The 202429-nt window shown below is 37.6% G+C and overlaps 15 protein-coding genes and 1 long non-coding RNA gene across 31 annotated transcripts; 10 read left to right on the top strand and 6 right to left on the bottom strand.

Moving 5' to 3' along the window:
• Window positions 1-3032: 3032 nt before the first annotated feature.
• Window positions 3033-6852, bottom strand: si:dkey-192g7.3 (sodium channel subunit beta-2). The gene is made up of 5 exons (XM_067445087.1): window positions 6634-6852; window positions 6079-6125; window positions 5457-5783; window positions 4494-4654; window positions 3033-4094 (listed from the first exon to the last, which is right to left on the bottom strand). The coding sequence occupies exons 2-5, from the start codon at window positions 6116-6118 to the stop codon at window positions 4056-4058; spliced, it is 567 nt and encodes a 188-aa protein (XP_067301188.1). The 5' UTR covers window positions 6119-6125; window positions 6634-6852; the 3' UTR covers window positions 3033-4055.
• A 3268-nt stretch (window positions 6853-10120) lies between these two features.
• Window positions 10121-32185, top strand: appb (amyloid beta (A4) precursor protein b). Of its 2 annotated transcripts, XM_067444201.1 has the most exons (17): window positions 10121-10344; window positions 14864-15031; window positions 17891-18020; window positions 18261-18373; window positions 18759-18949; window positions 21849-22093; window positions 22277-22447; window positions 25594-25727; window positions 26332-26406; window positions 26679-26837; window positions 26971-27099; window positions 27188-27287; window positions 27377-27580; window positions 28532-28585; window positions 28878-28948; window positions 29109-29255; window positions 31437-32185. In XM_067444201.1, exons 1-17 carry the CDS (start codon window positions 10282-10284, stop codon window positions 31536-31538), a joined length of 2256 nt encoding a protein of 751 aa, XP_067300302.1. In that variant the 5' UTR covers window positions 10121-10281; the 3' UTR covers window positions 31539-32185. The 2 variants fall into 2 exon arrangements, with proteins under 2 accessions (XP_067300302.1, XP_067300303.1); XM_067444202.1 differs by lacking the exon at window positions 22277-22447 and having other exon boundaries at window positions 10125-10344.
• Window positions 32186-33334: 1149 nt separating this feature from the next.
• On the bottom strand, window positions 33335-51408 carry gabpa (GA binding protein transcription factor subunit alpha). Of its 5 annotated transcripts, none has more exons than XM_067444195.1 (10): window positions 49604-51408; window positions 49189-49285; window positions 48939-49083; window positions 48756-48840; window positions 48201-48428; window positions 40779-40973; window positions 40623-40676; window positions 40306-40434; window positions 34154-34346; window positions 33335-34023 (listed from the first exon to the last, which is right to left on the bottom strand). In XM_067444195.1, exons 2-10 carry the CDS (start codon window positions 49263-49265, stop codon window positions 33762-33764), a joined length of 1368 nt encoding a protein of 455 aa, XP_067300296.1. In that variant the 5' UTR covers window positions 49266-49285; window positions 49604-51408; the 3' UTR covers window positions 33335-33761. The 5 variants fall into 5 exon arrangements, with proteins under 5 accessions (XP_067300296.1, XP_067300299.1, XP_067300300.1 ...); XM_067444198.1 differs by having other exon boundaries at window positions 50320-51408; XM_067444199.1 differs by having other exon boundaries at window positions 50535-51408.
• Window positions 51409-52025: 617 nt separating this feature from the next.
• On the bottom strand, window positions 52026-75805 carry jam2b (junctional adhesion molecule 2b). The gene is made up of 9 exons (XM_067445086.1): window positions 75701-75805; window positions 56047-56112; window positions 55846-55956; window positions 55294-55443; window positions 54587-54774; window positions 54339-54447; window positions 52945-53199; window positions 52822-52852; window positions 52026-52704 (listed from the first exon to the last, which is right to left on the bottom strand). The coding sequence occupies exons 1-7, from the start codon at window positions 75750-75752 to the stop codon at window positions 52994-52996; spliced, it is 882 nt and encodes a 293-aa protein (XP_067301187.1). The 5' UTR covers window positions 75753-75805; the 3' UTR covers window positions 52026-52704; window positions 52822-52852; window positions 52945-52993.
• LOC137076140 (uncharacterized) lies at window positions 65295-70274 on the bottom strand. Of its 3 annotated transcripts, XM_067445082.1 has the most exons (6): window positions 70186-70274; window positions 69231-69323; window positions 68153-68221; window positions 67071-67241; window positions 66800-66935; window positions 65295-65982 (listed from the first exon to the last, which is right to left on the bottom strand). In XM_067445082.1, exons 1-6 carry the CDS (start codon window positions 70252-70254, stop codon window positions 65753-65755), a joined length of 768 nt encoding a protein of 255 aa, XP_067301183.1. In that variant the 5' UTR covers window positions 70255-70274; the 3' UTR covers window positions 65295-65752. The 3 variants fall into 3 exon arrangements, with proteins under 3 accessions (XP_067301183.1, XP_067301184.1, XP_067301185.1); XM_067445083.1 differs by lacking the exon at window positions 68153-68221; XM_067445084.1 differs by lacking the exon at window positions 69231-69323 and having other exon boundaries at window positions 70186-70255.
• Window positions 75806-79019: 3214 nt separating the features above from the next.
• On the top strand, window positions 79020-85484 carry si:ch211-160b11.4 (probable serine/threonine-protein kinase kinX). Of its 3 annotated transcripts, none has more exons than XM_067445081.1 (6): window positions 79020-79070; window positions 79422-79937; window positions 81835-82224; window positions 84351-84713; window positions 84888-84970; window positions 85342-85484. In XM_067445081.1, exons 1-6 carry the CDS (start codon window positions 79034-79036, stop codon window positions 85348-85350), a joined length of 1398 nt encoding a protein of 465 aa, XP_067301182.1. In that variant the 5' UTR covers window positions 79020-79033; the 3' UTR covers window positions 85351-85484. The 3 variants fall into 3 exon arrangements, with proteins under 3 accessions (XP_067301182.1, XP_067301181.1, XP_067301180.1); XM_067445080.1 differs by having other exon boundaries at window positions 84348-84713; XM_067445079.1 differs by having other exon boundaries at window positions 84345-84713.
• A 4599-nt stretch (window positions 85485-90083) lies between these two features.
• mettl21cb (methyltransferase 21C, AARS1 lysine b) lies at window positions 90084-96442 on the top strand. The gene is made up of 6 exons (XM_067445078.1): window positions 90084-90135; window positions 90361-90495; window positions 93189-93352; window positions 95518-95635; window positions 95777-96048; window positions 96171-96442. The coding sequence occupies exons 2-6, from the start codon at window positions 90399-90401 to the stop codon at window positions 96288-96290; spliced, it is 771 nt and encodes a 256-aa protein (XP_067301179.1). The 5' UTR covers window positions 90084-90135; window positions 90361-90398; the 3' UTR covers window positions 96291-96442.
• Window positions 96443-97617: 1175 nt separating this feature from the next.
• Window positions 97618-115131, bottom strand: tfdp1a (transcription factor Dp-1, a). 3 transcript variants are annotated; one of them, XM_067444193.1, is made up of 12 exons: window positions 115028-115131; window positions 112364-112448; window positions 112212-112278; window positions 111959-112062; window positions 103175-103296; window positions 102467-102632; window positions 102170-102316; window positions 102001-102069; window positions 101771-101922; window positions 101496-101662; window positions 100413-100491; window positions 97618-98876 (listed from the first exon to the last, which is right to left on the bottom strand). In XM_067444193.1, exons 2-12 carry the CDS (start codon window positions 112373-112375, stop codon window positions 98735-98737), a joined length of 1227 nt encoding a protein of 408 aa, XP_067300294.1. In that variant the 5' UTR covers window positions 112376-112448; window positions 115028-115131; the 3' UTR covers window positions 97618-98734. The 3 variants fall into 3 exon arrangements, with proteins under 3 accessions (XP_067300294.1, XP_067300295.1, XP_067300293.1); XM_067444194.1 differs by lacking the exon at window positions 115028-115131 and adding an exon at window positions 113653-113933; XM_067444192.1 differs by lacking the exon at window positions 115028-115131 and adding an exon at window positions 113723-113933.
• Window positions 115132-118115: 2984 nt separating this feature from the next.
• On the top strand, window positions 118116-123692 carry dcun1d2a (DCN1, defective in cullin neddylation 1, domain containing 2a). Of its 3 annotated transcripts, none has more exons than XR_010905052.1 (7): window positions 118116-118402; window positions 119599-119815; window positions 120830-120998; window positions 121374-121504; window positions 121608-121690; window positions 121831-121949; window positions 122069-122121. XR_010905052.1 is itself a non-coding variant. In XM_067444190.1 (7 exons), exons 1-7 carry the CDS (start codon window positions 118400-118402, stop codon window positions 122146-122148), a joined length of 780 nt encoding a protein of 259 aa, XP_067300291.1. In that variant the 5' UTR covers window positions 118121-118399; the 3' UTR covers window positions 122149-123692. The 3 variants fall into 3 exon arrangements, 2 of the variants coding, with proteins under 2 accessions (XP_067300291.1, XP_067300292.1); XM_067444190.1 differs by having other exon boundaries at window positions 118121-118402; window positions 121853-121949; window positions 122069-123692; XM_067444191.1 differs by lacking the exon at window positions 118116-118402 and adding an exon at window positions 119257-119380 and having other exon boundaries at window positions 121853-121949; window positions 122069-123692.
• A 131-nt stretch (window positions 123693-123823) lies between these two features.
• On the top strand, window positions 123824-135784 carry cdc16 (cell division cycle 16 homolog (S. cerevisiae)). The gene is made up of 18 exons (XM_067444189.1): window positions 123824-124355; window positions 124815-124869; window positions 125032-125129; window positions 125385-125423; window positions 125627-125767; window positions 125944-126103; window positions 126363-126457; window positions 127682-127815; window positions 127900-127979; window positions 128067-128116; window positions 128210-128283; window positions 130827-130952; window positions 131080-131232; window positions 131309-131372; window positions 132918-132979; window positions 134913-135048; window positions 135147-135237; window positions 135314-135784. Exons 1-18 carry the CDS (start codon window positions 124308-124310, stop codon window positions 135556-135558), a joined length of 1851 nt encoding a protein of 616 aa, XP_067300290.1. The 5' UTR covers window positions 123824-124307; the 3' UTR covers window positions 135559-135784.
• Window positions 135785-136710: 926 nt separating this feature from the next.
• Window positions 136711-147571, top strand: upf3a (UPF3A regulator of nonsense mediated mRNA decay). Of its 3 annotated transcripts, none has more exons than XM_067444185.1 (12): window positions 136712-136977; window positions 137989-138698; window positions 139366-139472; window positions 139565-139671; window positions 139861-139959; window positions 140045-140155; window positions 141270-141325; window positions 141409-141567; window positions 141664-141797; window positions 143263-143551; window positions 143855-143932; window positions 146476-147571. In XM_067444185.1, the coding sequence occupies exons 2-12, from the start codon at window positions 138558-138560 to the stop codon at window positions 146638-146640; spliced, it is 1446 nt and encodes a 481-aa protein (XP_067300286.1). In that variant the 5' UTR covers window positions 136712-136977; window positions 137989-138557; the 3' UTR covers window positions 146641-147571. The 3 variants fall into 3 exon arrangements, with proteins under 3 accessions (XP_067300288.1, XP_067300286.1, XP_067300287.1); XM_067444186.1 differs by having other exon boundaries at window positions 136715-136977; window positions 143266-143551; XM_067444187.1 differs by lacking the exon at window positions 143855-143932 and having other exon boundaries at window positions 136711-136977.
• A 1647-nt stretch (window positions 147572-149218) lies between these two features.
• On the top strand, window positions 149219-154745 carry p2ry8 (P2Y receptor family member 8). Its single transcript, XM_067445077.1, has 2 exons — window positions 149219-149346; window positions 152811-154745. The coding sequence occupies exons 1-2, from the start codon at window positions 149335-149337 to the stop codon at window positions 153837-153839; spliced, it is 1041 nt and encodes a 346-aa protein (XP_067301178.1). The 5' UTR covers window positions 149219-149334; the 3' UTR covers window positions 153840-154745.
• A 2249-nt stretch (window positions 154746-156994) lies between these two features.
• Window positions 156995-165282, top strand: asmtl (acetylserotonin O-methyltransferase-like). The gene is made up of 14 exons (XM_067444183.1): window positions 156995-157087; window positions 157487-157617; window positions 157709-157840; window positions 157939-157986; window positions 158069-158133; window positions 158225-158289; window positions 158390-158498; window positions 158775-159144; window positions 159853-160027; window positions 160286-160470; window positions 160550-160682; window positions 162317-162457; window positions 162745-162867; window positions 164838-165282. The coding sequence occupies exons 1-14, from the start codon at window positions 157003-157005 to the stop codon at window positions 165107-165109; spliced, it is 2034 nt and encodes a 677-aa protein (XP_067300284.1). The 5' UTR covers window positions 156995-157002; the 3' UTR covers window positions 165110-165282.
• A 319-nt stretch (window positions 165283-165601) lies between these two features.
• Window positions 165602-172144, top strand: slc25a6 (solute carrier family 25 member 6). Its single transcript, XM_067444184.1, has 4 exons — window positions 165602-165851; window positions 168579-169065; window positions 170585-170725; window positions 170832-172144. The coding sequence occupies exons 1-4, from the start codon at window positions 165741-165743 to the stop codon at window positions 170987-170989; spliced, it is 897 nt and encodes a 298-aa protein (XP_067300285.1). The 5' UTR covers window positions 165602-165740; the 3' UTR covers window positions 170990-172144.
• A 9460-nt stretch (window positions 172145-181604) lies between these two features.
• On the top strand, window positions 181605-195715 carry crlf2 (cytokine receptor like factor 2). Its single transcript, XM_067445076.1, has 6 exons — window positions 181605-181824; window positions 189426-189583; window positions 189776-189926; window positions 190073-190175; window positions 190249-190336; window positions 192924-195715. Exons 1-6 carry the CDS (start codon window positions 181716-181718, stop codon window positions 193140-193142), a joined length of 828 nt encoding a protein of 275 aa, XP_067301177.1. The 5' UTR covers window positions 181605-181715; the 3' UTR covers window positions 193143-195715.
• A 770-nt stretch (window positions 195716-196485) lies between these two features.
• LOC137076134 (uncharacterized) lies at window positions 196486-200604 on the bottom strand. The gene is made up of 5 exons (XR_010905206.1): window positions 200475-200604; window positions 200173-200339; window positions 198816-198914; window positions 198621-198695; window positions 196486-198514 (listed from the first exon to the last, which is right to left on the bottom strand). It is a non-coding gene; the product is annotated as an uncharacterized lncRNA (long non-coding RNA).
• Between the last annotated feature and the right edge of the window lie 1825 nt (window positions 200605-202429).

The following is a 202429-nucleotide window of genomic DNA, read 5'->3' as shown; positions in this document are numbered from 1 at the left end:
GGAACACAAAACAGGTTATTAGTATTTCAAGTCTGTGCATCTTCGCCTTCCCTATCTGGTTCCCTCTCTTAACTTCCTGGAGACTTGAGTATTGTGTAATCTTGTGAGAGAACATACATATTGTCAGCTTCTTATTGTTCACCTTACATCATGCAAAGACTTCAAACAGATCAGTTATCAGAGTATTGGCCTGGAGGTTGCAAGTCAAAGACAAGTATTTTCACAAAATTAGTAGTAAATTAGTAGCGCTCTGAGAATGAAAAGATGGATTACTAACTTAAGTAGCTTAAGGACAAAAATGGCAACCATGTCAATAAAAAAGATGCAAAAAGTCTATGTCTCCTACACTATTATTAGATATTAAACAGTTATATTGTGAAATATTATTAGAATTTAAAAAGAATATATATATATATATATATATATATATATATATATATATATATATATATATATATATATATATATATATATATATATTAGGGATGCAACAATACAGTGAGTCCACAGTTCAATACATACCTCAGTTTTTAACCATAGTTTTCAGTTCGGTTCGGGTTTTTTGCTATTCTATTCTTAGGCAAAAAGAACAGAAGGAAGTTAAGAAGAAAATGTTTTTATTGTAATACTCTTTCTTTATTTAACTTAAAAGACGTGAAAAACCTTACTTAAACTTAACTTTACTTTTTTTTTAAACTTCTACACATTCCTGGTGTATGATAAAATAAATATATATAAAGATTTACAGTGGCAGTTCAGAGGTGTACAGTAGCCTTTAAGGATCAAATTGAATGAATAAATGTAGGCTAAAATTAAAACTACATAATCTTCAATATGCAATATACATTGATTTAAAGCTACTGTATTATTACTTTATTCAGGAGCAGTGAGTGATTTTCTTTTTGTTTTTAGTTGTTTTATTAACATAATTTTAGAGGTGAACTGTCCCTTTGAGGACAAGTGTTCACAATCACTAGGCTGCGCTGCTAAGACCTGCTCGCATCTCATATACAGACACATGCGATTTTACATTCACTTTAGACATAACCGACTGTGTTTATATATGTTAACCTTGTGTGTATTTGAAAGTATTAGCCCAGTAAGACTACTTAGTCCAGCACTCACGTGTGTTTGACAGGAGCGCGCACTCAGCGCATGTAAAACGCGAATTGAATTTTTATCCGGCAAGGCTTTAAAACGCGGCTAAACAGATCTAACTTTTAAGATTGATATTTATAAATGCTGTTCTTTTAAACTTATAATATATAAATAATATACACTTATTCATCAATGAATTCTAAAAAAAAATATATATATATATATATCACATACGTTTCAAAAAAATATTAAGCAGCACAACTGTTTCCAACATTAATAATAAATCAGTATATCAGAATGATTTCTGAAGGATCATGTGACACTGAATACTGAAGTAATAGCAGATGAAAATTCAGATTTGCATCACAGAAATAAATTACACTTTAAAGTATATTCAAATGGAAAACCATTCTTTTAAATTGTAATAAAAAAAATTTATCAAATAAATTCAGGCTTGATGAACATAAGAGACTTCTTTCAAAAAACATTAAAAATAGTTATGTTTCCAAACTTTTGACCGGTACTGTGTGCTCACTCACACATGCAAACTTGTTGCATTTCACTGTGCAAAAAAGCTAATTACATCATCACATGACAATGTCTTACTTTGCTGACATCAGCGTGGGACTTTCCAAGGTAAAACAATCACAGAGGTGGGAGAGTTTTTCTTTCCTTTAAGGATGGACTGAAGCCATTAGTGTGTTCTAGAAAGTTAACAAAATATTTGTACATGTTTTGAAATAGCTTGGCAAAGTTTTGTTTCACAAATGTTTTCAATAAATCTGTCTGATGTGCAAACATTAAAACCTACAATCTCGCCTTTTCTGCCTTTTTAAAAACAGACTTTCGCTATTTCATCAGTCAAAAATGTACTATTATTGTATCATCAACATGATTTTAAAAAATCAGTACCTGATACTTGGTATTTTATGGCTTAAAAGAGGGTTACGACGTTTGTATCTTGGATGTGTTTCCACATGGCATGCCCTCATTTGAGTTTATCATTCCTAAAAAATAATAACACATAGATCAAAGCCTGCTTATCCTTTCCGGTTCATTAAAAGGAAAGTCACATAAAGTTATATGATATCAAATGATGTGGAATATAGGTCACGGGAGATTTGTACTATTGTTATGGTACTTTATGGTGTTTTTGTCATTTGGCCATCATTCAGCATGGACATGCTCCCTAACATATAATTGTGTAGTCCACCGAAGAACAAAAGGGTGTAAACTGACATGTGGCTGAGTAAACAATGAAAGAATTAGAGTGACCTACATATTTAATTTCACCATCAACAAAGTAGGTAAATATGATCTTTCAATGAAAGTTATTTTGAGGTTGGAAAAGTAACCTGAGCTATAAATGTTTGCAACAGCTTATACTTCCTAGAAGCTTTTAATCCAAAATCTGCACATTCTTTCCAACAAACACCTAGCATGACAAGAACAGCCATTACTGATATATATGGGTTAGGTTTCTGATCGTGACCTTACTGGACTAATTTGAATAATCTGAAAACACATCATGTGTTGGCAAGAACGTTAGGAAAAAAGCAATCTATGGTAAAGGTACGGTCCACTAGAGGAAACCGGATACATTCTTGACCTCATTCCAACCAGGAAAAGACCATTGATGTCCAAATGTGAACTAGGACAGATATATATAATCATTAACACTCACAAACACAACAGTAACCTGCAGGATCTAAGACTTCTGACTAAATAAAAAGGGTCTATAAAGTAATAAAAGGGTCAACAGAGTAATTATAGATTAATTACAACTGTAATTATGCAGGTATTTTTTTTAACTAATGTAAAAACATGTATGTACACAATAAGTGCATTGTATGAAATGATTCATTCAAATGTTAATACACAGAAACATAATATAAAGTGGGACCAAAAAATGGTCATATTATTTGACAACGGAAGATATTTAAATGTTTTATTATTCTTATGCATGAATGGTTTTCATGAAAGATCATACAGTATAGTAGTAAGAGTGTTTAATTGCAGTTGGTGCATTCTGACTTCTTCATTCAAGACACGGTCATGTGTCCTTCACACTTGCAGTCATTCAGAAACTGAAAGCAGTGGAAAGAGTTCAGAAATTTTGGGACGAGGAACAAAAGTTCATTGTTTTGTCCCAGCTGCGGTTGGAAATCTGGAAAGGATAACCTCAACATTACGCAACAGCCGAGAGTTTGAAACTCTAGTTGGAATATTTGTATAAAATCCTATGTCAGCGAAATGCTCGGCTTAAGTTGTAATTCGTTCAGAATATGTGCATTATCCTAAAAGTACCACAGCTTTAGTAACAGAAGAAACATACAGAAAATTGTATTTGTAAAAGGTGTATTGCCTCGGCAGGTTTGAAGCAGAATTCATTTAAAAGTAAATGAAATTTAGTAGAGTAAAAAAAGAAAACATATCCCATAGGGAGAGCCATATTTCTTCCACATAAAGGAAAATCAACACAGGCTGAGGAAGACAACCCATACAAGAGTAAACGTAAAGAGGCTTACATGGTGTGTGTGCTTAATCAATCCTTGCAATACACATATGAACTATCAAACATAGTGATTTGAAAAAGAATGAGACCACCAATGTCTCAAATCAGAGGACAAATATAAACCGCACGTCCCCCACCTGTTACATCTGTTCTTCAAAGAATGAATAAAGACAGTTCCTACAAGGAGAACCGTATCATCTTACGAACCATAATGCTTACAGGAAGTATATTCACTGTGTATTCACAATTCAGTAGTTGTTAAGTAACAGCGCTACAACTGAAGACTGCACATCGCGTTGATCGTCTCCAAGCGGAACGCACGACTCTGTAATGCCCACGTTCAGACACGTTTAGGGCTAAGGCCTCATATTGTCTGTGCTGTTGTGAAGAGCCTTGTATTACAGCGTAGAAGTTAGTCCATTATACTTATATCAAAGCGAGATCACACACTTTGGATCATAGGTTGCAGTGCTGGTAAATCCTATAGCAAAAAAGAAAAAAAATACATCAGTCAGGCTTCTGGAGGTGATTCGGGTACTATGACTAAACATGTTAAACACAGGACTTTAAGCGACGCACTAAAAGTACGTGACTGCCTTGAGCAATGGTGTAGATTTACTATTGCCACGTGCAAAATGCAAGGAATCTGCCAACTTTTTTGGAATTTGTGGAAGAGGTTTTAGTTTCAACATATTTAAATCAAGAGGTCATCGTGCCCTCAAACTGCTGTCATTCAAAGTCACATTCTTGGAAGATAAGTGGAAAAGAACAAAAATGTGTTTTTCTTATGATGTTTTATGCCATTTAATGACTAATCGCAAGATCAAAAAATAAATACCTCAACAAAACATAATATAATATATAGACAGAAACTGTTTACCGTGTTTGTCCGATGTCGTCTTTTGTTCCGTAGGAAAGACGTTAGAAGCACAGCAACTCCGAGCACTACTATTAGCACTACCAGAATGGGAACACCAATAGTGACGGCGTCAGTCGATTTAGCCTCGAAAGGTTGAGGACTAGAGACTTCATTTTCAGACACTGTTTGAAGACAAGGGCAATATATGAGACATAAATGTCATCAATATCTGTAGAATATCACACATTCTAGGTTACAACACCAATTTCTTATCTATAATACGTCACACAAAAAAATACAGGAAGAGGTTCTAGAGCAGCAGTTTTCAACAAGGGGGCTAGGGTCTCAGGGGCCTCAGCACACTTCCCGGGGATGCCCCAAGTAAGTCTTAAAATATATACATGTGGTTATATTACCATAGTCAAATATCTTTCTAAGTTATTTTTATTAAAACAGAAGTACCACAAGTTAAAATCTTTTGATCAAAAGAGGCAGAACAAATAGAAGAATATCAGCATGTGTAAACTAACACCAGCTCTGAGCCTGTCCCTATAGCATTTATACTTTATCACAACATGACTGTTTTTTGCTCTGTAGTCTTATTCTGATACCATTCAATAGATAAGCTATTTTATTACCGCTGGTTGCAACGCAGATAATGTCAGTACAATTTTTTCATCATTTAAATATTGTGATATGCAACTCTCTGGGGCCAATAACTTTCAGTTCTGCTGCTGACAACAAATTAAACTTCCTCTGGTCATCATGAACGTTCTGCTTTTTTAGCTGCTTTTTCCAACCTACGAGTCTCTCACACGTCATAATTTAACCAGTGCTAATAGACTACAGCTAAGCAGACTAGCTCTTTGGAAAGAGAAGCACATTGAAATTGTATAAGAGGAAGAGGCTTGTTGTTTTCTTTCAAGTTAATACTACTAATCTGCTAACATACATGCAAGCATACATTAATTTTAGATAACTCACCTGTTAGATTAAATTCTAATGACTTCTTCGACCAGACTCTGCCCTGAACTTCAACTATGGGATAACAGGTGTACACTCCTGCATCCACTGAAGAGATATTGCGGATCATAATGGAGCAGTTTGATTTCTCCTTTTCCAGGAAGAGTTCAGTCCTGTCCACGTAGGCCTGGTCTATATTGGTGCTGCTGTCTTGCAGATAAGCATTCACAACTCTTAAACCTTTCTGCCATGCCACTTTAGAGTCATTGGAACAGCCACATGGTAAAAGTACATCCTGTCCAACGTAGCCAGTCACATGTCCCACAATTTCTCCCTCTGCAGAACCATCTAAAAGAACAGATACAGTCAGATACTCATAAGAAATACTCAACTTAATGTACGAAATCTGGAGCATCTTCATTTCATAAAGTAGAAGAAGAAGAAGAAGATTATCTTGAGGAACATCAGAAACATTTGTACATGACTTTAATGGGCTACATATAATTTTACATTTAAATAATATATTAATATATGTATGTTACCAGATCATCAATAAAAAAAATATTTAATAATTAATAATAATAATGTAATAATAAGTTAACAATAAGGGCTACATTTAAGGGTCCAGAAGGTAAATACTCACTGGTGATCAGCATAAGTGTCAGAAATGCCAATATCATCATGGTTGTCCTAGAAGAGATAGAAGCCGGTTTTAAAGTAGGCTGCTGGAAATTCCCACGTTCTCAAACAAACTACAAGCTAGGTTAATTGTGCATAGTTTTATTTGAGTACTAATACGGGATCATAAACATCTGAACTTTGTCCTGGTGAGACACGCTGTCTTTCTTTAAAAGAAGAACGTGATCTACTAGCAGCTCAGTGCATCGGTGAAATTTTTTACAAAGCACCCTATTTCCCCCAGGTCATGTGAAAAAAAGACAAACAGCTTTCCCTACATTTTCAGTCATCTGACGATGGAATGTAGGCTACTGTGTGAAAACAAAATCTCCGCGAAACAATGCGATTGTAAAACGCACTTAGGGTCAATGATCTCTAAGGCGCAGGTTGTGGATCACTAAAGCTTTTAACTGCATAGCCTAATTAATTAAAAAACTATTCACCCTATATATAATCAAACATATGACAACCAACAACGTATTAAATTAAATTAAAATGAAAGGCACGGTGTCCTGCTGACCTTTTAAGTTATAATTCCTCTGTAGAAGACGCGCGCATCCGATCACGGTGAGTGAAATCAATGAATCACTCGTGCTCGTGCAGTTGTTTTAGCCTTTAAGACTCGCCTACATCATCCCACTCACTGATTGCAACGCAATTCTGTTAAGGGTGTGGCTAAGTAAAGCTCATTGTTAAACAGTAGCCTGACTTGAACGTGACCTGGAATATATGGTTAGACTGGATCTGGATCTGCACATCCTCTGCCTGACTTGTTTCTGAGCAGCGATTTTTAAATTGGGAAAAACCCAGACCGGACAAGATGAACAAGATTTCCAATGCATTGTTCCGTAAACTCCATAAGATGGCGCTAGAGGCCTTTAAATTCCCTTTCTGCGCCTTATTCACTTTTTGGCTTTCCTATTGTTTTTGCGCATGAAATAAAGTTCGTTGACACTGTTGGCATAATATTTTATGATTTTTTTTTTTAAGTAATATTTAATTTTGATAATCACTTCAGCAAAAGGGTATTAGCTATTTAATAAAACATTTCAAGAAGACCTATTCTATAACTAATTATTTCTGCTTTTAGCACCTGACATGTATATGCTGGAGTTAGCTAAACTGTCAGAAAAAAAAGGTACATTGTTGTCACTAAAGTACAAAACCAGAAAGGTACTAATATGTACCTTTAATGTAAGGCATGGGTTTTCAAACTTTATGATCCCAAGGATCCCCAGCTATAATGAACCTCCCCTTCCTAAAATTCATCCATTTTTATGTATGAAAAAATTTAAACTGTCAGATAAATGGTAAGTATGACATTATAAAACAACATTGTAACATCCCAATTTAAATTGGCGGCTATACTTAATGTTGGATGTGTAAACCAGAAGAAGAACATTTTCAATTAAAAATTATTTGTATTAGAAACGTTCACAATAAGTGTATGTAAGCAGCTAACATTAGGGTGATTCTAAGGGCCCATGCACTTTTGGGGCCCCCAGAGATCGGTTTTATTAGTAGTAACAGTACTAGTAATTTAATGTAAAGTGTAAATTTATAATCTACCAGAGTAACAAGTAAAACAAAATTATGTCTTATTTCTGCATTTCTGGCACACACACACACAAAAAAAAAGAAGCTTCTGCTGAGCTCGAATTCCAGCGCAACGCTTCAGTTAACAGTCACAAAGTGCAAGATGAGATGTGTAAGTTAGCTAATTAAACAGCTGTGTTGCAATAGAAGTTAAACAAGGGACAGAAACTATCAGTTTGCAAAGGGGAATATGGAGGTCAGGAAGGAAGGAGAAGGTGATGGAGATGAGAAGAACCTCTTGTGCTATTTAACACAGATATACGGGTCAAAAGCTTGAGAACGGTAAGATTTTTCAAATGGTTTTGTAAGAATCTTCTGCTCAACAATGCTGCATTTATTTGATCTAAATACAGTAAAACTGTATTGTTGTGTAATATTTTTACAATATAAAATAACTTTTTTTCCTATTTGAATATATTAAAAAATTATTTTATTCCTGTGATCAAAGGTGAATTTATCCTCATTACTCCAGTCTCAATAGTCACGTAATCCTTCAGAAATGATTCTAATATGAGGATTTGATGATCAACAATTATTTATGATTATTATCATTGTTGAAAAGTTTTCTCAGGATAATTAAATGAATATAAAATTCAAAAGAACGGCATTTATCTGAAATATAAAGCTTTTGCAACATTATAAATGTCTATACTGCCACTTGATCAATTTAATGCATCCTTGCTGAATTAATTTATTAATTTATTTAAGTTCTTTCTCAAAAAGAATTTAAAAAAAAAAAAAAACGTACTGACCAAAAACTTTTGAACGGCAGTACAATGTTAGAAAAGTTTTCTATTTAAAAAATGTTGTTCGGTTGAACTTTCTATTCATCAAATAATCCTAAAAAATGTTTTACACTAATAAAACTAATTTGAACATTGCTAATAATCATTAATGCTTCTTGAGCAGCAAATCATCATATTAGAGTGATTTGTGAAGGATCGTGTGACACTGAAGACTGGAGTAATGATGATAAATCACAGGAATTTTACATTTGAATAATATTTCAAAATATTACAGCTGTTTTGTATGTTTAAAACATAAATGCAGCCTTGGTGAGCAGACGAGACTTATTTAAAAACATTTTAAAAATCATACCGTTCTCAAACTTTTGTTTGAGTTGTGTAATTAAATGGCTGAAAACAATTTTGGATTGCTATAGGTTGGCCTGTATGTTTGTGTAACAGAGGCCTTGTTCGACTCTTATGCCGGCGGACCTGAGTTCAAGTCCCAGTCTGAACATAACATTTTAGTTTAGTACGATTTACATTTAGTAGTAGTGCGAGTTAACCCTTACTCCTCTAACATCAAGAGACGCTCTAGCGACTGAGATTAAAGGTTGCAGCCTTTAGCCTCCTTGTTCGACTCTTATGCCGGCGGACCTGAGTTCAAGTCCCAGTCTGAACATAACATTTTAGTTTAGTACGATTTACATTTAGTACGATTGGGGGCAGTGCCGGCCCGTGAGGGTGTGGGGCCCTAGGCAAGATCATAAAAATTGGCCCCAATGGAGTAAAAAAGAAAAAAGATCTTAAGATTGAGGGGCCCCTCAAGATAAGGCGGGGCCCTAGGCGACCGCCTATATTGCCTAATGGAAAGGCCGGCTCTGATTGGGGGCCAAACCTCATATTCTTATAGGGCCCAAAATTGCTAGTGACGCCCCTGGTCCCAGATGTGGCCCATGTGACCTCTGGCTCTGGCTGCCAGAACTGAGCCATATGTGCCATATTTGGCCCAGATGAGGCCTAGATATGTCTCCTATTGCCAGCCACACTCATCATCGTCATTCGTTATGAGGGCCATAAGATGACGTATGGGATGTGGGACACAACTGGGCCAGGCAGATCATGCTACACACAGAGAAAAAGGGTGTCAAAAGTGTACCTTTAAAGGTGCAACTGCTTGTCGCTGGGGGAGTACCCTTAAAGGAACATATTTGTACCTTTTTTTTACTCTTAAACGCTACCAAAATATGTACCCAGGTACTACAATGAACATTTTTGTGGTTTAAAAAAAAATGTTTTTTTCAAAGATGTCCTTTTACTGCCCCAGTGACAAGCTGTTGTATCCCTAAAGGTACAGGTAACTTAATCTGACCTGTTAAAAAAGCCTACACTAATAATATTCCAAGCTTTTTCTTTGACCTCATTTGGGACTGGTCGAGGCTATTAAAAAAACGGGGGGAAATATTTAGTGGCTTTGAATTTGCTATATAAATTAATTACTTCTACCGGCACGTTACACCAAAATGATGCAAGTCGAAATTCAGCTCTCAAACAAGCTTTGCGATTGTATCTGCTTTGCTGTTCATTCATCCCAGTGTTTTGATGTATCGGTCAATTCTGCGGTTTCCTCGCTGACCACCTTCAATCTATAACTCCCTTCTCTTTCACACTCTCCAGACGTTTGGTCAGCTGACTTTCCCTGGAGCAGCTGTGTGCACTCGCGCATTCTCACAAAGCACAACCAGCACAGACGATAGGGGAACACGGAGCTGAAAATCGCGACAGAAAACCCCTGATCCGCTCAGGACATTTATCCATCAGGACGTGCTGCGCTTGGGAACACGGCCATGGAGATGGACCGTACGGCATTCCTGCTGTTAATTCTGACGACTTTGTCGCTCGCCATCGAGGTAAGAATTGTGTAATCGAGAAGGAGCTGGATTCTCCTCCATACTTTAAAGGACGGCCTGGGAGCGAATGGGAAAAACGCAAAGCAAGAGCATGACACGGATGCAGACAGACATTTTGAGTGCTGCGTGATTGTCAGTTGCGTATTTTAGTATGATAGCCTACTTCTCTCGCATGCAGTTGGTTTTCTTGTCCATCGGTGTTTTAGAACAATAAAAAAGTGTTGGGTGGAGGCTCGGTGCATGCAGGATCCGACGCCTGCAGGTTTACACTATTTGGCAAAGCGGGCGAACTGTATCGGGTGAAAGTGATACATTAAGACGCGCATCATTGTGGCATATTTAGTAACTTATGACAGCTTTGTTTAAATATCTGGGGGTCATTTGTACAGCTTCGTATAAAACATTAGCGTCACATTCGAAGGTGAAACGTGGCATTGACAGAACTGCACTGTGGAAAACGCTGATATGGCGATTTTTATGATGCTGTACCGTAATGTGTTTTTACGTTGGAGCAAATAAACGCGGATTGGAGTTATATGAGCTCATGTCATGCAGATGCGGCTGGTGGAATCATGTAAACATCAGTGACTGACAGCTCTTTGTCAAGGGGACATGTGTTAAAGAACGCATTCTCTCACCCCCTGCAATTAGCATATAGACATTTTATTTACACGAAGAAAATAATTATAAAAACATTGGCTGGTTTGCTAGATTGCAGAGCTCCATTTTGGGCGAATAAATGCTGTGGCAGCAATCCGTCGGCCCTCCAGTCCTTAACCATCCAAGCATCAGAGGACAACGCTCTGCGACGCCTTTTGCGCATCTATTATTCATACAAGGGTTTATGAAGCAATTTGCTTTGTTATGTAGGCATGGTGCTTAAATGATGTAGGACTTATTCATAGTGAAGAGATTTTGTGAGGAATATTAGGCCTATAAAATGATGTTAGTTGACAGAAGCAAGATGGCGTCCATGAACTGCGGTGTTTCGTTTTTTCCTTTTTTTTATCCAAACGTTGTAAAGGCAAAATCTGCTGTGGATGTAACATCTTTAACTCACTCTCACTAGCAGACAAGGATCTGCACGACATGTTCTTTGCATGCACAGATTATTGTAATGGTGGTACTTGGATGTGGAGTTTATTGACACCTCAATACACAGCAATTTTTTTCAGGTCTTCATTTATAGATGTGGTGTTAGATAGCACAAATAGATCTCGGAGACGTCTATTTGATGTCTCCATTTAAATCTGCAAGATACTTTTTTAGAATGTTTGCTCATCTGCAATATGCTGTATCCTGTTAGATGTCATATAGACATTTAGAAGATGTTTAAGATTTAGACTCTATGTTAAACTGCTTTTTCTATGTTTATCGGATGTTTTTTTCACAGCAGATGCTTTCCAGATTAACAGATTTTAAGCAGACATCATACAGATGTACTTGTGCTATCTGTATAATGGTGTAAATAACCGGGAGGCTTTAGGGGTGTGACTCCCCAATATGACAATTATTTCAACATTATTCAAAAATGAATGATAAAATTTCAGTTACAAATCAGTAGGCTATGTATTTTCGTAGGGTATCAAATCTCCCCAAAAAGGTTTGACATGGTTCCCCTCTGGTAATTTTGTTTCCTAACGTTCTAGGAATGCTTATTTTAGGGTTAATTTTAATAACCTTCCTGTTTGGATTGGTATTAGAATAATATATCAGCAAAAACACATAGGTAGGTACTATCATTATTTTTCACATTATTGATTTCCAATCACAATTATTTCACAACAGCTGACTAAAATCAAGTTTGTGGGTCTTATTCCATGCATGTTAGCTCAAAGGTCATGTGCTGCTGCTGTATTCCTTAATAGTGACTCTATATAGTGATTTTATTGGGTCTTCAAAATTGGATAAATAAGTGTGGATGTTTGTGCTGTAGACATGTCAAATGACAATTTAAGTTAAGTTGTACCGGCCAGAGTGCAAATTATTTAATGACTTACAAGAAATTAGGCCCCGGCCTCAAGCTTTTTCCAGTAAAAGGTGTTATTTGTAGGCATGTGGGCCAAAACAAGCACTAAGAGTTTGTGTTGTCACCTCTTTACTGGTCTCCATAACCATGAACAAGCTGTTTTGCCTGAAAGGTCTCTTGCTTATTTTGCTTATAATTGGTAAATCTGTTTTATGGTAGCCTCTATCTGAAAAAGGGCTTCCTTTGTTTGACTGGAAAATGTCAGTGGAACATGTAAACATGGTCGGTTTTATATTATGTTTTTGAGTGGTACAAAACTACCTCATTGATTTTTGACAGCCTTCAAGATTAAGCCAGAGCTGAATGGCTGTTGAAAGGTGCACATTTCCATTTTGCACTAATGTGGATCCTGAACTGCTATGACAACCTGACTGAGACACTAATTCGGGACACTGATATTCACAGATGAATAGCTTTCACAAGTGGTGCTGTGTCAGTTTTTAAAGCATTTCTTATGTTTTGCATTGATGGAAATGATCTCATGTAAACCGAACTATAGCTGAAAACATGCAGCTTATTGCAGTAGTTATGCAGACCATGTATAACACATGTTTTTCCTAAAGAGCTAACTACTGTACTGTGGCCAGCATAATTACAGTATTCTGTTTTAAATTGCCCTACAGCATAGAGATGTTTTATTGCACTGTAACCACCAAGCCATCTGTTTAAGGGTTAAAAAGAAAAAAAAAGCATTTCCACTGTTTGTTACCCAGGACAAAAGGGGGAAAACACAACAGTCCCATAATTCCTCATGCTCAGTTAAACAGACAGGGTGGGTCTGGTTGTAAGGGACCTTTGTGACTCACTGGGTCGAGGCCAGGCCAAAGACATACAAAAGAGGACCAGCATTATTCTCTCTCTCACTGACTATGAATTGTGTGTCTTCTACAAATATGTTTTCCTTCCAGTAATTTTCAGGACCTCAAAAATGCTTTAACCCCAAACTCATACCTTTCTATAATTTTTATATACCCACCCCCCACCCCTTTAAGAGATTAGATTGTATTCAGGGATTTTAACCCTGATCAAATAAGACAGTAATGTTTTATGTTGTACATTACATAACTGGTATTATGGCTCTAAAAGATTAATGTTTGTTTACAAGCATTTGTCAGATATAGACAGTTTTCACTTTCAATTGAGTCGCTTGTAGCTTTACAGTTTAGCCAAAAAGAGTGAAATTATTTTGATTATTCACCTTTTAATAAGACACAAACATAGGCCCTCAACACTTTACACATGAACCTTATTGTTCAAATAACGAGTAAGAACATAAATATAGTCAACATTGTTTGAGATACTGGGGTTGTGGTTTAGTATGGAGGAAAACAAATCCTCCATAGTTATCATAATTTTATGTTGGAAATGAAGAGAAATGTATTCGGTAACCGTTTACAATAAGGTTTCATTAGTTAACATTAGTTAATGTATTAACTAACATGAGCTAACCATAAGCAGTACATTTGTTGCTGTATTTGTTCATCTTTGTTAAGGTTAGTTAATAAAAAATCCAGCTGTTCATGGTTTGTTCACAGGTCATTAACTAATGTTAACAAGATTTGAATAATGTATTAGTAAATGTTGAAATTAACATTAACAAAGATAAATAAATGCTTTATAAATGCAGTTCATTATTAGTTCATGTTAACTAATGAACCTTATTGTAAAGTGTTATCATACCATTTAAAAGTTTGGGGGATATTAAGTAACGTCTATTTAAGAAATTGAAGCTTTACTCAACAAGGATGCATTCAAAAATCTAACAGACCCCAACTTTTGAACGGTAGTGTATATAAAGTTTATACATATTTATATAGTATTCAATATTTTATTGAATACCAGATGTTTTCTAACACTTGCTTACCCACTAAAAGCTTTAGTATAATTTTAACACTGCTAGCAGGGAAAACAAAAACAGCCACAACAGCATAAATAAAGCCAGCTAACAGTACAGCAAATAACCTGATAACAGTCGCTACATAATTCATTCACACCACAGTGCTTTCTGAGAACGCAAAGCCCAACATTGCCCAACATCCAGTCGACTTTCTGTTTGGCTAGTTGGGACAACATTTGGTGCCATATTGTTCACTTAACATGTTTGTTTGTAGATTCAAAGTCCTTTTCCTTGTATCTGTAAGTCAAACAATATGGATACCCTCTCTCAGTGAACCCAAAAGAGCATGGCTCTTGGATATTGTAATGTTTTAGTGTTCTAAAAAGATGAGCAAACCTGCTGTTATCTATATCTCAGATGCTATCAGATGAATTGTTGAATCCTCGTGCTTCACCAAACATTTGCAGTTTTTCCTCTTTTTATTGTCATCCTGTCTCTGTAATCAAATTAATTAAATGGCATGCTGCTTACTTAATCAAGTTAATCACAGTTGATCGTAAACATCAATATTTGCTGAGAAAAGCCCCCATCTGAAGATCATAGGCTTATGTGATAATGGTTCCTCATGTTCCCGCTGATTGTGCTGTTGGCAGGTGCCATCGGATGACTCAGTGGGCTTGTTGGCGGAGCCCCAGGTGGCCATGTTCTGTGGGAAACTCAACATGCATATCAACGTCCAGAGTGGCAAGTGGGAGCAGGATCCAACTGGCACCAAGAGCTGCATCGGCACCAAAGAGGGCATCCTTCAGTACTGCCAAGAGGTAATGAAAGAGAAAAGATATAAAACGAGACGAGCAAATTGAATGAGTTCTCTGTTAGCTGTCAATAGCTTACACACATTGTAAAACATTATTGTATCGGGATGGCTTTAGTAATTAAAGTCAATTATATAATGACAATCACAGTAATTAATTGCCAAAATGGCTTCTGAGTATTACATAAGCATGTCAAGTGCTATTTAGTGGTCGACTGATATGAGTTTGTCAAAGGCTGATGCTGCTGTCTGAGTAGCAATGTTGCAGTTAGCCGATGTAACCCTAATATACTCAACTGTTATTTGTTCAGCAAGGATGCATTAAATTGATCAAATGTGACAGTAAAGACAACATGTATAATGTTAAAACTGTTAACATTTTAAATTAATGACTAACAGAATCCTGGAAAATGTTTTGCAGATTCCGCAAAAAATATTAAGCAGCAAAACCGTTTTCAACATAATAATAATATATGTTTCTCTAAAATCAGCATATTAGAATGGTTTCTGAAGGATCATGCGACACTGAAAACTGGAGTAGTGACTATCAACAATATATTAAATTAAAATCTAGTTGTTGATTAAATAAATGCAGCCTTGGTGATAAACAGTTATTTTTAGGAATAATTACACTGTAAAAAATTTGTGGTGGTTTTTGTTTGTTTTAACTTAAAAAAGTAAGTAACCTGGTTGCCTTAAAATTTTGAGTTTATTGAAATTAAAAATTTGAGTTGATACAATGAAGGAAATTAGTTTAATAAATAGAAACTCAAAATATTTTTTTATCTGAACCACATATAAAATGTGATATATCATGAAAATAGTACTATTTGGCATGTTTCACTGCGTCATCAGAAATAACACACACATTATTACCCAATATGCTTACAAAATCTTTTAATAATCTTTTAATAAAGGTTCTCGAATCTCAAAAAAATTTCATTGTATTAACTCAAAATTTTAATTTCAATGAACTCAAAATTTTAAGGCAACCAGGTAACTTTTTTTCTAAATAATTTTTTACAGTGTAAAATTATCTCCTGCTTGTGATAGGGGAGAAGGTTATTTCATTTTTAAAGGTACAATATGTATGTTTTCACCGCCAGAGATTGCATTTTCAGAACAATAACAAAGGCAAACCTTGATGACGCTTTGCAAGAGATGAAATTCATGAATCATGTTCATGGATGGGGTAATGAATTAGATTTGTTCACACTATTTTATTTAAAGGTGTCATGAACTGGCTTTTTAAAAAAAATTATACTGTTTTCTGAGGTCAACTAATGATGTTTGTGTGTTTTTTACATTTAAAACATCATAACTAATAAGTAATAGGCTATTTTCTACACTGGTTTTGATGCTCTCTCCAGAACACTGGGTTTTGGTGGGCATGAAGCACTGGAGACTTGGAAGTAAACGCCCACAGCTAGGATTGGATAAGATTTGCATATTTAATGAGCTTCTGCTTCCTTGTCAGTTCACAAGGGAGAGGAGAGATTGAGGGAGAAGCGGCAACCGGAATGATTATCTCGATCACAGGGCTCGTAAACGTCTTTATCAAACAAACACAATGATTTATTTCTCATCCACCCGCGAATGATTGGACTATTATTTTTATATTACTGATAGCCCACTAGATCGGTCGATATAAGCGCGAACTGCGTGCGCATGCGTGCCGCCCTTCAAATGTCAAGTCGAGACTGGAGAGACAACAACACAGATCAAGAACGGAATTTTATGAGATTCATCGGCCTGCCGGGCTTTGCGAGCGATGGCCCATACGTGTCTGAGTCCAGCGTGCTAAAGTTATGCTCTGTTAGACATGTACACATAAGCAAAACGATCTATAACAATGCAATACTATTACATATAAAAACACGTTTTACTCACATAATTGTGTTGCACCATTCCTGTCGGATCAAAATCTAGCATTGGCCAGACATTTTTTTACAAAAGATTCCGCAGTGAAATTAAGTGAACATGTCTTCCCCACGTGAGCTGGAACTTCATAAAAAATAAAGTTCAACCACTCATTCCTAATATTAGGATCTGAAGGAAGCTTATGCAGCGACTGTGTTCTTCCACAACCAGGAATAGCCCAATGTCTTGCTATCTTCCTCGGCATGTTTATTGTTGTTGGCTAGCTAGCACAAGCCCTCCATGAGTTGGTGGGCGGGGCTACTGGATTAGACGCGCTGTAGAGGTTTGTGTTTCGTAGTGCTATGACGTAAGAATGAAGCACAGGACCGTTTGCTGAGCCTGGTGTCTATAAAAAGCTTTTTCTTTGACTAACAAGGAAGTTTTCAGCTCTGAAACTTACAGGATATTCTTATATTAACATGACCTTTTATATATCAAAAGCTCAAGGGAAAGTAAATTTCTCAATTCATCACCCCTTTAATTAACTGCAAGGAATGTGAGATGGGGGGGGGTAAATCTTACATATTGTGCCTTTAAATCATTATTATTTATTTATTTCAGAAAAGAAAAAGAAAAAAAGAAAGAAAAAAATATTTTTATATATGTGTGTGTGTGTGTGTGTGTGTGTGTGTGTGTGTGTGTGTGTGTGTGTGTGTGTGTGTGTGTGTGTGTGTGTGTGTGTGTGTGTGTGTGTGTGTGTGTGTGTGTGTGTGTGTGTGTGTGTGTGTGTGTGTGTGTGTGTGTTTCAAAGATTTCACCATCAATCACTTGTGATAACCAATAGATCAAATAAAGGCCCTTCTTTCTTTTCTCTCATTGAATAACCTGTTTGCCTTGGAAATAGGTCAGATTATGCAAGTGATTTTTTTTTTGATTGGATTGCCAATGGTTTTGCTATTGACCTCAAGAACAGCTGGTAATTTGTACCTTGTCTTGACTCCCACAGGTATATCCAGACCTCCAGATCACTAACGTAGTGGAGGCCAACCAGCCCGTCAGTATCCAGAACTGGTGCAAAATGGGTCGCCGCCAGTGCCGCAGTCACACGCACATTGTGGTCCCTTACCGCTGCTTGGGTACATATGCGTGTTTACTTTAAACTATCCTTCAATGTGATGATTACATCAGTACCCCGCCAATCCAGGGGTATTAACCTGGATTTGTGGGATGTTATACTAATGCTTTTAGTGTGGCTGTTGTGTGATTTCCTATCAACCTTCCACATCAGATAAGATGAGATTCATCAAAACACAACATTTGCTAAGGGTATTTTAACCTGCAAGTTACATGTCAGCATTTTTGTGTGTTTTCATTAGTTGGAGAGTTTGTAAGCGACGCCCTTCTCGTACCAGACAAGTGCAAGTTCCTGCACCAGGAGCGAATGGACATGTGCGAGAGTCATTTGCACTGGCACACGGTGGCCAAAGAGGTCAGAGGTCCCACCACATGACATTTACTTTACTTTTTTACAAAGTTTTAAAACCGTACGCAGCTGTAATCAGTCTCAGAAAAAGCCGGATCCAGATCAGGCACCTCCAGAACTGGAACCAGTTCCTATATTAGGTATCCATGAAAAGTATAAAATCATATCCCCAAACATATTTTGTTAATCATATTCTTTTATTAAAACACACTAAACATCTAGACATCCATGTTAAGTAACGGTTCAGGCAGATTATGATTGAATAGGATGTATAATTCATTTCTGTCTAACCCACGAAAGCATTCTACTTATAGCTCTATAATGACTCAGCACCTTATACTTCTCTCGCTTTCGTTTCGCTCACACGTTCCCTTTGGCTGCCCCTCTGCAGTCCTGCGGTGATCGTTCCATGAATCTCCATGACTACGGCATGCTGCTGCCGTGTGGCATCGACCGTTTCCGTGGTGTAGAGTTTGTGTGCTGCCCCATGGAGGAGCATAAGGAGTTAGACAGCGAGGAGCAGGAGGAGGCCAACTCAGATGTGTGGTGGGGCGGCGCAGAAGCCGAGTATACTGACAGCAGGTACACAAACACAAGTATTATTATTGACACTTCATTCTGAGACCACTAGTAAAAAAAATATTTTATTTTTATTAGTTTGTGTAAAACCTGATCATTATTTTCTCCAGCATGATTTGAGAAATATAAAAAGCGTCCCATATGAGTCACATGGGTCAGAATATATGCTAAATAAATGTTTTAAAAAACACTAAATATTTTTTATTTGAAAATGTACTTTGTTAAAAAAAAAAATAATAATTGGGGGGGGGGGGTGTTATGGTACTAAATTATATTTATGGAAAAGTTATGATCCATATTACCTGTCAATCATTTTTTGAACATAGACCTGAAAGTTAAATTTAAACTTAAACTGTCATAAATCTTGTATGCTTTGGATCACGTAAGTTTGGTCTTTTTTTTAAGGCAAACACAAGTTTTTTTAAGTGAAACATAAATAAATTAATTAAAAAAATAATAATAATAAATATATATAGCTTATGACACAAGACAAGTTGTGAAAAATGAAGACTAATGCCTGGTTCAGACTACACGATATTAGCCCGAATTTGGCACGATCTGTTTGACGTAAGGTGTCGTAGGGATTCGTAAACGATAATGGACGTCGGGACGCAAGAATCGATCGTTTTATCTCGTATAGTGTGTCATAGTGTACGACAACCGAATCCGCGTCTGCGATAGTTCACGACGTCATGACAGAAAGACTAGCATGTTTAATTTTTTTTGCGGTCCTTCACGACGGGTTCCGTCACGTGTGACGCTGACCAACCGGAGCACAGACAGTTTCCGTACACAGCTTTCAAACACGGCGAAACGCATGAGAGATGACGGAGCAGCTAACTTTAGGTGGAATTATAAAACGGAGGAAAGGTTCGTGGAGTTGTGGCAACAGTATTCCTGCCTGTACGATGTGTCATCGACGGACTACCACAACCAAATAAGAAAAATGCTGCCGAACGATAGCGGAAGCCCTTCAGGAACACGTTACTGGAATCTAAGCTTAAAAGATGTTTTACAAATACGTTGTGGTGGCAAGCTTTCAGCAAGCCAGGAACATGTCCTTTGTTGGGTTTTCTTTTTATTTTTGAGCTTTTCTAAACATAAAACAGCCAAAACACGCTGCTTCAGACATCACGCACGTCGTGACAACAAGCGATGATTGGTCGAGGAGCAACGTGTAGTCTGACATGTTTCTAGTCCAGGACACGACGAGATTTTAGGAGTAAAAAATTGCGTAATCTGACACAGTAACTATCGTAACAGACAAAAATATCTTGTAGTCTGAACCAGGCATAAGAGTCAGGAGTATAATTAATTAAAAGAAAGATTTACTTAAGAATTGTTTGCCGTTTTTACAGCAGAAGCCAGCTTCAAGTCTCACAAGGAGTTCGTAGGCCGCGCTCCCTCTCTCCCCATTTCGTTGCCTCGCCCTATCGTACATACAATTGTCCCAACTGTTATACTGTTTTTAAGGTCTATCCACGTCATTACTGCAATGTTGATGGTTCTGATTGGCTCATAGATAAGGCACAGTCATCGTAAATTCCCACACATTATCAGTTAATCTGATGCACGTCTCCATAGTCATGTCACTTGTTGACGCTTTTACCCCGGAATTAGGCCCGTAGTGACCTTCCAGGTCTGGAGCAGGCGCCAGCTTGCCTAGAACAACAAGTCCACCTATCGCTTAGGGTGCCCATTGTACACCATCTCAACACTGATCTGTAACACAGAATATTGCACACAGTACACAGTATCTCCAAGGTTGGAACTGATTAAGCTCCAGTTCTTAACCAAAACATACTGATAACCTGTGCTTTTTCTCAGTGAGAGGTACAGACAATAGTACAGGCAATGTTCATCTTGACTCTTTAGTGTTTCAGTAAAAGGAAATATAAAATGAATAAAATATAATAAATTAAATGATAGACAAATCCATATTTCATATCTGGAAGCAAACATTGTTTGCTAAGTGGAAGCAAACACTGTTTCTGCACTCCTAACATTTTAGGGGTGTGTGATACCTCCAAAATCCAAACACACGACACCTTGTTTCCTCAGAGACCAAATATACACTTTAAAAAATGTTTTTTTTATTGTGAGGTAACCTTGGGTTCATGAAAGGCACCATTAAATAAAATGTATTATTATTATTATTATTATTATTAGAAAACAAGAAACATAAAGCAAAATCAGAACTGGAAAGAATCATTATAATAATATAGGAAGATAAATATGGATTAAGGCTTTGATTATAAAATTGAATAGGATATATATATGAAATATATATTTTCCAAAATATGTTTTACGCTAAAACTGAAAAATAAAATATATGCCATGAATCTAAACAAGTTGTGTTCCAAATTTGAGGTTGATATCTTGAGGTAGATTTTGTTTAGGCGCAGTACCAAACACTTCCACTAGAACTTCCAATTATTTTCCAATGTGGTCATAGTTTAAAAATGACCAAACAGCAACATAGGAAGAGATAAAGGGGCAATAAAATACATTCCTCAAAATACATTTGGGCTAAATGCAAAATATTTTTTTGTGTATAATATTTTTGCCCCTTTTTGTATTTTAGTTGAAACATTGAATTTTTTTGCCGTATTTAACATGTCCTTTAATTGAAGAAAAACATCTGTCCATCTATGCAAAGGAGTTCACATGATCAATTTCACAATCTTTCTAATTTGATTAATAACTTGACAAATAAATTATATAGAAAAGTGTGCTGAAACTTAAATATTTCATGTCCATATTGTATAGTTCTTTGTTTTATATTTTTCACACTCCTAAAAATCTGTGCATTTCCTGTTTTAAATCATATTTTGAATCCTACGTTTTCAATGCAGCCTAAGACTTGTATATGTCGTGATCTTCATACATTTTTCCATCACAGCGTGCTGAGAGAACAGGCCCCCACTAAACCTGAGCCCGCTGTGACTGAAGATGATGACGACATCAACAATGAGGAAGAGGAAGTATGGGACAACGATGAAGATGGTGACGGTGAAGATGATGAAGACGAGGAGGATGACGATGAAGACACAACCGACGAACAAGACACCAGTGAGCAGACCTCCAACGTTGCAATGACAACCACCACAACTACCACAACAGAGTCTATAGAGGAGGTTGTGAGAGGTAAGATTTCTGTTTCCATATGTTGTCATTTTACAGTATCCAAACGAAATGAAAAAAACAACCTTACATGACATGTTTGAAACATCACTATGTAGTTCCTACAATGCACAGGACAGGCACAACTTGTGCAAAATGTTACATTTGAACATTTAAACAAATCAAAGAGTGTCTCTTCTCCATTAGCGGTGTGCTGGGCCCCTGCACGGTCTGGGCCATGCCATGACAAGCTGCCCCGCTGGTATTTTGTGGTGGAGACGGGCCGATGCGCCCCCTTCATATTTGGGGGCTGCGGGGGAAACCGCAATAACTTTGAATCAGAGGAGTACTGCATGGCTGTCTGCAGCAGCAGTGTGTGTAAGTCCAGACGTCTCCTGAGAGGAAGTTCATCTCTGCTAACCAGCACATCGTCTCTTTCTCACTTTCTTCGCTTCATTCGTGCTAAACTTACAAGCTCAGCAGATGGCTGGATGCTTTAGCCCGCATGGATTACAGGTCTCTGTGAGGTGACTGTACAGGCAGAGCACCTAGTTCTTTTAGTTTAACCTCCTGCTGTCTTATCCGAGCGCACTGGAACTTTTCACAATCTCTCCATCTGTGTTTCCTTAATCTGCAGCACCATGTTAAAATAGATAACATTGTTGTGATATTAAAATCTGAATTGTAAGCGGGGCTTGACATTAACTTTTTTGCTCACTAGCCTCTGTGGCTAGTGGTTTTCTAAAGTTATTAGCCACACAGTAGTTTCACTGGCAAACTCACTTCACTGACTTACAATTTTGACATTAATACCATGGGGAAAAACTGCCATATAGATATTTTTATATTAGGCTGCTGTCGCTTTAAGACCTGACACACAGATCCATTATACTGTTACAGATGCATTTTTTTGCGCATGCATTTAAAAACATGAATGACTGTGTTTTTACGTAAATACTCGCCCAGACGTGCATTATGTATGAATGTATCCAAAATGCAGATGTCTGTGCGCACAAAATCAGTGGGAATGTGTAAAATGATGCACAATGTGCACTCAAATGACGAAATTCAAGCCCTGTAACACCAATAATATTCATCCGGAGGAAAATAAATAAGTGTGTGCACAGAGGTGGGTTTGTGTTTCACCGCACTATCGGAGAGATGAGAGAGCAAGAAAGTGCAGCGTATAGCGTATATGTAATATAATCTCTCTCTCTCTCTCTCTCTCTCTCTCTCTCTCTCTCTCTATATATATATATATATATATATATAACCCATGTTGATTAGAGTATTAAAAACTTAATTCAAGATACATTTACGATTGCTAAAAATGTGTGATTAAATTGCGATTAATCGCGAGTTAACTCATGACAATCATAGATAGATAGATAGATAGATAGATAGATAGATAGATAGATAGATAGATAGATAGATAGATAGATAGATAGATAGATAGATAGATAGATAGATAGATAGATAGATAGATAGATAGATAGATAGATAGATAGATAGATAGATAGATAGATAGATAGATAGATAGATAGATAGATAGATAGATAGATAGATAGATAATGGATGTGAGTTAACATTACTTATAGTGTGATATTGGATTTTGTTCATACTTCCTGTCCCTTAACTGGAGACCGTAAAATAATACAAAAGACCATAGGCCAGATTTACTTAACAGAGCAAATTAGCATGAGAGCACAATAGATAAAAAAGCAAATATTCTGTGCTTGATCTACTGATGACGAGCAAATGAAAGAACACAGACATTGCTGGACTATTTCCATAATTACCAATGCAATCTACCAAAAACAGCGCAAATCAGCACCTGGTTTAAGACGTGTTTTGGGCGGTAAATAATGGCGTAAATACCAGTACAATGACTAGCACAAACCTCTCCTCCTATAAATTTTGGCTCTGATATATAGGGAACTCCTACAAATGCATATGCAATAAGGTCATTCACACAAATTACAGTGTCCACACCTTTTCAGCGCTCATTTTTCACTAAGTATCTTTGGTAAATCCTGACAGTAGTTTTTTAACACCGAAAGAGGGTTTGCACTGGTGCAAGCTGTTAATAAATCTGTCCCACTCCCCATGTCTTTTTATTATATTGTCTTTGCTAGCTGCATACAAAAACAAACTGCACAACCAGTGTAGTTTGATTCATGCACAAATAAATCTTAGGAGCTTGTTTGTTTAATGAGTTGTTCAAAAATTCTCTTGAGTCTGGATTAACAAATTCTCTACTGAATGAACTAACCATTATTTTGATAAAAATAGTAGTAGGTAAAGACATATTGTAGTATTACATATTTAGTTTAATCCTCAGTTAAAATTTAATTGTATTTTTTATATGTTCTTTTCTAAATTTATTCATTTATTTAATCAATCTTTATGATGGGCAACGTTTTCCATACTGTACTACAGTGTTTGATATACACTCTAGATACTGCCATATTTGATAGCGTGAATGTTAGTTTGTGCTTTTGTCTGTTTTTAGTGCACCTGCATGTCAGTATATGTATTTCTTAACCTGCTGAACACTGCACTTCTGTATGTACCTCCCCCATTTCCTCTCTCCGTTTGTGTTTATCTCTGTGTGTGGGCCAGTATCGGAGCTGCAGTCAGCCTCTGGTCAGACCAGTCTGCGGCAGCGGTTCAGCGGGCGGTTTCCGCACGGTTAAGCACAATGCTGGACTCTGTGCGAAACTGACAGCGGAGCAGCCCTCATTCTGACAGGGCATATTCCTCACAGCCAGTCTGGCTGTTCCCGCATGCTCGCTGTCAGAAAGTGTCACAGCAGCTTCAGAAGAGCTGCTGCAGAACACACACTTAGAAATACAGCTCTCACACCCCCACATGTACAGCGTGACCGAAAAAAAGTGTACGGACACTTAAGCCATAATTAAAAAATTTACTGCATTACAAATTGTTAATAAAATGTTAGGTTTAAAATGCTAAAACGATAGAGAAACTGGTTAAAACAAAAGTCTTGTATACTTAAAGTGTAAGTAATTGAAAACTCTTTTAATAGTTTTTAATTTTGGATTATTAAAGGGTTAGGTCAGCCATAAATTAACATTTGATGTGTATCTGCTTACCCCCTGGGCATCCAAGATGGGGTAAACTATCCCTTTAATTGATGCACATTATTACAAAGTCTAGCATAATTTGTGTGCACATGCTTCATATATGATATTTTATACTTAATACAGTGACATTCATTTATTTTCTTAAGTGTCAACACTTTTTGGGGTCATTGCACATCCACAGATCTACCATAATGGATGATTTTCCAGCATGAAAACTCTAAAACATGCAGTGTAGCAACCTTTAGCACTAGTAATCTCACAAAAATGTTTCTGTCTTTGCTAACCAATTTTAACCTGCATCTGAGCTAGCTGTTCTTTCCCAGGAGTCTTCTCTCTTTGCCGTAAGGAAGATTCTCTGGCTCACTTTTATGTGTGTTTTTTTTTTGACACTCACTGAACAAGACTTCTCACTCTCTCTAGTGCCAACCATTGCTCCGAGCCCTGCTGATGCTGTGGATCGTTACCTGGAAGCTCCAGGAGATACGAATGAGCACACCCGCTTCCAGAAGGCAAAGGAGAGCCTGGAGGCCAAACACAGAGAGAAAATGTCAGAGGTGGGAACCTGAGTAGAGTGGTATAGTGCAGTTATAGCACTGGGGCAGCTTATTTTACACAACAACAAAAAAATATATATATATGTATGTATGTATGTATGTATGTATGTATATATATATGTATGTATGTGTCAATGTCTGTGTATATTTTAAAAGAGTGATTGTTTGTTCCCTTTCAGTCAGTCACGTTCGACGTACAGGCCAATGGGCCAATGTGCTTAGCATATCACACCCCGCCCCGCGGTTATAAAGCAGAAGAAATCGCCACACACTGTTGTCATTTACTTCGGAGCCGAATGCGTTGATGAAGCATTCTTGAAAATTGTTTGTTAAAAACTTTAAAGCGTAATTATATGTGGCAATGTAAAGTTAAAGATACACATTCAGAGAAGAGTTTTTTATTTAAATAAAAGGCAAAAATTGTTTAGTATTTTTATTTAAATATTTATGTTATATATATATTATAATGTCATATATAACCTATTTATATTTTACCATTGTACATGTCCAAAAAAAAAGTAAGTTAAGTGTTTATAAATAAGTGTTGAGAATGTATCTAATGATGCTATTTCCTTATCTTTCCATGTCTCTTATCTCTCTTCAGGTAATGAGGGAATGGGAGGAGGCAGAGAGACAGGCGAAGAATCTTCCTCGAGCTGATAAGAAGACCATAATTCAGGTAACCTTAATAAATGTGAATGAGATATGTTGGCTGATGATTCATAAGCGGTGAATGGCAGAAAGCAAACATAGTTTATTATTAATATAAAGTAGCGGTTTGTGAACCTGTTATATAAAAGCACTTAGCAGGGTTGCGGTCCAAATGCATTTAGATTCAGTAGTAAAGCATAAAGTGGAGGAGCGATTTTCAAGGGGATTGAAAGGCACGTAATATTATCCTTCAGGATTAATAAACAGCTTCTGGCTTTATGTTAATATGTGTATCTATAGCGCTTCCAGGAGAAGGTGGAGGCGTTGGAGAAAGAGGCGGCTGGGGAGAGACAGCAGCTGGTAGAAACTCACATGGCACGAGTGGAAGCTCTGCTGAACGACCGTCGTCGTCAGGCTCTGGAAAGCTACCTTAGCACCCTTCAGTCGGACCAGCCTCGGGTATATGCACACAACCATGGCTTGCACATGTTTACAGTAGTAATTTGTATAATTTCTTTGCCTGTATCTTCTAATCTAATATCTGAGTAATGGATAAATGGCAGCAGCTAAACCTGCGTCCCATCTCGTACAGCCTCGGCAGGTTCTCAATCTGTTGAAGAAGTACATTCGAGCGGAGCAGAAAGACAGGCAGCACACTCTCAAACACTTTGAGCATGTGCGGGAGGTGGATCCGAAGAAGGCGTCCCAGATTCGACCATTTGTAAGCTTATGTCAAGTTTTTCTGTCCTGAATTTTGATATAAAATGAATAGAAACTTCAAACTTCAGTCTAACCCCTTGTGATCCTAGGTGATGACCCACCTGCGTGTTATTGAGGAACGCATGAACCAGTCCTTGGCATACCTCTACAAGGTGCCACAAGTGGCTGCTGAAATCCAGGACCAAGTGGGTGAGTGTGAAGTGCTTTATCTAGTGTTGAGTTTACTGTCATATCATTAAATGAACAAGTTTCAAACTGGCTCTATTAAACTTTCTCAGCACTGCTGGTTCAGCATGATCAGGCGGAAGTCACCCAACAGCTGTCATCTCTCCAGAGTAAGATGAGGGTTAGTTACGGGAACGACGCCCTGATGCCAGACCTGCCTGACAGCACCACCCCTCTGGACATCCTGCCACCAGAGCAGGACGGGCTGGGCTTCATCCACCCCGAAAGCTTCAACCAGGCCAACACTGACAACCATGGTAAACATTGGCACATATAATGCCAGGACAAGAACTGCAAAACTTTAAAAGGCCCATTTTCATGGTCATTATGAACAGATGTTGGGTAACCAATCATAAACAATTATACACTGCTGCTCAAAAGTTTGGTAAGAATTGTTTTTGTCATTTTAACAATGTATCATGGTTTCCACAGTTAGTCAATTTACTCACCGTTTACACACCCCCATGTCTTTCTTTTTTTGAACATAGAAGAAGCTCTGAAATGGTTTTCTAACTAAACGGTATTCTTACCGACATTCTAACTAATACAAGCACTGTAAAAAGGTTTTGACACAAAAATAAATGTAATATATTAAAATAGAAAACAGTTAATTTAAAGGAAGTGTATGTAAGATTGTGGCCAAAACTGGCACTGCAATCACTATCCCCCTCCCCCCTGACTCGAGGTTGCCAGATAGGCTGCAGGATCCAGCAGGAATGTTTTTTAGCTGCAGCTGTGGTAACTAGAGCAGAGCTGGCAACCCGGATGCCGAAACACTACTGACTTCGTGATTGGTCGATAGGTGGAGGGTGGACCTTCAGACCAAAACACAACATGTCAACATCAACATCAGTTGAGGGCTGCAACAACAACTTTTAAATGACAATATCCTGTCCGGACTACTGTTGTCAGTGATATAAGTATTTGAAATTAACATGATTTCTTAATATCTAGTGACAAATCAGGGCCATTTTATGATTAATTGAAATACATTTCTTACACACAGTTCCTTTAAATTGTAATAATATTTCACAAAATTACTTTTTTTACTGTAATTTATGTATTTATTTTTTCATTTAAAAAAAACGCAGCCTTGGTTCTTTAAAAACATTTTTAAAAATCTTACCAACCCAAAACTTTTCAGCAGTAGTGTAATTAATTAACAAATACTGGATTTAAATGACTGATTGGCTTTTTTCCGTGTTCAGTTGAACCCGTAGATGCCCGTCCAATTCCAGATAGAGGTCTGCCAACAAGACCCGGTAAGTGTGTACTTGTTATTTTCAGAAACTGCTCCGTTTAATTGTTTTGTTAAATATTGAAATGAACTGAAACAACATGTTCAGTTCATATAACGGCACTTTTAAGACCTGCTTTATCAAACATTCTGCTGTAAAGTTTGCGTCATTAATCGTTATGTTCCTGTTTATCACTGGAAAGCTGCTTTGATACAGCTAGACAGAAAAATGTGTATTGTATAAAAGGCTATATAAAAATTGCTTGACTTCAATAACAGATATCTCAAAAATATGTTCATATGTGTGTACTTTTAAGAGATTCCAAAGGTTCGGCTGGATATTGAGGAAAGACACAACGCTGGTTATGATGTTCGTGACAAGAGACTGGTAAAACAATTTACAGAAATATTTCACTATATATATATATATATATATATATATATATATATATATATATATATATATATATATATATATATATATATATATATATATATATATAATATTTCAAATGCAAAAAGTAACTGTTGTGTTTGTGTTGAATCAGATGTTCCTTGCAGAAGACATGGGCTCTAATAAGGGGGCGATCATTGGGCTGATGGTGGGTGGAGTTGTCATTGCTACTGTCATTGTAATCACCCTTGTTATGCTAAGGAAGAAGCAGTACACATCCATTCACCATGGAGTTATTGAGGTGAGAAACATCAATCAAAAAATACATTTTGTTGTTTGTGCTAAAATATTTAATTACCTAGAAATTGCTATTTCAGTGTTCACTTGATCGTATAATCAGAGAGGAAAATGGGTCAGGTTCTTTCATTTTTTTAGGTGGGATGACAAAAACGTGGTGTAGTCTGAATGTGGGATTAGGCAGCCTAACCTACCTTCCTCCAATGACATTTCTCCAGCATCCTTCCTCCTCCTCCTCCTCTTCTACAGGTTTAGGCCTACATTTGTGATCCTATGTATTACTCAGATTTCCCCTTGAGTAACACATAGGATGACAAATGTAGGTCTAAAAATGGAGAAGGGGAGGAGGAGGGATGCTGGAGAAATGTCATCGGAGGAAGGTAGGCTTAGTTACTGCTTATATAGTCTCGTGTAGCCAGACCTTCAGACTGACGGCAGAAGGTCTGGACTCCATAGCAGCTTTCTTTGGCCGAGGACCGCCCAGAGGCCATCTGACTGACATGTAAAGCAACGAATCACAAGTTCACTTTGTGCCACCTCATATTTAGGGTTGTGAAAATGTAACATCAATGTCCATACAATAACAGATTGGTGTGAAAAACTGGACATATTTTAAAGAGTCTATGCCACAACCTTTACATACATTCTTTTGAAAATCCAGCGTGTAGTTGATCCTGCTCATTGTCACAGTTGTAAACACGACAGAGTTCTTCTTTCCATGAGGGGGTTTGGTATCACAGCATCTTCCTGGCGGAGCATTAAATGGTTAGTTCACCCGAAAATGAAAAATCAGTCTTTAATTACTTACCCTAATGTTGTTCCACACCCATAAGACCTCCGTTGTCCTTCGGAACACAAATGAAGATATTTTTGTTGAAATCCAATGGCTCAGATCAGGCCTCCATTGAAACCAATGTCATTTCCTCTCTCAAGATCCATAAAAGGCACTAAAGACGTCGTTACAAAGCCCATCTCACTACAGTGATTCTACAATAATTTTATGAAGCAACGAGAATAGTTTGTGCACAAAAAACAAGAACTAAATAACGACATAGTGATGGGCCGATTTTCAAAACAAAGATTTGAGCAGTTATGAATCAGTGAATCGCTTCATGATTCGGATCGCCAACGTCATGCGATTTCAGCAGGTTGGCACGTGATCGAAATCATGAATCACTACGCTGAATCACTGTAAGAGGAAATGAGGTCTTACAGGTGTCAAACGGCATTATGGTAAGTAATTATTGATAGAAATTTTCATTTTTGGGTGAACTAACCCTTTAAAGAATGCAACATGCAAGTCTCCCGGACATCCAGTAGAATTTGTCCAATCAGATGTTTCCAGTGTGCCATATGCATCAGACGTTCAGCCAGCGGTTTGCTGTTTATAGACTGCTGTTTATATAACCTTGAAGCTTGATTGGCTGGATTTTATGAACCATGTCCTCCCAAACTTACGTTATAAACTTTATCCACTAAAATCCTTTATCCACTAGGGGTGTGACAAATGTTAAAATGTGCCGATATTTCTTGTCAAGGTGAAAAGCCATCTTCAATTTCAGCATTATGGAGTTTGTGTCAAAACCTTTTTACAGTGCTTGCATTAGTCTTTTACTGCATATGATAATTGATCCTCAGAAAGTAAAACTGAAGGTGATTAGGGTTGTCACGATTAAATAATAAATATATGCACTGGGTTTCAGAGTGAAGCGCAGTGGTTTAATTATTTAAATGCGTGCAGGTTATTTGTTTCTTCCAGTATCTCAGAGCGGCTGCGTTCATACTCAGCCTCTGAATGTGCTGTTTGCAGTGGCGGTTCTAGACCACGGTAACTGGGGGGGCCAGGCAGGGGCCACTTGTCTAGTGCTTTTAGGGGCCACATGTTAACATTTATCTTAAAGGTAGTTAAATAGGTAGTTCACCTAAAAAGGAAAATTCTATCAACATTTACTCATCTCCGTGTCTTTCTTATGTTGAACATAAAAGAATCACAGAAAACTATTCTTATCGACATTCTAACTAATACAAGCACTGTAAAAAGTTTTTGACACAAACTCCATCATGCTGATATTGAATATATTACATAATAGTAATGAATACTTTAATAGTATATACAAATGCTAGAATAACTGCTGGAAATGAGAGGGGAACGCATTTAATGAGCAAAATATATTTTTAATATCAGGTTGATGCAGCGGTGACCCCTGAGGAACGCCATCTCACTAAGATGCAGCAGAACGGCTATGAGAACCCCACCTACAAGTTCTTCGAGCAGATGCAGAACTAAAGAACCACTTCAGATCCCCGCACTCCCGATCACCAACACCATCAGCACCATCACCTCACTGCATCAGGACAGAGAATGCAGACTGATCCCTCATACACACTATTGATCAGCTCTGTTTCCATGGAGATGAGAGTGGCTTCCATCACCTGACCATTTCACCCAATCGAATGAACGCTCAATCGGCTTGCACAGAAAAGTGATGTATCATTGCTGCCCATTCAGCCATCTGTCAGTACGACGGTCCATCTGTGCGCTCACATGCTTGTCCGTCACAGCAAAGTGTGGTGAATGAGGCGTCTTCTGCTCTGTTCTCTTTACCCATGCACGCCTTTCCTTCTAACTTACCCATGATTCTCAAATCAAATTTTTTTTCTCTCTCTCCTCTCTCACTTGACCATTTTTGTTCCCCTTCAGAAATTTCTTTAAGCACTTACGTCTCTGCTTTTGTTTGCACGTTTCCTTCCTCTTTCTCCCTCCTTCCTTTTTTCTTGGCACTCAGATGATGCGGCGCTGTGTTTGGCTACATGAGGCTCTAACCGCAAACCAGATGCAGAATAATGTACTCATCAATAAATGTTTCATTCAGGTTTTCTTTTTGTGTAAAAAAACAAACATTAAAAAAACACACATTTAAAAAAAAAAAAAAAGGACACCGTAAAAAATACCAGAGATAAGAAATGAATGTTTTTATTTTATGTGTAATATGTATTGAATTAAGGCAGAAGTTAGCTGTATCTATGTAGTGCATGGAAATTTTAACAGAGAGACGGTTTCTGGATTCCAAACATTGACTTTGACCTCTCTCTCATGTAGAGATTTTAGCTGGATTGTACATTTTATTGTCTTCTTGTGATCACATTTTAAATAAGTGAAAAATCTGCTTGGCTACATTGTCACAGGGACATGCTTTAATTGAAGTGTGCTTTTTCTTTCTTTTGGACCATGCCACGCACACTTAAATGGTTGCATGGGGCTGGAAAAGGATGTATGTATTGTATTATGAAGTGTAATATTAGCCCACGTTTTGGTTTGTTAACGTTCTACGCACTCTAGATTTTTTTTTTAAGGGTCTACAATATTTTTGCCTCATTAAGTTTTATTTCATGTCGGGATTTGGGGTATGGGGCCAGGATTAGGGAAAGGATGGAGTGGTGGGAATTTGCTTCAGAAATAGCCATTTTTTTGATTGTGTGATTTTTGTCCCACTCCCCTCTTTGTACTCCCCCAGTGTCTGTGATATTCACGAACACGTTGGGACAGAAACACTTCACCTCCTTTCTTTAATGGTTTCACTGAAGTATGTCATAGCACCTTATAGGCCAGAGCAGGTAGGAACGGACGGGTAGATATAATGAGTTCATGCTATGGAGTCTTTTGAAATGACCTTTTAAGTTATTTTGAAAGTGCCATGTTGAAGGTAAATTGTGAACTGTTGTAAAATGCATTGTATGAGACTGCCATTAAACGATTCAAACATTGTGCAGTTACGTCACAGTGTACACTGCTCATTATGTTCCTGTATAGAATTACCTTAGCTCTAAAATCTGGTGTTGTGCTGATTTGTGGATACTCTTGAGGTGAGTGGTCAGTGGGGAGCAGAGAAAGCTCTTTCTGTGACATTTTCCTTCAGTATCTCTTCAAATCATTGGCTTAGAAGGGGAAAAGCTTTCTACAACACTGTAACCCATGAATAAAGTTTTGAATGTACATATAAACTGCTTGTGATGTGGTGTTTGGTGCAAAAGATGAGAAAAAATGAGTTTTATTATCTACTGCATTATGCAAGACTCAAGCAATTCAAAAACCAACTGTCTCTTTATTGCCCTCTGTTGGACAGTAAAAAGTACCTCATCTTGAGGAAATTGGACACTCAAAAATAAAAAATAAAAAGATCCTTTACAAATGGAAAATATCAAAATACACTGCCCACATGGCTATCAAAAACATAGAGTATATACAATGGAAATATAGCCAATGCTACCCTGCAGTCAGAGACCAAGCATACAAAAACTGAAAGCTCATACATGATCATCTCATCTCTCACACAAACATACACATTCGCTCTCTAAACATTTTAAGGACACACACACACACACACACTCGTAACAAAGCGCACATCTGCTTACAAACCCGCTGTCTCCCTCCCTGCCCAAAGTCAAATGTTGAACCCGATTTCCTCCCATCTTAAACTTGTCTCCTGTCTCCTGGCAAGTCACTCCCTCCTCAACTGTCTTTCTCTAACGCTGCTGCAGCCAGAGTGACTGTGGTGACGGGCTGCCCCGAGGCGGTGGCCAGCGTGACTGTGTTGACGGGCTGGCCGAGGCCATGCAGCTGCACTCGGGCGAGTTTCTTCTGTTCGCACTCCGTCACCAGGTTGTTGAGCTCTGCAGCGCTGTATCCAATCAGAGTCCTCAGGTCACACACAAACTTGTAGACAAAGCGCTTTCCCTGCACTTTGCTGATCATGTCTCCGTCATAGTAGTACCTGTAGACAGGAGACAAGATTGATGGACAATGTTCTTGTTGAAGTTTTATATTATCTAAAACAATATTGTTGATTACTAGTTGCATCTCTCCAAAATCACCTAAACTAAAGAAGAAAGAAAGATACACACCTGAGTGCTCTGCTCAGTTTCTCGTAGTTCATGGTGGGCTTGTTCTTGCGCTGGCCCCATTTCTGAGCTACCAGCTCAGGCTGATTGAGTTTGAACTCGCCTTCCTCTCCCACCCAGGAAATGCAGTCTCGAGAGTCCTTATCTGTCAGCAGCTCCAGGAGAAACTGCCACAGCTGAATCTGACCATTATTACCTACGAAGTCACACAACACAATAATTAATAACTTGATTTGTGATTTGAATTGATCATATACCACAGGATGTTACATATGGAATAACAGTAAAAGGAGAATGTTTTTATAAAATGGATAGTTCCAGTCCTTGATTCTGATTGATTGAGCAGTGTTCGAAGCTGTTATAAACTACTCTGCAAACATACACTTGTGATAAATATTAAAATAAATGGTTTTATATTAAGTAAAAAGCCCAGTGAAGTCATGGTTTACAGTGAATATAGAACAGCTAAAGGGGTTATAGAAAAACTGCTTCAAGTCTTACTGCTTAAAGCATTATTCTCCAACATTGTCCATTAAAGGAAAGTCAATTTATAAAAAATAAACAGAGAAAGAAAGAAAGAAAGGCATTAGATTATTAGAAAATCATCAATGTGTAAACTACTATTGAATTGTTTGGGGTCAGCATGATTTTTTAAAATGTTTTTTAACCCCTTAAGTGTCACTGGCCCACCGGTGGGCCCATTTGCCACTGCATGTTTAAAACAATATATCCTATATTTATCCTGATCTAATGTTGACAAACTATATATCAATCGAAAGCTTACGAACTCAAGATTCATCCTGTGCAAACCGATTTGAAATCGGACGTTGCGTTACCATGGAAACGAACGGTGCTCTAAATTATTCTAGCGGGCTCCTCCCCAAGTAGCGTTGTCATGTTTCATATTTATTTAACATTTATTTAATTTATAATAAAAACCTTTTCTAATCTTGACAAAACGCATATCGTCGGAAAGGTCTTAGTCTCACGGTTCTATATCTGCAAACTGTTTTGTGATATTTACACAAAAATATATACATTTGACACAGGAAATTGCATTTAAAAAAATCAATGGAATTTCAATGACACCCGGTGGCTATTTGTGGTACAACGCCTAAACAAAATCTCATGGGAACTTCAATTTTTGTGATATCAACTTCAAATTTGGAACACAAATTGATTAGACATATGGTTTTGATATGATAGTAATTTTAGAGTCCACATTATTTTGTAACATATATATTTTATATTAAATATTAAATATCTAGTACAGTATATTTGATTTACAGTACATTTAAACTTCCATAACTTTTTTAAACTTAAATTTTTTGAAGTGATTTCACTTGAGCAATACTCTGCTGACTGTCTTCTTTAAAATGAGATCAAACTTATGTCTATATCAGGGATGGAAATTAGCACCCGCCACCAGCCAAATGCGGGTGATTTTGAGCTGTGGCGGGTAAACTCGCTTCACCTACCGGCCACTGTGGCGGGTGAATATAAATAGCATACTGTATCCCGTCGTTATAAACTTTGTTCAATGCATGCGAGTGGGGCCGTATGTCCGAATATGACCAGTCGTTTTCTAGGGATGAGTCACGATTTTCGAATATTCGATTAGTTGATTTAACTATAGAATATCGAATAGGCTGTGCGATTGTCGTCTAAAAAAAATCCAGGTTTGCTGCGCTGATGCGGTGGTGACGTGTTAATGTAACCAGCGGGTGGCGCGCGCTGTCAAATCCGCACATAAAAGCTGTCAATCAATTTTCACACAACAAAAAAATAATACATCATCATGCACACTACGTGGAGTCACGATGTCGAATAAGAGTTCTGTGTGGAATTCTTATAATAAAATTAATGAAAAAGAAGTGCAGTGCAAACTCTGCCATGCGATGCTTGCTTATCATAGGTCAACCACTACAATGCACAGTCATCTGAGAGCAAAATACCCAGCAGGTCCATCCACAGGTCAGCAGCAATCAGTGGCTAGTTTTATGATCCGATCAACCAAGTCGGATGCTAGACGGGCAGAGCAAACAACGGCCCTCATCACGAAGATGATCGCTAAAGATATGCTTCCGATCAGCTTTGTAGAAGGAGAGGGTTTTAGAAGTCTGATGGAGTTTGTAGAACCCGAGTTTACTGTCCCGTCTAGAAAGACGATCACTGTCAGACTGGAGAAACTTTTTGATGACCATGGGAGCTGCACAGTCAGTTAGGGATAGTTGAAAAAATGGCACTGACGACAGATTCATGGACAGCGCGTTTATCCACATTACAGTGAATTAATTGTTAACTATACCATAATGAATTAAACAGTCACCATTGGTCTCTCTCCCTCTCTTTCTTCATATATGTAGCCTTTAAACCGTTTTAAATTAATAGCGAATAAAAGCGATAACGTTCCAGTGGACAGATATCTATCATTGATTTTTTTTCTTTTTTTTTTCTTTTTTTCCGAAACATGCAAACATATCACCATTTATACAACAACAAGCTAGAAAGTCGACAAAGCAATTTCGGTCAGAATTACTGTAGACTAATCGGTAACAAGCATTGAGAAAAATGTAAAATGCTTATTCCTCGCTTAATTTTTTATAGGTTGCACGTGAGGTTATTTTAGCCGAACCACTCAGCTTTCTACAGCCTGGTTGCACGTGAGGGGAAAAAAGCCTTCTTCCACTTAAGAGTTGTATAGCCTATTTTTAAGCACTTTTTATTTTAATATAGGCCATCTCTTTACATAAATATTATTGTCTACTTTAAAAAACTGATCTCGTTATTTTTCCAACCCAACTAATGATCCATCTGCGCTTTCTATATTGCGCATGAGGGAAAAAGGTTCCTTCCACTTGAGAATAGTTGTGCACTTTTAAACACTTTTTATTTTACTATATCTCTTTACATAAATATTTTTTATCCTTAAACTGTAATTTCGTTATTTTACTAACCCAACTAATTAGCCTACTCAGTGCTTTAGGTTGCACGTGAGAGAAAAAGCTTTCTTCCATTAAGAGTAGTGTACTTTTAAGCACTTTTAAATTTAATATATTTCTTTACATAAATATTATTTTCTATTAAAAAATATATATAATTTCGTTATTTTTTTAACCCAATTAATGACTCAGCGCTTTCTATAGGCTATCGTTGCACGTGAGGGAAAAAAGCTTCCTTCCACTTAAGAAGAGTTTATGCACTTTATATGTCGCTTTACATAATTTTTTTAACTAAGTTTTTTTTAACTATAATTTAGTTATTTTTCTGACCAAACTAATACTCACCCGTGCTTCCAATAGGTTGACGCACTTTTCTCGGAGATAGGGCCTATTCATTTTTGATTTTGCCTATTTTTATTAACGGTCGTTCGTGTAGCCTAGCTAGTTCATGACCACTTTACAATATTTCATCAACATAGTTTATTTTGAAGCCTATTCTATTCTGTTTGTTCTGTGTACAAAATAAAATATTTTTTAAGTTAAATGCAGAGTAGGCTATAGCACTATTCGCACGGGATTAGTATTATCTAGGGACCTCTGAAATTAGGCTAATTCCCCACATCTGAGTTTTGCGTAATAAATAAAAAACGAAATTATGTTTATTTATTACTATAAAATAATCAAAACGAAATCGATGCCTGTTTAATGATTTCATACAGCTATATCTATAATGAAGTCTTGACATCATATCCGGGTAATAAGTCAGTAAATTCGAGTAAAATCACAGGCTTATCCCGTGCGAATGCGCACCACGCAAAACTCAGATGTGGGGGAGTAATTTCTAAATCACAGAGGTCCCTAGATAATACTTATCCCGTGCGAATAGTGTTTAAGACGTATAAAAAAAGACGAGAAGATCAATATTTGTGTAGCCTGCCTGACACGGTATTTTCACAGATCTCATCTCTCATCATTTAGCCTATTTAAAATGGCATAAATGCATCAGTTATATTCTCAATTTAATTTACAGAGCCATCCCTACAAAGTTTTTAGGTTAACTATAGAAGAGACTATATAGAATTAGTGTGTGTCGCACTCGCAAGAACGGGCCTGGCATCAGGATGATTGCGTGATGTTGGTCAGCCTTCACGGCACAACCCGACTGTAGCCTACACGATGAACTTGAGTGCACATTAAATGAAAGGCATTTAGGAGATTATACACACATTTTCCCCCGGTCTTTATTTGTTTGTGCTGACCACGCCACTATCAGAGACCCGGCGTTTAATTGACCAAAGGCTTCTATGCCAGTTTGCGTGCGTGCGGGGGAGGGGTGCGATTTTCGAATATTATTTTTGCTTGAAATGCACATCCCTATCGTTTTCGCCGTCATTACCCGGATGTAGTACCAGAAGACGCGAATACGAACTTGTGCACGCTGAGAGAAGATCCATCACTGTGCATCATCCGAAAGCGTGCACACGTCTCGCATTGTGCAAATATTGAGTTATCTTTCAAGTCTTGCACTTAAATGGACAAACTCACACAAGAAGTATTTCAACATGTCAATCTTGATGAGTATCCAAGCAGACATAGTCTGAATATGCCTTAAGTGAACTGTATACAGTCGAGAAAGACGACGCATATCCCTATATTAGGTCTTAAAGGGGCAGTAGCCTTTACTGCTCTGTTAAATGTCAAACAAAAGATAAGGACATCACTCAATGCTCTTGATTGAATAGCTTTTGTAAGTTTAATAAGGATTATTCTTTAATTTAAACAGTTAAATATGCAGTTATTTTACATTTGATTACTTTTTTTTTCAATTTCTGTACCTTTCTGCAGGCCAGTAGACCTGTGCATTATTATTTAATGTACACATGAGTGAGGTCAAGTTAAACATTTTAGTTTGAATTTTATTTTATACTGTTGGTTGTTGCAATGTGCCAAATAAATATTTGCATAATTTGTAATTGATTTACTATTAGAAACTTTAATATTAATTTATGCAATTGCAATGCCTTGATTTTTAGTACAGTTACACAGTCACAGCATTAGCCATAAATGCAATGGATAATTGGCATAATTTCTTTTAGTGTTTCGGTTTCAGCCAATAATTTTTATTTCAGTGCATCCCTACTGACAATGTTCTGCTCGGTATGTCATCAACACGCTTCAGAAGATGCCAAAACTAACAGTTTCATTGTTGGTACTAAAAACCTAAAACTGGAAGCAATAAAAGACCACAAATCATCCAAATGCCACATCCAGGTAAAAAAAAAAAAAAAAAAAAAGAGCGCACAGATCCCTAATCATTTAATGAAATGTGTCTCAGTTCATGGTTTGTGTGTGTATAAGAGAGAAAGAAAAAATGTCAGTATTTCATTGAGACTTGAGATTAAATAAACTGCTTAAGTATTGTAGAGCATGTAGTATTAATTTTTCACATGCAGTTACACATTGTCGGTTAAAAACAAGAAAGTGGCTGGTTAAAACATTGAGTGGCTGGTAGATTTTGAAATCCACCAGCCACAGTGGCCGTTGGACAAAAAAGTTAATTTCCATCCCTGGTCTATATTCCAAAGCATTCTTGAATTGCAACCATTTAAGTTTGGATAGTGAATTTTCATGTATATTTTAAAAAAGGGGGGTGACACTTAAGGGGTTAAAGAGGTCACTAATGCAAACAAATGTAATGCAATGAAAAATAAATTGAAATATTAAAATTTAAAATAACTTTTAAATGTTGTACATTTTAAAAAAGTTAATATAAAATATTTATAAAACATTTTTCAGGATTTTTTTAAATGAAGAATCGTAAGTTTAAAAGAACAGCATTTCTTTAAAATATATTTTTTTCTATAACAAATGTAAAAAGTCTTTCAATGTGACAATGTAAAAAGAACTGTCATTTTTGACCATTTTAAGATGTCCTTATTGAATAAAAGTATGATTTATTTATTTTTGTATCATTATACAGACCTCACAATTTGAGCAGTAGTGAACATTATGAGTGGAATTTCAAAGATAAGATAACGTAATCATCAGTACCGGTATATTAGATGACATTGTGTAATATTTCATATATAAATGTACTATCCTGAAAAAATGATGTATTTATAAAAACAGCATTTACACCATTTACATTCATTTACTTCAAATACACATAATAATGTTTATAAAGCTGAGCTTTTACATATTGTTTGTATGTACCTGTGCGGTTGCCTGGGGAGCTACGCTCCTCTCCTGAGATCCGGGGGGCTCGGGGTGTTTTGTTGTGCTTCATCACCTTAATGGCTGTGGGCGTTGTCTGCTGCACTGGGGCAGGAATGATCTGCACAGCTGGAGAATATCAAGAAACTGTTACCCAGAAGACCAACACATGCTCCTTTCATTGAAAAGCTTAAGTGTTGCCTGGAGACACAAAACTGCCCTTCAAGCAACAGTCATGTGCAGGTTATATAAAGTGTTATTCAAGAAGGTACTCAAAAAAAGCTTTTGTTGAAGATTCAGGATCTACTGATACTCACGTTGATCAATGGTGACTGTTGCTTCCTGACCCTGATCCTGACTCGCAAGTACATCTGCACAGAGCATTACAAAGATTGAAAATTGGCTAAAAATATTGTGATTGCATCTAAGAATACACACCACACACACTCTCTTTCCTCTTTTGTGAAACTTACACTTGCGTAGAAGCTCCAGGTGGCTCCACAGGATCTCTCCGCTGGGCACTCTCTGGAGGAACTCCTCCTGGCTAAAAGCACAGAGCTGGCGGCCAGGGATATGAATGCCACCCACCTCCATTTCCTCAATGCCGAACTCCTTCATAACCCAAACTGCCCAATGGATTACCTGATCTGCTGTCCACTGCACCGGGTCTGACATAAAAACAAACAAAGCTCATCAGATGGCTATACTCTGCTATGGACTAAAGGTGTAAAAATGCAATGATCTGACAATGACAATACATTGCATTCAATGTTCCTTCTAAGCTGCGAGCGTCTTCCGGTTTCATAGAGAGAATGATGTCAAATGCAAGCGTCAGCGGGTCATGTTTGCGGTCCAAATAGCTCAATATAAGAGGCAATGTGAAACGCAAAGACGTGAAATAAAACATCATCATGTATTAAAGAACACTGGCTTGATTAAGTGGTGGAAATAACGGATGATGGGCACAGCACAGTAAAAAAAACTCTAAACACCTTGATAACACGGCAGTTTAAATAGATGTGTGTGTGGTTTGGGTTGGGTTTCAGAGATGTTTAGATAACTTTAAAAGAGTTCACATGCTCCCTTGAAAACTACAGTGAGGAAAATAAGTATTTGAACACCCTGCTATTTTGCAAGTTCTCCCACTTGGATATCATGGAGGGGTCTGCAATTGTCATCGTAGGTGCATGTCCAGAGACATAATCCAGAGACATGATCTCATTATGAGAGACATAATCTAAAAAAAAAAAATATCCAGAAATCACAATTTATGATTTTTTTAACTATTTATTTGTATGATACAGCTGCAAATAAGTATTTGAACACCTGTCTATCAGCTAGAATTCTGACCAAAGACCTGTTAGTCTGCCTTTAAAATGTCCACCTCCACTCCATTTATTATCCTAAATTAGATGCACCGGTTTAAGGTCGTTAGCTGCATGAAGACACCTGTCCACCCCATACAATCAGTAAGAATCCAACTACTAACATGGCCAAGACCAAAGAGCTGTCCAAAGACACTAGAGACAAAATTGTACACCTCCACAAGGCTGGAAAGGGCTATGGGGAAATTGCCAAGCAGCTTGGTGAAAAAAGGTCCACTGTTGGAGCAATCATTAGAAAATGGAAGAAGCTAAACATGACTGTCAATCTCCCTTGGACTGGGGCTCCATGCAAGATCTCACCTCGTGGGGTCTCAATGATCCTAAGAAAAGTGAGAAATCAGCCCGGAACTACACAGGAGGAGCTGCTCAATTACCTGAAAAGAGCTGGGACCACCGTTTCCAAGATTACTGTTGGTAAAACACTAGGACTTCATGGTTTGAAATAGGGCTGGGCGATATGACGAAATATATCGTCTGGACGATAGAAAATGTCTATCGTTTTATATAAGGCTCTATTGCTTACGCCACGATAAGGCGTTTACGGCAGAATTTTATGTCAAGATGCACCTTAGGCCACGGCATGCCCATGCACGCTGCAATACATAAACAAACATGGAGGTAGACGGTAGTAGACGCGGTTCAGATCAGGGTAATTCTCAGAGTAATTATGCCAGAGTGGTGGCATAAGCGCTCAAAACAAACTTCAGACACAGACGCTGCAACGGGCTGTTACGCGTGGCACACCATAGCCATATATTGAAATATTTTAATGACATTTTCTTGACCGACCACCGAGCCTCATTAGCCGGTTGAAACCGGTTAACCGATTAGTTTAAAATATGCTGCGCTATTTGAAATAACAGCCGCGAGCCACGCTCCCTCTCTCTCTCTCTCTCTCTCTCTCTCTCTCTCTCTCTCTCTCACACACACACACACACACACTGTCCTAGCGCTGCCGCCTCCCTTCCACTCACGTCACTTTTTTTAAATCCCCCACAGCGCAAAACACGAGTCCCGTTTCGAAATGGTTTGGGTACAAGGTGATCGCGTTGAAAATAAAGGCATTTGTCTAGCATAAGAAGCTCATTTGAAACATTGCCGCGGCTCATTTAAGAAAATGACAGCTCCGAAGAGATGCCGCTTTAGTTCGAGGTAGTTCTAACAATAATAAAGAAAGACGATCAACACCTTATGTGTTACCACTGAAATGTAGATTTAATATATTTCCAAAAGTAAGCCCATCTTATGCGGAATGACGCTTCATACTGTTGTCTGCCCCGGCTCTAACCTCGAGTGTAGCCTGTTTACTTTTTGCAAACCTTGTGAGCGCGGAAACCCAAACGCTGTGACCTCGCGTCAAATGTTTTTATTGGTTTATTAAGTACAAACAGGCGAGTTATGAAAAATTGAGTGCGAGGGATATGTTCACTTCACACAAAAAGATTTTGGAATGAGATGGCTAATTGTAGTAGCGTTTAGTCCACTGTATAATAGCCTAATTTAGAGATCACTTTTTTTTTTTTTTAACCGACAACTTTGATCGGTTAACGTTGATACGGTCAACCATCCCTAGGCAGGTGTTAACTTTACCAACAGTCTTGCTTGAAAAAAAGGTTCTAAATAAAATAAAAATGTAGTCCATACTACCTTTATTTGTTTTGTATATCATTTTAAACTGCATTTCCACATTGCAATTTTGTATAGACTATTCATAAACTGAATTAACAGAAAAATTGCTATATCGTTATGTATATCGTTATCGGGATATCAAATGAGCTATATCGGGATATGAAATTTTGGCCATATCGCCCAGCCCTAGTTTGAAATCATGCATGGCACAGAAGGTTCCCCTGCTTAAACCAGCACATATCCAGGCCCGTCTTAAGTTTGCTAATGACCATTTGGATGATCCAGAGGAGTCATGGGAGAAATTCATGTGGTCAGATGAGACCAAAATAGAACTTTTTGGTCATAATTCCACTAATTCCACTAAACATAATTCCACTATTTGGAGGAAGAAGAATGATGAGTACCATCCTAAGAACACCATCCCTACTGTGAAGCATGGGGGTGGTAGCATCTTGCGTTGGGGGTGTTTTTCTGCACATGGGACAGCACTGTATTAAGGAGAGGATGACCGGGGCCATGTATTGCGAGATTTTGGGAAAACCTCCTTCCCTCAGTTAAAGCACTGAAGATGGGTTAAGGCTAGGGCTCTCATAAAAAAAAAAAAAATCAAATTCGAACGGATATCAAATATCTAGCAATGTATTTGAATATATTCAAAAATCTACGAATAACATTGTAGCGCCTCCCATCCAATTAATCGCTGTGCTTTGTTACTATTGATATGGAGCAAAGTCTTAGATTTCAGATTTACATACATCTATTTTATTACAAAATTCAAAAACATAAATACCGTTTTGGCACTGTGGCGTAAGCTCGCTCTAGCTCAGCTCAGCGCAAGAGAAGCGGAAGAGCGCACATGCATCTTCTCTTGGAGTAGAAATATGATTATGTAATTGAAAAGTTAATATTATAACTTTATTTTTATTTTATTTTAAAACATCCTTGGGCCCAATTCATGAAACATGAGGAGAAAGAATTTGTGTAAATCGTTTGTAAAGCTGCTCTGACGTCAATTTTCTGATTCACGAAAATGTTCGTATTTCAAAAAGTTAGTTGGTACGAAATACATTTACACCTGCTCCCTATCACGTGTAAATGCTGTGTAAAACATTTGAATGGTCTGTGTTCTAATTTAGGCAAACTGATGACATTGCATTTTGATGCACTATTTTCTTCCTTTGTTTAACGTTGGGTAATAGGCAGCGCTTATTCTGCTGCCACCTACTGACGGTTTAGTTTAATATATTTTTCAACATTTATTTTGTTTATTCAAAAATACAAATCTCATATTATTTGATGCAGTTGTAATTTTCAGTGTAAATGGCTTAATTTGATTGGTAACAGCCCTATAGTGTCTTATTTTAATTTAATGTATAGATCAAATTTAAGAATATAATATGAAACCTGAAGCATAGCTTATATTTAATAAGATTAGGGGGAAAATGCCCTTTATAAAAGGTAAAATACCACAATTATGCAGATTTAAAATATGTCGAAGCTGATTGAACACTGGTGAGAATATTGCTTCAGAATAAGTTATATTTACAACACACACACACACATAAATCGAACTTTTCCGGACAAGCAATTTTTTTACTTGGACAAGTGAATGACCGATTTACTTGTCCGAAGGACAAGCACATGAACATGCTTAAAGGGGTACTTCAGCGCTGGGAAAATGAATCTGTATTTAAACTGGGTCATTAATGTAGTAGAAATGTGAAATTATTTTTGAATTTGGTTCCTTCTAGACTGAGAAAAGACAGATAATGTATTTTTGTCTCATGGGGATGAAAGACAACAATTCCCAGAATGCTTCACTGCCCTTTGAGGCCATTCTCAAAGCCACCGCTACTGGATTACTGTGACTGAGTTAGAGAACAGACACTACAATTAAAAACTGAACGTGTCTGTTCAATATAATGAGTGAGTCACCGTGCGAGTGTCACAGCACAGGAGTCAGATGACATTTACTGTCATGATTCTGAGCTCTAGTATGAGAGCTGAGGAAATCGCGACCACACTCGTGGCATATACGTTCACAACATGTGTTCAGTCTGGCGCATTTTTAGTTCATGCCTTTGGAAGCTTAACTTTCATAGAAATTATTTTGAGAAGTTAAAACACTTACACATTGCTCAGCATTGCTCCGTTTACATGAATGCCTGCAGCTGCACAAGGCTCAAGGGCACAATCATCTGAATATACACCAGGGTTTCTACTGATACAAAGCAATATGCTAATTGCTGAAGTAACCCTTTAATGTGAGCCCTGCATGGATATTCTGTATCATAGCAACCAAATTATCTCAGTTGGAAAAACGCTGACCTTGCAAAGTGCTTTCAAGCCCCACCAGCTGGCCATTTTCAGAAGAGCAACAGCCGTTTTTAGCTGGCTAAAATGCTTTGGTGAACACATAATTATTGAATATTTATTGCAAGGCATATGGCCAATTAGATTCTTCAACATTTATGCAACATACTGGAGAAAGAAATCCAGAACATTCCACAGCGTTCCTGGACACTTCATTTGCATTTGTAACACATGGGCGGGATTATGCTAATTATGAATGAGTGTGCACATGCACCCTATTAATGAACATTTGGAATTCAAAAATATACACAAGTTTAACTAGCAAATCCATGGTATACGAAGCATCTGTGAATACGGAGGAGTTTTCTTAAAGGTCCATTTTAAGCACAAATTTCTCAGAATTTGCTCATATATTTACAAAAGTTTCATGAATGAGGCCCATTGAGTCTAATTTAAGTGTTTGTTTACAATTTCCCATATTTTACAGCATTACTTATGAGATTTGTATTCCTTGAGAAAATTTGCCAAGTAAATAATCTATATTGGATCGAATTTAATTGCAAGCTTGTGAATCGAAATTAAATCAAATTGTGAAATTCGTGTTAATACCTAGCCCTACTAAATACTGCCTTGGTGAGAATAAAGCCTTATTTATACTTTCGCCTGACGCTGTACCCAAACAGACGAAGCGTTTATACTTAACAAGTTTATATTTTGAAACAACAGGGGGTGATTGAATTAATTATCCTCTTAAACCATTGTAGTTGTGGTGCCTGCTACTTCATTTTTTTGGTGGGCGCTCCAAAATTTTTGCTGGTACTCTTAACTTTTTGAACCAAAAAGTTGAGCCCTGAAGATGCCAGTACAGACATACATTTGCCTCAAAGTCACGCATTTCTGCAAGCCGAGCCACACGGACAGTTACAAACAATTCCATGTGCACCAGCTCATGACATGGTATCTTGCCCACTAATCCCCATGCATAATTTTTGCCACACTTGGAGACTTAAAAAAATAATTACCCTTACTAAACTTAAATCTTTTAGAAAATCCTTTTTTTTTGTGTAGTATTTTTGCAATAAAATATCCAAAAATCACTAGGCCAGTGATCTATATTTTGTTCAGGTGAGTCCTCACAATATCCCAAATGTTTCCAACTATTCGTAAATTGTGAGGAAATTCCTATTTTAACCAAGGAGCCGGGACGTCTGAGCATAGCATCTGAGGGAGTTGCCTGTCAATTGCATCACATCTGCATTATCCCCTGTTTCCGGTTTAATTCGGCAGAAACGCTGTACTCTTAGCAGTGTGCAACAAGTGTCACAGCAGCCGCTGAGCGAATGCATAGAGTAACATCATAACATAATTTTAAACACAATTAAATGTATCTAATATGATAAACAGAGCTGCGTTACCTCATACTCATGACCGGAAAAGCAGAAAGGGCACCTTTGGCTGTGTCCCATCATAATAAAAGTCCCAGTGCTTGCGAGCCGTGTGTTGTTCAACAATCGCTCCAGCAGCCGTGCTCAGCTGCTTCAACACTCTGTCCTGCTCTGTTACATACTACAGTAACGTTAATAACCGCATCCATGAACATAGTTCATAGAGTCCTACCCCGATTCTTTTCCACTGCTTGTGAGGTGAAGACCTAGCCTGACGTGGTCATACTCAATTCTAGTCAAATATAAAACTGCTCCATTGGGCTGTGATTATGGGGCTTGTTTCAAACGAACCAGGAAAGACCTCAATTGGATAGACCTACAACCAATCAGAGCAACGAAGTGCATTACGTTAGTTGTCAAATCTCAAAAGAGCTCAACTGCACTGTGTTGCCAAGTCCACGTTTTTTTTTTCCGTAGGTTGTTTTCTATGTCCGTGGGTGAAGCGACTATTATGTGATATATAGACCAATGAGTGCGAATTTTAGCAGGCAACCTTGCCAAAATAACACACATTTTACCCCCCAAACACCATTTTTTTCCCGGAGAACCCCCCGAGAAGCTTTTGTTTAGGGCTAGTAGTTGGCGGGTTTTGTTGTATAAACTTGGCAACCCTGTCTGCACACGCGCTGGAATAAACGATCTTTGCCAGTGTTGAAAAAAATAAAAGAATTTAATGATACAAAGAGTTCTTGCCCAACATGATCATCATTTTTGAGAGAAATTGTGAAGGTGAATGCATATACAAACAAGCTCTCCGTTTAAGATTTGAACAAATATATTCCAAGCCCCTTTGATGATGTGCATGGTTACATCACTGTTTATCATCTGTCAATCATCGTCTAAAGCCCGCCCTAATGATTTCATTGGTCCGAACAGTTTCTTTTCTGAGATAATTACTCCTCTATGGAGCGAGGTCAGACCGAACTGCCCGACCTAAAAATGTTGTGGGCGGGGCTAAGTTCGGCTGCCATCCAGGCTAGTGAAGACCCCATGTCCCAAGATTCTGCGTTCAAACTTGGCATCATCAAACTACGCCTTTGATTTGAATAGGCGCCCTCTAGCATGCGGAAAAGTTACATAGTGCAGCTTTAACCCATAAAAAAATGACAAACAAACTACTCACCATAGGGAATGTTCAATCGAACCTGCTCCTTGCGATAGCCTTCCAATGCGGCCGCCCAGCGGGTCACCTGCTCTGAAGTCTCATCAGGAATTGCAGCTCGCTCCACTGCAATCACATGTCCATCCTCCACCAGATGGGCTTCCTCGCCAGCAGCCGCGTCTGGATCGATCACCACCTCAACTGTCTCCACTGGTTTCACAATCTCCAGAATATTCAATTTCTCTTCACCTAAAACAGACCAGACACCCACAAGAATTATTTTTTTTCATTAAGATTTACCTTAGTACTTTATTTACTTTTTAATCACATTTTAGCCTTCACTAGTTCAATACAAATGGTCCTTTGTGTAACAACTTAATTTGTGAAAGTTCAAATAATCCTATCTCAATCAATATGGGCTCATAAAAGCTGCATGCATAATTATAAAAGAATTAGCACTGTGCTGTTTAAAACAGTAGGACAGGTCAACTAACCAAATATTTTTATTTGTCTTAAGGCCATGTTGACAAGTTCAGATTTGTCCAACTGCAATACGAAATCATTGTAAACTGTTACCCTGTTTCGTGACAATCTGCACGCTGAGCTGTACTGTGCCATCTGTCTTCACTCCTTGATCGAACAGACTGTGATCAGGATGCAGCTACATGAGAAATAAAGCAGAGACAGGGAGTGAAGCGCTTAGCCAATAAATACAATGAGTGCACTCAAATAAGATTACATTAATACAGAAGCACATACTAGGATGTCCTGCAGACAAATGTCATATCCATCCAGCGGGACCTGAATGCGAGGCTCCAGTAACTTCTTCAGGTTACCGATCGGCTCGTTGATGTCAATGTCCTGAGTAATCAGTTCAGCTGCTGTGATGGTTTGCTCTTCAATCCTGACATTTGGTCACATAAAACAGATAATTTCACAGACACAAGATACATGTTACTCAATGAGATTATTCCTCAAAACATTTAACATAAGGATGAGAATCACTTACCCTTCCTCTAAACACTCCTGTTTCTCACGTCCATCAATCTCAATTTCAATCATCTCCTCTGTCTCACTTTTTGACATCCCTACAACTCCTTGTCCAACTATGAAGCAAAAAATATATATATATAATTTAAAAAAGACAAAATATTTTTGCAACTAAAGTGTGCAATTATCAGTAACACTTTACAATGTTGCCTTATTAGTTAACTTAACGCATTAACTAATATTTACAGTGTTTATTAGTCTTTGTTAAAGTAGTTAATAAAATGACTATTGTTCCTTTTTGTTCATGTTAGTTAACACATGTATAAGCAAACATTAACATTAACTCAGATTAATAAATGTTTAAGAAGTATTAGGCATTGCTAGTTTATGGTAACTATAAAGATAACAAATAAAACCTTATTGAAATGTCTTACCAATTATCTCATACTTCTAATGTTATGAATAAACGTTGATTTTACATTATGTCTGACATTTTAATGAACAGTTAAGGTATAAAAAAACATCAAAATCTGGTCCGATTGAAGCACTCATTTTGTCAAAGAAGTCTCTGAAGTCTCATAAACTCTCACGCAACGCCGAGGCTTTGCTAGAGTACAGGCCCACCATGACGTTTTTCCTACATTAGCACTCTTATTAAAACAAAAGAGACGCACTTATTTATTAAATGTGCCATTTGTTTGGTAATTCCATTTATTATTTCAGTGTGCAGAGTTAAACGCAATATTATATTAATATAATTTCCACCCGCGACTGGGTGGGAAGACGACGCGCGAATCCATACAAACGCAGTTGCCATGTTGGAATGCTTTTGGGTTTCGTAATATAACCGCATAATTGGGCGTAAAAGACGACTTTTTAAAACTTCTGAAACTTTCAGGGGTAGCTACACATCAAGACTTTTGATTCTGGAAAGTTAAAACGGAAATGGAAGAAACGGAAACAAAACAAGAGAAGGGCAGATGTAAAAGCAGCCGGAAATCCTGGCCGAAGTCACGGCGGCTGACAGACTTCCGAAAACAGCCGTGCGACTGAAGAAACGAACGGAAACATCACGGTGTTAAATTATGCGGTTCGTACGGAATATAATGTCTACGGCAGGTACGACAATGGATGGAATATGTATGTATACCTGGCCTCTTTGTTAGCTGATTAGCTTATGCTGACGAAAGACAGAGACACGCCTGGCTGAACTGAATTATCTTCTCACACGAACTGCTCGCGCTAACTTTTACCAAAACTCGTGCGTCTGCTTTTTTTTAACGACCGAGTTATACACGTCAACAATATATCACGATATAACAGATATGTTTTAAATTCCATAATAAAATATACTGATATCTTTACCTACTGTCTGTCGGATGTGAGAGGGCTGGGTTATTGTCAGTCCTGTTAGCACTCCAGCTAGCTCTGTTTCCCCTTAAGATGCTAACAGTTAGCTCGCGCAGAAAGCGGGAAAACTGACACGCTTATAACCTCACACACTTGTAACATTCTTATTTCTGTCCGCGTTTATCTTCGATAAATTAGTATCGCGGCCCAACGTACCTCTTTATCCCGTTCAGTAAGTGCTGTGTTGGAGTTTTTTCGGACTAAAGCTGTGTCAAGGGCTATAGTTTAGTGTGTGCTAATAAGTTGAGCGAATGTTCATGCTGGTTTTTGGTCAACATTGCATTGGGGGCGGGGATGAGCTGGAGGCCTTGCTGCCCACTGACAGCAACATGTACACCCCACTCTATGCAGTTTTTCAACAATATCTCATAATATATATGGGTATTTATTATTTGTGCTAAATAGCAGCCAGCAGCAGATTCAGAAGGTGTCGACTTTCTCAGTGTCCGAAGTATTAAAATCGACGCATAGTTATTATTAGATAGACTACTTATGTAAATGCATATTTATTTAGTTATATATACATTGCATACTGTACATATACGTACATAAGCCTCCTGTGTATCCCTCATTTATGTAGCATATAGTAATTTTTATGTTTTTATGTTATTCTTAAACTTACTATTTAATTTTTCTGTCTATTCACTTGCGCTATGTCCTCTCAGGCTCCTGGAAACCACAAATTCCCGGTGTGTTTTTGGATACTTGGCGAATAATGCACATTTTATTCTAGAATGTTTTGAATTCTTACAAATTGATTAACACTACAGTCCTTTCTTGGACACTTTAAGTAGGCTACGTTTCCAGCATCGACATTATTACATTATTCTCACTGTTCAAAGCACTTATTTTGAATGAGACTTTTATCAATTTGTGTTGAAACCAATGATTAAATAAACAACTTGGAAAACTGATTTGTGCATTTCTTTATTTAAAAAAAAAAAATGTTACAGTGAAGTAATTTGTTCTGTGTAAAAAAGGAATAGATATTTGTTTGCATTTTCGTCATTTTACATGACATGTAACAAAAGACAAAGAAACGTATAGCTTTTGAAGACATTGTTCGTTCATTTGAGCCACAAATACTCTAAGCCAAACAGTTAAAAAAAAAAAAACTCAAACACATTGTTCACATAGTTCACTGTCTGAAGATGTTGAAGGGATGGTGTAGTGTTCTCTATGGTGGATTGTTCGGTTATCACTATGCATGTGTGGGGGAAAGTGTTTGATTGGTTAAGTCTGCTTCTGTTTATTAAAAGAGAAGTGAGTAGATCCTTTTATTGTTCCAAGCCAGTATGTTTCTCTTGTGGAACAAAAGAAGGTATTCTGAGAAATGTTTTTTTGTCCATGATGATCACGAATTTGATCATGATGTTCTCTCTCTCTCTCTCTCTCTCTCTCTCTCTCTCTCTCTCTCTCTCTCTCTCTCTCTCTCTCTCTCTCTCTCTCTCTCTCTCTCTCTCTCTCTCTCTCTCTCTCTCTCTCTCTCTCTCTCTCTCTCTCTCTCTCTCTCTCATATTGAGAAATACCCCTGTAGTATCATCAGACAACTGATGACACTTACTGAACTATGAAAAAAGCAAGGCGACTGATTAAAATTCTACTGAACATTAACTGGATGATGAATAATAGCCTTTAGAGACATCCTGAGACAAATCAAGCTTGTTTCCGCTCAAATCAAGTAGACCATCACATTTGTATTTGAGCCTTTCTGCTCAGTGACTTGGTGATTGAAACCATTTTCTTCAACCTGCATAGGTCAACTATAGTATGAAATAGTGCAACATTTGTACAGTATATAAACACGAGGTTGTCGAAAGTCAAACTAATATGAGACAATTACAATAATGCACAGTGTCTAAAATAAATGAACACTTAAATTAAACAGAATCCAACAAAAAAAAGTTGTAGCTTGTTCAGCTGTAACCAGACCTCACCACCAGAGGGTGTGTTTCCTGCTCTTTTAGCCCATAAGCGCAAACTAGAGATATAGAGGCGTATTTTATGTAATATTCCATTCTCTAAGCTTTGACGTCACTTTACTTCACTTCTGTCAGCATGGTACAGTCCAAAATGTGCGCACATTTCAAAGCACAAAGGATTGTGTATGTTTGTAGTGTCTCGGCTGAGGAGAGAGATGAACATTGAGATGAAAACCAGCCATTATTATGAAGAAAAGCCTATACAGTGCCATTACTTTACCATTTGACTAGTGAGTTATAATAGGAAACTTAAAACTTACATCTGTTGGATGGTTGCAGCTGGTCTTTGTTCTGATAAAAAGTGAAGAGAAGTAACAGCTTTGTTTCAAATGGTCTTATTTGTATAGGTTAGAGTGCATTTAAAAGTACTGTAAAAGACTTACCTTTGTTTTGTCTCTCCTTTACTTTCTGTTGGTAAATGCAAGACTTTTGTTAATAGATGAAGACAAGACACGGTTCACAAACAGGTATAGTAAGTATCCCAACAGCCCATAAATGATTTTGAATGAAGTAGCACTCACTGCGGCAGCATCGGCAGCACCCTCGTCTGCAGCACAGACAGATGGTCACACAGCACGAGAGAAGCAACAGGAACGCTCCCACTTCTAACACTATAACTATTGTCATGTTGAGTTCAACTGCAACACATGTCAAACAGATATTCAAATGAGTCATGTGCACTTTTTTACACCACTGTGTCTTTGCTGGGGTAAAATGATCCCAAACTCTGCTGTTAAAAAAAAAAACTTAACATTGTGACATATGATTACAAATTAAATAAAATGTACATTTTAATTTTAAAATATTTTTATTCATGTGAATTACTCCAATCTTTAATATACTGATTTGGTGCTTAAGAGTTCTTATTACCAATGTTAAAAACCATTTTTGTGGAAACTGATACATTGTTTTTTAGAATTCTTCTATTTCAGGATAAATAGAATATGTATTTAAAACAGCAATCTTATGCAACATTAGATGTCTTTACTGTCACTTTTGATCAATTTAGTTAATCGTTGCTGAATAAAAGTATTAATTCCTTTGCAAAAAAATGTCATACTGACCAAAACTCTTGAAAGGTTGTGTAGATGCAAGGCAAAAGTACAAGTCTAGTCTAGTTTGTGGTATACAGAAGGGGATTTTAGTTTTTCCTGGGTTTTAATAAGCACAGAGAAACTTGAAGGGAAAACAAGAGGTTCATTTTTGAAATACATTTATTTTATGTTAAGTATACTACAAATTACATTAATTAATTGATATAAATACCCTGCAATGGTACCTGTGGTATACTAAACTGGTATATTTAACGTCTGCGTTAATTTAATGTATAAATTAAAAAAATATACTTAAGTATATTTTTGCTAAAGGGGAACTATTGCAAGTATACTTTAGGTGCACTTTAAATATCTTGAATACGCCAGTGATCAGACTATTCTAACTAATTGTGTGATTAAAACACATTTTAAGCTTAATATTAAGAAATGTTCATTGTGCAATAAAGAAGTGCTGCAAATAAAGTTTATATATAATATATCAGTAAGTCTCAAGCGATATGTCAGTAAATGTTAAGGGATTTATACTTAGTTTGTATAAAATAAATGTATTTTAAATACATTTTGGTATAGATTTTCACTAGACCCCCAAACGAAAATAGTATAAGTCAACATAAAATTCCCTCTTTGTACATTTCACTCTTTTAACAATATTTCAAAAGATCAAGTAAAATTGATTTCTCATTATGTGTGCTCTTTAATTGACCAAATTGTACTTATCTTACATTCAGTTATCTTCATATGCTGGCCTGCACAACTTTTGGGTGCCCCCACTCCATTGGAGGCCTCACATCGATACTGACCCTCATCAGATTTTGATACTGTCTTGAATTTCTGCACAAAAGCAAAGGAAAAGAAACAGTATATAAATCATACCATGTAATGAATGCATCAAAAACAAACTATAATCAGTGTTTGTTAGCCGTCAAGGGAAAGGGCATGAGATGGAAAGAGATTACAGCAATACACCAACCAGAGTCCCTGTTTTGGGGTCCAGGGTGTAGTTGATTTCAGGGGGCTTGCCAGTGTTAAGTGGTTTGTTGTCTTTGTACCAGCTGTAGGTAGCAGCAGGAACACTGATTTTGTCTTTACAGTGCAGCTCTGCAGAAAATCCTTTCATGACTGTTTCTGGGACCTCACATGACGGCGCATGTGGCGGCACTGTCCATGTAAGAAAGATCATACTGCTCATTGATAGAAAGGTTATGTTTATGAATACACTCTTGAAGATAAAAGTTCTGTACACTCTCAGAAAAAAGGCACAGTGCTGTCTCTGGGGCGTTACCCTAAGGTACAAAAGTGAAAAGGTACATCTTTGTAAACCCCTAAATGGTACATATTAGTACCATGAAGGGTACATATCAGTACTTTAGGAGTGCGTAGTACCTTAAAGGTACACAAGTAGTTCCTTTTTGGTTTTGTACCTTAGGGTACCGCCATGTACCTTTTTTTCTGACAGTGTATGGTTTAAAAAGGTTCTTCAGACTTTGAAAAAACTGTTATTTTAAGAACTGTTTAAAGCTTTTTTAAGGAACCAAAAATGGTTCTTCTATGGCAACGCTGTGAAAACACTTTTTGGAACCTTTATTTTTAAGAGTGTATTATCATTAACTGCACATGTAAATAATGAAAATAAGAGTTCAAGATTAAATAATAAAAAAGTAAAAAATGAATTCCCACCAAGCACATTGAGGGTGACGGTGACCTCCCCCAGCTTGATTTTGTCTTGCCGGGCTGTGACTTCACAATGATACACTCCTGAGTCTTTCTGTGTAACACCACGGAGGGTCATTGTCGCCCCGTAGATGGACGCACGGCCCTTATATGAACCTGGTAATGGTAAGAGTAAGTCAGAACAGTCTGAAGAAAAAATATATGTGAATGAAAGTACTGCAGAACATGTTTCCTGAAACACACATTATTAAGGATGCCATATGGATTTTTGCAACACAGATTTCGAGAAGGGTTTAGCATTGAACAAAAGAAGCTGTTTGGTTTTAAAGTGACTTGTGTGCTTACTGGCGATGGACCTATTTTGCTCGTAAAATCTTGCAGAGATTGTGCTGATGTGACCGCACCAAACAGAATGTCATTTGATGCCACAAGCAGCGTGAATGACACACTTTCCCTTTTAAAAGATTTCATAAAATACTTCAACTAAAGCCGTATACAAATAAGAGAGATATTGGACATATTTAGGGAATTATTGGAATGTGCAAAACAACAACACACCTGTAAAATCGCCATCAAAATAAACATATGAAACATCTTTTCCTCTCTTCTTCCATTCAACACGTGGGTTTGTTTCTTTCTCTGTTCTGAACTCACAGGAAAGGACAGCATCTTTTGGAAAGAACAGATAAAGTATCAAATATAGTCTGAAAAAATATTTTAAACACGTCCAGATTATTATCTGAAGACTAAGGAACTTACTTGTGTTTTCATGTACTTCCACTTTTGCTTTGCTTGTTGTCACAGTAACGGGATCAGAACTAGGAACTGGTGGAGAGAAAAGATACAAACACTTTAATGTTGCAACACTCCCACAGCATTTTTATAACAGCAGACTTAGTTTGTAGAAGAAGAAGAAAATAATCCACATAAACTATGAAAGACTTTGAGAATCATTATATGTTTGCCCCATAAAGTTTTCGTTTTTTCTGAGGATGAATTGAAATTATGCCACTTAAAAATAGAGGTTATTATTGGCCTTGGTTCCATAACCATCTATAGGACAATAAATATAGGCCAATCTCAAACTTACCATTCTTGAGTAAAATCCTTGAAAAAGTTGTGGCTTAACAATTGAGATCATATTTAAATGCTAACAGCCTTTTTGAACCTTTTCAGTCAGGTTTTCACACGTCACATAGCACTGAAACTGCTCTTCTTCGTGTGGCTAATGATATTCTTCTATCTGTAGACTCAGGGTTAATAAACATCTTGATTCTTCTGGATCTAAGCTCTGCATTCGACACAGTCTGCCATTAAATACTCATTTCTCGTCTTTCTGATATCGGCATCACTGGTTCTGTTCTTTCCTGACTCATCTCCTACATCAGCAACAGAAAATATTACATCACCATACAGGGCTATAAATCTGTCATTGCTCCGCTTTCACAGGGTGTTCCTCAGGGCTCAGTTCTTAATCCACTAATGTTTATCATTTATATACCCACTTGGCCACATCATACATAGGCATGGACTTAAATTTCATTGCTATGCTGATGACATACAAATTTACCTCACCACCAACTCTGATAGGCCATCTTTGCCTGACTCACTCACTGCAAAATTATGGAATTCGCTTCCTCTATATTGCGTAATTTACCATCACTTTCTACCTTCAAGACCCAGCTTAAGACTTATCTATTCAATTTGTATTTTGAATAATGTGGCTAAAGAAGAACTTGTCTTGTGTATGTAAGTATGCTAATGTAATTTTGTGAAAATGTATTGTCTAATACTATGTAAAGCGACCTTGAGCTTTGGAAAGGCACTATATAAAACTTCCACTTTCTTCCATTTTCCACTTTCCACTTTCTTCCACTTCCATTTTCTTCTTCCATGAAGAACTTTTAAAATCCATGAAATGTTCTTTATAGTGGGACATTTTCTTTATATTATTCATTAAATGTTCTTCACATTAAGAAAAAAAAGGTTATTTTAAGAACTGATCACTAAAAGGTTCTCAGGGAAACCAAAAAGAGTTCTTGCTGTGAAAAAAGGGAAAGAAAATTGGAGTGATTTTAGTGTATTTTTAAGTTTGATGCACCTTTTTTGCATAAAACTAAAAATGCTACTGTAAAAACCTGTTCATTGCTTAACGGTACATTGGCTTAGCCGACTATGGAGAAAAGCGTTTTCTTATAACTTTACAGTAAAATTCAAGGTACATTTTTTGTAAGTAAAACAAGTCGTAATTGTGTGTGGGTGGGGGGGGGGGGGGGGTCTGTATGTGTCTCTGTACACATATCATATTTGATAGTTATTCATTAAAATAACTGTTTCTTCTTAGTTTTATCTGTTTTTATTGCTTAATGGACCTGAGCAGTTATTAATTTATGTTAACCAAAGATTAATAAATACTGTAACAAATGTATGGCTCATTGTTAAAGTTAGTTAAGGCATTAACTGTTTATTAAGGGGTCCCAATTTGGAAGTGTTACAAGGTTTCTATATTATGCCCTTAAGAAATACATCATTATTTTTTTGTAAAATATTTAAGTAAATAATATGAATAAAGTAAAGACAAGTTAAAACACCCTAAAGTTTTCCCTCAAATGTGAAACTTCATAACACTCACTCCCGGCTCTGGTGGTGCCAGGAACAGGGATGTGTAGGAATTTACGTAATGGATGGATGTTCTGACACTGGCTGTGGATAGTGGGGGGTGGCAGACTAAACCAGGCCTGATAACCTCAACACACTGAAAAACATGCACTTCTGGGGAAAGTGAGGGAAAATACTTTCCTTTTATCTGTGAAGTTCCCTTTCTATAGCCCAATGGATGTACAGTAGAAAATAACTGATTTTCATGTGAAACGAGAGGAGAGAAAGGTGTGGCGGGTCATTTTACCTAGAGATACAAAGACGTACTGTGCTGCTGTAACTTAAAACCCCTTCAGCTGGAAAAGGACTAGAGTAAAAATCACAGCCCACCTCATGAGGTATTTAACAACCCTAGCACATAGTTGCATAATATCTGAAAGTTATCAGAATAAAGCCAATGCTGTGAAAGTCAGCTTTAACCTAACATTTTATAACTTAATTTATCATTCTTTTAATATCTATGTTACATAATATGTAAAACATATATTTAGATCTCTAGACTGGGTGGGATCGTGCATTTCTCATGGTATGCCGGAATACCATAATCTCCATGATAATGACCAGTACACAAGGAGTCAGCCAAAGGGCATCAGCCATGAAAGGCTCCCTGCCACATCAGAGTGAAGTTCAGATCTGGACAGCTTCTTCACAGATATTTTATCACCTTCAGGATCTCATGTGTTCAAATGCTGTTTAAGAAGTTTGTGTAAACACGGTGTCTTACAAGACCCCCACCCATTCTATCCAGACCCTCAAAGCATCCATCTCTCTTTGAAAAAGTTGTGTTTTCATGTTTTATGGGGACATTCCATAGACATAATGAGTTTACACTCTACCTAAATCACACACACACACACACACACACACACACACACACACACACATACTTGTTTTTGTGCATTGTGGGGATCACCTGTCAGAATGCTACATAGTGAGGACCACCCTTTCCTATGATCCTACAGACCTAAAAAAAATTAATTGACAAAAACTAAAAAGCCTGTTTAAAAGTATCACTTCAGATTTTAGATATTTCACTAAAAAAATTATAAACCTGACACAGTGGTCACTTGTGGGGACATTTCAGGTATTGAGTATATCTGGGGTCCAGCAAACACACAACCCGTCTTTATTCAGTGTGGGGACCGAACTCACACACCAAACGCCAGTCTTTAGTCAGTGTGGGGACCGAACTCACACACCAAACGCCAGTCTTTATTCAGTGTGGGGACCGAACTCACACACCAAACGCCAGTCTTTATTCAGTATGGGGACCGAACTCACACACCAAACGCCAGTCTTTATTCAGTGTCGGGACCGAACTCACACACCAAACGCCAGTCTTTATTCAGTGTCGGGACCGAACTCACACACCAAACGCCAGTCTTTATTCAGTGTGGGGACCGAACTCACACACCAAACACCAGTCTTTAGTCACTGTGGGGACTGAACTCACACACCAAACGCCAGTCTTTATTCAGTGTGGGGACCGAACTCACACACCAAACACCAGTCTTTAGTCACTGTGGGGACTGAACTCACACACCAAACACCAGTCTTTATTCAGTGTGGGGACCGAACTCACACACCAAACACCAGTCTTTAGTCACTGTGGGGACTGAACTCACACACCAAACACCAGTCTTTATTCAGTGTGGGGACCGAACTCACACACCAAACACCAGTCTTTAGTCACTGTGGGGACCGAACTCACACACCAAACGCCAGTCTTTATTCAGTGTGGGGACCGAACTCACACACACCAAACGCCAGTCTTTATTCAGTGTGGGGACCGAACTCACACACACTGAACGCCAATCTTTAGTCACTGTGGGGACCGAACTCACACACCAAACGCCAGTCTTTATTCAGTGTTGGGACCAAACTCACACACACCAAACGCCAGTCTTTATTCAGTGTGGGGACCGAACTCACACACCAAACACCAGTCTTTAGTCAGTGTGGGGACCGAACTCACACACCAAACGCCAGTCTTTATTCAGTGTGGGGACCGAACTCACACACCAAACACCAGTCTTTAGTCACTGTGGGGACCGAACTCACACACCAAACGCCAGTCTTTAGTCAGTGTGGGGACCGAACTCACACACCAAACGCCAGCCTTTAGTCACTGTGGGGACCGAACTCACACACCAAACACCCGTCTTTGGTCACTGTGGGGACCAACTCACACACCAAACGCCAGTCTTTAGTCAGTGTGGGGACCGAACTCACACACCAAACGCCAGTCTTTAGTCAGTGTGGGGACCGAACTCACACACCAAACGCCAGTCTTTAGTCAGTGTGGGGACCAACTCACACACCAAACGCCAGTCTTTAGTCAGTGTGGGGACCGAACTCACACACCAAACGCCAGTCTTTAGTCAGTGTGGGGACCGAACTCACACATCAAACGCCAGTCTTTAGTCAGTGTGGGGACCGAACTCACACACCAAGCACCCGTCTTTGGTCACTGTGGGGACCAAACTCACACACCAAACACCCGTCTTTAGTCAGTGTGGGGACCGAACTCACACACCAAACACCAGTCTTTAGTCAGTGTGGGGACCGAACTCACACACCAAACGCCAGTCTTTAGTCAGTGTGAGGACCGAACTCACACACCAAACGCCAGTCTTTAGTCAGTGTGGGGACCGAACTCGCACACCAAACATCCGTCTTTAGTCAGTGTGGGGACCGAACTCACACACCAAACACCAGTCTTTAGTCAGTGTGGGGACCAAACTCACACACCAAACACCAGTCTTTAGTCAGTGTGGGGACCGAACTCACACACCAAACACCAGTCTTTAGTCAGTGTGGGAACCAAACTCACACACCAAACACCCGTCTTTAGTCAGTGTGGAGACCGAACTCACACACCAAACACCAGTCTTTAGTCAGTGTGGGGACTGAACTCACACACCAAACGCCAGTCTTTGGTCACTGTGGGGACCGAACTCACACACCAAACACCAGTCTTTAGTCAGTGTGGGGACCAAACTCACACACCAAACACCAGTCTTTAGTCAGTGTGGGGACCGAACTCACACACCAAACACCAGTCTTTAGTCAGTGTGGGAACCAAACTCACACACCAAACACCCGTCTTTAGTCAGTGTGGGGACCGAACTCACACACCAAACACCAGTCTTTGGTCAGTGTGGGGACCGAACTCACACAACAAACGCCAGTCTTTAGTCAGTGTGGGGACCGAACTCACACACCAAACACCCGCCTTTGGTCACTGTGGGGACCGAACTCACACACCAAACACCCGCCTTTGGTCACTGTGGGGACCGAACTCACACACCAAACACCAGTCTTTAGTCAGTGTGGGGACTAAACTCACACACCAAACACCAGTCTTTAGTCAGTGTGGGGACTAAACTCACACACCAAACACCCGTCTTTGGTCACTGTGGGGACTAAACTCACACACCAAACACCCGTCTTTGGTCACTGTGGGGACTGAACTCACACACCAAACACCCGTCTTTGGTCACTGTGGGGACTAAACTCACACACCAAACACCAGTCTTTAGTCAGTGTGGGGACTAAACTCACACACCAAACACCAGTCTTTAGTCAGTGTGGGGACTAAACTCACACACCAAACACCCGTCTTTGGTCACTGTGGGGACTAAACTCACACACCAAACACCAGTCTTTAGTCACTGTGGGGACTAAACTCACACACCAAACACCCGTCTTTGGTCACTGTGGGGACTAAACTCACACACCAAACACCCGTCTTTGGTCACTGTGGGGACTAAACTCACACACCAAACACCCGTCTTTGGTCACTGTGGGGACCGAACTCACACACCAAACTCCAGTCTTTGGTCACTGTGGGGACCAAACTCACACACCAAACGCCAGTCTTTAGTCAGTGTGGGGACCGAACTCACACACCAAACACCAGTCTTTAGTCAGTGTGGGGACCGAACTCACACACCAAACGCCAGTCTTTAGTCAGTGTGTGGACCGAACTCACACACCAAACACCCGTCTTTGGTCACTGTGGGGACCGAACTCACACACCAAACACCCGTCTTTAGTCAGTGTGGGGACCAAACTCACACACCAAACACCAGTCTTTGGTCACTGTGGGGACTGAACTCACACACCAAACGCCAGTCTATGGTCACTGTGGGGACTGAACTCACACACCAAACGCCAGTCTTTGGTCACTGTGGGGACTGAACTCACACACCAAACGCCAGTCTTTGGTCATTGTGGGGACCGAACTCACACACCAAACACCAGTCTTAATTCAGTGTGGGGACCGAACTCACACACCAAACGCCAGTCTTTAGTCACTGTGGGGACTGAACTCACACACCAAACGCCAGTCTTTAGTCACTGTGGGGACTGAACTCACACACCAAACGCCAGTCTTTAGTCAGTGTGGGGACCGAACTCACACACCAAACGCCAGTCTTTATTCAGTGTGGGGACCGAACTCACACACCAAACACCAGTCTTTAGTCACTGTGGGGACCGAACTCACACACCAAACGCCAGTCTTTAGTCAGTGTGGGGACTGAACTCACACACCAAACGCCAGTCTTTAGTCACTGTGGGGACCGAACTCACACACCAAACGCCAGTCTTTAGTCAGTGTGGGGACCGAACTCACACACCAAACGCCAGTCTTTAGTCACTGTGGGGACCAAACTCACACACCAAACGCCAGTCTTTAGTCAGTGTGGGGACCGAACTCACACACCAAACGCCAGTCTTTGGTCAGTGTGGGGACCGAACTCACACACCAAACGCCAGTCTTTATTCAGTGTGGGGACCGAACTCACACACCAAACACCAGTCTTTAGTCACTGTGGGGACCGAACTCACACACCAAACGCCAGTCTTTAGTCAGTGTGGGGACCGAACTCACACACCAAACGCCAGTCTTTAGTCACTGTGGGGACTGAACTCACACACCAAACGCCAGTCTTTAGTCAGTGTGGGGACCGAACTCACACACCAAACGCCAGTCTTTAGTCAGTGTGGGGACCGAACTCACACACCAAACGCCAGTCTTTAGTCAGTGTGGGGACGGAACTCACACACCAAACACCAGTCTTTAGTCAGTGTGGGGACCGAACTCACACACCAAACGCCAGTCTTTAGTCAGTGTGGGGACCGAACTCACACACCAAACGCCAGTCTTTAGTCAGTGTGGGGACGGAACTCACACACCAAACGCCAGTCTTTAGTCAGTGTGGGGACCGAACTCACACACCAAACGCCAGTCTTTAGTCAGTGTGGGGACCGAACTCACACACCAAACGCCAGTCTTTAGTCAGTGTGGGAACCGAACTCACACACCAAACACCAGTCTTTAGTCAGTGTGGGGACCGAACTCACACACCAAACACCCGTCTTTGGTCACTGTGGGGACCGAACTCACACACCAAACACCAGTCTTTAGTCAGTGTGGGGACTGAACTCACACACCAAACACCAGTCTTTAGTCAGTGTGGGGACCGAACTCACACACCAAACACCCGTCTTTGGTCACTGTGGGGACCAAACTCACACACCAAACGCCAGTCTTTAGTCAGTGTGGGGACCGAACTCACACACCAAACACCAGTCTTTGGTCACTGTGGGGACCAAACTCACACACCAAACACCCGTCTTTGGTCACTGTGGGGACCAAACTCACACACCAAACACCCGTCTTTAGTCAGTGTGGGGACCAAACTCACACACCAAACGCCAGTCTTTGGTCACTGTGGGGACTGAACTCACACACCAAACGCCAGTCTTTGGTCACTGTGGGGACTGAACTCACACACCAAACACCAGTCTTTAGTCACTGTGGGGACCGAACTCACACACCAAACACCCGTCTTTGGTCACTGTGGGGACTGAACTCACACACCAAACGCCAGTCTTTGGTCACTGTGGGGACTGAACTCACACACCAAACGCCAGTCTTTAGTCACTGTGGGGACTGAACTCACACACCAAACGCCAGTCTTTGGTCATTGTGGGGACCGAACTCACACACCAAACGCCAGTCTTTATTCAGTGTGGGGACCGAACTCACACACCAAACACCAGTCTTTAGTCACTGTGGGGACCGAACTCACACACCAAACGCCAGTCTTTAGTCAGTGTGGGGACCGAACTCACACACCAAACGCCAGTCTTTAGTCACTGTGGGGACCGAACTCACACACCAAACACCAGTCTTTAGTCACTGTGGGGACTGAACTCACACACCAAACGCCAGTCTTTAGTCAGTGTGGGGACCGAACTCACACACCAAACGCCAGTCTTTAGTCAGTGTGGGGACCGAACTCACACACCAAACGCCAGTCTTTAGTCAGTGTGGGGACGGAACTCACACACCAAACACCAGTCTTTAGTCAGTGTGGGGACCGAACTCACACACCAAACGCCAGTCTTTAGTCAGTGTGGGGACCGAACTCACACACCAAACGCCAGTCTTTAGTCAGTGTGGGGACGGAACTCACACACCAAACGCCAGTCTTTAGTCAGTGTGGGGACCGAACTCACACACCAAACGCCAGTCTTTAGTCAGTGTGGGGACCGAACTCACACACCAAACGCCAGTCTTTAGTCAGTGTGGGAACCGAACTCACACACCAAACACCAGTCTTTAGTCAGTGTGGGGACCGAACTCACACACCAAACACCCGTCTTTGGTCACTGTGGGGACCGAACTCACACACCAAACACCAGTCTTTAGTCAGTGTGGGGACTGAACTCACACACCAAACACCAGTCTTTAGTCAGTGTGGGGACCGAACTCACACACCAAACACCCGTCTTTGGTCACTGTGGGGACCAAACTCACACACCAAACGCCAGTCTTTAGTCAGTGTGGGGACCGAACTCACACACCAAACACCAGTCTTTGGTCACTGTGGGGACCAAACTCACACACCAAACACCCGTCTTTGGTCACTGTGGGGACCAAACTCACACACCAAACACCCGTCTTTAGTCAGTGTGGGGACCAAACTCACACACCAAACGCCAGTCTTTGGTCACTGTGGGGACTGAACTCACACACCAAACGCCAGTCTTTGGTCACTGTGGGGACTGAACTCACACACCAAACACCAGTCTTTAGTCACTGTGGGGACCGAACTCACACACCAAACACCCGTCTTTGGTCACTGTGGGGACTGAACTCACACACCAAACGCCAGTCTTTGGTCACTGTGGGGACTGAACTCACACACCAAACGCCAGTCTTTAGTCACTGTGGGGACCAAACTCACACACCAAACACCCGTCTTTGGTCACTGTGGGGACCGGACTCACACACCAAACACCCGAACTCACACACAAAAGACAATCTGCAGTACTTTAGACAAAACAGGAGCTCTAATTTGCTCCATGCTTTAATTGATTTTGTAGATGTTTGTTTTATATGTATAAACAACATTGTTAGTACTTTTCAAGGTTGAGTAAAAAAATTTGTAATACAGTATATGACATTTTCAAAACTCATAACATTAGTACGTCACCATAGCCAAGTCAAGAATCATTAGCTTAAAACATTCATGAAGATGTTCACAGTAAACACTATACGAGTTTAAAAAAATTATGAATTACTAAAACCCTTCATGACCAACACTGCATTCTCAAGTAACTTTAGCATTAAAGTCTACCATGCCTGCGTTTATAGAAGAAAAAAAATTATACATTTGAAGCAGATAAGGATTATACAATAATATGGAACTGATGGTCTATTTAGTTATAACCATGTGACTATGGACGCTTGTTTTAAAGCTATAAAAGCTTGTTTCTACCAATGAACAATTTAATCTGCCAGTGTGCCAATTAATGTGTCAGATCTTTTCTGTTTAGAGCGGAGATTTTTGATGTAAAATTTAAGTGTTGACCACTCTCTATTTTTAAGTGCAAGTTCCGCCTCTTTACACCTCATGCAGTCCGCCTTTCCTGGAATTTTGCGGTTGTTAATAAACCTCATCATATGCGCCTCCACAGCCTGTATCTCATGTTTGTTCCAGTCCGTCTTCTTAACGTAACCTGTGGGGGGAACACATTAGCATTTTACTCATGAGAAGCACTTGCATCAACAATGCATCAACCAGTGGTTTTATTTCACTGAGTGGTACAGTTCAGTACAGTACGGTTGGGTAACCCTGATCAGGCTTGTGTTTTCACTGCCAATAGTACCCTTACTTGGTAGGCGGGGTGTATGCTGGAAAGCACGACATTTTTGTTAATGTCAGTTTTAATGAACAATAATATCCATTATAAAAGGTATAAGTACAAAGTATAAGAGTCTTATATAAGAAGAAATAAATAAAGCATGCAAAGATTTCAGTCAAAGTATGCTACAAAATCAGCGGTGTGCTATCGTAAAAATCAAAATAAATATATAAAGTTAAACATCATTTGTGCTCAGTCAAAACGTCATGACCAGGAACAAATAGATTCATGAGACCACAAATGCATGTTAAAGGGTTAGTTCACCCAAAAATGAAATGTCATTAACTCCTCTCCCTAATGTCGTTCCACACCCGTTCATCTTCACACACAGTTTAAGATATTTTATATTTAGTCCGAGAGCGTATGCAAGTGTATGCACACTATACTGTCCATGTCCAGAAAGGGAATAAAAACATCATCATCTTTATTCAGCATCGTCTTCTCTTCCGCGTTCTTCAAAAAAAGATTCAAACGGTCATGAATCAGTGAATCGATCAATGATTCGAACAAAAACTACGACTTTATTCAGCATAAATAAAAATATCACTGCTGCTTTGAGTACTGAACTTTTTGATTCTGTTCACAGCTGAACTGCTCCGGACTGGCAAAATCTGTAACTTTTCTTCTTTACCTTTTGGTGAAGCAGTAAAGCTCATGCCACTATTTGATGTGTAACTCTCTGATGTGTCAGGAATGTACTCTTCCTCACTGACAGATAACTCATCTTCACTCGATCCATCTGAGTACTCAGCAATCTTCCATCTAGCCTTGAAAGACAATGACCATTCAGTTAATTTTATCCTCTATCATAGGCTATTCTCTATTCTGTTCTGTTCTGTTCTGTTCTGATCTGTTCTGTTCTGTTCTGTTCTGTTCAAGCTATTCAAGTAGTTAACACTTACTCTGGTGTTTTTCGCTCTTTTGGATGTTGTGGTACAAGCGGAATGTTGTTCACTAATTGCAAATGGTGCACGATTCCTTCTGATGTCATTTTGAATGTCTGTATGGTCATCATCACTGTTTACACTGGAATTTTCAAAGAGATCATCCGAATCATCACGAATCACGGATCTCTAAAAACAAAAACATCACAATGACAAGTTTTAAATGATCTAAAAAAAGTATGTTTCTCATATAATGAAAAAGAACTGTTGCCTTTTTTACACTTTAAAATGAATGTGTAAAATCTGTATCTTTTAAGTCAACATTTGTTAAACGCTCTATCCATGTCTATCAATTTAAAGGGATAGTTCCCTCAAAAATGAAAATTCTATCATTAACATTACTCATCCTCATGTTGTTCCAAACCCATAAGACCCTTATTCATCTTCAGAAAACAGACTGAAATAATGTTGATGAAATCTGAACTTTTGCCTGTCATTCTAACTCCAGATGGAGAGAAAGAAAGCACTTGGATATCACCAAAAATATCTTGTGGCCAAGAATGTCTTATGGGTGTGAAACGACATGAGGGTGAGCAATTAATTAAAATTAAAAATTTTGGGTGAACTATCCCTTTAACAAAACAGGTCGTGAACCATTACCAAACAATATTAAAAACAAACAATATAGTAACCAAGCACCTTAAGACTATTCTAGTGAAATTAGAAATTATACACCTCTGATTATAACTTAATATTGCACTGAAATTGTATTAGACAATTGTAGATTGTACATCAGAATTATACAGTTAGTTATTAATTGGATTTTTAGCTGTGTTGTATTTTATGCACAATAAACGACTGGAGAATTCCCATGTCACTAGATGAATTTTAATTGAGACCAATCAAAATAAACCGCATATGTACGAAATTGTTGAATTATTCACAATAGCAACTTGCATTTAGAAAACATATTTTAAGGTGGTCCAAAATACTTTTATTTGTCCTTTTAAATGTACTTCACATTATTCAGCTAAAAATAATGCAATTTCGGTATGAGAAGATAAAAACAAATGGAAGTAAATAAAATTAAATAAAAATACCTTTTTATAAGAATTCATATTTTTAGAACACACAACGCCATCGTCGCTGTCTGAGTAATCAACCAAAGGCTGTTAAGAACAAAAAAGAAATAAAAATATGAAAATGAAGTGGAAAAAAGAAAATCTCTGTCAGACAAAGACACTGAGGCACAGACAGAAAAAGAGGCACAGACAGATAAAGAGGCACAGACAGATAAAGAGGCACAGACAGATGAAGAGGCACAGACAGAGACAGACAGATAAAGAGGCACAGACATATATAGAGGCACAGACATATATAGAGGCACAGACAGATAAAGAGGCACAGACAGATGAAGAGGCACAGACAGATAAAGAGGCACAGACAGATAAAGAGGCACAGACAGATGAAGAGGCACAGACAGAGACAGACAGATAAAGAGGCACAGACAGATAAAGAGGCACAGACAGAGACAGACAGATAAAGAGGCACAGACAGATAAAGAGGCACAGACAGAGACAGACAGATAAAGAGGCACAGACAGATAAAGAGGCAGAGACAGACAGATAAAGAGGCACAGACAGATAAAGAGGCACAGACACAGACAGACAGATAAAGAGGCACAGACAGAGACAGACAGATAAAGAGGCACAGACAGATAAAGAGGCACAGACAGATATAGAGGCACAGACACAGACAGACAGATAAAGAGGCACAGACAGATAAAGAGGCACAGACTGAGACAGACAGATAAAGAGGCACAGACAGATAAAGAGGCACAGACAGATAAAGAGGCACAGACAGAGACAGACAGATAAAGAGGCACAGACAGATAAAGAGGCACAGACATATATAGAGGCACAGACAGATAAAGAGGCACAGACAGATAAAGAGGCACAGACAGATATAGAGGCACAGACAGATAAAGAGGCACAGACAGATAAAGAGGCACAGACAGATAAAGAGGCACAGACACAGACAGACAGATATGGAGGCACAGACAGATAAAGAGGCACAGACAGATAAAGAGGCACAGACAGATAAAGAGGCACAGACAGAGACAGACAGATAAAGAGGCACAGACAGACAAAGAGGCACAGAGATAATAAATACACATACCTCAGCTGTGAATCGTGAAGTGCTTGCAGTAGTTACAGAATCCTCAGAGCAGTTCTCTATGGCTGTCATGTTGTCATCATCCTTGCATGGAGGCTGTAATAAAGTTATATAAAAAATAGTTACAAGTCTTTACTTATTAGACAAGGTCCCCACCATGCCAAACCTGTGAAGTGTGTGTACCAAAGGGTTTGAATGGCTTTCCTAAAACTAAAGGACCCCACAATGCACATTACACTGGAAACAGTGTGTAAGACTTTCCCATGTCAAAACCAAATATAAGAAATTAATAGACAGACAGATAAAGAGGCACAGACAGATAAAGAGGCACAGACAGATATAGAGGCACAGACAGATAAAGAGGCACAGACAGATATAGAGGCACAGACAGATAAAGAGGCACAGACACAGACAGACAGATAAAGAGGCGCAGACAGATAAAGAGGCACAGACAGAGACAGACAGATAAAGAGGCACAGACAGATAAAGAGGCACAGACACAGACAGACAGATAAAGAGGCACAGACAGATAAAGAGGCACAGACACAGACAGACAGATAAAGAGGCACAGACAGATAAAGAGGCACAGACACAGACAGACAGATAAAGAGGCACAGACAGAGACAGACAGATAAAGAGGCACAGACAGAGACAGACAGATAAAGAGGCACAGACAGATAAAGAGGCACAGACAGATAAAGAGGCACAGACAGATATAGAGGCACAGACAGATAAAGAGGCACAGACACAGACAGACAGATAAAGAGGCACAGACAGAGACAGACAGATAAAGAGGCACAGACAGATAAAGAGGCACAGACAGATAAAGAGGCACAGACAGATAAAGAGGCACAGACACAGACAGACAGATAAAGAGGCACAGACAGATATAGAGGCACAGACAGATATAGAGGCACAGACAGATAAAGAGGCACAGACAGATAATAAATACACATACCTCAACTGTGATTCGTGAAGTGCTTGCAGTAGTTACAGAATCCTCAGAGCAGTTCTCTATGGCTGTCATGTTGTCATCATCCTTGCATGGAGGCTGTAATATAGTTATATAAAAAATAGTTACAAGTCTTTACTTATTAGACAAGGTCCCCACCATGCCAAACCTGTGAAGTGTGTGTACCAAAGGGATTGAATGGCTTTCCTAAAACTAAAGGACCCCACAATGCACATTACACTGGAAACAGTGTGTAAGACTTTCCCATGTCAAAACCAAATATAAGAAATTAATAGACAGACAGATAAAGAGGCACAGACATATATAGAGGCACAGACAGATAAAGAGGCACAGACATATATAGAGGCACAGACATATATAGAGGCACAGACAGATATAGAGGCACAGACAGATATAGACAGATAAAGAGGCACAGACAGATATAGACAGATAAAGAGGCACAGACACAGACAGACAGATAAAGAGGCACAGACAGATATAGACAGATAAAGAGGCACAGACACAGACAGACAGATAAAGAGGCACAGACAGATATAGACAGATAAAGAGGCACAGACAGATAAAGAGGCACAGACACAGACAGACAGATAAAGAGGCACAGACAGAGACAGACAGATAAAGAGGCACAGACAGATAAAGAGGCACAGACAGACAGATAAAGAGGCACAGACAGATAATAAATACACATACCTCAGCTGTGAATCGTGAAGTGCTTGCAGTAGTTACAGAATCCTCAGAGCAGTTCTCTATGGCTGTCATGTTGTCATCATCCTTGCATGGAGGCTGTAATAAAGTTATATAAAAAATAGTTACAAGTCTTTACTTATTAGACAAGGTCCCCACCATGCCAAACCTGGGAAGTGTGTGTACCAAAGAGTTTGAATGGCTTTCCTAAAACTAAAGGACCCCACAATGCACATTACACTGGAAACAGTGTGTAAGACTTTCCCATGTCAAAACCAAATATAAGAAATTAATAGACAGACAGATTAAGAGGCACAGACAGATAAAGAGGCACAGACACAGACAGACAGATAAAGAGGCACAGACAGATAAAGAGGCACAGACAGATAAAGAGGCACAGACACAGACAGACAGATAAAGAGGCACAGACAGATAAAGGCACAGACAGAGACAGACAGATAAAGAGGCACAGACAGATAAAGAGGCACAGACACAGACAGATAAAGAGGCACAGACAGATAAAGAGGCACAGACAGATAAAGAGGCACAGACACAGACAGACAGATAAAGAGGCACAGACAGAGACAGACAGATAAAGAGGCACAGACACAGACAGACAGATAAAGAGGCACAGACAGATAAAGAGGCACAGACACAGACAGACAGATAAAGAGGCACAGACAGATAAAGAGGCACAGACAGATAATAAATACACATACCTCAACTGTGATTCGTGAAGTGCTTGCAGTAGTTACAGAATCCTCAGAGCAGTTCTCTATGGCTGTCATGTTGTCATCATCCTTGCATGGAGGCTGTAATAAAGTTATATAAAAAATAGTTACAAGTCTTTACTTATTAGACAAGGTCCCCACCATGCCAAACCTGTGAAGTGTGTGTACCAAAGAGTTTGAATGGCTTTCCTAAAACTAAAGGACCCCACAATGCACATTACACTGGAAACAGTGTGTAAGACTTTCCCATGTCAAAACCAAATATAAGAAATTAATAGACAGACAGATAAAGAGGCACAGACAGATAAAGAGGCACAGACACAGACAGACAGATAAAGAGGCACAGACAGATAAAGAGGCACAGACAGATAAAGAGGCACAGACACAGACAGACAGATAAAGAGGCACAGACAGATAAAGAGGCACAGACAGATAATAAATACACATACCTCAGCTGTGAATCGTGAAGTGCTTGCAGTAGTTACAGAATCCTCAGAGCAGTTCTCTATGGCTGTCATGTTGTCATCATCCTTGCATGGAGGCTGTAATAAAGTTATATAAAAAATAGTTACAAGTCTTTACTTATTAGACAAGGTCCCCACCATGCCAAACCTGTGAAGTGTGTGTACCAAAGGGTTTGAATGGCTTACATAAGGGGTGTCATGATTCCATGATTACATTAAGGAGTACTTGATTTAAAAAAATATATGATTACTTGTTTAACTGTTGATTAACTGGCAAAATACCCAAAGTGATGCATTCTATGGATGAGAATCCATGAAACGCATTAAACCGCTTTTCTACGGCTGCACTATGCATTTAAACCTTTTTAAACTCTTACTTTAGCAAAGTGCTATTGTGAATTCACTAAGTCCACTATTCCATTAAATAAAAGATAAATTAAATTAAACCTTCACTAACACAGGACAATATATTATCTTACTAAATATTCTGTTCATTGAAGTTTGCATGTTTTGACGGCCACATATTCTTGTTCAGGTAGTGACAGTAGCCGTAGCAATTCTGTTGTACAGAATTGGCCAAATGTTAATGATCAAGACATTAACATTTCAACATTCAACATTTGAATTAATTGTTGTTTAGTCAGTATTTTTTAAATATTACATATTTTGACATTTTTGTTTAATAAAACCATACAACTTGAACAATAATTTCAAACTTGAAAACCATAAAACAATGCTTTGATACTTGATTTGAACCAAAATTATTATTGCTTCATTGCTATTATATATGTATTTTAAGCAATTTTAAAGGCTTTTATTCCCTCACATACATTTATCACCACAAAAAAAAAAAAAAAATTATTGTAGTGGTGTCATTGCATCACCTGTTAACAATGACATACCCGCATAGAAACGTCATAAATTTTATATATATGCAATGACACCACTACAATGGCTAAAATTTCTTATTTGAATTAGAATTTCTTTGGTTTCAAACATAGTTGGAAACATTTGGGATAATGTATGGAGGTCAACAAAAATATAGAGCATTGTTCTAGTTGTTTATTTATATACTTTATCCATTTCCTCTACTGTACAAATGATAAAAGTTGTCAAATTTTGCCAAACCTTTCTCCAAGGCCAGTGACTTCCTCCATAGTCATATGCGAGTTCCTCTCCAGGAATGATATCTCTTGCAGCGAATAGGCACAAACAAGGTTTTCCCTCAACGATAATCCTTTTCATTGTACAATTTGGGTTTATGTGATCATCATATATAAGGCGGCCAAGGGAGCCATCCTCATGAGTAGCATCAATGCTTCAGGAAAGAAAAAATAATAATTTTGTCTAATAAACCACAGCAAGACAAATTTGAATGTGAACAAAATGAAAGTAACTTTTTTACTGTAAATTTTAAAGTGTATTCATTAAACAAACAAACAAACAAAAAACAAAACACCCTACCTCCACTTCTTGTTCTGCCAGATGAAGTCAAACATAAAAAAAAAGTGTCATGATTGGCCCCTCTTCTTTGTTCAGCTTCAATTAAGGTGATCGTTTCTCCCCTATATTCGACAATCAAAATCTCCTTTAATAAAAGGAATTAAGGCAAACACTCCAAAACCTGAAAAAAGGGGGGAGTGGGAGAGAGAGAGAGAGACAATTGAATTCCTTCCAGACATGTAACTAATACATTTATGGTAAGTAAAATGTAAACAACTTTTAAGCTTTGTAATAGTTTAAGTTAAACTGTTTTAACTTAAGTTAAACTGTTTAACCAATGTATTCAACATGCTTTCACAACGCATGCTTATTTCTTTCATTAATTTACAGATACTATCACAAAGAGCAATTTAAACTGCTGAAAGAAACAATATTCTTTATATTCCAATGGACCCAAATTCCATAAAATAATCATGGTTACTTATTTAGTATTTTTAAACCACTTAAATCATAGTTAAAACATATGTTATTAATCATAGTTAAAACATATGTTATTAACTTTATATTTAACACTCATGTTACCAATAAGAAACGAGTCCTGCTAGCAATACTAGGCTCTGCTATATCATCATGGTAACAAAAATAAGAAATAGCAGATTCATAATTAATTGGTGGAAGATTTCCTATTCATGGCCATGATATATATTTATATTTCCCGGGCCATGTTGGGAGCGCCGTACTTCTAATCACAATCCAGTCACAACAACAAAGTTCTTTACAAACCTAACAGTTACCTTTATAATCGTTTATGTGTTTGGCCTCCAGTACGTCGGTCTTGTCGATGCAACAGAGAACATGATCTTCCGCTTCTTTTAATGGTTTTATTCTTCTCGGGTCTCATTTCAACAGGCCGTCTCTCGTCGTTCCTCTGGTTCCAGTGATTCAGTGATGTCACGCGGTCTCACAATCTCCCAACACGCCGCAGTTTATAACACTTATAATACGCAGTAACATGCACATGTAAACACTTCAAATTGTATAACGATGTGAAGTTTTAATTTATCAATAGTTCATTCGACACATTCAATATTATGATTCTGATAAAAAAAACGTTAACGTTAATTAATCTCATTAGAAAACTCCATTGCATCAACATTCTTAAAAATAATTCGAATTTGTGATGTTTATTTATTGAATTATGTAATTTAATATTTACAAGTAGGTTAATTACCTGTACGAATGTACTTTCCCCGTTGGCAGACACTGTTTAAAGAGTTTTTTGTCGTTTAATTAAGCGATTCGCGCATGAGCAGTTGAAAAAATGTGTACCTTCATGTATTACGTCATATCTGTGTGCATAGGTGCAGTTCCGCGACCAGGCTACAGGGGCGCTGTAGAGCAGTGCAGCCACACACACTCATACACAAAAGTCCGGTTTTTGTTCATGGAGGGGATCATTAAAAAAAACTGCAGTAGGCATATCAGCACCGCCTCCTGAGCCGATTACAAGCAAAACATTGTGGGGACCGGCGATTTGGTCCCCACTATGTTTTTGGTCCCCACTATGTGAGTGTGCAAACGTGTTGAGGACCCCACTATGTAATAAAAACAAACACACACACACACACACACACACACACACACACACACACACACAATAATCACAAAGTAACTGGAACCAAATAATTTACAGACTGGTGGTTTAAAAATGATTAATGTCAAGACACAAATAAAATACGTTAAAATAACAAATTAACAATAAAATAAATAATCAGAAATGCATAAAATATCTCTATATTATTTGTAATCATTTTAAGCAATGTTTAATGCTCTTCTATCCAGTAGCAGTCAATGCTATTCACAGGTTTGACACTAAAAATAAAAAAGTCCAGAAGAAAGAAAATAGCCAATTCATTCATTCATTCATTCATTCATTCATTCATTCAAGAAATAAAACAAAATTAGTCGATATAATTATTAATAAGGCTAAATGTGCATTCAATGTATTAATGAAAGGTAGACTAGCCTATTATCTGCATTTTCCAATTCGCTCAGAGCCCACCATTTCAATTAGAATCAAACATTTCAACAACATTTCTTTTAAAACGTTTAAAACACGATATAAAGACTAAAGAGCGTCAGATATTGAGAAATACCAACATTATCAGTATTACTTACTGTAGAGCAGCATGACAAGAGCGGGAAAGGTAAGTATGTGTGTTGTGCTCATCTTCAGACTGTCCGGCTGGCGCAGGACCGCGTGGAGAGTCTGATGTTTCTCGATCCTCGAAGTTCTTCAAGATGGTTTGCGCGCTCTCGTCAGAAAGCTGCGCGATCACGGCGCAGATGCTCTGAGACATGTGTCGCCGCTTTGGATATGAGCAAATTATTTATACTACAACGTGAATATCGTATTTCTTATCTTTTTATCGCGTTTTTTTTATAGGTAAGCATTTAACCACTGTTTAAAAATAGAGATATTGTTTCTTCTGTAAAATACTATAAATTAAAACATCACTAAAAACTATAGGCTAGCTATAGGCCTATCGTTCCCACAATTTTCTACAATTTCATTAATTTTATAGTTATGAACTATCGTAAAATTAGGTTTTGTACAATGCACTGTAAAAAAAAAAAAAAAGGAAGAAAAAAAGGTTATTTTGTCTATAAAACGTGTAACTTTCAATTTATATATATATATATATATATATATATATATATATATATATATATATATATATATATATATATATATATATATATATATATATATGATATGGCTGTTTTAATAACATGAGTGAATTAGGTTTTTGGGTTAAAAACAACTAAAGCAAAGGGTCAGTTCAAGAGATTAAGATTCTAGTTCTAAACCCGATTTATCAGATTTACAATGGCAATTTTGTGGTTTAAAAAAAAAGTCCAGCAAGTTTAGCTTCATGCTTTATGAGCTTCCTTTTCAGATAATTGTTTGGCTTAATAGTTGATTTATCTGTCATAATTCTGTGAGCTATTAAGATAACATGAGAGAGATAATGTAGCTGCTTCGCACTGCTATTTATTGGGTTCAGAATTCATGAACAAGGATACATTGTTCATGCATGTGTTTGAGACCTCACACTCACTGTGAGGCTTTTATGAAACTTTTGACAGCTGCTTTATCCACAGTATTCCTTTCCTCAGTCTGACATGGCATTTGATATAGCCTTTCAACACCTGTCCATGTATCAGTTGTTGTGTCAAATCCACACATAAGCATGTTATTCACACATACACATGTGCACAGGAGAATACACTGTTATTAGTTAAACAGGAAAGAAAGAAAGAAAGAAAGAAAGAAAGAAAGAAAGAAAGAAAGAAAGAAAGAAAGAAAGAAAGAAAGAAAGAAAGAAAGAAAGAAAGAAGCATCTAATAAACTGTAAGTGATCTGTTGGTACTCTGAACCTCAAATCAAAAGTTTACAAGAAAAACAAACAATAATAAAATATGATGAGATGTTATTTAGATAAAAAAAAATAAGCACGTGGTGGCGATAGCTATTGTACTTTCAGACACACGTGACAATAAAAAGGTCATAAATGTCTTTAAGAAGCACTGATTTGATCTCACAGCACTAAGAGAAGCACAGGTGAAGAGTCAATACAGACCAGCAAAATCAACACTGGTGAGAGGCATCTTCTGTAGCCTATATTTCTTAAGTATGAACTTTCCTTCTTTCTTTCTTTCTTTCTTTCTTTCTTTCTTTCTTTCTTTCTTTCTTTCTTTCTTTCTTTCTTTCTTTCTTTCTTTCTTTCTTTCTTTCTTTCTTTCTTTCTTTCTTTTTTACTTATACTTGCAGGGATTTTGTTTAAAATAATTCAAATAAACTGTGTTAATCTGTAATGTTATCCTCTAATCCTTAAATGTTGGTGGTGTAATTTATGTATTTCAGTGATGTTAACTTAAAGGTACACTATGTAACTTTGTTCAAAATTAACACAATCCCTGTAAAATCCAACAGTGTTTCTTACTAAGACTTTTTAGTAAACTTTACAATTTAGTTTTAAACTTTTAAATGTTAAACTTTAAAACAATTTAGTAATCTGAACTATTTGCATGCTATAATCTTTTAACTTTTTAAACTTTTTTTATGGCATAAACTTTTAATTGGGTTGATATAATCTGTCTATATTTGTGACAATATCTTACAATTGACCATGGAGTCACACACAGACTTCAACATTCACCGAGCAGAACACAACAATAAGAGCTTTACCATTTTATTTGCTGTTGTTACTCGGGTTTACTGCCACAATGCATTCTGGGAGTATAATTCCTCAGATCAAAGTTGACCAAACCTAACTGGTTTAAGTAAGAGCAACTTGATGCTTACTTAGGTGCATTCAATGTTAGTTTAATTACAAAAATGAACTTTACTTGAAGAAAATGTGGAAACCAATTGCGCAGTTTTTTAAGTCGCCATAGCTGAAAATGACAGATTAAAAATATGTTGAGAAAAACAGTATTTGAGATGTTTACAGAACATAACACTGTAAGTTAAATGGAATAACTCAAGTAATCTGACTATTAAATCTTGAGTAGTAAATAACTATGTTAACCAGAATTGGCATTAAACTAACTTGATATTTACTTAATTTACTTGGGAAGTGTTAGTTTTCTTTACTTTCAGCTGATTATTAACTTATTTTTTCCCTTTAAATTTACTTTTCTAAAAATATGCCATGCAAAAACTTTTTTTAAGTGGACTGAATTTACAGTGCAGTCAATACATCAGAAATTTTCTTCCAAAACCTGTTTTAGCATTCCCATGATTTATTATGTTAAGCCTATTCTAAGTCTTTAATATTGTAGACCTAGCGGATGGTTTTGTGGGAAATTGTGTACGTACATGTGTGCGTGTCTTGTCATATCCATAAGTGGAGAAAAGTTTCTCCGGCTACTTTGAAAAGTGTATAGTGGCTAATCTTGAACCTCTACGGAATAACCCATTAAAAGAAAAACACAAACAGAGGAAAGTCTACGGACAAAAAGAGCGGTTAATAAAATGAGATTCACCAAAATAATGCCAACGTTTTCCTATTGACATGTTGTTTACCTTGTGATGTGTATATAGTTACATAGTGTACTAAGGCCGAGGGAAAATGAAAAATTGCAATTTCCTAGACCGATATGACTAGGAACCACACTCTCATTCCTGCATAATAATCATGGAATTTTACTGCCGTACAGTGCCTGAAAACAGTCGCAGCACGTTCTCTGTGCAAGCAGGTTGTCTTGTCACGTTGGTTATGTTTACAGAAGTTGGCCGCTATTCAGGCCCTGTATAATAACATTACATTTTCTCTATTAAATGAATTAATAATTATATATTAATAATAAATTATATATAATAATAAATATTTTATTAAATTAATTATAATTTTATGAATTCTAATCTTGTGGTTAAAAATTAAAATAAAAGTTTGATTTATATGGTTTTTAATTCATCTCTTTGCAGAAAGCAACTCAATCAAGATGAGAAAATTGCTTTTTCTAGTTCTCATCTTAACAGGTATGGTCTGTGCTCTACACTATTCTTCAAATGTACTGTTAATATTAACTGTGGTAGTTTAATAAATAACTGGTTGTCCTATTTTTGTACTCTCAACCATTTAATGCAGCATACTGTGCAGTGGGGTTTTTTTTTTTCAGTTTTTTTTTTTTAAATAAATATTGCTCTTTTGACAGTGGATTTGTGCCATAGCGCACTGCACCCATATATTTATTTATTTTCAAAACTTGTACTAACTTTGAACTCTAAAAACACTGCTTAATATTATATTATAATTATTTATAATTCATGGTGGTGAATAATTTAATTGCTATTGATTAACATCACTTCTCTCTGATCACAACTCTGTAGCTTCTGCCAGGTCACCAGTTCATGATGAAAATCTCCCATTTAGAGATCAGCCTTTTGATCATGTGGTAAAGGTGGATGTTTCGACAGTGGTTATAAAAGAACCAAAAGTACAGCCCACAGAAGCAGAACAAGATCCGCTGATGCAGGATGAACCTGTTGCAGATGTGGTGGAGACTGATTCATTGTTGTTGGAGCCGGAGAGAAGAGAGGAACACAGAATAACAGAAGAGACATCAGCGATAGTGGAGGAACCTGTGCTAGAGGCAGATTATCTGACTGAAGACATGCCAGAGGCAGAACTAGAGCCTGAGCCAGAAATAGCTGCCATTCAGATGAACAGAAACAACATACCTGTGGAGGAACCTGTAGTAGAGTTAGAGTCTGTAGCTGAAATGGAATATGAAAAAGAAGAAAATTATAGAGAGGACCCTACACTTGAGGGTGACTTTATTGTGGAGGAAGACCCTGAAGAAGTATTGGAACCAATGAGGGAGCAAAGAATGGCATTACAGACTGGTAAGCTACCACAGACTGATAAAGCATCCCTTAAAAATAAAGGTGCCAGAAAGAACCAAAAAAAATTTTTTCATGGTGATGGTCTAGAGGTTCCCTAAAAAAACATTTTGTGAAAGCTTCTTTAAAGAACCTTTTTTTCTAACCATTGTATAGTCTGAAGCACTGCCCTACCACCAACACACATGCACATTTTGCATGTGTCCCTCATCTAACACACATCTAACACACCTAATTCAGCTCATCATCTCATTACTAGCAGCTGCTAGACTTTGAATTGGGTGTGTCTGATCAGACAGACATACAAAATGTGCAGTGGTAAGGGGTCCTCAGGACAGGACTGAGAACCACTGGTCTTTTGTGCAATGAAAAGGTTCTTTGAATATTAAAGGTTCTTCATGGAACCACACATCCCGCCAAAGAACCTTTATTTTTAAGAGTATACTTGCCCAAATGCTTTTAATACTGCAGTCTTCACAGTCACTGTTGACAGATGCCTTTACCAAGCAAGTGTAAAGTGTAATGTAAATTATGAACATGCAAAAACAAGAGAACCAACCAATATCTAATCAACTATTCACATTACAAACTGTGCATCCACAAAGTATTCACAGCACTTCACTTTTTACACATTTTATTTTACAGCCTCATTCCAAAATGGATTAAATTCATATTTTTGTTCCTCAATTCTACAAAAAATACCCCATTATGACAATGTGTAAGAAGTTTGTTTCAAATTAGTGCTGTCAAAGTTAACGCGTTAATGCTGCCACCACCATGGATGGGATTGGCCAGGGGATGAAATTGCCTGGTTTCCTCCAGACATGACACTTGCCATTCCCGCCAAAGAGTTTAATCTTTGTTTCATTAGACCAGATAATTTTGTTTCTCATGGTCTTAGAGTCCTTCAAGTGCCTTTTGGCAAACTCCAGGTGGGCTGTCATGTGCTTTTTACGGAGGAGTGGCTTTCGTCTGGCCACTCTACCAAACAGGACAGATCGGTCCAGTGCTTCAGAGATGGTTGAACTTCTGGAAGGTTCTCCTCTCTCCACAGAGAAATGCTGGAGCTCTGTCAGAGTGACCATCAGGTTCTTGGTTACCTCCCTGACTAAGGCCCTTCTCCCCTGATCACTCAGTTTGGCTGGGTGTCCATAGGAAGAGTACTGGTGGTTCCAAACTTCTTCTATTTATAGCTGATGTGCTCATTTGAACCTTCAATACTGCAGATTTTTTTTGTACCCTTCCCCAGATCTCTGCCTCGATACAATCCTGTCTCGGAGGTCTAGAGACAATTCCTTGAATTTAATGGCTTGGTTTGTCCTCTGACGTGCACTGTTAATTGTGGGATCTTATATAGACAAGTGTGCTTTTCCAAATCTTATCCAATCAACTGAATTTACAACCTTATCTCACGGCAATTCATATGTTTTTTACAAAGTGGCTAATTCATACAAATTTGTACGATTTTTTGTAAATTCGTATGATTTCGTACGAATGACCTACCCCGAAAACCCCGCCGTTAAAACCTACCCATCACCAGAGTATAGAGAAATCATATGAATTCATACGAGTGAGGTCGTACAAATTGAGGTCGTACGAATTCACGTTGTCATTATGGGCTATTGTTTATAGAATTTTGAGGAAAATAATTATTTGAATGCATTTTGGAATAAGGCTATAAAAATGTGGAAAAAGTGAAGCGTTGTGAATATTTTCCGGATGCACTGTAAGCTTTTTGTTTTTCTATGCACTTTTTGTATAGTAAAATAAAACCTGCAGCTGTCATTTGCCTTGTTTAGCCAAATCATTTCGTTAGACAGATACCATAACCAAGTTTTTTGTTTTTCCCTTATATTTTATAAATTTCTCAAATGTTATATTTTATACATTCCTGAAACAGAACAAGATCCGCTGATGCAGGATGAACCTGTTGCAGATGTGGTGGAGACTGATTCATTGTTGTTGGAGCCGGAGAGAAGAGAGGAACACAGAATAACAGAAGAGACATCAGCGATAGTGGAGGAACCTGTGCTAGAGGCAGATTATCTGACTGAAGACATGCCAGAGGCAGAACTAGAGCCTGAGCCAGAAATAGCTGCCATTCAGATGAACAGAAACAACATACCTGTGGAGGAACCTGCGGTAGAGTTAGAGTCTGTAGCTGAGATGGAATATGAAAAAGAAGAAAATTATAGAGAGGAGCCTACACTTGAGGGTGACTTTATTGTGGAGGAAGACCCTGAAGAAGTATTGGAACCAATGAGGGAGCAAAGAATGGCATTACAGACTGGTAAGCTACCACAGACTGATAAAGCATCCCTTAAAAATAAAGGTGCCAGAAAGAACCAAAAAAAGTTTTTTCATGGTGATGGTCTAGAGGTTCCCTAAAAAACCATTTTGTGAAAGCTTCTTTAAAGAACCTTTTTTTCTAACCATTGTATAGTCTGAAGCAGTGGTTCTCGAACCTGCCCTGGGTATCACCAACACACATGCACATTTTGCATGTGTCCCTCATCTAACACACCTAATTCAGCTCATCATCTCATTACTAGCAGCTGCTAGACTTTGAATTGGGTGTGTCTGATCAGACAGACATACAAAATGTGCAGTGGTAAGGGGTCCTCAGGACAGGACTGAGAACCACTGGCCTTTTGTGCAATGAAAAGGTTCTTTGAATATTAAAGGTTCTTCATGGAACCATACATCCCGCCAAAGAACCTTTATTTTTAAGAGCACTGTAAAAAAATTTTTTTAAAAAATTAGGTTGTACAACAACAAAAAATCTTAGTACCAATTTCCACTAGCTTTTTTTGTTGACTCAAATTTTGTAAATCACAAACAAAATTTTGGGAGGGGGAGGGCTCCGGGCTCGAAATTTGGCCCGAACCCAGAGATACCAACAATACCCCATTATGACAATGTGTAAGAAGTTTGTTTGAAATATTTACATAAGTATTTACAACGTTTGCTCAATATTTTATTTAATACCTATTGCACCAATTACAGCTCTAATTATTTTTGAGTATGATGCTACAAGCTTGGAACACCTATTTTTGGGCAGTTTCTCCCATTCTTCTTTGCAAGACCTCTCAAGCTGCATCGGGCTGGATGGGGAGCATTGGTGCACAGCCGTTTCCAGATCTCTCCAGAGATATTCAATCGGGTTCAAGTCTGGCTGAGCCACTCAAGAACATTCAGAGAGTTGTCCCGTAGCCGTTCCTTTGTTATCTTGGCTGTGTGCTTAGGGTTGTTGTCCTGTTGGAAGATGAAACTTCGCCCCAGTCTGAGGTCTAGAGTGCTCTGGAGCAGGTTTTTATCAAGGATGTCTATCTTTCCCTCAATCCTGACTAGTCTCCCAGTTCTTGCCACAGAAAAACATCCCCACAGCATTATGCTGCCACCACTATGGTTCCCTCTATAGGGATGGGATTGGCCAGGGGATGAAATTGCCTGGTTTCCTCCAGACATGACACTTGCCATTTAGGCCAAAGAGTTTAATCTTTGTTTCATCAGACCAGATAATTTTGTTTCTCATGGTCTTAGGGTACTTCAAGTGCCTTTTGGCAAACTCCAGGTTGGCTGTCATGTGCTTTTTACCAAAAAGTGGCTTTCGTCTGGCCACTCTACCAAACAGGACAGATTGGTGGAGTGCTGCAGAGATGGTTGATCTTCTGGAAAGTTCTCCTCTCTCCACAGAGAAGCTCTGTCAGAGTGACCATCAGGTCATGGTCACCTCCCTGACTAAGGCCCTTCTCCCATGATCACTCAGTTTGGCTGGGCGTCCATATCTAGGAAGAGTACTAGTGGTTCCAAACTTCTTCTATTTATGGATGATGTGCTCATTTGGACCTTCAATGCTGCAGGATTTTTTTTTGTACCCTTCCCCAGATCTCTGCCTCGATACAATCCTGTCTCGGAGGTCTAGAGACGATTCCTTGAATTTAATGGCTTGGTTTGTCCTCTGACGTGCACTGTTAATTGTGGGATCTTATATAGACAAGTGTGTTTTTAAAACCAAGTGTGTTTTTAAAACCCCGCCTTTAAAACCTACCCATCACCAGAGTATAGAGAAATCATATGAATTCATATGAGTGAGGTCGTACAAATTGAGGTTGTACGAATTCACGTTGTCATTATGGGCTATTGTTTATAGAATTTTGAGGAAAATAATGATTTGAATGGAATCAGGCTATAAAAAATGTGGAAAAAGTGAAGCGTTGTGAATACTTTCCGGATGCACTGTAAGCTTTTTGTTTTTCTATGCACTTTTTGTATAGTAAAATAAAACCTGCAGCTGTCATTTGCCTTGTTTAGCCAAATCATTTTGTTAGACAGATACCATAACCAAGTTTTTTTGTTTTTCCCTTATATTTTATATATTTCTCAAATGTTATATTTTATAAATTCCAGAAGTAGAACAAGATCCGCTGATGCAGGATGAACCTGTTGCAGATGTGGTGGAGACTGATTCATTGTTGTTGGAGCCGGAGAGAAGAGAGGAACACAGAATAACAGAAGAGACATCAGCGATAGTGGAGGAACCTGTGCTAGAGGCAGATTATCTGACTGAAGACATGCCAGAGGCAGAACTAGAGCCTGAGCCGGAAATAGCTGCCATTCAGATGAACAGAAACAACATACCTGTGGAGGAACCTGTAGTTGAGATGAAGATGGAGGTGGAATCTGATCAAAAAAATGTACAGGGTGACTATATCTTGAATGAAGATCCGGAAGAAGTAATAGAACCAGCGAGGGGACCAAGATTGCCATTACAGACTGGTAAGCGACCTCAGATGATTTTAACTGGCAAAAAACAGTTCTGATGTAATAGCATACATGCCCAAATGCTTTCGATTCTGCAGTGTTTACAGTCGACAGTTGCCTTTAGCAAGCAGGTGTAAAGTGTAAAACACAGGGGCTATATTCAATTGCAATGTGGTGATATGTCCACAGGGAGGTGGTATTGTAGAGGAGTTATTAGACAAGGCAAATGTTACCAGTTCTTCAGAAGGAACCTTGATGCCAACACTGCTGAGGTAATAATGAATTCACTTAATTTTCATATTATTTAGACTAGAGTAATATAGTTCTGGCAGCCAAATGGAATGTAAATCAAATTGTAACTTTAGTACAAAGTAACATTCATGACTTGATTTCATGGATGTCCAGTAGATCTGTTGTTTTTTAATAAAAAGGTGTATATTTAATAAAGTTTGTTTAAATATATATAATTTAAATTGCTTTGGTTTACAAAATAATTATATGCTGATTCATCTAATTCAGTAAATTAGCATTATATTGTAAATGTAGGATTTATTTGCTGAAAAAAACATAACCTGCCTTAGCTGCCATAAAAATAAAACATCTATATTGAATTAGATTGTCTTCGTTTTTTTTTTATTTACAGGTTATCTGACGTTCAATGATGTACCATGAGAAATCTTCAAACTGTTCATCTGTTCCTGTCCACTTTAGACATTCAGGAAGTTAACCTAATCTGCTACAGTGACTTTTATGAAGAAAGTGTAAATAATAAATATTATTATCATTATTGCGATTTTTAAATTTTTTATAAAGGTTATTCTGTAATCAAACATTTTAATTACATTTGCCATTGGTTTTCAATATTATTATTATTATTATTATTAATAAACATACAATATATTTTATATGCCACAACTGACTCATTTGTTAATATACCATTAAAGGGGGGGTGAAATGCTGTTTCATGCATACTGAGCTTTTTACACTGTTAAAGACTTGGATTCCCATCCTAAACATAGACAAAGTTTCAAAAACTAATGTTGGACGTTTGATGGAGTATTTCTGTGTCTAAAATACTCCTTCCGGTTTCTCACAAGTTTCGGAGAGTTTTTTGCGAGTATGGGTCGACTTGACGTTAATAGAACGGAAGGTCCTTGTATGGGCCGTACGGGCTCTTCTCCCGGTAGGGTGCGCGCGCGCGTGACTAGAGCGAGAGAGGAAATGCACGCCCGTAAACACTCTCAGGTGCAGATCCAGTCGTCCGTGAACACTTATGTCGGTTATAGTCCGCGCCGCGCTCCACTTTATTCCTATGGTTGACGTCGAGCGACTTCAACGCTTCAGCACAGCATTCCGGGAAGGCAGCGCTGCATTTGAACCAATTTGAACGCAGAAATGATGGGAAGCTTTACAACATCGTTTCAGTCGCGTCGCAAAAGTGGATTTCCACGTCACTGCTGTCACAGGACTTCACCAAATCATACCAAAAAAGTGTGTTTTTGACGGAGCGGTCCCAGCGATAAAGGTTCCGTCCTGCTTTGGAAGCAGCCGGTGAGTAAAACTGCTTCAAATGTCTCTGCTATTGGCTATCGGCTATCGTCGCGTGAGTAAACATCAGTAAACGACACGATCGCGTGCTTCCTCATTCAAATGCGCTAACGGTTACTCAATTGCTGTTCTCTGTGTAACACTAGTCTGACGTGCAAAACTGTTTTGCTTGCTACTGCTAAGGTCTAGTCGCTGCATAAAATAGTCCATAAACCGAATCATGTCCTCATAAACTGTGAGTAAAGACACACAAATGTTGACAGGATATTTAGTGAAATACAGTACATACCACAGAGACGGACGTCCTGATGTTGCTGTTTCTCCTGTTCAATTTATTTCTGCCTCAGATTTGATTCTGGATCATTATCTGTATTAGCTGAGATCAAGCCTGCAGTCTCCCTCTCATTTACCAGCCTGGTATTTACTGAAGCTTTCGCGCCTCGATCGCCCCCCGGTGACCTGTCCCAGTATAGCTGCCCCTCTGTGTTTTCTAATGGACGCGAGGCAAACTAAATAATAAAATTACATTTCAAATATTTTTTCCCCAAATTTAGTTTGTCACTGAAGGCAGTTATCATCACGATGATTTCATTTCAAGTGTTCGTTTTTAAAATAAGTTTAGTTTTAGTTAGTTATTTGATGCTATAAAAACGGGGGGGGGGGGTGATGTCATGATTGACAGCTGAGATCGACGGCTTCTCTGAGTGAAGTTGTCACTGAGGCATTAACTGACTTTTTTCAAAATTGTTGGGAGCAGATTGGAGCTTTAGCTTTAATTTCTACATTTCCATAACTGTTTATTTCACACTAACATAATTAATTGTTCTGCATCTGCGAGAGAGTGGGCGGGCTTTTGATATCGCAGCTCTACTTCCTGCTCTACTTCCTGCGCTCTACTGCGCAATTCCGGTCCCGAAATCGCTACTGCGCAGACTCGGTCCCAAGATGTCCGCACCGTGCAGGCCGCCTAAAAGCTTCAAATCTGCCAAGCGGAAACGGATGATGTCGAGTCGTCCATATTTTTTACGGTCTATGGCTGAGATAGCCATGGGTTTCTCCACGCTTGAGGACGTCACCGCTTTGTTCGCGATCGTCATTCTTTAGCTCCGCCCACACGATACGCCTCCAGGCGCTCGTTTTTTTCCGGAAAGACTCGGTACAGCCTATATTTCTTTTATAAATATAATAAAACTAAAGACTTTTCGGAGATATGAAGGATGCAATACTACTCTATAGGTACTCAAGATTGACATGAGATTGACTGAAACAGTCAATCTCTGAGTGTCTGAGTGCCCCCCCCCCCCTTTAAATTGTTGTTGTTCACTTGCTAAATACATCCTGTTGAACAGTTCTATATTTTATATTTGATGTAAAATGGTATTAAATAAAAGTTACTTTTACTATGGTCTTTTATTATATTTTATTACTGGATATAAGCCTGTAATTTCCATGCCAATAGTTGACTCATTTAGCTGTTAACTGAAAGGACACTCAATGTTAAATCCTCACAAAGCTTTTCACTAAAGCTTCACAGAGGCTTTAGCCAGGCGCTTGTACGCTAATAGCTCTCATCACTATGAGCCTACCATGGAGGCTGTTTTCCATCCCATCATCTGTCCAGGAATCCCAGGATTCCCATATTTCTATACATCATCTATGGGATAGAGAGAGAGCCACTTGGTCTGAAAGATGCATTTGATGTGAAGCCAGTGGTGGAGCCTGGGACAATCATAATGTAAAAAATGTCTAAAGGTAAAGTGTGTAATTTCTGCGCCACTAGCATCACCAAACAGATTTGCTAAACAACTTGACTTTACATAAAAAATAAAAATAGTGAGTCAAGAAGACATCAGTGGATATTATCAGCTTGTCCATATGACATAAAGCATTTATTATGTTTTTTCTAAGTAGGATTTAAAGAAGTGTTTTTAACACATTATGACCAAATGTCATACCTGGGCTAGAAAAATTGGCATCATTTGTTCAAATATTATGAAACATTTGTTAAATTATTTGTAAACATAGTTTTGCATGGAGCCAATTGTTTTTTCTTTTCTTTTTTGTGAAAGTGATGAAACATGCCAAATTGTGCAGACAAAATAACTAGGCCGTCATACAAAGAAATTATGAACACATGCAAAAACGAGAACCAACAAAAATTAGTAACTGATTATGTAGCCACCCTGTGAGCTTTTAATGCACGTTTTGCTGTAGTTTGCCTTTTTTGCCAAATCATTTTGTTAGACAGATACCTTAAACAAGTTAAGTGTTTTTTCTTCCCTTATATTTTATATATTCCTCGTGTTTTGTTGCTATAATAAAACTTGTAGGGTCATTAAAAACAAATATCACTTTTGATATTTGACATTTTAACAAGAAATGTGAACATATCATCTTTAAATATGTACTTTAGAACAGATATGCTTAGTTCCCACCACTTAAGGATTATGGCCATAACGTGGATGCCGATCGGCTCAGGTGCCGAGATGATCTACTAGAATCTTTAAAGCCAAAGATTTTCCAGAATGGTTCATATAGATATTATTATCATAATATCTAAAGATTAACACCCTCTCTCTCACTTTGTCCGACATTCACTCTGGGATGTGGGGTTAAAGCTTACGTTGGCATGCACAATACACAATACAGTGTTCTTCGTGGCTGAGTCAGTTTTCCATTTTACCTCAGCAGCTGTGTTTTCGCTACTGGGTGTCAGTGAAGGATTTGCAGTGACTAAAGCAAAACCAATAGCCATTTCAGTCAGAAATGAATACTCGTCACCTGGCTTCCCCCAAATATAGAAAAATGTTGTTTCATAAGCAAAAACGACCTTATTACACTAATGGTGAGAAAGCTATAACGTTTCTCTATTTGCTTCAGATGGATGTTTTTAACGCTGATACAACAATGCTGAGTTAATCACGTGGTTATCACTCAAACGATCGAAACATTGCTGTTTTATTTTACAAATAAAGGAAATAGTTAAACAGTGTGCGGATTTAGCTTATTTTTTTCATCCTTTCATACTAGCCTACTGTTGGAGATCATTTGGATGTGCCTACTTTTTTAACTTTTTATTGAACATTGTGAATACTGTGTCATATTAATGTTGACGCCATTTTATAAATGGTTTGGCACACCACAACACCCCTTACATATGGTAACCTTACATATGGTAAAATCCCAAGTTTTATTACTTCAGTATTTCAGACATCATCATAATTTATGTAGGTCTGGTCTCAGGATATTTTTGAAGTCTGATTTCATCCCGGCTATTAAAAGGGACCTTTAGGTCGTCTTCCTCTTGCAGACAGTAAATGTACGTCATCCTTAATTTATTTGCCATTTGTGCTTGTACAAGTTATTGGACCCCAGCTTCAGCTTCCAAGATCCCACAGGCCGCATTATATCTGCCAGAGCTATGCACAGGCTGTGAATAAACGGATATGCTCTCATGGATGATAAGAAAATAATAGAAACTGGCTCCCAATGAGGTCAACATGTGGGCAAACACAAATACCAACAGCCATCTTTTTTTTTCTCCCTCTACATATCTGTCGGTTTTCCACAAACTCAGGAACCAGTGAGAGGGATCAGTGATCCCTGAGGAAAGGATTGTACTCAGAGCTGTGGAATTAAATGGCTTTGACGCAGCATGCATCTCTCTCTCTCTCTCTCTCTCTCTCTCTCTCTCTCTCTCTCTCTCTCTCTCTCTCTCTCTCTCTCTCTCTCTCTCTCTCTCTCTCTCTCTCTCTCTCTCTCTCTCTCTCTCTCTCTCTCTCTCTCTCTCTCTTTCTTAAATGACTGCAAAATTGATACAGTGCTTCCATGGGAGGAGCAGAGGGATGATGCTACTTTATAAAAGTATATTTCCCCTGTCAAGCATCAGGTTTGTGTTTGTGCCTCTTTGTTGTTTGTGAGAGTAAGTATGCTTTCATTGCTGTTTGTTGCTGAGTTTAGGGTCAAATTAATTTCTGAAGGAATTTTGCTTGCTTTTGGGTACTATTCAATTCAACAACTACTCCAAATGTACTATAGCACTCTAGAAAGGCTTGGTAAGGAGAAGGAGAATGTTTTATTGAGAATTAAAAATGCGAATCTTCCAACATGATAGCAGTACTGAGCGTGCAGACATTTGGACTTGATTCCATAATGGAGACAGAAGGAGGGCCAAGTGTAAGTGTGCAGAAAAACGGAATCATGAAGCAACCAGACCCTGTCAAACCACCACCAAACAACACAGAGGAAGGTAAATAAACAGAGAATGATATGGGAGCAATATGGCAGTGCTCCAAAAATATGTAAATAACAATTATTATTATTAAAATCTATTATGTAATATATTTTTTATTTATATTATGGTATACACCGATCAGGCATAACAGTATGACGTAATATTATGTTGGTCCTCCTTTTGCTGCCAAAAGAGCCCTTACCCGTCGAGGCATGGACTGTGGTATCTGGCACCAAGATCTTAGCAGGAGATCCTTTAAGTCCTGTAAGTTGTGAGGTGGGGCCTCCATGGATCAGATTTGTTTGATCAGCACATCCCACAGATGCTCGATTGGATTGAGAGCTGGGGAATTTGGAGGCCAAGTCAACATCTCTAATTCGCTGTTGTGCTCCGTAAACCATTCCTGAACCATTTTTGCTTTGTGGCAGGGCGCATTATCCTGCTGAAAGAGCCACAGCCACCAGGGAATACAGTTTCCACGAAAGGGTGTACATGGTGTGCAACATCAACATCGACATGGATGGCAGGACCCAAGGTTTCCCAGAACATTGCCCAAAGCATCACCCTGCCTCTGCTGGATTGCCTTCCCATAGTGCATTCTGCTGTATTGTGTTCCCCAGGTAAGCCACACACGCGCCCGGCCATCCATGTGATGTGAAAGAAAACATCAATTCATCAGACCAGGCCACCTTCTTTCATTTCTCCGTGGTCCAGTTCTGATGCTCACATGCCCACTGTTGGCACTTTCGGGGAGGACAGGGGTCAGCATGGGCACCCTGACTACTCTGTGGCTATGCAGATCCATACGCAACAAACTGTGATGCAGCTGCAGTTTTGTAGATGTTCTGACTCATGCAGTCGTCTATAGCCATCACAATTTGACCCTTGTCAAACTCGCTAAAATTCTTACGCTTGCCCATTTTTCCTAGCCTGACAAGCAAGACCCACATCAAGATGTTTGGTCTGGAAACTCACCATAGACAGGGCTCAATCCGAGGGGCGGGATAAACGGTTGTCTTTCAAACTCCCTCTGCACGCGATAGGATAGCGCTACACCAACCAGAGCAACGAAGGTGAAGCAGAGCTCGCTGACTGATTAAACATTCGCCGTATCTGGTCGGCTAAACTACGGACACATCTTCCCTTTTTAAGAATGACTTCAGTGCCGCTCTTTGTTCTTTTCTCAGAGAAAAGCTTAACTCCAAGTCTTCCAGAGTCACGGTCAAAGCTGATTCGAAAGACCGCCACCGTTCTCCAGTTTCTGTGTTTACTAGAAGCACGCAAACGCAACTCGGCCGTTGTCATTATGGCCCCGCCCGCCGACTCTATACACGATGTGATTGGGCCGTCCAGATTTTGAGGAACACAGCTCAGAATGGTATTGAGAGTTCCTAGACGACACTTGCAGGCAAATTAAATTTGCTGCCGCTAGGGTGCGTCTAGATTTCTAGGCTACATTTTTCCTGCTTCTAACACATCAACTTTGAGGACAAAATGTTCACTTGCTGCCTAATATATCTCACCCACTAACAAGTGTGGTGAAGAAGAGATAATCAACGTTAATCACTTTACCTGTCAGCAGTCATTATGTTATGCATGATTGGTGTATATAGCAGGATTAATAAAACCTACTTTACTTTTTTTATTTTTTTTATTTTTTTTTACAGCAAACAGGATTTGTAGATCTAAGACTTGCACTCATGACAAAACACATAAAACTTTACTATGCTCCATCTCAAAGACTTTCAAACCGATCTCCAGAGAAAATGTAACTTTAAAATTTGGAGATTTCATATAAATTTGTATGATGTGATATGCAAGGAAATGTCCAATCTTAAAGGAACTGTATGTTACAAATGTATTTTAATTAATCATAAAATGGCCATGATATGTCACTAGACATTAAGAAATCATGTTAATTACAAATACTTATTACTGACTGGCCAGGATATTGTCATTTAAAAGTTGTTGTTGCAGCCCTCAACTGATTTTGATGTTGACATGTTGTGTTTTGGCCTGAAGCTCCACCCTCCACTCATCGACCAATCACAAGGTCAGTAGTGTTTCGGCATCCGGGTTGCCAGCTCTGCTCTAGTTACCACAGCTGCAGCTAAAAAACATTCCTGCTGGATCCTGCAGCCTATCTGGCAACCTCGAGTCAGGGGGGAGGGGGATAGTGATTGCAGTTACAGTTTTGGCCACAATCTTACATACACTTCCTTTAAGAAAAAAACAAAACAAAACATAAGCACACCAAACACAGCCCTGAAGGCTGTCAGTGAAAATGGAAGACGTTTAACAAAAGAAATGAAACCAAAAACCTTGTAATCACTTTTGACTTTACTTACATAATGGAATATCATACATCTCACAAGGGTTATTTTGGCTAGAAGTGGGTGTTTCATAGCCATGCAGGTTAATCAAGAGGCTGAAATAATGGCTATTGCTTGCCGTGATGAACCTAATTAATAATCAGTGAAATGTAAAAAGAATTCAGGTCTCCAATTGAAAATAAAAAATTAAATTTTTCAATTGGCCGAATTAAATTTCGGTGAGTTAAATTGCATCAATTCACAGAATTTCAATCTCGCAAATTGAAAAATTTAGACGTGATCAATCACTAGAAAATGTTCAATTGGAGACTTATTTTTTTAACAGTGTGACAACACACAAATGAGATCACACAAATTAATAATTTTTTCTTTCAGAGGATCTGGAGGGTAAAGACATGCAGAAGGAGGCACTGAACAGGCGCAATGCTTGGGAGCCCAGTGTCTTCTACTCCCTTGGCAACGAGACCTTTTTCTTCACCGGACAGGAGATCAGCATCCGAGAATCCCTGGACTCTTTTGGTGCCGTCATCTGGCCAGGCGTAAGAAAAGATATTATCAGTGCTTTTTTTTACCCTGGGTTCTCAACATTCTTTGTGTGTCTGTGTATGTGTGTGCCCTTGTTTATATTAAATTGTGGGGACAAATGTCCCCATAAGGATAGTAAAACCTGAGATTACCTACATTGTGAGGACCAGCCAGCGGTCCCCACTTATCAAAAGGCTTATAAATCATACAGGATGAGATTTTTTGAGAAATTAAAAATGCAGAATGTTTCCTGTGATGGGTAGGTTTAGGGGCAGTGTGTGTGTGTGTGTGTGTGTGTGTGTGTGTGTGTGTGTGTGTGTGTGTGTGTGTGTGTGTGTGTGTGTGTGTGTGTGTGTGTGTGTGTGTGTGTGTGTGTGTGTGTGTGTGTGTGTGTGTGTGTGTGTGTGTGTGTGTGTGTGTGTGTGTGTGCGCGCTTTTTGCAGAACAGAAACAAACAAAAAGAAAACAGAACAGCTGTGTCACTATGGGCATCACATACAGTTAAGGGTGTCACATAGAGTTATAGTGTTCCAGTTCACTTTAAATCAGGGGTTACTCTCCCAAGGTCGCAGAAAAGAGAGAGAATAAAGAAAAATAAAACACCAGGAGAATATTTGGTAATGGTCTTTTCATGTCCATAAAAAGTTCAAGGTCCTCATGAGACCTTCAAATTCAGATTATTTTTATTGGACAAATATTTAACACTGAGATTATCAATATAATGCTATATTGGAAATGTGGGGCAGAAGAAGAAGAGAGAAAATACATCTCCCTCTGTTCAATTCACACTCCTATATACATTTAGGGTAGAATTTCCATATCTCTTACGATCACAATCCACTCTTCTTTGTTGGTGGATTCTCATGCAACCATTTCTTGGTTATTGTTTGAATATTGATGTCAGTTGGTATGTTTACTAAACATGTTCTCCATCTCTAATCTTATCAGTTTTATTTCAGTGACTATCTCTAAACAAAAGACTGAATTTTCGGACAAAATATGTGGAAATAATCAGCCATGGAATTGTTACATTGGGTTATCGCCATTCTAAACACAGCTGTTAACTCCAAGTAGTGAAACATTTTAAACTTGTAATTTAGAAGTGGGGTTAGCACCACTTAAGCAACCCTGCAGAAACGTTTGCAATGTTAACCCAGCGTTGAGGTGCCATTGCCAACATTGTTCAGTGTAAAACGATGTGGTGTTATGCTGCATTCAAACCATGTCTTATTTTTCAATCCGATCACACATAAATGCATATAAATAGTACGAGTGTGCAATGTCATGGAATATATACGCCAAAACTTTTTTTGGCGTGCATATGATAAGCTGTTTTTTGCGTGCATATGATTCGCACTTTATGGCGTATATATGACACGCTCTCTTGGATAGGTTTAGGGTAGTGGGGGTGGGGGGATAAGCAAATGGCTTATTCTGAGACATTGCTTATGATTTATGGGAAATTTTGGAATTAATAAATAAGGAGTGGGTGGATTTTTGCCATTAGAGGCTGGTTATGCACTGTAAAAAAAAAAAAAATCAGGCCCCAATTGAAAATTTTCTAGTGACTGATTCTCTAGTGACTGTGATACATTTTTCAGTTGGCAAAATTGAATTTCTGTAAATTGATGCAATTTAATTCACAGAAATTCAATTTGGCCAACAATTTTTTTTGTTTGATCAGTCACAAGAAAATGTTTTAACTGGGGCCTGTTTTTTTTCTTTTGTTTTTTTTACAGTGTAGCTACACACTGCAAAAATGAATTTAGCATAGGTCCCCTTCAAAGCCTAAATGTATTGAAGATATTCAGTTTTGAATAAAATTAAGTCACCCATTCCATCCATATTCACTGCGCAAGATAATCACAGCTTGTTGACAAATCTAGAATTTAGTCAAATATGTTTTTGGGGTTTTTTTTGCATGTGGAAAATATGTCCACCATACATTTTTTTTGGTTTCAAACATTTCACTTAGACCTATACTTTACAAAAGGGAAGAAAAGACGATAGCAACTTCTGTTTCATGGTGATTTTAATCCAGGGTTTAGAATGCACTGCAATGCAAAATGGCAAGATTACCGACCCTGGGTTAACTAGGCATGTTTGGCCCTTTGAGTTCTTTTGTGTTTTGAGGTGTAGGCTATGCTCAGACTGCACATGTGTGTTTGTGTGGACACAGGCTGTGGCTCTCTGTCGGTATTTGGAGAAGAACCGGGAACGGGTTGATATGCTAGATAAAGCTGTGCTGGAACTTGGAGCTGGAACAGGACTGGTGTCCATAGTTGCAAGTTTACTCGGTAGGCCTACATAAACTAACCTTCATCCTTTTCTTTTTTGGCACAGTAGAAGATGAAGGACAAATTGATTTGACTTTAAATTACTTATTTGATTTAAATGATTTAATTTACAAAAGTCTTTACATATTTTCTCGCATCAAGGTGCCTGGGTCACGGCCACAGACCTACCTGATGTTTTATCGAATCTCAACTTTAACCTTTCGCGTAACACACGGGGCCGCTGCAGGTACACACCTCAGGTGGCGGCTCTGACCTGGGGTCAGGATGCAAAGCAGAATTTCCCCAGCTCCGCCTACGATTACAACTATGTGCTGTGTGCAGACGTGGTCTACCATCACAACTTTCTGGAAGATCTAATGATCACCATGCAGTACTTCTGCAAGCCAGGAACCATCGTACTATTGGCAAATAAGGTTAGGCTTTGTATTTTTGAACCATTCGTTTTAGCTAAAATGTTAAATGTGACATTTGGGGTAGTCTTTTTTTAATTTTTTTATTTATAAGACCTGTTGGTTCTCGGTCTCATTTTCAACAGGTGAGATTCCAATCTGACCTGCATTTCATTGAAAACTTCAAAAATGTTTTTAACGTTACATTGCTGGAAGAGATCCCACAAGAGGAGGTAAGGATCTATCAGGCCACTGCAAGGAAGTGAGCCCAAATGAGAGAGGAGGAGAAAACAGAGAATAAACAACATGATGTGCAGCAAGAAATGTATATGACATGGGATATAAGTCCAGCAGCCCCAATATTGAATAGAAAATGCTCCACCTGTTGGCCATCTGCGAAATTACAATGACTGCAGCTAAACGCTACAAATCCTGACAATAATGCAAAAAACAGGATCTCAAAAAATGGATAAATGTATGTTTTTTTTTGTGTATATTAAAAACTATGAAAGCCTTTCACTTCAGTGTATTTTTTTTTTTAGCAATGCCATGTCAAAGCAAATTTCTCTAGCTCTTATTTAAAGATATTTCACTGCAATCTGTTGTATGGAGTTGGAAACCGACGTCCATAAAGAAAATGTTTTTGTGAATTTCTGAACAGATATTTTTGACAAATGTATAATTATGTCGTCAAAAAGGTTTTCCATTTCAAATAAACGCTGTTCTCTTGAACTTTATATTAATCAAAGAATCCTGAAAAAAAGTATCACGGCTTTCACAAAAATAATCAGCACAACTGTTTTCAACATTTAGAATGAAATGTTTCTTGAGCACCAAATCATCATATTAGAACGACTTTTGGAGGATCATGTGACACTGAAGACTGGAAAATTCAGCTTTGCCATGACAGGAGTACATTTTATTTTAAAATAGAAAATGAAAATAGTTATTTTAACTTGTAATATTTCACAATATTACTGTTTTCCCTTAAGTTATTTATATACATTCATATAGTAATATTTTGAAATATGTATTTATTTAAATGCAGCCTTGGTCAGCATTAGAGACTTTAAACAATTTACAGACCCCAAACTTTTGAACAGTAGTGTATATGACCAGATGTAATAAATTATTTTAATACGATTCGCCTTAAAAGAATGAGTGCCAAAATAAAATACATGCTAGCATTAGGCTTGTCTAAATGTTCTCAAGATGACTTTTTTACAACATAAAAAAAGAAATGAGAAAGGAGTCCTGGAGAGGGTTTGACTGGATCACACAGGGACCCTTCTGTCATATTTTGTCATGACTAAAAATGCTACATTTAAAAAACTTCTCCACCGAAACTCTCCAAATGAGCAATAACAAACCAATAAAACATGTCAGAGGTGAACATACAGAAGAAAAATAATTACTAGAGAAAATTCCATGATTTTTCCAGCTTTAACATTCCCTGATATTTTCACAAGTTTTGCTGTGGTGTGGCAAGTGTATGTTAAAAGTGCAAATATTCTCAAATAATAAAAAAGGTACAAACATTATAGAAAACATTTACCATGTCAACTCCCTGAATGCAAATCTAGTCACACTAGGCACATATATAAAATAAAGTTTATTGAAATTAGTAGTATTACATTAGTGTCGCAAATAAACACAATGAGTTTGAATTCTTAAAACATTCTTTATATTTAAATTTGAAACTTATATTAGATTACAGAAAAGTTACTTTGAGGAGTCAGTACAAGGATTCCGTTTTCTTTTTTTTAAAAGGAAATTTTCAAAGGGAAGTCCAGAGAGACCTAAAGACCATATCTTTTTAATACACAACAATAATCTTACACGCTTCAAGGTATTACTGAGAAACGAATCTCGATATCATGTGGTTAAGTAACAAAGCATTTTTATATGCCTATAACTGCTTTAAGGTACTGAAGTTTCTCTGGAGTCTCTAGAACAGGTTGGCCTATGAAGTTCCAAAACCAAAAGAAAAAAAAACACAAAAACACAAAAAGACTGACTTCTCAGAGTCCTCCAAAAAAGCAGCGCTCTGCAGAACGCCAAGGAGCCGAACACACACGGGAGGAGATTCTACAAAAAAAGCCTGCAAGAAATTATCAGGTCAGCATACGAAAAGAGTCCACATCCAAAGACCTGCCCTCCATGGGGCAAAAAATAGCAGCCGGCTTTGTAGGTTCTTCGATTCATTAGTCTCCGAATCATCAGAATGCAAATCAAGCCAGCACATTCAAAAACAAAAAAAGATCATTCAAAAACAGAAGAGAACTACTTCACACAGAGATCCACACAACATTTTTCAACAGCACGCAGGGCTGTACGCAAGATGGGTTTTCTTCAGGAGGGAAGGTTTCAGAGGGTCACGCAGAACAGAGCGGATAACGTCCAATAGGAGCGCTGCGACAAGGAATAAAGTGACACCTCTGAACTTCAGCAAAGTCCTTCAGCTGAAAACTATAATTCCCAGCAGGCAAAGCACACAGCCTAGGATGATGTGCTTGTCCTGAGCTCAGAAAGACGAGGATGAAAACAACTCATCCCATTAAAGCCCGTGTTCTTCAATGCCCTTCTCAGACAGAGAGTGAAGGAAACGCTGAGTTGCAGAAGAGTAAAAAGAACGATGTGGTTGATCAATCCTCGGACATGGCAGCTGGAAGAACTTGTGCATGATGGACAGGTTGAATAAGGGCTGGGCTTAGTCCTCGTCGTCGTTTTCGTCAAATTCGTCGTCGTCCTCATCGTCCTCACCCATGTAAGAGACTGGAGTCTCGACCCGAGAGCCGCTGTAGTGGGAGTCGTTAGAACTCGAGGCCATCGTGCCATCTGCCCCGCCGTCACTGTCAGAGAAACATGATAAAAAAACAAAAAATTGTTATTTAAATCTCCCTTGTGTCAATCCAAATTTCTATGACTAGCTTTCTTCTCCTTTTTGAACACAAGAGAAATTTAGTTTGGCTGAATGTTGCTGCTCTTATCCTTATAATGAAGTGTACAGGGACAAGCAGAGAGTCAAACTCCAAAAACGAAACCAAACCCACATTAAAATGACTCCAAAGAGCACGCAAGCTATGCTTCAAGTTTTTTTATAGCTTTGTGGCCAAAATTGAAGCCCTTATTCACTGAAATAAGAGATATCAGATGGCTTCAGAAAACTAAGAATATAGTGCATACTACTATGGACTACTTTTATGGTACTCAAAAGATTTTTGGAGCTTCAAAGTGTCCATCTCATGTTTTATGAAAGAAAAAGAAAAAGATCAACATGAATATTCTGCCTTGATTTTTTAGGGGACCAAAATAAGTTTTGGATAGACATCCATTCGTATGTTTGGGTGAACTACTTGAAAATAAAATTCCTAAACCAGTGAACCTTAAGATTGTAAGATATGAAGCTCAAAAGGATATATAACAAGAGTAGTATTACCATAATTTCCCCTCTCTGCCAATTAACCAGACAATCAAATGTAATATCAGAACTATATTTATCATTATCTCTAGTAGAAAACATCAAACATCATGCTTTGAAGGATAGTCAAAGCATCCCAGGTAATGGCCTAAGGTTAAATAGTGCACAGTAAGGGGTTGCACCGACTAGTCAACCTTAATGCTCTGTCATGACGCTTCAAGCTTGACGGCGACTAGTCGCTAGCCTATAGAGGGCGCAACAGAATAAGCAATTTCCTGACTGGCAGGCTCTGTTTTGAACAGTTAAAAATGACAAATAAATGCATACTCCGAGAGCTCTCCACAAGACATGTTTGATTACCATATGGATGCTCAAAATTGATCGGGAGAATGCATGCTTATTGTACATGCAAGTTAATCATCGCGCTAAACTGCGTGCTGCATTGCAACGCACACACATAGCCTGATCATGCGGAGAATGCGTGCGCCTCACACAAAACCATTCAGGAGCACAGAAAAGTATTGTCAACACAGTTTTGGGATTTATCAATAAAATAGCTTAGAAACTGAAAAGTTCTAGCATATATTTATCCCGCCCCTCGGATTGAGCCCTGTCAATGGTGAGTTTCCAGATCAAACTTCTTCATGTGGGTCTGGCTTGTCAGGCTAAGCAAAAACTGCAATATTGTGAAATTTTACAGTTTTTAAAAAACTGCTTTCTATTTTTAATATATTTGAAAATGTAATTTATTAAAATGTATTAATTAAAAGTTTAGAACAGAAATCTTTTGCAATAGAAATGTAATTATGATGAATTTATTGTCATTGCTGATTAAAAAAAACTATTAATTTCTATGAACCCCAAAGTTGAGTAGTGTCAGTGTAACCTGATTCAATAACTACTCTTGCCTCCAACTTCCATCCATTTTATTAACGGAACAACAGAAAAGTGCACAACAGAAACTCACCTCCCAACATGATAGCGGCCTCCGTTAGCAGACGAAGCCCCTGTCATGTAGACATTACTGATAGGCCCCTGTGCCATTTCTGCATGCAAAAAGTAACCATTAAAATAAACTCTTGATCACAATATGTACTATGATGTAGAGATGCACCAATCGACCAGCCAGGGACCGACATTGGCCGATTTTCCACACGTGACTTGGTGACCGGCCAGTCAGTCTAACGTCTTTCCGTTTCTGAGCACGTGTTTTTCTCAGCGGCACCGACAATAACATTAGAGTTCTCGCTCTTCTCTTTTCGATGGCGAAGTGACACACACCCACCTCCTTTTCTCACTCACTAATTTAATTTGCTCCTGTTAAATAGTGCTTGAATTGCTCATCATTTGAGTCATTCCCACAGGTCACATACTCACACACCACTGATCTATATGTGGAGCACACAAGTCACTTCTCTTCGTCTTAAAACAGTGTGAATCACAAGTATGAAAATACGTTGCTTACTGCATTTTAACTTCAGTTAAATAAATTAAAAAATATGTCAAAATGCATGTCTTGGGAAGTATTCCGTTAAACACTGTCAGTTTTGGAAGGGAAGTATAATAAGTGACAGCATCTAAAGATCCTAATAATCAAAGATTAAAAGACAAAGACAATCTTGACTGAATAAGTTGTATTGTAAGCATTAATCTGTATTTTAATTTTACACAATGAAGACTATTTATAGTGTTATTTTACATTTGATTACTTTAATGCATGTAGTATTTCTTCCCTGAATAACAACCCACTGTTACCCACCTAAAAATCGTGTTTATTTCATAGCTCTCTTTACTCTATTGCAATTATTTGTGCTGTTGTTTGTCATTAGTTTATTTGTCATTTTATTACTGACTTTTTTTTACTTATGATTTATACAAAATTGAAGAAAAGTATATTTTTGTTACCCCCTGTCAATTATAGTTCTTAGAAAGAAAATCAGAATCTGCAACAACCGATATTGATAGGTCCTGCTTATCAGAAATAGGAATAAGCCTAAAAAATGCCGATTAGTGCTTCTCTACTTTGATGTGATGTCCGACTGGCACTAACCTGTGACGTAGGGCTCCAGTGCTTTGGGCACCAAGCTCCTGGCAGTCTTCAGGTCCTCAGCAGAACACTTACCCACCTCGAGACCACAAGCCATACCCATGCGCTTCAAAACCTCAATGTCATCGTGAATCTCGAACATGCTATCAAAGTTGAAGAGGTACTCAAACCTGACCACAAATGGAAGTAATGAGAAAAGGTGTGTGAAGTGAGGATTTTTTCTTTGATATTTGAGCCATGCCACCAACAGCCTACAAGCTTGGCTATTGATATCATACTTGTCATTGGAGATGCTGCAGTCAATGACTGTTTTCTTGCTGGTGTTGACGATGATAAATGGCAGGTGAATGACCGAGTTGGCAGGTGGGGGTCTTTTTGTCTGTTGTTCTCTCTGGCGGTTCCGCTGTACAAGGTTCTTGAAGGCAATTTGCTGCAATTGAAACAATACACTAATTTTCAAATGTTCATCATCAAAAATAATTTTTATAAAACAAGAGCAATTTCTGACCTGTAAAATGAGTTCTTGAAGTTGCGACTGTTTTTGCTTGATTCTCTCTAAACGTCTTTGTCTCTCCACCTTAAAACAACAACAAAAAAATGTTTAAAGTAGTTGCCATAATAATTGTCCAATAGGAAATCCCAAAAACATTAGTGTAATGAGGGACCAGTACACCCACCTCTAGGTTCTGGCACTCCTGAGCGGAGTTTGTGGGAAGGCCAATCCACTTGATCTCCTTTTTCTCTTTGGAGATGATGTTCATGGCCATCAGCACATTGAGCGCATCGTACACACGCCGTCTAATGTTCTTCTGGTCATACACATGCTGATAAGAAACAAACACAGAAAGTGAAACACTATTCATTATGATATGTATGTGAAAAAGCAACTCTTTAATCGATTCAAAAAGCTGCACTTCTTCTGAACTCAACAAACAAAGCGCTGGATCAATGTCTGGCCACAGGAAGAGGCTTACCGCATCATTAGGGGAGATATGATTATCACCAGAGCTGAACTCAGCCACAAGCTCATCAGCAACCTCATTGTAGGTTGTGACACCCTTCCGCTGGACCTTCTCACAAACCTTCATGGAGAAATGTCTGAGGCCTTTCCCATTTTTCTCCCCCTTTTTACCCCTCTTCCTGAAAGAAAACGCCAAACAAAACCCACATTTTTGCAAGATATTCAACATGATGATTTATAAAATAAAATTTTAAAAAATAGAACAAAAGGTTTGCCGTTGTTTTGTAGAAATTTCCATTATAAATTCTGTAGTGGTAAATTAGTGGTATCGTGGTACTTGGTATCAAGGCAAAGTTAAAATATTCTGACTATAGCCAAATAATAATCAATTGATCAATTCCATGTAAACAAAATTGTTACTATTGTTAATGATATTAATACTACTACTAATAATACAATACCAAATAAATTATCAACTTGTTTGTTATTTTAACTCTTGAGGTTTTTTCTCTCCATTTATTTTACTCACATAGTGCTTAGAATGTAAGGAAAGTGCATGACAATAAAATGTACTATTATTATGATGATTATAATTAATTGCAATTATGTAATCAACTTTGCACTTTGATGGTCGTGTTTGTAGTCTACCAACACAGACCATATTAGAGAGATACGATCATAGAGAAATGTAATAAGTTTATAACGTAGTCTGCTGACTTACCCCGAGGACCATGGAGAGGCTTCTGATGGTTGACTCTGGGTGATAAACTGAGAGCTGGGTGTGTGTGGGCTGTTCATTAGGATTACATTGGAGCCACTGGGCCTCTGAGGTGTGCTGATGACCTGAGATAGAGAGGTGATCAGGTTAGATGTAGGGATGTGATGGTGAGGAAAATTTCCCTTGTTTATTTAATGGCACAAAATGAAGGGCTTATCAAAGCCACAAAATGAAGGGCTCTACGTCATTCTTACGCATTCGTCGTGGTGCTTCATGAGTTCACGACAGAGGCCCAGACAAAAGACAATAACTTGTTGAATAAAGTAATTTTTTTTTTCTTTGCGCACAAAATTCTCATTGCTGCATAAAATTATTGTAGAACCACTGTAGTGAGATGGGCTTTTTAAAGACATCTTTTACCTTTTATGGGTCTTGAGAGAGTAAATGACATTGCTGCCAATGGCCTTTCTGATCTATTGGATTTCAACAAAAATATCTTCATTTGTGTTCCGAAGATAAACGGAGGTCTTGTGGGTGTCGAACATGAGGGTGAGTAATTATTGACAGAATTTTCATTTTTGGTTGAACTAACACTTTAAATAGGCACTTTTACATTTTGCTTTGAAACCAAATGTTCTGTGATCATCTTGTCTGTCAGCTCTTTGCTCTTGTGATAAATTAAATCGGTCTCCTGCTGCATTTGCGTTGCTTCTCTCGTTCGGCTCACTCTGTATTGAGCAGACATGATCAGTTTTACTATTTGTATTTACTATTGTAGTGACTATTCTCTAACTGAACCAAATTTTGTTACTACACAAATCAAAGTGACGATGGGAGCGCTGCCACGGTGGGCAAGTGATGTAACCGGTGTTTCACCTGAACACTGGTAACACAGACTATCGTAGCAAGCCTAGTTAGAAAATAATACAGGAAACATAATAAAATACTAAAGTATATTAAACAGATCGTTACAATCATGAAATCTAAACTATAAGAGTTCACATTTATGTTCAGGAAGGTAAACATTTATTCAACTAGGACAAATGCAAGTTAATGTGTTTTTTTAAGCTGGTTACATAAATGACACTGTTCCTATTCTCCCTGACATATGGCAAGGAATTACCAACATAGCATCTGTGAATATGCAGGTGGCTAAACAGCAAGCATCAGTTGAAGGAGCCAACAATTTTTAGTTGTTCAGTCTCTGACATGAAAGACACCAAACAAGCCCTGATTCTGAAAGGCAACCCTTCAAGTTTTCCATAAGCTCTTCCCATACGGACACCTGGTTACTTTTAGTTGTTGTAAACAAAAGTCTCTTCCAGGACTCAAAAATAAAAATGGCCTGAGGGCCCGGGCCCAAAGTGAGAGTTTCGTGCCAGCTGACGAAAGCGCGACTTGCCCTATTTTGCTAATGCTTGCGTTATTTAGTTTCAACGCGTCAACATTTAATTGTATATATGGGTTTTATGCCTTACTTTGTTGAAACTGCAATAATGACTGCAGTAGTTCTGCTCAAATGACATCTATAATTGTTAAAGCTATCATAGAGCAACATTATAGGTGTAAAAGGGCTATTCTGCAAAGTAAATGTTGTAGTTAAAAATATATTATACTATACTGTATATTAGCATATAGTTTTATTTTAATAAAATTAACACTTTTATTCTGCAAGGACACCAAATTGACATTAAATTGATCAAAAATGTAAAGACATTTATAATGAGCTGTTCATTTGACCTTTGTATTTATCATAGAATCCAGTGGGGAAAATATTAAAGCATTAGTTCAACCAAAAATGAAAATTCTGTCATTAATATTACCTCAGCTTCATGTCATTCCAAACATGTAAACTGTTCATTCATTTTCAGAAAACAAATAAGATTTTTTTTTTTAATCTTTGGGGGGGGGTTGTGAATAATTTGCGTTTCAAAAATGAGTTACAGAACATGTGATTCGCAGATTAAAGCTACAGTATGTAACTTTTCCGTCCGCTAGAGGCGCCTATTCAAAACCAAAGGGGTAGATTGATGATGCTAAGTTTGAGCACAGAATCTTTAGACATGTGGTCTTCACCTTACAGCCGGCAAAAAAGAATCAGGATAGGACTCAGGCAGAAATCATGTTCACGAATGTGATTATTAACATTACTGTAGTATGAAGCAGAGCAGGACCGAATGTTGAAGCAGCTGTGTAATGCTGCCTTCACACCAGATGCGAATAAATCGTGCTATTCACGCAAAGTTGGACACGTGAACATTTTGAATCCATTCGTTTCATTCGCGTGACATTCACTACACAACAGATGCGAATTCATGTCATGGGAGGGCTTCTGCCAGGCGGCTTGTCTCACGGAGTAATGGCTTACATGGGCTGTATTTATACGTTTTTTTGTTCAAATTCTACTGTTAATGTGTGACAAAACTTAGTTTTAAGACTTTTTCAGGTGATAATGTAGTTGTTTAAAGCTCAAATATGTGGTTTATTTATAAATAGAGTGCCTATTTGAACATTTTATCTGCCATTTTCAGAGTTGTGAGCTCCTGTGGATCAGCGGCGCTCCACGCCCATTAAACCCGGCGAGAGGAGCTTTTCCTCGGCTAGTCCTTCATACATTTAGCCTGAAAAGCCAGACCCACATCAAGATGTTTGGTCTGGAAACTCACCATAGACAGGGCTCAATCCAAAGGGCCGGGATAAACGGTTGTCTTTCAAACTCCCTCTGCACGCGATAGGATAGCGCTACACCAACCAGAGCAACGAAGGTGAAACAGAGCTTGTTGATAGATTAAACATTCACCGTATCCAGTCGGCTAAACTCTGAACACGCCGTCGTCATTATGGCCCCGTCCGCCAACTCTATACACGATGTGATTGGCCCGTCCAGATTGAGAGAAATACAGCTCAGAAGGGTATTGAGAGTTCCTAGACGACACTTGCAGGCAGATTAAATTTAGATGCGTCTAGATTTCTAGGCTATCAGACATTTGCTGCTGGCTCTGATGTCTCTGTGGTGTCTCGAGCTATAATTCGTCTTGTGTATAAATAACGGGTGATCTTTGGTCTCATGGATCTATAATTTGTTCCCTGGTAAATCGTTTAGGCTGAGGGCAAAGTGAATTGTTATTACTATTTTTTTTTTATTTAACTTTACTAGGGGTGACCCCTAATAGTCGAAGATTCGATGCATCGATATGCAGGACCGGATTCGACCACTGATCGCATGGTCGAATCTTCGCGGGTGTTATGAAACAAGGATCATACCAGTTTGGCAATATGGGGGTGCTCAATATTAGTGTTATAAAGACGTGTCGCGGCGCTGAGCAATCGCCCCTTTAAGGGTGCTGAGCTTCGCACCGCACGCACCTTAAAAATTCGAACACATATACACCAACGGCGGCATTCGACGCCTGTCTGCGGCGATTAAATGTATATTTCCCTCAAATCGTGAATGTACTGATTTCACCCTGTGCTACAAGATACACTCATCATGCAGCTCTTCTGTCAGAAGTCGATTGAAAATTGAGCTCGCGCGCGGCGCATATATAATGTTCACGTCTGCCTGAAGTGAGATAACGTTACCTGAGACGGCGCTGAGCTTCATTCCGGTGTGCGATCCCCTTCAGGCACAATCGGCTTGAGAACGTGCATATAAACGCACTCAGTGTTCTTTTATCTCTAGGCAGGTATTTTTTTAGGTTTATTTATCAAAATTCTTTTATATATTTGTGTGATGTTCTGTGTTTCGATCGCGGCTTTAAATGTTATGAGAGAATGGTTAATTTACGAATGTGTAGTATAGCCTAGTTTTGATCACTTTATTAAAAGTGGTGGCTGTGTGCCGTGTGTAAAGTAAAATAAAAATAGTCTTAGCCTCCTGCTGACTAGTGTCCTGCCCTTCCCAACCCGTTTATACAGTTTTTTTTTTTTCCAGTCTATGGTTTACACCATAGACCGTAAAAAAATATGGACGACTCGACATCATCCGTTTCCGCTTGCCATATTTGAAGCTTTCAGGCAGCCTTGCACGGCGCGGACATCTTGGGACCGAGTCTGCGCAGTAGCGATTTCGGGACCGGAGTTGCGCAGTAGAGCGCAGGAAGTAGAGCAGGAAGTACAGTCGCGATATCAAAAGCCCGCCCACACTCTCGCAGATGCAGAACAATTAATTATGTTGGTGTGAAATAAACAGTTATGGAAATGTAGAAATTAAAGCTAAAGCTCTAATCTGCTCCCAAAAATTTCGAAAAAAGTCCGTTAGTGCCTCAGTGACAACTTCACTCACAGAAGCCGTCAGTCTTAGCTGTCAATCATGACGTCACACCCCCCGTTTTTATAGCATCAAATAACTAACTCAAACTAAACTTATTTTTAAAACGAACACCTGAAATGAAATCATCGTGATGATAACTGCCTTCAGTGACATAAACTAACTTTGGGGAAAACATTTTTGAAGTGTAATTTTATTATTTAGTTTGCCTCGCGTCCATTAGAAATCACAGAGGGGCGGCTATACTGGGACAGGTCACCGGGGGGCGATCGAGGCGCGAAAGCTTCAGTAAATGAGAGGGAGACTGGACTGCAGGCTTGGTTTACACACACACAGATGATTCGACTATCGGTCGACTATAGAGAGATTCGAAAATTCTAATTTGAATGTGTAAATCCTTAGTTGGGGACACCCCTAAACTTTACGTTTCCTGTAGCCTACTAGCACTGATTTTGAATGTTTGACTGAATTGTTTGCTTTATTATAGATTATACCTGTTACTTATACTTTTGTATTATTGATCATACATAAACTTGCATTTAACAAAAAGAGACTGGGTTGTTTCATATCATTTAATGTTAACACAGTGATAATCTTTTGCACACTTATCTGAACAGATATTAATATATAATTTATATAAACCAGATTTTATCCTCATTGTTGTCACTACTATAGCAAGCTCCAGATTGGTTAACGCGGCGCGAATATCTGCCAAAGTTCAGATTTTTTAACTTGAGCGATTTGCACGCTCAAAATGACACATGACTTTGATTGGATTTTACTACCCCTCACTAGCAATATTTTGACATTTGGGCATTAGCATATAGCTATTGACGTATGTTTCTGATTTTCTGACACTGGTTTCGTCTCGATCAGACTAGCGGTTTTGAAGATATCAGCTAATGTTTTATAAGCGCTTAATTAACGCGCTGCACAAACCATACATCAAAACAAAAATCTGGTATCGTTGGACTCGGCAAGGATTCAGGAGACCAAAAAAGTTACCCCCATCAAAATATGTCAACCACACCCAAAAATATAAGTGTTTGAAGAAAAAAAAATCTCCACGGTAGCTGGCGCTGTTTCGAAACTTCTCAGGCTACTTCAGGGCATCGTGGTGATGACCCATACCAAGTTTCAGAATGATCCGTAAATGCATTCGTAAAATACAGCATTTTAGCACATAATTCAAAATGGCCGACAGCCAAAATGGCCAACATGGTAAAATTTGATATCAGTCGACTTGGCATGACACCTTGAATTGAACAAGACCAATTTTATGATTTTTGGATAACGGTTTAGAAGTTATAAGCCAAAATAGCCATTTTTCGTATCTCCGGACTAGTAGGTGGCACTGCGCCAAAACGCTGCATGTTCCCTCGGGTCATGCTTGTGCTGACACGTACCAAGTTTGGTTTGAATACTATAAAGCGTTGCGGAGATGTTGCCTTTAATGTGTTTTCACAAGCGCTACGTAAAATTTGTTCGCACATTTACCGAAAACAATTTAAAGACATCAAATTTAATTTCATAACTTTTTGTCAGCATGGTCCAAAGATGATCTGGTTCAATTTTCGTGTAAATCAGACTAACAGCCTAGGAGGAGTTCAAAAAAGTTGGTTTTTGGTTAATTAAAAATGGTGAGAAAATTTACATAACGGAAAATGACGTCAAAGGGTGAAATCAAATCGACTTGAGCCAAGGAATAAGACAAAAGAAGAACCCTTATGGTTCAAAAGTTATTTGCATAAACATGAGTTGAATTTCGGACAGTTGGTGGTAATGCTGAACGATATTCCGTTTTAACATCGACATTGCGATGTGCACGTGAGCGATAGTCACATCGCCGGAACATGCGATGTGAAGGGTCGTATACGGTGGCCGAGACAGCTCAACACGCAGCAAATTAAGAAAGCACCAGCAAATAAAGAAAACATCATCAGTTTGACAACACGCACGCTGCAAAAGTTCACAACACATACAAATTCAAAAACGCGCAAGAAAATCCTCACAACACATGCAAATACAAAAACTGCGCAGCAAATCCTCACAACACATGCAAATTCAAAAACCCGCTGCAAATCCTCAACACATGCAAAAACAAAAACGCGCTGCAAATCCTCACAACACATGCATATTCAAAAACGCGCTGCAAATCCTCACAACACATGCAAATTCAAAAACGCGCTGCAAATCCTCACAACACATGCAAATTCAAAAACGCGCTGCAAAAGTTCACAACACATGCAAATACAAAAACTGCGCAGCAAATCCTCACAACACATGCATATTCAAAAACGTGCTGCAAATCCTCACAACACATGCAAATTCAAAAACGTGCTGCAAATCCTCACAACACATGCAAATTCAAAAAAGGCGCTGCAAATCCTCACAACACATGCAAATTCAAAAACGCGCTGCAAAAACTTATTGTTTACTCGCCTATTGCCAGTGTTGTCACTGACCTGAAAGGTGAGTTTTTTTGTTTTGTTTATTTAAACATCCTGAACGTATGATTGCATGGTCTTTTTTATACAGTGTAACAATATATTTAGGCCAACAATATCCAAACGACTAAGCAATTATACCATCATGATATAAAAGTAAACAAAAAAAACTCAACTTTCAGGTCAGTTTTTGAATTTGCATGTGTTGTGAACTTTTGCAGGACGTTTTTGAATTTGCATGTGTTGTGGGATTTGCAGCGCGTTTTTGTATTTGCATATGTTGTGAGGATTTGCAGCGCGTTTTTGTTTGCATATGTGTTGTGAAGATTTGCAGCGCATTTTTGTATTTGTATGTGTTGTGAACTTTTGCAGCGCGCGTGTTGTCAAACCGATGAAGATGTTTTCTTTATTTGCTGGTGCTTTCTTCATTTGCAGCGTGTTGAGCTGTCTCGGCCACCGTAGTCGTAGCCCATGGTGTATTAAGAGAATGGTAGCACACAGTAAAAACAAGTTTGTTGCTGGGGTGACATGCACGTTCCGCATGCCTGCACAGTGATTGGTTCGCTGTGCCGCTGCTCACGGCCAAACATTCACTGCTAAAATGCACGACGAAGAGGAACCGACCGCCGTTTCGTACCAGAAATCATCTTTTTGGGCCTATTTCGCCAACAAAAAGGAGGATGTTGACCAAAAAGAGGCACTTTGCATGGAGTGTCTTGTGGCCACAAGACAAGATAACACCACCAATTTGTCTGACCACTTAAAACGGCACCACAAAGATCTCGACATTAAGCAGGGCTCAACATTAACGCTTATCCGGGACAAGCGGATTTTTTGAAGGGACAAGAGTAAGAGAATATTACTTGCCTGACGGACAAGAGCCTGATTAAAACAAAAAATAACTAGCGAATTACCAAAATGCAAGAATGTTTGTGTGATGCAAAATGCATTAATTTAGTGTAAGTGGGCTCCTAATAATATATTTAATTTATAACGTACTTTTCATTCCAAAGAATTTCAAAGTGCAAATGGCTCCATCTAGCCTACAAGCTCAGAAAGTAACAAAATAATGCAAACATGTTCCTATTTACATTTTGTGATGTGTATAGATACATCATGTACTAAGACTGACAAAAAATGAAAAGCTGTGATTTTCTAATCTAGAGTGATATAGCTAGGAACTATTCTCTCATTCCATACCATGGGTGCAGCGGAGCAATGATATTATGCATAAATGTTCTTCTATTGTATTGATCTATGCTTGTAATTTGTTTATTATTATGTATGCACATTCACTCTTCTACAAAATCCCCACTATTATTCTAGAATGCTTAAATATTTTCAAATAGAGGTATTCAAATCATCTGTTCAAATTGTTTTTATATCGCAATATATAAATATCAGAAAACTAAATATAGTTCTCTCCAATATTTTGCAGCCCTAATTTAAAATAACTTTTCTAATTTAATATTTCACAATGTTACTGTTTTTAAATGTATGTTTAATCAAATAATGCAGCTTTGGTAGCATAAGAAACTTATTTAAAAATATATATATTTTTATCTTTTGAACAGTGTATCATGTTATTTTTGCCACTTGGACCTGTGAAAATCTATAAAGGGCAAGTGGAAAAACTTCAATATATTAAATCAACTATTTTTGAGTTTTGGAAATTGTCCACAATGCCTGAACAAACATCCATTTAGGACTGGCTAAATAACAGTGTGAACGGACAGGAAAACAAACGTGAAAAATTCTGAAACTGCATGATGTGAGAGTAATGCTAATAGCTGCATTGGTTCAAGTGACCCAATTCTGATTTTTTTTCCTCCAATGTGGCAAAGATCGGACATGACCCACGAACATGTAAGCAACAAAAATAGCACAGATTCCGATATTCTCAGAAAGACTTCAGGCCTCATTCATAAGTGGAAATAAAACCAATGTAGCTTGGAAATGTGCATTTGCATCTGCCAACTTAAGAGAATAGGAATTGGGCATCAAGACCTGCAGTGTAAATGCGGCCTGTGTGATCTATATGATTGAGTGTTTATAGTATTTATATCTTACCATATGTGGTGCGATGTTTACGTTGGAAGGGCACAGTGTTTTTGGCAAAAGCTGTTTTCCAACAGTCACTGACTGTGGATGCACCGTTACTAAAGACAGCACACCTGCAGGGGTAGTATTCACAGAAGACATCTTAATGCAATACTATATAAGGTCAAGCAAATATCTGGGTTTTTGTAAAGCAATACTACAAGGTCTAACATCTTTGAATATCTTTTAAAAAAGATCTATATCCTCAGAATGTCCCTCTTACCTTTGCCAGGGCTCAAGTTCTGATCAATGAAAACCTTCAGCTCCCCATTGGCCTCAATCAGACCAGCCTGTGGAGAACAAGATGACCATTCAAACTCATTGATTTACACTATTTTCAGTCAATTACATTTCATAGTGCTAGAGAATACTCACATCTTTGGCCATGATCCCTGGGGCTGAGGAATAGATGCTTGGTCTAGCTGAAAACCCTGAGCCAAATTTCAACAGCAAAACGTCTCTGCAACAGAATCGAAAACTGGTTTGGCAAACGAGAAAAGGACACTTGAATACTGTAACCAAGGTTACGACGCAACATCCATCAGAAGGATGCAAAGATCAATGGGATTTCAAATAAGTACATCTCGCGGTTTTAGTTTCGTCATCTATGAACCGAAGTGGCTGGGGCCTCAGGTTAACTAAACCCTCTGGGAGCAAGCATTCATCCATGATGAACCCAAATGTTCACAATAAATGATTAATCCAAATTTTCACAATAAACAATGCAAAAAAATATAACTCGAAAACCACCATGAGGTCATCTGGGTGTTTTTTTTTCCAGTAAAAGACTACTAAACATACACAGCTCGATGCTTTGGATTCTTACTATTTTTGCTCGGCAAATAACAAAATACTTCCCTTTTTTGTCTAAAACTCAAGTTACTCAATATTAATTATTTGTTCATTGAATTGTATAAAAATCAACGTCGTACTTGCATTCCTTCTGTAGTACTGAATATTATCTCATATTCTGATCGTATGCTTACACTCTTGCTAGTGTGAATGAGAAATGGACTGAAACCCCGTCACAGGTAAAATGGACTAAAGAGCTCACTTTCAAGCTCAGGGAGAGTGTGAATGCAAAGACAGGTGGTTTTTTGTCACTCAATTCACTTAAAGGGGTTCCAGTTTGCTTATTTAAAATGCGGTCTATGTAGGAAGCTCATTATGTTGAGAGACACGCATAGGTGATGAAAACGAGGCCCGCCGATTTGCTTCCACAGCACTCATGCAGCTTATATTACCAGACAAAGACCTCGACGAATCTTTCCATCCCTTTAATATAAAAACTTCAACACGTGCACTCAAAAATCGCATGCAATCTTTTTAAAACCATTCGTATGCAACAGTTCCTGTCGTTTTGAGTAACTTTTTAGCAAAAGCAATGGGCCCAACAATATAGTAAATATTGATGGCCAATGTCCAACGTTATAAAAAGAATGTAAACACAAAAAGCACAACGATGATCCGTTTTACTCATCGGTATTTTCCGCTTCAAACATAATGCACAATCGGAGCAGTATGCACTATAAAAAAGCGTGTTAGCCCAGTTAGCTAGCTGCCTTTCAAACACGTTTTGAAATGAAACCCAGTTCTAAATGTGATCAAAACGAGCCCCTCCTGGTTAAATGCGGTCAGGTCGAGTGTTTTGCATGTGCTCGTACCGTTTTCCGAACGGATCGGACTTAAATGGCCATCTGGAAATGAAGTGTGTAAACTTTCCTCTGAACTTACAGTCCTGAAGCCCTTTGCCTTCTTAGGTGCTGTTTTTGTTGGCATAGCCAGTTAGCAAGAGGACAGAGGAAGAGGAGGTCTGAACCCCATCTCTCAAACAGGAAACAAAGATTAATCGAATAATATGAAAAATCAAATCTCAAGTGCAGTGAATGATCATGCTTTTGTAACGAGCTTGCACTTGGGAGATGTTTGATTGTAAGACCATGGCACATTCATAAAACCCAAAATGGATGCGGATGTTAGAAGCATGGACATAACAGACGCATGGCAACGGTGAAATCATCATGCATGCATTCAAAAAGGAATTCAAATTATCAACCTGTTTTATAAAGAGTGTATGAAGTTTATCTTAAGCACAATATACAAAAACTACCTCTTTAAATGTAACAACACAGTTGACAGTCATAACACTATACTGCTGGGGGCTAACACAATTCATTGGTTCACCTCAGCATACTGAAAATCCTTCAAAAATGGAAAATAGTCTATCAGAATAGGACATAATTGTTCCACAAGTCATCAGAACTAATGTAACAAGCAGGGTGGTTTGGGTTTAATGCCTGGCAGCCATTTTACATGGAAGCTAAAGCAAAACCAACATGCAGTGATGCTTTAATAGCTTGCTAGCTGAGGTGACAGGTCCTTATGACGACCATACCTACTTTAAATATAGTTCTTAATAAACCCATCACGGCTATACACAATTAACAAAAACGACCGTTTCATTTTTCAAATGTAACGTAATTTCAAACGCTTTAGAGCGAACATAATTAAGCTGTTACGATAAGCTAGCGACCAGGCGAGCTAGTAAGTTAAGCTAACGTCCACTCAAATCGAGGTCATCTCAGCTGCTTTAATACAAATCAAACAAGGATCTGCATACTATTGTTTACTACACGTCCAGTGTTCTATATCAGTGCTTGTTCGTGCAATGGCCAACCATCACTAAAGATCAGGACTGATTTCCCATTGCACTGCACTGCACAGACAGAAGCACTTGACATGGGTTAGCTTGTTGGCTAACACAAGCCATTTGTGACAGACAGTTTCAATATTTCACATGAGTGATAATTAATCCGGACTAACGGTTAACAGACTAACGAACATGGATTCCAATATGTATGATAAAATAAAGATACTGGCCGGTTTAGCTGACAGACGCAGTTATTTCATGGCAAATTATCTTATCATTTTCAAACGAAGATAAATGACAGCTCCTGTATTCAATTATGAAATATAGATACAGAAAATATCGGTCAATGATGTCTACGTGGACTCAAATCCCCCTCAGGTCTCACTTACGGTCGGTTGCATCCGCCTTCAACTGTCTAGCGCTGAATGAATAGGAGCGCACACAGTAGAAATTGCTCCCTCTCTGGGTCTGTAAAACTGAGCTTGGCGGTGTCTACGCAACGGGAAATCCGATTGGACAGTAATGCGCGTGACGTCGGAGGAGCGTGGTACGGAAGGCACGCCCATACTAAATTCTGATTGGACAGAGCTCTACAGTACCCGCGTTAAAATTTTCTTATTGGTTCAATTCACTGGACCCCACTCCACTGCGTCCGAAGGCGGAGCGTGTGTAAAAATACATGTAAATATTAAAGAGAAACTCACGAATGAAACGTTAATACCTATAAAGTATCTTTTAAATTTTGATAAAGATAGTCAGACTATGATAGCTGTTATCCGTATTTCCAAGTTTAATAACCACTTTCATATCACTTTCTAACTAACACGATATTCAATGTATTTTTATCAAAGGTAGGTAAAGTGTACTGAGAATTTGTAGGCCTTAACGTACAGATAATATATCAAAAGATTTACTCAGTTCAGGCAAGAACACTTCATTAAGTAACAAAGTATCCAAGTGTTTTCGTATTTTAAAATTGAAAAGTTAAACGTAAAAAGTGATTTGACTTTTGACAATAGACTGTAAAAAATAATTTTCATGATTTGTTATCACACCTTTTTTTTTATCAACGTATATAATTAATGTGGTTCAGATAACATAATAATTTGAGTGTCTATGTATTAAACCAATATCCTTTGTTGTATTAACTCAAATATATATTTAATTTCAATGAACTCAAAATTTTCAGGCAACCCGGTAACTTACTTTTTTAAGTTAAACCAACAATATATTTTTTTACAGTGTAGTGATGTTTTCATGTTAATATTTTTTAAGTTCTCAATAAAAGGAATAAAAGGAAATAAAATTAAAGGAAAGTTACACTTATAGGCTGCATGATTGGTGGCTTTTTAGTCACATTATAAAGAAAATATTTAAATCACTGAGGAAAGATTAGGTCCTGAAGTCATATGCATTTTGTACTTTTAAAACTGTCTAATAAATAACAAATTCTGCTAAATATTTCTATTGAAGTATTACTTAAATATTTTACACATTTGGTCTTTTCTAAAACCCATAGTTTGGAGGCGTTATTGGTGTTATGTAAAAAGAGGTTTAAAAACAATATTTAGAAAAGTATAAATCAGCTAAATTTAAAGTGTAATTAAACTGTGTTATAAGTTTGTTTTTTGCTTCAGACTCTGCATGGGACCTGTTTATCTTTATTCATGCTGCCCCCACAGACAGGACTGTACAGTATGTTTTATACAGATAGCTAAATGGAGATTAGTTCAAAAAAGGGTGTCACCATTTTTGTGTCACTATCATTATAAGGCTGGGTGGGCATAGGCTACTTGAAAAAATTATCTAGGTTAAATATTGTACATTTATGATGGTGTATTTGCCAATTAGGCAAATTGAGTAGCCATTAAGCAGAAACATTATTCAGAAGAAAAAAATACACTACAGAAACAAATATTTTCCAAAATATTTAACCAATAAATGAGACATGAAACATATTTCAACATTTATTGCAACACTATGAACCACGCGCTGTGTCCATGTGCCTATAGACAGAAATAACTACACATGTAAATCAGAGAAGGTCTTCCACTTGCTCTTGTTAAGAGTTACTGAAACACTCTGAGCAGCAGGTAACTCGACTTACAACATGAAATATGTTCAGCCCCGAATAAAGAGGTACAAATTATAGGCCACTTCAAACGCTGTCATCCAGGTGGATGCTGCATGTGATGCACTGCTGGTGGTGGTTGAGAAGATTCCCCTTCCAAAAAAAGCATGTTGGATGCAGAGAAAAGTGCTATGTAACAAACTATTTTACTTTTTAAAAATTATAATACATGTTCAAATCAGTCTGTTTTGCTTTGTTCACGCTAAACATCCAGCACTGTTATCCACTCAAAGGTTTAGCCATACTGCACTGGTCAGCTGAACATGCTCAAAAGTAGGTCATAACCAGTGTTAGATTATGCTGGCAGAGTCTGCAGATTGTGCTACTGAGAGATGACAGAGTAACATTTAGAATTTCCCCCATGATTTTTATTAGATTTTACATTATATAAATAGGCTAGTTTGTTTAACTCTGTAAAGCCTGACATATTACATAATGTTTAGAAAAAAATAGTAAACATGTTTGAAATAGGCTAACAGTTTATTGAATATTTACATACTAATATTAATCTAATAAAACATTTTTAGCAACTGTGTTTTATGTTTTGTATTTTATTTTTTGATGGCCCATTTTATTACAATATGGAGCGCACACTCAAGAAGGAAAAATACATTAAGACAAAAAGTAAGATTATAGTCTTATAGGCTAAAGAGATTTTTAAAATGGTATAGCAGACAATTTACATAAAATTCATATAAATATGATTTATCACATTCACATTACTCACCATAATGACTTAGTACAATGATTTAAATGCACTTTCATTATCAAATTAACATTTTAACGGGGGGTATAAATGCCATACATTACTGAGAATATTCCTCAAAAGCCTGTTGTTTGACACATTTTAACATGATTTAAAAAAAAAAAAGATGTGTGGATAATCAAGTAAACTGAAATATTCATCAATATCAGGCTACTAACAAGGTGTTTACTTCATACAAATCATTAAAGATTTTACAGCAAAAAGACGTGTACCATAACCTGAAGGTGGAATTATACTAATTAAAATTATTAAAATTATTCTAAAAATATGTTTTACTTGTTTAAAAGTATGAACTATCAGTAGAAGCCAGCTACAATATATTGTTTTTAATGTGTCATGATGTACATCAACGCAGAAAGGCTAGGTTGCTGTGAAACTAGGCTTCCAATCGTGTGCAGCTACTCAGCAAAAATACGACAATAACTCACAAGAAATCGATGAATCCCCTTTGAAAAGATTCATAACACATATGAGCCGTCTGACCAAACCGATTCTCTAAAATGAATTGGAATTGGACACTCGCAACGAGTGAATCATTTGAACCGCCTGAACTGATTCATGGACAGTTCGTACGAGAGGGAGGAAAAACAACTGAACTACTGTCTGTCACGCTATAGAAAATATAGTTAAATGTAGTTCAGTAGCGTCGCTACATTTAATTAGTTATTACCAACACTGGTTGAAAGGTTATAATCACATACAGAACTACGGAACGCAGGTTTTAACAAACTACAACTCCCAATACTTAACTGTTTTACCGCGCAGACTCGCTGCTGTTCTAGCGCATTCCCTTGATGCCTACACGCATGCGCAGTCGTACATGGGAGCATTGGGTATCAATTTGGTCAAACAGCGGGTGATAAAATGGTAGGTGACATAGAATTTAATAATATTTCTGTCGTTTTTTGCTTCTGTGTTCGACGGTGAAGATCTAGCAAACGAATATATCCCACGTCTTGTACCAGTCGTTGTCTGTGCGTGTCGCACCGAGAATGATCATAATTGTGTGTATGTTTTGTATGGGCAGGAAGGTCAGTTGTTGATATTTAGGGAGTTCAGGATGTACCTTTCTGCCTAGGTGTTCTGGAATCATATCCTATGTAATGCATGTCATATTGAGAATTAATATTATTCTGTGCTTTAGCCAAATATGCACGCTGTTAACCCTGATGTTCTGTTGTGGGTTTTAGAGACCCCAAGCCCCTTTATAATATATCAAAATCGTACCTAATGTTGTAAAGAGTGAACGTCATGACTTTTCTAAAATGCATGCGATCTGATTCCTTCACTTTGATGACATTATATTTACATTATAAACAAAGCATGTATCTGTTATGGTGTCAGTCCCCAAGTAAAAAAAAAAAAACCCTGCGCTGATATTATTGATATTTTTAAATGTCTGCTGTTACTTTACACATATACAATAGGGGTCTGTGGGACCCCAAACAACCAGGGAGTCAACGTCAGCAGAACAGGAGGGTTCAGTGACATCCATACCCAGTCCATGAAATGTCAAACGTCAGTCCTTTAGCCCTGCCTTTTTAACCCAGCCCCCAATAGTAGCCTGGTTATTTACCAGATTGCAATACCATTTAAACACGAATCAAACTTTTTCACAATGTGTTCTGGTTTCATGTTTTTAGATTGCCCAGTCAAAATGGTTCAACTTGTTTAACGAAATAGAGCAAAAACAGCTTACTGAGCATAGATGGAAATAACTGTGGGGTAACCTGGTTGTTTTGCACTGGCCGCCCTCAGCTTGCCATCTCATATTACATGCCAAGCACAAGTGGCCTGTCACAGTTCCTCACATGCTTGGTGCTTCAGTCGAACTTGCTATAACCGGTAGAATGTTCTTTTAAATTGACACATTGGTCTGGACGTTTGTTCAACGCTTTGTTTACGATTGTTCCAGTTGTCAGCTTTAGTCTTGTGCCTGAATGTGTGCAATTTTTTCTCTCTGTATGTTAGTTTGTGTCTCTTTCTGTTTGTACACACTGCTGAGTGTATTCCTCCGTCTGTCTGAGTTCATGTCTGAGGGCATATCTTTTGTGTCCACACAGCATAAGCTAAAATCCTCCCAAAAGGACAAGGTACGGCAGTTCATGTCCTTCACTCAAGCCGGGGAGAAGACCGCCGTATACTGCCTCACTCAAAATGACTGGAAACTAGAGGTGGCCACCGACAACTACTTTCAGAACCCAGATTTGTACCACAAGGAATCCATGAAAAGCTCGGTGGACCGAAAAAAGCTGGAGCAGCTTTACAATCGATATAAAGGTGAGTTTTTCTAATTCTGATATTTATTATGCCTGCTGTCCTGTGCTTGAGAGTACCATTGCATGCTTAAAGGTGATATTTTACTTATTTAAAAAAGGCAAACCCATAAAGAAATAGCTACTTTTGAATTTTGTTCTATTCTTTTTTACTATGATTAAAATGTAATGCTATTTTAGTTTTCTACAAAGAGTAGGTTACACCCTCATGGTGGCTGTCATTTTGAGATCACACGACCAGCTGTGTCATGCAGTTCCACTGAGTTACTAATAATAAAAATAACATGTTCACTTTATGTAGTTCTTATCCAGTGCTTAAAGTTGGCATTACATTTCTTTAAAAAAATAAATACCTCCCTATCTAATCTTAATGATCTTATTGTGAACAATTCTATGCTTAATGCTTATGGTTCTTTTTTAATGTCAAAATGTCATAACTTTTCTGGTGAAACGGCAGACTTTTTTTCTGGTGACCTATGGCAGGCTTCTCCAATTATTGCATCCTCATGAACCTGGCCCTTACAAGGGACTGTAAGTTTGCATTCGGAACCAAGTCCCAACCCTACATTTTTTTCTTTTTACTATAATCCCTTTAACTCGGATGTACGTAACAATCTGGAAGAACAATCTGTCGCCTCTGTAAAGTTGTGACTTCAATCAAACAAAAACATAATGGAATAAAACTTTTAAAATTAATTAAAAGTATGTTTAAGTGAAAAAACAAGCCGGTCCAAACAAGCCGTTCCTGTTAGAGCAATGAAACAAGACCTGCAGGTCGAGGTCGCACACCAGTGAGCGAAGGAAAAAATGGCTGGAACTTAATAAACAAACTTCATGCATTCACGTGTTATTATGAAGCCCAAAACCACTGGGACGAAGGAGAGCCAGCAAAACCTAAAGAAAAAAGGTTCTCTGCCCTTTTAAATGTTGAATTCCTATCAGAAATGTTTGTTTTGCTGAACCGAAACTATTTTTTTAGTGACCTAAGTGTTTTTTTTTCTTCTTTACTCTCCCTCAGATCCTCAGGATGAGAATAAGATTGGGATTGATGGAATTCAACAGTTCTGTGATGACCTCAATCTGGATCCAGCGAGCATCAGTGTTCTGGTTGTGGCATGGAAATTCCGTGCGGCAACACAGTGTGAATTCAGCAAAAAAGAGTTCATTGATGGAATGACAGAATTGGGGTGGGCTATGAAATCATTACTTTAACTTAGTCATTATTTTGAAAATATCTGGGGAGTGTGTCAGCCGGGATTATCATTCTGTAATGAACAACTCTGATAAGTTTTGGAATGTCACACATAAAATATACTGAAATAGTTTCTGTGACAGTCCTCGGCTCTAATGACCACAGAAGAATACGTGTTGCTGTCTCTCTAATTATTTTGCTTGTTGGGATTTGCTAAGTGAAATTGCGAAATTGGCAGAATGGAAGAAGTCAGGGTGAAATTAATAACAGCACATTTCATATTCATCTTGATGAATGTATGAAGGACATGTATATGAGCCAGTGATTAGACTGACTAATGATGGGCCTAAACTTTTCATATCTTCTTCAGCTGTGACAGTCCGGAGAAACTTCGAGCTCTTCTGCCCAGATTAGAACAGGATCTGAAAGACAGTGGAAAGTTTAAAGATTTCTACCAGTTCACTTTCAACTTTGCCAAGAATCCTGGACAAAAAGGTTTAGGTAATGACACCTTAATGTGTTTTTTTCTTTCTGCATTGTTGTGTATCTTCACTCTTAACAACCGTCTTTCTTCTTGGTTTTTTTTGTTTGTTTTTCATTACAGATTTAGAGATGGCAGTAGCATATTGGAACCTGGTTCTGGCTGGACGTTTTAAGTTCCTAGACCTCTGGAACCGATTTTTATTGGTAAGTCATTACAGCACTGGACTTTTGACCCCTCTGTAGGACTCAATACAAATTAAAATGGGTTTTTTCGGGCTGCTACGCAACACATTAACTACACAGTGGAATAATTTCCTTTAGCAATTAATTTAGATGCTCTCTAGTCTCTGCCCTTATTTTGCGCAGGAGCATCATAAAAGATCAATTCCCAAAGACACATGGAACTTGCTTCTGGATTTCGGCAACATGATTGCAGATGACATGTCAAACTATGATGAAGAAGGTGAGACACATTCATTTTTGTTGTTTTGTTCTGAATTTTTGAAGTTATAATGTAAATTGGCTGCCTTTGTTCATAGATTAAGATGGATTTTAATCATGTGATGACCTGTTTTGTTTCAGGAGCATGGCCTGTACTCATTGATGACTTTGTGGAATACGCTCGGCCAATCGTGATGGGATCAAAACGCAAAACTGTATAGTAATGCTACCACTGGGCGAGAACTCGCACCTTGGTCGCCTCATTGACTTTGTAGTTTTTTTAAAGACTTGTAAACATAAAAAGAGAGAACTAAGAGAAACACTTGAAACCGACAAGCTTTGCAAAAGGAAAACATGATGGAAAAGACAACTCAGACTTCCACACACCATATGGGAAGGACAAGAGCGTGAGACTCAAGATTTCTGATAGAGCCATCAAATGCACATGGCCAGCTATATTTGCACTGGCTACTCAATTCTAGCCCGAAACCCTTGGAGATTTTGGGTGGATATCTTTGAACCTAGTACCTCATCTCCATAGCAATCAGTGTCACTCTATAGGGCAGAGTCCTCATTGCCTACTCACTCCTTACAGTGTGAATTATGGAATAGTCTCTCCAGTTTCGTTTTAGATTATGTACCCATCTGTCTGGGTGTGTATCTCATGCAGGACTTGATGCTGATCATGTCCACATTTTAAGCCAGACTTTCATGGGCAGCGCAGCATGTGGCTCGCAACACCAGCACTATTGTTACAGTTGTAAAATACTGTATCTACTGCAGCAGTATGTACAGAGAGAAATGTATTATCAGTAATGTTTTATTATATGAAATATGAGACATATGAAAGAAAAGAAAAGTGTGGTCTAAAAAAAAAGATGCCTCCATACCATGTTCTTGTGTGATTTTAGGTCAAACGTGTCATCTGCCCTGTTGCAGAACTTGTAACAACGCGGTTCAGTGTTACACCTTTTTTGTTTACCAGATTTATGTTAAGAAATAAATTATTGCCCTTTACGTTCTTCTCAATCTACAACAACCCTGTTATTCTTTAACAGGACTCATATAATTGCCTTGGACAACAAGAGGGTTCGCTAACTTTCACTTTGAAACATTCTTCCATCAGTATCACAAATTCAACACACTTACGAATCAAAATAATCATTCCAGAATATTAATATCTCACTTCATTAATCGCAGTGCTTCAAACCGTTCTGCCATTCATCCTGCATCCTGCAAAGCAACCCCAGAACATGATAGTAGGGATGGAGTAATTTGGTTTGCACCAAACATCCAGAACATTGAGGTTCATTTTATTGTCTTCAGACCACAGTTTTCTTCCAAGAGCTTTCAGATTTGTCACATGGCTTATAGAAAAAAACAGGCATGCTGTAATGTTCATCTTTTTCAGGAGTGGCTTCCTTCTCACCAAAGAGAGTGCCAAATCTGCAGTGTTGAAAATATTGATGTCAGACCAAATGTTCTGCAACACGTTCAGTACTGTATCTGGCCTCTAGGTCGCCCGTATGTCATCTTTTCTCTTTTTGTCTTTCATCCATTCTGTTACAATGAACTTAATGTATGTAGGAATATACAAAGCTTTGCTAATAATATTGTAACTTTTTGTAGCCTTTTTTTAAATCCTTAAATTAATCTCAAAATTTCACATCACAGGCAGATATTTTGTTTTAGTGGATTGAACACAGGAGAAATTGAAGTATATTTCAAAATAAATTATTATTTCACTTAATTTAGGCTATTTTTTTTTTAAAAAAAGTATGTTATGTAGCTGATTACTTTCTTCTGTGGAATACTAGATTTTAGGCTGTCATTCTGCCTGTATAATATAAAATATGTGTTGCACAGAAGAAAGAAAGCCTTGTGGATCTTGAACTGCATGAGGGTGATTAAATGATGACGGGGTTTTTATTTTGGTCCATTAATGGCGGAAATGAGTTTGTGCAATGCGATTTCCTTGTGTACCACAAGAGGGCGGCAATGTGTTTATAATCCAAAGAAGCTTTACGTTGACGTTTGAGGGCTTGTGTATTTATGTATTGCTGTATTTCTTTTAATTATTTGTGGTTATGTGTATGTTATAATACTCTCCGTATGTACAAAAAAAGTATTTTCACTGAAATTTGTATTTTTGTTGCGTTGTTACTTCCAGTACATTTAATACTTCAGTACAAGTAATTTTAAATGACGGAACGTGACAAAATCTGTGTTTCTCCACGGAGTGGTATCAATGTAACACACGTTTTATGCTAACCGCGGGCTTCAATCTCCACACAGAGGATCAGTCTTACAAACCCATTTTCAGTCTATTGCATTTGACAAGAATGACAGTTTTTTGTATTTGACAAACAGTACAATCACCATGAATCTTGACAGGCTTCGTAAAAGAGTGAGACACTACATTGATCAGGTAAGAAGAGGCAGTATATTAGCATGAGCACTTTAGCTTTAATTTACATACATTTGATCTTATTAATTTCTGATTGTATGAAGCTGATCATATGACATTACGTTATCGGAATATTATAGAAAAGGAATGGGGTAGAGTTGGTACAATGAATTGGGAAATAGTTTGTGTACTTACGAAGCTATCTAGATGGCTTTCATGCTAACAGGTTTGAAAGCTTCTTAAAATAACACAATTATTTATTAATAATAGATATGTCATCATGTTGTTTTGGAATATTGTATTCTTAGGAATAGATACGCAATATAACATCTATGAGGGGTTGTGCACGTCAAACTGCACTTGTGCTTGTGACAAACTGCACTAATGTTGATTGGTAAATACAAGTCTAATTGAATCTTAAGAGTGAAAATCTGAATCAAATGTAGTTTCCCTCTTATTTTTGCATGATCTGTTTTATAGCAACAGTATCAAAGTGCTCTATTCTGGGCTGACAAAGTATCATCCTTATCACATGGTAAGTGTCTTCCTCCTCCTGAACAGTTTGGATATTGTCAAATAGCAGTTGTTAATATAGATAGGTTTAAGATTAAAAAAAAATGCATATTTTGTTTTAATTAAATTAGCTTGACTCTCAACTGTCTATTGGATTAATCACAGACTGTTTAATCTCTTATAGAGGATCCTCAAGATATTTATTGGTTAGCGCAGTGCCTTTATTTGACAGCACAGTATCACAGAGCCTCTCATGCGCTCAGATCTCGGAAACTTGACAAGGTAAGCGCTATTGATTTTTTAGGGGAAGAGAAAGAAGTCATTTTAATAGTAACATATTCTTAGTTCTACAATTTGCAGTCTTTTAAACACTTAACCTTGTAAAATAATTCACACAAATGTATTTCACTGAAACCTTTGAAGTGCATTAATGCAATATAATAGAGTAAACAAATCAACTTAATGTTCAAGGGAATTAATAAAGAAGTATAATATTCTTGTTATTTATGATAGACTTTGTTTGTGTTTGGTTTTCAGTTGTATGGAGCCTGTCAGTATCTAGCTGCAAGATGTCACGTGAGTATTTACATTAATGCCACAAATTGGATTTGTTTTATATATGCCAATATACAATATATACGACTTTTTTGTTATTTTTGAAGGACAATTTGTAGGATTTTACATGGTGACATTTAATAAATTGCAAGGGATGGGAAAAAGACTGTTTTTTCCTAAAACTTAAAAAAAAAATAATCAATGATTTCTGCTTAAATGTTCAGTATGCTGCCAAAGAATATCAACAAGCTCTGGACATACTGGACATGGAGGAAGCAGCCAGTAAAAGATTATTGGACAAGAATGTAAAGGAGGATAATGGCTCAAGGGAAACCGTAAAGGAATGGGAAATGTCTCCTGCCTCAGTGAGTCCAACTCATTATTTATTAGATATCTTGTTATTGATTGTTTATTATATTTGATGTTTGCACTGTGCCTGAATGATGGAGCCCTGTTGCTCAGTGTTTAGAAAAAAAACTTGGTATTTGAATGGCATAAGTGGTTGACTGGATATTTTACACCGTGTGGCCTTTTCTCTCAGATCAATAGTTCCATCTGTCTCCTGCGGGGGAAGATCTATGATGCCATGGACAACAGACCCCTAGCCACGTCTAGCTACAAAGAGGCCTTGAAACTGGATGTCTATTGCTTTGAAGCCTTTGACCTTTTGACGTCCCATCACATGCTAACCGCCCAAGAAGGTTAGAGAAACTCTTCATATGGACATGCAATGTTTAAAATTCTTTAGTCGCTGTTTGTAAGTTGCTTAACTAACACTGTAAGTGGACCAAACAAAAGCTATTGTAAAAAATCATAAGAAAGATATGATGCCTTTACATTTTTATTTAGCGTTTTGTTTTCTGACCTATATTTATAATGTCATCATTTTCTTCATTTAAAAGTCACCTTGGATAAAATGAATAAATTCTTTCAAATTCATAAAATGTTATCTTGTTGTAGAAAAAGATTTCTTGGATTCTCTGCCCTTAAGTCAACAGTGTACAGAAGAGGAAGTGGAATTGCTGCATTTCCTTTTTGAAAATAAGTTAAAGAAGGTGAGAGGGCCTCCTTTCTATATTTCAACTCTCATGAGGACAAAATAAGTGAAATATTTTTGCACCAAAGATGGTTTGCTATGATTTACTCTAGGGATGGACCAAAATTCTGGGGCGAAACTGAAAATTCGGAATGTTCTTGTTAAAAAAAAAAAAACGAAACCGAAAATGCTTTTTAAAAATGTCTTATTTTAAATTTGCTGAATTTTGTATAATTATATTAATATTAGGCTTTAAAAATTGTATATATGTATATATATATATATATATATATATATATATATATATAATATAGGTGTGTGTGTGTGTTCGTTCGTATATATATATATATATATATATATATATATATATATATATATATATAATATAGGTGTATATATATATATATATATATATATATATATATATATATATATATAATATAGGTGTATATATATATATATAGGTGGAGGTGGGTTAATTACACTAATTACAGCACATAAATAAATACAGTATAGCAATGTTACAACTGAGCTCTAAATGCAGCAGTGTATTCATTCAGGTACAGATATTAACATTAATTTATAGGCTGCTGTTATTTTAAGACCAAATGCACAGATCCAATATATTGATGCACATCAGATTTATTTCTAAACTCTTTGCGTTCACAACATAACCAACTGTGTTCACGAGAATAATTGGAGAGACTAGTATTTTGACATCATTTTGTGTTTGTGTCAATTCAAGCACACAGAGATGCAAAAGAGGAATCAGTTTACTGTTTTGAAATGCGCTGTAGACAACAACGCGCAAGTATCGTATTGATGGTAAAACTTAGCAATTAATCCGCATAACACGAGCATGTCAAACCGTGGGGCCTGGTCCGCAAGGATCAACTACGATCCGTTTAACCCATAGAGAGGAACATTGAGCAGAGCGTCACCTCGTGTAGAGTTAACAGCTAAATCCAGAGTGAAACCTGTCCTGTGTGCTGAACACTGAGGGACGGAGCGGCCGAAATATCGGTGCATCCCTAATGTACATAATTATGAAATAGCTAACAATTACGTCATCACACAGATAAGATGCTGTTAATTTTTTGTCCTGATTTTGTAGTGTGTTTAGTCTTCAGTTTTAAAATAAAGAACATGCACAAATTACTATGAGAATTTGAAGTACCTTTTTATTCAGTCAATGGTTTTGAAGGGCTTACTGAAGAGCTAATCAGCAACTCTCCTCTTCCAGTATAACAAACCTAGCGAGATGGTCGTCCCAGATATAGTCAACGGTCTCCAGAACAACTTGGATGTTGTTGTGTCCCTTGCGGAGCGACATTATTACAACTGTGACTTTAAAATGTGCTACTCACTTACATCAATGTAAGTCTGCAAAACACTGGTATCTAATGTTCAGTTTTATATTTATGGAAAGGTTGAAATCTAATATTTTGTTTTTTATTAAAGGGTTATGGTAAAAGACCCATTTCATGCCAACTGTTTACCGGTGCACATAGGAACCCTCGTTGAGCTGAGCAAAGCAAATGGTATGAGATGAATATTGATTTCAGGTTTAATATAAGTGTCGTATTTTAATGTGGAATCGTGCCATTTACCATATATTGTCTCTTTAGAGTTGTTTTACCTCTCTCATAAACTGGTGGATTTGTATCCCAGCAATCCAGTGAGTAAAAATGAGATGTTCAGAACACTAGTTTCGGTTAAGATTCATGTGATTTGTTTTCTTATCAGTTCTTTCTCTGTGAACCTCTCCAAGGTTTCGTGGTTTGCTGTTGGATGTTACTACCTCATGGTTGGGCATAAAAACGAACATGCAAGGCGGTATCTCAGGTATGACTGTGTTTGCTTTGTGAACTTTTTAGTTCAAAGTTTGAAAGACATCTACCTGATTGCTTTGTTTAGAAAGGATGCATTACATTTATGAAAAGTGACAGTAAAAACTTATAATAATATAATAAATAAATGCTCTTGTTTTGAAATTACTATACATCAAAGAATAATAATTTAAAAAAATGTTTATGTAAAATAACCATATTAATCAGCACAATTTTCGTATGCACCAATCAGCATATTAAAATGTTTTAAAGGTTTATGTGAAGATTGGGGTAATGATGCTGAAAATTCAGCTTTGCCATTACAGGAATAAACTGCATTTTAAAATATAGAAAATTGATTTTAAATTACAATAATTTTTCAGAGTGAAACTGTACTGTATTTCCAATTTAAAAAATGCAACCTAGATGAGCATAACCACAAAAATATTTGAAATATTTTACTGGTAACAATTTAGAATAAGATTAATTAGATAACATTAGTTAACATAGTTAACTACATTAGTTAACATGAACTAATAATAAACTGCACTTATAAAGCATTTATTTATCTTTGTTCAGGTCAATTTCAACATTTACTAATGCAATATTAAAATTATGTACTATGAACAAACATGAACAAACCGTGAACAGCTGGATTTATATGAACTAACGTTAACAAAATAACTATTCGCACGGAATAAGTATTATCTAGGGACCACTGAGATTTAGACATGACTCCCCCACATCTGAGTTTTGCATGCTAGATAATACTAGTCCCGTGCGAATGGAGCTAAAGATGAACAAATACAGTAACAAATGTACTGCTCATGGTTAGTTCATGTTAGTTAATACATTAACTAATGTTAACTAATGAAACCTTGTAAAGTGTTACCATTTTACTAAAATTGTCATATAATGTCTAACATACGTTAGACATTAATATGTTTTGAAGAAAAACATTTGTGTCTGTCAGTATTTAAAGGTAGGGTAGGTAGGAATTGGTTAAAAAACTTTTGTTTTCCAAATTTGTTTAAACTTTCTTTATATATCAATACATAATTAAAATGTAAGTACTCTGAAAAAGAAAGTATAAAAATTGAGTGTCTGTAGACCTCTCAAGACTGTTTTAAAGACAGCTAATTTTTCCACTTACTCCACCTTCTCCCTTCTGGGCTCTTTCCAAAGCCACGCCCAAAACACATGAACGCGCCTCACCGACCAATCAGCTGGAAGACGCATTATTTACCTTAGACGAGCGGTGTGCATGTAGTCTCATCATGTCAGAATCACATGTAATAAAAAAATCAAACTTTATCAGTATGAATATAAACAAATAAGATGTTTTTAGAGACAAATAAGATGTATCATGTTTTCTAAGATCTTTTAGTACTCACTATCAAGCTAGAATGCCGGTACTGGTAAAGTTTAAAGTATATTTTTGTTTGATTTGGTAACGAGCTAGTTATATTTATAAGGCAAAGAAAACGGGTAGCATCATGTTTTTCCAATAACATCAGTTATACTGTAATGAAGATGAATTTTGTGTAAGATTCATAACATATACTGTGTTGTGCATGTAGTTTCCATGATGAAAGCATTGTTGATTAGTGGTAGCTAAAGCTAACTTAGTTCTAAAAAAAAGTTCCTGGATGCGGTGTACCAGCTTTTTGTTATCTAAAGTTAAATTTTGCGAAATTCAACACAACAGCGATCAACTTGAGCAAAGCATATTGAGTATTTATCATCTCCACTAATGGCTAAGTGTATAACATTGTAACTTTATGCTAAGTAATGTTATTAGCTATATTAGGCAGCTTCATGTGCTCTTGATACATGCTTCATGAAAACATATACCAAAAAAATGTATAATCAAAATGAAAGATTACCTGTCCAGCAGAAATACAGCCAGCAGTGAGTCGTTTTCCAGGTCCCTCAGTTCTCACCATCGTTGAAAAGCCACGCAGATATTTACTCGCGTTTGATTTCTTTGTTTATCCAAAGACTTTCTTTGCATTGCCTTTTCTCGTACTGTCTTTCCTTTTTGCATTGTTTTCCTTTGCTGACTGTAAAACCCTGCACTGTGAATTTTGAATGCTCTTTCTCTGCCATTATTTTGCCTAGGTTTCTTGCCTCTTGAACTGCTCAAATCAAACAAGCGCGCATGTGGGCAGATCCTCTAGCGAAACGGTGGTCACTATGGTAGCGAGAGAGAGTGACAGTCGCCCAAGCCAAAGATTTAAAAGCCTAGAGTCACTCGATTTTTATACTCTCCTTTTCAGAGTACTTACATTTTAATTATGTATTGACCTATAAAGAAATTTTAAACAAATTTGGACAAAAGTGTTTTAGATCAGTCCTACCTACCCTACCTTTAAGTATTGTAACCTTTTGCCCTATTATATATATGGGAAAACTTTTGAATGCTGATACTACAGAAATCAAGCCACAGGTCATTTTCAGAAAACATGTTTTTGTGGTAAATCTGGGAAATGGTTTCGTAATGATGACAGTAGATCTGTTGGCGAAACTTGTGGTTAAAACCAAAATTCCCTTCCACAGTAAAGCCACCACACTGGAGCGCACATACGGGCCGGCGTGGATTGCATACGGTCACTCGTTTGCTGTGGAGAGTGAGCACGATCAGGCCATGGCTGCGTACTTCACTGCTGCCCAGCTCATGAAAGGGTTTGTAGACCTGCAGTACTTTAAATAAATAAACACGAGAATTTTTCCCTCTCTAGTATGACTTGTGTTTTGAAATTGGTAAAGCTATTACACTAGAAAAAAACTTTCTGGCTTCCTGTTTGAACAGATGTCACCTGCCCATGCTCTACATTGGTCTGGAGTATGGCCTGACTAACAACCCCAAGCTGGCAGAACGTTTCTTTAGCCAAGCCCTCAGTATCGCACCTGAAGACCCCTTTGTCATACATGAGGTTGCTGTGGTTGCCTTCCAAAATGGAGAGTAAGTGATTTAAAAAAAATCACACTATATTCATCAGTGGTTAGTGTTTTTGCTGATGATTGCTTTTTTTTTGCAGTTATAAAACAGCTGAGAAGTTGTTTCTAGATGCTATGGAAAAGATCAAAGCCATTGGAAATGAGGTAACCAGCCTCTTGCTTATATGATCTAATTGTATTTTGGGCCTGAACAGAGATGGTGTGAGGACCCTATTGGAATTGCTCTGTCTATTATTATTATTCTCCAGAATTAATTGCATTTTTGAGGGTCTAAACATGCTCGAAAACTCATTAAACTTTACATATGCAGAAGTGAGAAGAAGTGGAGTGCATTTAAGTCTGATAGAGGTTTCGGAAGTAGATGTAGCAAAATGGCTTTAATAGCGAGGTATTTAAAGGTGCCCTAAAATGAGTTGAAACAATATGTTAAATTATTCTCTGATATCTACATAGAGGGTATGTGGTTTATTTAAGGGCAAAAATTGTCCAGATACAGTTTTACAGGTCCATTTTACAACCCTATAAATTGTCCCTAGGATGTAATGCTCTGTTTTTGCCTTATTTGGAAGAGTCATGAATATCAATGTTGAGCTCTGCTCTGATTGGCTTATTTCAGCCACTCACTGCTCACAGCAGTTCAGCGAAGGGGCTCGTGAGTCCTGACAGAACACAGACTGACTGAATGACACTTTAAGCAGAACATCTCAAATGAAGATTGCTGAAATGCAGCTTACTTGTTTATTGGTGTTTTCAGATCATCTGTGCACGAGAAAGAGCTTGCGTGTTTGCGGTGGCCAGATTTCAGAAATATGAATCCCCCAAACAGCTTTTCTGTGAAAAGAACATGTATACTATCCGGTGTTTTACCTAAACATGTCCAATCTGGCAACCATATACACGCGAGCTCTCTCTCGCGCATGGATGATCTGAAAACAAGTAAGCTGCATTTCAGCAATCTTCATTTGAGATGTTCTGCTTAAAGTGTGTCATTCAGTCTACATTTTAGACTTGTCTTTTTTCATCAATGATATTGCATGTTTATATAACGTTAGTCACAATGTAGACTACGCAGTGACTGTGATATATATATATGAGGGCCCTTTCATGGCTGCTTCCAACTTTAATTCCACTTGGTTTTTGATCAGAATAGATGGCATAGCTGTGAGTGAAGTGCAGCTTGTTTGGTTTTTGTTCAGTACAAAAAGTCTAAAGGATTATAAATATTATTAGTAAAATTATTGGTGAGAAACAAGTACCTCTGTCTGATCTCTACACTGCAGCAGTAAAAAGGAAAGCCTCGTTATTTATGTCAGATTCCTCTCATTCCCTATATAGTAAATTTTTTAGGTACTTCCATCAGGTAGATGGTATGAAGTACCTTTGGCCAACTATACGAAGACCTTTATTCCAACTGCCATTGATATTCTAAACAGGATCTTGAGGTGTGTGTGTGTGTGTGTGGTTATTTCTTGTATAGTTTATCGCGCCTTTGTCTAAAGACTCTTTTCTACCTCTGTGGGGATAGACAACAAATCTTTTGAAATGTTCTGGGTGTATTGGTCAACTCCATGACATTTACCAAAAATGTATTATATAGACAAAGATTTGTGTATTCATTAACACCTTGTTTGTTGGTGCATGGTAGGAAATATATGTAAATCGTAAATCTTTATGATTATTTCTCTCCAGGTGACAGTCGACAAATGGGAGCCACTCTTAAACAATTTGGGTCATGTTTGTCGGAAATTGAAGTAGGTTGAACGTTTTTTCTGTTGTTGTTTTTTTTAACCTAAACTACCAATCAAATTTCAAAGACATTTCATAAAATGTTGTTATCACTTCATATTCATCAAAGAATCCTTAAAAGAAAATATTTTCAAAATATTCACAAAAATATTTAAAATTTGATTTGAAATGTTTCTTAAGCACCAAATCAACATATTAGAAGGATTTCTGAAGGATCATGTGACAGTGAAGCTTTTCCATAACATGAATAAATTCAATTTTACAATAATATTGCAATAGAAAATAATCATTTTAAAAAATTTTATACAATATTTAACTTTTTTTTTTTACTTGATCAAACAAATGCAGCCTTAGTGAGTGTAAAAGACTTCTTTCAAAAATATTTTAAAAAAATAATAACGGTTGGGTATATAAACTACAATGCATATTGCCAATTATTGCAGCTTAAGTACCTCATTATATCCAAGTTAAAAAAGGCAGGATCTGGGCCGTAGGGATGCACTAACCTGGAATTATGTCTAGTGTGAGTGCCTGTTTCTAAAAATGTCTCAAGTGGTTTAAATGGAAGAGCATGAATTGGGAGGCATGGTCACATTGCTTCCCTCCTCTCTTGTGTATCTTGTTTGTTTGTTTTTTCACTTTAATAGGGTGCTTGTTTTGTTCCGTCACTCTAGTGTTTGATGAATTATGCATGTCCACCCACTGGATATCAAAGGAGAGCTTGCAATTCACACATGAAGATTATTCCACTTATGATTCTTTATTTCTAAATGGCTGCTTGATTATTTATTTTTTGTTAGTTTGTTTGGACTATCAATATAATGATTTGTCTTAACCCTAACTACAAACTTCTGCAATGAATTCACCTCAAAACATACAGACTGCATTCAAAGTTTTTGTGGATCTTTTCGTAGCTCTTTGTTTTTTTTGTTAAACGCTTTAGCCTATTTTCCAATTCTCACCATTAGCTAGTTGCTTATTAGCGTGCATATTACCAGTATATTCGCTCTCTTTTAATTAATGTGCTTTGTCTTATTATGCATGATCATATTCTACATTCCTTAATCCCGCCTAATACCTAAATTTAACAAATACCTTACTAACTATTAATAAGCTGTAATTAGTAGTTTGAGGTGAAAGGCATTGTTAATAGTAAGAATTGGACCCTAATCTAAAGTGTGACCAGATGTTTTATTAAAATAAGAACCTTAAAGGGTTAGTTCACCCAAAAATGAAAATGATGTCATTAATTACTTATCCTTCATGTTGTTCCAACTCAATGAGAACTTTGTTCATCTTCTGTACACAAATGAAGATCTTACTTATTACCACTTCCAAAGCCTAGAAAGGTAGTTAAGAAATCATTAAAATAGTCCATGTGACTCCAGTGGTTCAACCTTAATATTATGTAGCGACGAGAATACAAAAAAAAAAGATTTAAGTTTGCAGATTTCCCAGATTTATTGGTAGTATGTTTAAAATCCCAAATCTACAGCGTAACAAAACCATTGTAATATTTGAATACTGAACTGGTTTTGTTTTTTTCTCCCAAGTATTTAATCATTTATCGGCACATCTGAAAATGAGACATATATCGAGCAGAACTGAGCATTTCAGAAATAAAACCTGAAACCTAAGCACACATCCAACTTTAACAACGTTCTTCATCAGGTATTTTCATTAAGGAAACGCAAAACTGGTTTTCTTTAACAATCATCTATTGTTAAGTTGCTAGAGATTTATTGTTCAGAATAGCAAATTAGTCCCAGCCTTCCATATTAAATACTTAAAGAACTTTCAGTAATAATGTTTCAACATTTTTTTGTTTACAGTGGTTGAGAATAACTTTCACTGCTTTGTTAGTGGTGAGCTTGTCTATTTTATTTTTTGCAGTAGAGAAAAATCAGGTCAGTGATTGCTTTCATCTTGTTTTTGTAGGAAATACGATCAGGCTCTCGAATACCACAGACAAGCTTTGGTCCTCATCCCACAGAACGCTTCTACTTACTCGGCCATCGGTTACGTGCACAGCCTCATGGGAGATTTTGAGAGCGCCATTGACTACTTTCACACTGTGAGAATATATAACAATGACATAATTCTGTGTTTTTGGTCCGTTTTACAATCAATTATGAGTTTACTGCACTTCAAACATATTAACTCCTCTTTTAGGCACTTGGTCTTAAAAGGGATGACACGTTTTCCGTAACCATGCTGGGCCACTGCATTGAGATGTATATCAGCGATTCGGATGCTTACATTGGTAAGAACATCCGTGTGCTTTGTAAATTTGCAGATTTATAGTGCCCTTGCAGCTAGTAAGTTATCTTGTTTTGCAGGAACTGACATTAAAGACAAAGTGAGAAAGACCCTCAGCACGCCTGCACTGATGAAGATTCTCAACACATCTACCGACGGCAATGAGAGCCGAGCACAACCCGTAGAAGAGGTGAACGTGTGCCTGGAAACGCCCTCTTTTAACACCGACAAACAAACCGACGCTTTCCAGCGCTTCCTCTTAGAGTGCGACATGCATGAGAGCGACATGATGCTGGAGACGTCCATGTCGGACACCAGCACGTGATCGAGACCTGTAAATGGGTCAAAGAGGAACTTTGAGCATGAGATGATTAGAATGTGACTCTGATGAGGACACGACACGACCTTCCTCCCTCCGCCATCCCTGCCGTGTCCTCCGTGTTGGACCCCTGTGGATTTGTTTTTTTTACTATGAATAAATGTAAAGAAGTGAATGCAAATGGGTTCTAATGATTTAATCAATAAACCCTGCATCCATATTTTTACATCAATTTGTGTATTCTCATTGGTTTTGTGAATTATAATCCCAATCAGATGCTAGCATCTGCAGACACTTGCTTTCAGTTTAAACCCCTGAAATTAGTCAGCCAAAGGAAATGATTGCAACAACTTTGTTGTTTTTATCAATTACCTCAAATATGTGTGAAGTTTCAGAAGGTAAGGAAATCTTTGAATGTTATCTGCACAGATTTTTTTAATGATGATGTTGCTTTTCTACATTAAAGGAAATTAGGGTTGCACAAGAGTATTTGCACTTAAGTGTACTTGCCTAAGGAAAGTACTGGGTAATATAAGGAAACTTAAGGTTAGTTTTAAAGGTAGTTATTATCAAGTTATTGTAATTACTATAATAAGTACATAGTATGTAGATGGAGAACAGGACTGCAAAGCGTTACTAATATAACGATATGTTAATGAATACATGTCGATGTTACAACACTTTATATTAGCTGTATTTAACTATGTACTTTAGTAATAAATAAATAAAAGTTAGGTACAGTGTACTTGTGTTCATGCTGTATTGCAAAACACATTTGCTGCTATTAAAGTGGGATATATATAAGGATAGGAACAAGTTTGGTGGTATGGTTAGGTTTAAGGGTGGGTTAAAGGGTAAAGAAAAAAGTTCAACATTGAAATGAATAATTACATGCAGGTATTTAAAAATATATAAGTACAATATTAAAACATTTCATATGTAGGTAAGTGCATTGTATCAAATGATTATTTTAAATGTCAGCAAATAGTAGTTCATATAAAGTGGCGCCTTCAAAGTTTTAGTGTTGCTGATTTATTCATTCTTTTATTTTACTGTACTCAAAGCCCCATTTCAAGGGTACATCAGGCACCGCCTCCCTATTTGTGCATCCAGGAACGTCATGGGGTCTTTTCAAATCGGCCCCTGAAGTAGAGCAGAAGTGTCTTTGTTTGCTGTCCCTGAAATGTGCCGGCTGTGCCACTCTGGATGCTCCTCAGATGGAAGCTGGTTTGTGAGCAGCAGAATTGGTCATGGGTTGCACACCATCCAAATCCAACGTCACATACTCTCATGTGCGCGTGAGTCGAGATATGGACACCTGTTCTACGCTTGTGCCCAGTTTAAAGAGCTCCATTTCTACTCCAGAGAGGCCTTCGCCTCAGCTCTGCCTTGAGACGGCCAGTGGGAAGCAAACTTTTCTGAGTGGTAAGAAATTAGTTATTCCATACTAAAGCATATGGATAGTGAAACAGGAAATAATACAGAGATTTGTATGTCAGAACACTTGCAGCTATTGAGGTGGGATATTATTTATGCTATGTCATTTAAATGTTAGTAGTAACATTAAATGTTAGTAGTTAAATGTTAACATAATAGTTAAAGACTTCAAATAAAATGGGTTCTATTACTATTGTAGATATAAAAATTGGTAAGAGATACTTTTGCAGATGAACGGATATTTTTGTTTAAAGTTAATATTTGCTGATGGATGCTTTTGCAAATAGGTGGATGGAATAGACACTTTTGCATAGATAGATGGGTAGGTTGATACTTTTGCAGTCATATGGATAGATAGGGACATTTGTTTAGATAAATGGAGATATGGTACTTTTGCAGAAAGATAGACAGACGGATAGTTTTGAAGATACAATGAATACTTTTGCATATTTTTTGCATAACAGGATGTCATCTGTGTATGCATACTTTTGCATCATGCTTTTGCAGACAGAAAGATATGCAGATAAATAAATGGATGATGAACAAAGTAGGCATGTTTTTGTTGTTACTTTTTGCATTGGGTAGGTGCAAATCCACCATTGAATCTTTTGCAGATATAGCTTACCTTTGGATAGTTTTGTTGGCAGATAGATGGACAGATGGATGGTCACATTTTTTTAAATGAATACACCAGATACTTTAGATTAATGGATAGATATCTCTGTAGACAAATGGATACATTTGCAGATACATTTAACAAATAAGTTGGCCTATCTGTAATAAATAGATACTTTTGTAGGTTTATAGGTGGACTGATGGATAAACATTTATAAATGAGTGAATAGTACATTGGCAGATGGATGAATGGATATTTTTTGAATACATAGGCTATGGATGGATTGTGTTTTTGCAGATGAATAAATGGATAGACATGTTGGCATGCTATTGCAAACAGAAACACGGATGGATACGTTTGGAAACATATTGTGTTTTTTACAGTTCCTAGTCCTGACTGTTACGGGCGCTCCGTGAGTCAGCCCAGCAGCCCGGACATATGGAGCACTGTCAGCACCGGCAGCCCGTTCGGTCCGGCCCTACCATGCATTCAGGCGAGCTGCACTGACAGCGACTCTGAGGACGACAGCACGGCAACCGGCAAGAAACAATGACAGTCATCGTGGTGGTTGTTTTTATGCCCCTCCACCCGCTGATATTAGTTTGTTGTTGTTTTTTGGTACACAAAACAAAGGGAAATCTTGGGTAATATATTGATTTGTATATCTCTTCAATCTTTTTTAATTGTATTTTTCATGAAAATATTAACCAAGCATATAGGCCACTGCACTTATAACCATATTATATTAAATTAATATTCATAAAAATAACGCAGCACAGCTCCACAGTTGTGTTTGTATCAATGTATTATTGTATAATAAAAATACAACAAATAAAATACTTATAATAAAAATGACGAGAATAAACACCAACGTGTAAGCCTCGCGGTATTTGGTGGTGAACTCCCGCGAGAGTTGGCGGATTTCGGACAGCGAAGAGGGCGAAATGGAGATATGAGGTCTGAAAAGGAGCAAAGGACAGGAAGCAGGGAGAGAGGCAGCGTCGAGATCCAGTTCAGGGAGTGTCAGAGGGAGCAGGACAACGTCGCGGTGAACCCGAAGCACAAGGAGGAGAAAAAGGAGATATTCACCAAGGTAAATGGCGCAGTTTGGTAGGTTGGGAGAGTGATGATGATGGAGGGAACGGGATTCAGCACCACAGACAGCGAAAAAACAGGACAGCAGGTCGAAACGAATATCCTGGTGGTATCAATCACTTTAAATACAAAATGCATTCATACGCTTGAACAATTGCCCATTTAAATATATTTACTACAGACATTGAAGCCTTTGCATATATAATTTAAAGGGGGAAAAGCAATGGTGCAGAGACATTTCAATTTTAGATAACCTATATGTATATATCATATGTGTGTAAATGGATAATTCTGTCATTATTTATTCATTATTTACTCACCCTCATGTATGACTTTCTTTTGTGGAACACATTTAAAGAATTTAAACAATGTTCTTTTCGTACTTATCCATTCAATTGCAATTAATAGGGACTGTAATTCTTAATTCCTTAAAAAGGACCAAATTATTTATGCACAGGGATTTTGACGGTGCAAATGCGGCTAGAGCCCTGGGGCATCTGATTACCAGGAACCTTAAGCTGAGAAAAAAAGCTACTACATATATAAAATTAGACAAACAATATGTGAAAAATTGTAAAGAAAAATTGAATTATGGCTATTGAGCTTGCTTTTGATGTTGATGGGTATTTTTAGTAGTTTTCTTTATTGTTGCGTCTTTTTTATAGGTTGTCATACGTCGATTGCCACCCAGTCTATCAAAAGACCAGCTCGAGGAACATCTGAGTCCTCTTCCATCTTTTGACTATTTTGAGTTCTTCCCAGCTGATCAGAGGTATATTCGGTTTGTGTATATAAATATAATGTGATCATGATCACTGTCGCCCTTATACAGGTGCATGTTTTTTAAATATTATTTCTCTGCAGCTTATATCCACATCTCTTCTCAAGAGCATACATCAACTTCAAAAACCCAGATGATATCATTATTTTCAGAGATCGGTTTGATGGCTATGTATTCATTGACAATAAAGGTGATTCTTTATACTTTTTCGTTAGTTCTTTTTTTACTATTATCCTCCTCAAGCTAGTTCATCCCAATTATAATTTTAATAGATTTACTTTTTTACAAAAAGCACAACGGGAATAGTATAAATGGTTACATTTGATTTAATATAATGCATAACAGGTCTTTAATATATTATACTTTTTTTTTCATTAAGGCCAAGAGTATCCAGCTGTTGTAGAATTTGCCCCTTTTCAGAAGGTTTCCAAGAAAAAGTTAAAGAAGAAAGATGCTAAAGCAGGAACTATTGAAGAAGGTATTTAAAAAAATAATAATTATAAAAAATATTTATACATTTGAATTATTCATGAAAAGGGATACAAGTTTTTTCTTTCTTTTAGACCCAGAATACAGGCGATTTCTGGAAAACTACTCTTGTGATGAAGAGAAATCCATGGCCAACCCAGAAACACTACTGGGAGAGATTGAAGCTAAAACCCGAGAACTTATAGGTATGGTTTTGGAAATAGTTTAGTGCTGTTATCATTTGTGTAGAATGATAAATGTACTTCCAGGACAAGTGTTACAAAGCTGGTCATAGTTCATTTTTAATTTAAACACTTTTGATGTTGAGAAATGTTATTCTAGCCCTTTCATGCACGAATATTATGGAAAACATTAATTATTTTTCTTTAATAAGATTATTTTTATAACTTTAATATGATGCTAAAATTTAAATACATTTTCATTTTTACAAAATTCATAAAACTTTACAAAAAAATACATAAATTCAGTTTTATTTATTATCTAACTGTCCACATATGTGGCACCATGCATCAAGGATGTAAAATGGGAGTAAAAGTCACTGATGACAATATGGAACATTGTGTTTATTATGTCTTGTTATGCTATATATAGGTAATTTATTAAAAACATTAATATTACAAATTTAACAACGATAAAACGCATATCGTAGGAAGTATAATGGTAGTTACATATATGTGGAAAAATATTTGTTAATGTCTGTTTTATTACAATATAAGACAATTCAAAACATATTTGCAAAAATAGAACCAATATACTAGCAGCTTATGGAAATCAGATTTTATGCAATCTTACTGACGTCTACATACGTTGGTTTTTGGTGTATAAAAACTAAAAATTTGAGTTTATAAAATACTAACATTTATCATACTTTACTGTACATACAAATATTTCATGAATTTGTATAAAAGTTTTTCACAGATGTCCTGGGGCATTTGGCACATGGCTATCATGGTCAGCCATCTTGGATTAATAATGTCATCAAGCAATGAATATTTGGATTACAAGAAAGTAGCCACTGTTGCAATGTTGCTGTCAATCTACTGATACTGCCCTCAAGTGGTTTGGAGAAAATAACCATGATAAATGAACCCTAAATGGAGTTAAATGAACTGTCCCCAAATATGGACACCATGCATTAAAGGGCTATTATTGAGCTGTTCAATCTTGATATCAGAAACCTAATTCATACTGGATACTTTTAAATACAACCATATGTTATATTGGTCATTAATAGAAAAACTTTATAACTTAGGACTATAAATTACGCTCTATTTTCCCTCTGTGTGACTTTATTTGTAGCCAAAAGGACGACACCCTTGTTGGAATACATCAAAAATAAGAAATTAGAGAAACAGGTAAGGTCTCAGAGAACTCCATCTGACTGCATGTTTTACACTGCGGCTTTATACTGTATATACATGATCCTTTTCAATTCTAGAGAATAAGAGAGGAAAAAAGAGAGGAGAGGCGAAGGAGAGAATTGGAAAAGAAGCGGCAAAGGGAGGAGGAGAAGAGGAAACGCAGAGAGGAGGAGAGACGAAAGCGGAAGGAGGCCGAGAAGCAGAAGAAACTCTCTGAAAAAGAGATTAAGATCAAAGTATGATTTTCATTTCCTGAACCTGACTACTTTTAACATGTGGTTATCAGTACTTTAAACAGTTATTGCATAAGATCTGCATCTTGAATGCTTTAGCTTTTGAAGAAGTGTGACCGAGACGATGACGTGGACTCGGACAGACTGAAAGATAAAGGAGACAGCGGAGAGATGGAAAAGAACAGATGGGAAAAGCCGGCAGGACATGCTAAGTCAAAGGATTCAAAGGATAAGTAAGAGCTACCTAAAAGTTGCCCTTGCTTATCATCAAAATATACAGTGGGGTTAAAAAAATCGACTGTCATTCAAATTTGGATGTAAACAAAAAGTTTAAAAGTAAAAAAGTTACCTATTTTCTAATTGCATATTAATGATCTTATTACTAAAATGTCATAACTTGATCTTCCAGTAAAACAACAGACTTGTATGCCAGACTTCTCTTATCATTTAGTCAGCTTAAAATCCCTCTTTTTACAATTGTTTGACTATATATATATATAATTTTTTTTTATTTTTTTTTATTTTTTTTACAACAATAGTATGTTTCATTCGGATGTACATCACAATATAAATTAAAATATTTTTAGGATTTAAAAAAAATACTGCACTATTTCTAGGTCATTAATCAAATAACCATCATGTTAGTTGTTTAATTAGTTGTTAAATGTTCTTTCTTCCACTGAGGCACGAGATGCTCTTTAGAAAATAGAGTGGTATGACTTCACTTTGTTGGCATCGCACTTGTTCCCACGAGAAAACCCCAATAGGACTTTCCCATAGGCCTTTGGATTATTCCAAAAAACAAGCTCTGTGATTAACAGAAATTTATGATATTTACACGCTTTGTCCACAAAGATAATAACCACAGATGACCACAACATTTATGAATTCTGAAGCCTAAATTCAGTCACCAGAATTAAAAAGCTAAAGTTAGGCTATAAGCAAACTGCACCACAGATTCTCGACTTCTACGTCACCATCACTAAGCTTCCATCAACTCTCAAGCTTCCATCAACTCTCTTCATCTCTTATCATTTTCCCAGAATATTTGAGTTACAATAGTTTATAAGAGCACAATTATAAGCATAATGAGGCTGTAAAAGCGGACTGAGCTTACCTGATGACGTTCAATCTCTCCGAAAGCCGCTGTAGTTCCATTTAGCCACTTTTCAAGATGCGTGACAGCTTTAAAAAAATCCCGAATGGGGTAATACTGATGTATTGTATGTTGTAGACCAGAGGACTTCAGCCCTACAGAGTTTAGCTCCAAAACTAATCAAAGAAAGCTGAAGCTAATCAAGTTCTTCAGGATTACGTGTTGAAAATAAGCAGGTGTGCTAAAGCGGGTTGGAAATAAACGTTGCAGCACATTAGGTCCCCAGGAGCAGGGTTGAAGACCTCTGTCGTAGACTAAAGTAAGAAAGTTCCTTGAAGCTTGTGTTTACCACAGACCTTATTTCAGTCATTTAACCAAAACCGCATTCAAAAAACCCATTGACTTTGGGATGAGGGAAGTGGAAGTGCTAAAATGCTTCTGCGTTTTGGCCTACAAAGTGATGTCATACCTCCAGCACTGTATTCTTAGATCGTACAACTTATGTGCAGTAATGAAAAAGTTACTTTTGGACCCCGTTGTATATAAATGTATTTATAAAGTCATATTCAGTTAGTTGATTTCACTAAGTGGGCTTTCCATAGCAGGAGTCAAATCGAGAGTGACAAGGAGCAGCGGGAAGGTCATGGCCGTCGGCAAAGGGACAAAGAGCATCGCGGCAGAGACGAGGAGCGTAAGCGTCAGAGGCATCACTACGAGTTTGACAAGTTCATGCGACGCAAAGAGGAGACCAAATGGGGCAAAGGCTACTGCCAGGACAGGGCCAAGAAAGACCAACATCATGGCTATTCCTACTGCCCAGAGACCGGAGACAAACTGGGCAAAGAGGACCGAGAGGACATGGGTAGCAGGAAAGAACGCATTCGCAATAAGGTAAATAAAAGCTAACAGAGTAGCAATATCTCAACCACAGGCCATTTGCAACTCTGGTTCTGGTATTTTGTACTGTAATTGTCATCAGTCAGTTTGTCCGGTCTGTGTAGCAGATGAATCCACTAATGCATTCAATATTTACACACCTGTACTTGATTTATACATCATTATGTCTGTGGGAAATACAATACGAATCTGCCTCCCTCCGGGGGCTTTCAATGCAGCCTTCACTGATGTCTTGAGGTAGTTAGCTGTAATTTGGCTGTTGGCAATATTATTGACGGAAGACAACGTGTCTCTCAGTCTGTGTTAGCGCATCAGGAGAAAAGGACTTCCCAGTCTGAGGGGCCAGACCAGATAGGAGGGGCTCTGCCAGCAAAGGTACAGCTAGTTTTTTAGCCTTTTCTACCCACGGGAGGGGATTCTTCACTATCTGTATACTGAGAGGCCCCGCACCTTACAGTGCCAGGCGTATTTGCGTACTTGACAGCAGAATGTTGGTTATGCTGTAATAGCACAGATTGGGAGCGGTTCCCAAAAGAAGAAGCTTATACAAATGAAAACTACGGCTCTGTTCCAAAACCCAAAGTTACTTATGTAGGCAGCATTTTAAGCCATCGCATGCATGCTCCCAATGTACAAGTGGTCCAAAAAGGTTAATTAGTCCACATTTTGACCAAATTTAATATAAGCATCACATTTATCTTTCATTTATTTATCTCCTAACCTAGAAATAAACAATAATTTTAAGGATTTTGTAACATGCACAAAATGTATTATTTAAAATCTTACTAAATATTTATATTTACATTATATTTAAGATGGCACCCAAGGTGATAGAAATGTTAGTTATAAATGTAGTTGTAGACGGGGAATTAAATTATATTTTATGAATATATTTAAAAACATAAATTAGATTTATCATCTTGAAATAAAGCATGTGCGAAAAATGTAATAAACAAAAATTAAGGAACATATTAAAAAAATGTATTATTTAAAATATTCCTGCTTTGTTTCGTTGGAGGAAAAATCCATTCAAGATGGAGCTCAAGGTGAGAGAAATGTTCATTTTAAATAAAGTTTAATGACAGACGAGGAATGTTAGTTATAAATTATAAATATATTTAAAAAAAACATAAATTCAATATCTAATTTAAACAATGAAATAAATATTTTTAGGATATATAAAGTAATTTTTTTAAATATTTTGTAATATTATAAAAATCCATTCAAGATAGCGCCCGATGTTAAGGGTTAGTTCACCCAAAAATGACATTTATATCATTAATGACTCACCCTAATGTCGTTCCACACCCGTAAGACCCCCGTTCATCTTCAGAACACAGTTTAAGATATTTTATATTTAGTCCGACAGCGTATCTAAGTGTATGCACACTATACTGTCCATGTCCAGAAAGGGAATAAAAACATCATCAAAGTAGTCCATATGTGACATCAGTTAGTTCATTAGAATCTCTTGAAGCATCGAAAATACATTTTGGTCCAAAAATAACAAAAAACTACGAGTTTATTCAGCATTGTCTTCTCTTCCCTGTTTGTTTTCAAACCTCAAATAAAGATTCAAACGGTTATAAATCAGTGAATCGATTCATGATTCAGAAACGCCAATGTCGCGTGATTTCAGCAGCTTGGCAGTTTGAAACGTGACCCCAATCATGAATCGATTCACTGATTCATACCCGTTTTAATCTGAATCAAGTTTTTGTGATTTTTGGACCAAAATGTATTTTCGATGCTTCAAGAGATTCTAATTAACTATCTGTTGTCACATATGGACTACTTTGATGATGTTTTTATTCCCTTTCTGGACATGGACAGTATAGTGTGCATACACTTGCATGCACTCTCGGACTAAATATAAAATATCTTAAACTGTGTTCTGAAGATGAACGGAGGTCTTACGGGTGTGGAACGACATTAGGGTGAGTCATTAATGACATCAATTTCATTTTTGGGTGAACTCATTTTTGCCTTTAATTATAAAGCTTTGAAAATAAACCAGGAAATACATTTTTTAAGATTTTGAACATTTAAAACAAAAAAACATTGTGTCATAAAGTGAATAAAAAATATTTAAGATTCTGATCTGTTTTAGGGAGAATAAGGTGAGGTAAAATACATTTCTATTTTATAAGAGTTAATATAAATTGTTAAATCTGGCTAAAAAGTTACTGTTCTATTCAATATTTGTGTGATTTTATAATTAATATGACTGTTAGTTAGCACCGTTATCACCAAACTCTTGTAAGTTGAATCTTCTTTGCATTTTGCATTGAGTTGCTGATATGTAAAGTGTTACGATTTTCTAAAGTATGAGACTTTCTATGACAGTTGTCTTAAAAGGCAGCTCCCTGTGCATTTCGCTTGGTTTTGGAACAGATCCTACATGTATATAGAATAGAATACTTAAGATCTTTCACATTATAAGTTCACTGAAATGCTTACATGCTGGATTTTCTTTATTTGTTTAGTAGTAGTCGTTTAGCAGATGCTTTTATCTAAAGTGACTTACCGTACATTTATTTCCAGTAGTGATGATCTGTCTGATACAGTCTGGTTACTAGCCCTGAGCTTTAGCCATCATGTGTCACCCTCGTCACCAGCGCCACCACCACCACCACCACTATAAACAGAAACTGTATAACACAAACAAGGGCGTAACAGATACAATTCAGTGTAATGTTTTTGTTATGAATCTAATGGATTTCATGGGGCTGTCAATAGCTGGTTGTCTGTCTTGCTGAAATGTGACTATGACGGGGAAGGAAATTGATTATACTGTATGCATGAATAGCACTTTCGTCAATAACCTTCCATGAAAAGAGCAGTGTTGTCTGTGTTTGTGGTATGAAATATGAGTGTATTGCTTTTGTCTCTTTTGTCTTACTCATTTCACGACACAGGACCGACCAGCAATGCAGCTGTACCAACCTGGTGCTAGAAATCGCAAGCGCATGGGCTCCGGGAACAAGGCCTTTGACTTCCCGCCAATCTCTCCCGAGCACGGAGGAGAACATTGCTACAAGACGGTCATTGGTACAGGCTCAGAAAAGAGTGCTGACGAGTGAAAAAAAAAGACCACGACAGGAAGAAGTCATGAACACTCAACTTCAACCTTGTTTTTCTGTCTTCTGAGTCATCTGTGAGTATAGTGCATTGAAATCACCGCTTAATATTTTATACACGAAGTCACCAGTGTCACCAATGCGAAATGATCGGCTTCTTTACGCTTATCAAGGATTCACACCACTTCATTGAGACAAATACCTCATTATTTACAGAGATCAGATTTGTATGCCTTTTGTAGTGCAAGAAATTGATTCCATTGAACAAGATAATATATATATATTTAGAGAGAGAGAGAGAAAGAGAGAAAGAGAGAGAGAAAGAAAGATTTTACTGTAAAGAAAATCAGTCTGTGTTGTGAAATCTGTATTTTAAATAAATGTAATGTGGGATGGGGAACAGAGACATATTTTTTTCTTTGAGAATATAAAAAATGCTACATTGTATTAGGAAACATTTAAGCATGTAACTCCTAATTTCACATTTTCTCACTGTAATGCCTTTGAATGATGCCTCTATTGTCCCTGATGTATATACATAGACATTGTGGCTTTTCTGCATTTACAAATGCAACTCACTACAGGATATAGCAAATTTCATAGCATCGTTTCACCTGCGGGCCAAGAAGAACAAAATGATTTCTGTTAGGTCAAATAAGATGTTGTTTTGTGATATTTCTTACCAGTGTGCATGTTTTTGAGAAACTGCAGTCATTCAGCGGTGGGAGGCTACATGGGGTCACTTGCCTTACCTTTGATTTGCACTTAAAGATCCCTTCCGTTATTAAATATACAAAAATACAGGTTTTTAGAATTATTGTTCAGTTAGAGTCCAACAAAAAAGTGAAAACTGTAGAATACTTTAAAATGGTGAAATTGTATTTGATGGATTGACCATTTGTGTACAATAAAGATATATGATTATATAAAGTAATATTGTCATTTTTGTGTTTTTTATTTATGACTTAAAAGAGCTGTATTCATTTTTTTTGTTTGAAAAGTATATTTTCACTTTTACACTTTAAATAAGTTTGATTAACAATTTATAGATAATTTTTTGAGTGAAACTAGTTAAATTAAATAAAATTATAAACCTGTATCAATAATTTTATTATTATAATTTATATAAATTATAATTTCTTAAAATAAATAATAGCACCGATCTAAGCACTCACCACGCTCTCCCAGCTAATTAGATGCTTGGATCTGTCAGTAAAAAAATATGAAAAATATTTTATTAATAGGTGATAAAGACGTACAACTGTTTCTTTTCATCAGCCGAGACATTTGTACATATTTATCTCCTATTAATAAAATATTTTTAGAGTGCAGACCTTTCTTTTTTTCCGTAAATAATAGCTGAAAATTGTACCATTATTTGAGCTTCTCTTTTGCACTTGAATTGCAGTTAAAATAATACTGAAAGACAAACTTTTCTCAAGGCTGGATTTCTTTTCAAGATTTATTACTTTCACTTGCAGAACAGCTCAGCAGCTTAAGTTTGTGCTTTCTGAGTCAATTCTAAACCAGAATCAGTTTGCACTGACGAGACATTAATATTATTTGCATGCTTCTCATACTACATCTTTAGTTCCCACACTTTCTGTCTGAGAAAGCAAGTCATAATGACTTTCCTCTGTCTTTCGTGGCATGACTATTTACCTATAATTTTGCTTTTAGTCTGTTCTTTTTATACCTGCTGTTGCCCCTGCTTTTCTCGCACTCTGTGAAGTGTGAAGGAGTGTCGATGGAAGATATTATAAATCACCCAGACACATAATGTCACTAATGGCAGTTATCTGTAATCAAGTTTTCCAAGACAACACATTTATTTTAGGTTTGTTTGTTGTCTCGTCTAAAGTGCATGAATAACCAGCATAGAAGTACACCTTACAAAGCAAACAGGAAACAAGTGCATAGGTATGACGCTGATAAAACCCCCTTAACAAGCTTCTACATTGTAGTTTCCTCTTTTTTTTTTGGGGGGGGGGGGGGGGTATAAATCAATGAATAAATTCTTTCTTTTACCTTCTTTCTTTTACTCAGGCCTATATGCTGTATATCCACACCAGATTTTACAGGCCAGGTCAATGATACACTGAGGTTTATATGAATACATCTATAAGTTCACTAAATGAAGATATGGCATATTCTAAAATGGAAATGTTCATTTCACTGTTTGTTTTGAGTGGGAGCCCTCAAGACTACTTTAGCTTAGCGTGAGGAAAGTTGTGTGCCTTTTAGTTTACTGGTTTATGTGGCGTATATTGCCTTTCACCACATCCTCCCACATCAATTTCAGCTTCGCAGTCATTAAAAAAATCTGAACCAATAAAATATTAAAAGAAACACATCATTAATGATAAGGAGAGATGTGTGAAAACTCCATGACATTAGAGGAACTTCCACTGTGGTGCATTAAATGAAAATTTTTTTTTTTTTTGTAAAACAAAATGTCACTGAACTGGTAGATGAATAAATGTTATAACGCTGATAATGAAAAATTAAACACTAAAATAAATAAAATAATTAATGATCAATGTCATATGTTGTTCAATTTCACATGTGTAACTCTAGGCTTCACTATTTTGATCAAAATGAGTAGCCAGGCGGCGTACTTCCTCTCATCAAGAAGTTTCCTGAGTCTAACAGTCATGCTGAAGATTAACTGCCATCAACACACAAGGGAAGTCGCACATGCTTCTTAAGGTATGTACACAAACCTGATATTGCTTTTAAAATGATGTATTTCCTAAACATGTGCTGTTAAACTTCACACTTGAAGTCACTCTGATAGTCCCAGGGACTTTACCTGGCTTTTCTTAAAAAGGACTATTACAATTATTTTCTTTTTTTAGTAAAATCTTACATTTTGTGCATGTGCTCTGCTGGTAGTTAGAACTGATGCATTGTTACCTGAACGTTTTGCTGCTCTTGTTGAGGTCGAACTGTGTGATCGTTCGCTAGACGGATGTTCTCATACAATCTCAGTCCATAATTCCAAGATTTGACAGGTATTTTAAAAAATGTTTTGAGTTGCAAATGAATCTCCTGTTGATACACATAACAAATGTAACACTGAAAAGCACTGATAACATTTATTCCTATATAAATTCACTGATCACATACCATCAACATTTCACACAGAGAGCCTTTATTGGTTTTGGCAAGCAGATGAGTCATGATGGTGTAACACTTCACGGGTGATGAGAAATACTGTGAAAACACAAATGCATTTAACTTTGAGCCAGTAATGTGTTTTTAACCGTGTTTGCATCAGTGTTGGTCGAGTTCTCCATATTAAAATGTTTCAATGGACATTTCAGTGTTACTTTTTACATTCTTGCTGTTTTATGAATTTGTTGGGTTAGATTAAATTAGTTACATTTTGCTGACAGGCTTGGATAAACCAAAATGGTTAATGGCAGGTTACACGAAGACAACTTGCCACATTAAGTATGTGTTTAATAATCTTTGGCAGTAACACTTTTCTGAGCAATAACGTGGAACTTTTCTGAGCAATCTCTCAAAAGCGTGGAACTTTTCTGAGCAATCTCTCAAAAGCAAACTTTTGAGAGATGTTTTGTACAGTGGAACTGTTTCACATGCTTATTTTGTAGCTAAAACTTATGTGGCAATACAGAAATTTGCTTTCAAAAATCAACCTACCAACAGAACTATTAGGAACTGGAGTAAAGGGTGTGACAACTAGACATGGTTTCTTTGAAGTGCATGTTGGTTATCTTCACATAGGTGTCGTTGGTTATGTTTTGTATAACCATATTACATGTAAATGTTACTGCGTTTTTGTAATTCTATGTGATTCTAATGTAAATGCAGCACATTCAGGTACAGTATACATCAGTTTACACATTCCCCGTGAATTCAATTTTAACATTGTTCATGTATTCTTTATCTGTTGTGCTCCAGGAGCCCTTGTGCAAATCTATTGCTTAACTTGCTTATTGCTTAATTAAACACTGATATAAAATACTTTGTGAATATTAGCATTCAAGTACAGTGTGTAGCTGATATTTAGCAGGAAAATCAACAGGCCATTGAAAAAAAAAAAAAATCTTTCTAGGAAATGAACAAGGGTTCAGTAAAAGGAGTGATTCACAAAAAGAAATACAATTTCTATCATCATTTACTCACTAGCATGTTGTTCCAAACCTTTAAGACTTAACTTTCTTCTGTAAAGCACAAAAGAAAAAAGTGCCAGTGCTTTTCTTGGCCATACATTGAATGTTAATATCCAAAGTTTATGTCTTTCTTGGTTATGTAGAAACATATTTCTTTGTCTGCTTAAGTCTGCTTATTTAGCTCGTATGAAATAAAATAAAAATAGAGACCAAATGATAAATGACTCAGAGCATAATGTTGACTTTCAAACAGACCTGGTGGTGACACATTTTAGACTAACTTTAATTCTATGCAGAAAGTTGGCGTAGCCTACCCATTTGTTGGCATCATGACCTGCATAAACGGCTTATGAAATCTATGAAATCAAAGACACTGTTTTAAAAACGTATTTTACGTCAAGCATGTGAAACTGTAGCCCACCCCTACAATTTCAATCTGTGCAAGACAGCCGCACTAAATCTGTAATGACTAAACCAAATCTGATGTAGGCGCACGCTGCGGCACTAAAATAATTTTTCACTTCCTTTGAAGGAACACGAGAAAAGTCCCTTGCTCGAGACTGACCGTGTGAATCATTTCAGTTTACATTCGTGAAACAGCTCTGAGACTTAGAATAGGCTGTGATTTGTTGGTGTGCTAACTGCATTGTGCCTACCTGCTGAAGTAGCACGTTAGTCACATGACCTCACATTTCCTGTTCAGAGAATTGCACTGTATGAAAGTGTTATGAAGCATCACTTTTACATCTCATTTGTTCTGTGTGTGTGTGTGTGTGTGTGCGCGCGCGCGCGCGGTGCGTGCGTGCGTGCGTGCGTGTGTGTGTGCGTGTGTGTGTGTGTGTGTGTGCAAGTATAAAAACTGAGAAGGGTTTTCAGCACAGCAACACATTACAATGTTTTGGGCAACGTATACTTTAAAATAAAATGAATGTTTATTTTTAATCATATTTATAAATCAAGCAATAATTTATATCAAAATATATAAAAACTATTTGTAAATCATTATGCTTTATAATGTATACAAATAGTTTTAAATCAAGCACTCGTACTGTTTAAAAAAAACGGTTAAATGTACAGTAAAAAAAATGGCAGCTGTTGTTGCCAGAAATGTACCATTAAAAATATGCTAGCAAAATTTTAGGTTTTACAGATTTAAGTTAAAATTACAGTATAAAAACCATCACTGTGATTTTCCATATTTCATTAACTGATATAATGTTCAATTACCAACCTATTGGAATAATATCTGTTATGAAGCTTCTGATATATTCTGACAAACAAACACCAATCACAGGGATGGTGAGTCACATGAAGACTCAAAGCACATCACAAACAGCTTACTAATATATGGAATTGAAATAAAATCTGTTATGAATTGGCTTTTGATATATTCTGACAAACAATCACCAATCACAGTGATGGTGAGTCACATGAAGACCAAAGCACATCACACACAGCTTACTAATATACGGAAGGTGTCATTCACATTAAACACCATCATGGTAACATGCAGGACATTTTAAAAAAATTGAAATAAACATTAATTTAACAACATTAGATGTTTCATAAAACCCTAATGTACATAACTTATTAGAAAAAAGAAAAGAAAAAAACTAAGAAGAAAGTTATTTAAACGAAAATGCATCATGTGAAGTGTCACACAGGAAATTCTGGGAATGTCAATTTACGTTTTTTTCACAGTAAATTACACAAGGACTTGTTCTTTTTCACTTACAATTTAACAGTACTTTACCGTAAAATTACATTAAAAGTAAGGGAAGATCTATTCGTTATTCACTAGGCTAGTTATTCACAGTATTACGGACACTTTCTGTTAGCCAATTAACTGTTTTTCACCATAGCATTTTTACAGTCTTACCGTTAAAATCCTGTGTTTTTTTTTTTTTTTTTTAGTGAAGTGAATTTTTCAACTAGAACAAATACCAGCAATTCAGATGTTTACCACGATTTCTGGTTAGAGCGATAAAGTTTATGGTAAATGTAATCTCTATCTCAAACTTTTCCCAACAGATGGAACAAAATGACTCCTTCAAAATGGACAATGCCACCTTGGCCATGTTTGACAACAAATTGACCAGTCATATGGTGTCAGCCATCTATGTCATTGTGACTCTGGCCAACCTCAGCGGTAACGGCGTCTCTCTGTATCTGCTGCTGATGCGCACCTCTCCGAAAACCCCCTCCATTATCTTCATGATCAACCTCACCCTCACTGACCTGGTACTGGGCACTGTGCTCCCCTTTCAGATTCTGTACCAAATGCAAGGCTACAACTGGACTTTGGGTACGGGCATGTGCAATGTACTGACTGTGGTGTTTTTTGCCAACATGTACTGCTCCATTTTATCAATGACCGCTATTAGTGCCGACCGCTACCTTGGGATTGTGAAACCCATGCTCTTCAGAGAGATGAGGAAGAAAAGAAGATTTGCAATTGCAGCCTGTGTATTCATGTGGCTGCTTGTCCTCGGCATTCTGAGTCCGCTGGAAAAATCAAACCTGACATATTATGTACATGAGCGCAATATTACCACATGTTTTGACGTGTTGAAGAAGGACATGCTCCCTAGCGTCGCACACTGGGCGGGATTCCTTTTCGGCTTGTTCATCATCCTCTTCCTCTGTCCTTTCATCGTAACGCTGTATTGCTACATTAACATCATCCGCGTCCTGGTCAGAAACACCAATAGTCAACAGAAAGACCGTGCTGTGCGGTTGGCGTGTATTGTCCTGTTTGTGTTCATCTTTTGTTTTGCTCCCAATAACCTATTACTCTTGGCCCACTCAATCACAAGGCTGTACTTTGACAAATCTCTCTATATCTACTACAAACTCTCACTGTCTCTTAGCTGCATTAACAGTTGCATAGATCCATTTATTTATTATTTTGCATCTAAAGAGTTTCGTCGGAAGCTAAGGCAAATTCTAAGGTTGAAGACTCTCAGCACTGGTGAGACTCAAATGATTGAGGGTCACAGAGAAAGCATGTTCTCTGGACGTTCAGTGTACAATGCAAACGAAGATTCTGATAAGTTTTAGCTTTTCTTTTTTTAGTCATTTGCGCTGTTGCTTTTGGTAATCTGCTACTTTTTATGTTGGAGGAGAGAAGATTATAGGGGAAATGTCATATGAATCAGAAAATGTCATGATTCAAACTCGCACTGGTACTTAATGTGTCAGAGCACAAGCAAGCGCTAACCAGGCCACGTCTTATGGCCTACCCAGTCATTTGGCATTTATAAGATTCTATTTCATTCAAATTAATAGGAAGGACCACTTCCCATATTTTGTTTTCTATTTGTTGTTTTGTGGTGTTTCCCTTTTGTTCTGTGTTGGTTTCCTGAGCAGCTGAGGAAAAGCATGGTGCTCACATGCATTCAGGGCATGTGATATTTTGTATCTGTTTTTTTTATATATTTGGTATCAGATATCTAAGATCCTCTTACCGAAAAGTGAACATTGTGGTTAGACTTCTGTAGCAACTTCAGTAATTACACATCTGACTGGAAAAGTACAAATGCTTATTGTGGCAGCTATTTGTAACATCATTGATCTGTGAATTATTTTTATAAAATGTGTAATTATTGTTTTTTTGTGTGTGTTTTTTTTTTCATGATTGAGCCAAGTTGTTTCCATATTTATTTTACTTAAGCTGTATATAATGTGCATGGAGTATTACATTATAGTTTCATATTTGTTTGTATTGCTGTTTTTTCTTCTATACCACAAGTATATGTCATATGGGGGCATTTATTATGTCAAGTTAAATTTAATAAATACATTTGAGTAAATAATTTAGCTTTTTTTTTCATTCTAAAATTAAAGATTATGTGCTATTCAACAAAATCTCTTGTGTGCTATTTATGTCTATTTAAGTTGTTCGGATACTTGCTCTGAGAGCCACAGAAATGTCACTGCAAGGTCAAGGCTTTTATTTTTCCCACTTCCTTTGAATCTGAGAACTTTTGCAAGTCAAGACATGTACTGTACAGTGTATGGAACAAATGTAACTTTAAAAGTGAAACTAATTAATGCAAACTTCAGTGAAAAAAAAGAAGAAAAACAGCTTCTGGATCAGTTCTGAAATGTCCTTGTCTTAGTCTGATGTAAATTATACAGTAGTACAGCTACTGAATTGCTACGGCAATAGCCCAGGCATGCACAAAAAGGAAATAAAGCAGGTTGCAAGTACCACTTCAAAGTGCACTTAAACATGTGATGTTATGGTTTATGAGAGAGAGAAAGAAAGAAACTGTATATTTCACCAGGAGTTGTATTCATTTATAGGCCTAAATCAGACTTTGGAGTTACATATAAAGAAGTAAAGGGCAGAGTGGAGAAAGTGTTTGCTTAATTTCCTAGGGCAGGCTAAGTGTATACCAGCCCACACACTTTGTGACATATAGGGACATTCCATAGGCATAATGGTTTTTATACTGTACAAACTGTATTTTCTATCCCCTTACACTGCACCTGCCCCTAAACCTCCCCATCAGGAAACATCCTGCATTTTTACTTTCTAAAAAAAAGGCTATGAATTATAAGCATTTTGAAAAGTGGGGACATGGCCAATGTCCTCATATTTCACCCTCTCCTTGTAATACCTATGTCATACCTATGTCATTATACACATTTGTGTCCTCTCATATGTCACCCCCCCCCCCCCCACACACACACACACACCCCTTGTGTTTTTGTGAATTGTGGGGACATTCTTGGATTTTACACTGTACAAATTGTACATTCTTTCTATACCCCTATATCTATATAATCCCTACATTATGGGGACAAAATGTCCCCACAAAGATTGCAATAAACGAAATCCTTGTCCTTGTGGGGACATTTTTCGGTCCCCATGAAGAAAACATCTTTCACACAGAAGGAGTTTTTCCACTGCGTGAGAGAGAGAGAGAGAGAGAGAGAGAGAGAGAGAGAGAGAGAGAGAGAGAGAGAGAGAGAGAGAGAGAGAGAGAGAGAGAGAGAGAGAGAGAGAGAGAGAGAGAGAGAGAGAGCGTGAGAGAGAGCGAGCGAGCGAGCGAGTGAGTGAGTGTGTTTGAATCTATACACTGTAAAAAATTATATGTTCAATAAGTTATGACAACATATGTTTTTACATTGTTTTAACTCATCAAAATAAGTTAAGCAATGTTAAACTTGTTTTTATTAGTTATACAAGATGTAACAATTTTTTTAAAGTCAGTTTAACATCATTTAAGTTGAAATAACTTAAACATCCAAGTCGATTGAAGTCAAAATTTGCCTTTTTTTTTTTACAGTGTACACCATTGATAACTATGTTATTCCAAATAAAATATTTACTTTAAAATAAATTTTGTTTTGTATTTAAATTGTTAACGATATGACCATTTAAATATTTTACGTTTATTTTTAATTTAAATTATTTTAAGTTTTTGTTTGAAGGATGTACAAAAACCAGACATGGTTCGTGTGAGTAGCGTAGCTACTTCATTGGAGTGAAATCGTTTTAGATTGTTGTAAGAAACTCAATTGAACAACTGTCTCATCTTACCCCACAGCTACCATTTTGAGGAAAAATGCTTTATTTAATAAAGACAAATAATAGACAAATAGACAAATAATAGACATGATTTTTATACATTCACCAACAATACACATTGTTGAATTGTCTGGACAAATGTGTTTTTGGCGTTAACATTTTTTTTGTCATATTTAGCTACTTTCAAATGTGCGGTTTCTTGACTGCAACACTCTCAACTTTATTACTTTACTGCAGTAAAGTTGCTTTACTGCGACACTCTCTCTCTTCAACGTATTATAAACGGATAGGCTATATTAAACGGATAGAAATTGCAACGTAAAGCCGCATATCTTACCATTACAAAAAGCTTCTTGAAATTAGTTCAGAGTGTAAATTCGAATTGAATGAGGCGCGCGTACGTCCGCAAGAGACGCACGGCACGCACACTATTTACGAACGTGCCAAGTTACTTCGTTTCCGTAATCATTCATTTAGGTTTATAAACTCACTTTTCAGAATGACAAATTAGTGCAACACTTAGTTAAAATATATAACTAGGCTATATAATATATACATATCAAATATATAACATTGTATAGCACGTATTTTAACTGTTGCAACTGATTTAAAAGCAATATTATTCATGTTTTAAACTCCCTTTATGGTAACCCAGAGTGACGTTCTTACAGTAGCTTAGTGCGCATGTGCGTGCGTGGTATACTCCGCCTTTTCAGGATCTTGGTTAGTGTACTGTCTGCGTTTCGGGAAGCGCAAACGTCCTTTCCAGGTAAATGGCTAAATTAATATGCTTGTTTAAGATATGTGTAATTGTCTACTGCTGACTTTATCTAATATGAAACAAAAATGAAGAGCTCGCCATTACGTCAATGTCTTGCATGAATTCACTGCTGTAAGTTATATGTCCAGCCACGCTGTGCATGCATCATTTTTCTTAGAAACGGATAGGCTGATCTTTGCTGTTGAATTTCAGAAAAACAAAGATAAGTAAATGATGATCTGGCCAAACTCTGGTCAAGCTCACCTTTAATCACTATCAAGGTTGCTGTCCCGTTGAACTAGACATATCTCAACACATGCAATTGTGAAGTTGATTTATCAACTCCATGTGCAAGTACTGCACTTGCTGGAAGTCTGATAATTTTGACATGCATCTCTTGGTTCCCAGGACACACTTCTGGAAGTGACAGAAAGGAAAGGGATACCATGCTGTTAAATCCAGTAATATCCAAGCTGAGTGGAAAGCTTGTTGTCCTGGCAAGTGCATCTCCACGACGGCTGGAGATTTTATCGAATGCTGTAAGTTTATTTTTATTTTTATAGTTCTTTACTGAGGCAATTAACTTCAAATGATCATTCATTTATCCTTTTTTCTGCTTTAACGAGGCAGGGTTTACGTTTCGAGGTTGTACCCTCCTGGTTTAAAGAAACATTGGACAAATCCTTGTTTAAAAAACCACATGAATATGCAGTGGAGACGGCTAAACACAAGGCTTTGGAGGTGGCTCAACGAATGCCATTTGTAAGTTCTATTCAAAATAGCAGTTGTTCTCTAACATTGTTTCTGTTAATTTAAAAGGTCCTTTTTATTCTCTATGATTTCATATCTGCTGGGTTCAGAAACACTTGAAAACTCCAGATATTGTAATCGGAGCAGACACTGTTGTGGTAAGTAGCTGTATGCTGTGATGTATTTTACATGTGATATTCTGTCCCGAAGAGGGCTGAATTGGTCTCCTTTCATTCTCAGACAATTGATGGCTTGATCTTGGAGAAACCTACTGATAAACAAGATGCTTACCGTATGCTATCCAGGTCCATTTTCATTTTTTTTTGTCTTGAGTCAATGAGAATTTGTGGCATATTATTTCAAGAGCTACAATATATCGAAATGAATGTGTTTCAGGTTGAGCGGTAAGGAACATAGCGTCTTCACAGGTGTAGCTATTGTGATCTGCCATGACAAGATTGGTATGTGAAAGTTGAATGTTTTTATTTTTACAACTAATGTTGTCTAGTATTTTTGAGATAGACAAGTCATTTTTAAAGAATGATTCATTCTTCTTTGCAGGTATAGATACAGACTACAAAGTCGTGGATTTTTATGAAGAGACAAAAGTTAAGTTTGCAGAGTTATCTGAGGAGATGCTCTGGGAATACATCAACAGTGGAGAGCCTATGTGAGTTTATGAGTATAGATTTTGCATTGAATGCATTGAAGCACGGTGATCACTTTTTTATGAGCATGTTCGGTGAACGTGTTGAACCTGTGGAATTTGAACCTTGGTGGAGTTGGACATTTTTGTGTTTGCTTTGACGTGTTAAAAATGGCATGTGGAAATTCAGCAAAGTACATTTTTAAGTAAATGTGTCAGTTCTTTGGTGATTTTGAGTGTTCACCTGCCACACAAAATTTGGTGTATGACGAGGCTAACAGATTTATCTTTTCTAAACAGGGACAAGGCTGGTGGTTACGGGATCCAGGCTTTAGGTGGCATGTTAGTGGAGTATGTGCAAGGAGATTTTCTTAACGTGGTAGGCTTTCCTCTTAATCATTTCTGCAAGCAGCTGGGGTTGATTTTCAACAGTTCACCTGAAAGTCCTGCACACAAGCACAAAGGGGATTCGGATGAGGCTTGGACTCTGATTAACAGTCTGTCTGAAGGCGCTTCAAATTTGGAGGTTAAGCTTTTGGAAAATGGTGATGACGGCAGTAGGATGTCTATGCAAGAACAGAACGTGATGGGGCCGGAGTGTACCAAGTGTGGAGAACAGGACGTCCCCTACAGTATTATTAACATACTGGATGGGTTCAAAGCTTCAAAGGTAATGATGATTAGGTTATTTCAATTTAATGGTTTACTAAAAAAAATTATAGCATTATTTACACACCTTCTTATTCTACTATTGTAGTTCTACTAGTGTAGAAAAACAGTCAAACCTGTTAACAAAGTCTTGTCTGCTTCCCCTAAAACTCTATTCTTCTATCAAAGTGAGAGTTTGACTGAGAAAACCATAGAAGAGCAGAAGCAGGAGACAGAGTGTTGTTTATAATAATAAAAATGGCAGAGTTTATTGAATAATCTTTGTTGTGCATGTTTCAATGCAGTACAAATCTATCAAGTGTTATTATAGCAAGAGAAAAACAATGGAAAACTACTGCTTCACAACATTGTCCCATGACGTTAACCTTGGAATGAGGGCATTCTCTCATCTCTTAGTCATGAAGATGAATCCCTTAAAAGCCACACAATCAAGATTTAAACAACAATTTAAAAGCTATAAGTAATATAAAATTATAATGATACGAATAAATGATTAAATAGTATAATTAAACCATATGAAAACAGGCAATAAAAAATAACACAGATGTATGGTTGCTCTATTAAAGTAACACACACACAGGTTGCTATTGAGAATCATTAGATCCTTCACATAAATAAATAAATGACCAATTTAAATATACAGATGGTTGCATGATTTATCATTGAGGAAATGTTTGGTAATTGTTCTATGATGCATTTTGTTTATCAGACTCTATTCACAGCATCCAAACTGAAGGTGTTTGATGTATTGAACAGCTCTGAAAGTCTGACATTAGAAGAGGTAGCTGGCCAAATCAACGCCTCTGTTTTAGGCACTGAGAGGCTTCTGGAAGCTGCTGTCTCTTTAGGACTACTAGAAAGAGTCAAACAGAGAGACACAAGTGGTAAGATTTACATACTGCCATTTTACTCTCATATATGGTTTTACTGTCATAGAAATCACATGTGGTTTTTCTAAATGTGAGTTTTGAAACCACTCAGTGCTCTTTGTCCATTTATAACCTACAATCACTTTCTCTGTTCACGGAATCAAGGCACTTTCATGCATGGATGCATTTCCTCCTACTGCATGATACATGTTCTCTTTATTGTTATGTCCGGAGGTGGACTGTGAATGTAACATTGTCTATTGTATGTCACAGTGTACAGAAATACAGAACAGGCCAGCCGCTTCCTTGTATCGGACAGCCCAGTGTCTCTGCATGGCTACATTCTCCACTGCAATGATATGGTGTGGCCTCTCTTCAGTCATCTAGAGAACGCTGTCGTGGAGGGCACCAGCCAACATGAGCGGGCTTTTGGGAAGAAGAATGAGGATGTGTTTCAGGTAGACATTTTCTGCTTACATCACCCATGGATCGTGCACTTTTAAAAGCCACTGACAGAACTTGTTTGCTCTTTTCTAGAATGTCTACTATAGTAAAGATGAAGTTAAGATAAGATTCATGGATGCAATGCACAGCATCGCAAGAGTGACCGGAAAAGATGTGGCAACAGCGTTTGATCTTTCTTCCTATAAAACAGCCTGTGACATTGGAGGTATATGATCTTTCCTCAAAAATAGAGATTATATACTAACTAGTATATCAATGGTATACTGATTAATCGAATGCAGTCCACAACAATTTAATTAGCAAATTAAAGGGATAGTTCACTTTAAAATGAAAATTCTGTCATCCTTTACTCACCCTCAAGTTGTTTCAAACCTGTATGAATTTCTTTTTTTCCTCTGAACACAAGGAAAGATATTTTGAAGAATGCCAATAACCAAACAGTTAACTGGAGCCATTGACTTCCATAGTAGGGGGAAAAAAAACTATGGAAGTCAATGGCTCCAGTTAACTGTTTGGTTATTGACATTCTTCAAAATATCTTCCCTTGTGTTCAGCTGAAGAAAGAAATTCATACAGGTTTGAAACAACTTGAGGGTGAGTAAAGGATGACAGATTTTTCATTTTAAAGTGAACTATACCTTTAAGTCAAATTGAATGGGGGAAAAAAATAATTGAACTTGTTAAATGGACAGCCCTAATGGACAGTAACATTTAAAAATGTTTTAGAAAATATATATTTTTTAATTATTTAATAAAAAAAATAAATTTAAGAAAATGTATAAATATAATCACTTTTTATAACGCTCAGGATTATTCAACATTCCCCACCGATAAATATGGGTGATGAACACGTACAAAATTGGATTACAAAAACAGATAAAACACTGCGCTGCGATTGACCACGAGAGCACGAAGATAAGATGTGCAGAAACCACTGTCCCGCTGCTGTCTTGCATGATTTGAGAATCCACTAGTGCATGCATATTTTATTCTGAAAGAGCTTGTTTTACAAAAGCTGCTTTTCTGAAAAGGAGCTGCGAGCTTGTTATGCAAATTATATGTGCTTCTAAATTCCAGTTTTCTTAAGGGCTTTTTATGCCAAGGACATCTGTATATTTATTGTATTCTGTTTGTTTTCTTCACCCGTGTTGACCTAAATCAGCCTCACCAAATGATTTCTGAAGGATCATGTGACACAGAAGACTGGAGTAATGGCTGCTGAAAATTCAACTTTGCCATCACAGAAATAAATTACATTTTAAAATATATTAAAATAGAAAAAGTTATTTTAAATTGTTGTAATATTTCATAATATTACTGTTTCTTTTTCCTTTTTTTGTCTGTGTACGAGTCAAAAATACATTACATCATTTAAATAAGAATAGATACATTCAGCCCAGCTGATATCCTACAAATTTCTTGATAAATCCGTAATATTTAAGGATCATGAATTATTCACAACACAATAAAAATAAAAAAGGGACAAAAGAATATATGTATTTGTTTGTATAAATGTGCATATATGTATAATGAAATGTAGTAATAATAATAATAGAATGTAATAATAATAATAATAATAGGGTACAGTACAGTCTACAGGTTTCATTTACAATGATTACATCTATTATATAATTACTAAATTTTCCACAAATTCCTTTAATCTTTTTCACAACTGAGCCTTTTGTTTTTTTAATTTTAAAGAAATGGTTATTACTGTTTCTTACTGTGTTTTTGATCAAATCTGCAATCTTTTTGAGCTTAAGTTTTTGTTTTTACAAATGTATGAAATATATACTTTTATGGTATGATGCATGTCAAAAAAAAAGCATTCTTGCACAGGTTGCACTGGAGCCATGGCATACGAGTTTACAAAAGCCCACCCTGGACTGTCAGTTGTGGTTTTTGACTTGCCGCAAGTCATTGAGATGAGACGTCACTTTAAACCTAAGGATGATGATGACAGAGTGTCATTTGTTGCGGGTCAGTGAATTCTTTATATATATATATACAGTTTAATGATAAAGAATTTTTTAAATTTATTAATTTAATACATAATCAATACTGAGTAATGTGCAACATGGAGTAACGCAACATGCAGTAACTTAATATTACTCAGTGCGTCAATGTAAAATATAAAGTGAAGCCAAATCTTGCACTATTTTTCTCACTTATTCTCACTTATTCTCTCTCTCTCTCTCTCTCTCTCTCTCTCTCTCTCTCTCTCTCTCTCTCTCTCTCTCTCTCTCTCTCTCTCTCGTGCAAAATAGGAGATTTCTTTAAAGATGACCTGCCAAAAGCAGACCTGTATATTCTTGTGCGAATCCTCCATGATTGGTCTGATGAGAAACTGCATGTATTATTGAGCAAACTGTCCAAAATGTGCACACCAGGTAAGTGCTTTATGGTCTCAAGTTTAAATTCCTAATGTGTAAGCCTTTTAATGTCAAGGATCATTTAATACAGTGCTGGGAAACTCTGGCCCTCCACTATTTTTCTGCAGAGCTTAGCTCCAAACCTAATAAAACACACCTGAACAAGCTAATTCATTTTGTAAGTATTACTAGAAACTATTGATTACAGATTGGTGAGTGGATCTTGAGGGCTAGCTTTGCCATCCCTGCTCTGATTTGATCATACTTTTGCAGATTGCCCTCTTGCGCCCCCTGGGGGTTTTTGCGCCCCAGTTTGTAAACCTTTGGCCTACTTTATTCCTGCAGTATGCATTATATTGGATTAAACTTCACATTACCTTAAACGTATTTTCAATTGGAAAGATCCCAAGGTCATAAGGTAACCTAAAACACTTGACCTTGATTTAAAAAAAAAAACAGTAACTGTTTTTTTTAAATCAAGGTCAAGTGTTTTAGGTTTCATTTAGATCTGTTAACATAAAATTAAAGTGCTTCTATCTTAATTCATGACTTTTTATGCCTGTCACAGCAGCCAGTCTTCTCAATATCCTACATAAAAGTGAACCTATTGTGCTTTCTTACATTTTTAACTTGTAATGTTGCTGTTTGAGCATGATTACAAAGTTACAAAACACAAAGCCCATTCCAAAGGGAGTTATTCTCCTGATCATTAATCAAGTGCTTGAGTACAGAGTATGGATACCCTAATCAATTATTACTTCAGCAAAAAGTATTTAGTACTCTTTAATTTTACTTGAGTCAAAGAACAAAAGTACTTGATTTTTAACTTAAGTATTAAACATTTTTAAAAAGTATTGATTGAATGTATTTAATTCGTAATTGTATATACTCCATCCTGCAGCTCAAAATATGTGAGGGGTATAATGTACTAGACATACAGATAGAGCTTAAATAGATTATAGCTCAGTCTGACATTATGCATTTTCAAGTAGTCAGCAGGCAAGATTATGCAGATACATTATTGATCTGCAAGAAGACATTTTATTTTATAACCAAAACTTGTCATACACTGATAACTACTACTGATAATAATTCAAGTGTGCAAACAAGTGAAAATAAAGTGGAAAAACAAAATGTGTTGACAAATACAAACAGAATAAAAACAGACATCACATAGGGCAAAATGTATTAACATTTTAAGAACACCATGCAAACATGCTAGTTTTACATAATTTGACATTTTAACATAATTTGTATGCCAATGGGGAAGAAGCATGGGCAGAAATTTGCATTATTTTAAGGTTATGTTCAGTTTATACTTAAAACTTTGCCTATTCAGGCATTTCACACAGTGTGCTTAACCACTTTTGCCTTTTTTTACAGTAGATTTAGTTGACAAACAACTGACAATAAATGTGACAGTTGAACTAAATCTGTTTTTTTATATATATATATATAAAAAATCCTAAAATGGGCATTAGTAGATTACTTTTCATACCATCAGTGAATTCTTAACTGGAGACTGATAATTTGATCAGTGAGTTGTTGACTCGAGATTGAGAACAGATGCAATAGGATCAGTCTAATCCACAAATGAATCGCTCATTGCAAAGTTTGAACTTATTTAATATGTTAATTTTTTTAAAAATCTGCATTAATCAGACTGTGCTATCGTGTCTCTGCTATCAATTTATTCAGTTCAAAATAAATAAATGGACTGGAACAAGTGGAGCAAAAGGTATGATATTATGCTTTGGAATGTTGGAAAGTTAAAATAAAAAAACTCCCAAAATTAAAATACTCTGATAAAGTACAGATACTTGCATATTTAAGTACACTAATAAGGTAAAAATTCTAAAAAATCAAACAAAACAAGAATTTGTTACGGAGAAACTCATTACTCATACAGAGACACTTGCAGAGACGGCTGCAAGTAAGCCGTTTGGTGTTTAAAGTGTTTGCTTTATGAATGTATTGATAACAAACAGGTTGTGGACTTCTGGTGTCTGAGATCATCCTGGATGAGGAGCGGAAAAGGCCAAGTCGAGCCCTGCTGCAGGCCCTCAGTATGACAGAAGGAAAGCAGAGAAGCAGCACAGAATACAGTGACTTACTAGAGAAGCATGACTTCACTCTCAAACATATCAAACACACAGACAACCTGCTGGATGCCATGCTATTTGTCAAAGAAGATCTAAGTGACAAAAGAACATTACTAGGCTGTTCTTCAGCATCCATTGAGACCGCAGAACTTGAGTAATATAAAGACTACAACATCTGTATCGGACACACTACAATTGACTATGCTAGTCATAGATTGCTATGAATGTTTCTGGCCTAATAGCTCAAAATAAGTATTTGTACATGATTATTATTAATTACACAGAACGTTTGAACCATGTAGTATACTGAAATAAATATTGTTTGAATCTATAGGTGTTCTTGTCTTTAGGTTGTTTTTATATGGGTCATTTGGGAAGGTTATCAAAAGGTTCACGTTTCATAATTGAGTTTTAAAGGTCAAAAAGGCCTGTTATTCAAATGTCCTTCTCTAGCAGTGTTTTTATATGTTGGTTTATAGTTCAAAACTCTTTTAAATTAGAAAACTATAATACATGTAATAATTTGGAATATTAACTAGAATAACTACATTATATAAAGCTTAACACAATTCATTAGAGTTAAAAATTAGTTATAAATAGCATGTCATAAAATGTTCTGCAGGACTTGTTGATTCGGGGGCAAACATCGCGAGAAATCTCGAGAGTTGGCTGCAGAGGACACACTACGCATCCCCATTACTTCAGCTCTACCTACCTACCTCCTGCATCCGACAGCGCGCTCAGTACTTCGTGCTTTCTATTTCAGTGAGCTTAAGTATTATCGCTGCCATGGCTGATGCTGCCATTTCCTTCGCTAAAGACTTTTTGGCCGGTGGTGTCGCAGCGGCAATTTCCAAAACCGCAGTCGCACCGATAGAGAGAGTCAAACTGCTGCTGCAGGTGAGAATCGTCACCTTGACTTCTATAAACGCACTCTGATGTCGTGAATGATGCATTCCCATTCATAACCTGTTTAATGTCGCATTAAAGAATAACATGTATTATCTTACGGCTATAACGATGAGACACGATATGCCCTTCAGAGGCCATATTTGAGTTGCTGCAACATCCGCATCTTTCGAGCATCTCAACACTCTAATCGGCATTCTAATACTGAGTGTCTATTCTTGAGTTCTCTCATTTAAATCTTTATATCTAATTGTGTGGTAATCCAAATGTTATTCAAGGTCAAACTGGGAATTTCTGTCTGTTGTCTAGGTGGTACATCTTGTCCCTTGCAGCTTTGTCTCGTGTTACAGGCCGAGACTTTTTGTGACGTTCTTGGATCAACACTGCTATTAAATGGCCATCGTCTTACCTTAAATTCAGTAGTTTGGGATTTCACCATGGCTTCATTTATTGGATTTAAAATAAAGTAAAATCAGTATTTATTTATTTTTAAATAAACTTATATTTCAAAATAACTACGAATATAATTGTAGATACTATTAATTGCAATATAACTAATACTATAATATTAATATATTTTAAAATGTAATTTGTACCTGTGAAGCAAAGCTGCTCACTGCAGAACCAATGGGTGGAGCTTACGTCTATCTCCCCCTAGCTAGATGTCCTGAGAGAAGGAGCGAATGTAATTTGGACCTATGGGTGGAGCTAGAATATCCAACCACACCCTAATCAGGTTTGGTTGAATATTCTAGCTCCACCTCATTACACATCCAGAGAGCCAGAGTAGGATATAATTTGATTTTGCAGTGAGTACAGCTTGCTACAGAGTCAAAATGATGTCCAGCTCCACCTCTCTGGACTTCTAATGGGGTGAAGGAGTTGTTTGTAAGGGTAGGGTTAGGCTTTGGTTGGATATCCTTGCTTCACCCATAGGCCTAAATTAAATTTGTTTCTTCTCACTGAACTTCTGGACCCTAACCCTACCCATAAGCTTATTTGCGATACATAACTCCACTCATTAGGTAGCTGGGCTAGGACAAGCCCCATTTAGTCCAGAGAGGGGGAAGCTGGTCTTTTGGCTTTGCAGTGAGCACCATTTGGAATTTTTAGCGGAGTCTAGAAATCATTATATTATGCTGATTTTAACATTATTAATGTTCAAAAAACAGTTGTTGTTGCCTTTCAATATTTTTTTTGTGGAAACCGTCATAAACTAGACTGGGCAAACCCAGCCTGATCTGCCGGTGATTTGATTTCGCCTGACAACTCAGTCTGGAAACCTGTATATTAATTTCTACTGCTTCTGTTACACTTTTGCGGAAACCCACAGATTGGCTTATCCACCTGGCGTGCTATTGGCGGGTTTAACACAATGACAGTTCGAGAAGCAATGGGTTGCCTGTTGATCACGCCTTTTGTGGTCTGATTGGTTGAAGGACTATCCAATTGTGTACAGAGTCATTTGAATAATGCCAGTTGATCATTCCTCTTGTGCAGTAGAAAATACAGAGCAGACTCCCCAGACCAATGTTCAATTTTAAATTGAGCTTGGTCTAGTGATAGCCAGTCATAACCTATTGTTTAAAAGTACTCTTTTTTTAAGAAATTGATATTTTGAATTATCCAATGTGGCAGTAAAGACTTGTCGTCATAGATATGTCTGTTCATCATAGATTATTTTTTAAAATACAAAGATACTAAATATATACAGAAATATTAGACATCAAAAGTTTTCAACATTGATAATAAGAATATTAGAATGATTTTACACTGAAGACTGGAGTAATAACTGCTAAACATTTTGCGTTGCCATTACAGGAATAAATTACATTTAAAAAAATATATTAAAGGTGCACTATGCAACTTTCCGTCCACTGGAGGACGCCTATTCTAAACAAAGGCGTAGTTTAATGACGCCAAGTGTGGACGCAGCATCTTGGGACATGTGGTCTTCACCTCACAGCCGGTGGAAAATAGGACTCGGGCAGAAATTATGTTCATGGATGCGGTTATTAACGTTACTGTAGTGTAAAGCAGAGCAGGACCGAGTGTTGTGGAGCGATTGTCACACACACACACACGGCTCGCGAGTACCGGGACTTTTTTTATGACGGGACGGGACACAGTCAACGGGCGCTCGCACTTACGCTTTTTCCTGGTCTGGTAAAGCAGCTCTGTTTATCATATCAGATACATTTTAGTGTTTAAAATTATGTTATGACGTTACTCTGTGCGTTCGTTTGGCACTGCTGTGACATGTTCACACTGCTGAGAGTAAAACGCTTCTGCAGAATAAAACCGAGGGTAACGGAGATATGACACGATTGACAGGTGACTCGCTCAAACGCTATGCTGAAACGTCCCGGCTCCTTGGTTAAAATAGCAATTTTTTCACAATTTAGAAATAGTTGGATATTGTAAGTACACTATTGAACAAAATATATAACACGGGCCTAGTGGTTTTTGGATATTTTACTGCAAAAATACTCTACATAGTGCAACTTTAAAATAGAAAACAGTTATTTTAAATGGTTATAATATTTTACAGTATACTGCTTTTACTGTATTTTGAATCAAATAACTGCAGCCTTGGTGAGCATAAGAGACTATATTCTTACTAGACTGATACGAATACTTTCTGCTTTAGTATTTAACTCCATCCATCCTTGTAAAAGCCCCAACCTTTAACTCAGGGTTTTGTGTTTTACTTTACAGGTACAACATGCCAGCAAGCAGATCACAGCAGACAAACAGTACAAAGGTATTATCGACTGTATTGTGAGGATTCCTAAGGAGCAAGGCTTTGTTTCCTATTGGCGTGGCAACCTAGCCAACGTTATTCGCTATTTCCCCACACAAGCCCTCAACTTTGCCTTCAAGGACAAGTATAAACAGGTATTTTTGGGTGGTGTTGATAGGCACACGCAGTTCTGGCGATACTTTGCTGGCAACTTGGCCTCCGGTGGAGCTGCAGGAGCCACTTCCCTCTGCTTCGTCTACCCCCTAGATTTTGCTCGTACCCGATTGGGTGCAGATGTCGGGAAAGCTGGCAGCACAAGAGAGTTCAATGGGCTGGCCCACTGCCTGGTCAAAATCTTTAAGTCAGACGGGTTGCGGGGTCTGTACCAGGGCTTCAACGTCTCTGTCCAGGGAATCATTATTTACAGGGCAGCCTACTTCGGAGTCTATGACACTGCTAAAGGTAATAGGTTTGTGCTTCAGATGATCAAACTGTTTGAACATAAAAAAATTATATATATATATATATATATATATATATATATATATATATAACATTTTTATTTAGTTTATATGTTTCATACTATTTGAAAATGAACTTTTATGGACCAGGGTGGAAGAACACTTAATTTCCCAGAATGCATTACCTGTGTTTTCTTTGTTGAGTCCAACAGTCGGGTTCCGTAAGTAAAAAGACGTAAAAAGAGTAATTAATTTACTCTACAAGGAAATAGATTTTAAACAATAACTTATAAACCTTAGAGGGAAAGAACTACAATCCCATGAAGCATTGCGAACAGCAGTATCAACATATTTGAAGTGCAAAATATGCATACACACATATATATATATATATATATATACAGTAAGGAAAATTAGAACATCCTGCTATTTTGCAAGTTGTGTTATTTTGGCAAGGTTGCCTGCTAAAATTCGCACTCATGGGTCTATATATCACATAATAGTCGCTTCAACCCGCAGACATAGAAAACAACCCGCGGGGAAAAAAATGCGGACTTGGCAACACAGTGCAGTTGAACTATGTTGACATTTGACAATGCGTTGCTTCGTTGCTCCTATTGGTTGTAGGTGTATCCAATTGATGTCTTTCCTGGTTCGGTTGAAACACGCCCCATAATCACATGATTCTAAGCATAAATATGCAACACCTTTCACTTCTTATATTTCAAATACATACATTTGATCTGTAATATCTCTCTGACTGCACACATAAATTACATATAGATATTTCTTTTGATAAAATATGGATTATGAGCGTGCCCATGAGCAAAGCAGACAACCACGCCTCTACTTCCGCTGCCGTTTTTTTTCCTCACTTTTTTTTTATATTCAAATATTAATTTTCACCTTCGAAATTCTTTTTTTTTTTAACTATTTGAATATATATTGGAATTTAGAATATTCGTTGAAACCCCTAGTGAGTGCACTGTATTAAGGAGAGGATGACCCGGGCCATGTATTGTGAGATTTTGGGGAACAACCTCCTTCCCTCAGTTAGAGCATTGAAGATGGGTCAAGGCTGGGTCTTCCTCCTGGTGAAAAACTACAGGAAACATTTGACCTCTGTAATTGCAAACAAAGGCTACTGTAACAAATATTAACATTAATTTTCTACGGTGTTCAACTACTTATTTGCAGCTGTCACATACAAATAAATTGTAAAAAAATAAATAATATATTGTAATTTCTGTATTATTTTTTTTAGATTATGTCATGCACATATGATAATAATTTGAGACCCCTCCATGATTTCCAAGTGGGAGAACTTGCAAAAGAGCAGGGTGTTCAAATACTTATTTTCTTCACTGTATGTATGCATGTATGTATGTATGTATGTATGTATGTATGTGTATATATATATATATATATATATATATATATATATATATATATATATACACACACATACTATATATACTGAATTAAATGAGATCCATGCATTGTTTCTTGTTGGCGTCCAGGCATGCTTGCTGACCCTAAGAACACCCACATCATAGTCAGCTGGATGATTGCACAATCTGTGACGGCGGTGGCTGGCGTGGTCTCCTATCCCTTTGACACTGTGCGGCGTCGCATGATGATGCAGTCTGGACGCAAAGGAGGTATACAACACACATACTCAAACATATTCACTCATTTGAATGACTCCCTGTTCTCCATCAAGTATGCATTTATTTCAACTCGGGCCTTTGTGTTTTGTTTTCCCAGCGGATATTATGTACACTGGAACCATTGACTGCTGGAGAAAGATTGCTCGTGACGAGGGTGGCAAAGCATTCTTCAAAGGGGCTCTGTCTAATGTACTCAGAGGAATGGGGGGCGCTTTTGTGCTCGTGCTTTATGATGAATTCAAGAAGTACGTTTAAACAACATATGCTACAAGAAGGTAGAATAGCTTTTACCACACAGTTTCGTCAAGCTTTAACCTCTGCACATATGTGGTCTTGATTAAATTGTGTTAGGTGCCAAAAGCAATTAATATTTTTAATTGATTTTGTTGGTTGTTATATTTTATGTTTAGAAAATGCTCTTTCCTTTGATGGTAAATAATCCATATTTTATCAAAAGAAATATCTATATGTGTGATTTATGTGTGCCGTCAGAGAGATATTACAGATCAAATGCATTTGAAATATAAGAAGTGAAAGGTGTTGCATATTTATGCTTAGAATCATTAAAAAAAGATTTTGTCTATGATATTTCTCCATAAATCTGAGCCATTATTAGTAGTATTAATTAATATATTGTCTATACCGTGCAATACCATAATTTCTCCTCAAGATGGCATGACACAACAGCATTTTGTCCTGCATTTATACAGTACCATGTTCTTGTAGTCCTTATTTTAAGTTTGCCAGTTCTCCTGTCCTAGCCAAGGTCTGTGGTTACAAGGGAATACAATATCACTCTAAAAACAAAATGTGGAGTTCAAACACACAGAATACTGCTCCACAGTTTAAACATTTTCTCAAGTTGGACTTGAAAAACCAACTGAGAGCTAGTGTCCGATGGAATCATAGATGTATTAAATATGACACTTTAATTCACAACAGATTTGCCCTCTATGTGTCTCGGCAATGAAAGAGATCCCAGTAAAGTGTTCCAGCAGAGAATGTGTGGAGCCAGAGACATGGCATTCACAGTCAGACCTTATGTGACACGAAAAGTGTATTTCCATGATTTCTCTCTTTGGAAGTCCGCTTAAGCATTTTCCATCTTGGATAATGAGGGGAGTCATATTTTCATGGTCATTTTCTTGTCAGTCTCAGTGTTTGGTTACGTCAGGCCGATCTTGATGAAGTAGATACCGCTTTTAGAAGTATAAATGGGAGGGCAAGTAAGGAAGGGCATTTTGAGTTCAGTAATGACACTGAAACGTTACACTCATTTTTAGCATGTAGAGCTATTGTGATATTATTCCACACTATATAGCGAGAAAGGCTTTAGCCTACTTGCACTGATTACTTGCAATGTACGAACACCAATGCTTGTAAACTCAATAAAAATGGATACCCTAGCTATCACGTTTTTCGATTTTTAATCATGGGTTTGTGGCAATTCAACGTTTATGAAGTTTTTTTAAATTTAGACTTTACTACTCTCTAAGAGGAAATGGGAAATTTTGTGCGAGGAAGACGAGGCGAAAAATTTCCTCACGCGGATCTCAAGTCGTTTTCACGTTTGTTGTAAGCCTACTTAATCACACAAACTCGCCACGCTTACAGTACCTACAATAAAAACTTCAGTTTGGAAATTACCTAAATTCTAGCTACTTTCACATTAGGCTACTCCTGTAAGTTTTGCCTCGGTGTCGCTATCTCTGTTTGAAACCTGCAATTGCAGTTATTTGTGGCGTTAAGCCTCGTCCAAAAACCTAGGCAGCTGACTTGACGCCTCGCTTGCCTTATCAGACGACTTGTAAGGCAGCGTTTGTGCATTAAGGCACATCAAACTGATACTTCTAAGGCAGTTTAATGATGTAGGCTACTTCAAAATAGCTTTGGTCAGAACTATCAAATATTGAATGGCTACATTAGTAATTCATGGTAGAAATGACATCTGAAGTGGACAATTTTGGTCAAAAATGTACATTTTCACACAAACTGACCAGCAAACGCAATTTTCGGGTGCCATTCTAGCTCAACTGTCACAGAATAGAATGCAAGGATTGTGGAATATCAAAGGCAGTGAAGGACACATTTATTCTGCCTTCAAAATCAAGTAGCATATTTTAGGAGGAATTGAGCTAACATTTGACTCGGTTGTGCCTCGATGCCGATCTTACCTTCAAATGTGTCCTCCAAAGGCAGCATTTTCCAGGTTTCGGACACAGCCAATATCTTCATTCATCACTGCACAGGTGTGTATTAATTAAGAGTTAAGTAAGTAACAGTAACAGTTAAGTAACAGTAACAATTGAGCCTAACATGTCTGCTACTTTTGGAAACAAAATATTACAATAAATCGCGCCACCAACAGTAAATAAATTTAACAATCGCTATACAACATGCAAATTATTATTATTGTTATGCTTTGTTCTCAAATTGTTAGGCTAATGTTAACGCATTAGCATTGCGAGACTATGCGTATTAAGTGTTAGCGTTACCTGTAGATTACAATTTCTGTAGTCTAATCTTTTGCTTTTGACTAAAGATGCATTATCTCCAGTTGTCACTGTCATTTGGGCCTTTCTGGATTACAAACCACCATCAAAATGATACATTCCACCTGCTGTGAGAAAAGATCATAAATGATCCACCGAAGAATATGGTATGCTCCTCACGTTCGTTATAGACTCTTTCTTTACGTATACGTGACGTAATGATGCAAAGACATGCTTGAATTTCCCGCGGAAATCCACCATACCACTCTAATTATAACACATTTTTACAAGCTTAGACTACTGTTGTGAATTATGCTAAGGTAGGGAGATAGTTTTGGCTTGTTGTGTAGCTACTTGCAAATTTTTTATTTTAACCCCAAAAATAGTTACAGACTGCAGGTAAGATTATAAAATAATTAAACAAAAATATTGACTGTCAATGTATTTATTTATTTGATAAATAAAGTGGACATGTAATAAGTGAGATAATGTACAGTCAGACTGATACTATCTTGAAATAAATTCCTTCTGGTTAATAGCCTACAAAACCTACATTTTAGGTTAGGCTACTCAAAAAAAAAAGTAATCAATTAGACCTACTTGCTAAAAAATGACCTCTTCAACAGTGTAATTAGATTACTTTGCTAATTACTCTTTCTAAAAAGTAATGCATTAGCGTAATAAGTAATTACTTGCTAGGATACTAATTACTTGTAAAATCCCATACCAACATCAACCGGTTGATCTATACAAGGATAGCCATGAAACTGCTCTTTTTAATCCTTTCAAATATAAAATTGCATACATTATTCTTGAACTGGCCAACGTTTAAAGGAACAAGTTTGCATTAAAAACTTAAATTTTATCATTAGACATTAACAGCAAATGTTTATTGTTTATATATTATTTAATGCAACTACATCAGAAGTAACTGTATGCCTAATTCAATTATAGAAAAAATTAAGAGTAATCCCTTAAACGTAATAAAATTACACCAAACACTCTCACATAAACATTTACTGACAGCTGCCAGATTGCTCTCTCTCTCTCTCTCTCTCTCTCTCTCTCTCTCTGTGTGCATTCAATGAGCATGGCAATAAAGGTTGAAACGGCAAACTATTGTCTTCCTCAGCTAGAGCATTTCAAGGCTTCTGTAATCAAGGCTGATCTACAATCTCAAGCACAGCTGGACACAGTCTCTCTATTATGCCGCTGATTTTGTTTACTAGTATCACCAGACAGACTTTGCAAGTCTTTATAATGAAAACCATGCAAGTCAATCAACTGACAGAGATCAAAGGCCAATGTAATTTACCAAAATGGCCATAATACAAAGCAATCTTCTGTAATGCGAACTGCCTTGTCCGACTCCAAGCATACTGTACATGTCAGATAAATATTAAGTAATTTTCTTCAAATGCAACCTTGACAGGGGTTTGGAATTGCCAACCTGCAAGTAATTATAATACTAGTGTTAAGTGCTTTGATATTAAAATGACTGGTTTAAAACCATTAACTTTCTTCAGATAACAGGAAATGGACAATTGTTACCATATGTTGATACTTTGGAAAACTATGTGTTCATTGACCACATGTGACGTGAAAATTAAAACATTATCTGCTTTCCCTTATATGAATTCTCGTACGTTTTCACTGGAATTTGGTGAAATGTCTAAAAACATGCCCTTTATTTTTACACCCTAAAAAATGCTGGGTTGTATCAACCTATGTTTGAGTCAAATATGGTCACTAGTTTAATTTAAACCAACCGCTAGGTTTGTCTATATTTGACCCAAAAATGGGTTGAAAAACTCAGCATTTTTAGATGGTATTATTTCACTTTAAGCAATTATGTCTGGGCGTTTATATTTATGTTTTGAGCTCACAGCTACTAAGCAGACATAAGAAGTCCACATGATGGCACTGTTGAAATGAAAACAGAACTAGTGGTGAGATGTAAGATGAACTGCTAAGAAACAGAATCATAACAAACACGAACTTTCAACAAATGATTAACATTAAATGCAAACAGTTCTGTCTCAGTTATTATTTATATTTGTTTTTTTTTAATCCATGTGATGTGCAGTTCAGAGTAATTCTAAAGCCATTTTGATTTAATTTGTGGAAAAAGCAACAAAAGTCTGTGAGATACCTACTAAGCCTTTGACAGATAGATATCACAGCTAAAGTAGTAATATAGAAGCTCCAGTGATTGTGTTCTATGGTATTAACCGTAGCTATATTGAGGTATCCACTATAGTGGTCAAAATCCGGCAGCAGCCTCAGTCAGTCAAACCATGAGCAAACACTCATTGAGGTGTGGACTGTGAGAAGTGAAATATTTCATGACAGGGCTTTCATCCAGACCTCTGATGACTCTTTGTTGTTATTTCGGAGTTGTCCCAGTGGACCACTCTTACCTTGCTGTCTGCTGGCTGCATCTCATAAACACACACATACATACACACTCACTTCAGATGTCTTACATGCCATGTTCTCTGTCATGTCCCGCACCTTTATACTCTTTCATTCTGTTTGAAAAAAAAAACAACAACAACAGTATGTATCTGTGGATTTGTGTCCTCAATTTTATGTTTATTAAAAAGATAGACTTTGATAATAGATCATCTTTGACTTCAAGATTATTAAATCCTAAATCCCCTGAACCCCGAAAGTCAGCCGAATCTCTTTTCAGCAAAAATATTATTGAAGTTTTTAAGTTAATATCCCAATGTTATGTTTCCCATCACATAGCATGCAGGAATATATATATTTATTTATTTATTATTATTATTATTTTTTTTACATTTTTTTAATAGTTTTTCATCAACTCACAAACCCCCATGCAGTTCCCCTCTGTGTTAGTTTGGGAAAAACTTTCTATCAGTCAAAAGTTTGGACATATTATTATTAAAATTAAATTATTATTTTACTATCTAATATAAAAATGGTAGGTTTATCTCCATCTGTGAAACAAAAAAGTGTAACTATCAAATAAAATAAACAATTAAATACAATATAAAATATACAATTATATATACGTTTTATAAAGAATTCCATATTGTAGACTTTTTGCTACTGATACCATACCAGAGCAGAACTGGTACTGACACAGACGTGTTTTTTTATTTTTATTTAATTTTTTTAAATGTTTTTTTGTTATTGTTAATCAATTGATTTAGTAGGGTGTGTAATGACCATAAAAGTAAATGTAGGTCATTTCAGCACCCAAAAGCATGTCTTCCCATAAAAAGTGGCCTGTATGAAAAAAAGAAACATGCACTTTCTTTTTAATAATGCTTGAGTCAGGCTGATAATGCTCTGAGATACGGAGAAAGGTTTGAGAAAGGTGTAACGCGTTCAATACGAGGCTTGAAGGAACTAGTGGTTAGTGTGGTTAGCTCTCGATAAACATGTTTTTGTCTTGAAAACTGCAAGATGAGATTACCAAACCTGATAACTCAGTCAGGTTGGAAAACTGACCAATGCTGTGTTACATTGACAATAATAACGAACATTCAATTTTAATAGCAGCTAGTTTACTGTGAATTTGAGATTTTCTAATGCCAATGCACTTAGAATGTTTTATGAAACTCAGATTATGGAGACGGACGCCTCTTGTGGCACAGCTACTCCTCACCACTGACATTGACCCTTTTCGTCGACCTTTGCGGTGCCCTTGCCTCAAACAAACCGACATTGATCATCACGCGCAGTCATGTCGACTTTCAAAAGCTGTTTGTTTGATTGTAAGTCAGTCAGTGGTCAAAGCAAACAAAACTCGCTTTCTTTTCCGCCGTTTGTTGAGGTGGCTTATTGGCCCTGACATGTTCCAGTGCCTCGGTTTAAGACCAGTGGTGTCATTCCAGTGTTTGAAGACTGTCACACATCACAGAGCTCCACTTTTGAAGCTCAAATAGGTGACCCTCCATTTTAGTCCCACGTCTCTCTCTTCTTCTCTCTAGCAACAATAACAATCAATTCTTCAACATCAGAAGGTTCTGAAGAACAACTTATAAATCATATGCATCCCCTGCTGGTCTCTTGGCGGCCAAGTTGACTTTACTGAAGCGTTTCTTTGATCCTGCACTGCTTTGATTCACTTTTCTCTCACCCTTTTAGCTAAACATATCATTGGAATTTCGCTCTTTGTTCCTGACAGGTCTCGTCTTAGCTCGGTTTCTCTGCAGACACGCAGCCCTTCCCAGAGGGGGAGAACTGCTCCACAGCCCAGACGTAATCGAGTGCTGCTCAAAGATTTATCCTCGTCTTTTGAATCGACTCTCTCTTTTCCCCTTCGCTCTTTACCTTGACATCTCCAGGCCGGCGTTCCATCCCTCTCTGTGGCACAATTGAAATGACAAGGCTGGTGTGGTCAGTGTCATTCAACATTGTATAAATGCTGAGCACAAGTCTCATTAATCTCCATTACAAGCAGAGACTGTAAAATAAAAAATAATAATAAAAAAAACAGTGGGATGCAGTAGATCTTTGAAAACTATCGTCCTATATATTTATTGAGATTTTACTGTATTTGCTGAGACCACACACTAGACATTTTCTAGTGACTGATCACATCTAAATTTTTCAGTTGGCCAAATTGAATTTCTGTGAATTGATGCAATTTTATTAACAGAAAATACATTTGGCCAACTGAAAAATTGTGGTCAGTCACAAGAAAATTTTCAATCGGAGACCTGATTTTTTTTTACAGTGCAAGAATTTGCACATTAAAAATAACCATTTCTATTATGAAATAATATTGGTAAATTATTCAGATTTTGCCCTCACTTTTTAAAAGGTTGTCTTTAATTGTTCAAAACTTGTGTATAGGTATGCACATGCACATCAGAAATGTAATTTTTTTTAATATATAGAAACTTCGTCTCACTTCCTTTTGACTTTTAAATAATACACATCTAGGTGCAAAAACATGATCATTATCTATTAAAAAAAACACCCACAGGCTTATCCGTGACCGTTCACACGCAAGACTCGTGCATCTACTTTTCATATCTCACATACACTGTAAAAAAGGATGTGTTGACTCAACAACAACAAAAAAATGTAAGCAACAGTTTGCATACATTTTTGGGAGTTATGTCAACTTTGAGTGAATTTACCTTCAACCAACATTAAGTTAGAGGAACTTAATTTTTGATTACAAAAGTTGATTACACAAAAAAAAAAAAAAAAAAAAAAAAAAAAAAAATCCAACTACTAGAGCTGTATCCCTTGAACCAATCAATCTGATCTATTTCAGTTCAAATCAACAGCCAGCACATGCTAACATTATAGAGATTATATGATATTACGTGTAACTGGCATAAGTACAGTCAATGCAGAGTTTACCTTCATCTATCAATGGGCACCACAAAAACTTCAACACTACTGAAACTATTTAAAACATAACAGCATTAAACACTAACAGGTATTTTCCCTCACTAAAAACAAATACATTACCAGTTAATGGGATAGTAAAAAAAAAAAAAAAAAAAAAAAAAAAAAACTGTTCTCATTTACAAACCCTCAAAGTCATGAATTTCTTTGTTCTGCTGAACACAATGATGTTTGGTAGAATGTTTGTAACCAATCAGATCTCGGAAGCCATTGAGTAAATGATGACATAAATTTCAACACTTATTCAGTCCTATGCAAAGCATGCTGGGAACTAGAATTTCACTGCCTAATTTCCAAAGTTACTACACCGTAATAATAATAAAAAAGCAGAATGAACGCAGCAATTTTGTGTTTAAATGTGTTGTGAACTGGCTTTTTTTATATACTGTTGTCTGAGGTCAACTGATGACGTTCGTGTGGTTTTTACTTTCAAAAATATCATAATGAATAAGAAATAAGCAATTATCTACACTGGTATTGAGGCTCTCTCCAGAACGCTGGGTTTTGATGAGTGTGACGCACTGGAGACTTGGAAGTAGATTGGATTATATTTGCATATTTAATTTAGTTTCTGCTCCCAAGGAAGGAAGGATCCCAAGGAAGCTTATGCAGCGATTGTGTTCCTTACACGCGTAATATCCTGCTATCTTCTGCATGTTTATTGCTGCTGGCTAGCGCGATCTGAACAGCTCCATGAGTCGATGGGCGGGGCTACTGAATTAGATGTGCTTATTATTCTGTAGAGGTGGTGTTTCCATAGACAGTAAAAGAAAGACAGAGTGGACAGAGCGATCCCATAGGCTTCAACGGTGGAAAATGAGGTCAATTGGAAGCACTCACTTCCTGATGGCTGTGCGTACGGCGCAGGCTCAGACTGAGCTTGACGACGTAGATGTGAAATGAGCAACGTGTCTTACAGTTGTAAGTCTTCTAGTAGTTGTGGAAAGTGAAATCTGAATCACGTTGTTTAAAAGTTTTGTCCCATTGCTTTTGGCTCACTATGGGCTTCTCCCCATTCTTCCCCCTTGACTTTATCGGACTTTATGTCTCCACGTCCCCCCGACTGTCTCATTGACAGTAAAAGATTGCCTGCGAGCGTCTCCTCATGTCTATACGGTAATTTCTCAACTGTCCGACACAATCGCGTTGGTTATGACGCAATCGTTAGCCTATTTTTACAAAAACAGCTTCTACGGGGCGATAGTGTAAGATACAAGGTAATGGAGCCTTTTATAGATTGTCATGTTTCTTTATAAATAAACAACGGACAAATGGAGTCTTTAAACGCCTCAGATGTAAAGTTATTCACTGTAAAAGTGAAATGAATGGGAGTCAATGGGATGCTAACAGCAGGTGATGGCTTGGTTAGCAATGGCCGCCCCTATGGGTGGTACGCTTTCCGAGCGCTAGATTACCCCCTTGGGTGTTTCGCTACACGATGACGTCAAGGTGTGGCGTATTCTGAGATCGATCATTTTCTGGGCCTGGTGTCTATAAAAGCTTTTCTTTGACGAACAAGGACGTTTTCAGCTCTGAAACGTACAGGATATTCCTATATTACCATGACCTTTTATATATCAAAAGTCTTAATTCATCACCCGTTTAAATTACAGAAAATATTACACCATTAGATGTAATGATCAACATAATTGTTCCAACAGAAATCTACAAAATAATGTTTGCAACTTAAAAGGTTTAATTAAAACATTAAATTATTTTTTTAACATGCATTGATTTAAGTTGGTAACAGGTCCCCTGAAATACTTTTTAGAGTGTATATGTACCATGCATGAGAAAGAAACTGTCTTCACTGCATGTAGTTTATTAAGTCTTCTATGGGTGGAACATACAGGAACATACAGATTATTATCATGCTGCTTGTATGATTTGATTAATGAGACAAGAGATATGACTCATACAAAAGTTACAGTAAGAAACTGCCAAAACGATTCTTTTGAATAACTCTGCATTTGAAAAATGATGACGTTACAGAAAGAATTAAAGCAGTGAGAGTTAAAATATATATTTATTCATAACATCATTTTTAAATAATTAAAAAATTATCTTGTGGTCATCTTTTGTGAATGCTAATTGTAGAAGACTAGAACGCATTATGGAAAATTTTAAAGATCTACCAAAAACACTTAGTAAAGTTGATGCATTAGCCTGTGGTTGTTTGTATGACCCTTGTGTTCTCGTCCTCCCTCCCACGGTGGTTGGTTCTAAGTATCTGATCTTGAGATTAGTGAATTCCACAAAAATTGAGAAAATACAAGGTAATCCATAAATGATCACACTATTGACATATAAAACTGATGGGGAAAATATACAAATTATATTTCTTTGTAAATCAGCTTCTGTGTAGGAGTATGCCTCAACGTCTTCCCTAGGGAGGGGAAATTATAGTTCATTGAACAGACTTTAACCACACTTTAAACACACATATTATTAATAAATGTATACAATTAAAAACCCTGACCACATTTATGTTAATAAATGAAGAAAAAGAAAAGAAAGGAGCTATTTATTTCCGACCCAAGAAAATGTACACAGATTATCTTTTTATAATCCTATCAATAACCAGTTTTTATACTGGCTTGAATTTAGTAGTTTTTTGTTTTTATTTTTTTCAGTTGATTGTATGGTTATTTGGTGCTTACATTCCTATATTCATCTATCATGCCTTACCAGAAGTACAATTCTGGGTTCTTACATCAGTACGTTGATATTTTTACAAAGAGCATGAAAACATGAAACTGTTTTCTATAACATCAGAAAAACTTAAACACTTTCCCCTATAACTGGGTGAAATCACCAACAATAATGTATACCAAGAATCTACCAGAGTCCCAAGAAATAAAATCTGAACTGAATAAGAAAGAATAGAAAACTAAACTAGTGAATTGAGAGAGTTAAAACCCTCCCTCACACCATAACTAAGAGCAAGAAGTGAGGGGGAGAGGACGGGAAGGAAATGAGTCGAGGAACTGCAGGGTTTGGTGATTCAGGTATAAATTGTGTCACCTGTTCCTCTGTGCTTTAAAGACTGAGACTTCTTCATTGATAAGTAACTGACAGAGGAACATATCATGAACAACTGGAGTGTGTATCTCCTGGTAGTCCTTGCCCTGCTCTTTGCTCCAGAGTCTAGTGCTGATGATTATGATGAGGATGATGATTATGATGATGAGGATAATGGTGAGTTTTTTTTTTTTAAATCTTTAGTTCTTTTACCCCTTAAGTAACAAAACATTCTGTGTTTTGCTTTATGTAACTTTTGATTCAATTGAGTTGATTACACATTATTTTATGACATTTTTCTATAAAGAGCTGTTAGAACAGTATGTAGCTGAAGAGTATGAGAAAAGACTTATATTAGGCACTATATTATGGTTCCCACAGAAGCATGATCATCAGACTCATCACAAACGTGTTTGCCCAATGTAAAAGGTCACCGGTTAAATGTTTAGGAATGGAGAATATGACAACCACATTCTTGCCAGAGAACATTTAGACAAACATCTGATGATAACGATGAGTCTGCTGATAAGCAGCAAGGCATCAGAGTGCATGAGCTGTCTGGAGAGCCACATCAAAAAGTCTGAGGAGGGGGAGGCGTTTACATGAGCTGGTATTTCCTGTATACCCGACAAAGACTCACATCAGAACACATTCATGAAATAAAAAACCCATGTTGGCGCAATGTTATTTTTTCAGTTAATTTCAAGGCTGTGAACATTGACTCTGTAGGCTCAACAGAATACAGTATGTGGACTTTCTCTGCATTGTGCGCTGTTTTTTAAGTATAATAATTAATAAATCAAATACATTTTATTTAGTAGAGTTATTCATCCAAAGTAACTGACAAATGAGAAATACAACATGCAATTAATTTAAAGGAGGCAATACAAAGTGGTCTATATTATATCATCTGTGGATGGCGTACTCTTAAGCAAAATTGTTCTAAACAGTACCAAATTAGGGTTTGCAGAGTTAGCAGAACCCTTTTTATAAGGTTCCATAAAGAACCATGCTTTGAAAGTGTTATATAGGACCTAAATGGTGTTATAAATTAGCTTTTTAATAATAGTTTTTAAAAAAATACATTAGTATCTTCAAATTGTTAAAGGGGGGGGGGGTGAAACACTCAGTTTCAGTCAATCACATGTCAATCTTGAGTACCTATAGAGTAGTATTGCATCCTTCATATCTCCGAAAAGTCTTTCGTTTTATTATATTTGTAAAAGAAATATGGGCTGTACCGAGTCTTTCCGGAAAAAACCGAGCGCCTGGAGGCGTATCGTGTGGGCGGAGCTAAAGAATGACATATGCGCAAAGCGGTGACGTCCTCAAGCATGGAGAAACCCATCTCAGCTATCTCAGCTAATAGATATGATCCAGAATCTAATTTGGAGGCTGAAATAGAAACAGCAACAGCAGGACGTCTGTCTCTGTGGTAAGTACTGTATTTAGAGGCCTGTCAACATGACATGATTCGGTTTATGGACTATTGTATGCGACCAAACCTTAGTAGCAAGCAAAACGGTTTTGCACGTCAGAGTAGTGTAACGTTATAAGTTACATAGAACAGCAATGAAGTCCGTTAGCGCATTTGAATGACGAAGCACGCGATCGTGTCGTTTACTGTTGTTTACATACGCGACGATAAGCACAGCACAGACATTTGAAGCAGTTTTACTTACCGGCTGCTTCCAAAGCAGGACCGAACCTTTATCGCTGGGACGGCTCCGTCAAAAACACACTTCTTGGAGTGTGGAGATCCACTTTGCGATGCGACTGAAGCATTTCTGCGTTCAAATCGGTTCAAATGCAGCGCTGCCTTCCCGGAATGCTGTGCTGAAGCGTTGAAGTCGCCAGGGGGGGTGAAATGCTGTTTCATGCATACTGAGCTTTTTACACCTTTAATGACTTGGATTCCCATCCTAAACATAGACAAAGTTTCAAAAACTAATGTTGGACGTTTGATGGAGTATTTCTGTGTTAAAAATACTCCTTCCGGTTTCTCACAAGTTTCGGCGAGTTTTTTTCGAGTATGGGTCTACTTGACGTTAAATAGATCGGAAGGTCCTTGTATGGGCTGTATGGGCTCTTCTCCCGGAAGGGTGCGCGCGCGCGTAACTAGAGGGAGAGAGAGGAAATGCACGGCCGTAAACAGTCTCTCAGGTGCAGATCCAGTCGTCCGTGAACACTTATGACGCGCCCCGCTCCACTTTATTCCTATGGGTGACGTCGAGCGACTTCAACGCTTCAGCACAGCATTCCGGGAAGGCAGCGCTGCATTTGAACCGATTTGAACGCAGAAATGACGGGAAGCTTCAAGGCATCGCTTCAGTCGCGTCGCAAAGTGGATTTCCACAGTCACTGCTGTCACAGGACTTCACCAAATCATACCAAAGAAGTGTGTTTTTGGCAGAGCGGTCCCAGCGATAAAGTTTCGGTCCTGCTTTGGAAGCAGCCGGTGAGTAAATCAACTTCAAATGTCTCTGCTATTGGCTACCGTCGCATCAGTAAACATCAGTAAACGACACGATCGCGTGCTTCGTCATTCAAATGCGCTAACGGTTACTCCATTGTTGTTCTGTATAACACTAGTCTGACTCTGACGTGCAAAACCGTTTTGCTTGCTACCTCTAAAGTCTAGTCACATACAATAGTCCATAAACCGAATCATGTCCTCATAAACTGCGCGTAAAGACACACAAAGGCCCCTAAATACAGTACATACCACAGAGACGGACATCCTGATGTTGCCGTTTCTCCTGTTCAATTTATTTCAGCCTCAGATTTGATTCTGGATCATATCTGTATTAGCTGAGATAGCCATGGGTTTCTCCACGCTTGAGGACGTCACCACTTTGTGCACATTCGTCATTCTTTAGCTCCGCCCACACGATACGCCTCCAGGCGCTCGGTTTTTTCCGGAAAGACTCTGTACAGCCCATATTTCTTTTATAAATATGATAAAACTAAAGACTTTTCAGAGATATGAAAGATGCAATACTACTCTATAGGTACTCAAGATTGACATGAGATTGACTGAAACTGAGTGTTTCACCCCCCCTTTAATGTCAAAGTGGAGGAATGAAGTGGAGCGCTGCGCGGACTATAACCGACATTAGTGTTCACGGACGACTGGATCTGCAGCTGAGAGACTGTTTACAGCGTGCATTTCCTCTCTCGCGCTAGTGACGCGCGCGCGCACCCTACCGGGAGAAGAGCCGTACGGCCCATACAAGGACCTTCCGATCTTTTAACGTCAAGTAGACCCATACTCGAAAAAAACTCTCCGAAACTTGTGAGAAACCGGAAGGAGTATTTTTGACACAGAAATACTCTATCAAACGTCCAACATTAGTTTTTGAAACTTTGACTATGTTTAGGATGGGAATCCAAGTGTTTAACAGTGTAAAAAGCTCAGTATGCATGAAACAGCATTTCACCCCCTTTAATGTTAATATTAACATTATTTTATATATTATTTATTAATATTGTTTTGTGTGTGTGTGTGTGTGTGTGTGTGTGTGTGTGTGTGTGTGTGTGTGTGTGTGTGTGTGTGTGCTCTATCTGCCTGGTCTTATAATATTGTTCACACTATTTGGGGTTTACATAAAAAAATTAGAAGAAAAAAAAAATTAGCATGTGTCAATTGTTGACATGGAAAATTGTAGGGAAAATGATAGTCCTCTAGCAACAGTTGTTAGTTGCATACTTTAATAATTAACAATTGACATTGAAAATGTTATAGGTGTGTTGTATGAAAATGTTATATGAAGTCCAAGTTCCAGTGCAATATCCTATGTGATGGCTTTAAATTATTTTGAGTGGCAGTTTCTCTCTGCAAATTTTGAGGTTATGGTACGTGACATCATCTGAAATACACAGTTGAGTTAAGAGTTACAGTTTATCTGTACATTAGATTATGTATAAACAAGATTACAAGAATGCTATTGAGGGCCAAAATTAGCAAAAATGAACAGTAAGCTATTTGAGCCTTTTACCATGTTAAAAGGAAAAGTGATGTAAAGATTTGGGATTGCTTGAATATTTTTTGTGACTGGGTATGTTTAGGCACAAAGTAATCATTTAAAACATAATATGGATCATAGATTCAATATATCTGAAGATGAGTATCTTTACCTGAACAGAGCTGCTCACACTTACATGTTCTGCTTAACTAAAAAGAGAAAAGAAGACATGATCGGTAGGAAACCAGTTACAATATTTATTAAGTTAAAATGTATAGACATTTTAAAAATAACTATTTTGTGTTGACAGTCTGTGTAGTTGAGCTGGGCTCCAGAAAATAAATAATGAGGTGTCTTTGACAGTTGCAGATTTTAAAAACCTGGCTATAAACACTGTGATACATTCATCGGATTGTTCTTTATGTAATAGATTTTGTATCTGTCCCTATTCAAATCTTCTTTTTCTTTCGGCTATTCCTTTCAGGGGTCGCCATAGCGAATCATCTGCCTCCATCTATTCCTATCCTCTGTATCCTCTTCTCTCAGACCGACTACCTCATGTCCTCCTTCACTACCTCCATAAACCTCCTCTTTGGTCTTCCTCTCGACCTCCTGCCTGGCAGCTCTAACCTCAGCATCCTTTTACCAATATATTCACTCTCCCTCCTCTGAACATGTCCAAACCATCTCAGCCTGGCCTCTCTTACTTTGTCTCCAAAACATCTCACATGTGCTATCCCTCTGATGTACTCATTCCTGATCTTATCCATCCTCGTCACTCCCAAAGAGAACCTCAACATCTTCAGCTCTGCTACCTCTAGCTCTTCCTCCTTTCTTTTCCTCAGTGCAACTGTCTCCAAACCATACAACATCGCTGGTCTCACTACTGTCCTGTACACCTTTCCTTTCATTCTTGCTTTTATCACACAACAGACATGACACTTTTCTCCACCCATTCCAACCTGCCTGCACACACTTCTTCACCTCTTTTCCATACTCTCCATTGCTCTGGACTGTTGACCCTAAGTACTTAAAATCCTGCACCTTTACCTCTTCTCCCTGTAACCTCACTGTTTCATTTGGTTCCCTTTCATTCACACACATGTATTCTGTCTTGCTGCGACTATCCTTCATTTCTCTTCTCTCCAGAGCAAACCTCCACCTCTCTAGACTTTCCTCCGCCTGCTCCCTGCTCTCACTACAGATCACAATGTCATCCGCAAACAACATAGTCCATGGAGATTCCTGTCTGACCTCATCTGTCAGCCTGTCCATCACCACCGCAAACAAGAAGGGGCTCAGAGCCGATCCTTGATGCAGTCCCACCTTCACCTTGAAGTCCTCTGTCTCACCTACGGCACACCTTACCACTGTCCTACTGCTCGCATACATATCCTGTACCCCTCTAACATACTTCTCTGCCACTCCAGACCTCCTCATACAATACCACAGCTCCATGGTCATATGCTTTCTCTAAATCTACAAAGACACAATGCTGCTCTTGATGACCCTCTCTGTACTACTCCATTCTCAAAGCAAATAATGCATCTGTAGTGCTCTTTCTTGGCATGAAACCATACTGCTGCTCACAAATGTCCACTCTTCCTCTTAGCCTTGCTTCCACTACTCTTTCGCACAACTTCATTGTATGGCTCATCAGCTTAATACCTCTTTAGTTTCCACAACTCTCCACAACTCTGCACATCTCCCTTGTTCTTAAAAATTGGCACCAAAACACTTCTTCTCCATTCCTCAGGCATCTTCTCACTCTCTAAAACCTCATTGAACAACCTAGTTAAAAACTCTACTGCCATTTCTGCTAGACACTTCCATACCTCCACTGGTATGTCATCTGGACCAAGTGCCTTTCCTCTCTTCATCCTCTTCAAAGCTCTCCTAACTTCACACTTGCTAATACTTTCTACTTCCTGGTCAAAAATATTTGCCTCTACAACTCTTCTATCCTTATCATTTTCCTCATTCATCAGTTCCTCAAAGTACTCCTTCCATCTTTCCCTCACCCTCCTGTCACCTGTCAAAACATTTCCATCTCTATCTTTAATCCCTCTAACCTGATGCACATCCTTTCCATTACTATCCCTCTGCCTCGCCAATCGATACACATCCCTCTCACCTTCCTGACCACCTAAAGCCCCTCCTGACCCCCTAAAGCTTGTCTCAACTCCTCCCTGAAAACCACACAGCACTCTTCCTTTTCTAACTTCCACCCCTTTGTCTTCTACTCTGCCTTTACGCTCTTCATCTTCCTCACCACCAGAGTCATCTTACACACCACCATCCTATGCTGTCTAGCTACACTCTCACCTACCACTACTTTACAATCACTAATTTCCATCAGATTACAGCGTCTACATAAGATATGGTCCACTTGTGTGCTCCTGCCACCACTCTTAAATGTCACCCTGTGTTCCTGCCTCTTCTGAAAGTAGGTGTTCACCATAGCCATCTCCATACTTTTAGCAAAGTCTACCAACCTCTGTCCTTCTGGGTTTCTTTCCTGAAGACCAAACCTGCCCATCACTTCCTCGTCCCCACTATTCCCTTCCCAACATGTCCATTCAAATCTGCCCCTATCACTACCCTCTCATCTCTGGGAAAAGTCTCATCACTTCCCCCAACTCACTCCAGAATCTGTCTTTCTTATCTTGCTTACAACCTACTTGTGGAGCATAGGCACTAACAATATTCAACATCCCACCTTCAATAGCTTCAGACTCATCAACCTATCTGACAACCTCTTTACCTCCTGAACATTCTTCACAAACTCCTCCTTTAGGATCACTCCAACTCCATTTTTCTTCCTGTCCACACCATTATAAAACAGTTTTAACCCTGCTCCAATGTTTCTAGCCTTGCTCCCTTTCCACCTGGTCTCCTAGACACACAGAATGTCAACTTTCCTCCTCTGCATCATATCTACCTGTTCTCTGCCTTTACCCTTTCATTGTACCAACCTTCAAAGTCCCTACTTTCAGCCCTAAACACCTGCCTTTCATCTTTTCTCTCTGCCTAAGGACAAGCCGTCCTCCTCTAACACACTTCCCTCTCCTTCTTTGACTTACATTAGCCAAATTTCCACCAGTGCCCTGTAGGTCAACGGCACTGATGGCGGTTGTTGTTAACCCGGGACCCAACCGATCTAGTATGGAAGTCATATTTGTTATTTGCATAATGAATTTGGCAAAAATGTTTACGCCGAATGCCCTTCCTGACACAACCCTCCTTATTTATCCGGGCTTGGGACCGGCACACACGGTACACTGGCGTGTGACCTCCTGTGGCTAGATTTGTGGCTATTCAAATAAACAACAGTAAATAAATAAATTCAAACACAAAGTACCATTTCAGCACATAAAGGGTTCTACAGGATTCTAAATATAAGTGTTATTGTGCAAAGAAGCATCTTTTTTTAGGGTGTAGGACCATAACGATAATTTCATTTGTTCTAAAATTCATTTGAAATACAGTTGATAAGTGAGACACAAGATGAGAAACAAATGTGAAAGGAGTTACCCAGATGAGTGGTCTGTTATTCAGTGCAGCTCACAACAACGGCCCAATCAGATGACTGGCCAATGAGAATCAAGTATTTCAGAGAGTTGTGTAATAAGGCAAAATAAAAAATTAATAAAAAATTAGCATGTAAGATGACAGTAATATTTTATTATATATATATATATATATATATATATATATATATATATATATATATATATATATTTTTTTATTTTTATTCTTATTCTATGGAATTTTGTATGAACCGCTTCTCATTAATACTGTGCTCTTTTCAAGTGCTCATAGAAGACATTGACCCGGACCAGATTGTTTTTACGATTAGTAAAACCTTACATGGTATTACTATAACATGGAGGAAACCAAATAATGAAACGGATTCCAACTGTTATAAAACTGAAGTGCAGTACAAGTGTCAATGTGTCAAAGACTGGAAGGTATTGAACACTCACAGACACTTACACATTTGAGCTAAAGTAATGCCCACTGTGAGCATGGAACTGAGGCAACTAGACTTGCAAATGTTACAGTATAACTGGAAAAATGCTCATAAATTTGATTTAAATGATATGATCTTCAAAGCAAAGTTGGAGAATTTAACAGTATGCTTTGCATTTGCTTATATGCAGAGTGCTGATATTAAACAAGGTGAATACAATTTGGACCTGCCCCACCTCAACTTAAAGATGAATTACGATTTCAGAATAAGAATGAAGTTGGAATGTTTAAACAAGAACTGGAGCAACTGGACAAAAGTGCAAAGTTGGGGAAACAATACAGGTACCTTCTCCTTGTCTTTACAAAGCCATTATTGTATATTTATTTTATCTATTTATTAGCTTAAACTGTTGTACTCACATCCCTCATCCCTAAAAGTTGCATGAAATAGCCTTAAGTTAGAAATAAACTAAACATTTTGTTCGCAGGTGCTTGTACGGTTAAATCATCAGCCGACATATGGGTTTATATTTTGAAAATTGTGCTGCCACTGACCAGCTTTCTTCTTGTTTGTCTGCTAGCTCAACATGGGTGAGTATTAGAAACTTTAATTCATATACTATTATCCAAACAATTTTTACTGAATGCTGATGACATTCTTTAGTTTAGAAAGAATTAGAAGACTGATCCTTCCTAAAGTACCAGATCCCAAACACTTTAAAAATAATATCACGGACATCGACCAGTCTCAGGTAAGACCAATGCCATGCAACATCAAATGCATGATACTGACAGAATACATTTCAAGATATTTGTAGTTCTTACAGCTAGAAGTTTAATTTTACTTTACGTCAGAACTGAACTGACAAATTGGGTTCTGGATTCCTGAAGGAGGGAATGGGGGTTAAATTAGTAACCTAGAGATTGCCAATCAGTCAGTCATGCTTGATGTTACGTCAGAACCTAACTTACGAATTGGGCTCTCAGGCGAGATCCCAATTCGTCAGTTCTGTTCTGATGTAACGTCTACAGGGGGGGTTACATTAGTAACCTAAATGTTACACACAATTATAGCTCAAATGTGAATTATGATACCATTCTGTGCTTAAAAAATGTTGCTAAACTTGCTACTTTTGAATAAGCATATAAACATATGCTTGCAGTAGTTGAAGTGCCTCTGCAGCAGTTTGTTAGCAATTTTTAAAAATTCATGTTTGAGGTTTGTGATTTATTTTATTTAGAACAAAATGAAAAAGTTTCTCTGAGAGTGTTTTTACATGTACAACAGAACACTAATAGTTATCAAAATTCAACATTTTATAAAAACCTGAGATTATTATTATTATTATGCTATACCAATATTTTATGTAAGTGTAAACAGGCATGTACAAATGTCTGTGGTGTGAATTGGCCTTTAAGTGGCCAATCCAGAAGACTAATTTGCCTTTAGTTCCTTCAGTCATTTTCATTGGGTTTAGAGAATGTGTGTGTGTGTCTGTGTGGCCAAGGTTATTGTGTTTACATACACAATTGTTCCAATTATTAATAACTATATAAATCCCTTAAACACTGTTTTTTATCGGGATAAAGGACATGGTTTAAGCCCAGTTGACATTACATGTAAACAATGTTAGTTCTGACATTATTCAATTTTTACATGCATATTTACGTTTACAATAAATACTGGTAAAAACTAAAATGTCAAAATAATAATCTCAGGTTTTTATAAAGAGTTTAATTTTGATAGCTATCAGTGTTTTGTTATACATGTAAAAACAATCTCAGAGAAACCTTTGGATTTAGAATTTTATGAAAAACAACTGTCAAGTTCACGCTGCAATAAAAACACTGATTGATGTTCAGTCCGGTGAAAACGCTGACTGGGGTAACAATCACTGATCCAACAAAACCCAACAAACATGTTTGTTGGTATTTGTCTGTGCAGTGTGAATTGGCCTTTAAAAAGATTGGCCTTTATTATCTATGGTACTATGAATTACCTTTAACATCCATGGAACCAAAAGGTTACTCGTTGTAGTATAGATTCTTTAGATTATTAAAATATTCTTCACACTAAAATGAAAATGAACCCATAATGTACTCATTCTCAAGCTATTCTAGGTGTATATGACTTTCTTCTTTCAGCCGAACACAATTTAATAAATTTGAAGCTCCAAAAAGTGAATCCATTCATCACAAAAGAATCCCTACGATTCCAGTGGGTGAAAGCTACACTATGTAACTTTCCCGTCCACTAGAGGGCGCCTATTCAAAACAAAGGCGTAGTTTGATGACACCGGGTTTGAGCTCAGAATCTTGGGACATGGGGTCTTCACCTAAAAGAATCGGGATAGGACTCAGGCAGAAATCATGTTCATGGATGCGATTATTAACGTTACTGTAGTATGAAGCAGAGCAGGACCGAATGTTGAAGGAGCTGAACAAGGCCGCTGGCACACGGCTTGCAAGGAACAGGACTTTTATTATGACGGGGGACAGCCGCGGGCGCCATTTTCGCTTTTCGCTTTTCCGGTCATGAGTATGAGGTGACGCAGCTCTGTTTATCATATCAGATACATTTAAGTGTGCCTAAAATTATGTTATGACATTACATTGGGCGTTTGCTCAGTGGCTGCTGTGACACTTGTTGCACACTGCTAAGAGTAAAGCATTTCTGCAGAATTAAACCGGAAACCGTAACACAGATATGATCAAGGCAACTCCCTCTAGACGTCCCGGCTCCTTGGTTAAAATAGCAATTTTCTCACAATTTACAAATAGTTGGAAACATCTGGTATATTGTAAGAACTCAACTTAACAAAAATATATATCACTGGCCTTGTGGCCTAGTGGTTTTTGGATATTTTACTGCAAAAATGCTACATTAGTGCACCTTTTATAAATGCCTTCTCAAGTGAAGCGATGGGTTTTTGTATGAAAAATATCCATAATTAAAACTATAATCTATAATCACTGGCTTCCGACAATGGCTGTACTCTTGTTTATGAGAGTCGAGTTCCTGCAGAAGCGTGACCTCTGACCCAATGAATGACGTAGGCGCTCGGGCACTGTTCAATGCCATTACAAAGCTCGGAAGAGCCAGGATATTATTCAATATAACTGCCATATAAAGCCATATATACCTACTGTAAGATAGCTTGAAGGTAAGTAAATTATGGGATCATTTAAATTTTTGGGTGATCTGTTCCATTAAGAAGTGTTCACTGAAAGGTTCTTTGGGGAAACACAAATGAAACCTTTATTTTCATGAATGCATAGATTGACGTTATGATTTGACAGCTCTAATTAAACCATTTTGCATGTCATTTCCATTTTAAGTGGTGGGGGACCCTTACGCAGTTGAACGAGGAGTGCACAACAACAGATATTGAGATTATTGACAAGAGCGAAAGGGAAGAGCAACATCAAACTTTGCAGCCCATCGACACCAACTCTAAACAACATGACAACATGTACTGCATCTACTCCTCTGAAGCATCTGGTGAGAAAACAGAACCACAATACTCTCAGATGGTGTTGGGGTATGTTACCCTCTAAAACCACAGAGAGTGACAGAAATCATGTCAATGAATGCATCAGAACGCTTCTCAGAATGAGAACTCATTACAAACTTCACGAGTTGATCTTTAATGATCTAGAGACGAAACTCAAGTTTAAAATCTGTCATCATTATGGTTTGGATGCTTATCATGACCTTGTTAGCCCCTGCTGGTAGATCATGTAACTACACAGTATGATATATATACAAAAAGCATCTTTCTCCACTGACGCAATTCAAAATTAGCTGTCTATTCTGATGCAACTTTATGCTGCTTATTTCCAGGGCAAACCAAACAAGAGCCTTTGAGATGAATGCTAATGTATATTTATCTCTAGTATTATAGCTCTCATTGGTAAAGTCTGTGATCAGGATTGTGGAGCAAGCTAAAGCACAGATCATTTAAGCTTATCTGTAACAAACAATGTGAGTGCAATGCAATAATTGGACAATGGAGGGCACTCTGACTATCCTGAAGTGTTAAAGAAGAGTTGAAACATATCAAAGCCAACAAGGAACACACTCTTCACAGCATCACAGCCCTCTCTTAAGGGAGGATGTACGTTAATTTGAAGACTGATTTAAAAGATTAATGTGAAACTGCATAATAGATGTGGAGTTTCAGTATGACGGCGTAACAAAGCCAGGGCAGCAGCCACACACTCTGATCTGTTGTGATTGATGAACTGGAGTGTGGGTGAGTGAGAATGAGCAAATAATCATTAAGAGATAGAAGCAAAAGTGAACAGCACACAGGTGGATAAATCAAAGTGAAAATATTCACCGTTTCAGTCATACCTGTTGCAGATTATAAAAATTGACCAGCGATATTTTTCCGTAAGGTAATAGTATTGGCTGTATGAACGAGGCAAATAAATACAGTTGTATCCAAAAGTATTAAACCAAACTATGAGACATCTTTTTCTACATTTAAAGCTGGAAACATTATTATTATTATTAATAAACCAGAAAGAAGTTTTAGAAAATAAGAGAAATGTGACCACAAAACCAAACCAAGCATAAGTCAAACGGGTATATTTTTTGCTTCAGCACCTAAAACTACCTTTTTTTTAGCTACACGTCTGAAACTTTTAGGCAAAGTACCCACATTTGTCTACAAATGGCAACAATTTAAATTTCTTCAACTACATCAGAGACTTTGTGAGATGATGAAAAATACAAGGTGGTCCTTTGTTACAACCTACCCCACTACTGGGGTAGGTTGTAACACATACTGGGGTAAGTTGTATTAGGTAGACAAAATGCACAAAAAAATAAAAAGAGTAGTCCAAGTGATATGCCACAACAAGTTTTATTCTAGATGAATAGCTACAACATTAAAATATGTGTGAATATAGGAAGTGTATGTGCATAATGTGTGTGTTTGTGCATGCACATGATTTTGTTTGTGCGTGTCTGTTCAGATTCATATGGGTGTGTGTGCGCATGTGCGTGAGTGAGTGAGAGCAAATTAACATAAATATAGGCATTATGTAGAATTATTAAAATCACAAACATTTTCTTAGCTGTATGTAAGGGGATGGTTGTAACACTTTTATAAAACATGTTACAACCTACCCCATCACTGTTAGCCTGTTTAGCTAACTTTAATTAGCATGGTGCTTTGAAATGAACAGTTCTTTACTATAGAAACTACAGTTTAAGATAAGATATGCTTTATGGTCCCCAAAGGGAAATTTGTTTTGGACTCTGTCTGTTCCGCAGTTTTTACAAAGACCTTCTCTCCTAAAACATATACTCAGTGTGACCTGATATAACTCATACCACATTATCTACAATAGTAGAAGTACTAAAGAAAATATTATCTTGTAATATCGTGTTGCAAGTATACCCGGTCTCCCCTACATTGTATGGGTCAAAATTATCATTAGTAGCTATAGTAAGTAAAGATCATGTTCCATAACAATATTTTGTAAATTTCTTACCGTAAATATATAAAAAATATAGTATTAGTAGTGATATGCATTGCTAAGGACTTCATTTGGACAACTTTAAAGGTGATTTTCACAATATTTCGATTTTTTTTTGCAAACTCAGATTCCAAAATAGTTGTCTCTCACCCAAATATTTTCCTATCCTAACAAATCATACATCAACTGAATGCTTATTTATTTCAGCTTTCAGATGATGTATACATATCAATTTCATAAAATTGACCCTTATGACTAGTTTTGTGGTCCAGGGTCACAAATATTTAGTATTCTGCAGTTTTCTAAGCCACCAATCACACAAACTTGTCACAGTCATGTGATTCCTTTCTACCAAAGTTCAGATTTCCAGCTTCCATTGAAGCACAAGATGTTATTTGGATCATTCTAAAATAATTTAAGCACATGATCATCAGGTTTTTCCACAAACTTTCATGCAGCTCGAGTGCTGCTGTCATTAAAGCAAAAGGAGGACAAAACAAATACTAGGACATTCTGATATTTTTGTCATTATTCCCCCCCCCCCCCAGCTTTTCCACATTGCTATGCTGATAAGGTTGCACAATAGAATCATTTGATATATTTTCAGATTGTTTTTCAGACCCTACTGTACATGCATTTGATTAAATACCACAATATACTTGTTTATACACTGTAAAATAAATGTGCTTTTTACTTTTGTAATTAATAAACACTTTGTGTTTATTTGTCCACAAACGGTGTGTTGCTAACTGGTTTTTCATTTTTTTAAATGCAAAACCACTGCCGGGGGAAGGACGTGGTAACGGTCTGGTTGTGCAAGACCAAACACTTGTTTCTCTTGTGAACACTTGTAAAGGTACAATAAACCGATGGTACGATAGAAATGATCTCTTAGATAGAGTGGGAAATTACCTTGACAGTAAAAAAAAAAAACTTTGATCAACAGAATAGAAAAAGTTTACTCAGAATAATAAATGATACGAGGTTAGATAAACCACTTTCACTATATGTAATTTTCCATCTTCGCCTCTTACAGAGAATCTCCTTTCCATGAAGGGGGACTAGAGATGGTATTGGTTTGTATTTCATACATTATAACTGCCCATAAGCTGCCCGCTAAAATAGGCAATCAGAGGTAGCTAGTCACCATTGTGTCTATTATATCAGAGTTCACACCAGCTAAAAATCTTCATATCTCCTCCAGCTTACATAAGAGAAGCAACAAACAGCTTGCTCGATTAATAAATTAAGTATGCTAAATATGGCTTACAGTCATGTTTCTGCAGAGCTATTTAATGATAATCAACATTCCAACAATTACATCTTTACACTTTACACTTTTAATTATACATTGTGCTTTTCTGTCTGGCAAATGGGAATGAATCGTGTTCCCTGGTGAATTGTTCTCCAAAGCATTAAGCAAAAACGTGGGTCTATGTGTTATGATTTTTGCTCTTAAATACCAGGAAACACACACACACACACACACACACACACACACACACACACACACACACACACACACACACACACACACACACACACAGATCAGCCTTGCTGGACTAAAATGTTTTATTTATTGTAATGCTTTAGTGGGGGAAGACCCAGATCATGCATTCATTATCATAAAGGCCCCGAGACATTCCGCACAAAGAGCGAGACGGGTTTTGCGCCTTCAACGGCATGCACCTAAAGTATGTGCAGGTGGAGGAACGGCTAGGTTTAGCGACGTGACAGAAGATGACAATGTCAAAGAACCGCCATCTCTAGCACATAAACTGTCCCTGAAGCAGACACTTAAGGGAGATGTAAAATGCTACACATCTCGGTGTTGTTTTCATTCTCATAAGCTTGTTTTTAATATGCTACGTTGAATGTGTCAGGGCCCCTAGGCGGTAAATGGTAGATGACAAATGTTACTGCAAGCAAACCCACTGGAGGCTGACCATATTGTACCTGTGCCGGGCTTCTTGAAGCTCCTTTTTATCAAAAAGCTCAAAAGCTGGAAGGAGTGCCTCTTTTGTCACCTACTAGTCTGTTCTGGGTTGTGTGTGAGCTTGCGCTCAGTTGATGCACAGTAAAACAGATGTTGAAGATTTTTGCAAAGACTCAATAAAAAAGACTGCGGAGGCCCTCTTTTCTATTCAATTATTTAGAGTTGAAGAAAGAAGCAACAGTATCAACATGTTTCCTCTGAAGCCCAAGCGTTCAAGAGGAATGAATAACATATTTATATAGAAACTCATGCCAAATAGCTGTAAACGGAAATAAATACCTTCTAATGGATTCTGGATCTGTGAACCTCTGAATGTTAAATTGCAATAAAGCAATTTCTAGCATTCTAGAGAGCAAACTATAGTAGATAACTCATTCTAGAGAATAAACTCCACCCTGATGCCATTTAATTATTTCAAAGCTCTAAAAAAAAAAGTGAAAACTTCCACACCTCTTACAGGCATATCTTAACTCTTTGCACTTGTGCGCTTGATAACATAAAAAGGTGTCACTGACAAGCAGTGGGGTAATGCTTCTAATTATGTTGAACTCAAATAAATAAATTATTTGCTTTTCACCGGGTGAGCGTGACAGGTTTGCCAACAGCCTGACAAATGGAAGAATCGCTTGCAAATGCACCACGCGTATATAACGTGCCGCGGTGGAGAGACTCAGACAGGGCAAGAGTTTGACAGCCGTTTTTTTCCCCTCCTGTGTTAACAGTCTCAGTGCTCCACTCAAAATAAAGCTCTGTTTGAGGACTATAAGGTCTGTGTTGCAGTAAGCCTGATTGTGCCAAGCCTGATCTGGTATTCATTAGTGCTTATTACTTGTGACCTCACCTGCAAGTCGAGCCTGTCACGATTAAGCATGTTCCTCTGGCACTTGCGAAGACTCTCCTCTGAGGTTATAGAAGATGACACCAGACAGACAAATTACACAAACCGAAGGTTTCGAAGGATGAAGCAAGTTGTCATTAGGCTGGTGCATTGATTAAGTCTACAGTACAAAAAGCAGAGAAAAAGAGATAGGTATTTTGTCAGGGGCTTTCCAAAGAAACCATTGTGTCTGTGGGAGGAAAGATTTGATTATTAGTTTTTGCCACTAGCACAGATGAGAGGAGGAAGTCTCAGCGGAGAATAAAGAGGATGCGTGGTTGTGGGCGGGGAGCCGGCAGAGAGCTGATGTTGTATTCAGCGATCTCCAAAGGTCAACCTAAAACTGTACTGTTGTTCCTTAAGGATGAATGGCGCACATTCATTATATAGATGCTCTGTTTCAAAACCCAGTAAACTGCCTACGTAGGCCATGTTGTAAGGAAGCATAGGCCAGCTTCCGACACCGAGTCTGTTCCAAAAGGTTGGCAGGATGATTATGCTTCTTTCTAAGATGCCTACTTTTGGTATCTTAAGAAAAGAATGAAATCCCATAATGCATCGTAAGCTCTGTGGGGAAAAAGAAAGTCCATGATGGTGGATGAAGAAATGAGAATTAAAGATAAATTATTAGTATAATTTTTTTTAAATAAATTAAAAACAACAGATAACTTACCCAATATTTGTGTTAATTGTGTTTTTTGCTCACAGTATCTTGTCTGTAGCTTCGGAACATGCTAATGACTACATTCTGTAAAACAAAGATGGCAGAATTACTGAAATAATTAATTAATTTAATTTAAATTATTAATAAATATCAAAAAATTACTAAACCATTATATGTTCTCTGTATATTTTTGTTTACATTTACCTTTATGCATTTAGCAGATGCTTTTATCTAAAGCGACTTACAACTGAGGGGTACAGGAAGGGATCTGTCATGAAGAGGCGAAGAAACGCAGAAAGTGACCTAAATACAAAGATATTACTCAGTGTAGCAAAAACTAGAATAGGGAGGGAAAAGAGTCCAAATGTTCCAATATGGCCATGAACTTCAGACGGAGTTGAGGCAGAGTTCAGTTTTGCCTTGTCTCAAGTACAACAGCACTAATGCTAAAACTAAGCTCTTCCACCTGGTCTTTTGTCTGAGGAACCTGCTGGTTAAAAAAATAAAAAATAAAAATTATTAGCCCAAGCTGGTTGGCTGGCTTTAGATTAGACCATTCTGGTCTTTTGGCTTGTTTCGGGCACTATTTAGCTGGTCTTGCAGGGAGACTAGGCTAGACCACCTCCACAAGGCTAGATTATATGAAGACAGAGCTTAGGCTGGTTTAAACAGAGTTTTCAACAGTAGAGACCTATTTTTGAGACATTGAGTTGCTAACTTTGTGAAGAGTTCCAAATAAGTCCCTTACAAGGTTTCATTTTAGTTAGGAAGGCAGCTGCCTATGAAGACAGAGTAGACAGCGAGACAGCTCACTAGTTTTTTATGCAGAGTTTAGGTTTTATCCAAATTCAGAGCAAATTAATAGTTGTCTCAGCATTGCATTCAGGAACCATCTATGGCTCTCTAAAGCATCTTAGGCCTAAGTAGATCGTAGAAACATGCCACCAATGGTTTTGATTTTAAGCAATGTGGCCCAGAAATAGATTCATAAATAGGTTGCCAAAGTAGAACAAGCTGACTAATTAGGTGTAACACAACTAATTGTATGTACACTAGCAATAAGATTCTTTTCACTTCAGTAGGGGAGGCCATTTGTGCAAACTGATTTGCCAATATCAGATGCTGCCAACGTCAACACAATGCTGCTCACTATGGGGGAGAACCCCAACCCCCCCAAAAAAAGACACACATACACACACTGGCCTTCTACAGAGAATATCGGTCTGTTCCAGAAGTGTCATATTATGCCAGTACAGCAGCTGTGTGAGATGTATTTTTTTTCCATTATTATTAAGTATTCACATTTACAAACTAGCCCTGTTCACAGATGAAGTCTTACCTTATAAATTATAGATGCTGAAACAATCTCTAAAACATGTTCATTAAAGACAACGCTCTCTTTTTTTAAAGGGTACCGGCTCATAAATATTTCTTAAAAGCAAATTTCGTCACACACACACACACGAAAAGAAAAGACTCCTTCCTCGACATCTTGAACATGTAAGAGGCATCGCATCAGCCTTCACTCCCAGACACGCAGAGGACACACACACTCACTCACACGCAGGGAGACAGAAGTGCGACTGCGTCGTCTGTGGCGGTGACGCCTCTCTCTTGGAAAAGCTGAGCTCACGTACGCTCGCCTGCTCTGGAAGTGATGTTTGTGTGGATGACACGTATGATCCTTTAATCTCAGGCTCAGCTTGTTGAGCATCAAATTGAAATATCCTGAACAGATGTAAAAACACATGTGAGCCTCAACGTGCAAGCTGTGCCGAGCTTTGTTTCATCTGCTGATGATGGGAGCCTTAAGGAGATCTTTTTAAAATTTCATCACTATTCAAAAGGATAATTAATACGTACCCCCAGGCTTTGATTATGCTCTTCTTACTGTGTACGGCTGGTGTGGAGATAATGAGACACTCATCAGTCGCTGCCAGAGCTTCCCAACAAACGCACACAGTTTGTATAAGATACTTGAGATTCTGCAAAGGTAGCGTGCACACAGCCCGATGCTAATCTTGATCGCGGTGAAAACTGAAACGTTCAGTCGACGTGATACACGTGTTACGGGTGTTGTGTTTACAGGGGTGTCTGTGTTCAACAGCGACACTGCATTGTCCTTGGGTCCTGCGTGGTCCACTTGCCTTTCATATGTGACCGTGGTTGAGCAGGGAAGGCCAGGGATTTGGGGAATCTGGACAGAGAAGAGTGACAGATGTTAGGAGAGATTATAATGAGAGTTGTCAACTGGAATGCAGTTTGGTGGCCATTTTCTCTGTTCAGAAAAAAAAAACCTGACCTTTGACCAGCACATTCCCCTAACACCTGAGTTACAGGCAATGTTGCTGCTCTGCTCTCAACGCCGAGACATGACCCCTGGTTAGGTGTCATATGAAATAGGCTGCCGGGAGTACGTAATAATATAATATTATTGAATATAATACAATGCAACTTGAAATGTGTGCAGAAATATAGATTATCAGAATCATTCTGTAAGTAATTATTCAGGTTTGTGTTATAAAAATGCCGTCAAGATGTACACTGTTAATAATAAAATTGTAATGCAACAGAAGCAGCGGCAGTTTATTTATTTTGCATTGTGACGCAAGATCGTTGACTGGATGAAGGTGGATCTGAATGTGAACTTGAAGTCGTTTGTAAGAAAGATGCAGGGTTTAAATGATTGGAGAAGTCTGGCATATGTAGATAGAGAGGTCTGTAGTTTTTCTGGAGGGTTTAGTTATGACATTTTGATCACAAAAAAGAGAGAAAATGTAATAAGGATAAATAATTCACAATAAGATGCATCTAGATAAGTGAATGAATACAATTCTAAAATAAAACAAATTGTTCAACTTCTGTCAGTATTGCAATTTTGTCAGCTGTCTTACTGCTGATTCAGACAAGTGTAGAATAAACAACAGCTAACCTGAGTTCAGTATGCAGTAATTTCTTGATGAGACATTTGACCTCATCAGCATGAAGTCATTTGCCAGACTTGCATGATTATTATCATATATTTCTGAGGAGAACTCACAGCAAGGCTGCTCATGTAAAAAGAAATGAATAAATAAAATAATAATAAGAAAAATCACCCCTCTCAGCATGTTGTCCCTACATACAAGAGACACCTCTCTTCTGTAAAAGACAGGCTAATTAATTCCTGTGGGTTAAAAACACACACACACACACACACACACACACACATGATCGCCAATCAACATAGTCATTACAACAGATGCCTAGCACACACACGTGCACAGATGCACAACACGCATACAAACCCCGCTGTGAGCTCCGTCTCCCGCTGCTGTACGAGGGCTGGCTGTGTGCTGCGGTAGTCATGCAGCACTCATCCGCTCACAGGGAAGAGGCTGGCATAGACAAAGCCCTGCCTGTAGGTAAGCTGTACACCACATCAAGGAGCTCCAGAGGTTTCCTGAGTGACAACTATTTTGGAGCAGCACACTGATGAGCCTGAGGAGTCATTTGCAGGTCCACCTCCGGGCCTGACACAACACCAGTGACAGAGTGACAGTCAGCAAAGAGTATGTGTGTGCGAGTACCTTACTCTGGGTGGGATTTGGGGACACCTGCTGTAGCCCACAGTAAACAGCATGGAGGTGCATGCATATTCATGCTTCAAAGTTAACATGAAACACCATTCACAACCCATTTTACTTCTTAATCTGATGTACGAGACAGGATTCATAGAGAATTAAATGCACTGTGAAAAGTGGGCGTTACTTTCAGAATGGATCCAGGTGGTTGGATGGGAGAGGATGAAATATAAGCATGTTTGATGCAGCTAAAAA

The sequence above is a fragment of the Pseudorasbora parva genome, chromosome 5 (assembly GCF_024679245.1).
Source record: "Pseudorasbora parva isolate DD20220531a chromosome 5, ASM2467924v1, whole genome shotgun sequence".
Classification (NCBI taxonomy): Eukaryota; Metazoa; Chordata; class Actinopteri; order Cypriniformes; family Gobionidae; genus Pseudorasbora; species Pseudorasbora parva.
This window is presented reverse-complemented; position numbering and strand designations above follow the sequence as displayed.

Coding starts and splice junctions, on each gene's coding strand:
- si:dkey-192g7.3 (XM_067445087.1), bottom strand. CDS start 6,118: ATGATGATATTGGCATTTCTGACACTTATGCTGATCACCA. Junction 4,655..5,456: donor ATTAGAATTTAATCTAACAG/GTGAGTTATCTA, acceptor GTCTTCAAACAG/TGTCTGAAAATGAAGTCTCT. Junction 4,095..4,493: donor GACGACATCGGACAAACACG/GTAAACAGTTTC, acceptor TTTTTGCTATAG/GATTTACCAGCACTGCAACC.
- appb (XM_067444201.1), top strand. CDS start 10,282: ATGGAGATGGACCGTACGGCATTCCTGCTGTTAATTCTGACGACTTTG. Junction 22,094..22,276: donor TATAGAGGAGGTTGTGAGAG/GTAAGATTTCTG, acceptor CTTCTCCATTAG/CGGTGTGCTGGGCCCCTGCA. Junction 26,407..26,678: donor ATAAGAAGACCATAATTCAG/GTAACCTTAATA, acceptor GTGTATCTATAG/CGCTTCCAGGAGAAGGTGGA.
- gabpa (XM_067444195.1), bottom strand. CDS start 49,265: ATGTCAAAAAGTGAGACAGAGGAGATGATTGAAATTGAGATTGATGGA. Junction 48,429..48,755: donor GCAGATTGTCACGAAACAGG/GTAACAGTTTAC, acceptor GGTCTGTTTTAG/GTGAAGAGAAATTGAATATT. Junction 34,024..34,153: donor AAACTGAGCAGAGCACTCAG/GTGTGTATCTTT, acceptor TCCTGTCTACAG/GTACTACTATGACGGAGACA.
- LOC137076140 (XM_067445082.1), bottom strand. CDS start 70,254: ATGACAGCCATAGAGAACTGCTCTGAGGATTCTGTAACTACTGCAAGC. Junction 67,242..68,152: donor ATATGAATTCTTATAAAAAG/GTATTTTTATTT, acceptor TTTTGTTTTTAG/AGATCCGTGATTCGTGATGA. Junction 65,983..66,799: donor CTTTACTGCTTCACCAAAAG/GTAAAGAAGAAA, acceptor TTCCCCCCACAG/GTTACGTTAAGAAGACGGAC.
- jam2b (XM_067445086.1), bottom strand. CDS start 75,752: ATGAGCACAACACACATACTTACCTTTCCCGCTCTTGTCATGCTGCTC. Junction 54,775..55,293: donor CGTCACCCTCAATGTGCTTG/GTGGGAATTCAT, acceptor TTACATGGACAG/TGCCGCCACATGCGCCGTCA. Junction 53,200..54,338: donor GCATATGAAGATAACTGAAT/GTAAGATAAGTA, acceptor CATGTGTTGCAG/TTGAACTCAACATGACAATA.
- si:ch211-160b11.4 (XM_067445079.1), top strand. CDS start 79,034: ATGAGAAAATTGCTTTTTCTAGTTCTCATCTTAACAG. Junction 79,938..81,834: donor AAGAATGGCATTACAGACTG/GTAAGCTACCAC, acceptor TTCCTGAAACAG/AACAAGATCCGCTGATGCAG. Junction 82,225..84,344: donor AAGAATGGCATTACAGACTG/GTAAGCTACCAC, acceptor TATAAATTCCAG/AAGTAGAACAAGATCCGCTG.
- mettl21cb (XM_067445078.1), top strand. CDS start 90,399: ATGGAGACAGAAGGAGGGCCAAGTGTAAGTGTGCAGAAAAACGGAATC. Junction 90,496..93,188: donor ACCAAACAACACAGAGGAAG/GTAAATAAACAG, acceptor TTTTTCTTTCAG/AGGATCTGGAGGGTAAAGAC. Junction 96,049..96,170: donor TCGTACTATTGGCAAATAAG/GTTAGGCTTTGT, acceptor CATTTTCAACAG/GTGAGATTCCAATCTGACCT.
- tfdp1a (XM_067444193.1), bottom strand. Junction 112,063..112,211: donor GAACTTGAGCCCTGGCAAAG/GTAAGAGGGACA, acceptor CTACCCCTGCAG/GTGTGCTGTCTTTAGTAACG. Junction 101,663..101,770: donor TGCAGCATCTCCAATGACAA/GTATGATATCAA, acceptor ATTTGTGGTCAG/GTTTGAGTACCTCTTCAACT.
- dcun1d2a (XM_067444190.1), top strand. Junction 120,999..121,373: donor GATGGAATGACAGAATTGGG/GTGGGCTATGAA, acceptor TATCTTCTTCAG/CTGTGACAGTCCGGAGAAAC. Junction 121,950..122,068: donor GTCAAACTATGATGAAGAAG/GTGAGACACATT, acceptor GTTTTGTTTCAG/GAGCATGGCCTGTACTCATT.
- cdc16 (XM_067444189.1), top strand. CDS start 124,308: ATGAATCTTGACAGGCTTCGTAAAAGAGTGAGACACTACATTGATCAG. Junction 125,424..125,626: donor ATCTAGCTGCAAGATGTCAC/GTGAGTATTTAC, acceptor TTAAATGTTCAG/TATGCTGCCAAAGAATATCA. Junction 126,458..127,681: donor TTGAAAATAAGTTAAAGAAG/GTGAGAGGGCCT, acceptor CTCCTCTTCCAG/TATAACAAACCTAGCGAGAT.
- upf3a (XM_067444185.1), top strand. CDS start 138,558: ATGAGGTCTGAAAAGGAGCAAAGGACAGGAAGCAGGGAGAGAGGCAGC. Junction 141,798..143,262: donor TCAAAGGATTCAAAGGATAA/GTAAGAGCTACC, acceptor GGCTTTCCATAG/CAGGAGTCAAATCGAGAGTG. Junction 143,933..146,475: donor GAGGGGCTCTGCCAGCAAAG/GTACAGCTAGTT, acceptor TTCACGACACAG/GACCGACCAGCAATGCAGCT.
- asmtl (XM_067444183.1), top strand. CDS start 157,003: ATGTGCGTGCGTGGTATACTCCGCCTTTTCAGGATCTTGGTTAGTGTA. Junction 157,618..157,708: donor TGGAGATTTTATCGAATGCT/GTAAGTTTATTT, acceptor TTAACGAGGCAG/GGTTTACGTTTCGAGGTTGT. Junction 160,471..160,549: donor AGAATGAGGATGTGTTTCAG/GTAGACATTTTC, acceptor GCTCTTTTCTAG/AATGTCTACTATAGTAAAGA.
- slc25a6 (XM_067444184.1), top strand. CDS start 165,741: ATGGCTGATGCTGCCATTTCCTTCGCTAAAGACTTTTTGGCCGGTGGT. Junction 169,066..170,584: donor AGTCTATGACACTGCTAAAG/GTAATAGGTTTG, acceptor GTTGGCGTCCAG/GCATGCTTGCTGACCCTAAG. Junction 170,726..170,831: donor GCAGTCTGGACGCAAAGGAG/GTATACAACACA, acceptor TTGTTTTCCCAG/CGGATATTATGTACACTGGA.
- crlf2 (XM_067445076.1), top strand. CDS start 181,716: ATGAACAACTGGAGTGTGTATCTCCTGGTAGTCCTTGCCCTGCTCTTT. Junction 189,927..190,072: donor AAGTTGGGGAAACAATACAG/GTACCTTCTCCT, acceptor TTTTGTTCGCAG/GTGCTTGTACGGTTAAATCA. Junction 190,176..190,248: donor TGTCTGCTAGCTCAACATGG/GTGAGTATTAGA, acceptor GACATTCTTTAG/TTTAGAAAGAATTAGAAGAC.